The 233091-nt window shown below is 32.6% G+C and overlaps 17 protein-coding genes, 2 long non-coding RNA genes and 1 other non-coding gene across 29 annotated transcripts in view; 14 read left to right on the forward strand and 6 right to left on the reverse strand.

The window, feature by feature from the left end:
- LOC112421380 (uncharacterized) overlaps positions 1-11303 on the forward strand; it is a 12364-nt gene extending 1061 nt beyond the window's left edge. The window contains exons 3-5 of one of the 2 annotated variants that reach the window (XR_005646000.1): positions 9441-9530; positions 10715-10933; positions 11163-11303. This is a non-coding gene — a long non-coding RNA (uncharacterized lncRNA). The remainder of the gene's footprint in view (positions 1-9440; positions 9531-10714; positions 10934-11162) is intronic. The other variant, XR_005645999.1, reaches the window with a different exon arrangement.
- Positions 10205-11841, reverse strand: LOC25493935 (transcription factor DICHOTOMA). Its single transcript, XM_013602599.3, has 2 exons — positions 10706-11841; positions 10205-10609 (listed from the first exon to the last, which is right to left on the reverse strand). The coding sequence occupies exons 1-2, from the start codon at positions 11804-11806 to the stop codon at positions 10544-10546; spliced, it is 1167 nt and encodes a 388-aa protein (XP_013458053.1). The 5' UTR covers positions 11807-11841; the 3' UTR covers positions 10205-10543.
- An 8742-nt stretch (positions 11842-20583) lies between these two features.
- On the forward strand, positions 20584-31444 carry LOC25493936 (DNA mismatch repair protein MSH2). Its single transcript, XM_013602600.3, has 13 exons — positions 20584-20752; positions 20907-20956; positions 21532-21564; positions 22434-23507; positions 24522-25076; positions 25209-25319; positions 25462-25551; positions 25639-25710; positions 25930-26040; positions 28139-28265; positions 28995-29194; positions 30160-30312; positions 30850-31444. Exons 1-13 carry the CDS (start codon positions 20701-20703, stop codon positions 31045-31047), a joined length of 2826 nt encoding a protein of 941 aa, XP_013458054.1. The 5' UTR covers positions 20584-20700; the 3' UTR covers positions 31048-31444.
- A 12808-nt stretch (positions 31445-44252) lies between these two features.
- Positions 44253-51617, forward strand: LOC25493937 (uncharacterized). 3 transcript variants are annotated; one of them, XM_024781999.2, is made up of 16 exons: positions 44253-44409; positions 44506-44617; positions 44753-44904; positions 46217-46307; positions 46572-46656; positions 46960-47044; positions 47200-47269; positions 47510-47579; positions 48338-48383; positions 48500-48743; positions 48825-49030; positions 49914-49988; positions 50264-50333; positions 50488-50568; positions 50993-51072; positions 51174-51617. In XM_024781999.2, exons 3-16 carry the CDS (start codon positions 44789-44791, stop codon positions 51250-51252), a joined length of 1398 nt encoding a protein of 465 aa, XP_024637767.1. In that variant the 5' UTR covers positions 44253-44409; positions 44506-44617; positions 44753-44788; the 3' UTR covers positions 51253-51617. The 3 variants fall into 3 exon arrangements, with proteins under 3 accessions (XP_024637767.1, XP_039689240.1, XP_013458056.1); XM_039833306.1 differs by having other exon boundaries at positions 44765-44904; XM_013602602.3 differs by lacking the exon at positions 44253-44409 and adding an exon at positions 44412-44432.
- A 4709-nt stretch (positions 51618-56326) lies between these two features.
- Positions 56327-58153, forward strand: LOC25493938 (transcription factor MYBS1). Its single transcript, XM_013602603.3, has 2 exons — positions 56327-56937; positions 57159-58153. The coding sequence occupies exons 1-2, from the start codon at positions 56501-56503 to the stop codon at positions 57631-57633; spliced, it is 912 nt and encodes a 303-aa protein (XP_013458057.1). The 5' UTR covers positions 56327-56500; the 3' UTR covers positions 57634-58153.
- A 1771-nt stretch (positions 58154-59924) lies between these two features.
- Positions 59925-70147, reverse strand: LOC25493939 (histone deacetylase 15). 3 transcript variants are annotated; one of them, XM_013602604.3, is made up of 19 exons: positions 69930-70147; positions 69619-69703; positions 69330-69518; positions 68886-69071; positions 68599-68710; positions 67631-67707; positions 66660-66735; positions 66438-66502; positions 65999-66054; positions 65650-65773; positions 65431-65556; positions 65264-65314; positions 64349-64417; positions 63491-63599; positions 62670-62749; positions 61280-61362; positions 61148-61193; positions 60748-60919; positions 59925-60300 (listed from the first exon to the last, which is right to left on the reverse strand). In XM_013602604.3, exons 2-19 carry the CDS (start codon positions 69682-69684, stop codon positions 60188-60190), a joined length of 1800 nt encoding a protein of 599 aa, XP_013458058.1. In that variant the 5' UTR covers positions 69685-69703; positions 69930-70147; the 3' UTR covers positions 59925-60187. The 3 variants fall into 3 exon arrangements, with proteins under 3 accessions (XP_013458058.1, XP_039689239.1, XP_039689238.1); XM_039833305.1 differs by lacking the exon at positions 69930-70147 and adding an exon at positions 60470-60569 and having other exon boundaries at positions 69619-69872; XM_039833304.1 differs by lacking the exon at positions 69930-70147 and having other exon boundaries at positions 69619-69870.
- A 5356-nt stretch (positions 70148-75503) lies between these two features.
- LOC25493940 (tRNA (guanine(37)-N1)-methyltransferase 2) lies at positions 75504-81145 on the forward strand. Its single transcript, XM_024781997.2, has 12 exons — positions 75504-75684; positions 76619-76721; positions 76829-76926; positions 77030-77134; positions 77534-77596; positions 77822-77895; positions 78831-79356; positions 79441-79560; positions 79738-79896; positions 80272-80378; positions 80592-80666; positions 80789-81145. The coding sequence occupies exons 2-12, from the start codon at positions 76624-76626 to the stop codon at positions 80849-80851; spliced, it is 1488 nt and encodes a 495-aa protein (XP_024637765.1). The 5' UTR covers positions 75504-75684; positions 76619-76623; the 3' UTR covers positions 80852-81145.
- Positions 81146-83265: 2120 nt separating this feature from the next.
- Positions 83266-85473, forward strand: LOC25493941 (glucan endo-1,3-beta-glucosidase 8). Its single transcript, XM_024781559.2, has 2 exons — positions 83266-83772; positions 84264-85473. The coding sequence occupies exons 1-2, from the start codon at positions 83417-83419 to the stop codon at positions 85381-85383; spliced, it is 1476 nt and encodes a 491-aa protein (XP_024637327.1). The 5' UTR covers positions 83266-83416; the 3' UTR covers positions 85384-85473.
- Positions 85474-87837: 2364 nt separating this feature from the next.
- LOC25493942 (uncharacterized) lies at positions 87838-90892 on the forward strand. Its single transcript, XM_013602609.3, has 4 exons — positions 87838-89001; positions 89173-89397; positions 89681-89772; positions 89998-90892. Exons 1-4 carry the CDS (start codon positions 87955-87957, stop codon positions 90632-90634), a joined length of 2001 nt encoding a protein of 666 aa, XP_013458063.1. The 5' UTR covers positions 87838-87954; the 3' UTR covers positions 90635-90892.
- Positions 90893-93770: 2878 nt separating this feature from the next.
- Positions 93771-93887, reverse strand: LOC112421458 (U5 spliceosomal RNA). Its single transcript, XR_003011788.1, has one exon. It is a non-coding gene; the product is annotated as a U5 spliceosomal RNA (small nuclear RNA).
- Positions 93888-95636: 1749 nt separating this feature from the next.
- On the forward strand, positions 95637-111898 carry LOC25493943 (dnaJ homolog subfamily C GRV2). Of its 3 annotated transcripts, XM_024782770.2 has the most exons (22): positions 95637-96523; positions 96817-97053; positions 97219-97306; positions 97408-97616; positions 97913-98014; positions 98091-98153; positions 98336-100561; positions 100901-101263; positions 101681-101821; positions 102081-102473; positions 102604-103098; positions 103881-104104; positions 104208-104552; positions 105547-105841; positions 107198-107650; positions 107725-108070; positions 108172-108515; positions 108617-109081; positions 109248-109372; positions 110230-110353; positions 111216-111284; positions 111468-111898. In XM_024782770.2, the coding sequence occupies exons 1-22, from the start codon at positions 96086-96088 to the stop codon at positions 111675-111677; spliced, it is 7755 nt and encodes a 2584-aa protein (XP_024638538.1). In that variant the 5' UTR covers positions 95637-96085; the 3' UTR covers positions 111678-111898. The 3 variants fall into 3 exon arrangements, with proteins under 3 accessions (XP_024638538.1, XP_024638539.1, XP_039689739.1); XM_024782771.2 differs by lacking the exons at positions 95637-96523; positions 96817-97053; positions 97219-97306 and having other exon boundaries at positions 97474-97616; positions 97902-98014; XM_039833805.1 differs by lacking the exons at positions 95637-96523; positions 96817-97053; positions 97219-97306; positions 97408-97616; positions 97913-98014 and having other exon boundaries at positions 98091-98157.
- Positions 111899-131334: 19436 nt separating this feature from the next.
- LOC11445423 (palmitoyl-acyl carrier protein thioesterase, chloroplastic) lies at positions 131335-136276 on the forward strand. The gene is made up of 7 exons (XM_003609144.4): positions 131335-131616; positions 132745-133251; positions 133400-133533; positions 133815-133928; positions 134302-134473; positions 134576-134644; positions 135571-136276. The coding sequence occupies exons 2-7, from the start codon at positions 132766-132768 to the stop codon at positions 135838-135840; spliced, it is 1245 nt and encodes a 414-aa protein (XP_003609192.1). The 5' UTR covers positions 131335-131616; positions 132745-132765; the 3' UTR covers positions 135841-136276.
- An 8199-nt stretch (positions 136277-144475) lies between these two features.
- Positions 144476-148432, forward strand: LOC11441590 (serine/threonine protein phosphatase 2A 57 kDa regulatory subunit B' kappa isoform). Of its 2 annotated transcripts, none has more exons than XM_024782025.2 (3): positions 144476-144908; positions 145692-146884; positions 147505-148432. In XM_024782025.2, exons 2-3 carry the CDS (start codon positions 145724-145726, stop codon positions 147874-147876), a joined length of 1533 nt encoding a protein of 510 aa, XP_024637793.1. In that variant the 5' UTR covers positions 144476-144908; positions 145692-145723; the 3' UTR covers positions 147877-148432. The 2 variants fall into 2 exon arrangements, with proteins under 2 accessions (XP_024637793.1, XP_003609196.1); XM_003609148.4 differs by having other exon boundaries at positions 144477-144633.
- A 923-nt stretch (positions 148433-149355) lies between these two features.
- On the forward strand, positions 149356-150138 carry LOC112421255 (uncharacterized). Its single transcript, XR_003011450.2, has 2 exons — positions 149356-149599; positions 149835-150138. It is a non-coding gene; the product is annotated as an uncharacterized lncRNA (long non-coding RNA).
- A 4037-nt stretch (positions 150139-154175) lies between these two features.
- Positions 154176-156899, reverse strand: LOC11441589 (protein PGR). The gene is made up of 5 exons (XM_003609146.4): positions 156673-156899; positions 156470-156583; positions 155606-155828; positions 154567-154815; positions 154176-154465 (listed from the first exon to the last, which is right to left on the reverse strand). The coding sequence occupies exons 1-5, from the start codon at positions 156825-156827 to the stop codon at positions 154334-154336; spliced, it is 873 nt and encodes a 290-aa protein (XP_003609194.1). The 5' UTR covers positions 156828-156899; the 3' UTR covers positions 154176-154333.
- Positions 156900-158758: 1859 nt separating this feature from the next.
- LOC112421022 (uncharacterized) lies at positions 158759-160405 on the forward strand. Its single transcript, XM_039833976.1, has 3 exons — positions 158759-159470; positions 159847-160007; positions 160144-160405. The coding sequence occupies exons 1-3, from the start codon at positions 159407-159409 to the stop codon at positions 160249-160251; spliced, it is 333 nt and encodes a 110-aa protein (XP_039689910.1). The 5' UTR covers positions 158759-159406; the 3' UTR covers positions 160252-160405.
- Positions 160406-176020: 15615 nt separating this feature from the next.
- On the forward strand, positions 176021-186020 carry LOC11440635 (ABC transporter G family member 32). The gene is made up of 24 exons (XM_003609152.3): positions 176021-176295; positions 177042-177162; positions 177241-177329; positions 178533-178617; positions 179302-179461; positions 179543-179619; positions 179745-179798; positions 180140-180230; positions 180324-180625; positions 180709-180990; positions 181336-181652; positions 181740-181900; positions 181977-182080; positions 182232-182391; positions 182526-182645; positions 182745-182836; positions 182915-183247; positions 183354-183644; positions 183988-184071; positions 184167-184300; positions 184375-184602; positions 185074-185245; positions 185360-185614; positions 185751-186020. The coding sequence occupies exons 1-24, from the start codon at positions 176021-176023 to the stop codon at positions 186018-186020; spliced, it is 4257 nt and encodes a 1418-aa protein (XP_003609200.2).
- A 1017-nt stretch (positions 186021-187037) lies between these two features.
- LOC11440246 (transcriptional corepressor LEUNIG) lies at positions 187038-195206 on the reverse strand. Of its 2 annotated transcripts, XM_024781816.2 has the most exons (17): positions 195106-195206; positions 194295-194389; positions 194076-194185; positions 193164-193412; positions 192968-193062; positions 192765-192852; positions 192591-192669; positions 191630-191679; positions 190490-190789; positions 190163-190354; positions 189692-189791; positions 189430-189539; positions 189151-189300; positions 188252-188401; positions 188043-188159; positions 187542-187745; positions 187038-187441 (listed from the first exon to the last, which is right to left on the reverse strand). In XM_024781816.2, the coding sequence occupies exons 1-17, from the start codon at positions 195138-195140 to the stop codon at positions 187298-187300; spliced, it is 2268 nt and encodes a 755-aa protein (XP_024637584.1). In that variant the 5' UTR covers positions 195141-195206; the 3' UTR covers positions 187038-187297. The 2 variants fall into 2 exon arrangements, with proteins under 2 accessions (XP_024637584.1, XP_039688686.1); XM_039832752.1 differs by lacking the exon at positions 195106-195206 and having other exon boundaries at positions 194295-194499.
- A 2209-nt stretch (positions 195207-197415) lies between these two features.
- On the reverse strand, positions 197416-202492 carry LOC11438128 (sodium/pyruvate cotransporter BASS2, chloroplastic). The gene is made up of 13 exons (XM_003609154.3): positions 202227-202492; positions 202008-202116; positions 201495-201615; positions 201358-201399; positions 201153-201266; positions 201006-201068; positions 200415-200542; positions 199720-199801; positions 199409-199460; positions 199167-199264; positions 198887-199045; positions 198039-198128; positions 197416-197931 (listed from the first exon to the last, which is right to left on the reverse strand). Exons 1-13 carry the CDS (start codon positions 202321-202323, stop codon positions 197854-197856), a joined length of 1233 nt encoding a protein of 410 aa, XP_003609202.1. The 5' UTR covers positions 202324-202492; the 3' UTR covers positions 197416-197853.
- Positions 202493-207198: 4706 nt separating this feature from the next.
- Positions 207199-211124, forward strand: LOC11445437 (probable inactive receptor kinase At2g26730). The gene is made up of 2 exons (XM_003609156.4): positions 207199-208734; positions 210047-211124. Exons 1-2 carry the CDS (start codon positions 207435-207437, stop codon positions 210712-210714), a joined length of 1968 nt encoding a protein of 655 aa, XP_003609204.1. The 5' UTR covers positions 207199-207434; the 3' UTR covers positions 210715-211124.
- Positions 211125-233091: the final 21967 nt, after the last annotated feature.

Genomic DNA, 233091 nt, shown 5'->3' on the forward strand with positions numbered 1-233091 from the left:
AATTCTGAAATTATAAAATTTCACCTTCTCATTTTTCTCAGTTTTCTATTTATTCCATCAAAATCACGTAGTTTTTTCATACTTTTGTTGTTGAACATGATGAAGACTCGATATTATTAGATCATTCTCCTGTGAAGGGATAAAACGTATTTTTCATATTTTATGAAGGATTAATCTGAATTTTCCGTACATTATGAGGGACTCAATTGATATTTTTTATATCAGTATAACACGCAATATTTACCTTTTGCTTTCAATTGAACCAAATACACGTCATCATACCCATTTTTTAATAACATTATGATTTAAAATACATAACATTACAAAACACAGTTGTACAAACAAATTTAAAATGCAATAGCCAAACAAATACAACCAACGACATAAGTAGGAAATTATTAAACACAATACAACCAACAAAAACAATTGGGAAGAAAGAGGAAGACGATGATTCTTTTCATTTACGGATTTTTAAATAAATTGGGGGCAAGAATTGAATAATATGAACAAATTATGCGTTATAAACCCTTCAACGGATAAAGAAGGTAGGGGAAAAAATATTAAATTTTCTGATTTACTAGATATTTTAAAAAAAATTGAGGACCAAATACTATTCCTAAATATTTTTGTTAGGGACCTAAAAGTTCCTTATGTTTATGTTGGTTTTAAATACACGATGTCGGTCCTCGTAAGCTTAACTCAGTTGGTAAGGACAATACATAATATATGTAAGGTTCGGGGTTTGACACCACAAAAAAAAAAAAAATACATGAGGTCAACCACATGACAAATGAAGCGGCACATCAACCTTGTTACGATTCAACAACGCCTAAAACTGGTTTTGTAAAAAAATGAGAAATGATATTTATTCAACAATTTTTTGACAACTCTATCTCATAATCACATTATGTTCTTACTATCCCTCTATCTTTTTCTCTCTATATTAGTTTTTACCAATAAAAATGAGAAGATGAAAGTTGTCATAAAAATTATCATTTTATTGTCAAAAATTTATACTAGCGTGAGTTAACTCACGCAGGTGCATTATAGTAATTTCAATCGAAAATGAGTATTTTTGGTTGGGTAAAGAGCAGAATTCTCACAACAAATGCTATGCTAAACCATTTTATTCATATGCTCATTTGATTATTTGAGTTTTCACCTTTTTCGTCGAGATTGAACCATTTCTTTTCAACACGATCTTTCTAAGGCTAACAAATGTGTGGAATGATTTGCATGATAATGACCATTTTCTTACGCAAAATTTACTTCTGATGTTTAATGAAATTGAACTAGTGCTGTTTTGAAACCCAAAAAATTAAGGATATTACTTTTTTCACCCTATTGCATTCTCACGAGCTTATTTTTTTTTTCTTCAAAAATATTATTTGTCTGGATTTTAGAATCTAAAATCAGTTTGGATTTAAAATCTGGAAAGTTCTTAAATTGTTGGAACCTAGAGCATCTTGGAGATGTTTGTGTAATTTCTATAAAACTATATTTCAGAATGTATAATCTGAAACCCTTTTAGTCATTTTAGATTATAAAATCTGAAAAGTGTCAAACATCCCATAAAAGCCTAACTTTGGAGTAAAAAATGGTACATTTTGAATTATATAATCCGAACTGTCTTAGCACAAAGACATAAACATTGTTTTTTGGCTGAGACATGTATATGGTAAGAAATTGCTTCCAAATAATATAAACATACATTCATGATCGTATAAAACAAATTCTTCAATAAAAACGATAAAAAACAATATTATTTTCAATCATGAAATTTAAAACTGAAATTATTCAAAGAATACAAACCAAATCTTCGAACACAAAATGTAAAACATCAAACATGAGTCAAAATATTGCAACACCATAAAACTAAGCTCTGTCACCCCCACCTCTACTACCACGCCTACAACGATAAACCCGCCCTCCAAATGGCTCCATTCATCAGTCGCTTGCGCCACCACACCACTGGCCATGATGGAATAGACATGGTTTCTGATACGACAACCTTCCAGTCATGTCAAGGTACCCATGCTCTCCCTCCTTCTTAGCAGCAATCTCATGAAGGGCCTCCTGCTCGAGTGGCCTCGGGACATAAACAGCCTCATCCTGAAGTATGATGCGTGGATGTGAGATGGAATAAAACCATATGATGTATCCTTGTCAAGTCTCAATACCAGTTATAACAACAATCCCCAAGTCATGATCTGTCAGCATATGATTAAGATGGTGTGCATAACAGTAGTTGATCACCAATAAGGTCGTCTGGGAGATGCACTATCACATGAATATTTGGGGACGGTCTGGACAAACCCAATCTGGTGAAGCACCCACTCCGAAAAATATCTCACTCTACGAGTACCGTATCTGAGCCATCCATAGTAAAGGTTGACCTGCTCGAACAGACATGTCTGACAGTGTTCAACATACGGGGACATGATAACACCCGTCAGATCCAACTGATCCATATGCTCTTTGTATTTGTCTGGTAAAGCCAGACCCCTCGACAGTAAATACATCAAGGCACGTGGATGTTGCATAGGGATGTCTACATTATAAACTACATACATCATATTAAATGAATCTAAAATATAATTTTTTTTGCTTATATTCGGATCAGAGTGTAGGTTTGAATCTAAATTTCATTGAGCAATTTCGCATCCCAAGTGCAATTTTGACCAGAATATATACGAAGCTCCAAACAACATGTGTACTTGCAGTGAGTACAGTATCTAGAATTAAAGTTTAGAACTGTTTAGGTCATGCCTTCAGAAGGTTCTCAAAGGAGGTATTTATAGGCTATTATGGGCTAATATTCGCGTGACTTAAACCTTAAGCAATGAGAGCTTTTCAATCTTTTAGCCGAACTCTAGAGACTTCTAGAAGTTGGCTGAGGCGACGCCCTCTGAAGGGTGCGCCTTCAATCACGAGGCCCTTTTGGAGGGCTCTTAAACCTATAGAAAGGCTTCTGGCAGGGCCGTCCTTGAGAATTCGGAGGCTCGGCTCTAGGAATGAAAAGAGGTCAGTGATAAAATCAAAACGTTTTATTTTTATTTTTAAAAGAGCGATGTTCTATTTATATTTTTTAAAAGATAAATACAAAGTGCCGTATATATGCGGTACACCAAGAGATGAAAATGACTACCGTATACATGAGGAACCTCCACCTAACACCAAAATCAATTATGAGGAACCCCCACTCTTGAGACCCATCTTTGAGGGAGGCCCAACTCGTTTGAGCTGTTTGCACCCCCTCAGGGACGCCCCTAGCTTCTGGATCCTTCTGGAGAGTTTCTAAACCTTAGGAGTGCTGTAACGGTTAAGCATGCTTTCCTAAAGATCCAAGCACATGTTATAATGGTTGGGGTTCAAAACAATAATAGTCTATCCTTTAATTAACCTTTTAGGAATTGTCATCAAAAGTCAAAAAAATTAAAGTATATCTAATCATTATATAACCTTTTAAAAAAATTAATCATTAGATAATTGTGTCACAAGCGTGATCAAAGTAATAACTTTTTTTTTTTTTTTTTAGGGAAAATACTAACCATTTTTTTTGCCCAATTTCCATTTTCTTTTAATTCTGTAACTTTATGTTTATTTTTTCTTTCCATATACACAGTGCCGCATTATCACTTCCTAGTTACTATCCTTTAATTCCACAAATGCATAATTGGTGTTTTTTCTCACTATGTAATGATTGGAGATAAGCCAACTATATCAATCTTAAAATTCAAAACTTGTAAGTAATGACCACCCCTTTAAAATTGGCGTATTTCCACCTTAAGTTAAAATCTTAATATGTTTAGAATGTTAACTCATCAGTTTTGGCAAAACCGAATCAAACTGTAATCTTAACCTAACTGAAGTGATTGAGTTGGTTAATTTATTGATCGGAAACAAAATCGAACCAAATATTTGGTTTGAGCAACATGTTTTAAGATTTTTTCCCGGTCACTCACATATCCAATCCGTCACATGTTTTATTTTATTTTTGTTAATATTTTACGTATTATACATCTACATGTATAAAGTCAAACCAAATTAAAAACATGTTAAGCTAAGTTTTTCCTCTCAACAAATAAAAATGTTAAGCTAGGTTTTTTTGTCATTCTCAAAGTTACAAATAGAGATAGAGAAATGACAACATACTTATAAGTATTTTATTTTGGAAGTTCTAATATTTTGATTTTGTGTCATACTACAATAGGCGTGTGAGACTTGGTTCCACGCTTATTTTTCTTAAGTTAGTTTTAGATATTATATTATATTTTACAAAGTTCTCAATGTTATAATATTTTGGTTTGATTTGGGTTTTATACCAAAAACATGTAAATTCAACTAAAGTCAATATGTAAACTTTGAATCGGTTTGGGCGTCGAATTCACTCGAAATTAAACCAAACCGACCCGTGAACACCCTTCCGAAAACATATTATCATAATTAATATAGTTATTATTTTGCCTCTTCAAAATAATAAGACCGTATCTTACGTACTCTAACCCTCTATACATTCTTCCATGTAAGCATAACACCATGTTACAGAAAATATTGGCTACTACCATCACACAACATCACTCCATATATTACAATTTACAAACCAAACTTTACTAGAGAATTGAGATGTAAAAGATAAATAACTAGATAGATTTTTGTTGATGGAATGACTATATAGAAAAGAATATGCAGAGGCATCACTAATACTATAGAGGATGTGATGTTTGGCCAGCTAAAAGGAACTTAAGATGAATTAAATGAATCATTCCTAAGATAAAATTGGCGATGATGAAAATTTAGATTAATTCCTACAAGTGCACTCCAAAGGGAGAGATACAAATATTTTTATCTCTCCTTTTAGAGTGTACTTGTAGGAATTAATTCAGATTTTACACACATCATTCGAGTCTCGGACCATATATGATAGTAAGTTAAATTTAGAGATGATATTGATAGTAAATGATCAAAGTATAAGGATGTAATTGATATTTCAATAGAGTTGATGATCTTTTTGAAACATTCATAATCTCAAAGACTTATCTGAGAGTGTCTTACAAAGTTTGAGACTAACTTTTTTTTTGGACAAAAGTCAGAGACTAACTTAATGATTTACTTATTAGAGAATACTCAATGACTAAAATCCACTAGCATAGCCAACTACACTCCCAACCACGTATGTATGGAGTATATATTGTTTGTTCCTATCCGTGTCATGATATATTATTATATGGGAAAAACTAACGAGTTTCTTAAGGATACTCTTTAAGAGTCTTAAATAGTAAGTTAATAATCTTGTAACTTTAGAACTTGTATATTGAATGCATTAGAAATCAAGTGTTTAAATTTTTGGTAAATTCTTTTTTAATTGAGAATGCTTGAAGAGTGCCATAAAGACACTCGTTAGCAAGACCTTTATTGTAATTATGTTTTAGGTTTTTTTCCATGTTTCCTTGAGCTGAGTCAACAGTATTGGGATCTAGTGAACAAGAACAAGAAACAAAAGTGAGAGACAGAGCGAGTACTGAGGTGAAATTAAGCTGCAGAAAGAGTTAGGGGGAAAGAAAAACACATTGTCCTGGTTTGCAATTATTTACTTTACTTGCCCTAATAATAACAACCATCTTTTTACCCAAAAAGAGAGAGACGACATTTGATGTTCTATTTCAGACCAATCATCTTTTATTTCATTGGTGTTTTCCATTTGTGCTAGCTATATACGCGTCAATCACTACTGTCCAGTTTAGGGTTTCTTAGCCCTACCTAGGGCTATTCATAATCATAAAACAACCTTCTCTTCTGCTTAACCCTATCTGCATATTTTTGGATTTGCTATATTCTCTATCTGATTTCTGGATCCGGGTATATTTTATCCTGTTTTTTTGTTTTGTCATGTTTTCAATTCTTTCCTTTTCATGATTTTTTCCACCAATAACAATGATTGTGGTATCCTATGAGAAAAGCCAAAAAGGGTTTTTGGTCAAAGGGGTTGTAAGCTCGAAATGGTGATTTTGTTTGGTTGATATTAAGAGATATTCTTCTTCTCCTTTCTCATAACTCTTGATGAAAGGATTTGAGTTTGGTTACTAATTTTCCAGAAATGGAAGCATTTTCAGCTTTTGTTGTGTCTTTTAGGGCATCCTACAAGATTTTATGTTTTTTTGACAATATAAATATAAAGAAGTTGGTTTCATTAGTTTGTGTCATTTATGGATTTGTTTCCAAATTAAGGATGTTTCCAACTGTTTAGATCTGAGATCTGGTTTTCATTTTCTTCATATGGGTGATTTTCTAGGTTTTGTTTTAATGACAGATGTTGACAGTTGTTAGGAATATATGTGGAGGAGTAGAACCCACAAATATTTATCTCTCCAAAAACAACAAACCACACTTTCACTCTAATGGCTTTTGATATACGGGGATGGTTGGTTTCTGGTTGTTCATGGTTTTAGGGTATCTGTGTGTTGCTGTTTCCATTTTAGGGATTTGTTTCTAGGATCCATGGATTGGATGAAATGAGAAGACAGGCATGAAATTACAATTCTGATTGCAAAGGCAGAGGTCCAATATTTTTGTTGTATGCAAAAACAGCAGCAGATAATCTTTTCAATTTTGTGACAGTATGAAACAAACTTGTTGATATTGGAGGGATTTAAAGAATTAATTTTTCTTCATTCTTCCTATAATAACACTCAACAAACCCATCAGGTTGCCTAACCTATCGGAATGTAATTTCCGATAGACAATTTTTAATTTAAATTTAAAAGCGTATCGGAAACTAGATTGCGATTTTTGTTTTCGTGAAATTTTGAGCAATTAGGTGGTGCTTTTTAGCAACGTTCTTTTGTCTTTAAGGTATTGGACATATGTTGCACTTGGATATATGTCTTTGTGTTTGGTGACTTTGGTGTCCGTCCCAAGAGCCAAACAACTCAAACTAAGGTTTCAATTCTCAAAATTTTGAGCCAACTAATTAATATTTGTTCATTTGAAAACAAAAAACTAAGTAGGATGCGTAAAAATGAAGAGTGAGTCTCTAATATAAAACCTTTCGAAATAATCACTACATTTTTTAACACTGTAATAAAGGTGTTTATTTATATTGGGTCTGCATTGCAAAACTTAAAACCTTAGCTTGGTCGTTGTGGATGTTCTTAGGCATACCACTCCAACATATTATGGGCTTCTGGCTGGTGTTGTAGTCTATTATCTTGATTTATAGGATGTCTAAAGTTCTATTGTGTAAAAGGTTGGAATATTTGTTGTATTGCAGTACCCCTTACAAGTCACAAATTACACAATGCTTAGATACGCGTTTAACCCTAGTTTCTTGCGTCCCAATGCATTTTGGTCGGGACATTGCCAAAGCTACAAATGTTAGCTTCTGAGTATTCGTGCGTTCGAATAACATCTCACCGTATAATCTAAAGTATCACAGTTAATAAACAAAAGTCATGAAAATAAATTATTATTATTTAACAGGAAATTTAGAAGAAAAAAATGAAAATTCCTGTTGTGAAATTGAAACTTTATAGATTCTTTCTTTGGTAGAAATAAGAAGACACAAATCAGCCACACCACACGAGAGGGAGTGGCAGTGCAGTTGATACTCTGAACAAATACAGTATAAAATTTGGTATCTTTCTTTGCTGCTAAATACAAACCAGCCATATAAAGGACTCCTAGCTATTCTATTCTATATGCTATGCTATGCAATCTTATCTTTTCCTTTGTTGACTCCTGACTTTTGACCGCGTGCAGTGCAGTGCATGAAATTAAATGAAATGAAATATCCTATATATTTCATAAGGAATTTGTTCATATAATTATATAAAACCATGCTAAATGGAGAATGTCAACATTTTGTTATTACCAAAACCTATAAATGGACAATTCATTCATTTAGTCGTTATATATATATATATATATATATTGAGAGGAACTAATTATGGAAAATGAAAGCAATTATACTTGTTAAGTGCGGCTGTATATATTCATGAATTGACTCATTCACGGTACATTCATTGTATGTAACTAGCTATGATTACATCTGACATATGGACTCCAAGTCTCCACCCAACCACGTATACAACCCTGCATAAAGAATTAAGGGCATTTTTGTTTTGTTTTTACATTTGTTGTATGATAAAGTTATTATAATTGCATCTCTTGTTGAATTTAGGCTATGGTTTTATATGATGCACAAGTGAAGTATGTGTTATATCTTGTACAAGTTTGTTTTCACACTTAGATCAATAAGTCCTACCAATAAATCAACTGAAATACAATGAGATTTATTGATTGAATAATGAGGGGAAAAAAAAATTATACATAGTGCAATACTATTTTATTTGTACACCATAGATTCAACATTGAATTTGATATATATTATTTTGTTTTATATTTAAAATTTATTCTTACTATAAAGACTTTCAAAATATATACTAGGGAGGACACATTTTTGATAAAGTATTTTGTTGGAGTGCAGGCTGAATAGTCTCCTTATCCCTCTACTGCTTAATTAACAACTCAATATTATAGCTCCATAAAAGATATTGATAGAGTTTAATATTTCATTACAATCCTACAATAGAGTCAAATTATGTAGTCCATAATTTATTTTTTTTGTCAAGCATAATTTGTTTATGTTAAAGGGTCCAGATCCTTTGCAGCAGTTACAAAACTTCTGGATGTAACTGTAAGTGCAAGTTGATCCATTATTCTTACGTTCATCATTGAAAAGAACTTTATAAGAAGAAATTCTAGCTAGAACCACGCATGTACGATTTAAGAAATTAAACATCAGACAACTGGAAAATAAATAGATAAAAAAGGCTATTTGTAAAATGACATATGTTGAACGAAAAAAGACACAATATACGTACCAAATAGTTTGTCTTTGTTGAGTATTTCATTGCTGTCTTGGAAAAAAAAAATCTCATTAGACCCTATCGTGTTGCTGGCTTGGAAGACACGTTTACAGCATTCCAACATATATTGGACATAATTGTCCCTTACAAGCACTGGATATAAATTTCTTATGTTGTTGATGGGTACATATGATAAAGATATCATCATATTCGACTTACAAGTGATTTGTTTTTTTTTTTAAGGAATCATACAAGTGAAATTGAACACCACATTTTAATCCAAAATAATAAAGTATTGGATATATTTATCATCTTACTTGCATGTTGTGTAACTTTCAACTAATCATAAACTCCTATGTGTACAAATATTTAATATTGATGCGGTGATTGAAGCTCGTATGAAGATCTAGTTTTTTTAAACGACAAATATTAATAGCTAATTGTTAGAAATGTTTGTAAGGGAATTTCTTTATTCAACTCATATATGTTACTTCCCTAAACCATTACCTCCCCTCTAATATATACCTATATTTTTTTTTGAGCAAGAATGACAATAATTTGTATATATTGTAGTTGTCTAGTTTGTATAGACAAGTTCTGCTAGGTGATATATGCACCACTCTTCCACTTCATCACCCTAACCTTCAAGGAATTAATATGCAGGTAATTAATCTATTCTAATTTTAAACTTATGTGTAAACAACTTATAACAAAAACTACAACTAGCTACTACTATATTTTGCCAATAAAAAAACCAAATTTCATCATGCATCCAATTATAAAATTAGTTTCTATATTCATCTAAGCCTAACAAACATATTGAGACCGCTAAGCGGATTACATGTGTCCAAATTAAGTAGATATATATCGGATGACCAAGTGTTAAATCGGTGACCTATAAATAGTTCACGTGTCGATTAGGTCGTAGGAACTTGATTTGAACAAAGTTTAAATCTCGTCTAGAATAGTTGTAAAATGATCATTAGTTACTGTCATCATGATTAATAGAAACTTCTCCTTTCTCAATTAAAACAAAAAACAAAAAAAGTGACCTCTATAAACATTGGCTAAATGCATAATATATATTATAGTTTTGGAAACAATTTTAAATACATCCTCATCTGACAAGTAACCCTAACCTTCTTCAAGGGACGGTTGGACTTTGAGAGAAGAAAAAACAACTACAGCATGTGGAAATATGTCAGGTAGGATCAGGAACACTGTTATGTAAATGGATATGACATCAATAGCAGCAGCATTAAATTGAACACACCTCAACTCCATTTCAAAACTAAAATGTAATGATATATAACTAATTACTGCATATATTCACCAGATAGGGAGAAAAATCAATCAGTTATTTTTCTTTATCATCAATTAAAAATACCCCTTACAAGAGACACATATATAAATTGTAAACTTGTACCAATTTCAAGGTCAGAACTCAGAACAGAAACAAACAAGAAAGTGGCAACACTTTAAATAGAGATGACATACACACACAACAATATTTATGAAATATTGTTTCCAAAATTCTGAAGATACCTCACCACATAACATTCCAAAAAGGAAAGCAAAGAAATAACACAGCAATGCATAATGCATTTTATTCTGAGCCTGACTGACACAAAAAGGAGGAGGTGATGATAAGGGGTGCAAGTACGGTAGCATGTTAATTAAATGCGGTTGTTGTATGCTTCCCAAGGTTTTTCCATGGATTGGTGAAATTGTTCAAATTGATGCTGCAAACAATTTCATGATTTATATATATCAGATTACAGATATATATTATACATGCTTCATATATATATATATATGCATGGCTAATTTGAACTTACTTGTTGAAGGTTATTGAGAGAATTGAACATCATAGGTGGACTCCATTTGCTCATAATGAACAAAGAATTATCTTCATCTGAATGTTGTTCCTTTGCTTTTTGAGAGCTTGTTTCTACTTCAGCCTCATCAATCAGCTTCACATGATCAAAGGAAGGATGAGTCACACCTTGAGTACTCTGATGTGTACCTGCAGATTCTTCCACACTTTCAAAGGGGTTCCAAATGAGGTTAGTTTTTATTCCTTCTTCATTGTATTGCTTTGAATTTGATTCATCAACTAGTGATGTTCTAGCCTTCCTTTTTTCTTTTGTCCTTTCTCTTGCCCTTTCTCTTGCTTTTTCTCTACCTATAGAATTGAATGCACTCTTTCTACAAACCTTGTTAGTACTATTTCTTCTCTTCATAACAAGTTTTTGTTGTTGTGGTTCTTCTTGATTTCCAACTTCATTATCCAAGCTTGAAACTCCTTCAGTACATTCAGAAGTTGAAGATGCACTCTTAGTAGGAAAATTAACATTTTTCTCTCTTGCAAGGAGTTTGATCTCAAGTTTGGATTGGTTGAGCAACCAGTCCACTGTTTTGCTTGCTTTTTCAAAGCCTAACATATCTTGAAGACCAAAAAACCTCTTTGCAACTTCAAGTGACAATCTCATTCTCCGATCTCTTAGTCCTTTCGCGGTTTTGATCTTGCTGTGTCGGTCTCTCTTGCTAGATCTTTTTCTTTGGATCTGCTGATCCACTACAGTTTTGCCTTTACCAGCAGCTGCAGGAAGAAGATTGTTGTTAGCTTTGATTGTTGAATTGGAAGGCCGCTGATGATGATCAGTACTGTTGTTATTCATGACAACAGGTGGATGATGAAGTTGGAAATCAACATCATGTTGTTGGAGGAAGATTTGATGGCTGTCTTGAAAGGGATCAATATCATCATCAGGATAATTAGGGAATTGAAAGAAAGAGAAAGGACTGGGAAGAGGAAAGGGGGAATGACTGTTTTCAATATCTTTTGATGAAGTTGAGTTGCTTTCAAATGAACAAAAAGGTGATTTAGAGGAAAATGCTAGGTTATTTCCATTGAGGGAACTATTTGAAGAATACATATCTGGAATATGTTGAGAATTGAGATTGAGATAGACAGTACTGCACCAACACCAAACAATATTATAAATATATCTTTATTTATATATAATAACAATAACTATAGCCCTAGCTAGCTAGTACATGTCTTGATGATGAAATATATATATATATATATATATAGACATAGCTATAGATTTTGGTTTGGCTTGTTAATTATCGAGACTTTCCAAAGCCTGAGAATGACATGTTAATTCCTCTTTAAGTAAGAGCAGCAGCTATTAATTCCATCCTTTTCAGTTCATTTTTGTGTATATTTTCTGCTCCCTGCAAATAAAGGAAGGCATAATTTGATGAGTAAGACAAGTACTATTAATTTTTTACTTCTATGACATTGCCAGTACCGTGTATATATATATATACACGGTATGTGTGAGAGAGTGATGCTATATATAAATTGTACAGTTGGCTTCTTCAAAAATGCAAAGTACTACACAGTATGAGAATGACAGCACATAGACAATAATAATAAAAATGAAAATAAAAATACCTTACGAGGAGAGTAGTATAATTAGCAAGGAAGGAGAGAAGAAAGAGGAGATAAATATAAATAATAAATATGAAATAAGGTAAAGAATCAAACAAGAGTGATTTAATGTTTATAGACAAGGATCATATGGTTTGCTTTTGAGCAAAAAGTTTATAACCTCTTTAGGGAAGATAAAATGAAAGAAAGTGAGTGGATAGAAAAAGTTATAGTTTGTGTGTGCCACTTCACGTGGTGGGCACAGCTTGAGAATTGACAGAAAACTAAAACCCTCTTCAATCACTTCCCTTACACACCCACACCTTTAGTTTCCTACTACTATATATGTATGTATACCAAGCTTATAACCATTGACCTTGTATAGAATAGAAGTATGGGGTGTGATGCTCCTTAACTGAGACACTTCATGAATATATGTATCTTAAATATTAGGGTTAATTAAGTTTTTAGTCCCTATAAATATTCACAATTTTGTTTTTAGTCCCTATAAAATTTTTCATCAACATTTTTAGTTCCTATAAAATTTTTCCATCAGCATGTTTAGTCCCTATAAAAAATTTTCATCAACATTTTTAGTCCCTAAAATGCTTAAAGAAAAATATCACAGGGACTAAAAAGTGTGATTTTATTTTGTAGGGACTAAAAATAAAACTGTGAATATTTATAGGGACTAAAAACTTAATGAACCCTAAATATTATAATTTTTGTTTTTAAGAAAAGTATATGGATATATATGGAGATGCTTTACGGATATGTGCAAACATGTACTTAAAAAAAATTGAAAAATATAAACAAAATGAGACAAGGTTGTAGAACGTTAGTGGAGATTTACATTATCTAATTTATAATATATTCTAACAAATTTATAAGAAAATAAGATAAAACAAACACACAGTTAAGCGCAATAAAAAAGTGAAAAGATGAACACGTTAGTATACGTCTTGACACGGGTACAAATAAAAAATACATATAGACGTATATATAAGTATATACTATAAAATTGAGTCAACGATCTTGAATCAAACATTATATATTTGAGGAAGTTTATGCCTCCCTATTTGTTCATGTTGAATTTGTTTCCCATCTATTTGTTGTCTTTGACATTACTATTTGGCATGCTATATATGTTTGGCTTGAAAAAGAGATGGTGATGTGGAATGAGCATTCTCCCCTTTAAAAAAATGTCCTCAAGTATATTTGATATGAGAAATGATATTTGATATTTGTGACAACTTTTGAACAATTTTCTCTCTATTACTTACATGATATTCTTATCCTATCTCTTTATTTTATTTTTTTCTCTCTTTCTCTCTCTCTCTATATATATTGTTTTTGATTAATAAAAAGAGAGAAAAATAAAGTTGTCACAAAAATTATCATCAAATGAGTGTACAAATATCATTACTCATTTGATATATAATAGAAAATATTGAAACATGTTGGAAACCAATTAGACTAAAGAAAAAGATGGGCGGACATCTATACAACCCTTATACATCTTTTATACACTATGAGTGATATAAATAGGGACATTTTGTGTGATTTGTCTATGATGTGGTAGAAAGAGAGATGTAAATAAATTGAGAAATGATATTTGAAAAACCATTTTTTTAAAACTTTTGTTACAATTTTCTCTATCATATATTATATTTTTACTTTCTCTCTCTCTCTCTATTGTGTTGTTTTTTGTGTCAATTCCTTATTTTCTTTATAAAATTTTAAGGCTTAATTGCACTTTTGAACCCCTATCTTTTCAAAAGTTGCGGTTATGGCCCCCTAACTAATTTAAATACAAAACAGCCCCCTATGTTTTGATTCATTGGCAGTTTTGGACCCCCGCTCCATTAGTGAGGTGCCATGTGTATTATTTAGGGGGCCACGTGACACCTCACTAATGGACTGGGGGTCCAAAACTGTCAAAAAATCAAAACATAGGGGGCTGTTTTGTATTTAAATTAGTTAGGGGGCCATAACCGCAACTTTTAGAAAGATAGGGGTCCAAAGATAGTGCAATTAAGCCAAATTTTAATTGTCTCAAAAGTTGTCATATAAATGGATGTTAAATAACACAATTCAAGTCCCCATGAGCTTACCTCATTTGGTAAGGGATAATGCACAATATGTGCAGCGGCCGGGGTTCGAACCCCGGACACCCCACTTATTCATCTTTAAGGTGAATTTCTCTAGTCACTAGACTACTTGACCAAAAAAAAAAAACACAATTAAAAAAATCGTTATTGAATAAGTATGAAAGAATAAGGGTTTACGGCTAATAGTATGGTACTATGGCAAAATTAGTACATATAGGGTGATATAACACTAATTTCTCATTGATGTAATCTTTAGGCACCTGACAATTATTCAGAGACACCTAAAAAAATACCTCGAATGATATTTAACTATGTTCTGCTAAATGGTAGTTAACTATCATTCAATATATTTTAAATCGGTTTAACCGAATTAAAAAGCGTTCAAACGATAATTAACTATATATCAGTGAGATGTTTAGATGTCTATGAGTAATTGTTAGATGTCTAAAGAGCAATCTGAATTTATCATATGAGCAAATTAAGGTATTTGTCCAAGATAATGACCTCCAATTCAAATAGTTTATTTTCTTATTATTCTCTGTCTTCTTTAATATTTATCATGCATTTTTCATTCATTCATTAATTGTTTGAAATTTAGAAAGAAAGAAAAAACCCACGTGTATGAGTGTATCTAGCTTGAAACCCTAAAAGGAGATAAGTGGTGGAGAGAGTAGAGAGTACAATTATTATTTCTATCCAACCAACCATCCATATATATGTATGCAGTATACTTGTAGCTAGCTAGCCAATATGCTCCCTTTGACTGGGGTTGCTCAGAACATCACTTTCACCAAAAAGAGATGCACCATCACTCTTTCTTTGTGGTGTATAGTATTGTAGATATATAGTAGATGTCCATGTATGATGTATCTATATCTATCCATCACATCTATTTGAGAATGTTGTAGTAGTTATTGGTTCCCTCTTCCCATGCGTGCTTATCTTCTTTAACTTGATAGATATTTATAGCTAGGTAACCACTTTTATATCTCTTTTTGTCTTAATTAATTTTTACGAGGTTTTAATAATTTTATATTCGACTCAGAGATTATTTTAGCTAAAATTTTAAACAAAATTCATTAACCAATTTTGTCTTATAACTTGATTTAACTCTTTCTTTATCAATGCCAAGATTGTTATTTTGTAAAGATAGAGATATATATGTATATATTATTGCTATTGTGCAATATATAGTGCACATGTGTGCTTGTACTTGCCACCGGCATCTATGTTCTAAACTCTAAAGCCCTATTGACCAATTGTAATCCAAAACACAGCATGATTTCCTCAACTTATTTTTCAAAATGGTAATAGTCCACATCCACACTTGAAAGCACTATACCTACATAGTACACTAACAAAAATTTGATGGTTTTTCTCTCTGTCTGTCTTTTCCATTTATGCATGCCGTTCTCCCCACTTATCTTCAACTTTCTTTTCTTTCAATAGCTTAGCAGCATACTTGTCTCAATCGCCACTACTTTAGAGTTTAGACTGTCATATAAGTTTAGGACCACATATATTGCAAAGAAATTAAGGGGTGGGGTTGCTTTCAACCAGAAGATAACTATGACACCATATTAAAGTGGCTAGTTTCCTTGTGATACAAATTCAACTCGGTGTCTCAAGGTTTACCAATCACATTAGGATGGTCACATTGAATATCTATATAAAACTCCCCAAAAAAGGATAATCTACAGCCAACTACAGGCCGTTAGATTAAAAGACTATATCTTAATGACTTAATCTAACGGTCTATGATTGGTTGTACTATAAAGTCAAAGGTAGAGTATTCTTGTCCAAAATTCTCTCTACAATATATATTCTCAAGTTCTATAATTTCATACCTTGATAATTTTTATTTCTTGTCTGCAACTTACAGAAAAGGAAAACAAGTTGTTGAAATTTCAATGTTCGTTAACTTATTTATAGTAAAACTTTGCTATTGAGAGATACATTGTGAGTTTTAGGGGGATGAACAGACATAAATCTGATCTTACATAACAATTTTAGTAAGTGTCACTAAGAGGGACTTTTCTAACATGGACCTTTACTTTAATTAAAAGATGAATTTTATACAAAAGACATGAGAACCGGTACCGGTACGGTACATATTCGTGTATGAAAATACGATAATTTTTTAAAAAATTAAGGTGTTGGTGCATCAATATAAACATGGTTTTGTTGTTATAATATTTTTTTTGGTGAGTTTTGTTATATAAATAATATAACGGAAAAGAGCAAAATTCTTCGATTCACAACAAAAATATCATAATAAAATATATAAAATAAAAAATAAATTAGGGTTAGTTTTTTTTTGACAGAAAATTAGGGTTAGATACAACAACAAAGAAGCTCATATGCACAAATAATATTACATTGTAATAATAATATATTATAGTAATATATATAAGAGAAAACCACAACTTTCATTCACAAAAGAATAATAAACAAAAATACAGTCCTATGTACGTGTACCGGTGATACAAACGCATCATTGTAGGAGTGTTTCACTGTTTTTTTTACTAGTATTCATGCTTTAGAGATGTCCACCTTTAGACAATTTTTTAGAAGTTTATATTAAATGTGTTCGAGTAAGAGTCGCATATTAGATGAAAAAGTTGACGTTGAATATATAAATAAGATGAGTCGAATGCATAATGCCTTAGAGCATTGATATTTTATAATATTTCAAAAGTTAAAAGTAATCTTTAGTTTTTTTTTTACATAATTTTTAGCTTAATACTTGTTAAAATGTGAATTTATATTATTTTAACCTTAAAGGTCAATTGATTGATTGTATTTCAATTTTATATCTTACGACAGATACTATTTAAAATAATATTTTTTTATTTTTTTTTTACAAAAATGATATTGGTTTATATGATTTCCATCAGTTACATTACAAGTTACAATCATATGCCGTATGTATTTTATTCTTTGGAACAAGTTTTAAGAGGAGCATTACAAACTCAATTTGCTAGAACATTACAAACTCAAAAAAAAATCTTTGAGAGGGAACATTACAAACTATTTTTTTTTTTGTTTTGCCAAGAGCATTATAAACTTAATTGTTCTCCTTCTTTTTGAAAATCAATATACACTACTAGAAAAAGCAAAATTAGTGACGGAAATTAGTGACGGAAAAAATAAAATTCCTCACAAATTTCATGGTCGCAAAATTTAGTGACGGAATTAGAGAGGGATTTCACGTTTTCCCTCACAAAATTTCCCTCACTAATTTTTGTTTTTTTAGTAGTGTATATTATACGTCTGCCTTGTGCGATGCACAAGTCAATTATATGATATTTTCATTATCAATTGCCATTGTTAGACAAATAGTTTGATAGATTTTCCCATTCTATATTGATATTTATTTTAATTTTAAGGGATTAATCTAGTGATATATGGAGATAAGGTAATATGAGTGCAGACGTTCTCGTCAAATTTGGTGATAGAGCTTCTAGTAATTTGGTGATTCTCAACATAATCCTTCGATTGAGCTTTTAGTTATTCCTTCTTGCATATGTCATGAGTTTCATACTCCCGTGCAATGTTCCGCAAATCGAGTGTTAACTCTCCGAGTTTACGTTTTTAGGTACCAAAATCGTGTTAACACTAAGGTAAACTCGATTTCTAGTAAACTCGGAAGGTTTGACGAGTTTGACCGAGTTAACACTCGATAAACTCTTGTAAACTCGATCAAGTTTACCGAGTTTTATGAGTTTACATCTAAAAAAATATTAGGCCCATTTTTTTCAAAACTCAGTGTCTTTTCTACAAGCCCAAAGACTGAAACGTTCGCTGAATAGTTACATTTACAATAACACATTCCTGAAATGAAACGTTTCTTTTTCTTTCTTCTCCGAGTTCTCAAACCATGAATAAGGGAGCACATACCAGTTAGGGTTGCGATTCCAACGATGGAAATTCAAATTTCGACTCCCGTGATTGCGACGTCGGTTAGGGTTGCGGTGGTGATGTTTGTTGACCTTTTGAAGAAATTAACTAGTTTATTTTTTTAGATAGTTTTATGGATGGCTTAGACTTATGAGACTTAAGATAAACATATAAATTATAGTTCCCGTGGAGTATGATATGGGACATACTCATGCTGATATTCCATATGCTTAAAATAAACATCAAGAAAATTTAATTAGACTATTATATATTGAAGAATTATTTCATCTTCCACCTTCCATCCAATGCGAGCAAAAAAATTGCATCCATCCTTTGAGTATATTGGAGATGAATAGAGAAATTTTCAATTAACTATCACAAACAAGAAGGCAAGCCCTATACATATCTAGGAAGAATGCTAGTAACACTCACTTTTCAATATTTTTTCTAGCACTTACTATTTTATTGGATGAAATTAATATATGTCTTACTACTTTGTGTGTATTCAATTTTCAAAGTGTTGACTCACAATGATTTAAACCAATACGAAAGTGGGTATTGAGATATTGTTAGAAAAAAAAGTGTTGCTAGCATTACTCATATATCGAATATATCGAGTTGAAGTGGATCAATTTGTTGTTGGAGTATTCTCTTTGGATTTTCTTCCTCGTGATGACCAGAAGAACTTTACTAGGTTTATGTTTTGTGAACAAATTAGCTAGATACCAAGGAAGAATCTTGTTTGATTCTTATTTTGGATTTTTTTGCCTGATGTGGATAATTGAATGAATGGTAGCTTTGGACAAAAAAGCTACTATTTTTGTCCATTAGAGAGTAACTTGCATGATATGAAGTTTAATTAATTAATTATTCAAGAGCATTGTCTTCTTGTATTATATCTTGTTTTTTTTGTGCTATGATTTGATTAGATGGCCCTAAAGTTTCTTGCACCGGTAACACAGAGAAAACTTTACCAAATCAATGCACTCTTAAAAAAAAAAAAACAAATCCTTAATTTTTTTTTTTGATTACAATCAATGTTAAATACGGTAGGGCCATAATTTTTTAACTTCGTTATAAGTACAAAGTATTTTTTATTTTTTTAGAGAATTATAAGTAGAAAGTTATTGCCACGGTTTATCACACTAACTAATACTCTTCAATTCCTAAAAAAAAACTAATATTTTTTGTAAAATTTGTTGGACACATCAAGCGAGTTGTCCTCTCTTAACCAAATTTTTTCATATACAAAAGTTGTAAATTGAACCCCTTACCACTTGTTTGAGAGGTTCAAATCTCTTACCACTTGAACTAATTTGTTGGCGGTCTCGTATTGTTTCATTAAGGTATTGTTGACCTTGATGTTTTATAATGGTGGAGAGCATAAAGAATTACTCTAAATCTTAACCATTGATTTTAATATATTATTTTATTAAAATTATTGTCTCACAAAGTGAATATATAGATTAGATGCATCATCTATTCAATAAACCTACTGAGTTTTTTATTTATTTATTTATAATAGTGACACATGAAGTAGGTTTAATTTTTTTTTCCTCGTCTAAAAGTGTATTGTTATAGCCATATACAAATTTAGTAAATGTGAGATGTGTATTGGATCCAAAATACAATATTGTTTTTCACAATAAGAAAGTATACTTTTCTCATCTATCGTCAAACATAATTCGAGTAAAACTACTTTCTCAACCTTTAGGAAACAAGAAAAAATCACTAATAAAATAAAGTGTCGATATGATATGTAGAAGAAAAAAATACAAATTGGGTATTCTCCATCAAACATTTCTCGTTAGTTATATTTTTCACTAGTTTGTCTCTATTGCTCTTACATTTTGTCTTTCCTATTCTTTTATTTTATTGTTATTAATTTTCTATCTTCTTACACTTGTTTTTGCTCAAAGAAGATGAAAGCTCTTATATGACATATGAAAAATTCAATTTTATTCAAACAAGGAAGATCAAAAGGTATCGTATTCAACTTCTTATGGATGCTAATACTCTTTCTAATAAGGAATATAAAACCGATTCGATGGTTAAAGTTAATGACTGAAGTGATAAAAAGATTGACGATTCTATCCTACCTACAACGTAACACTAACATGTTAACACTCTTTTATCGGTCGTAGCATGATGTTTTTTGTGAGTATCTTATTTTTAGTTGAAATATGAAAACTATATTGGTCGGGCTTTACCAAGGCCCGTGGGCTTTTTGTCAAGAAAAGCACTGAAAAGCCCGCGAATATTTCCCGCCACCGATTCACCACCCACCTACAAAGACACTTTCGTTTCATTTCCCAATCACTTCACATAAACCTTCTTCTTCTTCTTCTCTGTTAAACCCTAAACTAATCTAATAGCTCCAATGGATGAAAACTTCGACGGATTCAATGATAAACTCCCCGAGCTCAAACTAGGTTTCGCATTTCCCCCCCCCCCCCCCCCTTTTTTTTTTATTATTTTATAAAAAAAAAACTCAATTTTTAATGGGTTTTAAGTTTTTTCATTGTTATTGGTGATTGATTGATTCAGCTTTGTTAATGGGTTTTTTGTTTGCTTAACTGTTTGTAGATTCCAAGCAAGCACAAGGGTTTCTTTCGTTTTTCAAAACCCTACCTCATGTAAGTCTTCTCCTTTCTCTTGTGAGGGGGTGTTATTAGCATTATATGAATACTCTTATTTTATCTTTGATTGCTATAAATGTATGAATATTTCATAATCAGTACCAATATACCATCATACAAGTTCACATTACTCTAACATTAATGCTTATTTTACGAGATATGTTCAAATATTCTCTAAAAATGTCTTCTTTCCTTGTTTGAATTTTTAAATTTTTGGCATGCAATGGTTATATTCATGATAATTAGTTATAGTTTTTTTGATCCATCGAAAGCATGAATTTCTCATGAAATTGTTATTTTTGTAAGTATATGAAATTTGTTGCTATTGTCAATCATCCCCAATGTATGTACTGTTGTGTCGGAAATTTGATATTACATGTCCATGTTTCCAACACTTATTATTTTGCATCTGATGCATTGTTTATTCATTATCTCTTTGTTGCTTAAAAGCAAATGCCATCTATTCTATATTGTTTTACTTACAGCAGTGTAGTGCTTTTGTCATAGATTGTGACTTGGCATTTTATTTTTGTTTTCGATTTAATATTTTTATTCACGTTTTTGTGTTACAGGATCCGAGGGCCATTAGGTTCTTTGACCGTCGGGTAAGTTCATCACTGTTAATGTCGATATTTTTTTTATGTTTTCTTAATGATTCAGTTTAGTAAATTTTTCATGTAGGCACATTTTTCTTATGTCTGAAATGTCATCCTTTCTTCATCTTCACTTATTTTCTTCTAAGGATTTTTTTGAAGAATAGATGTATATAGACTTACTCTTGTGTGAGAAATATTAATCAAAATATTTTTCAAGTTTGTAATTCCGAAGTAATTTGGCCTGAACTATGTTAGGATCCTGGTAGTTTGTGATAAAACATAAAGGCCGAAAAAAAGGACAAGAGTGAAAGAAAATCTGTATTATTGCTAGAATTCAGAAAGCTAAAGTGAACGAGCACTTTATGAAGAGAACACCCTCACCATCCATCCCCTTTCCTATTGAATACCTATTGTCCTACTGCCTCTTGACTGATCAATACACGCCTCTCTGCTGATTATTACCTGCCTAGAGGACCCTTCTCTCTTTCTTCCTAGCTTGCCTCCGCCTCTTTTGCTGTGCATGTCCTCCCAGTAGACCACAGCTTAGATTATTTAAACAATGCTCTTCTAGTCGGGATAATTACAATATAGTACATGCCACAGTGAAACGATATACTGTTTAGACACTAATTTCTCATCGTTTAAATATAATAACCAAATATTGTAACCCTGAAAGTACTAATGTAAAAAAGCTACTACTTATGGTTTACAAACCATAAATTTTATGTTGCTACTTTTCATAATTTGAAGAGTTTCCAAATTTTTATAGTATAATTTTCTATATGTTGTGTCTATGGATTCCTCTATCTTCATACCCTTCTTCATTTTATGCACTATGACGAGTAGTTGGATTAAGTATCCCCTTTTCAATTATTCAGGATTACTATACCGCCCATGGTGAGAATGCAACATTCATTGCCAAAACCTACTATCACACTACTACTGCTCTGCGACAGTTGGGTAGTGGATCAAACGCTCTTTCCAGTGTGAGTGTCAGTAGGAACATGTTCGAAACAATAGCCCGTGATCTACTCTTGGAGAGAACAGACCATACACTTGAGGTCTACGAGGGCAGCAGCTCTAACTGGCAACTGGCCAAAAGCGGTACACCTGGTAATATTGGCAGTTTTGAAGATGTTCTGTTTGCTAACAGTGAAATGCAAGATTCTCCAGCTGTTGTTGCGCTGTCACTTAACTTCCGTGAAAATGGGTGCACCATTGGATTAGGCTTTGTTGATCTAACTAAGAGACTACTTGGGATGGCTGAATTCCTCGATGACAGTCACTTCACGAATGTGGAGTCAGCATTGGTTGGTCTTGGATGCAAAGAATGCCTTGTACCAATTGAGCGTGGAAAATCTATTGAATACAAAATGTTGTGTGATGTGTTGACTAAATGTGGTGTGATGCTGACTGAGAGAAAGAAATCTGAGTTTAAGACTAGAGATCTGGTACAGGATCTTGGAAGGCTTGTCAAAGGTTCTATAGAAGCAGTTCAAGATTTAGTGTCTGGATTTGAATTTGCACCGGGTGCTTTAGGGGCACTGCTCTCTTATGCAGAGTTACTTGCAGACGAAAGCAATTATGAAAATTATACTCTGCGTAGGTACAATCTTGACAGTTACATGAGGTTAGATTCTGCAGCCATGAGGGCACTTAATATCTTAGAAAGCAAAACTGATGCAAACAAAAATTTCAGTTTATTTGGTCTCATGAATAGGACCTGTACAGCTGGAATGGGAAAACGACTATTGCATATGTGGCTAAAACAGCCATTATTAGATGTAAACGATATTAACTCCAGGTTGGATGTAGTACAAGCATTTGTAGAGGACACCGTGCTTCGCCAAGATCTGAGACAGCATCTGAAAAGAATATCAGACATTGAGCGACTGGTGCACAATCTTCAGAAGGGAAAAGCTGGTCTACAACATGTTGTTAAACTTTATCAGGTAGAATTTTATCTGTATTCACTTTAGGTTTTTAATAGAAAATGTAGAATTTTACCTTTGCTACAACTGTCTTACATTATAGTTGTAATTTGCTTTATGGTCCAGCTCTGGAATCTGTGATATTGTTCCCAGCCCCTTTTTCGTCTGTTCAGATTTTGTAATCAATGGCTTTTATTTATGGCTAAAATATGGTTTTGGTCCCTGCAAATATGCCTCGTTTTGGTTTTGGTCCCTGCCCCCACTTTTGTGATGATTTGCACACGTGACACATGATGACTAAATCCATTTTGTAGAAAAATAGTCCCTGCAAAATATTTTGTTTTTGGAAATAGTTCCAAAAACAAAATATTTTGCAGGGACCAAAAACTACAAATTTTTTTTTACAGAGACTAAAACCAAAATGAGGCATATTTGCAGGGACTAAAACCATATTTTAGCCTTTATTTATTGACGTAGAAATGATGTATGGGATAAAGAATCATTCAGGACATTTAAATATTGATTCTTTTCCTTTTTGGTAAGTATATTATTACTATTCTTATTCAACATCAGACATATTTTTCATTTCTTTGTTGAATATTTGACCTTCTTTTCAGCCCTTTTTTTCCTGATTTTATATATACAGGAGCTTATAGAAAATGTAGAATTTGACCTTTGCTATGATTGTCTTACATTGTATTTGTATTTGCTTTGTGATTCAGCTCTAAAATCTGTAATATTATTCGCAATTCCTCTTTCGGGTATTAAGATTTTGTAATTAATAGCTTTCTTTATTGACTTGAAATTATATGTTGGGATAAAGAATCATTCAAGACATTTGAATATTGATTCTTTTCCTTTTTGGGAAGTTTATTATTATTGTTATTCCATTTAAGACATATTTTTCACTTCTTTGTTGAATATTTCAGCAAAAATGTCATGAAGGGTCCTGCACATTATTGATTATATAGTACTGCACATATATGGCTAATGACATGGCTTCTTCTAAACTCTGTTTTTGTCTTTTGTGTGCAGTCAAGTATAAGACTGCCTTACATTAAAAGTGCTCTGGACAGGTATGATGGACAGTTTTCTTCAATGATGAAGAGCAGGTATTTGAAAGATTTGGAGTTATTGACTGGTGCTGATCGCCTAAACAAATTTATTGAGCTTGTAGAAATTTGTGTTGACCTTGATCATCTAGAGAACGGGGAATACATGATTTCTTCAAGTTATGACACTACGCTAACTGGACTGAAGGAGCAGCAAGAATTACTGGAGAGCCAAATACATGACTTGCATAAACAAACTGCCATTGATCTTGATCTGCCTGTAGATAAGGCATTAAAGTTAGACAAGGGGACACAATTTGGACATGTTTTTAGAATCACAAAGAAGGAAGAGCCGAAAATAAGGACAAAGCTCAACACCCAGTTTATCGTGCTGGAAACCCGTAAAGATGGAGTGAAGTTTACCAACACTAAGCTAAAAAAATTAGGGGACAAATATCAACAAATTCTTGAAGAGTACAAAAGTTATCAAAAACAGTTGGTTGTAAAAGTAGTAGGAATTTCAGCATCTTTCTCTGAGGTGGGTAGATTTAATGCATGTTTATTAGGTTAACCCCCCTTGCCCGCTCCCTCAGAACACAGTAGTTATGACCTTAGTTTTGGTTATTTATTTGTTTCATCTGCTTTAACTGGAAGAACTTTTGTTCTGCAGGTGTTTGAATCTTTAGCTGAATTGATTTCCGAATTGGACGTGTTACTAAGCTTTGCTGATTTGGCTTCTAGTTGTCCTACTCCCTATACAAGACCTGACATCACCTCATCGGTACCTCCTTAATAGTTACTTTCTATTCTCTCAATAACTGCACTGTTTTATTGATTTTAACCTCCGTTTATATTTTTTTCCTAATATGGTCGGGTAAATCTTTGATAATCAGCATTGAACATTATTGTCTTGGCTTTAATAGGACGAAGGAGATATTATTTTAGAAGGTAGTAGACACCCTTGTGTGGAGGCTCAAGACTGGGTGAATTTCATACCAAATGATTGTAAGCTTGTAAGTATTCATATGGTCATCGGAATGTATTCATTTAAATTTTACGGGCACTTGTGAATTTGTATTTTCCTTTTTGTAACATATCAGATCAGAGGAAAAAGTTGGTTTCAAATAATAACAGGGCCTAACATGGGTGGGAAATCAACATTTATCCGGCAGGTACTTATCTTTTGTATTACTTTACGGTTATCTGTCCTGTAATTAATTTTTGGACACTGTCTTTCTACTTTTATGCTGATGTTAAGCATGACATGGCCATCAAATTGGAGTGTCTCACCTTTCTTTGTATAGATATTTTAGTTCACACATACAATTCAGATACTTGCATCCTTGCTATTTGGGCTTAGAGATTTGATTTGCATAATGGTTTTTGTGTAGGTGGGAGTGAATATTTTGATGGCTCAAGTTGGTTGCTTTGTTCCATGTGACAAAGCGAGCATATCTGTTCGTGATTGCATTTTTGCTCGTGTTGGTGCAGGTGATTGCCAAGTGAGTGCTATTCCATATTTTTGGCCCCCATTAGTAGCATTTTTGCTTGTGACTTTTACTTGGCATAAAGCAACTTGTTGAATGATTTATTGATTTTTATATCAAATTTAGATTAGCTATTTTTATTCTAAATGCATAACAAAGAGCTTTGTTCTTATATCACAAAATTTTAATGCTTCATAAATATAAATAATAATGTTAATGGGATTGGAATGGTGGGAATTGCTTGAAAGTTGAAACTGGTCTAAATTGCTATGGTGACTAATATTACCAACCATCGAATCATCAGTTTTAGATTTATAAATATATGTGCATTTGATCATTAACATGATATAACGGTAATCAATGGTTAACCCACTTAGGTTGGTCTGGTAGTGTTGGCTTGGGACATTGGAGTGTGCTCCTCCTCAAGGTCTCAGGTTCGATTCTCCCCGGTGCCAATTTGGGTGGGCTAGTTTAGCTTCTTAAAGATAACAACAGTAATCAATGGTTGGATTAGTGAAATTTAATGTTTATAATGTGCTGTTAAACAGAGCAAACCTAAGAAACACATTTCCCAGAGTTTCAAGCTTCAACCTATTCTGAGCCCAAACTTGGCAACATGTCTGTATTCTTTCTCATGTGTAACCAGATAAAGTTACCATCAATCGTTGTGCATGGTGGCATGTTTTGACGAGTCTTTGTTTGATCTCAGTTGCACTAGTCTCGCCCTTTCATCCCCCTCCTAGACCTGTTATTGGTTCCTTGCTTTGAGAGTTCGTACTTCACATTTTCATGTGTTTGCTACTGTTCAGTGCTATTTCTCTCTTTTGTGTCAAATCTTCCCATTTTCATCAGCTAAGTTTGTCCTCCACTCTCAACTAACAAGTTGGACGGGAACAACAATGATACATTAGCTTTCAACTTGAAATTTTGGCTTAGAGATCAAGAACATGAAATCCAATTGACCAAGAAAGTTGATCTTGTGTCTGCAGCAACTTGAAATTTTGGCTTAGAGATCAAGAACATGAAAACCAATTGACCAAGAAAGTTGATTTTGTGTCTGCATCTGACATTTGTTGATGGAAAAAGATTGATGGACAACTTTGTATCATCATGAAATCAACAATTCATCTTTTCTTAAAATCTTTTGAACTTGCAACACTTGTGAGGCAGTTTGAGAGGAAACAAAGGTCCTTTATACCAATGGTACTCAACACCTATATGCGTTTGCCAAAATATCTAGATAGACTTCATGGTATCCTACATCACCCTGGTAAACTCGTCTCTTTCTGCCAACCCTGCAAAGAAACATGAGCGATGCTAGATCTTTTTACCTGCAGAGTATTCATTTGTTTGTGATTACATAATGTTTCTCCTGGTTGTACCCACTTTAAACTCTGCATGGTCTGCCTTTTTGCTTGTATTGGATAAATCATCTCTTGACGTAGACTTGTTGCCAACCGTTATTGATTCCTCAATACTAGCCTAATATAAAAATAAAAATTCTTTGACGGTAATAACATGAAAGAAGTTTATATGGAGAGCAACCTGCTTTGTTTGTTGCTTAAGGGGAATCTTCAAGACCTGTTTTCCATTTTTGCAAATCCTTGTATCGTCTTAAACAATTTCCTTTAGCATGGTTTGGAAAATTCAGCTGTGTGCTTCAATAGTTTAGTATGACTCAGGGAGGTTGACTTATCAGTTTACTATTGTCATTCAATTTTACATTGCATTTACTTGGTAGCGTATGTCAATATTAGAGTATTGTTTATATTATTGTAACAAGACTGGTTCATATGATTTACATGCTCTTGTTAGAAGGGGGATGCTAGATATAATTTAAGTAGGTAGATTATGACTTAATTCTGTGTTGTATTATTATGCAATTACAGTAACCAGGGTAACCGTGAATCCTTGCATATATGACCCTTGGTATATATACTATTCTTCTGTGTATAATACAAACAAACACATTTACTCATACACTCTCTTGTTTTCCCTGTTTGCAACAATATTATGGTCTTCAAGGATCACCGGTAAAAACTGCAATTATAAGTAAGTAATTGCTGAAGCTGCTTATTGAATATATAATTGTATCTTTTTTTATTCCCCCCAGCTTCGTGGAGTTTCTACCTTTATGCAAGAAATGCTTGAAACTTCATCAATATTAAAAGGAGCTACCGACAAGTCCTTGATAATCATTGATGAGTTGGGACGTGGGACATCAACTTACGACGGATTTGGTTTGTTTCACTATTAAGTGTTCCCTTTAATGTGTTGTTGCAATCTCTTAAATTTGCATCATAATTGTCAGAATCTATATATACTTGAGTGACTAATAGAATGGCTTTAAGCTAAACTAAGGTCTCATGCATTGTTTAAGTTGCTGTCTTTAAGATGAAAAAGGAAACTCAAAAAGTATTTGATCCAGATACTGAAATTTCCATGTCATAGAATTTATTGACTTTGCATATATTGGTTAGCATCTGCACTGAATCACAGATATAAAACAGAAGCATTCTTCCATCATTGCATGACTCTTACTTTGGTACAAACAGGGAAAATTACATAACTTTTTATTCAAGATCTCTTTTTCACAAAATCCACTGTTGGATCAACATTTCCCATATCACATGAAATATCCTCAAATGTTCATATTAATGCATACTAAACCAATTTATACATTGATATATGCTTCTCAATGTGAGTAGTAAAAAAACGATATGGTTAGAAGTTTATTTTAAATTGGACACGCAATGATAATATGCTGGCTGCTTGGAATTTGATAGTCGGATTGATGAGAATTGCATTCTGCAAAATTATTATCAAACGAGTTATAGTATGGTGTTTTACATTGGTGTCAGGATATACGTATCAATTCATGTTTTCATATAGTTGGCTTAGCATAAAAATCCCTTAATAAACATTTCAGCTCATTAAAATAAGCTTGTATGTTATATTGTGATATGAAGGTCTTGCTTGGGCCATTTGTGAGCACATTGTTGATGTGATCAAAGCACCTACTTTATTTGCAACCCACTTTCATGAGCTGACTGCATTAGCCGATGAAAATGGCAGCAATGATACACATAAGCAAATTGTTGGTGTGGCAAATTATCATGTTAGTGCACATATTGATGCATCAACTCGCAAGCTAACTATGCTATACAAGGTAAATGCTTTCCAAACTTTTCTTTTTTTTATCTAATATGCTGCTTCTACTCCATTGCCTTTGTGAAGTTTGTAGTGTACTTGTGTGTACCTCATGAATTGGATTCTCTGCTGCCACTGTCACCTGGTTTTGAATCTTGTCTTTTGGAAGAAGATTGGGCCCTCATATTTTGAGTTGTATTTTAAAGTTGATTGGATGAAATTCAAAATATAAGCCGTCCGATCTTTCATCCATTGACCGAGATTCCATGATTGCATGCTTCATGTGACAGTAGGGAGTCCAGTTATATGTTTTTAAACATGTTTTTTATACTGAAAAGTTTAAACTAATCTAAAAAAAGCACCAAAAGGGTTCCTAGAGGATCTTCGACTCTTTTCTAATTTCCCTGAAAAGAAATAATTGAAGTGTTTGAAGTGGTGGAGCTACTATTATGGTTATAAGTCAGCAGAAGGTTAGAAGAAGAACGTGACCTTTGAGGCCTTAAACAAACTTCATAGGGTTTACCTTGCATTTTATGTTTGCATTGAAATGAGTTATTTTACCTTAAGACTAACACTACTTTAAAGCTTCATTAGTCCTCACCATAGTACATTTTGTATGGATTTATCCTGGTTTGTTGGGCTGCAGAGGCAGCTGGATTTTAATGAGGAACTAATTTCTATAATACTTAAAAGATAAGAACCGTCTATATAATGGTTAATTTTTACCAGATTTCCTACCTGAAATTTAGTTAAAGGAGTTGTTCATGCTTCAAATTTCACTTCCTAACCACCTTTGACATACCTGCAATTTTTCCCCCCAGATTTTTCACCCTAAAATAATCGTTTCTAGCTATTGCCGTCCTTTCGGGGTTTGAAAACTTACCTTCTCAAGAAGTCTGGACATAAAGTTCAGAAACTTTAATGCTGTGGTCAAATAAGATCTGTATTTACATCAAGTGTTTTTCATGTGTTTCTACTTTCTAGGTGGAACCAGGAGCTTGTGATCAGAGTTTCGGTATTCATGTCGCTGAGTTTGCAAACTTCCCTGAAAGTGTTGTCGCCTTAGCTAGAGAAAAGGCAGCAGAATTGGAAGATTTTTCTCCTTCTGCCCTATCCTTAATGGAATCTACAGAAGAGGTACGGCATTTTTTTTTGCAGCATGTTCATATGACATGAGTGTTTTATTTCTAAAAATAAACATAGGCAGGGACATAATTCAATTTTGGTAGTAGCCTGTTATTTTTAGAGGGGAATTATTTTCTTTCTATTTGTTTGTTTTCATTCAGCCATTAGATATTTGTTTCAGCAATTTTTTGGCATATATGGAACCCGCAGCCTGATTTTTCTTCTAACTCTTGTGGTTGAAGCAACCGTATCTAATTTAGAAAACTTCAATTAGTGAAATAGTGTAACCTTATTATGGAGGTAATATATCACTTGCACAGTTGCACCTGTAATCCCCTTATTGTTTCAATATTTCAATGTTCGCACGTTAAAAACAAAGAGTAACAATTGTCTCACTTGTCTGAATTTGAATAATAAAAGAATACTGGAAATAGTAGCTTTTATCTATGATAAATTTATGCTTGTATCTGCAAAATTTTAATAAATATGTTTTGATGAAAATTTTACCATTGGAAGGAATCATTAAAGTTTTGCGCTTATAATTTTCAGGTGGGTTCTAAACGTAAGAGAGTGTTTGAAGCTGATGAGATGTCTAAAGGGGCCGTAAAGGCTCGCCAGATTCTTGAAGCATTTGTTGCTTTGCCACTAGAAACCATGGACAAAACGCAAGCTTGGCAAGAAGTAAGGAAATTGAAAGATAATTTAGAGAAGGATGCACAACACTGTCATTGGTTGCAAAAGTTCTAGTTGAAAAAAGGAGTTTGTTGGTAGGGTACCCATGCAGGACATGTGAATTTTGAAGAACTTCTTGATGTCTAATACCATGTCAAATGGGTTGTGGTAAAAGTAGTTTTATTTTCAGTGGTAAATTGTTAATTACTAGTTTATTAAAAAAAGAAAAAAAATATATTTTTTAGTAGTAGGTTGGTGTCCAACCTATACCACTGGACTACTCCTTTGGTAATGTTAGAGTAGAATCGTGCAATGGTTCTGGTTTTTGTGCACTTTTGAGGAGATTAAGGTTTTTGGCATCTAATCCACCTTTTTAAATTAGGTTGCATTTTGTGACCCCTTTGGGATGGACAATCTGTTTAACAGCTACTGCCTACTGATAAGTTTATAACATGTATATTTTTTTTATCAATCATGTATATTTTTTTTATCAATCAAGTTTATAATATATAGTACTATTTTGTTCCACATATAGAAGCAACATTACCATTAATCTGTTAAATTCGATGGTAAAAAAGAAAGGCTATGTCAATGTCATGGCATTTTGGAAACTATAAGTTGAGTGTCATTGCATAATCATGATCAATATATCTCAACAACATTAGTGGAACACCAATCTTGAGTTTTAACTCATGACTTATCAATCCTGAAGAATTATGAATGTTTTGAACTTTGTAGGGAGTTCTCAAATAGGTACCTATCTGTCATTGTGAATATTTCAAAAAGATACTGATACTTCTTCTCTTTCTCTCTCCAACTGTTAAATTAAATTTTTAAAAAAATTAAAATGTTTAGAAACATGTTGATCAGGTTACAGGTTAATTGAAATAAAAAAGTGAGACACATGTCCAATTCTTATTAAGTGGATGTAACCCTAGCTATAGCATTTCTGAAACAGTAAATCATTATAACATAGAATTTGCTGCTGAAGGGTGGTTATATCAAGTAATCATCAACTCCACGGCGGCACACAGCGCCTATCTATGGGTATCTGTACGTCTCAAATGTGTGAGCAAGTCATGGTACTCGCTCATCTCTGATCCTTTATTCAAAATTTCCAAAACAACGTCCTCAATTCACTGCCTTCAGCTTTGTTTTAGTCATTGAACAAGGTCTTGCTGCGAAGTAAGAAAACCACAAGAGATGCTGCTCGATCCAAGTCATTCACATCGGTAGCTTAACAAATTATGTTATAATGGCATAGAGGATGAATCAAGGATTTTTCCTTGTTAACTTAATAATAAGTTTGATCACTTTAATTCTTTTTTATCAAGAAATGACAAGTTGCTAAACTCTTCATGTCATTTATTGTGTTTTATTTTTATTTTTTATGATGACATTTGCTACACTGATTTGCATTGGAGATTATCTTAATTTATTTAATGAGTTTGTCATTGTTATGAATATTGAACATGTCATACAAGGTTGTTGTTGTCTATTCTAGCATTTGATTTATGTTAAAGAATAAGAATGTTATTTTGAAGCTTACAGGTATATAACATGATTTATCTCATTAACTTTTACAAGGTTTAGAAACTTGTACAAATATATGCAGCTGTTTAAACTATGATAATTACATAGTAAATCTGGAATTCTGATAGACTAGGGTCCAATACATGGACTGACCCAATACTTGAATAAGAGTTGGTTAGTATTCTGTTTATTTTTAGGGAGGTTGTTCAGTTATAAATACTTGAATAAGAGTTAGTTAGTATAGCTAGTAGTACAAATCATCATAGTGTAGTACATTTTAGTGAAGTTTAATACATATTAGTAGTACAATAGCCTTGTATATGAATACTAAATGTACTCTTCATTCATAATCAATGCAAATTAAACTCATTTCTCTCATTTCATATTATGGTATCATTTCCCTTTTCAAAAGAGGTTGTTACAATCCTATCTAACCTTTTCCGCTGCGTTCATCACATTTTTCTCGCATCCATTTTCTTACACCTAAGTGATTTGATCGTGTTTTCATCACAATCTTGTGTAATTCTTCTTCAGTTTGAAGAATTTCTTCATTTTTCGTCATCAATTGAAGTTTCTTGTTTCACAAGGTTCTTCAACTTTTCATCCTATTTTCTCTTCGTTTGTGGTAATTGTGTTTGTCATCTTCATCTTTCTCTTTGATTCGAATTCACCATCATGCCTCCTCGTCGAGAGATCGAGAATTCACCTTATATGAATTTGCTTATCGTACCTTAACGCAAGTGAGAATATAAATCCGCTTCTAACGCTACTTAGCAATATTTCACAAAGTGGCATTAAAACATAACTGGGATAGACCTTACTTTGTTAGGCTTCGTGAGCATAAATCTGAAAGAGCAATTGGACAAGGAAGATGTTCTAACCTATAAGGAGATAGAGGCTAGCTTCATTCTTGAAGTTCAACATGGTTGTGATTGAGGGGCAAGCTGCGGAAGAGACATTCAAAATAGTCACCATCTCTTTTTCACTTTTTACGGTGTTTCTTTTGTATATGAGTGTCCATGGTTTGGTTCTTTGAGCCTTTTTAAGTCATCATAAATATATTTTATCCTTTCCTAACCACTTTTTGAGCCTCGATGCAATTCCTTTCTTTTTGGTGAAAAATCATATTACAAGTTTTTGAACCTAAAATGTTAAAGTCTGTTTGATTTCTTTGGAGTTAAATATAAGAATATTTGGTATTAATTTGAAACTAAGTTTAGAGTTGTTCTTTGAAATTAGTACCGGTTGAATATGGTTACTATAAATAAAATGAAATGAAAAAATATAGACTGAATCATCAAAAATTAGTCTACACAATAAAAATAGAAAAAAAAAAGCCAAGCAATAAAAAAGCCGCCGAGTATGTTACATCTAAAACTATGGGGACTCACTGTAAAATGATTGTCGTGAAAATCGACAGTGATATGGTTCAAGAAGATTAGAATAACTGGGATGGAAATCATAATATAGTTTATATTACAGAAGATTATTAACAGTGATATGATATGGTTAAAGAAGATTAAAATAATTAGGATGCAAATCATAATCTAGTTTATTATATTACAGAAGATTATTAAATAACCAACATGCAGAAAGAAGTTGAGTCTTTATACGCTCTAGCCAACAACATAAATTACGCATAACATAACCCACTAACACACATGATTCCAACTTATAATTTAAAGGTACTCAAGTAATTGCTGCCTTATTAAAAACTACTATTACAGCTCTTCCAAGTTCCAACTTATTTCATCAACTCATTTAGCCACATCACTATCAATATCAGCCTCCAACTCTTCCTTCTCCTGTAAAGCATTATCGCGAAACTGTTCATCATCCGAATCTGAATCGGCAGTGATATGGTGCAAGAAGATTGATTAGAATAATTGGGATGCAAATCATAATCTAGTTTATATTATAGAAGATTAATGAAAACAAACATGCAGAAAGTACAGTTTTATACAGGAAGGAGCATTCTCTGGCCAACAACATAAGTCAGGAATAACATAACCCACTAACACACATGATTCCAACCTATAAATGAAAGTACTCAATTAACTGCTGCTATATTAATAACTACTCTTATTGATATTCTTTCTCTTCTTCTCAGCCATCCCAATCTTCTTCTCACTTATTTCATCAGCTCATCGGTTCATATAAGGAGCCACATCATTATCAACCAGTAAAACCTTCTTGCGCGAGATCTTGCTATGTGGACTCAACCCATGAAAATCGGCAATGCTTTACTGTGGGGTTGGAAATTGATATTAAAGAATTGAAATATGCACAAAAGATAAATTTGTGAAACTTGTATCAAAAGCAATGATAAAGGCCACATTAACTTAGTTGAGATTTCCAGAAGAACTTCCCTTACGAACACAACAAGGGTTGATCTTCCACCACACATATTGCTTCCTTAATTCTGTTTAAAGTTTTAAATAAATAAGAAATGAAAGGGTGAGTTGATGAGGCACAACAGCCAAAAACAAAATAGAAAATAATAGAATATGAAATGGGATAAATTTCCCAAGTATGGCAACAATACCACCGTAAGGATAACCAACTTATGTGCATATTAACACAAAATCAAGAGCTTGCATTGTAATAAAATAGGAAAGCATAAAGAATTGTGTCTTCACATAGTTTTAAAGTCAAAATCTAAATCATAACAGATGGATGAAATGCATGTTAACCCCAAGCTAATTTCACAGCAAAGAACATGTTAATACGACATCACAACATTGAAGTAAAACTTACTTTTTTCTTTTTGCTTCTCAGTAAGAGGCTTTCCCTTTGTGCGCCCTACTTTTTGCTTCTCAGCAACTTCATTTTTGTTGTTTTTTGAGTGACGCTCCTTAGCAAATTCTGATTTATGTTTTGATCAATTAAGAAACAAGGGTGAGATTATTTTAATACGGCTAAAAAAAGAAAAAGATGAGGCACGACGGCCAAAAACAAAATAGAAGACAACATATTTCACAAGCATGGCATTATGTGCATATTAACACTCAAACAAGAGCTTGCATTTTAATCGAATAGGAAAGCAGAAAGAATTGTATCTGAGTTACCCATTTGCATTTGTGAGATTCGACTGCAGCGGGCAAAGCTCCTTCAAATTCCAACAGATACCGCAAAACTGATACAAAAGACCCAATTCAAAGGTTTTAAACACTAATCCCCAAAAATTTGATAACAATATAATCGTAAAAGCAACAAATTAAAATAAGTGTGATCATGAAAAGACACTCATTCAGTAAAAAAGAAAGCCCTAATCCAGAAAGAAAGAGACTAACCAGAAACGTGATCGGGAGAGATAGGTGAGTGAATATCAGCAACCCTTCCTCAAAAAACAAAAAAATAAAAATAAAAACTAAATCGATGAAATGGGTTACTCACTCAGCCCAATTCGGGCTTCATTGGCCCATGCTTTTATTTCAATTCATTCTCTTTTAATTAGAAGAAATACGTATTACTAAAAATTTAAACTTATGAACATACCAATATTCATCACTTTTTGTCTATAGATCCAATTACTAAATTTATCTCTATTCTCTACAACCCTAATTTCAACATATCTATTTCTCAGTTTGAGAGATTGTTGAAAAGTAGTTCATAGCACTTCACTTTAACAAATTATTTTTTACTTGTGACAATGTTTAAAAATAAAAAAAAATCATTTTTATTTGTAGTTATTGACTATGAGAACTGGTGGCCTAGGAATGGTAAATCGGAAGGTCGTAGAGACAACACTAAACATGATCCTTACAAAAGATGAAACAAACTCTATAGTCAATAGTCAAGGTACAACTCGAAAGAAATTTCATCTGTCAAGGTATTGGAAGCTCTCGACATGGCATTTACTTATACGAGATCCAACCGTTGAAGAAGACAAGTCCTCTATAAGCCATACACCACCTGTTGAGGATATTTAGATGATCATGAGATAGAACCTGCAGGCGAGGATGCCCTTCATTTACAGACCTATCCAGAGATAGACAGGTACAAAAATATAGTTGCATCGTTTGACTTTTATAGAGTGGGATGATAAAGAATATGATGATTATCCAAAATAGAAGAACTAGAAGTTGACGTTTTTGTTGAAGACACTGAATAGGCCACCTTAGCTGAAAGGAAAATAAACTATAAGTATACTATCTGAAAAGCCCACTCAAGACATGGTAAAACATCTTAAGCCTTAGTTCATCAAAGTTGAGTCTTCATCGATGGTGGTGCAGTTGTAAATGTTATGTCGTTTCTAATTTCAAAGAACATGGAATAGACTTGATCCCAACCAACATGAAAATGGCTATCTTCATGGGTGAAACATCCAATGCCTATGGAGTTCTTATAGCCGATAATGTGGTGGGACAAAAGTAAATGAAATATGCTTTCTTTGTTATAGACGGCCAACCTTCATACTCTATCTTCCTTGGGAGAGATTGGATACATAGCAATGAATGTGTACTTCTACACTCCACCAAAGACTCATATTTTATAGTCAAGGGAGTCGAGACTATTGTGGCAAACAAGAACCATTTCTCATGAGAGATTAAAATATTTGAAGCCTTCTTCCATCCGTCTCACCTAAGTCCTATTAGTGTTCATAAGGAATACAAGGAGTGTTGGAAGCCTCTTATAATAATTTGAAATTTAGAATAATCTAAAAATAATTAAAAATTATAGAAAATTGAGGAATTTATCTAGAAGTGTGTATCAAGGAAGCTTCTACAAGTGTGTCTAGAGTTATCTATTAGCACCTGAAAATTACTCCTTGTACTTGAGATTTGAAATCAAGAAAATTGTACGTTTTCTAGAAATACTTCCATTGCTTTTAACAATAAACGGAGCAAGAAAATTGTATTAAGGAAGCTCCTACAAGTGTGATAGATTAATCGATTCCTATTTTATTTTGTTTTTACTCCCATCCATCTCTGATTTTGATTCTTTTTGGATTATCAGTTTTTGCCACAAAACTTTAGTCTTTTCCTCCTTGTACTCGACATTTGAAATCAATAAAATTGTAAGTTTTCTAGAAATACTTCCATTCCTTTTAACAATAAACGGAGCAAGATTAGGACAACATTCTAATGTGATAGATGAATCAGTTTCTATTTTATATATTTTGTTTTTACTCCCTCCATCTCTGATCTATGATTCTTTTCGGATTATCGGTTTTTGCCACAAAACTTTAGTCTTTTCCTTGAACTTTTCCCTCAAATTTAATCAAGTACCCAATCATAATTTTTATCAATATACAAGACAACATGAATACAATTTTTTCTTAACAGTTACGTCTTCCAAGTTCTAGTATAGTACTATATTGCCACCAACCGCAAGTTCTACTGCACATGATTCACGTCCTTGGCCTTTTGTAAACATTTATTTTAATTCTGCATCTCTTTCTTTGAGTCTTTATACACTCTGGCCAAAAACATATAAGTTACGCATAACATAACCCACTAACACACATGATTCCAACCTATAAATGAAAGCACTTATTTCATCAGCTCATGGAAATTGATGATATTAAAGAATTGAAACATGCACAAAAGATAAATTTGTGAAACTTGTATAAAAAACAATGTCTCGTTAACTGTTGAGATTTCAAGAAGAACTTGCCTTACGAACAACACTAGGCATAACAGCAGTCCTCGACACACAGTATTTCTTCCAAAATTCTGTTTAAAGTTTTAAACAAATAAGAAGCAAAAGGGTGAGTTTATTTTCATACGGCTGAAAGAAGTACATATTACCCCATATTAATTTAACCACAAAGAAACATATTATTAATACAACATTAATATTACAGCACTCCTTTTTTCATATAGGAAAACTTACTTCCTCCTTTTTTCTGCTTAGCAAGCAACAATTTGACAATCTTCAAACGAGGCTTCTTAGCAACTTCATTTTTGTTGTTTTTTGAGGGATGCATCGTAGCAAATTCTGTTGAATGTTCTGATCAAATTAGAAACGAACCGGCTGAAATTAAAGTTTACAAAAAATAAATGGGCTGAATTTGGCAAGTATGCAATAATAGCCAGATAAACATAACCAACGTATGTGTACCAATACTCAATCAAGAGGTTGCATTTTCATAAAATAAAAAGCTGAATGAATTGTGTCTTCACATGGTTCTAAGCTGAATGAATTAGTTGTTTGGTATAAGAGAAAGTTGAATAGAAAGTTGAAGGAAAGAAAGACCTAAATTTAGTAATTGATATTAATATCCTTAAATAAAAATAATATGTTAGTATATATAAACTAATTGTCTATTTAGTGGAAAAATAAAATGTGGCATAAAACAAGCATATGTGGTAACAAAAAGTTAGGCACTAAATTATTAAAGGCTTAAATGCTCTTTTGGTCCCTTAACTATTTAATTGGTATCGCTTTGATCCCTTAACTAAAAAAAAATTGTTTGAGGATTTTAAGTTTTTTTTTAGTCTCGTTTTGGTCCTTTCTGTTAGGTTTCCGTTAGTTTTAATAAAAAACGTTAAGTGTGGACACGTGTCACCTTGTCATTGGCTCTGAGATTTTTTTTTATAAAAAAATATATTTAATTTTTTTATAAAAAATTCCCAGAACCAATGACAAGGTGACACATGTTAACTCTGGGACACGTGTCACTTTTTCATTGGCTTTGGTATTTTTTTTTTAAAAAATAATATTTTTTTTTGTAAAAAAAAAAAAAAAAAAACTCAGAGCCAATGACAAGGTGACACGTGTTCAGGAGTTAACTTTTTTTTAAAACCCTAACGGAAACCTAACAGAAGGGACCAAAACGAGACTAAAAAAAACTTAAAATCCTCAAACAATCTTTTTTTTAGTTAAGGGACCAAAACGATACCAATTAAATAGTTAAGGGACCAAAAGAACATTTAAGTCATTGTTAAAAAAAAACTAGCGTTGAATTGAAAAAAAAATAAATGAAAAAAGACACCAACTGGATTAGTAAAATGAATAAAGAATAAAAATAGGGGCAATTTAGACATTTTGAACAAAACACATGTATTCCACAACCATTCCGTTCATACATGGTAGAAAAGTTTCTAACGTGGGTCCCACAAAAATTCTTTCTTTCCTTCACCTTTTTAGGGAGATCCAAACAACAGAAAGACTTTCTCTCCATCACCTTTCTCTCCTCACCACTTTCTTTCCCTTGAAACAAACATACCCTTAAATAATGATAGTAACTTAAATAACTTAAATTGAGAGAGAGATTTAGAGTTCTAAACTAACTAAGGAGATAACTTATGTAATTTATGATCAAATATGTACTAATATCCCGATTCTATGTCTATTGTCATGAACAACAATTTTTTGCAGTCGTAATGTGTTTCATCATGGTTGTAACGTTCGCTACCTATACTTTTTGTCGCGGCTTTTATCTTTGTAATGGACGGTATTTTAAAACCATTTAAAACCATCTAAATCATAACAAATGGATGAAAGAAAAAGAAAAAAAAAAAGTGATTTGAGTTCCCACGCTTGTTTAAATTCCAACAGAGACCACAACTAATATGAAAGAACAAATTATCAATATCAATAGTAATAATACCCTCAATTCAAAGGTTTTAAACCCTAACCCAAAAAATTCAAAACAGAATTTACTATCAACTTGAATTGAAAAAGCAATAAAGAAATAAGTGTCATGATGAGTTTAAAATTACATAACAACACACTCACTTTCACAAAATCTCTGGAAAAAAAAAAGAAATGAACGAGAATTAGAATTTAGAAATGTGATCGGGAGTGATGTGGGTGAATATCGGCAACTCTAGAGTCAAGAAGTATATATAAGAGTAGTGATATTTTGACAACCATTTTGGTACAACCTTTGAGACAACTTTGTAGTTCTCTCTTTTCATTGGTCAAAAACAATAGAGAGAGAAAAAGAAAGAGAGAGAATAAAAACATAATGCGAGTATGAAATCCTATTTTTGTAAAAAGCCTTTCTTCAAAGGTGTACAAATAAGCCTTTCTTCAGCCTTCCTCATTCTTTTCTTAGGTTTATCGTGAAAATCCAAAAAAGCAGTTAGCTTTTTCTTATTCATATGTTCATCATCATTTTTTTTTTGGAAGTTGCTTCTTCCCACAAAAAATAAAGAAAATATATTTATTTGTGCATGTTTTTTAGGATTAAGGACTCCGATGAAAAATAAAAGACTTAATTGTTACAAATAAATAAAACAAAGAACATCTCGAATAATTTTGTCGATATTATTTTATGGATCTCACTAATAACTTTACAAGTCCATCACTGGTTGCTCGACCCACACTTTATCCACTGCCTCTTGATCTAACTTTATGACTACAACTTCAATCAAAGAAAGAAATTTGAAGCGCCCTCCTAAAACTCCACCATGGAAACTTCGCATTTTGGTCACTCCATTACCTCCCATTTTAAGATCTAATAATTGTGTTGAAGTTTTTACGAGTTTTTTTGGTTTGCTTTTTTGTTTCTATTGTTATTTTTAATTTACTACAAGTTTGTACTACAAGTGTTTGATGAAAAGACCTATCAACATGTGGTTGAATTGGTCGTTTCAAAGACCACCAATAGTCAAAATTGGGGAACATCAACAATAACTTTTTTAAGGAGAGATGCAATTAAAAATTGTGGATCTTTCATTATTCTTGATCGTTAGTCATGTGTCAAAGAATTTAATTTGGTTGTTAGGATTAGAGTTTGGTTTGTTAATTTAATTTTAGCTTATATATAATTTATGTGTATTGATAGCATGTATTTGAAAATATGGATGGGAGATGCCCAACTGATAGCCAATTTTGACTGTACTCTCATTATTTTAATATTTGAATTAAACTTGTTTTATTTAAAAAGAAAAACCAATAATAACATAAGTCATTGTGTATGATGAATGTGCTGAAAAACACACAAGAAATTAAATAAGGATTTGAATTGTGATGATCATTTTAAAACTTTTTGAATCGACATAGGTTTGATTGAACCATAGTCTCCTTTTTCAAAATCATTTTAACATACATTTTCTTTATCAAATCATTTAATTTGAATTTGAAGAGTTTAAATAGAAGGTAAAGTTAAATCATAAAGAACATACACAAGATAAGTAAAAAGAGTAAGTAAAGAGAGGATTCACAAAATATATTTAGACTTCTTTACTATCCAACTTACAACAAGTCTAGTTCATCATCATCCACTGATTGAGTATTCTTTGTTATGACTGTCCAGACATTGTGAATGGTGAATACCAATATCTAGTTTCTCCGGACTGAGTACCCCTTCGCTAGCCTCTCTTGACCAAATAAATATTCATATTTTACCTCTCCAAATCAAGTAGTAAAACACATATTTATTCTTTATTTTTTAACCAACCAACACCGATTAGTTTATCATCCCAAACTGTTAGAAAGAATTTTTTTTTTTTTCTGATTTCATTATAGAGCAGCTATAACAAGTGGATTTTTTCTTAAAAAAAAAGAAAAAACAAGTGGATTTCACCAAACCAAAACAAAAAAATATATAACAAGTGGTCCACTTTGCCTACTAATATATGGATTGTGTTGCGTGTGCGTGCAGATTAAGAGCACTCACTCATTTGTGCATGCCTGTCATTTTCACCATGACAAAATGAAAACAATAAAAAACTGGTTGGAGGGTCCTTTCCTTCGGTTGGTTCTATTCTATTATATCCTCAAATTTTACGAAAATAATATTATTAATAAGCAAAACCAAGGTCAGCTTTTTGAATGCACATTCTGTTCTGCAAAAGAGCAAAACAAGTATAAAAAGAGCAACCATCGTTGTTTATTTTAGAGGCATTTTGCCAAATTTTATCATTTTCTTTTGTGAGTAGTTGGAATGACAAACGTTTAATTTTACACACAACTCTGATGTTTTAGATTCAAATCCAAGTGAAGACAGTTGAGTTACATCTCATAAATTCAAATTTTATCATTTTATTAACTACTAATTTTAGAATAGACAAATTCAACAGAATTCCTCTAAAACGAACAATTTATTTTAGAGAGTATTGTTGTGGATTCGAACTTAAATCACACTAATAAATTTATATGTGTTGAGTAGGTATAAATGACAACTACCAACCAAACAATCAAATCAACAAGCAATAAAATGTAAAATAAAACCACAATCGAACCAAATTAAAGAACGAAATAAAAGAACAGAGGAACAAACACACAAAGAGTTTGTTTACTTAGTTCGGCCAAAATTGACCTACGTCTAAGAGAGAAAGAGCAACTCTATAATCCACTATCAACGGGTTTTTACAAGAGATGTAAAGAAATTACAAGAAATTAACATCAACAAGCTCTACAAGTGCAACTTTAATTTCTACCCTTTTTTCACTCTCTTTCCATGAGTATTCTTACATTTGCCTCTCGAGACTGGTCTTGAGTATTCTTACCTCCGCCTTTTCAGGTTGACATTGAGTATTCTAACCTCCGTCTCTCTCAGTCGATCTTCGATATTCTTCACAGCTTCTTTAGGTTAACAAATGTTTAACGTTTCTCCAATATTTCCAAACCTTTACGAATACATGTCACCAGTACGTTCCCGTTCTTCATGACTTCCTATCTCAACACTTTATCTCTAAAGCATCATATGCTATAACTCTTTGCCTTACCCCTAATCTCTGTCTTATCTAATTGTTCTGGGTTGACCGACATCATTGACACACCCTTCAAAGCTTCCATATACTTCCTTTGATACCAACTTGATTCCATATCTATGATATCAAATTTTGTACCCACGACGCTCACTTGAAAAACTTTAATTGATGTCCACAGTAAACGTCAATTGTTGTGAATTCAAACTCAAATCACACAAATAAACTTAGATGTGTGTATCCAATATCTATGGAAACCTACAACCAAATAGTCCAAGCAACAAATAGCAACAAAGTGTAAAACAAAATCACAGTCGAACCACATAACAAAGATAAAAGATACAAACATGCCAAAAACTTGACTACCCAAATTGACATACGTTGGGGAGAGAGAGCAGATCTACAATCCACTTTAAAGAGTCTTTATAAGAGATATAAAAAAGTTATAAGAAATGAATTGCAACAATCTCTCTGAGAACAACCCTAAATCCAACATCTTCTCCCACTCTCTCCGTATGGCCAATAAAGTTAGAAAAGTGATCAAGAAATTTAGCTACCAGTGTTCTCTAAGAACATTCCATAAACTTATTCTCTAAGATTACACAACAAATGATGAAGCAATGCATAAATAGTGTTTCAAAACTGCGAGAGGTCCCTAACACATGCTCCTTACTGCTCCAAGCTCACATTCATGTTGGAGGGGCTGTCTCGCACCTACTTAAGTGCCTTGCGACCCCCGCTTTATTGATGAGGTGTCTAGTAGCCGGGACAATGTTTCCATTCTACCAAACATCATCAAGTGAAATTCCAAGGCATGTCAAACATGTATTAACAACTTTTTCAATGAAAAAAGTTGTTGGTAAAACGAGTTATAGAATCAACGCGTAAGTTAAACCAAACTTTTTATAAGATACGAGTCAACTTTTTATCAATCAATTAGGTTTGCAACAAAAACAACTATTTTTATCCCTAATCGAAGCGGTAAATATCATCTAAAATGAAATGTCATGTTTAAATTTGAGTGTAACCTAACGATCTCAACATTATCAATTTAATTAGGGAAGAAAAAAAAAATAGAACTAAAAACAACTACACATAAGAGTGTTTGTTTTCTATCCATTTATATGATAAATAAATGAAGTAATGAAGAAACGACAATGGTTTCTTTCATTCGGTGGCACAAGAATTTTAGGTCTGTTTGTGTAATTAACGTTGACATAGATTGATTCTATTTGACTCTCTCTCTCAATTCAATCCATTAGATTAGCTTCGAAAATAGTACAAACAACAAACAAAGGTATCGTATCGGCTAAACTAAATGTCAGTACTTTATTATTAAATTCAACAACTCTTAACTCTCACTCTGACATACATACATACATGTCTGTTTCAGGAAACAAAGAACAAGGTTCACACCCCTTTTTCTGTTTAATGTAACCGAAGAGAAGAAGAACACTAGTCGTAGATTTTCTGATAATTAACGTGTGTGTCACATAATTCCTCAGGTTTCTCCTTTTGTATTTTTCTGTCTAAATATTAAAATATTAATATATCAAATATCTTTTTTGTTTTGTTTTGGGGTATTTTAGAATTGGGTTTTTGTTTCTTTTCTATTCTGTGTGTGGCTTCACTTTTATCAGAAGAAAAAGAAGAAGAAGAAGAAGAAGAAGAAGAAGATGAGCTGGAGCAGGGTGTTGAAATCAGCGCAAGCTTTCGCTGCCCACACCTTTCTCCTCTGTTTCACTCTTTTGCTCCTTCTCAAGCTTGATCATCGCATCTCTTCCTCTTGGTGGTTAGTTTCTTTTTTCTTCTTTTTATGTTAATTTCTTTTTGGGTTTTTGTTTCTTTCAATTGGGTTACCAAATTTGTATTCAAGTCTTGTTTTTTTTTTTTTTTTTAATTCTAATCGTTGCTTCTGTTTATTTATTTTGTTATTTATTATTACTATTTTTGGAGACAAGGGTTTATGATGTTACCTAATTGAGTGTGTTCCTTTTTGTGTCTGGTCGAAAAAGAGGATTTTATCCCATAAAAAGGTTGGCAGTGGTAGACATCACATGCAATGTCTGATATATCTATGTTTTGGTGTGAGAACATAATTTAATGATCATGCATATGTTAACTACCCTTTCAATGAATTGTAGTTTTGTTAACTTTGCTACTGTGATCCCCCAATTTTGTAAAGTTCAATTTTCCCGGGACCGATGTTTTTGCTGTTGTATAAATCGGGTATGGAAACCCTCGAGTTGAGTAGGAGTTAGGACCACTTGGATGAGCTTTCTCTCAAGAGTTTTAAGGTAGGTTGCTGTATTTTTAGGGTTCAAACTTGAGACTTCTTGTAATGCTAGAAGAGACCTCAGACATGTGACATCTCATGTCATCCGAGTGCTAGCCAATGTTGATCCTACTGTGAATTGATTTAGATAGTGTTTTTGTTGTGGGAAACACTTGTTAGTCTATGTTGAAGGCGTAGTGGTACATTGCGTTATCTGTAACGGGTAGGAATATGTTACAAAGTACTATATTTTCAAAAAATCCAATTATTGTGTAGAGTTTTTTTTTTCAAATTTGCTACATTAGAATTCCATACAGAATCAAGAAATATATACAGGGAAATCAGGAAAGGGGATATGTACTCAACCAGAGATAGGGAAAGAATATTTACATAGTCGGAAAGGGAAAGAATCTACAAGGTAATAAGGATAGTATCAACATCAATAGTAGGAATGATCAAAACATAATGTCTTTAATTTTTTCACTACACAGAAATACTCTTTAAGTTATCAGACTACGGTTACAGATTAGTGTGTTCCCAAACAGTACTTACGTGAATCCCAAGTTGAGTACCCGAGTGTACCGAGTACGTGTATGGTTCAAGTTTTGAAGTATTGTGCATCATGGTGCAAAGTACTGGCAAGTGTTTCACTCATAGGTTCCTCAAATATAATGTAAACGTATTCCTGAAAACATTATGCAGTTGTTTGTTCTGTCTAAACATTGTTAATATGGAAATTTGATGATAGTCAATATGTGTGGTTTGCAGTGTGTACTAGATTCTTAGAATACGGTGAGTATAAATCACTGACTTCAACTTTAATATACAGGATAATTTTTGCACCTCTTTGGATGTTCCACGGCGTTGTGGCTCGAGGAAGGTTTTCATTACCTGCGCCATCAGCTCCACGTAATAGACATGTACGCCAATGTCATTTTTAACTAAAATTTGAGACAGTTTCTATAGAGTTTTTGTTTTGTTATTGTGGATATCAGACCGTTGACTTTAGAACCATGAATTTTTATTTTTCATATTGTTCTTTAGCTATCACGAATAAAACCTCAAACTTAGTGTTCTGAATCCTTATTTCATATTTCTTTTATAAATTACTAATATCAAGTACTTTTTGTCCATGTTAATGATTATGACAAGTGAATACAAACTGGTTTTCTATGTTATGACAGTGGGCGCCATGTCACGCAGTTGTTGCAATGCCATTACTTATTGCGTTTGAATTGCTCCTTTGTATATACCTTGAGAGCTTATATGGTACTCTTCTACTCTATGCTTTTGTGCTTTAATAATTAAGAATTTTCAATTATTTTAATCGTTTCACATGTACTTCAGTTGTTTTTGCATGGTTATTTCTTAAGAAATATTAAGTTGGTATGATTTGTTTATTCAGTTAGATTGATGCGTTCAAATTTCGACTATAGAACTTATGAGCATTTTGCCATATTCTTGTCTGTTAAAATGAAAGGCTTTTCTCACAATAGAAAACTTGACTTTCTATAATGACAATTCTGCAAGATTTCCAATTAGACAAATGTTTTTTTCTTTTTTCTTGCACAGTTCGTGGCTTTGCAGCAGTAGATCTGAAGATTGTGTTCCTTCCTTTACTAACATTTGAAATCATTATTCTCATTGACAATTTCAGGTAACTTCTTTAAGATGGCTCCCATAAACCTAAATTTCTTTTGGATTGTTCTTTTGTCTTTCTCTACTTGAAAATGTTTGGATTTCAATCATTGGTGCAGACAAATGAGTTTGTAATGTGGAGTCCTTCAATCTCACTGTTTGTTATCTGTGCAGAATGTGTAAAGCTCTAATGCCAGGGGATGAAGAAAGCATGAGTGACGAAGCAATATGGGAAACTCTTCCTGTAAGGCTTTTATATATGTAACTCTTTCGATTTTCATGTTCTCATTATCTTCTATATTATTTAATGGAAGACATTCTACCCGATTGCAATTGCTGCTTGAGTCGATTCAAAATTTTGTGATGCTTGGTATGTTATTGTTGTTAAGGTCTTGGCTTGCAATTTTTTCTTAGTGGAATGTTCAATGTTGAAATTGTTGAAGCTTGATTATGCTGAGAGTGCTTTTCATTCTGTTTGTTGTAGCACTTTTGGGTTGCCATCTCTATGGTGTTCTTCGTTGCTGCTACAGTTTTCACACTCCTAAAACTGAGTGGTAAATTCCTTTTCTTCTACTGTTAATCGATGGATTTTCTTTTCACATGTTAATAGATATCATTTGAGTGGCATGGACAATGTGTTGTAAAATGATTTTTTTTAAGCAAAAAGGCATGTAAAAACATCAGTATAGAACCAGTAATCCAACTAGCTTTTGACACCACTGCCTATATCAATCATCTGTAATATGTTGTAATATGTTCTAAAATGATTGATTCCTCATGTTTTATCCATATTCACAGCGAAACATGAAAGTTTTTGTAAAAACTAATATTCATTATAAATATATTCTACTCCCTCTGTTCCTTTTAGTTGTCGTTTTAAGCTCATTTACGCATAACAAGAGGGAGAATAAATTGTTACTTTTGAGAGAAATATTTATCTTTTTCCTATAATACCCCTGGCTAATCATTATCTCATTTCAGTTATTTCTCCCTGCAGTAAATGGTAAGGGCACTATTGACATGCCAATAGTCAATGTTGCACTGAACTTTGAAAATAATAAGTGAATAGGAACCAGCACATTTGATATAAAAGTAGCGACGGATGATCCGACGATGTCCGGATGACTTATTTTACTCATGAACATAAATATGAAGTCCATGCCATTGAATTTGACCATTTAAAAATTTGTGATAACATCTAACTATCTGAGTGACGATGGACTCATTTCTTTTATATAATTGATGTATTTTATACTCATAGTCACAAGTTCATCTTTCTTTAAGTATGACTTTTTTTTCTTGTCTGAAACAGGTAGTGTAGCTTCTCTCGGTTGGTGGGACTTATTTATTAACTTCGCGTAGGTTTCTATCTTAGCTCTTAAACACTGAAACATACTTCGATAATTAGCTTTGTGTTATTAGATTTCTGACTTGAATTTTTTGTATATGGTTTTTATATCTTACTTTTTTGCAGCATTGCCGAGTGCTTTGCATTTCTTGTATGTACGAAGTGGTCCAATCCTGTCATTCATAGAAGTTCCAGAGAACCGAGTTCTTCTACTACTACAATTAGATATCTTGACTGGAACAGTGGTTTACTGGTTTCTTCAGAAGAAGATCAACGTCAGGCGGGAATGTGTAGCCTCCAAGACATAGGGGGTCATTTCATGAAAGTACCGGTCATTGTTTTCCAGGTTCTTCTTTGCATGCATTTAGAGGTACGCAATGCTGAATTGTGTGCTTAGCCGACCTCGGAAATTCATATTGCATTTGGAAAACTGAGCTGCTTCGCATTTCAGGGAACACCTGCTTTTGCTGCACATTTACCGCTTGCAGTTCTTTTCTCTCCCCTTTTCGTACTGCAAGGTGTTGGTGTGCTATTATCTGCATCTAAGTTTGCGGAGAAACTTGTGCTTCTTCTACGAAGCGGAGCTGGTAGAGGACTTTATTTTAGATTCTCTTCCAGAGCTCATGATTGCTTGGGATTCTTGCACCACGGTTCTAGGTAATAAATCTTCTTTTATTGTTATCATTACAAGGGAAAAATTTAGGTTTTAAATATGTTGGATGGTCTGATTTAAATTTTCCATTCTGTTCCTGTAACTTTTACTCTGTTATGACTCAATTCTGAGATCCTCTGTCCACTTTATGACTAAATTTAACATGAGTCGCATATGTTGCGAGCTGTTTCTCAAATGAAATAAATCCTTGATTACTATATTCTATTCACCAGCTATTTTAAACTAGAATGAAAACTGCTAAGTTATACCTTAAGAATAGGAATCTCAAAGGTTTTGTGATTCTTTGGGATCAAATTATAACGCAGGTTATCTATGGTAACTATGAAAGTCTTATCAAGAAAGAAGAGTAAAGAATAATAACAGAGAGAAACAATTAATATCAATTGCGATTACAAACTATGAAACCCTGCAAAAATTCTTAGGTAGATACAATGCACTGTGTGTACTGAATCAATAAAATATGACAATTTGTTTGAGTCCTTTCATGTTGAATGTGTAAAGCATGGTTCGGTTCAGAAACTGAATATATGTCTTCAGTTCAGTTCAGGAGTAATCTAATTTTTTTCTTGTACTGCAATATTTTTTCACTGTTATGGTTTTAGATGACAAATCCAATGTATTTTGGGGTCATATTTTTCAAGAAGATGCTCTAGTCGGTTCGGTGCACAAACATAAAAATAATATCTCCAAACCTTAAGCTAGTAATCTGATTTTTGTTTTCATTATTATTTTTGCCACTGCTATGGTTAGAGATGAAAAATCCAGTGTTTAAAGGTCAAAATTTTAAAAAAGTGAAGCAGTGATCTTGTTGAATTACCATATGCATATAATTTTCTGCACTAAATCTGAGACAATTCATGAAATCAGATTACTAGGCTGGTGGTCAATTGATGAAGGTAGTCGGGAAGAACAGGCACGATTGTACCATGAGGGAGCATCTGGGTAAGCATCATTTCATTTTATTATTACAACCGAAGTGTGTACAGTCAGAATAATGTGGTTTATATGTTGTCACATATATGGTTTCTCTTTATTGTTTTGTTTAACACCGGAGCTTGTATATGACTACATATACACGTGTCCAGACATCATTCTTTCCTCCCTTTTTTGTGATACAAGCAAGATTGATAAGTTATTTTAATTTTTTTTCCTTCTAAATATGTTCACATAGCAGTTAATTCTAATGTTCTTTGAACATTTGACTTGTCACTGCACAGGTATAATACATTCAGTGGTTACCCTCCTGAGATTGTTAAGAAAATGCCTAAAAGGGATCTTGCTGAGGAGGTAATGACAGTTCCTACAATCAATAGATCAGTTTATGGTGGATTCTATTCATGTATATGGACGTTTATAGTATTATGATTTGAATATCTTGCATATGTTTAGTTCATCACAAATATTTCCATCATTGGCGTACTTAAATTTTGTGCAATGTCAGGTATGGAGACTCCAGGCAGCTCTTGGCGAGCAGACAGAAATTACAAAATACAGCCAACAGGAATATGAAAGACTTAAAAATGTAAAAATTAATAACTTCTACAAGTTCTTTTAATCGTTTTGTTTGTAGTTTGTACTACATAATTTTCAAAGTCTCATATATGATGTGTGAAGAATCATCCACATCAGCAAGGGTCAATACTATTTAAGATCCTAACAAGATGAATGGAATCATTCGCATATGGTATATCATCAATCACTAACAGCCATTTTACAACTGTCTCCAAGGGGATTTGAACTTTGTCCCTTGAGATCACAAGATCAAGCTCTTACTATTAAGTCAACACCTCATGGACAAAGTCTCTGAGACTAAATCTTAGTGATCAGTGTCCTAAACAAAATCTTAGTGACGTGCTCTTGTTTTATGTTATAGTAATTTCTCTATTTAGATTCATTATCAAGTTTCATTTGGCCAACCTATATGTTTCATTTCTTGTTCTTACCAGGAGAAAGTGCTGTGCCGAATTTGTTTCGAGGGAGAGATTAGCGTTGTATTACTCCCATGTAGACATCGTGTCCTTTGCAAGTAAGAATAACATAAAAATATTTGGTATTCAATGATACAACTGGTTACGTTTCATTCATAGCTTGTCCTTATGCTAATTTCTTTGCATGGATGAACTGCAGCTTCTGCTCGGAGAAGTGTAAAGCGTGCCCAATTTGCCGCAACTACATTGCAGAGCGCTTGCCTGTATATGATGTCTAAGCGTTAACTTGACCAACTTTTTTTATATACAACAAGACCATAGAAGACAGTGTGACCAAAGGAAACTGAGAAAATGTTACATATAACAAGGTGAAATGGTGAATACTTGCTACAGTTTTTGTTGTCACGTTAATTATTCGCCAACTTATACATTGTCTAATACACAACAAAGGGGTAGGAAGAATAGAGAAACCAGTTGGTTACTTTGGATTTTGAATTTGATTTTGCTTTGCTTTAACTAATTTGTATATATAATAGATATTTAGAGTGTTTATAAATGATTGCAATCAATGTAATGAATAGTGATCTGCCCAACCTTTTTTTTCCGGGTCAATCATGTGTAAAAGCTTGGCTTCAATTCTTAACGCACGCTCGCTCAAATGAAACTATTTTTAGAAGAATTGGATGGCTATCTGAGAATGTTTTTAACTTTTATTCTGAGATGTAAGCCTGGTTAAATTTTTTGCCAACCATGTTATTAATGCGAAGTATCCACTAATTTTGCTGATGATTAATCTCCATTTAAAAATTTGGTTGGCGATATTTAGCGGGGTCTCATCTATCAACCACGTTTTTTTTCTTTGAACACGAGCAAGTCACATTAATTGCACGTTTCCCCCTGAAGGTGTGCATTTTAACGAAGCCGAGAGTAGAACCGGTTATAATCTGGAAACTAAGAAGACATGTATACGAAGAACTACAAAGACATGTATTTTACCTCTTCCCAGAAAGTCCAGTGGATACTTGAACCTTGTATTTAAGATGGCAAGATCCTACGTTGTTTTAGGTTTTTTACAGTTCTTGGATTCCCATTGCTGGGAGATGTATCCATATCTATTGTCTGAAAGAAATTTGAACATGATTATTTCTAATAGCCAATTAAGGTAAATCATCACGTGAAGAAGGCTTGTATAAGCTTTTTTTTTTTTTGTTGATAAAAATTAGTATAAGCCTTCTTCCACTAATGTTTAAAGTAAAATTAGTATAAGACAAAGAACATATACAATATCATGTATTGTGTCGTGATTTTAATGAGGGGAGTACATATTAGTTCGGTCAATCTTATGTGAAGTAAAACTTGAGGGCATATCTTTAAAATTAAAATTTCCCACATTCAATTATTGAGGTACCTTTTTGAAACACTTGAGTCGAGTCTATGAAGAAAGAGGACAAAAATGATTTTTATTTTTTTTATTATGTTTATGACATGCGTCAACCATGGCACCACTTGTCACTCCATCACTTGAATAGCTACATTTTGGTGCTATTATATGGCGTGACCATTGCATATTAGGACTCAGATTTTTTATTCAAGAAAAATGTTGCTAAATTCAGTTACCGGTAATTTTTAGGGTTTTAATTGACCACTTACTACCTAATTTTTTAACTCACAAAACGAGGACATTGTGGTTGGTGACATTGATCGACCACAATGTCACAAATGGTTTTCTCCTCTCTTTCATAAAGTTTTTTTGTACAGTTGTGACATTGTGGTTGGTCAATGTCACCAATATCACCAACCACAATGTCACTCAAGTGCTACCTCAAATCGAACTATTTATATGGGACTGATTTACGAATTTGTTCATAAAAAAGGTGAAATATTTAAATCTAGAGTGATGTAAGTATTATTTTTTCCAACTTCTATCAAAAAAATTCACTTTTTAGTTTCGCTAACAAACTATAATGAAATTGGATATACTATATTTTTTTGACATCTCCATATACATAATTAATTATGAGTATGAGTTCTCCCTCTCAAAACAATGTGTGGTACTAGGACTAACTTCTACGAGTGTAGTGGATTAATAATCCAAAATTTGTGCTCTATCTTGTCCCCAAAACGAGTTTGTATTGAAGTAGTAGTTATATGGTAGGCATCAATAGGGTCTTAATCTCACTAGGAAATGTTTGTTATTACTTGATGATAAAATTGTGCCGGTTTTGGACGTATATGTAAATGTCACTTCTAACTTCTATACATACAGTATATATACATTACATATGTTGTAATGAGAATGTAGAAACTATCTCGTGATACAAATATGTAGTTTTTCGTTCGAGCATTAAAAAACATATCACATCTCTTAAAATATCTATATATCATTTAGTCCATCAAAAAAATACATGCAAATATCACATGCATACATTTCTCTATTTTGTAAACATACTAATGAGTGTTTTATTTTTATAAAAAAAAAACTGTGTTATTTAAAATAACCTTGAGGTGAATACAATTTCGGTTAAAAGTAATTGTATGAAAACAAAATAGAAAGTGGATAGAGAAGAAAGAGTGAGTATATATAGTATTATAGAAGTTTCCATTGTTATGGACATATGGTACAACTTGACCTTATTATATTAATATGTATATCGATATCTATACTGTTTTTGATGTGAACAATGTATTCACTTGACATAATAAGAGTGTAGATTTGGATAGTATTATTTTATTTTCATAGTGTGAATGAGAAGGTTCCTCCTTGGGAAAAAAGGGAAATTCAGAAATGTGGTTGATATCATCTTAGAGAAGACGTGGAAAATTGGCCACGTCCACTTTCCTGTTTGGCTTTCTTAACAAGACAAATACTGTATATATTTTTATTGAAAGTGGGGGCATATGTGCTTTGTATTTTGTGAATTATTTGTTCAGGCCATCATGTTATCATATATATCTTCTTCAATTTAACTTATGATAGACAAATAATTTAATCAAAAATTCTTGTTTTCTTTTTTACTCCACAACTTAATTAGGAGTTACCAGTGATAAAAAATAAAAATAAAAAAGTTTGAGTAGTGTTGGCAAATCACAGGTAGCACTTAAAATCAATTAATATCAAGTGATTGAAAAAGAAGGCATACCTTAATGAAGTTGTCTTTGTCAACAGTGGTCTATTCATTAGCATGGTCGAGATTCCATTCGATATGGAAAAGAAATTCTACTGGCCCTACTATTTATGAACTTATTCAGAAATTATGTATCCAAAGTTTTTAACCATTCTTATACAATTTTTTTTGAGATAATTGAGTAAAAAACTTTATTAATTTCTTGGTATAATAAAAAAAGGCATATGCTCTAACATTATTTTCTAAAAGAGTATTTTTAATCGGACCCTTCACTCCCTAAACAAACTGTATACATACATGATACATGATACGATTTGGTAAACATGTTTGAATAATTTTTATTCCAACAAATGTAAAATGAGCATATTAATAGGATTAACTATTTCTCGTCATTTTCACTCTCAAAAAATAACTATTTATCGTCTTTTTTTGTTTGATAAATTTAGCACATAAGATATTTAATAACAGAACATAATACACGCGGTAAAAAGTGATTAAATTTTGATTTATTATAGAAATTATCAATGTTCATGTGTGGACCAACATTGTATGGCACCTAAATGATATTAATAACTATTTAACATAGGGTTTGATTTTTAATTGGTTTGTACGAAAAACATATGTTTGATTAAATCAATTGTTTAGATGAATCTCGATTATTTCAAATATTAATATTTGTAGTTGGGCACGTGGATACATTGGTTGATTAAAAATATTCATGTGGAAAATGTTGGATACAAATTGTACATAGTCAAGAGTACTTTCAATTCCATAGATGTTGGTTGTTGGATCATGGACTGCCATAGATGTTAGATGTTGGATCATGGTCTAATCATGATTCTAAAAGTTTTTTTTTTCCTTAGACAAATATAGTGGCATTGGCTTTTTCTAAAAGATATGATCGAATCATCGATCTCTTTATCACTATACTTCTTAACCCCCCCTCATCTGATATGAAATCATGTCGTTTTTATATCACCTCTTGATTGAATAGAAAAAACATGTACTCCGTTTAAAAAACTTGTTTTTAACATTTTTATTTTATTTCAGAACAACGAGTGTTCTAGAATTTCAATGTACAACTTACCTTTGTTTTATAATCATACCTTTGATATAATTGAGATTGTTTATTTTTGTTAAATTTATTTGTTGTGGAGTATATTTATAGATTATAGTCTTTGCATTTAAAAAATGAGAATTTGTATTATATTCATGATAAATGATAAATATAAGGATATATTTTGGCATAAATGTATGATATTGAAATGACTTTTTTCTTCATGTATGTGCAAAACTCTTAAACTATCAAAGATATATATTTTTTATTGAAGATATGAAGTATCCGCCATCTTGTTTGGCATTAACTACTAATATTTATCGAAAAATTATTGGACAAACAAAGTAGATTCTTCCATTTCAATTATGTTTTTCTCCAAACGCAATAGTTAGAGATTGAACATCTAACTATTTATGAGAGTGATTTTCAAAATATAAATTTGGAAAATTGCATTGGTTAAAAAAGACCTTTTAACAAAAGGGTATAATGCTTCACCATTGAAATGGTAAAACCACTCATGAACAAACTCTTCTAAAGAGTTGTTTCTCTTCACAAGAGGACATAAGTTTTTCTATATATAGACACAAAATCACATTCTTGTGAGTCGAAATTCTTTCGAAAATAACATTAACTCATTATTTCTTTTCTCTGGTGTCAATTTGCAAGTCACATCAAAGATTTCAAAGTATCCTAAAGAGGATTCGCCAATATGCCATTTTGCATTCGGTTGACACAGCTGATAAGAGCAAATCGAACTTCAAGGTTAATGTGTCCCACATACACTTTAAAACTTATGTGCACTCTTGATCATATTTATCTTCATCATGTGTTTATCAAGTTATTACAGCAAACTCCAACAAATATTTTAACACTAGTCACTTGTCCGAGTCATTTACTAACCGGATCAGCCACATATTTGTAAACTATAAAAATATACGAATAAATGGATTATATTTTGAAATTCAATTACATCTAATCCAAATATCCCTCAAAAAGATACCTATGATTTCTCATTAATCTCGACGGTTTTTCTTTACGACAATAATCATGGTTAAGAAAGCAAAATACCGACAATTTGGTCGGTGTAACTGAGGGTGAAACAAAAATGTTACATGAACCAACATGACAAATAACACTTCCCTTAAATTTCATTGTGTGGTCCTCTCAAAATTGATTCTTCCCCTTATCCTGCGCACCCTCTATACTACCATGTCATGTAGAGACAAATTCCACTCACAAAAAGACTTACATTACACACACACTCACCCATCTTCAATTAATTTCACCATTTTCATTCTCTAAACTTTGAACCATAATTCCAAAGAAATCCAACCAAGAGCCAACATGTCATCAAGTGGAGCCATTTGGAGCTATGAAGAAGAAAAAGCATTTGAGAATGCTATAGCCATGCATTGGATTGAAAAAGAAGATTCAAAAGAACAATGGGAAAAGATTGCTTCATCTGTCCCCAACAAAAGTATGGAACAAGTGAAACAACATTACCAAGTATTGGTAGATGATGTTAGTGCAATTGAGGAAGGTCATGTATCATTGCCAAATTATGCTAATGAATTAGAAACTATTAATTCTTCAAACAAAGATTCTTCCAAGGCCACCACAAGTTCAGATAAAAGATCAAGTTGTAATTTTGGAAGTGGGTTTTCTGGTTTAGGACATGACTCCACCCACCATAGTAGTGGTAAAGGTGGATTGTCAAGGTCATCATCATCATCAGAACAAGAAAGGAGAAAAGGAATTCCATGGACAGAAGAAGAGCATAGGTACTTTCTAATTACATTTACAATTCTTGAATTCAATCCTTCATATAATTGTTCATCGATCTCTCGTCTATCTATCTATCTGTTTGTCTTTGCACAAATATATTTCATTAGCTATATGAGCTAGATGTACTAAATTTCAACAAGCATACATTTCAATTCAAGGTAATTAATTAACATGGTTAATTAAGTAACAAGTTTTTTAATTTGTTTCTTTTTTTCAGGTTATTTTTACTTGGTTTAGACAAATTTGGAAAAGGAGATTGGAGGAGCATATCAAGGAATTTTGTGATATCTAGGACACCAACACAAGTAGCAAGTCATGCACAAAAGTATTTCATTAGGTTGAATTCAATGAATAGAGATAGAAGAAGGTCTAGTATCCATGATATTACTAGTGTTAACAATGGAGATGTTGCTAGTAATCATCAAGCACCAATAACAGGTCAACATGGTAACACACTCCCTTCAAATACAATGGGTTTAGGACAATCAATGAAGCATAGAGTTCAGCCTCATCATCCTCCTGGTGGTTTAGGAATGTATGGAGCACCAGTTGGACATCCTTTTGTTGCTCCTCCTGCTCATATGGCATCTGCAGTTGGGACACCTGTTATGCTTCCACATCATCCTCATCATCATCCACCTTATGTTGTACCTCTTGCTTACCCTATGGCACCTCCAACAATGCACCAATGATAACTCCTCTTTCTTTTTTTTCTTTTTTTTTTGTCGAAAATAAAGTTTAGGAGAGTTGGATTTTGGAGGCTCATCAGGGTTGGGGAAAGTCTCAAGACTCAGAGTGTAGTGACAGAGGTACTTACATATTTAACACCAATGAGATTCTCACATCGACAGCGGAATTCAAAGTTAGATTCTTGTGAGATTTAGGTTGAATTCTTACCAACTGAACCAACCAATGTTGGCTCAACTCCTCTTTCTTTTATTTGTTGTTAGTTTTAATGAGGATTTAAAGAAAAATCCTCTTTTATGTGGAAAGTTAAGTCACAACTTTGCTATGCTAAATTTGCTCTAGTTAATTTACTCAAAAAGAATTTGAGGAATTCAATAATGGTACTAAAACTAAGTATACACTATGTTTTAGTTGATTTAGTAGATTTCCTTATTAGGTGGTGGGTCTTGGTGTATATGTACATAGATATGATTATATTAAATTCCAAGGAAAGTAATGAACTTCTCTTTGTTGCCAAGATTATGATCATGTCATGTCCCTTTTATTTGAGAATTTTCACCATTTCAGGGTCCTAGTCTCCTAGAGATGCTAATAAATAGTTCTTTTTGTAGCATTGAAATACATATATGCTTGGTGTTTTGGACACTCCCCAACCCATTCAAGTTTTTGGGATGAGTTAGACTAATTTTGGATATATGTTCAAGTCCTATGATACTAATTTGCAAAATCATTCAAAATTCTCATGACAAGTATTGATGAGCAAACATAGCAAACTAAGTTATAGCAGATCCAAACGGTACTTATATATAACTACCATAATTGAACTAACCAACAATATAAATACTGCCATTGTAAGGTTAACTTTTTATTATTCCATTCATTTTCTCTCGAGAAGCACTACTATACTAAAAAAGTTAGACAAACAGAAATTTAATTAATCATTTTCTAAGGAGATTATACAATTTAAAAAGGAAAAATATTTTGAACATAAATAAATTATACGACCAACCCAAATACATGCAAATTAGAGACAAGTTAATAATGAATTGAGCGGCGGATTTTACATAATCAAAAGTTATTTGCATTTTGCAAGAGGGGTCTAGTGGTTGTTGTTGAGTGCCTTTATGAAAGTTGTGTAAAAATAACTTGTTATTTTCCATAAACATCACTAAATTTAAAGCCTGTATCTAAAGCTATGATACGTGTCCTGTTATTTATAGGAAATCAAGACTTAAAACTATTATTGAAAAGGGCATCATTAGATACGTCAGTAACATGAAAAATCTTAACATGATTAATTGAATCTATCACTATGGATTTATAAAGGCTGTTTTTTCCAAAATCGGCATTTATCATAATGAATTTAAATGCCACTTGTCTAAAAATTCGAACAAAAGTCCATAAATTCATGCAGACAACACAAATACATTGAATTTAGTAGGCATACAAAACTTGCTTACTCAAATTCAAGTTGAGTTAAACAAAACATACGTAGATTTTTTAATTATGCAAGAGAAAAAGTGAGAGATGGACTGACTGGGGACAACAGCTATGTCCATGTATTCTTCCTACACTCACTTTCATCTCCATCTTCTGACAATTGCATCTCATGCAAGGAATGTGGCTAGCTCTAAATTATTTCAGGCAAGATCCATATATAGCTCAGTAAAGCTCTTTTTTTTTTGTCTAATGGATGGCAGGTATCTACTTGTTTGCTTCCATTCTATCTTCTAAGCTGCTTCATAATAGTAGACATAGCAGATTGGATGTTGGATTACTCCCACCAGGATCCAAGACAAATCCACTTAATTTTACACAATTATTAGAAGCATTAGTGAATGGCATTCAGTGAATGCACTTTGCAAAAAGTCTAAACTTAGCTATTTTTGTTGTCAAATGTCAAAACTTAACTGGAACCTTCAGGTCCAGCTTCCTTGTTTCTGGGTCATCACGACTCAGGAAAGTTGTAAGCCAATTCATGGCCTATGTATAATTAGGCCATGTATGGATAAATAACTTAATTTACGACTTATAGCATTAGCATTTATCATGACAAACACTTATATTTAAACTTAATTGTTTTAATACATGCTATAGACTGCTTTCATAAGCTATCTTAGAGAGCTTAAGGAAATCAGCTTATAACCATGTCATCGGCTGTTTCACAAGTTATACCAAAAAATCTCGCAAGCGTTTATCTTAATAGATAAACTCAAATATACAAACAGAGCCCTATTAAAACAACTTTTTGTTGCCAACAAGAGGTTACGCTTGACATGTTAACATTTAAACCCAATTCAAGAATGGAAAATTTTGCATGCATTAAATTGAAAGGCGGTGTTTCTAATGTCAATTTGCTTTTCAATTAACAAGTACAAAGATGATTAATTTATCATATTCCTATCTTAGCAGCTTCTAAAATACTCCCAATTCCTGTGCCAACCTCCGCACTTACAAGGTCAACCAAAAAATATATTTGTCTGGAATCAAGATGGATGGAATATACAAAATGCTGATAACTAATAGGTATTCCTGTACTTCAAATTCAGCTCAGCAAAGTCATTTTGATTTTACACGACGATGGCCGTTCAGCATATGGAATAAGAAACTTCTGCGACTCCACCTCCACCACATTGGTGCCAAAATTCGGCGTCTCTTTTTTGTCTGTTTGCCTAAAAAAAAAATCATAATTGTAATTAGGTAGTACTTCAGAGCTTCACCAAAAGTCCTAATTCTAATCTCTACTGCAAGGGTGCACAGAATTTTTTAAAAGCGGGGGATGAGAACAAAATTTCCCCCACCGACAATCATCAAAAACAAAAAACAAAAATTATGACCCACTTGGGTTGGCCAATACGGCTTGGGACCTGGGAGTGTGCTCCTCCTCAAGGTATCAGGTTCGATTCTTCCCGGTGCCAATTTGGGTAAGCTAATTTAGTTTCTTCAAAACAAAAAAAAATCTGTAAAAAAAAAAAAAAAAAAAATACACAAAAAAGCAATCCCCTACCCACAGGTAATCCCACCATTCCAACCCAAGGTCAAATATATCAAAATAAAACAATTACAGAAAGAAATAAGATGGCAAAATTTAACAAATACAAATCAAGACAGTTCCTCACCTTTTTTCCCAAGACATTGCATTTCCCAAAGTGACATCACATTTTTAAAGATAGGTTTCAAGGAAGGCCAAAAATTATTTTGAATGTCGAGGACTTCGAAAACAGTTTGGAGGCCAGATTTGGTAGGGAAACTATTTTCCAGTTCACATACAGGACTCTCACCCAGTAATACCTGTTCCAATAGAACCCCAGTCAGAAACCAAAAATTATCGACAAGAAAAATAGCTCTGATTTATTATTCTCACAAGTCACAGTCATGCAAAAAATTGAATATATACATGAAAAATCTAAATGACTGGTCAATTACACCAGTATTATAGAAGGGGTAAAACAAAATAAATGAAAGAGGCACACCCAAGCAGGGATATCACCATAGATAATGAACGGCAGAAGAATTCACCTTGATTACTGAAGTTGCAGAAGATGATATGGAACGAAGATTATAGCTGCAATAAAATGTATTTAGATCAACTTGAAGCAAAATCTAGAGGTTAATAGAATACTAAACAGTTGAAAGGTATGAGCCACAAACCCCCCCTCAAGAATAACAAGCATTTTTCCACCAGAAAGGGCATTCAACATGTGCGTCATCTGTGCATAGCCAGAGGGAGTAATCTGCATAATAGATGAAAAACTCGATTTAAGCCCAATAGAATGCTAACAAATTAAGTTATTTCAATTTTTAAGTATGGTGAATTTTTTAATCCTCGATAAAACTAAGCAGAAGATTTGTCATTAAAAAAAAAAATCAAACAGGAGATTAGGTTCTTTATATGGTGGATCTTCTTATTATAAAAGCTTATTAGGTTAAGCTTTTGCTTAACCCTAATCATAAGCTTCATTTCCCTCCTAAACACTTTACCTAGCTTCCTTAACAAGTCTCATGAGTGCATTTAATGCGGTATTAAAGGTCATTTTCCCCTATTCTTTGGTGACCTTTTATCTACCAATTTTGAATTTGAATTTTCCTCTTCCCAACAGTTTAATTGTCATCAAATTGAGAACATAACTATCATTTCTTCGCATCTACATTGGTACTTAGCTAATTAAAAATTAATCATGTAAAAAGAAGGTCTAATATATGTTTGGTACATGCTCCATACTAACCCCATTATTGATTTGCTAACACTTCTCTTTTTGAAGGGATTGCTAACACTTTTTTAAATATAACAAATATCCAATTTACTTGGTCCTCAAAAGAATACTTTATTTGGATTTCAATGCAAATATATATTACAGTAGACAATTTGACTCATTTTTGTTTTTTCTTTAAAAAAATTATATTTTAGTTTTTGTAGATATTCGGTGACAATTGAGCTGAGTAAGTTATAATAATAAAGTCGAAATTCAAAAAAATTATAAAAAGGTCGACTTTTGTTTTTGACAATATTAAAGTTTACTATTCCATTGGGTCATATTTATGAAAGACATTTTGAGTCAACAAAAGTTTGTGTGACTGATTCAAAATTTAGACTAAATATATCAATTTTTGTTGATTTAAATGTCTTTTATAAATAATACCGGATAAGTATTTGATTCTTCAAAGTAATTTATTTGGATAAAAGTAAGATAATTTTTAAGTTAAAGTTCTACCACTTCGTCAAAAAAAAATTTAAGTCTACATTTTTTTTTACTTTGTTGTCAAATATGAAAATAATTTTAATGAATTTTGTTTCAAATTTGTTAAAAATAAAATAAAAGTTTTGATAAGATCCAAATACCTTTATAGGCATTTAAGGACAATCCTAATTTCAATATTATTTCTCTATTAAATTTTTGTGTTTTCGAATAGACCCGGGCATCGCACGGGTCAAAAAGTCTAGTAGATGTAACTTATTGCATAGTCCTGTCGATGATTTTATTTTAGTAAAATGATTACAAGAAGGCCAACAAAAAGATGAAGATCGAGTTAAAATTCTTACATCACAACCTCCAAGGGGATCACCTCTAGCAGCATCAAATCCTGCTGATATTATGGTAAAATCTGGAGCGAATTCAGAAGCTGAAAAGGAATACCATTCAATGTCAATGTTTCAAGCAGAGAATATTGCCTATTTTTAAAAATACAACCAAAAGGGAGAATAGACAATTATATGAAACAAAGGCACTCTTTAAGATAAAAAAAACACGGTGTAATCCAATATTCCGAGATTTTTCATTCATGTAATTTTGGAATTGATGCCAGCTGCCAATCAATCAATCTTCCTGGGAAGTACATCAGGCATATTATATTAGACTATGATTTTCTTTTGACAAACAGTTTGCATGTTGTTAAATTCCTTAGCAAATAGGTTCTGGTACATTGACTGTGATATTACTTTTATTGAGATCATAAGAGGAAGTCTGGATCAAAAAGCTACAACAATGCTATATCCCTATGCAAGTCTCAACTGATCTTGGAAAAAAATCAATTTTACCTTTCTATGATCACTTTTACCTCACAAAAGTCAAACATATTTGGCTGTGACTTGTGATTATTTCAGTCCCCCCAAAGTTAAGATTATTTTATTATTTACTCCTCTTCTTAGATATTCACATTTTGATTTCAACAACTGATGTTATAATCGTGAGAAGATCTGTTTTATGTGTTCCCAGGTAATTGAGGAAAAACAAAATGTCTGATCTTGAAGTTGTTTTGATTAATCATTTACTCTTCCTAAAAGGCATGGTTCTGAAATTATTGATCAACATATTTTAGGACTAGGAATAAAATAAACTTCAATAGGCCCCAATAAATACTAACCTATAGGAAGTACAACATTCTGAAATGCAAAAATGTAATCATTATCACCAACACCACCTCGACTCCATGGAATATTCACACAGTAACCTTCTGCACCCATATAACCAACCTGAAAAGACAAAAATGAACTTAGGAGTACTCTCAATTCTCAGAATTTAAAAATGATGGACAGCATCCCTTCTACACCCAAGATAGAAGTACAGCAACCAAATTGCATAATAGCAAGATAGAAAAAACAAATTAATACCCATTTGACCAAAAGCACATGGAAATAAGTCAATAACTAAACCATCATCGGGACATAAGTTTGAATCTTGAATAGTAAGTCTCAGATTTTATATTGAGCCTAACTCGTCCTTACAAAACCGGCTTGTAAAGTGATGTTGTCTAAGCTTTATAAACACTACACAAGACATGTCTCTAAGTGGGACTAAATCCACCCTTAAAACCCAATCCAATGAACGTGTTGAAGGCTGCAATGAAGGCAACCCAAATGCCGCAATTAGGCGGCTTAGGGGCGGACCGCAATGAAGGCGAAATTTCCAAAAGTAAGCAACTCAGAAAAAAGTATATACATATCTTCAAGTAGTTTACACATAATACTGAACTCTATTTGCAAATTCCTGTCCATGAAACTCTTAAATTGTATATACAGGACAAAACTAAAGCATAACCCTGCCCTTTTTGTCAGCATAACCCGAGCTAAATTCCTCGATGAAATTTTTATCTCTACCTGTTTTTAGTTTCTTTAAGAAAAACACCCATAAAAATATTTCCACTAATACCAGACCAAAATGTGCTTGGCTGAGTTGGCCAGCACCAGCAGTTTAATTTGAAAATTTGTCTGCAATCAAATACCTCATGAGCACCTCCAGTACCGGGATAAAATGTTCCATCCTCATGTCTATGCAATGATATATACAAGACCTACAAAATAGATAATACTCATAAGCATCATTAAAATGGTGACGAAATGCCATAGCTCATAAAATGCTACAGCGAAACGAATTCAAAAAAATTAAAAAAACACCAATGTGGAAAACATTGAATAAAGGGGCTGCTAATTTACACCCATCCTAAACACACTCAGGAGTAAGTTAATGAGTTACACCCACTTGTTTTTTTACCAAAAAACTCATTTGCCATTATTCAAACCAATTTTAAACAGAAGGGTAGTATTGTAAGTTTAATTAATTAATTAAAAAAATAATAATAGTTCAAAATATCATGTAACCATTTTTAGCTATAACAATGTTGTTTGTTCTATCTACCATTACCATTATCCCAGGTATAACACATTCTATCTACCGTTGTTGAATTAAGGTTACTAAGTTTTCCTTGCTTATTTTTCTTTTCTTGATAAAGCCACTAAAAGCCTCTTCTTTGTTTTCATAGCTAGTAAATATATTACTATTGAACCAATAAAAAATACAATAGACTGGAAAAGCACTTAAGCCTCTTGTTTTGTTATGCAAAACAAAAAAAACATTCACATAGAAGATTCAAAGTTAAAAAAAAATATTACAAAGTCAATTCTCAATCCTGGGTGTACCGAATTATAGTTCTGTTTCAGGGAGTTAAGGTTTTTAAAAAACTAAAGTGAAATTGACAGCTATCCTTTAATTTCAAGTGATTACTACAGTGAAAGTTGGTTTTTTAGTAAAAACCAAGTGGGTGTAGGTTGCTAACTTACTCCTTCCTTACTGACTTTAGGTGCGTGTAAATTGGTAAAAGTAAGGAGAGCAGAATAATAAATAATTAAATCCAGCTCACTGATTTGTTTTGCTCAAATATTTCCTGTGTGCCATTTCCGTGATGAACATCCTGCAATGATCAGGGAGTACAATCAACTAATACTTGAATAACATATTGAATGTCTTAGTCAACACTACCTTCAGGAAAATCGCCTAGTTTTAGAGATAGATGAGTGAAGACATTACCCAATCTAAAATTAGCACCTTCCTAGCCCCTGCAGCCTGAGCTGCCAATGCTGCCACTGCGGCATTATTGTGAAGGCAAAACCCCATCACATCTTTTACACCGGCATGATGACCAGGAGGTCTAACCTGATTTTAGTGAGGAACAAGCATTAACTACAGCAAACCTTAAATCGTTCAAATTCTAATCAAAGTTATCAACGGCAACTCGATGATTCGTACCAAAGCAAATCCATTTTTGGCACGCCCAGAAACAACTGCCGATGCTAGATCGGCACATAACCCAGCTGCCAACCTAGCAGCACATGCTGAATGCTCATTGGCGTATGTGTCGGAAGTAAAATAACTGAAATCATAAAGGTCATTACTCATGATAAAGATTTACTGCCAATGTAAAGCAAGAGGTATTAATATTTTTAAACTGAAGCATTTAATGAAATCCAGTAAAGAGGACCGGCCAGAATACAAGTTGTATTAAAATCAATATTGTCTATGCAAAAGGAAAAAAAAAGGAAGAAGAAACAAAATATAACAGAGTGACAGACCACAAGAAAGAAACAGATTAACGCACCTAGACATTAACTTGCTTGTAACTTCCACAGATTCAATATGCTCCGAAGAATGAACCTTCAATTCCAATATCTTAAATGGTTAGAATTGTGTGATGGTCCAACGGTTACCTTTCAGATCTATGATTAGAAAAAGGATGACAAAAATTTATTCCATAGATATTTTTGAACTGGATGAATAACCAATACTAAAACCGTGATTGTTGGTGTTTAATAAAAAAGAGCATGATCCATTCATGTTTTATAACATATAACATTTAAATTAAGGAAACAGATCAGTTTTGCCTCCAAAAACAGCATCCCGTAAATATCATTGGCAAGTATGTCCAGCAATTGACCTACATTTATTTGTTTGGGGATCTCTCGGTAAAAAAGCTATTAAATAGGTGGAAATGTGTGTGCACGGCACATATTTATACAAAGTATAGTGAAGGCAATTACCATCATCAGTTCTTCTTGAGTGATTTCTCTAGCAGGAATTGAATGGCATCTTCCTGGAAATATACCTATGTGACTCAAATTTGACAATTAATGCACTTGGTCAGTATGACTATTTATCGAAGACAAATGAAAATTGAAAGGAAATCAGTAGTAAGGCTAAGTGGTAAATATCGATAGCCCAAAAAAATGAAGGATAATAGAAAATATTGGATAGATAAATACCAGCTCTGGCAAGACTAGCAGCAATTGCTCGAAGTCGATCTGGCCTTTCGGGGTGTGGACGTGATTTCATTTCAACCTACTCAAACCAACAACCACCAGAAAATATATTATCAGATAGACAGGCATGAAATTCCTAGCAAAGAAAAATACAGATCATCATAGTGCATGCATGGGATAGTGATACATCAAAATTCAATGCTACAGTAATGAAACTGTTGTGGTGTGCAACATAGGTCATGGACCATGCTAACGAGCTTTTTTTATTTAGAAAAGATGGGGGAAAACGGAACATGGTGGCATAGCAGATGGTATCCATACACAGGTTATGACAAGACCCGGGTCGATAGTCAGTCAAAAGTTATAATAAAAGTAATTTTGAAACACGTACAGAAACATGTCAGAATGATTAAGCTCATAAAAAAATGTCAGAATGATTAAAATTTACAGCAAAAGTGGTATAATCTTGAAACACTTAAAATTTACTACAAAACAATTAATATACAAATTTAAAAGATAGTACATACAAAACATGCTCCTTTGAGTATGTTTAAAATGGAAATTAGTTGATAGTATTAAAAAAAAAGTAGGGTTGATATTTACAACTGGCTATAAATACGAACGGAGTAGAACTACATTTTTCATATATGGAATCAGATATTCGTAAAAGAAAAGCCCTACTTTGATATATTACCAACTAAAACTCCTCGAGCTGCCCATAAATACACTAGTGTAGAACTTTACTATTATAGGGTGGGTGAGTTCTGAATGTTCCTCTTTTCCAGTTCAACATTTTCAAAGCATACGAAACAAAGACATGAAAACACTGGTGTTTCATTGAAAATAAAGAAATTATTGACTGGATATTGACCAAAATGGCAATGCTTATATGTGCTAGTAGGCTAGTAATAAGGCATAGCATCAAATTTTGAAGAGGGGTAAAAAGGGAATCAACAAAACAAGTAGAACCATACTTCTGCATGTAACAACATTCTTTCATCAAAGCCAATTGCCGTAGAACTGTTTGCTGCAGATTCCAGTGAGTCAACATCTACAAAAATAAGAGTAAAACTGAAATAAATTTGGAGTTTGATACCTGGAGCAAAATTCACATACAACCATATGAGAATGATAATATCTTTAGTAAGAATAAACATAAGGATATACAAAAGTGATACCGATACCAGCCCGTAAAAATTCTTTTAGATAACTCCATACAAGCTAAAGGGATAAAAAAAAAAACATAGATCTCTCTTGATTTATGTGTCGTATGATGCACAACTCTACATTCAGAACCTACAAATAAAAACCTGAATAGCATACTTCTGTGCATGTTGATACATTGTAATTTTCTTGAATTAATGTTTTCTATAATACTAAAAAAAAAAAGGTCATATGAATCTATATGCAGTTTCAGTTTTGCTTTATCGTCATTCTATCTTTCAACTTTTTATTAATGTTGCCCTAAACATCTAGGATCAACCACGGGCTACAATATGCTTTTAAATAGGGTTTCTTCAAATACAAAGGGTTTTTTAAAATTTACGGAATTTGATCAGCGTTTTCATATAAAAGAAGGGTTTGTGTCTACAAGGAAACCGGTCCTCTGATAGTTGAGTACCAAATCTCATTGTCCTTTCTTTTCTCTCCTAATTTAACTTGAGTGCTATGGGAAAAAGAAAATGAGGCCGAGCAACCAGAGTGATTATAAATTTTAATGAAACAACATATAAAATTTAATGACAAATATCTATCCCCGATTCTGACAGCTTAAAATTAAAAGCCATGATGAAGGCAACCAATTGTCAAACTTGGAAGGCAATTTGATAAGATTCTTTGTTGAAAGTAATATTACTTGTACAGTATTACCGAAACATGGTTCCAAACATTTGGACTCGACTATAAGTGTATGACAGAATCATTAGCAAGCATGCATATTCACCTTTCAGTCTTTTTATACTTGGCTGGATCTCATTTGGATCTTCATCTTGTGCAAAGCGAGATGCAAAATGCCCACGGCTCAGGATTTTAGAATCTTTATGCTCCCCACATATCTGTACATAGAAGATATCATTGAATTATTTTCGCAAAAGTAAAGAATGATTCGTAATAATGAAAAGAGATGAATAACACCACCGAATCCAGTTCATATATCACGATTGATAACTATCCATAAAATAATAAGATTTCCTATATATACACAATGGTAAAGGAAAATTACAAACATACTTGACAACAGACATCATTGTTTAGGTTATCCATAGTACAATTTTTACAGAACCACTTGATGACTTCGAGACACTTCTGCAACTGAGTTGGGTCCCAATCATCGTCCTCCTCATCATCCTCGTCAAACAACTCTTGGCTTTGATACAGGTCCTGAAAAGTTAGTTCCTTTTGCACCTTAACCCTTTTCTGCAGTCAAACAAACAATACTGTTAGTCTCAATCAAGGTTTTACAAAATGGCCCGCAACTATGATTGTGGCTGCAAACCCAAGGGTTTTCGATATTTAAATAAACAAACAAAATTGTAACCACATCAACTGCAGTAAGACCACAATATTCCACAATATTAAACATCGCGAAGCAATTACAATGCAGTTTAAACCTTGGTCTCAATCACACATTGAAATGAAATAGACAAATGAACAATAATTTGAGAAGAAGCTTACAGCATTAGGCTGTGGATTGGCTTCTGAAACTTCATGGATGGAATCGGAAACAGCAGTCTGAGCAACTCCATCATCAGCTTGCTTCTGAGAAGGGTCCCAATCATCGTCCTCATCATCATCCTGATCAAACAAGTCTTGGTTTTGATACATATCTTGAAAAGTTAGTTCTTTTTTGACCCTGACCCTTTTCTGCAACGAAAGAAACAACATAGCAGCATGAGGTGTAATGCAATTGAGGTCGAAGAATGAAATTGAATTGATGAAAGTAAGGGTTTGAGAAGATACATACGGAATTAGGCGGTGGCATAGCCTCAGCAGCATCGAGTTCATCAGCTTGATTAATAGTAGCTTTCATTTGTGGTGCTCCGGTAACCCTAGAAATTGGTCAAGGTGAGTTCAAATTGAGTAGACGCAATTTTGGGGGGAAATACAAAGAAAAAAAAAATATCGAACTGAAGCGAAGCTATAAGAAGAAGAGAAATTAAAGTGAATGGAAAATGAATGAGAGAGAAAGTGGTTATGATAATGAGATCTACAAGTAAGTATATCGAGAGAGAGAGAGAGAGAGAGAGAGAGAGAGAGAGAGAGAGAGAGAGTTACCGGTTAAGAACGGAGTGTCGAAAAGTCACCAAACGGAAAACACCGTTATTTCAAAGAGGATTGTAAAGCTCACTCTTTGCTGAATTGTAGATTTATACAAGTACGGGTAGTTTAGCGGAGAAAGTACAAGTAGTACTGATTACTGAACTCAAAGCCCAAACCCACATTTACAAGTGTAAAATCTCCTAATTACCCATACAGCTAAGATGGATTAATAAAGAGGCAATAAACTCCCATCTTTCTAGTCAAAAAACATTGTTAAAAAATATGTTTAATGTCTTCTAAGGATGTACATGTCATATTCGTATTCATAATAATGTATTGGCATCAACAAGTATATCAAGATCGAGAGAGAGATGTGGCACATCTTATTCCAAAAATAAGTTGATAATGTTATTTTCGTAACACACATAATCTTTTAATTTTAATTTTGTAAACGTTTTCAATTTAGTTTTTAAACATTACAAAATCGATGATATGGCAGAAGGATTAAATCGAAAATGTTATCTGTGACCAAAATAACTTAAAGGATCGATTTATTACAAAATTCAAACTTTTACGAGTGACCAAAATAACTTAAACCAATTTATTACAAAACTCAAACTTCCCTAGTGCAATTTAGTCCTATTTTTAATTTCAACCTCATTGACCTTTGAAACTTACACGTCCTCTAAATAGATCGTGATGTTTTGTGCTAGGCTGGATCCATGTGGCCAAAGTCACATTTGACGGAAAAAATGACTTACCGTCTATGAAGCTCGGATAATTTAATCATGGTGACGTATTTGTAACGAATATGTATCGGATATTGATACTTCGTGGATATTTGTGGATGGGCATCCATAAAATATCAAAATTAACTTTTTCCAATTTTAAAAAGAAAAACTACCATATATTTATAGGATACTTCACACATATATGCGAATACTTATAACATTTCACCGATATGTATCTTAGAAAGATGAAGGGTAAAAAACACATGAGCAAAGTTGTGAGGATTCAATCGAGATATATTTTTTTCAATTTAAAGCGCGAATCAATTGAATTGTCTCTCATTAAATCATACTTAAAACTTATGATTTTTTGTGGATAGATGTAATTATAGACTAGACTCAATCGAACATTAGGCAAAATTTTGTTTTAAGTTTTTCAGTGATACTTTTGTTTAAAATGTTTGTCCTTAAAAAAAACTTAAAATAAGTTTTTTTTTTATTACTTTTTGAATAAAAAGAGAACAACTAAAATATATACCCTAACTATAACTATTGCATACCTATTGGTTTGGCGTTAATTTTGTCTAAATGACTAAAAAGTGTAGTTAGGGCATACAATTTGCACGGGATAATTGTTTGTCAATAATTATTGAATGGTGGGCGTATCTAATCGTTTGAAGCAACGTATCATCTCGGTTGATTTTTTTATCTTTGTTGGTGGTGTTGGAAAATTGATTGTTGTTGATTTTTCATTGGGTGTATTTTTAATTTCTTTTTGGTGTAATACTTGGGATTTAATCCTTTTTATATATAATATATTTTGCCATTCAAAAAAAAATCAAGTAGTGATATTAAATTTTTTTAATATCGTTTTCATAAAAATGATAATATTTATAATATATTAATTATTAATTTCTATAAAAAAAAAAATCTTCCCAAGGACAAATAACTTTGACTGCAAAATTAGTTAAATTTTTTTTTTTATTAATATGAAAATTAGAACAAATTAATCATAGACGAGAATTACTATAATACATTAACTATGGTTTCCATACTTCAACCTTTATTGTTATTTTCACGTATACGAGTCACTAAGAAAGTCGCTGACACATAGAGGATTTATTAAAGGAAGAGGCATAAAGGATTGCACCTGTCTTACATCTGAAGCTATTAATTCTTTACACAACTTATGGAGGGAATCTAGCAATGAAGATTGATATTGCCAAGGCACTTGATACTCTCAATTAGAGTTTCCTCGTTAAATTGTTGAAAGCATTTGGTTTTAACTCAAAATTCTGCAACTGGTTAAAAGTCATCCTTAATTCAGCAAGCTATCTATCTCTTTCAATGGAAGACAACATGGTTACTTTTCTTGTAGCAGAGGGGTCAGACAAGGGGATCTCTTTTATTTTGCCTTGCATAGGAAGTCATTAGTAGACACATCACTAAGCTGGTAAGGGAAGGAAAGCTAACTCTTATTCCTGGTACCAGAGGTCAAGCTATTCCATCTCACATCCTTTATTCAAAGGCAAGCCAAAATCTGTCTATCTTCAACCAATTCTTGACAAAATAAAATCAAAGCTCTCAGCCTGGTAAGCTTCTCTCTTATCTTTTGCTCGAAGAGTGCAATTAATTAGAAGTGTAATCCAAAGTCTGCTTCTTCACTGTATTTCAATATACTCTTGGCCAACAACTCTAATTAAAGATTTGGAAAAGTGGATGAGGAACTTTATCTGGAGTGGTGATGTTAACACAAGGAAACTAGTTACGGTAGCATGGCACAAAACTTGTTATCCATTGAAAGAAGGTGGTTTAGGCATTAGATATCTCTCTAAAATCAATGAAGCAGCTGATCTTAAACTTTGCTGGGAGCTTTCTCACTCTCAACTTCCTTGGGCTCAAGGTTTCATAAGCAGGGTCATTAGAGGTAACAAAGTTATCTCATATCATGTTTATTCCTCTATATGGAGCAGTATTAAGCACAAGTATGGTGAAATTCTAGATAATTGTCAATGGAAGATTGGTAATGGAGCAAACATCAAATTCTGGACAGACCCCTGGGTGGAGACCCTCTGGTTCATACTCTTCATATCCATCAACATCTTCATAGCCTGCTTCAATCTACTCTAAACAGTTACATTTACAACTCTTGCTGAAATATCTCAACTTGCATCCTACAAGCCTATCTTGCACTTAGCCAATTAATTGCTAACACAGTCATTCCCATTATTCAGACTGATGACAGCATCTCTTGGAAACATTCTCATGATGGCACCCTCTCTTTTAAAGAAGCTTACACATTTCACTGCCCTGGGGGTCAGAATGTTAGTTGGGCTAAATTAATTTGGCACAACTCCATTCCCCCTTCCAAAACCCTCACCCTTTGGAGAACCTTGCATAACAAGCTACCAACTGATGACAATATCTTCAATAGAGGATGTTATCTTCCTTCATGTTGCAGTCTTTGTGGCAAGAATTTGGAATCATCATCTCACCTTTTTTTCAACTGTGATTTTGCTAAGTATATTTGGCATTGGATAAGCTCAATATTGAATCTAAACCTAAGCTTTCAATCTTTTAATGAAGCATTAGAAGTTTGCATCAGAAGCTGGTCTCCCCAATGCAAGTTGGTTATCCTAGCAGCTATCACAAATATTTGTTCAGCAATTTGGTTTTGCAGAAACCAAAGAAGATTTTCAGATAAAGTCATTCACCCTAAATCAGCCATCAACCTTATTACATCGTCTACTCTTTATCGGGTAACTTAACCAAAAGTCAATGTAATCCTTCAATCACTGATTTCATGATTCTGAAAAGCTTCAAAGTTTTAATGAGAGGACCTAATGCTCATGTTATTAAGTAAATCATCTGGCAGCCCCCGGTTTTTAATTGGATCAAATGTAATATTGATGGAGCTTGCTCAGGAAATCCAGTGAACAATTGAGCCTGAACCAAAGATTTCATCAGAACGTTAAGGCCCTCAGCAGCCAACAAAACGAGAAACGGGGACAGAGGGTCACCTTGTCGCAATCCCCTTCGTAACGGGAACTCGTCTGTCGGACTCCCATTCACAAGCACCGAAGTTGTTGCTGTACTAACACACTCTTTAATCCACTTTCTCCACAAAACCGGAAAAGACATACGACCCAGAACAGAATCCAAATAACCCCAATCGCACAAGAAAGAGACTTATATTGCTCAATCACACAAGAAAGAAATTTCTAAAATCTAACTTAATCAAATAAAGGATTGTTGATTTTTTACACTTGATATACAATCAGATGTGTAATACAATAAAGTTCAGATGGACTCTGAAACTTAAGAAACTCTAAGATATGAAAGTTAGTAATAATTTTTCTAAATGTTTTTGTGCCTATTTGATTTTGACAGAGCAAGGACACTTGTAAAATTTAGAGTATTGTTGTATTTTCTTCAACTGCCCAGGTCCTTATGTAGGAGAAGTTCTGAGAGCCGTTGTTGAAGAGTGTCAGTGCATCAAATGAGTCCTTGATAAGCTTGATCAGAGACATTAGAATGTTGCCTCAAATTATTAATGTTGTTTAGTCTTTGAATTTATTTTGTTTCAGTTATAACTTAAAATAACAAACATTTATATTTTTACTTTTAATCAAAATCAAAATTTCATAAAAAAAATATCGCTCATAATTTTCAAAAGTGTTTGTTACATTTTTTTAATATTTAAATTTATTCTTATCTATTTGTTACATTTGTTATTTGGATTGAAAATTGGGGGTATTTTTGGAAAGAAAAATTCAACCCAAAAGAGTTGAAATGGTGTTTCTTTATATATAATATAGATATAGATATTGTCATTCAATTTGAATATATTGAGAATTTTAATATCTATTACGATCCTAATATCTGCCTCCAAATATTAATCATTGCGACCATTCTATTGAGAGTTTTGTCAAGCAGTCTCACTAGAAGAAATTCACCTTTTTTTTTTTTTTTGTCTCATAAGTCCTAGCTCAACTGACAAAAGTGCCGAAATTGTTAGGCCGGACGTCATGACCGGGGTTCGAACCCTAGTACCTCCATTTTACGTGTGTGAGTTTATGATGACTTTGTCATCTCTTCTATCTAAAATAAAAAATAAAAAAAATTCACCTTTTTAAAATGAATGAGTAAATCGAGAATTTGAAATTCTAACTTTGATCCATGTATATGTAGAACAATGCCCTTTCAATTGGGTTAAACTCACATAACCATAATTTTTAATGGCAATAGTAATATTTTCTTTTTTAGGAAAATGACAATATTAATATGTTGGTTGTTAATATTAGAATTTTATTGCGATGGAGTTGAACCTACGACCTTTTTTATCGTTCTACTTCTTAACTCCCTCCACCCTAACCACCAAACCACTTTGTATCTCTCACAATACACATATCAATTCAGTTCATATTTTATATTTATAAAATTATTAAAATAAGAGGCTAACCATCAAACCACTTTGAAGACTATTTATTTTATTTATATTAAAAGAAGTGGTATTAAAAAAAGTACAAGTTAAGGTACTCAAATTAACCCAATATAAATAGAGTACAACATACAAAAACCAACAACTTAAAGAAAAATGATTATGTTAACTCATGCCTTAAAGATATAAGTTAAGAATTAAAAAAGAAATAAATAATAAATATTACATTGAGAAAATAAATTTTCAAACTTTTTAAATATTAAATGCACTATTTTCAATGCTATTTTTCTATATTTAAATTTTTTAACATGTGCCCACCCAACATACAAGAGTTTGGAGCATCGCTCAGATAGGGAGAGAGCTATACAAACGCGAACATTTTATCTATGTGTTAAAAAGGGAGATTAAATCTATCACTTAAAAATTATAGGTCAGGCCAGTGTTATTTGGCAAAAAAAAAAAAAAAAAATAGACAAGTAAACCGAACCACGTACGCACGAAGACAGAGTCTCTCTGAAATCAACTGTCTTGGCTACTCCACCTTGATCGCTCGCCCGCCGCATCTCCACCACTTCGTTTCAGAGCCCGTCGCAATTTGAAGGTAAGACCCTCTGAACTCTTATATCACGGGGAAGAGGTTGGGGGTGCAGGAAAACGAACCCTTGTATATTTGTATTTTTGCACTCACAAGGTGTTTGTCAAAATGACTCAACGAGGTTAATTCCTAAATATAATTCTTTCGATTTTGTTTGAGTCCAGAATGATGGTACTTTTACTGATTGAATCCAAGAGTTAGTTAATTTCTTATATCCTTTATCCGTGTTATGCATGGACATGGGGCCTTTTTATGTTCGTTGCAAATCTAGTTAAATATCAATGATTAAGATAGTGTTCTCTACGAAGAAACCCAGGTGCAATACATTTGTGCTAATTAGTTATGCTTTTAACTTATCTCGATCCATTCCGTATGTTTGGTTGACACGAATTGATTTGACTAAATGTGAGTTTAAGTAAAGTGATTTTTGTTTGGATACATTATGTAAAAGTGAGTCGAACTTTAAATTTGTGTTAAAAATCACTTCCAGAATCAAAAGCTGGAAATTCTAACTTCAAGTAGAATAATTATGGAGGCAAAATCAATTATACTTGAAAGCAACCAAACATGTCAGAATTAATTATACACCTCCATAATCAATTTTGGGCCCTCTAGAAGTGGAACATACACTTAAGAGTTTTTTTTTTTTTCCCCTTTCTAATCATGTACACACATTAGTCGGTCTTTTTTTCAACTGGCGCTAAACTTGTAAGTTGTGCAGTTAAGGGTGCATTGTGCTAACACCATTTAGTTTTAGTTCATGATAATGCAATAGGTTTTTTTTTTTTTTTTTTTTTTTTTTTTGTCATTTAAAAACCTCCACTAATTCTCTATTCTCTATTTTGTTACTTTCTTTTCTCTGTTTCTCAACTTTTATTCTATTGTACCTTTTTCTCACTTCTTTTTTCTTCTCTATTTTTTTCTCACCAACCAAACATAGCGGCGATGTTGTTGGACAAGAGCAAGTTCGATGTGCACTTGAAACTCTGGGCCCTTCGAATACCCTGCCAACTTTGCAAGGTTGCTACTCGAATCCTCAATGGGTATGTCTCTATCTCTCCCCGTTCTTTCCATGCGACTGTTTTAGCTGCACCTTTTTTTTTTTTTTTTTTTTTTGTTTTTTTTAATTCCTCTCTGATTGATTGTGTAGTTACTTGCTTGACAAGCCCCGAATTAAACCCATCACCGAGGACCCAACTTGTGACAAAAACCGTTACCTTATACTCTCCGAGAAAGTTCAGAATCAAGGTATTAATTTTTTTGCTTCTTTGGAGTTTCTTTTCGTTTCATTATAATGAATTGTAGTTTCAGCGGGCATTCTTATTTGTGAATTGATTTGGGTATGTTTCAGATTTATCCGATATTCCAAATCAAAAGCTTGGTGAGCTTAAGGACTTGTGTGAGATTGATGTTTTGCCCCATTCATTGATTCTAGATTATTCATACTGGAGTGCAGGTGGGTCCGTTGTTCTCTTCAAACATACCGAAGAAACTGTCTTTTAACATGATTTCTGGATGATGACCTGACATCTATTTATTTGTTGGAATCATGTTTCAAAATTTATGAATTGTGTCATGTACATCTTTTTCTACATGCTAAATTGCTGTATAATATACATACACCTATGTGGTGGCACTTAGCATTGGTATACCAATACAAATAAAAGTGCATTGCTTCTTTCTGGTCTTATTTGTTATTGAACCCTGATTTCTCCATTTTGTTGAGTTAGTGTTTGATTGCTATATTGACATGTCAGTTTAGGTAGAAACACTCTCTTTCTAATTATTTGTTCTCACATTATGCTTTCCTCCGTCTTACAAATATTTACAACTGTCTGGAAAATTGTGTCTGTAGATCACGTGTTGAAACAGATACTGCCTAACGGAGTGGAAGTGCCTTCATCTTTCGAAACAATAGTTAAGTATTTAGAAGTTATTTAATATTTTTTAGTGGTATTGGTATTTGACTTGTATAGTTTTATTTTACTCATTCTGGATTCACTTTTGATTACTGTTATAATCTGTTTTACACGGTTTCATTGATTCAACATATATGCTCTATTATTCGTTAATAATTTTGTTAACCATTGAATCTGTTTAGCCAGCCACTGACTGTGAACTAACATCTGTCCTACCTATACAGGTCACATTGCCCACTTAAACCTGCATGATGAATTACTTCCCTTCAAGGATGTTATTGCAAAGGTTATCTATGATGTAAGGATGACTACTTTAAGTGTTTGAATATTAGTTTTGTATCCTTTTTTTCAAAAAGTTATGTTTCTGTACAATTACTTGGTGGTGCTTGGTGCACCAGTCTTGTTTAATTGCTAATGCTAGATATAAAGATGCGATGAATGATGATAGTCTTCACTAAACTCAGTCTTTTTAATTGCTTTTAGTTTGGAATTGTCAGCATTTTATCATCTTCTGTTAAGCATATAAGTGTAACTATTGGCAGAATATGCAAAAAAAGTCCTCTTTGGATTCGAGTTTAGGACCTTTATTTATTGACCTGGCTTTGTTAATGCTGTATAAATTTTGGAAATCAGTCATTAGAATCGTTGATGCTGTTAGACCTAATGCAACTACTACTTTGAGGGGAGGAGATGAATTTTGACTGGAAAGTGTTGTAGGAAACTTGCCCATTGGACGAGGAGTGCGGGAAATCTCCCTTCAATCCTTATTCCTTGGATTGAAGGGAGAGGCAATGATCTGGGAGAGTTAGGCAAAAATTGAGTAAGGTGGATAAGTTTCCGATGGGCTCGGATATTTGGGATCCACAGAATTTCTTCAATCTTCTTTCTTTTTGCTGTATTCTCAGAGGGGCTACCTTTACCTATGAGTACCTTAGTCACCCTATTTTCTACTCTTAATTTTGAGTTTTTTTTTTTGAACAGCCTTAATTCTGAGCTTCTGTCAGCTCCATTTGATGCTGCTGCCTTATTTTAGTACTTTTTTTATGACATTCATAATGTGTTTGAAACATCATGAATGATATGTGTGTGTTTATTTATGTTTGAATGCTCTTTGCTACAAAAATGTCCATTGCAAGATTAATTCACAAATTCTATCATTTTACTGTTGAACATACTCTTTTATGCATGTTTTGCCTGGTAACTGTAACTTTAATGTTTTTCCCTATTATGCAGAAAAATCACCCAAGAATCAAAACTATTGTTAATAAAGTTGGAAGCATTTCAAATGAATTCCGAGTTCCAGAATTTGAAGTTTTAGCAGGAGAACATGATATGATTACAGAAGTGAAGCAATATGGTGCCACTTTTAGGCTTGATTACAGTCTGGTTTATTGGAATTCCAGATTGGAACATGAACACAAAAGGTTGGTTTCAATGTTCAAAGCTGGAGAAATCATTTGTGACATGTTTGCTGGTATAGGCCCTTTTGCAATTCCTGCCGCACAGAAAGGATGCTTAGTCTATGCAAATGATTTAAATCCAGATAGCATACACTATCTGAGGATTAATGCCAAAATTAATAAGGTTGATGATCAAATTTGTTCGTACAACTTGGATGCTAGAAAGTTCATATCCCAGCTAATGGAAGTGCCAGATTCTGAGAATAAAAAAGAAAATGATGTTCCCATTTCTGATACTTGTTACACATGCAAGATACAAGACAATACTGAGCCAAATTCAGAAAAGAAGTTGCTAACTGGTAACATATTTATGATAAATAACTGCAAGTATCAATAATTGTGATATGAGAACCTGTTGCTTGACACTAATATTCCTCTTGCAGTTGATACAAAAGACCTAGGAGACTGCACTAACACTAGTTTAGAGGATATACAAGGTTCAGCAGAGAATGCTGCCAAGTCTGCAATTGCTGTCAAAAGATCTTGTGGCAGTCCTCATGAAGGTATTCTACAAACTACAATAACATCTCGGGCTGCTACCTGTTCTTTTAGCTTCTAATACTATGTTTTGGATTTAAAAGACAAAAAACTTTCTGTCTAGCATGCAAAAATGAATATATCATTGATAATAATACTCTCGAAGGTTGAAAGTAAAACTTACTACTATTTTTGTTTGACAGGAAACGGAAAGGCTCATGGTACTGAGGTCCTTGAAGGTGGTGGCAAAAAAGGAAGCACAAACAAGAGAAGGAGAGGGTCTGAAATATCTGCCACAAAAACTTGGGAACATATTGACCACGTAGTAATGAACCTTCCAGCATCTGCTATTCAATTTCTAGGTACAGTGCCATTAGACTTGGTTGTTACTAATTTCTCTGACAAGTTATTTGGTCGTTTATTACATTAGATGAGATTGTTGTTTTCTTAGGATTTAAACATGTTCCTTGCTTGCTTTTTGGATTAGCCGGCGACTCCGAGGGTTTAGTAAAATTTGTGAGAGGGATGTACCCATTTTCCTTTTTCTGAGGTCTAACATTTTTTAAAGAACTGGCCATTATAATATAAACCAAGATTCGTTCAGGACATAATTTTTTCACTGTTAGTTTTTGTAGTGCAATGTGGTATAAATGTATGAATAGTGTTTTATTTTTCTCTTTTTTGTGGCTATTTTTAAGATATATACGTAGATATCTGACACGTATATGCCCTGTCAGATGCATTCAAGGGACTGATCCAGAGGAAATATTGGAAAGGAAATCTACCATTGATCCACTGCTATTGCTTCATTAGGGCAACTGAAACTCCTGAATCTATAATAGCTGTGAGTTCATTCTGAGACGGTGTTTCATATTATTTTATCTTTTCTGTTATGGTTAGAATAAATATACTTTACAAACTTCTGGCATTCGTTTACTATAAAACTTCTGTGCAAGCACCTGGGTTTTGCCAGCTACTTGGATATGGATTGGATACCGATAAATTGTGTAGTTTGTTTGTTCAGACATCAGACAGTTAATTGTTCTTTATCTTGCAGGTAGCAGAATCTGCTTTAAAAGCTACTATACTAGACTCAAAATTTCACAGGGTTAGGGATGTAGCTCCAAACAAGGTATCATCAGTAATTCAATATACTTATTTAGATACTTTAGCAACTCTTATGATTCTTTTAGTTGATTTGTAGAACATGTAAAATTATTTATTTATGGCTCTTGCTGTTTATTTACTGTGCAGGCAATGTTTTGTTTAAGCTTTAGGTTGCCAGAAGCATGCATTCATGAAGAAGATAGTCAATGATATTGTCCTTAGTGACACTGCTGACGAGAAATGACCTTTTTTCTTCATTCTTCAACCTTTATTTTCAGGTGTCTTAACAGGTTTTCATTGTTCTTCAGATCTAATTGGATACTTAGATCAACTAAAATTAGTCATGCATGTTCCTTTGGATATGAACTTTTTCTTTGTTAAATCTATTTTCCCTATGTTATAGATAAATTTATCATATACAATTTGTAATATTATACAATAGATATTTGACTACTACTAGCTTGTAGTAATATTTTTAAACAATGAGTGGAGTAATCTTGAATATGTCACATTCTTTCTTTCGGTAAAAAGCAACATACTCCTATATATCATCAATACTAAAAAAAAATCAGTCATAAATATGGATTTGATGTTGCACCGTGTGTCCTCAATATGTTGTAATTTTAATTGGTTTAGAAGTAAAGTGTTATTAAAAGAGAGGATAAAAAGTGACAGGACATGGTGGATTATCTATGATTTACAACTAGATTAGTAGTTTATGTGCAGTTTATCTGTTTACTTGTTTAATTAATTGTAGTACTAGGTAGTAAGCACCAATCAAAGGTCAGTCTTTGCCTTTGGTTTTTTTGACATTGGATGATTTGTTAATCCTTGCTTTAACTTACGTCGGAAAGAAGTTTCCTAATGAAACAAAATGATGCTAGCCTTGCTAGATGTGAATCCCACATAAATGCATTGAAGCACAATTTCCACTTTTAGCAAAAAACTTTTTGTTGTTTGATTTTATTATATCGTAATAAAATAAATAGACTATATATGGGTGATCAAATTTGTCATATCATGAAAATATTTTGAAAATAGCTATAATATTAACATGACTATAAAACAGAAGGTTTGCGTTTATTTTCGAATCATATAATATGATATTGTCTGTTTTAATGTTGGCCCTGGGATTTATATTTTTATGTCTTCATCATATCAGTTACCACTTGAAAACTTTTTCAATAAGTTTTTTATAATGGTAACTTCAGTTTTTTTTTTTTTCCTTCCAATTCTGTCGTGAAAAAGTAAACCTTTACAGCAAAATTTCCAATTACAAGAAAAGTTTAGAAAAATTAATTTACTGTTTTTTAATTTGTGTACACAAATTTTAAACTGACAGTCAATATGAAACAGAGAGAATTCAGGAAACTAGAAATACCTTATGCAGTGATTTTCTCTTTGTGATCCCCTCATGTGAGAAAAAAGCTTTGCAATTCAATTTTCTATATTTGGGAAATGCTCTTTTGTAATACAAAAATCAATCTTTAAACGTACGTGCTTTAATAAAAGCAAAAAGCTATGCTTGCAACTTGCAAAAAGAAGACAATCACAATGGAAATGGAAATGAGATATGATAAGATGATAAAAAGATACACGTAAATTGAAGGTGGAAAGTTACAGATTTGACGATCCATGACCCTCTTCAATTCTGGTCAATTGGAGTCAATGCATTATCTACGACCAAAGTTTTTCGTGTTCCCATTTTGCATGCATTTGGTTACAAGCTTCCACTTTGAAAGCAATGGCACTACAGTTGTGTACGTTAGCAGAGAAAAGACAAAGAATGTGAATGCTAAGTTGGACGGTTCAACCAAATTTACTCATGTCTTAATCGCTTTAACTTGCCATGCCACAATATAGAATGAAAATTATTATGTAGCTTTGAAATCGACATTTCATTTTTATTTTGATATGAAATAAATATTTGAAACTTATCTTAAGCATCTTAGTCCCTAACTTTGAGAGATACCTTTCAACCGATGTTGAGGTTTAGCTTTATATTTTGAGTTTTTTTTCTACACAATTTCAGTTTTTGTTTTTGACAAAACAATTTCAGTTAAAAGGCACAAAATGAAAATCTATGATATGTCATATGCATCTAAGTTTTCTCATTTTTTTTGTTTAAAATCCCCTGCACCATTATAATCAACTCAACTTCGTAGTTGTTTATAGAATACTTAATAATATTCTAATAAATTCAAAATTTGTTATCCTGTAATATTAATTTAAATTTAATAATTGAAATAATGGAATAGCATATTACTTTAACTTTGTTTAGATCATTCATTCATTCACTTTCAATCAGTCAACTTGTTGTAAAATACGATTGTAATGTGTGGCCTAGCATAAACTTCTTTTACTCTAATTAAGATTAAAATTGTGATGATGATAATACGAGAGCTTAACACTAATGCAAACACATGCTGGCATTTCCTGGCATTATAATTTATAACTGAACTAAGGAACGAATCTTTGTTCAATCTTGCTTTATATTTATTTTTTCATTTAAGAAATACTTTTTTTGTTATTATTGTTAAAAGAAAGAAAAGAAAGAAAAAAAAAGTCCAATTTTAAGTCCTTGTTTTACGTACCTTATTTGTGAAGACATGCACTGAAACACAAGCACTAAGAAAAAATAACTAACTCTCAACATCTATAAATTCTTGTTCCACAAATCACACATTCCCTTTTCTTTTCTTTTCCTTCCATTTTCTTTTTTCACTCCCATTTCTTTGGATTCTATTCTTTCATTTTTCTTGAAACTTAGAAAAAATGGCACAAGAAAATGCAACTCATCATTATCTAATGACATTACTCTTCATCATTATTTTCTTCTTAAGTATGTCTTCATGTGGTTATGGAGTTGGAGTCAACTGGGGAACCATGGCAACTCACCAACTTCCTCCGAAGAACGTCGTTAAAATGCTTCAAGAAAATGGTTTCGATAAACTCAAACTGTTTGATGCTGATGAATGGGTTATGGCAGCTTTGTTAGGGACTGATATTGAGGTTATGTTAGCAATTCCTAATAATATGTTGGAAGAAATAAGCAAGGATCCTAAAGTTGCTGATTCTTGGGTTTATGAAAATGTCACCAGTTATTTGTACCCTGGTGGATTAAACATCAAGTTAAGCATTTTATTTTATTTTAAATTTCATTTATCATATTACATGCACATTATAACTTCTTGCAGTTTCTTTTTGGTTTTGCATTTACTTTTTCTGTTATTCACTATGCTGTTACCATGTCTTTCATTTTTTCTTGGTCTAATTCTTGATCATATGCCATAGTTTTCATGCAAGACATTGTTGATTACTAGTTTGTAGCAATGGTTTTTTTGTACCTTTTCTGCTCATATTTCTGAAGGCTGGAGGAGTTGATACTGTACTTTTTCCAATGCCATATTCTGTTTATAATGTTCTGCATCTATTTAGCTTCTTGGCCTAATATGATAAAATTAGTGTTTCAATTAGGAATCTGAACAACACTATTAATTTCTTTTGTTTTTTCTAAGAGTTTGATTTTGATACACTATTGGTTTTGTTTTTAATGATCATTACACTGACAAGGTTTTGTTGATTATATCTTAACTCTACATTTATGATACAAATTTTGCAGATACATTGCAGTTGGCAATGAACCTTTCCTTAAGGAATATAATGGAACATATCTAATGTACACTCTACCAGCTCTTAAGAACATACAGACATCTCTCAACAATGCAGGACTTGGTTCAAGCATCAAAGCCACAGTACCATTCAATGCTGATGCATATTATTCACCAGACTCAAATCTAGTTCCATCAGCCGGCGATTTCAGACCAGAAGTCCGTGACTTAACCATCGAAATAATTAATTACCTATACACGAACAACGCGCCTTTCACTGTCAACATCTATCCCTTCTTAAGTCTATATGGAAATGATCATTTCCCTTTCGATTTCGCGTTTTTCGACGGAAATAACAAGCCTCTTGTGGATGGTAATTTACTTTACACTAATGTTTTTGATGCAAATCTTGATACACTTTTATATGCTTTAGAGAAAGCAGGGTATCCAGATATGCATGTTATAATTGGAGAAGTTGGTTGGCCAACAGATGGTGATAAAAATGCAAATATTCAAAATGCAAAAAGGTTCAACAATGGTTTACTCAAACATTGTTTAAGTGGAAATGGTACACCAAAAAGGAAGGGTATAATTGACATCTATTTATTCAGTTTAATTGATGAAAATGCTAAAAGTATTGCTCCTGGCAACTTTGAGAGACATTGGGGAATTTTTGAGTTTGATGGAAAACCAAAATATGAATTGGATTTAAAAGGATTTCAAGGTGATGAAGGTCTTGTAGCTGTTGAAGGTGTTAAGTATATGGAAAAACAGTGGTGTATTTTGGATCCTGATATTAGTGATTTGCATTATTTGGCTGGTAGTATTGATTATGCATGTAGCTTATCAGATTGTACTGCATTAGGATATGGATCTTCTTGTAATGGTTTGAGTCTTGAAGGGAATGCTTCTTATGCATTTAATATGTATTATCAAGTGCATAATCAGAAGGATTGGGATTGTGATTTTTCAGGTTTGGCTATCTTATCAGATCAGGATCCATCAGAAAAGGGGTGTCAGTTTCCTGTCATGATCTCTCATGCTTCATGTTTGGGGCTGCATAAAGGGTTTTTGGCCTTTGGGGGTGTATATATTTTTCTTGTATTTTTTTTTACTATAGTTGACAGGTAATACTAAAAACTGTGTCATGGATTCATGGTAGATTTGTACTATATATTTTTTGAAAAGGAAAAATATTAGATCCATGTTAAAAAGCTTTGGCTACTTTCTTTTTGCTTTTAATTAATTCTTTAGCTTAAGTTAGCTAGGTGAGTTAAGTTCAAGTGGCTTCTGTTAGCTAAATATATGCTTGCAGCTCAAAGCCACTACCAAGTTATGATCCAAATTCTCCATTGCTAGCTAGTGCCAGCGCCAATGCAAAAGCCAGATATCAGTTTAAACAAAAATAATATCATCAAAAGTCATTGCATTGTTTTCTATGTTAGTTTTTGTGAGAGAAATTTCCAAAATATATTTTAAACGAATTCACTGATATTTGGTTGACACAATGTATGAACTGGCTTAGTTGTTGTGATGGTTGGTAGTGGTTGCATGGTCCCGAGTTTAAACCATGTGTTTTTGGTTTTTTTTTTTTTTATTTTACTGTTAAAAATTTAAGCAAATAACAAAATAAAAGGTACAACGCTTTGTTGATGTTGGGAATAAACCCATATCATTGAAACATATATGTGCGAGTTCGTGCCACCAAATCATTGCAATCATAGTGATGATTTGTGAATGTTAATAGTAATACTTAGCTATTTGGAATACACATTGCAAAATGTGGTTCAAGACTTGTTTTCCATCCCTAAGTGACATCAATTTCTCTATAAATAAATTATGATACTTTGAAGTAAAAATTAATGCAAAAAATATTTCTAAACCATTTCATATTTTCTCTAGTGTTGTTAGAGAGTAATTAAGAGAGTTTTATTTTTAAAACTATCATTGATTGATACGATTAATGTCAAATATTATAAAGTATTATGAAGATGATTCTTAAAATTATCCTTTACATCCGTGTTATACGTAAATTTTGGATTAGTCATTTTCAAACAAGTTAAATCTTATTTTTCTCGAAGATTAAAAGAAACAATTCCACTTCAAGTGTCAGAGCTCAAAGCCTACTATTTCAAAAACCAATATTGGAGATATTATGAATGCAATGTCCTTTAGGCTTAATGAGAAGTTAAAGGTTCTCAACATTAGATATAAGAGTAGTGTTGTTTGAACAACTCTTTTTGTACAACTTTTGGGACAACTTTGGTATTCTCTTTTCTCATTGGTCAATAACAATAGAGAGAGAAAAAGAAAGAGAGAGAGAATAAGTAGATAATGTGAGTATGAGAGAGAATGTTGTATAAAAGTTGTACAAAAGTGGTTGTACAAATATCATTTCTCTAGATATAATGTTGGAAAATTGTTTTTTTGACATATAATACTTCCTATTAACACAAGTAATTTACTAAAAAGCCCACGGCGGTAGTTAACTACTGTTGGATTGATCCGGCGGTAGGTAGTTACTACCGCTATACACTAACCCAGCTAAAAAAAAAAAGACATTAAAAAAAAAAAACTCCAACGGTAGTTAACTACCGCTGGAGAATAAGATTTAGACACATCCCATACGCATGTGACAAGAGATTGGCACTGAGCTAGTGCTAGTTTTTTTATGGGCTTCCTTCCAAACAGGAAGGAGTACAACCCCATAGTCATACACATCATTTTTATCAGTCAATTTACCTGTGAATTAATTAAATTAGAGCCTATCATCAATTAATGTTTCATAATTCCATTTTTTTTAATTGGTTATTTCTTATTGTTGTTTATGAAACTACCCAGTATGATTTAAGAAAAAAAAATTGATTTTTTGTTGTTGCTTCTCGGAAAAAAAATCAAACCCAAATCTTTCTCTTTTATGGCGTTTCTTCATTAAAAATCAGATAAAAATAATCATGTTAATCTCGTAAAACAAGAATAAGATTAAAGTTGTTGATGGTGAAGAAGATGGTTAAACAATTGATTTTATGGGTAGGCCTTTTTGTTTCACGAGGAGATTAGAGGAAGAAACATAGAAATTTGATTAACAAGTATTTAATGGCAGTTAGCTGCCGGTGGTTTTCCCAACGGTAGTTAACTACTGTTGGATGCCTTTTAGTAAATTACTTATGTCAATAAGAAGTATTATATGTCAAAAAAGCAATTTTGATAATGTTGGATAATTGGATTGAGTCCAGGGTGGAGGCCCTGAAGACTGAATTAGACTCCTTATCAAAGTGAAGTTGGAAACTAGATTTAAAGGGTGTATTGACTTGTGATACCTTACAAGGGTTAGAGGTTCATATATGGTCCAAAGACTTAGGATATGATGGCCGAAGGAAGTAGATGGTAACTCAGTTTATTTCCACTTAAGCCACTGTTTTTTTTCCTTTCTTGTTCTTTATTTTTCCCTTGATAAAAAAAAAAAAAAAAAAAAAAGAGGTAAATATAAACGTTACAGTCTTCAACGGTAACGTATTAGAGTGGGCATCTAGATAGTTAATTCAAAAAATAAATGGCATCACTCACTATGATGTGATAATAGGCATAACGGACAAATCAACATTTTGAATTCAAAAAACACAACACAAGAGAACAGAAACTCCTCTGTATAACATCTCTCTCACACACACAACCCAACTCAATTCACAACACAACACAACAATGGCTTCACTAACACCAGGCCTAATCCTCAAACTCCTCCAAGCAATGAACACCGATACACGTGTCACCGGCGACCACCGTTCTCCTCTTCTCCAACTCATTGGAATTGTCCCCGCTTTATCCAGCTCCGATCTCTTTTCAAACGAAGGCTTCTACCTCAACCTCTCTGATTCTCTCAACTCCACCTACGTTCTTCTCTCTCACCCTGACACCGATCTCATCCTCAATAATCGTCTTCAATTAGGCCAATTCCTCTACGTTGATCGCTTCCATTTCCATTCCCCTCTTCCTTCTGTCACCAACATTCGTCCTCTACCCACTCGTCATTCCTTCGTCGGAACACCAGAACCACTTGTAGCTCGTATTTCACCTACCACTCGTCATTTCACCATTCAACCATTATCAGATTCAGATGATCCTCTTTCTTTGTATCTCTCCACCAACACACCACAATCTCCGGTTCAGATCAATCAACAACAACAACAGAAGATCAACAATGTTCATTCACGGCAACCACTTGCTCCACGAGATAATTTACCAACGCCTAAGAGATTTTCATCTCCGGCAACTGCTAAACGATCACAATCTGCAGGGAAGTTTGGTAAAGTTTCTGCTGAGAGAGATCCATCTCCGGCGGGGAAGATGAAGAGATCTTCTTCACCGGTTCCGTCCAAATGTGTGGTTCCGAGTTTGGTTTCTGCTCGTGAGGAGAATCGGAAGGTTTCACGTGAGGCGGCCATTATTGTTCCCTCCAGGTATAGACAGCCCTCTCCGACGGCAAGGAAGCAGCCTTCGCCGAATCCTAGAAGAGCTTCAATTTCTCCGGGGAGAAGGTTGTCCGGGGGAATCAAGTTTTCGCCAGCGGTTGGAGATTCCACTGCAAAGAAGAAGATGGTAGCTGGGATTTCTAAGATTTCTGATATGTTGGCTGGGTCGGCCAAGACAACAAGAAAGAATTGGGATGAACACAATGTTGAAGGTGAAGCTAAAGAAAAGAGTGTTGGTTCTAAAACTAGGGTTGATTCTCAATTAATCTTGCGTACTCAGGTAAATAAACATCAAATTTAAATGCTAATTTTGTTTATATATGGCATGAATTAATTAATGGATGCTGAATTGAAATTCAAATCAGATGTTATGAATTTAGATTGAGCTAAGAATGGAAATATTTAATGTGATTTGTATTGAAGTGATTCTAATATTTATTTTTTTTGGCAGGTTGCAATGTCAAGGAGATTGAGTGATGTGAAAAGCCGAAAATCAGATGACAATGATTCTTCTTCTGTGGATGAGAATACTATAGACTCTTCTCCTCAAAGTTGTTTGGATTTAGAGAAACCCAAGTTTGCAGGTTTAGGTGGCATTACAATTCATGAAAAGAAATGGACTGATGGAAGTGTTCCTCTTGATGCTGTGTCTGGCAAACTTTCAAGGCTTGGAAAGGTATTAATTTTGGAAATTTAACATTCATTTCTAGTGGCCTTCTACTAATATGGAAATCATGCACAGGTATGATATAAACAGATTGTGCCACCACTACAAATTGCAGTGTGATTGAGTGTTTAAGCATTAGAAATGATAGGTTTATAGATGATATATAGCCTGGTTGGGTTCTTATAACCTTGAATTGACCATTATTTTGCTGTTTTTTTGCTCTATTTGATTTGAAGGCAAATTTGATTAAAGTTTTTTTTTAATTTCTTTTTTTATTGTGAACTGAATCCAGGATGCAATGGAAAGGAAAGCTCTTGCTTCTGCAGCTGCTGCTGCAGCATTAGAAGAGGCCAATGCCACTGAATGTATAATAAGAAATTTAAGGTAACGATTTCCTTTGACCTGGTTTTAAATATTGGAACCGAGTCTTTTATATATCAAAGTTGAAGTCCATTGGCATTGTTTTTATTTTATTTAAACTTCAACTTAATGGTCCATTTTCCATTCAAGGGTTTAAAATTCATAACTTTGTTCTTTCTGCCTTAATGGTCCTCTTTAATGGCTGACATGAATTTTACTTTCTTTTAATGTTCTTTCTGCCTTCTTCAGCATGTTTTCAGACCTTTGCTCTGTGTGTAAAGCCAAAAATCCTTTGCCAACCATAGACAAGTTTTTTAGCATCTATGATGATGTCCTAAGATCAATCGCAATGACAGAATCTGTTGCTAATAGTCATGATGACAGTATTCCAACATGTCAATCTAAGTCCATCTCTCTTTGGGTTGAAGCTGCTTTGGCCACTGATCTTCAGATAGTATCCCTTCTAACTGAAAATGACATAAACACTCCATCAGAACTTCCGAAAAGGCTGTCAAGACCACACTCTCTTAGCACGTCTAAGAGTCAAGGAAATGGAATGAAAGAAACACTGGAGCTTGGAACAAGTTTACTGTCAGAGATGCAAATGTGGTTTTTACGCTTTGTTGAAGAATCCCTTGAAGCAGGATTTAAAGTGTTTGGAGAGAGTGCTAATGGTGGGAAGAAAGCATTGCCTCTGGATGGTGGCTCCATTGCTATTGTTTTGTCGCATTTGAAGCGAGTAAATGCATGGTTGGACCGCGTAGTTTCTAAAGGGAACCACTCATTGACAGATAAGATCGAGAAATTAAAGAGAAAAATCTATGGTTTTGTTATCCAGCATGTAGGATCAACTTTTGATAACAAAGCTTCCCTTGCTTCATCCTGAATTCTTTTTGTTTTCTTATTTTACCCATGGATGTTGATATTGTGATGAAAGGAAGAACTTCTTCTATCTTCAAAAAGTCTGTTTTGCTAGCTTATTGTATCAAGGAACCACCGTAATTTCTAGTTTGATTAATTACTATTGTATTGAACAAACCATGATGTCTCAATGGTTAAATTTAGAGCTTGTTTGTCAATGTGGTACTTTCTATTGGGAAAATTACAATTTTTCGGTTTCTTTTCTTTAAGAAACTATCATGTATCTGTGTATTTCCATTAATTGATTTAATTTTTATAGATGAATGAAATACACATGTTTATTGAAGTAAGTTTTTCTGATCAAACATAAGAGTATGTAAGTTTCTTCAATCAAATCCCCAATTGCATGCTGTATGTTTCTTAAAGGTTTAGAGCAGCATTCGGTCGGATCCTTGAAGAGATACATTCCATTATAATCACAAAAGAAAGAGACGATTTTTTTGTTAAATAGGATTTTGAAATAAAGTGTTTAGATTAATTCATTGAAGAATTACACAATCCAATTAAAATAGTTGCAAACTATGACTAAGTAAAAGCTAGAGAATGAGGAAAATGTAAATTAACTCAAGAACGCCTTTTTTTTTTTTTTTTTAAATGTCTCTTAGCTCACAAATTGAGTTACCCATGTGAGATTTAAAGACACAAATTACAAGTTTACAATGTCAAATCTTTCAAGCCATGGTCTAAGATTCACCACTTTGATAAATTGTCATATTTGAAAATCACTTGAAATATGAATGACTCGTAACGTTGTTTAAAAATAGAAGATCGTACTCATGTTTGCTCTCACGCAGATTATGATCTAATTAGTGTGAGTTTGACAAAAAGAAAAGGGAACAAATATGATTTATTTTGCGAGACACTATTGGTTTTATCTTGTTTTCCTGAATTAATATGTGTTAGATCACCATTTCACACGTTGTAGTGCCTAATGAGGATGTCTGCAAACTTCTACTTTTCACATGTATTGAAATCGTTATTGAAATTTTAGGTAATTTTGAAGTATCGATCCACATCTATCTACCATAGATTGTCTATAGATAAGTGATCTATGTTACAATATCTCATGTTTCACACACAAAAATTATAGGTTTAGGAAAAAACCTAGTATTTCATTGTGTTTTGTTTATATTGTTTTTAACTAAATTTATCATAATTTTTATAAATCTATAATGTTCTCAAATTTTATTACGGTAACAAAATATGTACTTTTAGTTTAGAACCATACAAATATCGCGTAAAGAAATGCACATAAGTCTTGTCATATGTTTAATTGCACATTCGATCTCTCTAGTTTATTAAATTTCGGGTTAATGGTGTTTTAGCCCCTGTAATATAGGTCATTTTTTGTTTTCCCCCTGTAAAATAAATTTTTTTATTTACCTCTGTAAATTTTTTTTTTTTGGAATATCCCCCTAATAGGTCATAGAAAAAAAGATAAAGTCGTTTTTTTATGACCTATTAGGGGGTATTCCAAAAAAAAAATTATAGGAGGTAAATCAAAAAAAATATTTTACAGGGGGAAAACAAAAAATGACCTATATTACAGGGGGTAAAGCACCATTAACCCTTAAATTTCTAGTTTATTAAATTTACGAAAATAACCCTCCTTGTTTAGAATATAACTCATATGTTTAATTGTACATTCGATCTCTCAATTCATGTTTTTTACCCTAAAAATGGTGACTTTTTGGCTCGAATGATAGGTAAATTTTGGTCTCAGTACTAATATTTTGTCTTTAGATTCAACAATGGAGCAATAAATCATCTTGTTTTGACATAATAATCACAATTTTTATAGTAAAAATTATGCGTTGGACCAAAATTACGACAAACGTGAAAATAAACAGACAAAAAAGTTATTTTAAAATAAAGAGACTATATTGTAACAAAAAAATAGAGAGACTATTTATGTGAGCTTAATAAAATATAGGATTAAAAAGGTCCAATTACGCCGTTTAAAAAAAAGTGCAAGTCAATTATTTATTTTTTTTTTAAACAAGTCAAAAATATATCTATATTCATTGGTAATTTGAAAATGCGAGATGTGTGCACCCGTCGGATTTTTGATTCAAATGTTTGTATAAAAAAAAAACTTCATACAATGATTTTTTCCGGTTCGAAAACTTATCTAATGCGTAGGTTCTAGGTTGGTACTCTCCCTAAAAAAGGTTAGAAATCTCTAAAAAGAAAGTATTTTGTCTTTTTTTTTGGAAAAAGAAAGTTTTTTGTCGATAATTGATCCAAAATACATTTTTTATGTAAAGGGAAACAAAATACCTTATCAGTAGTAAAAGATAAATAATCAAAGGAAACAGATAAAAACAAGTTTTTAATTGCTTAGTTATTAATTTTTCGATTCTTTTCTATTTATCTTTATTACTATTATTTTAGATATCTTTCTACTTTTTCCGTCAAAAAAAAGTTTTTCTATTTTTTATAATTCTAATTAAGGAATTTTTTTTTTACAAAATTCTAATTAAGGAGTTAACAAAAACTAACCAATAAAATCTTTTGTGAAAACAATAATATAACATTATTCTCTTCTCTATAAAAAAACATTATTATAAAACTACGATTTAATAAATCAAGCTCATAAATTCAAAACACTATAAAGACTATAACAATTCTAATTAAATATTGATAAACGTCATCTGAAACTCACACTTACAACTACCATTATAAATTCAAATTTATATAAATATATTCACCGTAACAATATCAAAATTGTCGGTGTAAACCTTGCCTACCAAACTCTGAATTCCAGTTGGGAAACTTTTCAAAGCCAAGCAACATCTTTGATTTTTAGATGAGTTTTATCTTCTTTTTTTTGAAAGATCGATGAATTTTATCTTGATACTTATTATACAAGATTGAAAAATCTCAACCAACAGCGGCTCACTGAAAAAAAAAAAATTAAAACGTGACTTTGGAGATACTTTTAATTAAAGTAAAATACGAGCAAAAATATAAAAGTTTAATAATTTTAATAAAACAATGATTATAATTGATTGGAAATATGAACTCTTTACAACCTATATAAAAAAGTAAAATCTCTACAGATACAATGCATATTAGTTAAATCATTTTTTAAATGTTTAAAATATGATACCATCCATCCAAAAAAAAAACTAACGTATACCGCTAAATGTGATGCTGACATGGTATTCTTTAGTAAAAAGCGAAATAATAGTTCGCTATGTCATCATTACACGACTCTGTTACCATCCATCCACAAGATAAGTCGTTCTAAGTTTAAATAAAAACAAATTAGTAATTTTTAAAATGTTTAAAACATTATACTATCATTTTTCACAAGATAAATTGTTCTAAATTTACTTAGACAAATATGTAATTTGGGTCATGTTAACTTGTGGCCTTAAGGCATAAGTTTTGTATTGAAAAAATAACTTTTAAAACTTTCAAGACATTGAATGCACAATTTCCAAAATTAAGTTTCTACAGTTGTTTTATAAACTTGTGCTTTAAGGGCACAAGTTAACATTTCCCATGTAATTTTACAAAAAGGAACAACAAATTAATTTTCCTCTAGTATACTGTAATTATTTATTACCTTTTTATGTCATTGTCGTGATTTTTCTTTTTTGCACAACAAAATATAATTTATATGATTTATCTCGATGGAAGAGTCATAAACTGGCTTTGGAAGGTCGTGTTATTCTCTTACATGTTGTTTTATCTACATCGATGATTTAGTTTGCTTTTGCATGTATTCTTTATAAAATTGAATCATTTGAATCTTTTCATGGGCCGGAAGTGAAGAGACTCATAAAACTTATTGTGTTGAGTGGGATAAGGTTTGCTTGCCTAGAGAAAATAATGGGTTGGAGTTCCTTAATTTAAAGACGTCTAATACTGCTTTGTCGTGGAAGTGGTGTTGGACAACGATTGACGAATAAGAGAGTTTATGGTTTTAAGTTTTATCGAATATGTATGAGGTGAAAACGAGTGTTCGGTAAGGGGGAGTAACTTAGATTTATGTTGGTAGAAAATTGCGTTTGGAATAAAAGCAGGCGTTGGTGTACGTGGTAGTTGTTTTTGAGATCGGTTGTCAAAGACGATTGAAAATGTTAGAGATTTCTTTATTTTGTTTTGATGAGTGGGTGGACAAAGAAGTTTTTAGGGATAGATTTATCACGACGTTCAATTTATTAATCAAGAAATAGGTATTAGTGGTAGATATGTTGGATAGAGACGAATGTCTGGGTGACGTGGGCTAGAGTTAGCATAAAAGTCTTGTCTGGAGAATTTAGTTGGAATTTTTTGGCTAACATTCCTTTGCAGGAAAATCGAAAGATCGTTTGATTTAGAATTGACTCACGTGAAGGATAATATGTCAAAGAAGTGTACCTTATATAAGAGATAACACAAGGTTTGCAGAAAACTTGAAAAATGGTTTTAGTTTTTTTTGGTTACTCACTTGTTATCAAAGTCTACGTGAATGATATTTTATCAAAGAAATCTACCATATAATCATAAGAGTAGTGATCTATGTACAACTCTTTGGTACAACTTTGGTTTTCTCTCTTTTGATTGGTCAAAAATACTAGAGAGAGAAAAGGAAGAGAGAAAATAAGAAGATAATATGAGTATGTGAGAGAAAGTTGTCAAAAAATTGTTAGAAAATGGTTGTACAGATATCATTTATCTAATCATAAATATCGAGCATTAAGGATTCTCCAATAAATGATTTTTCGTGAAACAAATCGACACCTCATAAGATGCCACTGATACATGAAAGCTTCACCACGATCGTTTACCAAAAAGAGATAATTTAATCAAGTGTGATTTTACTGAATTAGAGAGTCTCTTTCTGTATCAGTAAATGTCGTTTTAAGACATTACACAACATTTATATTTTGATTCCCCTCAAAAACACATTTATACATTTTGATTGTATGTGAATGAATATTTTGTAGTATGGTCACACTTAAAAAGCAAACAACAGATAGAGCGAATAAGAAGATGCCACATGATCCTCAATAAGTCAATACGGTGCGTTTAACTGTTAACATCTCTTCTCCATTTCTCAGCTGTACTCTATACCCAACTCGATCTCTCTGCTTCGATTCAATTCAATTCTCCACAATCACCTTCAATATCCGTTCTCTGAATTCACATCAAGAATCGATCAATACAAAATAACATTGCATGAACAAAATCACCATAGCTAGGGTTCGTTCGAGTTAATCGAACAAAATTCACAGAACTGGGGGCGAATCAGTCCCGGCTTCACGGAAGCCCCGCGGCTTCATCACCGCAGGGACTCTGGTTCCTTTTCCGTTTCTACAATGCGCCACGTGTCCGCACTCTCGCTAATCTTTCCGATTCTGTAACCGTAAGCCGTTACGCTTCCGATCTCAACCCTTCCGTTTCTCTTCCTCCTCCGCCGGTCATGGAATCCGCCGTTAACAGAGCAATCACCTCCGCCGCTACTAATCCAACTCCTCCGCCTCTCGAAGAGCCTGAGTACCTTGCTCGTTACCTCGTTGTTAAACACTCGTGGCGCGGACGCTATAAACGGATTCTATGCATTTCTAGCGTCTCTGTTATTACTCTTGATCCTTCTACGCTTGCCGTTACCAATTTCTATGATGTTGCTACTGATTTTGAAGGTGCTGCTCCTGTTCTCAGTCGCGATGAGAATTCTATTGAGTTTAGCATTAGTGTGAGGACTGATGGACGTGGAAAATTCAAAGCGATGAAGTTTTCATCCATGTATAGGGCGAGTATTTTGACTGAGTTGCATCGGATAAGATGGAATCGGTTGGCGCCGGTTGCTGAGTTTCCTGTGCTTCATCTTCGTCGTCGAGCTTCGCAGTGGGTTCCTTTTGTAAGTTAAAGACAGCATAATCGATACATATGCTAATTGATTGTGTGATTTATGTTAATATTGCTATGGTTAAGAGTGTATGATACTGTTTATTAGTTGTTATATATATGTTTTTACTTATGAGGTGTGAAAATAATAGAATTATGTAATTATTAGTAATAGTATGATAGGTATACAAGGTTCTTATAATCGGGAAATTAGTCGTGTTTTATTATGTAATAAAATTCTTTCTTTATAAATAAAGTAAAGAGCGGTGAGCTGGTAAACTAATGTCTGAGTGGTTGCTTTGACAGAAATTGAAAGTAACTTATGCTGGTGTAGAACTTATTGATTCTAAATCCGGTGAGCTTCGCTGGTGCTTGGATTTTAGAGACATGGATTCCCCTGCGATTGTTCTTCTCTCTGATGCTTTTGGAAAGAAAAATGTTGATCATGGTAGTGGATTTGTTCTTTGTCCCTTGTATGGAAGGAAATCCAAAGCTTTCCAAGCTACTTCTGGGTGCACAACATCAGCTATTATCTCTAATTTGGTATGTATGACTTCATTCAAGCTTGAAAAGTTATTCTGCTAGACATTATTCTCTCAAATTCAGTCTCATTTTGCCACGTATATAAGGAGCATCCGTTAGATGGTTTAGGAAAATGTTACCTGTTTTGATATCAGGAATAATAACAGTGCATAAATTTTGTCGCAGACAAAAACTGCTAAATCCACTGTGGGGCTGTCCTTGTCTGTGGAAACATCTCAAACTCTTACCGTTTCTGAGTATATAAAACAAAGGGGTAACTGGTTATAACCTGGTTTTTGTACATTACACTTTTGAAGTTTTTACTTTTCTGCTATGAATTTATATCTTAACCTGTAATGACTAAATGTGATGCAGCAAATGAAGGAGTTGGAGCAGAAGATACCCCTTTGGGTGGTTGGTCTGTAACACGTCTGCGTTCTGCTGCCCATGGAACTCTTAATGTGCCTGGGCTGAGCTTAGGAGTTGGCCAAAAAGGTGGACTCGGTGATCATGGTGATGCTGTATCTCGTCAGCTCATTCTTACAAAGGTTTCACTTGTGGAAAGGCGTCCTGAGAACTATGAAGTAAGTGATGAATTTAATAAGTCAATTTGTTGACAGCCTGCGTTAAATGAATTGAATAAAATCTATAATTGCTTAACAACTGAAAACATGTTAGGAATATTCATTCATCTCGAACACTTTACCTATCTATAGGAGAATGTACAGATGAGTTGTGTTCATCAATAGTTTCATTCAGACTTGAGGTGTAGTAGTTGACACAATCAATTTCAGATTAATGGATTCATTTTGCAATGCAAGTTCGTTTTTTTCAGAAGGGTCAAATTCAATGTTGAGAATTTTTACTAGAATGTATGCAGGCTGTTACTGTTCGTCCTTTATCTTCAGTGTGTGCTCTTGTTCGGTTTGCTGAAGAGCCCCAGATGTTTGCAATTGAGTTCAGTGATGGATGCCCCATCCATGTAAGTTTTTCGCATGCTACTCTAGTTTTACATTCTCACGGTATAAAATTTCTCATGCATATACCATGAATTGTAGGTCTACGCAAGCACATCTCGTGATAGCTTACTTGCAGCAGTTCATGATGCGTTGCAAACTGATGTAGGTATTCTTGGTTATGAATTGTTCTATGATTGTATGTGTCCATTGAATAACGGTGATGTGTGTCTTACGATAGTTGTTTTATCTGGTTATTTCCGAACTGAAGGAAATTATGTTTAATAGTACTGATATTAATAGAAAGCGTCAAGTGCGTGTTTGATTTATGGTGATGTTTTTCTCAGGGTCAATGTGCTATACCTGTCTTGCCAAGACTTACAATGCCCGGTCACCGTCTTGATCCTCCCTGTGGGAGAGTTTATTTGCAATATGGTCAACAAAAACCTGTTGCTGATGCAGAAAGTGCATCCATGCATTTAAAACATTTAGCAGCTGCTGCCAAAGATGCTGTTGCTGAAGGTGGTTCCATTCCTGGATCTAGGGCTAAACTGTGGCGTAGAATAAGGGAGTTCAATGCCTGTATACCATATAGCGGAGTGCCTTCAAACATTGAAGTACCAGAGGTTACTTTGATGGCCTTGATTACTATGCTTCCTGCTGCTCCAAATCTTCCTCCAGAGTCTCCTCCGCTGCCACCCCCTTCTCCTAAAGCTGCAGCTACTGTGATGGGTTTTATTGCATGTTTACGTAGACTACTTTCTTCAAGAAGTGCAGCTTCACATGTGATGTCTTTTCCAGCAGCAGTTGGAAGGATGATGGGTTTACTCAGAAATGGTTCAGAAGGTGTAGCTTCTGAGGCTGCAGGGCTTGTTGCTGTACTCATTGGTGGTGGACCTGGGGATGCAAGTGTAACAGATTCTAAAGGAGAGTGGCATGCTACAATTATGCATAACAAGTCAGTATTGTTTTCTAATCATAGTTATATCATTATCCTTGTCAACAGATTAAAGCCCATATCAGTATCGCCATTACTGTCAATGGCTCTTGTTGAAGTGCTTGAGGCTATGATTTGTGATCCGCATGGAGAGACCACCCAATATACTGTTTTTGTTGAGTTGTTACGCCAAGTTGCTGGGTTGAAGCGTCGCTTGTTTGCACTGTTTGGTCACCCTGCGGAAAGTGTTAGAGAAACGGTAGCTGTGATAATGCGATCAATTGCAGAAGAAGATGCTATTGCTGCAGAGTCAATGCGGGATGCTTCTCTACGTGATGGTGCTTTGTTGAGGCACTTACTGCATGCATTTTTTCTTCCTGCTGGTGAGCGTCGTGAAGTTAGTAGACAACTTGTTGCTCTTTGGGCAGATTCTTATCAACCAGCTTTAGAGCTATTATCTCGAATTCTGCCTCCGGGCCTTGTTGCTTATTTGCACACACGTTCTGATGGAGGTCTTGCTGAAGACACTAATCAAGAAGAGTCATCATCTAGGAGAAGGAAAAGACGTTTACTTCAGCAGAGGAAAGGTCGCACTGGGAGAGGAATTACCTCCCAAGAACAATCTTTCCCTTCAGCCAATAGCTTCGATGTTTCAGATTCAAGTAGGCAGACAGGGGTTGCTGTTGGTAGAGGGTCAGATAACTACCCTAACACTTCTGTTGACCCAAGTTCTGGACAGACTTCAAGTTTTCAATCTTCTATAGTTCATACTAGTGAAAATATGGCCAAAGAATCTACTGGAGATGCCCAAAATGGGTTTTCAGCCGTTGCGGCTTCGGCTACTGTGGCATCAGAAAACTCAAACGAAGCTCCTGATTTTTCAAATTCAGTTGATCCCGACTGCAGTGCAGTTGGTTCACAGAATGCAGGCATTCCAGCTCCTGCTCAAGTTGTTGTGGAGAACACCCCTGTAGGATCTGGTCGGCTTTTATGTAATTGGCCTGAATTTTGGCGAGCTTTTGATCTTGATCACAATCGGGCAGACTTGATTTGGAATGAGCGCACCAGACAAGAGTTGAGGGAATCGTTGCAAGCTGAAGTTCATAAACTAGATGTTGAGAAAGAGCGTACTGAAGATATTGGTCCAGGGGGTGCTACCCTTGAAATGATGACAGGGGCTGAGAGTGTACCACAAATATCTTGGAACTACTCTGAATATTCTGTTTGTTACCCAAGCTTGTCGAAAGAAGTTTGTGTTGGTCAGTATTATCTGCGTTTACTGCTTGAGAGTGGCAGTGGTGGCAGGGCACAAGACTTCCCATTGCGTGATCCAGTTGCTTTCTTTAGAGCCCTTTACCATCGTTTTTTGTGCGATGCAGATATAGGGCTTACCGTAGATGGTGCTGTTCCTGATGAATTAGGTGCATCTGATGATTGGTGTGACATGGGAAGGTTAGATGGTTTTGGTGGAGGTGGTGGGTCATCAGTGAGAGAGCTTTGTGCAAGGGCAATGGCAATTGTATATGAGCAGCATAACAAGACCATAGGCCCTTTTGCAGGCACAGCTCACATTACTGTTCTCTTGGATAGGACCGATGACAGAGCTCTAAGGCACCGACTTCTCTTACTTCTGAAGGTTTGTGTTAATTGAATTTACTTATTCCTTGCTCTTTCCTGCTGTTTTGCCCCTCTAGTTTTTCTTTCTCCGAGTAAGGTGATGAAGAGTTACTCTGCTTTTGAAATTCATGTTAATATTTGTGCCTTCTTTTTAGGTACTAATATTTTGGCAGGTTTTTGAACCAAAAGAAAAATGCATTTTAAAATTTTGATCTTCAATGTTGCTAGTTGCAATATGGTCAGTTGCCATATTGTTTTAACTATTATCTTAAATGGAGTAGCATTTTAAAAATTCTCTAGTAAATTACAAATTCTTCTGTTTGATAATTTTAAATAACTATTGCTTACTCAATTTCAGGCATTGATGAAGGTTTTATCAAATGTAGAGGCTTGTGTTCTGGTTGGAGGTTGTGTTTTAGCAGTTGATCTGATTACAGTGGTACATGAAACCTCAGAGAGGACATCTATTCCCTTGCAATCAAATTTGATAGCAGCTAGTGCTTTTATGGAACCACTTAAGGAATGGATGTATATTGACAAAGATGGTTCTCAAGTTGGGCCTATGGAAAAAGATGCTATCAGAAGGTTATGGTCCAAGAAGGCTATCGACTGGACAACAAGGTTTTGGGCTTCTGGGATGCTAGATTGGAAGAAGTTGCGTGATATTCGTGAGCTTCGTTGGGCTCTTGCAAGTAGAGTTCCCGTCCTTACGCCACCTCAGGTAGATCGTGTTGTAGCTGGAAGATATATTGTTGTTATTCGTATAAATATAATTTCTTCTGTTGTTTTATATTGACTGATATTTTTTTTCCTTCCCCTATGTCTGATGACTGCTCTTAATTTTTTTCTGTCTTCTTTGTTTACCCAAAGGCTGTGTTTCTTTCTTTGTTGTACCTAACTTATGTTGAGATGGGTTGCCTATGTTAATGTGCCCTTAGATTGATAACTCAAAGCCTAGGCACAGTTGGGAATGTGCCAACAATGAAAGAACACAATTATGTTCTTAAAATCAATGTCTTGCTGGAAAGTGTTCTTATGCTAAGAATTTGTCGCGTAGAAAACATTTTTTAACATTTTCTTCTTTATTTACATTTTCCTGGCTTCCTTCTGAAAGATAGAATGTGAATATTTTATTCAGGTGGGGGACACAGCTTTGTCTATATTGCATAACATGGTGTCTGCGCATTCAGATTTAGATGATGCTGGAGAGATTGTAACTCCAACTCCTAGAGTAAAAAGAATATTGTCAAGTCCGCGCTGCTTTCCCCATATTGCACAGGTAATAGATAGGAACTGTTTCTTATTGATCAGCCATGTAGTAAAATAATATTTGATATGTAGTAAAATAATTGATCAGCCATGTTTCTTATTGATCAACTCAAAATTATTTCTGTTAGATTTTATGTTTATTGTTCGTCTTATTCTTGTGACCTTTATCATTATTAATCAAGTTGTTTGAAATAATATTATTTGGTGTTTGTCGTTTTTTCTACTTATCCAAATAACCTTTTTTTTTTGGGCGGGGGCGGTGAATGCAGGCCATTCTTTCTGGGGAACCAAGTATTGTTGAGGCAGCTGCTGCTTTGCTAAAGGCTATTGTTACCCGCAATCCCAAAGCCATGATTCGTCTATACAGCACCGGTGCATTTTATTTTGCACTAGCTTATCCTGGATCTAATCTACTTTCAATTGGGAAGCTCTTTGCTGTCACCCATGTCCATCAAGCATTTCATGGTGGTGAAGAGGCTGCACTTTCTTCTTCATTGCCTTTGGCAAAACGTAGTGTTCTTGGTGGACTTCTCCCTGAATCTTTGCTGTATGTACTGGAGCGTAGTGGTCCAGCGGCGTTTGCGGCAGCAATGGTTTCCGATTCTGACACTCCAGAGATAATATGGACTCACAAAATGAGGGCAGAAAATCTAATTCGTCAGGTATTGACTTTTTTAAAGACACTCTGAAGCGTTTTTTTCCCTTTCAATTTTCGTAAGAATATATTCACTCACTTTCTAATATGATATTCACATCATGGAATTGATTCCATGATTGTTTGCTCTTTATCAGGTTTTGCAGCATCTTGGTGATTTTCCACAGAAACTGTCTCAGCATTGCCATGTTTTATATGACTATGCCCCCATGCCGCCAGTGACATACCCTGAGCTTAGAGATGAAATGTGGTGTCACCGTTATTACCTCAGGAACCTATGTGATGAGATTCGTTTTCCAAATTGGCCAATCGTTGAACATGTAGAATTTCTGCAGTCATTACTTGTAATGTGGCGCGAAGAGTTGACCAGAAAGCCCATGGACCTTTCTGAAGAAGAAGCTTGCAAGATCCTCGAGATATCCTTGGAGGATGTATCTAGTGATGATGTAAATAAGAAGAAATCTTTCGAGACTGCGGACGAAACATCTAGCTTATCGAAGCAGATTGAGAACATTGACGAAGAAAAGTTAAAGCGACAATACCGGAAACTTGCGATGAAATATCATCCTGACAAAAATCCTGAAGGAAGGGAGAAATTTCTTGCGATACAGAAAGCCTATGAGCGCCTTCAGGTAGACTGAAGTTTCCATGTTATACACTGTCTTCTTTGGAATCTTGTTTCAATAAATGTTATAAAGATAGCATAATTATAACGGTTTTCATACTTACGTTATATTCCTAGTATCTCAGTTTTAAAAAAATAATAGTTTATTTATTCAAATCTATATTCTTGTTTTTATTCCTAGATGGGATAGAATTAGAAATGATGACATTAGAGATAGAGTTGGGGTAGCACCTATAGTCGAAAATATTGTAGAAACTAGACTTAGGTGGTTTGTGCATGTAGAGAGAAGACATGTGGATTCTGTACTAAGAAGAGCAGATCAGATAGAGGGGAGCCAGATCACTAGAGGTAGGGGTAGACCTAGAAAAACTATAAGAGAAACTATTAGGAAGGATCTAGAGATAAATGAGTTGGAGAAAGACATGGTTTTTGATAGAACACCGTAGCGTCCTTTGATTCATGTAGCTGACCCCACTTAGTTGGGTAAGGCTTGGTTGTTGTTGTATACACTTGTTTTTATTGACTTGGAAAGTCAGATAGGGAGAAGAATACATCCACTTATGCTCCTGTTTATTTATTACGTATTAGCATCTAATGTTAAATCTTTTACTGATGAATGTTTGCATACAAGCTTACTAATGAGGTGTAAAAGTCATAATGCTCATTCCATTTCATTTTGATTCTTGGTGCATGTTTATAGCCCAAAGGATTTTATTGTATTGTTCATTTGCAAGAAGCAATACTTTTCTGCCTTTTTTAATTTGTTTGCTTAATGTGACCAAAACTTAGGCTACCATGCAAGGTTTGCAAGGTCCTCAGCCTTGGAGGTTACTGCTTTTATTAAAGGGACAATGTATTTTATACAGAAGATATGGAGGCATATTAGAGCCATTCAAGTATGCTGGGTATCCCATGTTGCTAAGTGCCGTTACCGTTGATAAGGATGATAACAATTTTCTTTCTTCAGATAGAGCACCACTCCTCGTTGTTGCTTCAGAGCTTGTCTGGCTAACGTAATATTTCCATGTCCTTTCTTGTTTGGTTCACCACTATGCCAATAGTTTTTAAACATCATGTGGTAACTTCTGCTGTTTTATTGAATTTTCATGTTATCAGGTGTGCTTCTTCTTCATTAAATGGGGAGGAGCTAGTAAGAGATGGAGGCGTACATCTTCTTGGATCTCTTCTTTCCCGTTGCATGTGTGTTGTTCAGCCAACTACTCTTGGAAATGAACCGTCAGCCATTATTGTTACAAACATCATGCGAACATTTTCAGTTATTAGTCAATTTGAGGCTGCCAGAGCTGAGATACTTGAGTTTTCTGGATTAGTTGAGGACATTGTGCATTGCACAGAATTTGAGCTTGTACCTGCAGCAGTTGATGCTGCTTTACAGACGATTGCCAGTGTTTCTGTTTCCTCCGAATTGCAGGATGCTTTATTGAAGGCTGGTGTTTTATGGTATGTCTTCTTCAATTACTGTTTAGTTATATAATGTCTGTGTATATAAGTTTTCTTTATATGTTTGTTGTAGGGGGTGAATCTGTAGCTTATATAAGATAAGTAGGTTCAATAAGTAGTTACTTGTTTAGAGCTTGTTAACTGTTAGAATAGAAGAAAATATCTCATCATATCTTTGATATTATATTAGTATGTCAAGTTATTTCCTAAATCGGTTTATAATCGTAGAGTATCTTATATTATCTCTTAGGATTAGATTTATATTATTATTATTTGTTCTCGATTTAGGACTGAGTTTATGTATCACTATAAATAGAGACTAGTATTTACTATTTAGTCTTTTGTATAAAGTCAACATCAAGCATATTTCACTATAATAATATTTCTTATTATTTCTCTCTTATATTTATCTAAAATCCCACAACTTCTAGTATGGTGTCATAGTCTATCCTTGATCCATTGGGCTACCTGTCAGGACACTCGGGTCATGCATGAAAATGTGTTCATATAGATGAGATGAATACCTAGCCACTGTCCCACTATTGGTTTTTGGTGTGGGCCGTTTCGGTCTGCAATCCAAGATAGCTAACTATGTTAATAAATGGACTTTTCAAAGACGCTCAGGCACCGAGCGTTAGGCCCTAGTTTACTCAGTCTAGTAAAGGCTCTACACCTCAGTCTAATATGCGTAGGAAGATTAATCTACCTAATAATTGCACTTGACCCTCTTCCACCTTGAAACCAAGATATGACCCTTTTCCTGTTAGCATTGTTTCATTTACTCCTCTCAGCATTGTTACATTTACTCCTCTATGCATCTTGGTTAATCCTTTCCATTATGAAGTAGTGACGTTTGAAGTTGTTGGTTAGCTAATAAGCTTTGGCTTCTGTATGTTTACAGTAATTATTCGTGGTGCATAAAGAAAATTTTCTATCCTATGTGGTTATGCCAAAATATTTTTTGTACTTATATATTTAATATGGTCTTCAATAGGTACCTTTTGCCATTGCTGCTTCAGTATGACTCAACTGCAGAAGAGTCTGATGCAACAGAATCACATGGTGTTGGTGCTAGTGTTCAAATTGCAAAAAACATGCATGCCATAAGAGCATCCGAGGCTTTGTCAAGACTCAGTGGTTTGTATGGCGATGGGAGTTTAATTCCTTACAATCAGGCAGCTGCTGTTGCTCTTAAAGTTTTGCTAACACCCAAGCTTTCCAGCATGTTAAAAGATCAAATGCCCAAAGATTTGCTTTCAAAATTAAATGCAAACCTGGAGTCACCAGAGGTGAATTTCCCCCCTTTACTCAACTGTGTGGAAGTTTTGGTTGTTGTTGTTATGGGCGCTTAATTTCTTACTTGTTAGACTATTGATACAAAATGACATGAATATTTAGCTTTCTCCGGCACGCTTTTAATTAACATTACACATGTTATCTGAACTTGCTATATTGTGTGAAATCTGTTGGTAAAGAAAATGTATGTTTAGTAAGTAGTAGGTTCTTAGTTTATTTCCATTTTAATTATTCAGCAGAGGTAACTTTTAGGATGTTAAAATAATCAGGTGATATGAAGAAGCAACATGTTTTTTTTAAAAAAAATAAAAATAAAATAAAAAAAATCTTGACCATAAAAAATTAAGTGATATGAAGAAACAGCATGCTAAATTAAATGACTTTTGCTGGTTTTATGCTGACATTAAAAAAACTAGACATTTTCATAGTAAGAACTTCAGATAAAATCTGGAGAACTGTTTTTTTTTATTTAGTGAAAAGATGATAGATTCAACAGATACAGTAGAAAGATTAAAAGATAATAGGAACTGAATGGAAGAATACAAGGAAAATACCTGGGATGTTATTCTGTGAATCGCGTCAATGTGACCAGAAGCTACAACTGAGGACATTCAAGAGTACCTTTGCCTCCTTACAGTTTCTGGGTTACTTCTTAACCACCTTACTATCAACCTCCTTTCTTCTATTTATAAGCTATTCAGTTACATTGCTGTATCCCTCCCTTTTTACCGTCACACAGACTCTCCTGACCTTGGGTCCTTTATTTAGATGCAAAAATATATACGTTCAACTTTGGAGAAAATATGTAGAGCCGAAGAAATTTTGAAAAGAAATGAATGAATTAATATACAATGCAGGCAATGGGGGAGCAGCCTTTTAGGTCAAGCAACCTAGGAAATTAAAATTGAAGTTTTTATGTTAAAATTGATTGAACAAGGGTGTTTTTTACTTAAATATAATTTTTGAAATTAAAAAATATATATAAATTAAAGTTGCCGAAATATTCCTATGACATAGTTAAAGTAGTGTTAACGGTTCCCCCACCTAATTTTCCTGCATCTATTCTTCCCCACCCCACCCCTTCAAATGAAGAAAAATTACAAGGAAAATGTAACTGACATTCTATTGTTGATATACTTGGAACAAATGATTTTTTATGGTTATTTATTACTACTTCTTTAATCTAGACATTAGTCTTCCTCTTGTTCATTGAATAGGTTTGTTTACTAGCTAATTGTGGTGTTCAATGCCATGAAGTCCTATAGATGATTAGATAATATTACTAAGCATTCTCTCTTCCCATTTTAATTGTATTCTCATGTTCATACTATCTTTTGAAATCTGTGCAGATTATCTGGAACTCTTCAACACGGGCAGAGCTGCTGAAATTTGTGGATCAGCAACGCGCAACTCAAGGTCCTGATGGTTCATATGATATTAAAGACTCGCACGACTTTGTCTATGAAGCACTATCAAAAGAATTGTTCATCGGCAATGTTTACTTGAGAGTCTACAACGATCAGCCAGACTTTGAAATCAGTGAACCAGAAGCTTTTTGTGTTGCTCTAATTGATTTTATATCCTATCTTCTGCACAATCGATGTCCTGAAGAGCCTAATAATATTGTTGAAGAGACCACTAGTTTCACTGCGACTTCCGAGCATCTAAACGAGGCTGTTGAGGGATCTGGCAATGAACATCAGATCCTGAATAATTCCGGCACAATGTTGGATGAACAATCTGTAGGGAAGGAAGAACCTGAGCTCATTAAAAATCTCCGTTCTGCACTGATCTCTCTCCAGGTTGATCCCAACCACCTTAATTTATATTGAAATACTTATCTAGCATGTCTCTGACTATTATTTATTTTTTGCAGAACCTTCTGACTAGCAATCCAAACTTAGCATCCATATTTTCACATAAAGACAAGTTGCTGCCTCTTTTTGAATGCTTTTCTATCCCCGAAGCTTCAGACAGTAATATTCCTCAACTTTGCCTAGGAGTGCTGTCACTCTTGACAGCACATGCTCCCTGCTTGCAAGCCATGGTTGCAGATGGGTCTAGTCTTCTGCTTTTATTGCAAATGCTTCACTCGGCTCCCAGTTGTCGTGAAGGGTCCCTCCATGTTCTCTATGCATTGGCAACCACACCAGAACTGGCCTGGGCAGCTGCTAAGCATGGTGGTGTTGTCTACATTCTTGAATTGCTATTGCCTTTGAGAGGTAGAAAACGTGTATCTCTTAGTTGGTCTTATTTATTTGTCTCGTTTCAAGAATCTATTTGCAGATTTATAGATATTGTTAATTGACATGATTCTATGCAGAAGAGATTCCACTCCAGCAAAGAGCTATGGCAGCCTCCTTGTTGGGGAAACTCGTTAGTCAACCAATGCATGGGCCAAGAGTCGCGATAACACTTGCAAGGTTCCTTCCAGATGGCCTTGTATCCATAATTAGGGATGGACCTGGTGAAGCTGTTGTAGTTGCCCTTGAGCAGACTACTGAGACACCAGAACTTGTATGGACGCCGGCAATGGCAGCTTCCCTATCTGCACAGATTTCTACTATGTCATCAGAGCTATATCGTGAGCAGATGAAAGGTCGTGTTGTTGATTGGGATGTGCTTGAGCAGGCATCTGGACAGCAGGAGATGAGAGATGAGCCACAGGTATCACCTAATATTTGTGATGTATAGAATCATTTTTTTGATGAAATGTTGTACAGAATTCCATATTATTTTGTGAATGGACTAATTTTGTGTGTATGCAGGTTGGGGGCATCTATGTTCGTCTGTTTCTGAAAGATCCCAAATTCCCTCTGAGAAACCCTAAAAGGTTCTTGGAAGGTTTGCTAGATCAGTACTTATCATCTATTGCCGCCACTCATTATGAGGAACAGACTGTTGACCCAGAGCTTCCTTTGCTTCTTTCGGCTGCCCTGGTTTCGTTACTGCGTGTGCACCCTGCACTAGCTGATCATGTTGGGTATCTTGGATATGTACCTAAACTAGTTGGTGCAGTTGCATTTGAAGGAAGACGAGAAACAATGTCAACGGGTGGGATAAATAATGGGAAGCATGCAGACAAAACAAATGGCCAAGATAATGAATCAACAGAGAACTCACAAACTCCTCAAGAACGTGTGCGACTGAGTTGTTTGCGTGTCTTGCATCAACTGGCGGCTAGTACCACATGTGCTGAAGCCATGGCAGCAACCAGTGTAGGATCACCTCAGGTATCCAACAAGACATTCTATTTCAAGTGGTTAATTTACAAACCGTTTATCCTACATTGTTTTTTTATTAACTATAGTAGTGGCCCCTATATATCACTCACATTGATCCTAAACCGTCTTTGAACAAGCAGAAGTTTTGAGTCCTACTTTAAATTTCTTTTTCCAGGTTGTTCCACTACTAATGAAAGCTATAGGGTGGCAAGGTGGAAGCATTCTAGCTCTTGAAACCCTAAAGCGTGTTGTGGTTGCTGGCAACAGAGCCAGGGATGCTCTTGTTGCACAAGGACTTAAGTAAGGACTTTATATATTTAAATGTTAATCTACTTCTAATTAATTCAATATTTTATGCCTTTGAAACCCTAATTCATAAAAAGAATTTCACATTAGCTCCAGACAACTGCCAAAAGATGCGAGTGAAATAGATAACACATGTCTGTTTTTTAATTGTTGGCTGCCCCCACTTTTGTAGATTTGAAGTTTAGTCCTTATGTTATTGTATGATAAAGAGTTTCAAATTCGAGTTAGCAATTAATTAAGTACAATAAATATACTACTTTGTTTGATGTTCTCACACAAGGATAAAAAATGTCATAAATACACCTTAATTTTACACAAATAACTGCATCTAACTAAATCATCCTCTAATTCTAATAACGCTCTCTCACTCTGCTTTGTGGAAATACCCAAGAGACCCATATTGGTAGTTAGTTGATTGTTCCTACGCCAACTCTTCCTGCTGCATCTGGCTATAGTCTCTGGCAAGTGGAAACTATAAGATATCCACTTGGGTTGTTGACATTTGACTGCTTAAATAATTGATAAATGGCATCAAATATTTTTGTTGTTGTTTAATATATCTTGGAAACTTTATCCTCTAATATCATAATCTATTAGACTGTTGTGATTGATGTTGAAACATTGACAATTGTCACTGCAATGAGTGATGTTCTTCTGTTGTATGAATTTGCGTTGAGCATGAGATATGAATATTCTTTTTATTTCTTATAGGAATGCAATGATAAAGAGTGTCTTATGTGTTTACTAATTATGGAAGTAGAATTACTCACTCCCTCCCTCTCTCTCTCTCTCTCTCTCTCTCTCTCTCTCTCTCTCTCTCTCTCAGTACTAATATTTTGCAAACAATGCAGAGTTGGTCTTGTTGACGTACTTCTTGGTCTACTTGATTGGAGGGCCGGGGGAAGGAATGGGTTTTGTTCTCAGATGAAGTGGAATGAATCTGAAGCATCTATTGGCAGGGTGCTTGCAATTGAGGTTGGAATCTCAGTTGATTTTATTCATCTACTTGAGTTTGAGTTTCTCTCTTACATCTTTTCTTCTTTATCAACATTTGCCATGTCTTTTTTCTTTTTATAAAGTTGTAGTTGAGCAGTTCAGGCAGCTCCTGTTTTCTTTTATTGCATTTTTAGCTTTATAAAAAATAAAAAATAAAAGTAGTAGTTTTTCTGGAAGTCCTTTGGTCTGCTGGTCAATTAAAAATGTATCTGCTGTTTTATTAGTGTTTTTTAACCTGTTCACATTTTGTCTGTCTGTCTGTCTGAGTTTCCAAGGAACCAACTTTTTTATTCAAATTTCCCATTTTACAATTTTCTAACATCTTGCAATTTCACTCTTGCAAAAATAAATAATCTTTCAATTTCATGTGTTTTGTATTTCTTTCTGCAAGCATCTTGTTTGTTCATTAATTTGGATGCAGGATTGAAAAAGCATGTGGTTAATTATAAAGAAAATGATCTAGCCTGACTAATTTGTACTAATTTTCTGTCGGATTCTGATAGGTCACTTAGGCATATTCTAGAAGAAAGTGGGGCCATGTGGGAGAGAATGAGTTAGTGACACAGAGCTAGATTTTAGGAGAGTGTCACAGGGGGTAAACCAGAATATTTTGTAGGCAAAATTTTTCTCTAGGCTAGGAGCAATTGCTCTGGATTAGCAAACTCTGATTTTTCTTACTGTTTATGTTTTTCACCGTTGTAAAGCTTTGTTTTTTTTAATGGCACCATTGTAGAGCTCGAAGCTCACATTCTCCCAATTCATTAACAAACTGCTTACATAAATTGTTGTGTTCTATTAGATTCAACTTTTGCTGACAAGTTACATTTACACACTGAATCAGGTTCTGCATGCGTTTGCTACTGAAGGAGCCCATTGTACTAAAGTGCGGGAAATATTGAATAATTCAGAGGTGAGTCTCTGCATCTTGATTTGTAATTAGCAATATATTTTTATGGCTGTTCAAGTTTTGGCTTTCTTCTCTTTTTATTAGTACTTCAAGTGTTGCTTATGCATTTTGCTGCATGTATTTTGCATTTATACCATCCATATTTTTAAGACGTGTCTTATAGTCATTTTCCATCCTGTGTTCAAGGTTTGGAGTGCATACAAAGACCAGAAACATGATCTCTTTCTTCCTTCAAATGCTCAATCTGCAGCAGCTGGCATTGCTGGTCTCATCGAGAATTCATCGTCATCGAGACTCACATATGCCCTTACAGCTCCTCCACCACAATCTACTACTTCCAGACCTCCCCCGTCATCCACGTCTGACTTCAGCGGAAAGCAGGATCAACCTTTGTAGCAAACAAGTTATGATGTTTTTACATAAAATGGAACATACACCCAAGCTTATACCTGTAATTCACCTGTATAGCACACTGTACAGTTTTGTTGTCATTTTGCTCCAAGGAGCAACTAGGAAGCATGTGCAATTTTCTCGAGTTATTGGTTTGTGTAAAAGAGGGATTGGATTATGTATTGATTTGCTACAAAATAGTGAGGCCCTTTTGTGCATTCCGTGAACTTGTCTTTTATTTGTTGTTTTCCCACGCAGTCTATTTGATGAGGTATTCTTCTATGACTAAAAATTTTCAAAAATTCCCATGGGTTTCGGGATTATAAAATCCGAAAACATCCAATCTGTGTTCAGATTTTATAATCTGTAATATGCTTATGGCTAGTCAACAATCAAAATCTTTTCCATTTCAGTATTTTTGAATTTTCCTTTTAAAAACAATCAAAAAATAAGGTAACAAAATGATAGAAATCTGTCAAATAAAATCATAAAATTATGAAAATACCACAAATTCTAAAAATCAAATGAAACTAATTCAAATATTTTTGGATTTTTCTAAGAATATAAAAGAGTAATTAATTGATGGAATTTTAGATTTTGAGGGGCGTCACATAAGAAGTCCCCCTTTTATAGGAGTCTTGATCCTTGATTTTTTTCCTTCTGATTTTCTGAGGAAGTTTCAGACAATCTGATCTAGTCCGAAAACCAGATTTTTGACTAAGAATAACTAACAATGATCTAAAACTGAAGAATGAGAGTTATGAAGATTAATATGGTCCTTAAACTGGTTATCCATGTTAGAAAAAAAAAAAAAAAAACTCAGAATTTGTGCTGATACAGTCGGATTATATAATCCGAACTATTTTTTTCCTGAAAAGGGGTGCTTAAGGGTGTTCGGATTCTATAATTCGAAAAAAAAAAAAAGCAAGGGACACAGCCAATTTATTGAGGTTTTTGGATTATAAAATTCGAATTGGTGAAAAACTCATTCTTTTACCCCATGTCAAATTTTAAAATCCGAAAATCTCAAGGGTATTTACAGAAAAAGTAGGGCGCGCGAGAATTGAGTATGATGAAAAAAGTAATAGTCTTCTTCTTTAGTCACAAGACCAAATAAATAGTGTTTGAGCACACATACATAAAGAGATTATCCTAAAAACATTCAATCATTTTTTTTATCAATTTCCTTTTTTACTATTAAAAAATACTTTTTTTATGTGTGTCTAAATATTATTTATTTGGTCTTGTGACCATTTTAGAATTCCTTTCTATTTGGCCAACCGTATTCATTTAGCTGATGAAGCAAAGTTGACCATCAGTTCTTAGCTCCATAAACATATTAGAGCACAAATATCGGTCGTAGTTTGTAATGCTTTTGCTAGCGTGTAGCACCTTGTGTCAGTTTGGGAACCGATAATTGATATAGTGATGGTGGTAAATATTTACTACGTAGCCAAGTTTGGATACCGTAGCCATTCTTTCACCTTTTCATTTATTAGTAATATTTTATTCATTAAAGGGATGAAAACCATAATTTGAAAAGCTGGACCCATTTTATTAACAATATTTTATTAATGTAAAATATAAATTTGGAGTATATTTTGAAATAAGTGGGACCCATTTTAAAGTTTTAGATAAGTGGTATGAATATTTGAAAAATATAGTGGAGTGGTTTAAATAATTGAGAAGTGTGAACTAATATAATATATTAAGTAGGGTCCATTTATACCACCAAATTGGGTGGCATGGATGTGGATGCTCTTACAGCTCTATGATGTGTTTGTTTCAAGTTATTTTTGTAGATTCTCTTTTGAGAATGAAATGATAGGAATATGTACTCATACATTTGTTACAAGTTTAATAAATTTTATTTTTAAGTATAAAAATATTCTAGAGAATAGAAAAAATTTCTTAAAAAAAATGGAGGAAATAAAGTTCTCATGAAGATAAAAATAAATTTATCTATATTTATCTTTTGACCTTACTAATATAAAGGTTTCTAGAAATATTATTATATTAACCAAACATCTTTAACTTTTCTATTATAAAGGTTCATAGAAAAATTATTATATTAACCAAACATCCTTTTCAAATACATTGTAATAAAATTCTCATCCTTTTTTTGACAAAAAAATTCTCATCCTTGTATTTTCTATATTCGCAAGTTATTTCTAGGAATAATCGACTAAACTTCAAACATTCACATCCTATCGTTATATTTTTTAAAGCTTGCTTACTTAAGATTTTCATCACGGTGATAATCTATTAATTTTGAAAGACCTGATGTATGTTTAGTTTCAATTTTGGAGGGTCAAAATTGATTCAAGAGGTTGTAGAATTGAGTATATCATTTTAGAGGATTTAAAGGATAATTGATTTTGTTTGTAAAATTGATTCTACATGGATTTAGAATTTGTTGTTTTTGGCTTCTACGATTAATTTTAGTTTTAAATTTATTGTAAAATTCACTTTTAACATTTATACATCTAAACATAAATCATTTTACATTCAACTTACTTTTATCTAAAATTATGTTACAAAATTCAATCACTCAAAATCAATTCTTATAAACATTGATTCTAACATATACCTAGCTATTTATAGAAGATACCTATTTGTTTTAATTTGTATTTTAAGTAACAATTCGTGAACATGAAAAGATAGAGGAACTCAACATTTTTCTTTATTAAATGCTAATTTCTTGTCGTAATATCTAAATGTTACGTGTTTATACCTTCTTATTTGAAGATAATATCTTTATTAAACTACAAAATATTAGATGTTATGCATACTTTTTTGTCAATGATATTAAATACAAAAGAGAAAATTTGAGGGCCAATCTAACACAACGGTTGGTTCATACTAAAATTCATAGGGTTAGATCGGATTATAGTAGTGGGTTTTCTTACAAAAGCTTCACAACCACTAATCAAAACCGAAAAGTTGAACAAACAAAGCTTGAATAAAATGTATTGGGGTTGCATACTTTGCTTATCTAGAGTATCAGCTATTGCTCTATTGTTGTCAAGATGATCTTGGAAGGATTTCGAAGAAATTACTGTAAAACCACTCTTGAATAATCTTGTAGAATTAAATCAGGGCAAATGCTTTCCTTATAGAATTAAATAATGGCAAATACTTTCAGTTGATCTCTTCAAATAACTCCCTGGAAAGACTTGTTCATAATATTATTATTTTTTGATAAACAAGGTGGAGAAATTCATCAAAGTTTAATAAACACATATCTCTGATCTTCGTGAGCTTAGCTCTGTTAGAATCGACAATGCATAATATATGCAATGTCTGGATTCAGGTTTCGAACCCCGGACACCATAAAAAAAACACATATCCCTGAATCGCTTTGTGATTGTCAAAAAATAATAATATTTGGTAGGATCAAGGATAACTGTCTACATGAATCATGCAACCATCAAGTACCTTTTGAACAAGAAAGACGCTAAACCAAGGTTGACTTAATGGATACTACTTCTATACGAGTTTTACTATGTGCTACCAATATTTCAAAACCCATGGGGTACTTCGCCATGGGAAGCAATGTAGATTGGTCTAAAAAAATAATACCTTTTTCTAATCCAATTTAATTTGAATCTTTAACACCAAATAGACGGTTCAAATATCTACATAACCTATCAACTATGACAATAATCTAAATCAACCTTAGAACATATGATTTTCTTTTCTTTCTATTAGAGTTGAATTAACTACATTTTTAATGGACGACTTTTGAGATCAAACTTCAATTTTTTTTCTTTTCTTGAGTTAGTGAGTGTTATATATAGCTTTCATCAACCTAATCTTTTTTGAGGGGATCATCAACATAATCTAGTTGATTGTACCATTAAACAAGGTTTTACTTACCCTTTTATTTTATTTTTGTGCGTGTGACAACTAACACACACAATATTAAGATAACCATCCAAGCAAACGAAAACAAACGTCAAAAATAGGAGTTAGGTTAAGTTGATTGCACCACGTTATTTATCAAGTGATACCGTGATAAGCCAGCATATGAAGTGCAACAGTGTCTAATTTCTTCGTGAAAAATAATATAGGTCAGTTTGGTTTATTTTTTAAAAAGAAAATTACCGTTTGTTTATTTTATGAAAATCAACCGTATATATCCTAGAAAAATCCTACAATTTTTTTTTCTTCAGAAAAATAAATTTCTATACAGTAATAATATGTATAAAAACATTTATTTAATCAGATTATATCATGAATTATGACGCTGTTTTCTTGAGTTACTTCCTTAAATTATCTCAACAAATTTTTAGCTGATAAAATGTGATTTAACGTATATCAGTATATGTGTAAAAAACAAAACCTTACAAGTGCATACAAATCAATTTTTTTTACCAAAAAATAAAAAACCATAAAAGAAATCATAAGTGTGAAGTATATATTGGATTTGTCGAAAACTAATCTCACATGTAAATTGGAAAATGTTGTTTCTCGCGAAAAAATGTTTCAAGAAAGTATCAAGAGTGCTATCACTTCTATTAACCCAATCATCCATAATTTCCGCAGATCACTCGTGATTTCCGTATTCTGCATTTATTCCGGCCATTCCCAAGTTTTAATTGGTTGAAAATATTTCGTGAATCTTGAAAAGATTTCTCTTGCTGTAAATAGCACTGCTCAAATAAAATTATGTAAATTTAGATTGCACTGCCATACGGATTACGGAGGGGTATTTTCAATAAATAAATACGAAGGGGTATTTGTTGTATTTGGAACATATACATGTGTACCCTACTTATAAAACTTCCCCCCCCCCCCCCCCCCCCCCACTCACACTTAATTTTATTAGCGAAAACAGTAATGCTTGATTTGCAAATATAATCCTCTATTTCTATGCATTTATGTATATGAATTTGGTTGCTAAGATTATTTGTACCCAAAAATTAGCACTTTTTGGGTAATGTGGTAGGCAAGAGGAGTTACCACTACAAAAGTTGTAGTTATTAATCCTTAATCCAATATACACCATACTTTTACAATTTTTTCCAATTTTAAAATAATTGACACTAATGCAACATTTATTTTATTTTTTCATTAATATACCCTTATTTATTGAATTTTACTCAACTTAACTACCAATAATAAGAATATTAAGGCAAATGATATTAATTTACTATTGAAATCAAATCAATTAATCATTTTCTTAAGAACCACACACAATTCAAAAACTACAATTAAACTGAAAGTGGTTTGATACTTAAGAATTTCACATGAGTTTCACTCGATAATTGATTTGGCCTGAAAGTGGTAAAAACGGCGTTTTTAACACTCCTCTATTTTCATAGTTAATCAAGGATTCATTTCAACCTACAAGAGAGACTCACTAGACTCTGCCAAAATTGACCACTCTAGACAAAAAGTAACTACTACTAGATTATTCCTTTCTCCAATTTAGAATGTGCCACCTAACAAATTACGAGGAGTCCACGTTATCTATGCACTGTGGCGTCCAAAAGATCGTGTCAGGATCTATTACAGTGTTTCATGGCCTACACAAGAAGTTGTAAGGCAATGTCTTGATTTATCACTACTCATAGGTCTAAATTCTCACATTTGATTTGATAAAACAAGACAACAACAATAACAACTGATTAAAGGCCACCTTATCTATCTTTAACCATAGTGTTTATTATCCATAGACTAAAAAAATCGTCACATCAACAACTAAAGCAAGTGTTATTTATGCAACTATTGAAAATGATCCTGGTTATGACTTAGGTAGCTAGCTAGCTAGCAGGTAGCATGGACTGGACATAGCGTGGTTAATAATTTGTTGAATGAAACAGTTAGGTACAGTTATAAACGTAGAAAGCATATGCCAAACAAGTTCTTTTTTGACTCAATATGAACAATAAGTTGGAAATAGCTTAATTTGTGGGGGCAACTGATATATGGAAAAGCCTGATATTTGGGGAAAGTACGATTAAAGATGAAGCTGATGAACTTTCTATAATGAAATGCAACTAACTTTTAAATGTGATAAAAACTATATATTATATATGCATTTTTAAAATAAAAAAAAATATTATATTCAAATTGGTAGAGTATATCGATACAATGCAAAATCGCTAAAAAAATTATGAATCCAAGAACAAACTCGTAACATCCATGTTAATTGCATAAAACGGCAAAATACAAAAGTCTACACTTATAATATACAAGTCTCTAGAATACTTATGTATCTGGATCTGCAACGTTGACAACGCCAAAGTCATTGATTGGATCAGCACTAGATCGAAGTTGATATGACAATTTGAACAGAACAAATACCTAAACGAAACAAGAAAAACAAACAATGACGCACAAACACGGCGAACAAAACAAAGTTGCACTAAGACGATGAAATTTCGAAAGAAAAAATGAAATAGATCTTAAATCATTTATTTCAATAAAAGGGAAAGAGAAAAACAAGTTAGAGATATAATTTTGGATAAAAAATTATCCGTAAATCACTATTCTTTGATAGATGAAGGAAAAAAATTAGGGTTATGATGACGGCTCACAAGTGAGAAGGGGAAAAGAAAGTTATCATATATATATATACATTCTGTTTTTGAATTTTTATATAAAATAACTTTAATTTTCAATATAATATCGATATAAATTTTAGAAGTGATTACAAAAAACAAGTCAAAATTAATTTCACTTGATTTAACACCAAAAAGATATGGATAACACGAAAAAAAACGTTATGATTGATTGATGTATGAAGTCAATTTACACTTACGATTTATATATGAATAAAATCCTTTTTCAAATGTCACGTTATATGGTTGGTTTGGTTCGAATTCAAGATACGATCATGAATTTGTTTTTAATTTATATCTTTTTTTTACAAAATGAATTTATTTTTTAATTAAAATAGTTTAGTTAAAAAAAAGGTTAAATATATTTTTGGTCCTTACAAATATATCAACTTTTCGTTTTCGTCCCTCTAAAAGTTTCCTTCAATTTTTAGTCTCTATAAAATTTTTCATCTTCACTTTTGACCCCTATTTTAAAGTAAATTCATATGTAGAATTCATATTTTTGAATAAGAATTTGTAGAAAAATTCATAATATTATAAGAATCTCTCCCCAAAAAAATTTGAATTTTTTAACAAACATAAATTTAATATGAATTTTTTTATTTTTATGGTTAAAAATTCATATTTAATTTATGTTTGGTTAAAAAATTCTAATTTTTCTTGGGAAAGGTTTTTGCAATATTCTACACATTTCTGTACAATTTCATCATTAAAATATACTAAAATTAAATTTAAAATATAGACCAAAAGTAGTGATTGAAAATTGTATAGGGACTAAAAGTTGAAGGAAAATTTTAGAGGGATTAAAATTAATTATTTATTTTTCAATTTTACGTTATAATTAAAGTTGTGAGGGGAAGAAAACTATTGCATTTCATTAAATAGAATGTGTTCAATACAACGCGGTATTTCTACCAAAATAAGGCCGCTTTAGCTAAACTATGAGCAACCTCATTTGCTTGCCTCCATACAAACTCAACACGAGAGTTTTCATAGAATTGTTTAGAGAGAGTTTTACAATTATCAATTATGTTCCCGTACCTCTGTGGCTTCACTATGACGAGAATTAAAGCTATCAACCAATCTCTTTGTATCCATCTCGAAGTCCACTGTTCCCAGTTGCAGCAAATACACCCAATCCATAGCAGATAACATACCAAGCGCTTCTCATATATGGACTTCACAAGTAGGACTGAAGCAATCTGTTTTAGCAAGTACAAAATGGATGTCCTTATCTCTAATGCACATCCCTATGCCAACCAAATTAGCCATCTCAAAAAAAGCCGCATCAATATTGCACTTGAACCGTCCGGAACTTGGCTTCATCCACTTAGTAATGCAAGCTTGTTGTTCGCTATTGACAGAAACTTTCTGAATCGATTTTGCTGATTTTCAATCCTCAAGCAAAGATTTGGCTCGGTCAAAAACATAACCCTGTGCATCAGTCACTTCCTTCCAGATTTTATTATTCCTTTGCTTTCATATACTCCATATAATACAACCAAACATAGATGCATCATCACTTGGCAGTACCTGAAGTATTCTAAATATGATGTCCTTGACATCTTGGTGCTTATCGAATAAGTGACTAACAAAATAGTACGGGCTCTGCATACTCCATATATTCCTGCTACCTGGGCATCTGAATAGGAGATACATGTTGTCCTCTTCATCCACATTACATAAGGCACACACATCTGCACAATTGACTCCCTTATCACGCAACCTAGTACGTGTCGGAAGACAATTCCGACAAATGCGCCAGAGAAGACTTTTGATTCTTGGTGGTACCTTTAGCTTCCAAATCAAATCTCATGCTCCTTCTACTTTGAAATGAGAGGTATCCAGTAGTTCGTTCATACACATACGATAGGCACTACGAACTGAATATTCATTGTTACTCTCTTTTTTCCAAATGAGTCTATCTTCGCGTACTAAAGGATATAAGGGTGTTGTAACAATATGTTCCACAATTTATTCATTAAAAATAGAATTTAGCAGAGGAACATTCCAACTCTTTTGATTCGGCATAATACAATCTGAGACCCGCAAATTTGTCAAAGTAGTTGCAACATCATCTAAAGGGAAAATAGTAACATCATTTCTTATCCAATAATTATTCCAAACTGATATGGATGTGCCATCACCTATTTTCCATCTGCTACCTGCTTTGAGAATGAATTTTGACTTACAAATACTTCTCCAGACAAAAGTTGGGTTGTGACCTAGTTCAAACTCATAAATTGCATCGCGGAAAGTATATGGCTTTATAAATTCTAGCAATTAGAGTATCCGGTTGTGTCAAAATTCTCCAACCTTGTTTTCCCAGCATTGCTAAATTAAACGTTCCAAGATTTTTAAAGCTCATACCTCCATCTTTTTTACGAATAGATAATTTGTCCCAAGACATCCAATGTATTCCTTTCTTGTTTGATCCTAAGTGACCCCACCAAAAAGAGTTCATCATCTTCTCAATCTCATCACACAACGACGAAGGTAGAGTAAATAAGCTCATAAAATACGTTGGAATTGATTGTAGAACAGATTTTATCAATACTTCTCTTCCAGCCTTAGAGAGGCATTTACTACTCCACAAATTGATTTTCTTCCAAACTCTATCCTTGATGAAGTTAAATGTAGCTTTCTTACTTCGGCCAATCATCAAGGGTAATCCTAGGTATTTACCTGTACCCAAGACAGCTTTAACTCCAAGGATGTTAGCTATATTATTATGATCAACCGATGAAACATTCCTGCTACAAAAAATTTATGACTTTTGGAGATTAACAGCTTGACCTGACGCTTTCTCATAAACTGACAAAATATTTCTCATTTTTTGTGCTTGGTTCGAATTAGCACAAAAAAACAAGAAGCGGTCATCTGCAAAAAGGAGGTGTGATATTATGGGAGCATTATTACAGACCTTCACACCATTAATATCCCCTCTTGCTTCTGCTTTCTGAATTAGTGTTGATAGCCCTTCTGCACATATAATAAACAAGTGCGGTGATAATGGATCACCTTGCCTCAAGCCTCTACCAGGAATGATAGGTCCCGTGACGTTACCATTGACAAGAATAGAATAGTCGACAGTTTCGACACACACCATTATCCATTGTTGAGAAAAGCCCATTTTATCCATAACCTCTCGAAGATAATTCCATTCGATCCTGTCATAAGCTTTACTAATATCAAGCTTAAGAGCCACTTCTCCCACATTACCTTTGACTTTTATCTTCATATGATGAATGATCTCTATGGCAACCATAGCATTATTCAAAATAGAGCGTCCCGGGACAAAAGCCGATTGAAATTCTGAGATGCATTTATCTAACACAACTTTCAGCCGGTTTGCTAGAACTTTAGCTACTACTTTGTACATCACATTACACAAAGCTATCGACCTCCAATCTTTCATGGATATCTGAGTATCTCCCTTTGGAATAAGTGCAATGTTTGTCGAATTTAAAGAAGAAGGGAAAATACCTGTTTCTAACCAATTACGACATTGAGTAAAAAGTTTCTCACCACAAAGTGGCCAAAACTTTTGGAAGAATCCCGGATTAAAACCATCTGGTCCTGCACACTTGTCTGGCTTCATAGAGAAAATTGCAGATTATTATTATTATTATTATCCGCTTAATATTTATGATGCTTTTTTATGATAATGAATAGTACCTATGAATAACTTGGTAAAATCTTCGTGCTCTCTTTGCAAAAAATATTGTGTTATAGACCAACTATAAATCATACTCCCTCCGTCCCACTTTAGAAAAAATATTTGTCCCAAATTATATGTCGCTTTACAATACCAATGAAAAATTATGTTACTTTTTCTATTATATCCTTAACCATTTATTACTCTCTCTTCTTTCAATTCCTTCATTTATCTTTCCCATATCATTTATTGAGGACAATTTTGTAAAACAACTCATAATATCTTTTTCCCACACAATATTAATTACATTTCTTAATATGTGTGAAATGTCCAAAACGTCATACAATTTAGGACGGAGGGAGTAATTTTTCTTTACTAGACTTTGTTTATCGGTTTGGAGAAAAAAGGAATGATTAATTTTGACAAAAAAGAAATGAACAAATGGAAGAACTTCAGGAGTTTGAGAGGGTAGGTTTTTGGAGAGTTTAGTTTATATGAATTTTCAAAATTAATTTACGTTATTATGATATTTTAAAATAAAGAATATATTAATTATAAAAATTAATTTATTATTCTAAAAATATAAATACTATTGCATGTGTGAATTTGATTGGGGTTTCACCACTTGTAGGATTAGAGGTCGGATCTTTTACGGTAGGATATGTTGACCTAAAAGCTACGTCGAACAAAGCGGTTAAACACGAGAAAACATGTTCTCACAGCCAACATGTTTTTATACCATTGCTTGTAACATTTTCGATTTCCTATCAGTAGAGGTTGTTGACCTTCTACATAAAGTTCAAAAGATCATGCAACAATGTCATGTCTCCTAAATCCATGAATGTTGTATTTACGAAGATTGATATTGTCTGTTTGCCTCATATTCACGTGTAAGTATCATTGATATATAAGATTAATAAAACTGAATAAATACTAATTCAAAAATTATGAAAAAAATTATCTATTTTTCATCCTCCAAAACCTCTCATCTTTCTCCCTAGAAAACCAAAAAAATATAACTATTTGTGTGGGTGGACAATTGCCTCTATTAGCTTACTACCGGTAGATCCACCATTGATGCCTAATTAATGTACGGGACAAGGAAGACCAAAAGAGATTATGAGAAAGCAGCACGAGTGAGGTGGATACCGACAACGTGTGATAGTTTTTTGTCCATAACATAACATGACTTTCCAACTGACAACTGTTATCCACTTTACAGAGACATCCTTCTTAAATTCAAATTGCTATCTAGACAGATAGCCGCTTATTTAAGAAAAGATTCATTCAATATAACTATAAATAACTCGTATTTTATCTTTGGATAGGGTGGCAAAATAGAAATTTTAAATATACTTCATCCGTTTTAAGATGAGTGTCGTTTTAGTCAATCGTACATAAATTAAGAAATGCATTAATAAAAGAAAAAGAAATGTAATTTTACCAAATTATCCTAATCAACTATTGGTTTGTTTTCTATTAAATAAAAAATAATACTTTGGAAGTAGTGTAAATATATTAATTGAAAGGTATAATTGAAAAGAAAAAATTATTATTGCTTTGAAAAGTGAAAGTGACAGCCATTTTAAAATAATTTTTTTAGCTAAAACGACACTCATTTTAAAACGGAAGGAATAGTCATTTTGGTTCCTACTACAAATCAATTAATTTAGTGTTTAGCTCTCTAAAGTACTAAAATCATTTTTTATGCAACACATATGGTCCGGTTGTTAATGAATAGAATCATGCTGTAGGAAGAGTACATTTAACTTCTGAACCTTTGTATGTACGGGTAATATATAAATATGCTCCCTTAGCTCTTTTTTATAAGAAAAATTTTAAACAAAAATTAGTCATATTTCAGCTCTTTATTATTATAAGAAAAAATTTAGTCATATTTAAAAGTGTATTGTTTAAAAACTTTTCTACCTTCTATCCAATGTTTGTATTTTTAATATAGTGAATATATTTAATGTAAAAAATATTTGTAAAAAATATTCAAAAAGTTACAAAATTAATGATTGAACTGGTTTTGTTGATTATTTTTTTATTTTCTTCTTATAATAAAGACCGGAAGGGGTAATATTTTATTTTTCAAAAAGATGAAAGGAATAGTAATGTTAGGTTCAATTTCAAATTTGAAGATAAAATACTTATAAATTATCACATTAGGATAAAAAAAAAAAATCATTTTTGGAACTAAAACTCACAATCTTTTGAGCTAAAAGTTTGGGCTAAGACAAAAATTACAATAATATGTAAAACTTATGAATCAAGAACCCAAATTTTGAAATCGAAAGAATTAGGTCAAATGGAAGATTAAAAGTGTATTTAAGTCTATCGGTGATAATCAAATTATTGAAAAAATCGAATCGCATTTGTTCTCTTGAAAGAGTCATAATTTATCTATGGGAGGCTAATTAGTTTTCTTGGAATTTAATTTGCTTTGTTTATACTTTTTTTTCTTCTTCAAAGCTCCTCCATTTTTAAAATTAGGGAAATGTTAACTTGTGTCCTTAAGGCATAAGTTAATGTATTAAAAGTAGAAATAGTTTATTAGAATGTGTGCATTTCATTTCATTTTTACCTTTTTAATGAATTGAATGCACACAATTTTAGAGAATATTTATTCTTTTGGTTTTCTTAACATGTGCTCTAAGGACACAAATTAACACTACCCTTAAAATTAAGTACATCTTTTTAAATCTTCTTTTATGAGGTGGTAGTGAGGTGGCTCGAAAGATTCATATGGTTAAGTGGAAAACTATTTATTTGTCAAAATAAAATGGGAATTTAAAGGTTAAAACTCTTAAAACATATAAGAGGGAAGGAATATCATTCAAAATTTTAGAAAATAAATATGGGATGACAAATAGATGTGTGTGCGTGTGGGGAAAGTGAAAATCTTCATGTTTGGTTTTAGATCATCTCCCTCAAATGTGGTTAAAAATAGTCATGATACATCCTTTTGGTGTGATTCTTGGTTAGAGAGCGAGAGAGTGATAAATGATAGACTCAATAGGCTTGCTAGCTTGGCAACTAATCAATACGAAATAGTGGAACAAATCTTGAATATGAGTATATGGTTGATGGAAGGGAACAAACATGTTTCAATGAGAAAAGAAGATAACATGGAATGTGTGAAGTTGTTGTCTAGTGTTTCTTTGCTGGAAAATGTGAAAGATACTTGGTCTTGGAATCATAAAACATGATAATTCTATTTGGTCAAAGAAGCTTATCATATGACAATTTCGATGATTCTTCGTTAGGTAACGTGTCTTGACACAAAATTGATACCTATGAAGGTATTGTTATTTGTATAGAGAAGTGTTTCATATTTATATTCCCCTTGATACTTGTCTTATAGTGGTTTTTAATGAAACTATACACCATTTTATTTTTTTAATTATCTGGTGGTTCGATAAAGCTTTGATTTGATGGATGTTAATTGTGTGTTTAGGGTTTAATTATGCTATGCACAGTAATAGCTTGACTCATACGATACTATTCAGTTTATTGAGTAAGCTCCTTGTGGTAAACATGTGAAGAAAGGTACATTATATGGTTGACATATATCTGGTCTACTTGAAAATTCATAAATAACCTTGTTTGTTGTTAATTCATAGGAGAACTACTCACGATCTATTATTAACATGGTAATTTTTTTTATCGTGGCAAGTGGTGACATTTCAGAGCTAAGACTTGTAAATTTTATGTTGATGTTCATCATGTTTGAGTGTTATTAATGGTTGAGGTTTGGGTCCTATTTTTTCATCGTTGGGTTACAATTTTGATATCATTAACTTTAATATTTTTCTGTTTATTCATAACACTACTTGTGTAGTAAATAGTGTTGTTAACATGTACTTCATCAATCAGGTCTTGTACAGTGACAAGACCAGATCCATAGTGCTTAAACATTCACACAATGAAAACGTTTATTATTTCATTTTTAATAATCATCTCTTTGTGTACATAAAAACGAAGTATTTAATATTGTGACCACAAGATACTTACTTGTACGAGGAATGCTAGGGATTAGGGGTGGCAAAAATACCTATGTCCACGGGCGTGGGTAAAATCCGTCACGGGGACGGGACGGATAGCTAAGCGGGTATCCACGTGTATAATAAATGAGTATTTGACTATCTATTATTATATGAATATGGACACGGATTTGATTGTATCTATACCTACGGATATCCATACCCGATGATAAATTAAGTAAATGACTAAAATATCTTTATATATCTTATTTTATTTATTTTATTACTTAAAGTTGTTACCTTATTGAATGAAATTTTACCGCTCACCTAAGATTCCTCATTAATAACCCATTTTTATTTTTAATTTTTTTAATTCATCTTATTAAGTTCACCGTTTCCATTTCATTCACATCATAAAACATATCCTGAATTATGTAAAAATCATGAATTTTCTATGGATTATGTATGATTTACGAAATTTGGAATGGATTATGTATGGATGTTTAATAGTTGAAGATTTTTGGTAATTAAAAAAAGTTATTATTTGTAAAAAAAAAAAAAATTAAAAAATTCATGGGTACCCATGAATACCCATGGATACCTCATTACCCACGGGTACACGCATAGTGGGTACCCACGAGGGTGCGGGGTGGGCACGGGTATCATCTTTATCCAACGGGGCGGGGACGGGTATCATATTATCCGTATTCATGGGTACCCATTGACATCACTACTATGGACACTCTATTTTAAATATTCACTCTCTTATTGCATGAAATTAATGTATGTCCCACCACTTTAATTGGAATCCATTTTCTTGATTTAAACATCAATGAGAAAGTGAGTGTTTGAGAGAGTGTTGCTAGCACTACTCTGCTTGTATTCATCTTAGCTTTTTCAAACAAAAAAAAATATCCAAATCAAATACAAACTTTTTTTAACATGAACGAATATATTCTATCTAGTCACTAATATAAACAAAGTCATTTTCTTACGGTTTATTGAATAACTGATGTATCTAGTTTGTATTATAAATCAAATACATTAGTTATGCAACGAACCTAAAAAATAACTTTTTGCTTAGAGTGCTAATAGTGTCTCGAGAGTCGAGACATTCTTTAAAAAGTTAATTAGTTCGACTTCAATTTATTAAATACACAAATTTTTATAAACTTTTTATTTTAACAAGGCAAATTGAAAAATATTATATGAACAAAACGTTCAACCCATCACAAGGAGTGTCACGATAAAACACTTACAATTTATAAAGAGAAATGTTAGGGTCACACTTCCTAACACACTTCAATAAAAAAATAGACACATCACCCATTTTTTTTGTTCCTTTAACCTGCAACCGGTACAAACAAAAGTACTTTAACTTTGAATTTTTTTTTTTTTTTTTTGTTCACCATCTTCCTGCACTGTTTTTTATTTTTTTTTGCCGATGGTGGTTGTGGTCCTATAGACATCAGCAATATCCTCCTCCTTCAAAAGTAACGATGCTATACTAAGAATACCCATTTCTAATTTGCTTCAATTTGTGTCCCTTGTACACCCTTTTTCAAGAAGAGCCATGGAAACATGTCATCATCCTCACATCCTTTCTTTTAGGTTGCAATTCCAAAAATTGATAAGAGAGGTTGTTGTTAGAAATTGAAAACGAAATTGAATTGAAACCGGAGAAGGAGGGTATTGAAATTGAGAACGAGGATGGGGGAGAAATGGAAATGGATACTTCAAAATTCTATGTTATTAGATGAATTAAACTCATATGTAATAATAACCCATATCTATTTTATGAGAGGAATGAAACCCATATATAAAAATCGATTTAACTCCCCCATCAACAGGAAAACTCACAACAAAGAAATATGTTGGCCAGAAAAATGGGTTGTGGTTGCAGCTCATGACCCCTTGAAGATGACGAACCATCACTTAATTCATAAAAAAGAAAGAAAAAAATAATGTTATTTTGCTTCCACCTGTAGAACAGGTTACCAGGTAAAGGAGTTAAGAAAATAGATGACGTGGCTTTATGTTATTGGAGTGTGTTACAGGAGTGTAACAGAGAGTGTGATGGTAGCATTTCTCATTTACAAATAGATACAATGTCGAAATTGAAAAAAAAAAAAAAAAGCTACAAGCTAAAAACAGTATGTGATTAAGCTACAAACTATGATAATAAAAACAAGAGCAACATTTCTTGTTTTCAAGCACTAAAAAGAGATTACTCCCTTCGTCTCACAATATTTGCCGTTTAAGGTTTGTGCACGATCATTAAGTAAATGATTAATTGTGTTGATTTCAATGGTAAAATTAATAGCATTTACTAAAACACTCTTATTAATTGTAGTTAAGTTGGATAAAATTCATTAAATAAGGGTATAATAATGGAAAAAACTAATAAATGTTGTATTCGTATCGTAAAGTGACAATTATTTTAAGAAATAGAAAAAATGTTAAAGAGACAATAACTCTTAGACGAATGGAGTAACTTAATGTGTCAACATAATTATGTCATGATTTTCTAATGCAAAAATTTTAAGCTTCTCGACATTCATACGTTTGCGGTTGTTTTAACGGAAAACAAACAAGCACTTAATTTTGTCTACAGCTTGTTGCAATGATTTCACTTTATTTATAAAAGTTTACCGTTTAAATTTTTTTAAAGAGTATTATATTTAAAAAAAGACTTAATTGCATGTTTGATCCTATATATTTATTTTAGGTTTCGAGTTGATCCCTCATGTTTTAAAAGTTTCAAGTTGGTCCCTTACGTTTTAAAAGTTTTAAGTTGGTCCAAAACGTTACTCACGTTCAAATAAATTAGTTCATTCAACGACATGATATTGAGTTTAATAAAACAAAAAATATTGAAAATTGTTTTAAAATTGATTTTCTAAATAAGTTAAATTTCATCACTCATATTCTTAACTCAAAACTCTAAACGATCAAGTGACAAAAGGGACTAACTTATTCAAAGGTGAGTAATGTTCTGATCCAACTTAAAACTTTTAAAACATGGATCAACTTGAAATTTAAAATAAATAAACCTTAAAAAAAACTTTTGTTAACGTTTTCTTTTTTACTTATAATAATGCCAAAAAAAAGAAATACATCTTATAAAATATCAATAAATGAACATAAACATATTGTAAACGCCAACATGGGATGAATCCCCTTGAAAGCACACACCATACCATATAATATATCCCGGAATGGATAAATGATTGATTGAATGAAAAAAGAAAGTCATATAAAAAACTGGTCAACAAGAAGATAGATTAATTGGCACTTTGCATGTGCTTCTCCACCTTGTGTCCATTTTCATGCTGATTTCATTGGAAACGTATAAAGTGCAGTATAGTAATAGTAATATGTTTCTCTTTGAAGTTTTAGATTTAGAAGACTCCGAAAAGGTCAAACACTCAACCAACACAAGACAAAAATGTTGGTTTACCTGCCCAAACCTTTCAATGCAACTAAAACTTGAATGAAAATAAACACCTTTATTTCTTTGCACAATAAACACTATTTTTTATTAAGGAGGTTGAAAACACAAATTCAAATATATTTTCCAATAAACGACTGTTTTGAAAAGGATTTGATTTAGAGTAATAATGCTAATAAATGTATACCTTTAACATATGTCTTTAGGATACACTAATAATGTGGTGTTTTTTCTTATCTTAGACAGGTCTTAAATTGCACAATGCCGTTTTTTGTGTCGAAGTCTCTGATTTTTATAAGAAAAGACATTAGTAAATTGGTGTTCGGCCACTAGATAAAGTTTGATAAAAAGAATTATTGCACAAGGAAAACAAACTCGATTTTTGTCATTTGTTAAAATTTAAAACTCACTAACAACTTGAGTTTATTACTTAAAAAAATTTGCACAATGCCGATTTGAATATTGCTGGTCCCCTTGAAATGAGATAAATGCACACTTCCATTAGAATCTTAGAAAGAAATAAGTATAAATTTCTTTTGTTATTTTTTTTTTTTGTTGATTGTAAATATTCTTTTTGTTTTTACTAATCTTTTTTTAGGAGTTTTTTAGCTTTAAAATATTTTAATTTTTTTTCGCTAATGAGCTTTAAAGTATTCTCTAATTTGGATTGAAGTACCATCTGCACACTAAAAAAATTCTCGTTAAAAAAGAAAAATACACAATCTAAATGACGGCTAGGGAAATATAGTTCACCGAATGCTAATTGAGTATGTTACGTAGTCCCTGCAGAAAACTAAATAATTCGAAGGAAAATTTGATTTTGTTTTCTCTGCTTTCTAGAAAATGAAAGAAAATAAAGTAAGGATTTGACCACGTAGAAAATCTTCCATAATATTGTGGACACCTACTTCTTTGCTTTTGATTATAGATAGAACTGCAATTACCTTCCACGCCTTCAACTTCTTTTGCCTTCACCTTCCAAAGCTTACGAATGCTTGTGTGTTAGTCTTGATATTGAATGATTGGTTCCACAAGTTAAAATTGATTTTATAGGAGAATAAATTTTAAGAAAGGATCTTAGTTGAACTAAAAAAATTAAAGGAGTTTATGCCAATTTCTCTTTTATAACTCAGTTAAAATTAATTAGTGTCGTTGTAGAATCAAACACATACTTAATAACTGATAGATAATTAAAAGGATTTGTGAATCAAACACGAAGTATATTGATAATTTTAAGTAGTACCTTCTACTTTCTTTCTATCCCATGGTATAAGGTGTAACCCCTCACAACATCTTTAAAAATTTCAAACATTTTCATCTTAAACTCCGAATGAAACTGATTTGACATTGCATTTGAATTAAATTGAGGACTCTTTACTTGATTTCATTAATGTCAATTTTGTTTTTGAACATTGCATTTGAATATCAACATAACTATCATGCAAAAAAAAAATGACGCGCCCACTTTTTTGAAGAGTTAACGCCATAATCTAACGTTAAAGATCAATATGACTAACAAATGAATTAGTTAGAGATCATTGTGAGTACATATTCTAAGACCAAATTGATGAATTATCATATTAAACTATGAATAACTACATATCATCTTTAATTTTCTCACTTTAACGACAACTCACTTTAAAGTAGCCAATCGTATGTACTCCTTCCGTTCCTGTATATAAGCACCATTTTATTAGAGGTAAATGATGCTTATATATAGGGACTGGAGGGAGTATATAACAAAGAAAATGACAACTAGTACTCTAAGGACATTGATTAAGCATACAAAACAAATAAGTTTTTATGAAAAAATTGTGTGATCATTACTTTATCAAAAAAAAAATAAAAAAAAATTCTATATACCTCGAAGGCATCGGTTAACAAGAGCCTTGTAACAAATAAATAGATAAGAAAATAGTTGAAGAGGGGTAACATGGTAATTTTTCGAAGAGAAGTAGGAAAACATTTTGAAAGAGAAATAAGTAGGGCAAGATAGGGTAGACATAGACACAAACTATAGCAACACTATATATTGAAGTTGATGTAATGTCAATTTCCCTATAATCCATCCAACACCATAGTCCAATTTTTTTCCAAAACAAAACTATACACACCCTATTTATTTAAATAATCTCATTTCCACAAATTAAGAAAAGAAGAGAGAACCTATGATCTAAAATTACATATTAGCCCTTTCCTTCTTCTTCCTCTGATTTCACCTTCCCTTCCTTCTTCTCATTCTCGTTTATTCAGCGTCCTTCTCTTCCTATTCTTCACTCTGGTACGCAATTACGTAAATCTCCTCTGATCTACACTTCACCTTAACGTGTTTTTCAAATTAATCACTTTTTTTAAGGAATTTTACAGCTTTCATAAACCTTCAAGGATCGAAACTCGCAATTAATAAACAAACAAAAAAAAACCGTTTTTCCTGCATTTTTCATCGTTGAACTCGTTATTTTAAGTTTTTTTATTTTTTTAATTTAATTTTGAAATTATCATCGAGAGTTGGATGTAAATTATGCAATGATGCATCGTGTTCGTTGTGAATTTCGAAGCATTGAAGTTGCGATTTTCGTTTTCGATTGCAATGTGTGTTAAATTTTTATTTTTTGTGGTTGCGTTTTACTTTTCATGTTTTGCGGTGTTTTCTAGATTCGGACTCAGATCTACACAGTTGTTATTTGTTTACTTTTGGTTCGATGATTGTGAAATTTTCATAATCACTTTTTTCCGTTCTAGAATTTTCCTTTGGAAACGTGAGAAAATAAACTAACCATTTTAGATGATGTAGAATTTCTATACTCTTGAGCTTTGTTTTTTTCACTATCACTGAGATTTTTCTCACTTTGAGTAAAAACTTATCATGATTGTATCAATGAAAAAAAAAAAAAAATGCCTGTGACGTTTTTGATTTATCCCCCTTGTAAATTGAGGTTCACTACACTAGTTGAAGTTCTTAATCAGAAGTTGCAAAATATTATACGGATCTGTTCTGAAAATTGAGTTTTTTTTTTTTTTATTAGTATTGGAATTAAGTTTGCCTTTATTCTACCTTTTCTCTCATTTAGGCTCTGTTTGGATAAGTAGCTAAATTTGCAGCTTATAGTATAAGCACTTATCATGATAAACGCATACTAGTTATTAGCTGTTTTTATAACAAGAGATAAAATTAAGTTAAATTGTTTTTTTTTATAAGCATAAGCTGTTTTTACGAGCTAATCTTGGAGAGCTTATTAAATAAGCTGAATACAACTTATGAACATGTCATAAGTTGTGTACATAAATTCTCCTAAACAGTATCGTAACCGCTCATGCAAGTAGATAAGTTCAAATGTCAATACAAATGGACCCTAATTTCCCTTTTTATAGGATTCTCATTTTTAACCTGCTTCAATTTAACATGCAGCTGCTGTAATAGAATCTCATTATGGTGGCCGCTGCCGCTGCTTTTTTCCCTGTTACTTCATCCTTGCCGGACTCTGGTGGCAACAAAATTGGGGCTGGGAATGCGAACCTTGGAGGGCTTAAATCTAAACATGTGTCTGCGGGCTTGCAAGTAAAGGCAAATGCCCATGCCCCTCCCAAGATTAATGGAACCAAAGTTTCTACATCTGTAGAAAACTATAAGCATGAGGATGTTTTGCCGTCGTCGCAATCCTCTAGGACTTTTATCAACCAGTTACCTGACTGGAGCATGCTTCTTGCTGCTATAACAACGATTTTCTTGGCAGCTGAAAAACAGTGGATGATGCTCGATTGGAAGCCAAGACGGTCTGACATGCTGATTGACCCTTTTGGTATAGGCAAAATTGTTCAGGATGGTCTTGTGTTCAGTGAAAACTTTTCTATCAGATCGTATGAAATTGGTGCGGATCGAACGGCGTCTATAGATACAATAATGAATCATTTGCAGGTATAAAAATGAATCTTTATTTATAGTTTTAGGAGATAAAAAGTTGGTTAGGCTTGTATATTAACTCGCTGTGCAGAATAGAACTTTATATTTTGATAGTGGCAGCCTCATACAAGATTATATATTACAATTATTTGTTTGATAACAGGAAACTGCACTTAATCATGTTAAAACTGCGGGGCTTCTTGGCGATGGCTTTGGTTCTACGCCTGAAATGTGCAAAAAAAACTTAATATGGGTAGTTGCGCGGATGCAAGTTGTCGTTGATCGTTATCCTACGTGGTAAGTCATCCATACTCATCACTTGTTGTATGTGTAATTTGCATGTGTATCTATGTTAGAATGCCATTTCTCTGTTAGTTGTTTTGATCTTTATAAAGAATGGTAATTCTAAATGTCTCATGTTAATTATTGAACCTTCTGCTTTTATTTAGCAGTTTATGTACCTTGTTTACCAGAGTTGGCTTCTTGGTGTGAATGGAAGTTAGATAATCTGTTATGTGGATTATTATGGATATTCTGAATCTGCTCTCATTTGACATCAAGTGTCTATATTTTTTCAGGGGAGATGTTGTTCATGTAGAAACTTGGGTTTCTGCATCGGGCAAGAATGGTATGCGTCGTGATTGGCTTTTACGTGATTATAATACTGGTGAAATCTTGACGAGAGCCTCCAGGTAGAAATCATTTTCTGGAGTTCTTCATCCTCTTCCTTTTGCAGCCAGCAATAAACTTGTTTTGAAAGGTTTTCTGAATGGGCATGAAGGATTGTTAGACAAATTTGAATCCTATACACTTTTATGAAGTCATGAGAACAAATTAATCAAAACTGAATTTTGAGAAATTCATTTTGCATTTAGTAAAGTTAAAGACAATGAATTACATTTCTAAGCATGTCGTTTTATTCCATATAAAAATCTGTAGAACAACTTATTGTTTTAGTTCAGTACTAAGTATAAGCCCGGTGCATATAAATCACAGAGTCACTGATATTGAAATTAGTGACATCTGTCATGTTTTGATCTTGGTGGTGGTTTTCGTGATCGACAGTGTTTGGGTCATGATGAATAAACATACCAGAAAGCTGTCCAAAATTCCGGAAGAAGTCAGAGGAGAGATAGGTTCTTATTTTGTGGAATCTGCACCAATTCTGGAAGAAGATGACAGAAAACTGGCTAAACTTGATGACAGCACAGCGGATTATATCCGCTCGGGTTTAAGTGTATGTCTATTCTTTGTTGTTATTGCTATCATTAATTTATTTTGTCAACCTATCCTAGATGCTGTTTCCTAATTAGATTACATATTCTCTCGGTGCTTTCAGCCTAGATGGAGTGATCTAGATGTCAATCAGCATGTTAACAATGTGAAGTACATTGGCTGGATTCTGGAGGTAGTTTTCTGTTCTTTTCATCTTTAACAACTCCAATTATTTGTCTTTTCTCTCTCCTTTCACGGATAAATATCTTGAAATGTGATAAAATTAAATAAAATTCTGGATGATAGGTGAGAATCATAATTTGACTAACTTAAGGTCTTTTGCGGGCTAAGTAATTATACTCAAACAAACCTAACCAAAAAAAAGCTAGTCTTAAGTCTGTTGGGTCTGTAGAAGTCGACCCAATCAACTTTCTGCAAAGCAAGGGTGAACTCATGCGAGGCTGATGAAAATGATTGATCCGGTAGTTGAAGATAAAGTTCTTTTTCGAAAAACAAATGTTAGTATAGCTAGTACTACCATTATGTTGTTTAGGGTGGGGATCAAACCCTCTCTCTAGTATCATTACCAGGCTGATGAAAATTATTGACATGGCAGTTGAAAGTTGAAACCTACGATAAAGTTCTTTTCTAAATAACAAATGTTAGTTTCATTAGTGTTGTGTTCGTAGTGGAGATCAAATCCTCTCTCCTTGTCATTTCGCTCCTTCACTACCCCACCTCAACAATGAGGCCCACCTTATATCTCAAATTCTAAGATGAAGTATTTTATTTGCCATAGTGGTTATTGACATTTGATGCCTCACAGGTATTGACTTGTGAGCAAGCGAGGGACGTGTAGTGACTTGAAAAATGAAACATGATATAACTTGGTGGTAATAAATTAATAATACAAATAGTACGCACTACTTAAGAGAACACAAAAAGTTAAACAACACGGTGTGATGTTTCAACTTTTGTAAATCACTTTTACTCCCCCCTAGTTAATTAGTTACATGTTGATTTCTTGGAGATAATACACCTTTCATTGTTTCATTTGTTATGTGATGGGTTGATCACATCTGGATTCTTAACCAAAGGGTTGTGCTTTGATTTTTGCAGAGTGCTCCACAGTCAATCCTCGAGAGTCACGAGCTTTGTGCTATGACTTTGGAGTATAGGAGGGAGTGTGGCAAGGACAGTGTGCTCCAGTCCCTAACTTCTGTATATGATGCTGGTGTTGGTAATCTAGCTCAAAGCGGCCGGATTGAGTGCCAGCATTTGCTTCGACTTGAAGATGGGGCTGAAATTGTGAGGGGTAGAACTAAGTGGAGGCCCAAACCTGTGAACCACTTTGATATTGCGAATCAGGTTCCAGCAGGAAGCACCTAAGGTTTTGAATGGTTCATGGTTGGAATCATATCAGTCTCTTCCCTAGGGTTAAACTGGTTTTAACCTCTGAAGAGTTTTGCTTGTGTTTGTCCAATCTACATGTCTTATAATATACCTTCTAATTTGTGTTGCTTTGGTGCGTAAAAGGGGGGAAAGTACCATAAATCTCATTGTAATTAGCTCCTGCTCTACTCTATCTCTCTCTGCTCATCCAAATTTCATTTATTTTCTGGTTGCTATAGTGCTAGGCTGGCTGTCTTCAATATTTAATTGTTTGATTAAAATGGCTAGGCATGTATATTATTATTCTTTTCTCTTGGCCCTTCTAAAGATGCAAATTTCTTTGTGAACACAGCACAATAATTATTAGCATGTAATCAGAAATGATTTGTTCGTCCAATACAACTGTGATTGTATGCTCCAGCTTGTAAGTATACAAACGTCCCACATGGGAATTATTGGGTGCACAAATTCCCTTCTCCTTTAAGCATGTTATAATAATACACATTTATCTTTTAATGCAATGTCTAGGATATATGTGGGGGCATTTACATGTGCTATCGTGTCTAGTCCACATTTTGCTTGGTACCTATGATTGGGCTCGTCATTCGTGTCTTTTGTTGGACTTAAAAAAAGGGTTTAAGGTTGATGTTCTTTGCCGCTTGGTACATGCATAATAACGTGTTCAGGTGAAGGTCTATTTTCATTTGTCTCATCTAAAGTGAAGGGGTGTATTTTGGATGAGAAAAAAGTGTAACTTATAGTACAATAATCACCTTCAATGTGAAAATTCGGATTATATAGATAGATTCTTACCGTTTTATTATACCATTTGCTTAATTCAATCAAAATAATTTTGTATTTTCCTTTTTGGATAATTTTAGGGTTATGCTAACCGGTGCCTTTAGGGCAACTCTTAAAAAAAGAAAATTTTAGGTTGAAAATATCACTTTTTATACTTTTGAAAAGCTGAATGCACAAGTTTTGATGCAAGATTACTGCTATATTTGCTTCCTTAACCATTGCCCTGAGGGCACTGGTTAGCATTTCCCTTAGTTTTAAGGTATCAAATTCCTTTCATTTTTTTTTTAATCGGCCAAATATTATTAACCAACAAGCTCGATGTAAAACGCACTAATATATAAAAGTCTCTTTTATGCTGTCTCGCAGTATGGTCACAAATGATGATTTTGTATTTTGGTATATGAAACTATTATCCCTGGGATTGCATTGAGAATTTTTGTGCTCTAAGATAAGGATATTTTTTAGATACGAACATACTTCTCTAGAAAGATGAGTGTTATTTGAACAATCATTTGGTTGATAATTTTTTGGACAACCATAATTTACAAAGAAAAAGTTGGTATTTGCACGAAAATCAAAGCAATAGAGAGATAAAGTAAAAATTAATGTGAGTATGAGAGAAAAAGTTGTTGCAAAAGTTGTCACCAAATGAATATTCAAATATCATTTCTCTAATAGAAAATAGGAAAAGTTCACAAGTTATAGCTCAAGTGGCAAAAATGTTGAACCCCAACTCATTCACTTATGTGTGAGTTTTCAATAATTATGTGTCATTTTGTCTATTAAAAAAAATAAAAACATTAATAAGTGTCTGAGAACTTGCTAAACATAGTAAAACTATTTTGAAATTTGTATAGTCAACTTCTTACAAGTATAAAAAAAAAAAAAAAAAAAGGTTTTTCCATATAATCCCAACTTCTTACTACTCGCGGGAACATTAGTTAAATATAACAATACAATCTTAACCGTTTTAGCTTTACAGTTTTAGTATGGTTATGATTTCAGTAAAAAGATATAGAGATTCCCTGATCTGTGATAGATACAATTAATATATAAATCATGTAACAATTGTTTAAAATTGAATGTTTTAATTTGTAGCTGGCTTCTTCTAGCAGAGAAAAGTTTGACTGTTGTTATTCAGAGGATTCTTATAATGATTTTTAAATAAACAATGTAGTACAAGAAACGATATATTTTTGAATTACCACACATGTTGCTTCAAATAAAAGGGGATATGTAGTTCTGTTTATTCTAGTATTGGGAGCATGTGTGTGTCACTCAATCCTATTAATCATAGTAAAATCACCATGATTAAAATCAAACCTTAGAAGAAAACAAAATTCAGAATGAAGTGTTTATAATATAAATCACTGTAAAATCACTATGTATTACAGGCTCTGTCTCGGGACCCCACCACTTATCTGAATGATTGTTTTTTATTGAATTATCTGAAATGAATGATTTATGATTGTCCTTAAAATAAATAAATACATTTTAAGAGGGAAATACGGTACAATTTTTTTTGATGGAATTATCTGAATGATTGTCCTTTAAAATATGGCAATAATTTAAGGTTCCAAGACAAAAAAATAGTCGAAAAGGAAAATTCTTGTAGCTGATGAACAAAAATAATAAAAACAGCCATTTGAGTCAATTTTTTTGTTTGAGAGTAAGTAGAACACTGAATTTTAGAAGCTTACGTCCACTCCTGAGTTTCAGAGAGGAAATAAAGAAAAAGAAAAAGGAAAAGTGATTTTGGGGGGTGCGAGAAAGAGCGTTGGGAGGCAGTAAATTTCACTTTCAAACGTTACTACTAACTAAGGTCAGAAGGATGAGATCGTGATATCTGATTTCAGATATATGAAAAAGTAAAGCAATCAATCACTGGCAGGTAGCAGACACGAGTTGTAGGTTTAAAATTGCACGTGGCTTTTCATTCACCGCATAATTTGGGACATAGAAAGTACATTTTTTTGACATCATAGTAATATAAACTTTTTTCATAATATCAACACTTGCATTCTGAGTTAGTGGATTTGGAGGAAGATTAGTATAAACTTTTTGTGAGTATTCTTTTAGGGTTTTGTTTAACATGCTAAATAAATTTGATGTTGCACTATAAAGAGAGAAATATATATAATGTTTTAACTTAACATAATCATGTTTAATGTCAAAACAGAAAGATTTATTTACGTATCTTGCATGCTTACTGTGAAGTCAAGCAATTTCTTTTTGTGGCCCTTTCGTGTTATATTTGCTCTAGTTCGATAATTGTTTATCAGAGACTGAAATGGTTGAATAGTGAGAAGAAATTTCAAGTTTTTCCTTTTTTGACTTAGAATAAATTTCATGTAAACGCATAAAATTGTTTAATGTATATTAAGGAAATATTTTCCCCGCCATAACTCTCGAGAGACTTGAATCATTTGCCACAATTTTCTCTCTTTTGTAATGAAATAATAATGCGTCAAGTGGAGAAGGAAAAAAAAATTAACTTAAAGGGGTAATATTAATTTAAAAAGATTTTTGTTTGAATGAAATATATTCTTATTTACTGGAATTTATAATTTTCTATCAAGAAGAAAGCTGACAGAAAACAGAACAAGAAAAATAAAACTACATTCTCCTATCAAAAGTGTTAGGTGTGTGAGATGAAGATAGAAGAGAAGTTAAAAAAGTGAGAAGATCTACATAACCAATATCTTAGATTTTATATGAAATTGTGGTGCCAAATTCTGTGTGGTTGCTTTGAGTCTAATGTGATGATCAACTCGTCAATAATAAAATATTTTGATCAAAGATTGATTACAATACGAACAAAAACCGGCAAGACAAAATAAAACCAGCAAAAGGTGTCACATATAGGCAGAACGTCTAAAAGAAAATTCCGACACTTCGGACATCAAAAACACCAATAAGTTTTTGAGTTGTATTTTGCTTATTTATTGGATTTTATTTCGCTTGTGTAGAAGTTTCCTCTTATTGCTGACTCAACAATTGTATAAGAGCTGATGATTCAACCAACTCTTATGCCAAAAGTCTTTAGGACAATGATGGTCAGACGCCATGTTCGATTAATGATGAGTGCTAACGGTCGTGCACACGTGAGTGAATGAAAAGAATCCGCTTGAGGGGAGCATTTCCAAATGAATGGATGGTCTTACATTTGATGGAGAATGTGTTTGTGTGTCAAGTGTGAGTTAGAAGTCTCACACTAATAAAAAAATGAGCGTCGAACAATATGTAATAAAAGAATCCATATATCTAATGTCATAATACTTTTAGTAAATATACACTCTAAGCCTAAGGTGATGTTTCCCCATGCTCCCTCATGACCCAACGTTGGCATTTGAGTCATGTGCAACCAAGGGATGAAGATAAAATGTTGTTCCCGACACCATTTAATTGAAAGAGAGAATAATTATCATTTTATTTGTGGTTTTTCTTAAATAATGGCATGGCTACATTGATGCTGGATGTATTTTTGTATGATAAGAAGTTTGACTTTTATACTGAGGATTTTCGAAGCCTAAAAGAGAAGATAAAAAGGTTGAAAAGTACTCCATCTTGAGAATATTTTTTTACTCTTTGAAGATGAAGTCGATGACAATGTAAAAAAATGTGAGACTTTGGTTGAAGAGATGATATGTTGTGTGAAGTGGGTAATCATCTCGTTCCACGTCAGATAGTGAGAATGAAAAATAAATAGATGATCAAAGTTGTTGGTATTGCATGAAGAAATTTCAAAATGTATATCATACTAACATTTAGGTTTGATTTACCCTGTCAATTTATGTATATTGGATGCAAACGAGTATACGGCAAATTTCATTCAGAATACTTTAAAAACCCTTTAAGAGAATTACACAATCTCTTAAAGCATACCATTCAATGGTATTTACATAAACCCCTTGAAGGAAACATTTTTCAATAAATTATTATTGAAAAATATTACCAATATTAAAAATAAATCCTTAAAAACATATTAAAAATTATCATAATTGATGATTAATAAGTTTTGATTATTATAAATAGTTCATCAGTATTTTTCCCCTTTTATTTAATTGTAGTACAATTTAGTTTATATGTTTTGTTTTGTGGTGTTCAGGGATCGAACCCTGAACTTTGCATATATTATGCATTGTCTTTACCAACTGAGTTAAGTTCAGGGACTTATATGTTTAGTTATACATGTAGTTTTTTTAAAATAAGTATAAAAAAGAAAATAAAAAATATAACTTATTCAATTCTGTTTAATTTCCAAAAAAAATAAAAAAAATATTTGCGTTGTTTCATCATAAAATATTCAAACAATAAAATTGATTCTTTATTTCTTCCTTTTCCTTTCCATTTTGCTCCATTCTATTCTGTTTAAATATATTCTATCCTGTTTAAAAATTCAAACATAACTTTAATGTGGTTTATCAAAGGAGCATGGTGACTAAGAGATTCTTAAAAAAAAAAAAAAAAAAAAATCTATCATGACGACTATATAAAATATATTGCCGTAAAGATATACCCTCAATTATTTTCTCAAATACTATAAATGTAAAATTTCTCCCTAAAATTATAATACCCATAATTTTTGTTTTGTTGAAAAAAATAAAAATTCCAATTATATTGATTTATTTCCCCATAATGAAATCTTCTCAAACTCAAAAATGAAAAAATGTTCGATCTACAGCACTGCATGTCAATCTGCGCTCATATCGAAGTTTTTCAAGGTCAAAATTGCAACAACACACACCACATACATCCACAAGCTCAAAGTTGCTAGCATGCAGTTAAATCAGATTCAAGATAGAATAAAGTGTCTGTAGCTAGCTAAGCTATGTTAAAACTAAGTAAGTCATTTAAAATATATAGCATGTAAATTAATTTTTTAGCCAAATTAACAAGAGGTAATACAACATACATAAGACGGAGAAACCAAGTAACATTTACCTTCCAAAATTAAAAAGAGAGTTGCCATCAAACATTTACCTTAACAATATCACCCACTGACATCTAGAAAGATAATATGAATGTATATATAGGTTGACAAATTAAGTGCAACCCAAAAGGAAATAATAAAGATATATAAATGGATGAATAATATACAATTTTCAGTATGACATGACTTTGCTTGGTATCATAACATTACTACGTACGTACCCCATTTCAAATGAAACAAACACAAGAATTATGATTTATAGTTATAGGAATCATGCATGGTAATCCCAATTGATGTGTTGCTTAGATCAACCCTTTTACCACATACGAATTGAAATTTATCACATGATCTCTGTTTGATTTCAGCAGTTGGGTCATATTTTCCAACAATGTTTGCCACATGAAACTGAAGTGAAATTCTTCCACCAAGCAGCAATAAATAAATAACACATGCAGCTTCATAATAGTGAGTGATACTCAATACTCCATCTTGGTGTATCCCATGTTTGTTAAGGACTTCCTTATAAAATTCCAAACATCAAAATGTTAAGAAATTGCAATAATCAATATAAAGGCACACTCCAGGCATCGATTCTTCAATCTGCTCAAGAGAAAACATTCTTTTAAGAATCATTACAAGAAAAATTGTCTCTTCAAGATTACTTATGGGCACATCTGACCATCAATCTGAAATGCCAAGCTTGTTTGATTTGCCTTTACACCTATGTGCAGCCAATAGACAACAGACAATATCTCAAATTGGCCCTAAAAAATTTCAAAAGTTGTAATTTGGTCCCTACAATTTTTCATAATTTGAAAATTGCTCCCTATTTTCATATTTTGAAATTGGTTCATTGTCTTTTTGAAGTTTCACAAAAATAACGTTTAAATGAGCTTTTTTATTCTATCCAAACAAAAACAAGTTAAAAATGAAGAAAATTTAATCAAAGCATTTGAATTGCTCAATATTTGAATTTTCCTAGAATTTCAAATTATTTCATGCAAAAACACTCTTAAACTTTGATTAAGTATTTGGTGTCGGAAAATGTTTTATGATAGATATTAGATGGATGACTTCTCCTTTGGACTCGGATATGATAACAAATATTATGTCAAGGGCGACTTCTCCCTAAAGAAATTATTATTGTATGTAATTCGAATGCTTTAATTATATTTATCAAAATGAAAAGTTACATGCTTGTTAACATAAACATTCTTTTTTTTTTTTTTTGTTAACTTCATCTCCAAAACACTAGACATAGTTGTTTCTGTGGTGAAAATCTGCTCAAGTCACAATTAGCTTGAAGCCACAATTTGTGATCTACATATTTTCATGGTAGAGTGTCATCAAAATGTGAGAATTTATATGACAACGCAAGACCTTAATCCAAACCCATATTTAGGGTATTTTTGAAAATTGGATTTTGAGCGAGATTTTTGTAAATAGTTAAGTTTATATTTTGATCAGAACCTAAACGATCAAAACAATCTATAATTTTTTTGTGGTAGTCGGGTTTGAATCTCAAACCTTATATATGTTATACATTGTTCATACCAATTAAGTTAAGCTCACGAGAACAAACGATTTATAATTTAAAATAGAGGGCGTATTTTTTTATTAAAATAAAAGTAGTATTTGATGCAAACAAAAAATTATTTGCGTGTTTATTCAAATAAATATATTATTTGTGTGTAACTGCATATAGATTAGTCACACTCTAGTAATGTTAGCATTGTTTTAGTCCGACAAGTGAATTCAAATCAAGGGCCTGTATCTAAGCAAGAAGTTGAAAAAAATCACTTGTCTTCTGATTCGAATATTTTTGTATATTGGGCATATGAACTCAAGTCAATCCTACATTCATCATTAAAAAAAAAAAGTCAATCTTACCCGAGTAAAAAAAATCTTTAGTCAACATTTTTCTCACTTACCATATCATTTTTTAAACTATACTTACTAGTATATTTTACGATTTTTTTTTGTCAATTTTTATTTATTATATTTCCATCTTGGCGTAAAAGTATGAGAAGAAAATTTTGCTTCATGATATATTTAGGAGTGATGATACATGTACCACCCTATATGTACCACCCTATATGACAATATACTTTTTACATCTACACAAAATTCTGACACGTGGCAATTTAAACCCCACATAAATAGAAGATAAAGTGTGGTTGTGAGAAGAACTTACCAAAATATCTCTAATAATAATGAAGTGTAGGAATAAAAGGTGTTCACGTAACATTTTTCTATATTTATTACCGCAAATACTTTTAGCACTCACCATCCTCCCTCGTTTCTTTTGTTTGATTTTTCTTCCATTTTATGTTTGCGGTGATTCTGTCTCTCACTTTTTATGATTCTCTAAATTCTGTTCTCTTCCTACATTCACATTCACCACCTATTTCCTTCTTTTTCATTCTCTCTCTGTCACTCACTCCTAACTCAAATTCCAAAATTCTAGCCTCGAAATTTGGCATTAAAATTCTACCATTTCACTTTACGTAACCCACCCCATACCCACTATCCACCTTTTTGTCCGGAACAAAACAAGTAAGAAATAAATATAAAAAAAGAAAAAAAAAACTCTACACCTCATATAGTAAAAATGTTGCATATACTAGTATATATGTTTTTTTTTTTTTTTTGACAAATATACAAGTAAAATCAATAAAGAAATGTCTTTTTCACGGTAAAATCAATAAATCATATAATATCTTTTGACATTAACCTATGTTTATATGTTGACGTGTTTGAATCCATAATTTTTCACTTATATTTCCTTAATGGATTTCTTAGCTAAACTCTTTGAAGTATAATAATAATAGTAATAAAGTTTATAAAATAGAAATATTTGAGTAAAGTGTAAATAGAGAGAGAGAGAGAGAGAGAGGAGAGGAGGGTTAATTAAGATGAAGATGGGTTCGGTGGTGATTGGACTGTTGTTGTAGCTACGATTGTGTTTTGTTTTTGTGAACAAATTAAAAAGAAACATAATAACATGTCCCATCATCGTTTATTCATTCTCTTGAATCGAGAAACCAAAGTTTGAGGTTAGTGCCATTCAATTCATTGTCATAGATGGATCCAATCCAATCCATTGTGATCATCAAATGAAATGAATCATAAAAATGTTCAAATCTAACTAATCTTCTTTTCTCTTTTTCTTTCTTTCTCTCTTTACTACTTCACCACCAAACCCCAACTCTTCTTCTTCTTCTTCTTCTTCTTCTTCTTCTATCTTCCTTCTAACACCTAAAGTTTCACACTTTCTTTCACTCTCTTAACTTGGTTTCCTTTTACTTTTCTTTCAAACAAATCAAATCAGGTTGGTTAATTTTGCTCTTAACTCACTTTCTCTCTCTTTAGTATCTTCTCTTATTGTGTCTGTGTTTATGTTTTTAACTAAATTGTTATCAACCTAAAGTTATTAATTGAGGTGAGGATCTTGTGAGTTACATCATCTTTAATGCCTCTTCAAGTGGTTGAGGTTGCTTTTTATCTTTTTTCCCATCTAACTATAGACCCAGATCTCAGTTTTTCCCACCCATTATTGCTGTTTATGTTAAGTTTCAAAATTTCTGTTCATTTTTGCCATGTTATTTTTCTAGATTTTACTTTTTTTCTTCTTCATATGATTTTCAAAATTTGTTGAGATGACTTGTTCTGGCTTTGTATTAGAAACAGTGTATCTTCCCTTGTTGTTTGTTGTTGAAAAATTACTATGATTCATACAAATGTACTCAATTTTGCCATGTTACTTAGAACAAATAGATACACAGTTGTTAGATCTGGCTAGAATTTTGTACTCAAAACATATCTTCATATATCATATTTCAATTATACTATGTTTTGAACTATCCTCAATTTCTTTAGCATGTCCTTGTGCAAAGAGTAGTGTTTTCTGTCTTGATCTTGTCTCACACAGCTTGTATCCATACAATTATTCTGTCTTGCACAAGATTTTGTTTGATTTCATTCTTTAGTTCTCTTATGTTTGCCCCTTTTGTTGTTTTAGCTATTACATTAATGAATTTATAGGATTTGATTTTGAGCTTCTAAATATCGGTAGATTTATTCTATTAACCGATGTTTGATGAATTGGATGCAGGTGTTGTAGGTTAGGCTTGTAGCATTGCCACAATGATAAAGCAAATTCTTAGCAAATTGCCTAAGAAGTTGCCAAAATCTGACTCATCAGATTCTGCAAAGAGTGATTCTGGCAATAGTACTACTAGTTTTGGAAATGTATTTCAGTGTACAAATGTTGGAAGTACCATTTCAAGCAAATTAAATGTTGTGAAAAGGGTATCTTCTGTTGTTTTTCCTGCAAGCATGAATGCTGGTGTAGAAGCAGTTGACCCTTCTCTATCGTTCAAAGATGTTTCAAATACACAGAAACAAAGCCTTTTTATCAGTAAGTTAAACCTTTGCTGCAAAGTTTATGATATGAGTGATCCTGATAAGAACTGTACAGAACAAGACGTTAAACGCCAAACATTGTTAGACCTTGTTGATTTTGTTTCATCTGGTTCTGTAAAGTTTACAGAACCAGCAATTGCTGCGTTGTGTAAAATGTGTGCAACCAATTTGTTTAGGGTTTTCCCACCTAAGTTTCGTTCGAGTAGTGGCGGAGAAACAGAAGATGAAGAGCCTATGTTTGATCCTGCTTGGTCTCACCTGCAAGTTGTTTATGATCTCCTGCTTCAATTCATCAATTACAACTCTCTTGATGTGAAGCTTGCAAAATCCCACGTAGATCATGCTTTTGTTTTAAGATTACTTGACCTTTTTGATTCTGAAGACCCTAGAGAAAGAGATTGTTTGAAAACAGTTCTGCACAGAATCTACGGGAAATTCATGGTTCATAGGCCTTTTATAAGGAAATCTGTTAGCAATATCATCTACCGGTTTGTTTTTGAGACCGAGCGGCATAATGGAATTGCTGAGCTATTGGAGATTTTTGGGAGTGTTATTAGTGGATTTGCCTTGCCATTGAAGGAAGAGCACAAAATATTTTTGTGGAAGGCTTTAATTCCTTTGCACAAACCCAAATCTATTGGTATTTATCATCAGCAGTTAACATATTGCATTGTACAGTTCATAGATAAGGATCAAAGATTGGTTAGCTCAGTGATAAAGGGACTATTGAAGTATTGGCCAGTTACTAATAGCCAAAAGGAGCTAATGTTCATGAGTGAGTTGGAAGAGGTTTTGGAAATGACCAGCATGGCTGAATTCCAGAAGGTTATGGTGCCTCTGTTTCGACGATTGGCTTGCTGCCTTACCAGCTCGCATTACCAGGTTGTTTTCTCTTAGCCGATCCTCGTTCTAGTTGCTCTTTTAATTAACTGATCTTCTTGTGTCTGATTCTAAATTTCATCCTTGTACATTAGTATCTGTTTGGATTGACTTATTTGAGTTCATCCACTGACATAGGAACTTATGAGACTGTTTTGGGAGAGTTTATGCAAACAACCTATGACATGTCCATAAGTTGTTTTCAGCTAATTTTACTAAGCTCTCGAGGATAGCTTATGAAAAGAACTTATAACTTGTATGAAAACAGTTTGATCCTATTTTATCTTTTGTTATTGAAATAGCTTATACGTAAGCACTTAGATGATAAGTACTGATGCTATAAACGATTAATTAAACAAACTGTTGATCCAAACTGGACATTCATGAGGATATTGGTTTATAAATGGTTTTCTAATGTAATTAAGTTATAGCATCTCTGTCCCTCAAACTTGAGCTTGTAGACTTAGATGAATCTTGCAGAGTTCTTTCTTCCAATGTCTAAGCATTTCATATATGCATACATTGATACCTAGCAATTTATAATCACTTATATGACTAGGATGCTAATGTCTCTTTTTATGAAGAACACCAGTTATAGCTTATATTTTCCTGTGATTGTTCAGGTGGCGGAACGAGCTCATTTGTTATGGAACAATGAGCACATCCTGAATCTTATAACGCAAAACCGACAAGTGATTCTGCCTCTCGTGTTCTCAGCACTTGTACATAACTCACAGAATCACTGGAATCAAGCAGTCCTGAACCTGACTCAGAACATAAGGAAGATGCTATCTCAAATGGACGAGGAACTCGTACTTGCATGCCAACGCAAGATCGAAGAGGAAGATTCAAAATCAAGTGATGTAGCCGAGAGGCGAAGAATAACATGGGAACGCCTTGAAGAAGCCGCTACCAGCGTCCAATCCGTAGGCGGTAGCAGTGATATTTTAGTCCAAGTAAAATCAGCTACTGCTACATGCTCTGTAGCATGCTAATTGAAATTGCTTTAAGTAATGTTGTTGAATGATTTGTAAGAGGTTGGTTCTAATTTATAGTGGTGTTTTGTGTTTTCTTAAAATTTGAAGATAGCACTGGCAATAGGGTATGCAATGCATAACATATCATATCAATATCATCATTTGTCTAGTACAAACAACAAACACCTTCAAAATTGTGTTGTTTTTGCTTAGGTGGTGCTGAGTAGGTGATGTTTTGTTTTGTTTGGAGGATCCATTAGGAAACAGGTTACAGTGGTGGTGGGGAGGTGTTTTATGTGTCGGTGGCTCACATTTGTGCATGCATTGCAATTATATATGCAAGTGTCAGCAACACAACCTGTTTCACCTTTTGTTCAGTTTTTGTTACCTCATGGCCCACACTTTTCCCTGCTAATATGCAAGAAGAGTGTCATTGTTAATATGCTATTACATTCACTGGTTACTATATGCTATGTGGATGTTTATGCATATGTATCTTCTCTTCTCCCTAAATGCCAAGTGAAATTTACATGTATGTTCATTCCTTGTCTTTTTTACTACCTACTCTACTCTATTCAACTCTACTAGACTCATGTAACTATGTAAGGCTTTAGATTTTTCCTCCGGATTTTCAGGTTGGTAAAAGAAATAGTAAAAGAATGAGTGAAGAAACAATTATTTGATTAAAGGGAATTGGTCTCATTTCACTTTATGCATGTTTGAATTTGCGGTGAATTTGACAAAATTATGGTAAACCATAGTGATTTTACAAAGTTTTTATAAAATTACAATGTCATTGTGATTTCGGTGAATCCACCGTGATATTTTATTTTTTTTAATAAAAATAAATTTGCGTTCGAAGTTTATGGACTTATCCATTAAATCTTTGGAGGAGCATCATCTTATCCATTAAATCATTTTATATTTTAGTATTCGAGTTTGAGGTGTTGAAAATTGATTTTGAATCAATTAACTTTTTATGAAATTGAGTTTAATTAATGTATTAATGTGAATTGAATAATAAATTTGAGATTGAAAAGTAGATATGAATGTAAAAGCTTTAAATAAGTTAGAAACAAATTTTTTTTTTTTTTAAGGAAAGTTAGAAACAATTTTGTCTCTTCAAAATAAAATCCAAACATGCACCTGTTGAATCCAAATGACATGGTGGTGGTGAAATCAAGTGAAGGAGGGAAACATTCAAAAAAGGAGATAAAAGAATTGTTAGAGGTGCATTGCATCAACTTGACCGTCATTATCTCTATTATTATACACCACATAATTAATCAAACCATGATTAAGCTATATTTTTGTTTTTATTATATTTCCATCAACATTCCAAAGTCCAAGCAACTATCCATTCAGATATGGAAAGGCAACAAAAAGAAAAAGAGTTGAATGGTAGTAGTAGTAGAGAAGAAAATTGGTTGGTAAGAAAAATTTAATGAACGTTGAAAAAATATTAACCTAACCACAGATATAACCTGCCTAGCAAATCACATAAATTGCAAGAAAAATAAAAAACTAGCTTTAAGATTTCCACCCTCTTTATATATTGTGCAAGTTTTTGTACCAACTTATTATTCCTCACCAATATTATAGTTATTAAATTTTTTGTAGCTTCTTCATATTTTAATTTTAGTCACAAGGACAAAATGGATGCACCTCCTATGTACCAAGAGATAAATTACATGGAACATGTTCGCAAACGCCATGAAGAAAAAGGGTGCCTTTATGCTTGGTTTGTATAGTTAGCAATTAACATTGTTGCTTTTGTTGTTTATTAACAATTTTTTGTTATTATTGTTGTCGCCACTTACCAAATAGTAATACATCATTTTGGCTTCTTTCTTCTCGACATTAATAATTTCATATTTCTTTCATCAATTTTATAATTTCTTGTGAATAATCAATTTCACTCTGCCTTATTTAATGGTTGGTGGGGGATTAACTAATTTATTGGTACATATTTGCAGCTTCTTTGCCTTATGTTGCTGCTTTTGTTGCTATGAGACATGTGAATGTTGCTTGGATGTGGCATGTTGCTGCTGCTCCTAGAAGGATAAAAATATAATGGTAAAAAAATATAATCAGTCATATGATACAAATTTAATAGTGGTATTTTGTATGCAAATTTCTATGTAATAATCACAAACAAAGATGTAACATTTTCAGTATGTTACTTTTTGACTTATGGTCCTGATTTCCTTTCTTTGTAAACATACTTTATTTATGCTGAAGGAGGCATAGGCCTAACTGGCCCCCTTTTTCACCTTGAAATTTTTACTTGGTTTGAATTTAGTTTGACGATAATAATTAAGAACGGTGTGAAATGAACGATAAAAATGGACATTTGTTGAACCTTTTTTGTGTTGTGTCGGCAAAAGACAAGCTGATTCTTTTGCAGGCTGATGAACTGGAGCCCTCTCTGGGTCCAACTGCTGCAGCATTTTCTACAAGTTGAATTTGTACTACTCTTACTCTATCGTGAAATATATAGCCTTATTTTGTAAAAATAAATAAATAATTGTTTTGAAAGTTTTGATGTGTTTGTTACATATTCTTATATAAATAAGATCTTGATAATAATTTAGAAATTGTTTCAAACGATATTACAATTCCGGATAGAATTCATAGATGAGATAAAAATGTAGTCTATATTTGGTATTTTAGAAAATCATAGTATGATCGCATGTTGAGATGAAACTATCAATAGTAACTTTAAGAAAACTGTAGTGAGAGGGTCTTTAAACACACAAAGGTTGCAGTGAAAATAAACAAATATATTTACCGAGGATTTCTTTACAAAAAATATTATTACTGGGGATTTGATAATAAATTGAATTACAATGAACCTTATCTATAACAAACAAATCTATAATCTCTTTAAATTTTCTCTCTAAATTTTGAATTAGTAAATACATTTATTTATTTCAAAATCCTTTCAAAAAAATATTTTAAAATGTATCTCTTATTCCTTAAAGTTAACCCGAACGCAAAAGTTTTCCCTAGATTTAACCTAACTTCTTTGCTTAAATTTACTATATTAATCCTATTCAATTAACCTATTTAATTTAATCAAAATGTTAATGTTAATTGTTAGGGAAATCAAAATCAACAAATCGCTCCTAATCTTTCTCCTTAATTTTACTAAACAACTAAACAAATCCTCCTACTATTTCCTTTTATTAAAAAACAAAACAAACCTATTTTTTATTAAAAATAAAATAAAATCATCCCTTTTTTATGAAAAACAAAACAAACCTATTTTTTATTAAAAACAAAAGAAAATCGATCCCCTTTTTTTATGAAAAACAAAATAAACCTATTTTTTTATTAAAAACAAAAGAAAATCGACCCCTATTTTTTATGAAATCTAAACTAAACTAATTACCCTATTTTTTATGAAAAATAAAACAAACCTATTTTTTTGTTAAAAACAAAAGAAAATCAACCCCTATTTTTTTATGAAACCTAAACTAAACTAATTGCCCTATTTTTTATGAAAAACAAAATAAACCTATTTTTTAATTAAAAACAAAAGGAAGTCGTCCCCTATCTCTTCTTATCTCTTATTTCTAAAATTTAACCGTGACGCAATATTAACACTAGATTTAACCTAAGTTTTTCGCGTGACTTTACTATATTAACCCTAGATTTAACTTAGTTCTAAAAGTTAACCCGTGACACAATATTAACCCTAGATTTAACCTAATTTTTTCGCGTGACTTTACTATATTACCGTAGATTTAATTTATGCAAAATGTCATCTCTAATTTTAACCTAATTTTTCTCTCTACACTTTTGCATTTAATGTTTATCTAAAGAAAAATAAAATTATGTTCCTAATTATGAGCTGTTTTTTCTGGAAAGGAATAACTGTTAACCCGTCTCGATATACTTAACCTATTATGTTACATTACTTATAGATGTTGATCCGTCTAGCTATATTTAACCTAATTTTCCCTCACTTTTGCATTTAATGTTTTATCTAAAGTAAAATAAAATTTTGTTCCTAATTATATGCTATTTTTTGGGAAATCTCTTACTTATAATTGTTAACCCGTCTTGATATACTTAACATAATTTTAACCTAATTATGTTATGGTACAATAACAACGTTTATGCTTCTTAATATTATGAAATACTATATGACAATTATATGACATTCATCTAAACTATTTTGTTACCTATTACCGTCAAATATTACCTTCCATATGACTTGTGCATTAGCACGGATCGATGGTCTAGTTTTCTATTAACGTTAGCAATTTATTTGAGGAGGTGAGAAATCAGAGTCAGACACGTGTATTTATATATATATATATATATATATATATATATATATATATATATATAATGTACTTTAAGGAACATCTATATGCAAAATAAATACATCAAATACAATACATGATTTTCTTAATATATGTGAAAATACCAAAAGAGCATGTAAAATGAGACAAATGTGATATTTCTATCTTTATTGTGGAGGATCTATGAAGCTTATTTATTTTTGACAAAAAAAAAACACTAAGGCCTGCATTGCCAAATAGGTTACAATAAAAAAGTTCCGATCTTTTTGTTTGGTGCTTCCAAACAGAAATTTACTTTCAAACTAAAAGTGGAAAATAAACTTTCTAACTAAGAATTTTACTAAATTGATTATAAATTCATTCATAAAACATATTCGAAGGTAAATTATTTCATTTGTAGACCATCTGTTATGTTGAAATTAAACTTGTTCAAAATAAAGTTTACAATATCAAGCATAATGGTTTAGTGACCTACGAGCATCCCTTCAAAGAAAAAATATATATTAACAAAACACATACCCATATGTTTGGCATGAGATTAATGCATATTATAACATTCGGTACAAGTGTACAGCCTTTGGTCAACCTTCAAATTTTAGGTCAGGAGAGTGGCATGAAGAAATAACATTTTAAATGGGGCAAGTACAGGCCACGGTCAAGTTTGAAACTTCATTTTTGGAACTTAGGACAATAAAATAAAGAAGGAAAGAGACTGAACTATACATTTCCCATCAATTTATCCACTACTGTACATTAATACAACTTTTTTTTTGGTTCAACATTAATTAATATAACTCTTTATTATAGATTAGAACACGTTCGCCAACTTAAACGTGTTTTTTATTTTATTTCTCTAACAAATAAAAAAATAAAGGTACGTATTATGTATTATACTGTAATCAATTAGACAGATTGGCCTTTTTGTAATTTAATTTACTTCAATCGTCAACAATGTTGAGCTAGCAGTACAAGCTTGAAATGCATATAGGTATAGAAGCCGCCAACTTTCCCACCTCACAAGAATTTTGGAAGTATACAACCAAAAAAATAGAGTTTCTTCCAATCCAAATGCACTTTTTATGTCATAAATACTCGACTAAGTTTTACATTGACCGACAATTTATACAGACATGTGACCGGATATACATAGAAAAACATATAGATTATGTAATAAAAAGAATAGATCAGACCGAGAGTCGTTGAATCACTAGAGATAAAGAAAGACATATAAAAACTACAAGATAAATTACTAAGAAAGTTAATTCAAACATAAAGATTAATCAGTTAGATATATATGATAGAATATTATAATGTTGTTTGTTGTAGCGAGACCTTATTTAGAGGGATAAAACTTGATTATTGTTGCTGTCGTCGTCGCGGCTGAAAATGTGATTTTTTAAGAAACGTGGAGTTCCAAGCCTTCTATTCTTATGGTTCTTTTTTCAGTAGTCTTTGTGGCATAGTTATTTCTGGTGGAGCATCACGGAATCAGATTTATGTTTGAAGGAACTAATTCAATGCTTTTATAGACATACCTTTTCATATAATTGTTTGAGAGTACTATGTTACAAACTGAGTGGTTTTATTAGACGTTTATTTCCTGACCAAAAATTGTCTTGATTCAATAGGAAAATAATACACCTCCGAAAGTAACATCCGGAAGATCAAATATATTGGAAAAAACCATTATGCAGATGGTACCTACAAACTGAGCCAATGCACAACATATAGGGATAATCGAATCTTCCACTACTCACAAAGCCTTGAAGTGCAAGATTTTTACTCAATGCCTTTTCCTACTTTATATTCAGATAGAGTTGATAACTTGCAGACAACAAAATAAATTTGGGCTGCGCAATTCTTTTTGGCAATGACTGACTATTGTGATATATAGGATAACAATGCCGTGCATCATCATCCTCTTCAAGTTTTTTATTATTATCATCGCAAAAATGTCACTCTAATGTTGGCGTAATCTACTTTCGAAATCTACACAGGACGATAGAACTAGAACCAGATATGGATACAAGAATTAAATCACAAGGGCCCTATTCTGCCCTTTTATTTGGCTTCCTCCTTTCAAAGACTTCCTTGATAGGAGTTTGCCCTGTTCTATCATCCGATTACAAATTTTGAATTCTTCAACTGCTCTTGCGAAGAAATTAAAATATGTACAAACAAGCGATTGAAGTTAAAATTGTGGTCAGTAGTATTGACACAAAGTTCACTGCATTGTTGTCAAGAATACTGAGACCTGAAATCCTTTTAACGGTTGTTCCTGGATTTCCAACAACCTACAACATAGAGTGATGAATTTCAGAAATCAAATATCTAATGTCATTGGATTTTGTTCAAATGTAATGCCAATATGAGAGAAAGGTGTATCAAAATTTACCTTCTGGCGAATAGAGCAGAATCCACTAAATTGCAATGTTGCGCCCAATAGAGAGTCAATGATACTTCCACATAGTCCTGCCACGGTAGTGAGGGGTATGACCAATAGTTGCTTGAGAACTCTATCAGACCCACACCTGATTGTCAAAAGTTCTAGAAGAACATACGACACTCCAATGACACTTCCACCAGCTGCAGCTGCTAAAAGTCCTGTTTTTGTTACACCGCCATTTGTACCCTTCCTCACAGGCTGATAAAATATCAACAAAAAGAAAATAAAAATGAATAATTTATTGCCATTTTTCATATTCTCTGAAGTTTAGCATAAATTTTTAATTGAACTTCTCTATTTCAAGATCCACATTGTTGTAGCATGACGTTTTAAGGCGGTGTTTTGTTAACACCAGTCTCTAGCCAATAGGAATGTGATTTACGCGAATGCTCATAGTATCAACCACTTTGTTTAAAAAACTAATACTTGTCAACTGCTAATAAACAAAATTGAGGTTTGGAATCTAAAGTTCCCCTGAGCAGTTCAAGCTTGTAAACAAAATTAGAGAATTTGTGGATCCTTTATTAAGGGTTTGGATCGGGGTTGTTACATCGTCATGGAATGGAATGGGAATGTTTTTGACAATGTAAAAAGACACCACTGCTCACTCATAATGACCCAGCCCTTTCAATGTCCCACCCCACAGTCACAAATTCGTAAACAACTACGAAAAAAGAATTATATTTCGAAGACCAAAAACATATTCAAGACTTGAATATTTATCAAAATTGAACAAGGGTGATTTTGTAAAAATGACCAAGATTACTCGGAATTTAAAATCTAAATCGAACACATTAGTTGAATGTTCCAGGGATGTTTTGATTAATATTCATGAGAACATTCCTAGCAAATTACTGAACATCAATCGCTCTATCTGCTACAACTGAACATAAAGTTGTGTTCAAGTTGACATAATTAGTAAACGCCAAATATGAATAGAAGGATCCAGATTCAATAATGTTGTTGCTTAGACAAAGAGATTATTCACCTTGAAGGTTGTGATTAGACGAGGCCGATCATTGCTGAGAACTCCAAGCTCTGAAGACCATGTGTCTCCATTGCAGCAGCAATAATGGCCAATAACACCACCAATGAGAGCGGTAATCAGAGCCGAGTCTTTAGAGTTCATGCACTGATCCTTCCCTTCTGTTAGTACCCATAAAGCTACAATCAGAACAGAGGCAATGCCACTATTGGCCAGAACTTGTATCCTGAAAAAAACAGCAGGGAAATTGATACCAAATTCAGGTCAACCACCTCATCATAATGTGACAAAAAAACCATCTCTCAATCAATTCAGTGATGCCAAACTGGACACCAAAAGAAAACTGTTGCAATATCATATAAATATCCAAGTCAAAGAATACATCCAAATTTTAGCTTTTTTATGTATATATCCACAAGTACTACACAATGTGGCTTGTACTGATTCACCCTGTAGAGAGTACCCTAAATAAGAATTTTTAGTGTTCCTACGCAAAAGTGGAGATGTATAAGTGTGTTTAGTACTACACAATGTATAATCATGTAAAATTGATTATAATAAATTTAGGTTAAATGTAAAGTGATTAGACTAGGATACGTTTGGACCGATAATTCAGGATCAATACAGTCGTCCACCAGCCGGGGGGGGGGGGGGGGGGGGGGGGGGGTCCAAATCTTGGATACATTTATGTAAGTGGGTTGAATCCATCTTATCTTATAGTAACAACTAACTTCAAGTTAGAATCCATTCTGGAGACAAAGTCAACCCTACCTAGAGCATATCCATCCGCACAAGTTTAATCAAATTCTACACTTATGAATGCAATAAATACATTGAAAAGTGAAAGAAACAATGGCATATACATACCAGTTTCTTTGTCCACCTTGTTTAAACTCAGGATCAATCAACCGCTTCGTATCTTGTCCCTTCTTTGTGAGTGCAGACGAAGTGAAAAAGAAAGCAAATATCATAGCCGCAAACCTTGTTGAAAATGAATCAATAACCATTAAACAACAAAAAAGGTTTGTTAATTATGATAGTAATTAATGAAATGATTAATTAGTTACTACCTAAATCCAACAAAAACATGAAGAGACATAACGAAGAAACCAGCAATTGCACCAGAAGTGCTGAGGGAATTTTTCCTATGAGCTCTGAATGCGATTAAGGAACCAACAGTGACAGCAACCAATGGTCGGATCCACTGAGAAAAAGATGGGTCCATTTGAGTTTCCGAAATTGGGTTTCTTCGGTGATGATGAGATTGAAGTTGTTGTTGTCTGTTGCAATTTTAAGGTTTAATTATACTCACGGTTTTAACTTAATTCTTTTTTTTAAATTCGTTCTATAACTTTTAAAAGTTTTAATTTGGTCCAGTACATGTGTTTAAGTCGGTCAATTTAATCCTGTTTCATTAATTTTAACTCCATAAAAAAAAAGATCGTTGGATAAAGGAGGTCAATCAGATTTAACGTGTATCACCAACACCTAATTTATTCTATTTTTCTTCATCTTCATCTTCATGAAGATGATGAAGATTGATGAATGTTGTGTGATGAAGATGAGGTAAGAAGATGAAGAAAAATAGAATAAATTAGATGTTGGTTATACACCGTTAAATCTGATGGACCTCCTTTATCCAACAGTCTCCTTTTTTAGGGAGTTAAAATTAACGAAATATGACAAATTGACAGACTTAAACCACATATAAAGAACCAAATTGAAACTTTCAAACGTTATAAGACCAATTTAAAAACCACATATAAAGACCAATTTAGATGTTGGTTATACACTGTAATATAGGACACTTTTGGTTTTCCCCTCTGTAAATTTTTTTTTTTAGATTCCGTCCTTGTAAAATAAAGATTCTTCAAAATTGCCCACTGACTCAGCAGAATCTATGATGTGGCATTTTTTTTTATTTTTCAATTTTTTTTGGATGCCAAGTGTAAAAAAGAATTTACATGTCATTTATAATTTAAAAAAAAAATCTATTTTTTTAAAAATGAAAAATATTTTTTAAAAAGCTAAAATCATTTTAAAAATCAGAAAAAAAATACAATTTTTTTTTTTAAAATACTTCCTAATTTCAGAAAAAAAAATGATTTTTTTTATTTTTTAAATAAAAAAGAAATTCGTAAAAATTCAGGAATAAATTTTTTGAATTCTTTTCTAAATGCTAACTTAATATATTTCCCATCAATGACAGGAAAACCCATATGGTATACCATTTCCATTCTCGAACTTAATATATTTCCAAGTTTTCCAAAAAAATTATACTAAATTTAAAAAAAAATCCGAATTAAATTAAAATTATAAAATTCGAAAAAAAAAAAGTATTATCTAATTTTTTTGAATTTGTAAAAAATATTTGAATTTTTTTCTAATTATTTAATTTCAAAAAAGAATTTATAAAATTTCTGGAATAAAGATTTTGAAATATAAAATATATATTTTTATTTTGAAAATTAAATTTAAAAAATCTGAATGTTTTTTCTGATTTAAAAAAAATCTGGAACTTAATTAATTTAAAAAATCTGAATTTTTTTTCGATTTAAAAAAAAAATAGATTTTTAAAAAGAATCTGAAATTAGGAAGTATTTTAAAAAAAATCTGGAACTTCATTTTAAAAATAAAAATTTCAATTTTTTTAATTTTTGAAAAAAATTTGTATTTTTTTTTTCTTCTGAAATAATTTTAGCTTTTTAAAAAATATTTTTCGTTTTTAAAAAAAAAATAGATTTTTTTATTTTTTTTAATTATAAATGACATGTAAATTATTTTTTACACTTGGCATCCAATAAAAAATTGAAAAATAAAAAAAATGTCACATCATAGATTCTGCTGAGTCACAGGGCTCAGGGGGCAATCTTGATGAATCTTTATTTTATAAGGACGGAAAAAAAAAAATTTACAAGCGGAAAAACCAAAAGTGTCCTATAGATAAAACCCTATTAACCCAAAAAAGAAAATTAAGTTAAAGGATCGAGAGTTTAATTAACCGTAGTGGTAAGCTCGCTAGGACGCTATAGTGAACTTTTAATAAGTAATAACTGTACATTGATTGTTATTCTAGTTATAATAATATATTGGTTGCATTCCACACCGAATAGGCAACGAGGAACACGAACGAAAGTTATCACTCTTGTGTTTGGTCTTGTCTGTTCCACGATACTTTATTCTTCTGCTCTATTATTTGCCCTTCTTAAAACAAAATTTTATTTCCGAAAATGTTAAGAACACGTCCCAACACACACTATCCAAAAGAGTGTATTGATGTGTGTTAAAGAGAGCGTGATTTTAAACTAACTTATTATATTTTTGCCGCTTTTAGTAATTTTGTTATTTCGTAATATTTTTGCAGCAGCTGAATCTCACAGAGCGCAAATGGATAACTCAAATCATCTCATTTTTTATAGTGGTTAATATGCACTTCATCCATATGCACATAAGTTGGTTATACTTTTTATATTGATTTAGCCTATTATTTCTTTCCCTATTATTATATCCTATACCGGTCTTCTATTCTGTTTGTTGCTACTGTTGTGCTGTGCCTTGTCTTTTAAGCCTTTCCTTTTTTAACTTTCAACCATGTTAAAATTACATCAATCTTTCATTTTTATTTGATCAAAACATTAAACAGAATTTGCTAAAGAGCATTGTTTAAATACAAGCAAAAGTGAAGTTGCTAAGAGGCAGAAAGTAAGAAGCACAAAGAGAAAGTTTCGTGATGTTCGTCGTGCAAGAAACAAGAACGAAGTTGCCAAGAAACAAGAATTAGGGGCCACGGAGCGAGAGCCTTATATGACAAGCAAGAATGATGTTGTTAATAAACAAAAAATAGGGGGCACAGAGCGAAAAGGAGAAAGTAAGTTTTACTCAATGCTGTAATGGTATATTGATATGTTCTTTGCAGTTAAATTAATTTGGGTTAACATGTACTTCGTCCAACTGTTATGATTTACATTTTGACTTTAAAACTATGCGAAGATACAATTATTTTTGCTTTCCTGTTTTTATGAAAATGCAAGTTCTAATTGATTGAGTGGACATGTGTTTATCTTGCCATTGTTGCCAGGCTTGGGAAATTCAGCCCATTTCATTCTATTTTTTCCTATGCATGTCTTCTATTTTTCTGTGGCTGTTGTGCGTTGTCTTTTTTCTTCTCCTTTTCTCTTTAACAGTTTCAGCCATATTAAAATAACCTCACCCTTCATTTCTTAATTGATCAAAACATTAAACAGAATTTGGTAAGAAGCTTCGTGGAAATTACCAGCAGACTCCTCTTTTGATGTACAGGAACCGAAAGGGACTAGTTCAGAGCTATAATACTATATATAATGAGAATGGCGATTGTGTTACTACTCCCTATGTGTTTGATTGTGACACCATGCGTATTGTTAAGGCAAGTTCTTCTGGAAATCTTAACTAAGTTTGTGGCCTTAAGCATTGCTTTTTAAATAAATTTCAATTTGAATTCCTTCAATTTGGTTTCTTTGTGCACATTTGAATTCCTTAAATATCAATTTCTAAACCAACAGGAGGGCTATCTCAATGAAGAACCCTCGTGCGAGAATGCTTTACTGGAGAAGAAAGAGTTGGAGGCTGATGGTGATGTGGCTACACGAGTTGATGAAATAAGTGGGTAGATAGGTTAAGTATTGTCAATCTGTTACCTAACTCAAATTTGCTGGCCCAGCTTCATTCTAGTAGAGGTTTCCAAAAATATTAATATGAATCAAATTTAATTTACTCTTTTTTTTGTTTTGTGAATTAATCAAATTTTAACTTGAAATTAAAATATTATCTAAAAATAAAAAAAATTAGTTTTACTCAAAAATACTAAAATGCATATGATCAAATTAAATTTTTTATTCCAAGTTTTATTTTTAATCAGTCCAAGCATACCCCTAGAATTAATGAATTTTAACATAAATCAGCGCACCTCAATTTGAAGAGCTTTTTGGCGGATAGTTGTATTTATTTATTTTTGACTAAATTTAGTACAATGTCTGTTTTAAAATTAAAAAAAAAATTGCATTTTAAAAATGCTACACAAGGTGTGTGAAGAACAGACCAATAATACAAAAATTACCATAAAAAATATGATAAGATGATTCTACGTACAAAAGAATAAAAGTCCGAGCAACTAAACAAAAATCAAAACAAACAACACAAAAAAGAGCCAAAACCTAAATGCCCTAGGAGTTGAATGAGTATTCATGAAAATCAGAAGAAAGGTCTTTCACACGAGATTTATGCAACCCCATGAGAGAAGGTTGATGGTCTCAATAACCTGAATCACATCCACTTCATTGTATTTGTTCCTTGATTTTCAAATAGACCGATTAGCAGTCAGCCAAATTATGATATTAACTTTAGGCCAAATACCTCCTTGAACCTTTTAAATTTCACTTTTGTTTCAGATAGGTCATTTAAGTTTCTAAGGTTTTAGATATGGCATTTAAGTTTCGAGTTTGTTTCGAATATATCCTTTAAGTTTCTAAGGTTTCAGATATGTCCTTTAGGTTTCAAGTTTGTTTCAGATAGATAGGTCTTTTCTATCAAATCAACTTTGGCTTAACGGAGGTTGATAGAAAGGATCTGAAACAAACTCGAAACTTAAAAGACTTTTCTGAAACCTTAGAAACTTATCCGAAACAAACTCCAAACTTAAAGGATTTATCTGAAACCTTATAAACTTAAAGGATCTATCTAAAACAAATATGAAATTTAAAGGATCTGGAGAGATATTTGGCCTTAACTTTATTAAAAAAAGTCACGATTTTTTTTTGTTGAGAAAGTCACGAAATTGTTGAAGTATGATCCAAATCCGGATATTTCAATGCACACCATAACACATCACACATGCATGATTGTTAATCCGTTTATAAAATGTAACGAGTAAACAAATTAATCATCTTGTTCAACAAACTCCTTACAAGTAGACAATTTTTTTAGAAGATTCATTGTTTACACCTTTTCAAAATTTTTGATAATGTCTAGAGCACTTTATTTAAGTTGTATTCATTATTTTTACAGAAGATTTTAGTTTGTTACTCCCTCCGTTTTCTTTTAAGTGTCTTTTTAAAAAATTAACACCAAAATAACGATGTGTATTTTTGAATATTTTCTTCCTATTACACTCTCATTTTAATCTACCAATAAATTTCTATTTTTTAGCACACACTTTATCTTTCCAATAAATTTAATCCAGGAACAACCACCAATTTCCGCAACCACCACAGCCAATCGGTAAAACAACCCACCGAACGTGAACAGTGCCACGATCTGAACAGCCCACCGAAAGTGAACAGTGCCGCGATCTGAAAGCAGCATACCACCACCAAATCTAGCACGGAAAATGAACGGAGAGGCAGAGACGCTCAAGGAGAGCTTCACGGCGGCGCTCGGAACAAACAACGATGACTGCTAGCCAAAACACCTACAAAAAGAGAACCCGTCGTGACAACCATAGATTACCCTGAAAACCAACCAAAACAACACCCTTCACCGAAAAACGAAGCATGGCGGCGCCGGAAAACGGATCATGACGGCAGATCTGGAAAGCAAAATGAGTAGCAAACCGGCGCCGACAGGAAAGGGGTGGTGCGGCTGTAAAAACGATGAGCACCACCTGACGTACCATCTACATCTTGCAAACCACAATTTGGATTTTGGAGAAGAGAAGAAAAAAGGTTGAAGGTGACTGAATTTGTAGAGAGAGGTGAGAGGATCTGTTCTAGAGAGAGAAAGTAATGTATATGAAAGTGGGGATTTTAATGACAAGTAAGATTTGATTCTTGAAAGAAGAAGATGAAGATTACGTGTTGAACTAAGAAGATGAAGAAGTTTGATGTTATTGAGATAAAAATAATTGATTGTATAAGACGTGTAATTCTAAGTTGCGTATTATATAAGAGTACAATAAATTCTTCTTACTTATTTAGCTTCTTATAAATCTTTCACTCATATACTAAAAAAAAGGATCCGCGATTCTCATTTGCCATCTCCAGGTGCAGACGAGGATTATGATGTGATCAACATCTGCCTTTCTTGCCGTCTCGACACCGAACTTGTTTGGTTTCTGGGGCACTTCCACTTCTTCGACCTTGATTTCATGTTGTAAAGGACCTGTGAAGCTCGAATACGAGATACGATACTGCACCGATATGTCGATACGAAAAAATTTCAAAAATCAAGATACGATACGGCTAGAATACGTTAATACAAAAATTATATAATTATATGTACAATATAATTATAACCATTTTTTTAATATGCAAATATATTAACAAACAAAATAAATGAGTCATGGGCTTGTAGCACATCAACATAAATATAAATAATATTGATGATTAGTCAATTACACACACGATATATTTCAAAAAGAGAACCATTAGTGCTATACTGTATCCGTTAGTGCTATACTTTATCGATCCAAAAAGAAGTAGTATATCCAAAAAAGAACACATCAGTACTCAAGAGTTAAGTTATTTTAGTTAACATTAATTGTGAAATATCAGGGCAGGTATCGGTGCATGATAATTATCGGATACTCTCCTGATACATATCGAAAAGTATCGGATAATTATTTTTTTTTAAAATAAAATTTAATCTTTGGATACTCTCTTGATACGTATCGGGAAGTATCAGTCAGGTATCGTTGCAGGATATGCAGAGGATACGATACGTCATCCGTTTTGAAGTATCGGGCTTCACAGTAAAGGACTAAAGGATCTTTTTTTGTAATATGTCGTAAACATTTAGATTACATAATCCGGAAATCATGGGAGGCATCTGGAGTATGTAATCCGGACTGTGTCCGGATGTTTTGGACGGTGGTCTACACCAAAAGAACCACATTTTTCAAAGATTATGTAATTTGTACCTTTTTTGTTCGTATATTTGTGTTTTATTTGCATTTATTTTATGAATTTAACATCTAAATAATATAAAATAAATGAAAGTTTAAAAGAGGTTTCCGGATTATATAATCCGGAAATTTTTGAAAAATTATTTATCCGGATTATATAATTTTAAGGGTTTTTTTTTGTACATTTGTAGGGCGTGCGAAAAACCGACAGGGTGGAAAAAGTGTTAAAATGTAGTTAGTTATACTCATTTTAGAGTTAGTTAGTGCACTAATTTAGTCACCGTAAAAGTCACTAGTTGACTCTTTTATATCCCTCTTTCACTTTTGTATCATTTTTACTATTATCAATACAATAATTTTGTAAGCTTTTCCTCTCTATTTTCATGGATGCATGTTTCTCAGTAAAAAGTAATAGTCTAAAAAAGGGCGTGTCCCGCACAAGGCTAGTAACTAGTAACTCACTAAGATCAAGGTCTACTAGCCCAATTACTTCGAATTTCTATTTCCATCTCCACAAATTTAAAAAAAAAATGCTTATACTTCTACGTTAAAATAGACCTATGCTTGGATGTGTCCATTATGAACCCATGAATAACAACCATTGATTTAGTATTACTTTACACACTTGAATAACTATAACCGTAGTTGATTTTGTTTTTGGAAAGGAACATTTTTTTCAAAGAGACATATGGTTACGTTTTTTAATATAAATATAAGCTTCATTTCAACGTTAATTTTTTTTAATACTCATTTTAATATCTTAATGTGTAATGAGACCATCCACAACAGAACACTCCGAATTGGGTGTTTAAATGGGTCCCCATGTTTACATTATTAAATTTACAGTAATACTTAATAAGTATCAATTTTCTCCAATCCAACACCTCAAAATAAATTATTAAATAGGTCCCACAAATAATTCTATATCATTACATTTCAACAAAATTTATTTAATTCATTAAGATTTATTAATTAAATCAACAAAAAATGAAGAGAGAGAGGGTGCTTCCATAGCTACCCTTCTCCATAGGCACCCATATATATTGCTCCACAATGGGGTACCTATTTAAAGTGGTGCTAAATAGGTTAAGCACCCATCATTGTGGATGGTTTGAGTACTCACAATAATTTATCAATGTATTAAAATTTGAAAATAGTCTCTAATTGTGCATTTTATTTGTCAAAATTAAATAGTTTCTAACGCTAAAATAATCTCTCAATACTCTAAATAACTCATTCTGCATAGTGATTGAAATGACAATAAATAAGTATTTATAAAGACTTATATAAAAATAAGTAATTATTCTCTAAAAAAAAAGTAATTATATTGAAGGATTGATATGCCAATATTAATGAAACATTTTAATATCAGGAACTATTTTGACTAATTAAGTATACAATCAAAGCCTATTCGAAAATTTTGATACATTGAAGGACAATTGTGACCACTCGTTAAACAATTATGGACCAAAATGACTATTACAATTTTTTTAATGTACTCTTTATTAATAAAAAAAAAAATTTAATGCACTTTAGTAGTATACTCTATTTTATTTTTTCCGTGAATTTAACTAATTCATAGGGACAATCTATAATTTTCTTTCAATTTTTTTTTTTAAACTAAATTTAAGCCGCCGTATAAAAAATAAAACACTAAATTTTAGCCACATGCTTGTTGCAAGAAAATAAAATCTGCTACGATTCTAATATTAAAGTGTGTAAAGTAGCTTTAAATCAAAGGTCGTTATGCATAAGACCATGATGGACACATTCATGCATAGGTCCATTCTAAACGTCACCCACAAACAATTCTTACAAAAGAAAAAGATCATAATTAGTTAAAACGTACTAAAGTCAAATTAGGTTTTATTATACTATTAAAGAATAGACAATACTTTCTCCGGTCTTATTTATAAAAAATATTTGACTTTTTAGATTCTTTAAGTAATTAATATATATTGTTTAGAATATAGATCAAATATACCATTTAAGCAATGAATCAAAAAGTCAAATATTTCTTATAAATATGACTATTACACTATCTATCCTCTCTGACGTGTGAGCCTCCTCTAAAAAAAAATATATATGTATTTTTTTAATTTGCATTTATGATAATGAAAATACACAAATATTTTTTTTTACATGAAAAAATCACCAACAATACAAAAATTATATAATAGTTATTGTGGATGAATGTAGTATAATGCAATAAGATGAGTGTTACAAATACACACATCTCAACACACTATTATCTATTTGATAAAATTTCATGTGTCCCACCAAATTATGTGCGTTCATATGAATTTTAACCAATAAAAAAAAGTGCGTGGAAGTTTTGATTATCTAATTCCATTTTAGTTCATAAAAAAGTACATGGATTCAATTCTTATTCATTCTATTCTACATCTCTCTCTTAAAATTTTAATTTCTCAGTTACATAATTAAAAAATAATCAGCGAGCTTGAGAGTAAGAAGAGAGATATTGAGGAGAGTGAATAATTCAATTTTAAGATTGCGTTGAGATATTATTCATGTGGTTTTTTTGTGGTGATCGGAGTTTGAACCTCAAACCTTACATATATTATGCATTGTCCTTATCAACTGAGCTAGCTCACGAAGACATATTATTCATGTGTTTTTTATTTTAAGAGAGTGTGTTGATGATATTATTCAAGTAATAAAAATGTTGTTATCTCACGGCAGTGCTCGTGTAATCCAGTTAATTATTATTATATTTATTTTTTATAAATTATTCTGATTAATTTTCAAAACCACAATTTTCTCATAGCACGCACATGTTAAAAAGAGATGGATTTCTGTATTTTCAGGCAAGGGACCCCTATCATTTAATCAAACAATTAATAGACATTACAATAATGCACTTCACATACTGGCTTTCCGGGGTTTGATTTCTTTCAATGAACTGTACTATACTATCTACTAGTACTACCTTTGATGACACCATGTGAAGAACCATAGAGTGTGTGTAATGGTCGTTTATTTTTATTTTCATTTTCATTTTTTTTTTGTTACAAGCAATTTATTTTATTTCATACTGCTATAATGCTAGCAATTTATGAGTTGCTATTATAGACAGTATACTTAAAACCACCTGCAAAATTATGTTTAGTCTTCTTTGTTAGTTTTTGAGGAAACAATACTAGATTGAGGTACTATGGGATGGATGTCGTTGTAAAAATAACTGCAGGAGGATATATAGTTTCACATCTCATCATCAAAATTTCTTCATAATTATTATTTATATTTTTTGGTACAAAAAAGAGGGCAGAGCCCTAATTATTTTATTTTTATTATGCTGAAAAGTGAATTTTAATGCAATTGTGGTAAAGTATTTATATTAACTTAAATGAATATTGTGAGTTTATATGTAACTTATAGATATCGTAAGTTTGTTTGCAAATTTATCATTTTATTTTAAACGACTTTAAATTTATGTTATATCGACATATTATATTAACTTAAATGAATATCTTTTATTATTGTAAAAAAATATAAATTAAATTATATAAAATATACAATTTGTTTGTGAACTAAAAAAAAAATGTTAAACCACACACATTTGGAACGAAAATATGAGACGCATTAAAATCTTAGACATGGCTAGACCCAACTCTACCATTATACTAGCATACTAAATTGTTACCAACCCGACAACTAGATAGATAGGCATTGAATAAAGTTCATGTTTTTCTCTTCTTGGCATGTGTTGGTATTAAGATTAAATTGCAAGTTTGAATGATTCCTTTTAAGTTTCCTTTTTTTATTTATATATATTGCAATAATTTGAATAATATACTCTTATGATACCTTCTTTCCCCAGGACATTTGTTTATTTGCATAAATTTAATAAAAAAATTCTGCTAAATTGTTTTGACATCATGCATCCCTAAAGTTAATCTGCTTAAAGTGAAATGATTATTTTTTTTCTTGCATGGACTAGCTGACCTAATACACCTCTGAAGAGTCCGCAGAAGATGCCCAACTTAAGGAACAATAGCAATCTTTGTACCATAATTTACCATAAAGTTTTTGGGGATTGCTACACATTTGGTTTGGTTGATAAACATATATAAAAGATATGCCTGCTGTTAACAGCCGAAGCCTGCTAAACATACACAGAAGCAGAAACTCAGTTTTGCAGTTTCCTTCTTTTGTTCAAAAACATCCCAAATTCTCTCCAAATTCCATTTTCACGAATTGCAAGCCAATCATCCCCACATTATCACAAGTAAGTACCATTAATCATTGCAATGTTAATGTTAGTTTGTTTAGGTTAAGTTTTTAATTTTTTTTTGAGTAGTTTGCACGTGTTAGGGTTAATTTTAAAATTGACAATTTGATGATTGCATGTGTAGTTTATGAATTAATAAACGAATGTAGTTGTTGCTTATGCTGTTTAAATGATATTGTGGTTCTGAATGGTGGCAAATGAACACAATTTGAATATGTTTTATACTTTGCACACAAAGTGTTTGATCAAATGCCTCAATGGCAATTTTATTGATTATTTAGTTAGTTTAGGTTATGAGAATTATATTGAATGATGTTTATGTTATGATGGAAATTATACACAGAAATTATATTGAAATGATGATTATATTGAATGGTTTTAGGTTTAGTTATGTTTATGTTTATTGAAATGTTAATGTTTATGTTTATGTTGAAATGATGATTATAATGAATGTTTATGTTTATATTGAAATGTGAAGGTTATATTGAGATGTGAATGATTATATTGAAATGATGCACACAAAGTGTTTGATTCGGTTATGGAAATGATGTAAATTTTTTAATTGTTTGTGTAGATATGTTTGAGCAGGCGATTGATCTATCTAAGATGATTGGTGGTAGGCGTGCGATGACTCAGAGCTACCGGAAGGAGAGGCAAAGCGGGCACATCCCAAAGAGGGGTAGAGGTCGGAGGGGGGATGATTCAGGGACTTCTTAGGCTACATAGCCTGAAGAGTCGCAAGTGGTTAACCCGAGACCCAGAAGGTGGAGTACCTGAATTATCAGGATCAGGTACACCACGAAGTGACTGATGGTGGGTATGACCAGGATCATATACCAGAGCAGCATCAACATGAACCAGATGATGATGACATTGTAGCAGTGGCTGCCCCAGCAGTGTTACCTGTGGAGCCTCCCTTTCCTGGAGGACCGGAAAATATATCTCTGCTGCACTCTTATGCCAACCATGTGGCATTTCCGCTTTGGTATAATTTAGATAACGCAAGTTTTTTTTTTATGTGTTTTTGTTTAATTATTTTCTTTATATATTTTTTTCAACTTGTATTGTTTTCTTTATGTTTAATTATGATTTAAATTGTTTTTGTAATGTGTTTTTTTAAGTTTTAATTTTTACATGTGTTATGTCTAAAATTAAAAATATGTGCGGCAATTTAAATTTGTGATTTTTATTTTTGCATTTGTTAAGTTTGATTTTGTTTAGTTAAATGTTTACATTGTTTAAACTATGTTTATTTTTCTAGTATTTCAGGTTCGTAAGGCGCATGTTGTAAAACCAATTAATCATGGGGCTAAGATTTTGAGTCTCGGATGTCCAAACGGGAATCAGGATTGGTTTTGGGATCCGCTTAGGGCGAGCGGGTTACATGATTTGATTTACCTAGGCTACGCCACTATGCCTCATGCTTTGCTGATGACTCTATGCGAGAGGTGGCATCCCGAGACCAACACTTTTCACATGCCCTTGGGGGAGATGACCGTGACTTTGGATGACGTCGCATCTCTTATGCATCTTCAGATTGAAGGGCGGATGTTGAGCCATGAGAAGAAGATGTTGAAACATGAGGGAGCGGCACTACCGACGAGGCACTTGGGTGTGTCGCAGCAGGAGGCAGAGAAAATTTGCGGTACAAAGAATGGTCGGTACATTAGTTATCTGAAGCTGAGGGAATTACATACGAGGTACCTTGGTAGGGCTAACATATTGGCGGATACAGAGGATCCAGAGGAGATGGAGGAGATGCAGAGGGTTATGACATTTTGTGTGAAGTGTTATCTCTTATATCTTGTTGGATGCTTGTTGTTTGGTGATAGAAGCAACAAACACATCGAGTTGGTCTATCTGACGACCATGGAGGAGGGTTACGCAGGGATGCGTAATTATTCCTTAGGAGAGATGACACTAGCATACCTATACGGCGAGTTAGCTGATGCCTATAAGCCTGGAGACAGAGCTCTTGGGGGAAGTGTGACACTGCTCACTGTAAGAAACTTATAAATGTGAACCTTAACTTTTAATTTTTTTTGTTATATTTTTCGTGCGTAAAATTTAATAAATGTGATTTGTTTGGTTTGTGCATGCATGTTTTTTGGCGCATTTTCCTGGCTTTTTCAGTGTTTGATCCCAACACCGACTATATTGAAAACTACCCGGTTGCGGCGAGGTGGAAGCTACATAAGGGTCATGGAGAGGGGTTGACGTATCGCTCATTGCTTGATCATATTCAGTTTGATGACGTATGTTGGAGGCCGTACGAAGAGCACAAGGAGATCCAGGGATTTGAGGAGATATTCTAGTATTCAGGCTGGATTATTTGCGGTGTTCGTAGGGTGTACCGTTACTTGCCCGAGAGGGTTTTGAGGCAGTACAGATACGTCCAGAGGGTCCCTAGACATCCGACGGATGTTGTAGAGCTGACACCGCCTCAGATTGTGCAGACATTCGTCGACTTCCGCACTCACACGCTTAACGATGGCTATGTGTTATGGTACACTAAGGTGTCTCACCCTCAAATTTTGCCACCTCTTCCATGAGATCTTCCGAGGCCAGCAAACGAATAGCAGATCATTGTAGAGCAGTGGAAGCGGTACGAGGCGAGAAGCTCGCCTGACACCTATGACATGGTTAGTGTCGTTGTTGCCTGCGTTGATGCGCATATAGATCAGGAGGAGGTCATGAGCCCTGAACAGTGGTTTCAGGCCATGACCCATGTTAGGGAGCAGATCGCGTCGATCTTGACCAGGAGGCGAGACCGAGGAGGAGGCACCAGCAGTATCAGCAGGACCAGGAGTAGCAGTAGTTCGTTTTTTAGGACTTGTTTTTTAGTTTTGGTATTTTGATGACATTGATTTGTATATTCGTATTTTGATGACATTAATTTTCATTTCATTGGGATATTTTACTTTATTTAATGGTAAAAATATTGGTTTAATTAAGTTTTGCATTTGCACCAATATTTGTTGTGATTTGAACCATTATGCGTAAAAAAAACAGGTACATATGTTGTGTTTTGTGTTTGAAACACATTATAGGTTTAGGAAATGAAGCTACTGCCTCTGCTTTGGCTTCAGGACGCTTCGGCTGTTTACTGCCGAGAAAAACCTCGGTAGTTAACTGCAGTTGGTTTTGTGTTTCCTCTGCAGTTAACTACCGATGGATATTTTGGTATTTTACTCGTGTTTCTCAGCCTAACAAGATGTGTCAACAACAATTCTCACAGTTTTTACAATCATATAAATTAGACTATTACTTTTCTCACCCTATGGCCTTCTCCCGCACCCTGTAAAATTTTAAAAAATGCCCATGTGCATTTCAGATTTTAAAATTCGGATTCATGTTTACTATTTCAAATTTTATAATCCGGAAAATTCTTATGTATAATCAGCCATCAGACTCTCTCACATTTCAGCAGTTTTGAGTTTTGCTTTTAAAAACAACAAAAAAACTAAGTAAAAAATGCTAAAAACAAAATCATAAAAATATAAAAATAGCATCAAAAAATTCTAAAAATCAAATAAAACTAATGCAAATTTTTTCTGAGAATATGAAAAATTAAAAAAATTGAAAAATGTGTCTAAACGATGAAATTTTGGATTTTGAGGGGCGGAGTCCCGTAAGAAGTCCCTTCTTTGGGAGTCATGGTCCTTGAATTTTTTCTGATTTTCTGGGGAAGTTTCGGAGCAATCCGATCAAGTAGTCCGAAAATCCGATTTTTGATTAAGAACACAGGTAACAATGATCTAAAAGAGAAGGATGAGAGTTATGAAGATTAGTATTGTCCCTAAAATGAATATCCATGTTACAACCATGTTTAGAATTTGTGCTGATATAGTTCGGATTATATAATCCGAACTGTTTTACCTTGAAAAAGGGTGTTTAGGGGGTTTCCGGATTATGTAATCCGGAAACATCATGTAACGCGTCCTATTTTTTTAAGTTTCCGGATTATAAAATTCGGAAAAACCCGTTATTCATTTTTTTCATCCTTTAACAAAAGAATACATCATTCCGAATTATATAATCTGAAATGCTCCAAAGATAATTTTTTAAAAAATAGGACACGCGAGGAAAGATATAGGGCAGTAAAAATAATGCTCTATAAATTATGCAAAAATATAAAGACGCAAATGTCAAGTGGGTGACCATACTCCTTAGAAATTGGAATAAAATTAAATGATATTGACCAAACTCTTGGACTTGGACGACAAAGGCCAAATATTTTCATTCGATAGCATGTGATGTCATATGAGGCTGAGGCAATGTCATGAAATCTCATACCGTAGTTTGGCTTTTGTGTTCAATTATAGATACATGTGTGGATTTGATTGAGATTTTACCACTTGTAGGTTTAGGGGTCGGGGCTTTTTACAGTAGGATAAATAGTCCTAAAAGTAACGTCAAACAAAGTGGTCAAACATAAAAAAGTGTGTTCTAACAATTAACACGTTTTTATATCATTTGCTTTTGACACTTTCGGCTTCCTAGCATCAGAAGCTGCTGACCTTCTACATAGAGTCCAAAGGGTTGTGCATAGCAATGCTATGTCTCATAGGTTCATGAAAATTATATTTACGATGATTGATTTTGTCATCTAAAAAGATTTAGCATCGTAACTTGTCGCCCGCTTGTCTCTTATTCATTTGTAAGTAATACTGATAGTAAATATATTTCATGTTTTTGCATAAAAATAAATAAATTATAGATACATGGTTATAGATAGTTCCTCTTTTAAGCTCACAAATGCGCAAACCGTTTAGGAGATTGCTCCAAACGATACTTTTTACGTTTTTAAAGGTTTTGAGAGATAACTCATGAATATTGTTTTTTTAGGATAAGGTGCAAATAAAAGGCTAAAAGAGCACTCGTCGTCGTTGAATTTAAAACTTACATCTGTTTAAGTATTGGTGTTAGTGGGTTGCTTACGCTTCACGTATTGAACTGAGTGGCTGTGTTTTTTTTTTTGTTAGAATGCATGGGATGGATGCATTAGGAAATACCGTTGTGGAAGTGACCAAAAATGAACTAACTAATACAAGTTTTTACGGAAAATGATTGTTGAGTCATTGCATATTAGATAGGTTAAGTATTGTCAATCAGTCAACCTAACTCAATTTTGCGGTAAGAAAATTTGCTTTAAAATTGGTAATCTAATTGGAGGTTGAGAATCATTTTCCAGTTGATTGCTAGCCCCAGCTTCATTCCATTAGAGGTTTCCAAGAATCTTAATATGAATCAAATTTAATTTACTCTTTTTTTTTTGTGAATTAATCAAATTTTAACGTGAAAATAAAATATTTTCTAAAAAAAAAAAATAGTTTTACTCAAAAATACTAAAATGTGTATGATCAAATTAAATTATGAGCAATGCTATATATCAAGAAAGATTTTTTTAAGAAAATTTCAAGAATGACATGGCAAAATAATCACCCTTAGATTTTATCAAGAAATAGTCCTGAAATTAATGTTAACCAATAAAATCTCAACCTGGCCGGAAATCATGGGGTGGTGGGTGTTATGTATCTTTTTTTTATGAAAGATTAATAAATGAGACTGAAATCTAAAGGTGATTATTGTGCCATGTCATTCTTGAATTTTTCTTATAAAATCATTCTTGATATCTAGCATTTTCCTTAAATTATTTATTCCAAGTTTTTTTTTTTTTTGAATCATGGAGTCCAAGCATACCCCTAGAATTAATGAATTTTAACACAATCAGCGCACTTGAATAGCTTTTTTGGCGGATAGTTGTTATATTTATTTATTTTTTACTAAATTTAGCACAATGTCTATGGCATTATTCTTGTTTTTTTTTTTTTAAATTAAAAATATTGCATTATAAAAATGCTATACAGGGTGTGTGAAGAACAGACCAATAATATAAAAATCGCCATAAAAATATGATAAGATGATTCTACATACTAAAGATTAAAAGTCCGAGCAACTAAACAAAAATCAAAACAAACAACATCAGAAAAGAGCCAAAGACTCAAGCACCAACAAAACCTAAATGCCCTGGGAGTTGAATGAGTATACAACTCATGAAAATCAAAAGAAAAGTCTATCACATGAGATTTAAGCAACCCCATGGGAGAAGGTTGATGGTCTTCTCAAATAATATGAATCACATTTACTTCATTTTTTTTTTTTTGACAAGGAATCACATTTACTTCATGATTATCAAAGATAATATTCTTCCATGATTTTTAAATAGACCGAATAGTAGTCAACCAAATTTTGATATTAACCTTGTTCAAAAAAGCCACGAAATTGTTAAGTATTATCCACATTCGGATATTTCAATGCACAAGTAATTCCTAACCATAACTAAACACCATATCAAACTTGACCAAATTGAAATTCAAAACATAAAGGGTAGACTAATTCCTCCACACCATAACACATCACACATGACTGTGAATCCATTGATAAAATGTAACGACTAAACAAATTAACCATTTTGTACATTATTCATGAAACCCCTTACAAACAGACATTTTTTTTTAGAAGATTCATTGTTTATACCTTTTCAAAACTATTGATAATGTCTACAGCACTGTATTTAAGTTGTATTCTTTATTTTTACAGAAGATTTTAGTTTGTTATTGTTTTAGAAATAATTTATATATATATATATATTACTTTTTCTTGTAAAAGCAAAAATATTTTTTACGAACTTATCTCAAACAACTTCTCACAGGCTTCATACACGCACACTTTCTAAATCAAATATGTAAACTATATTTAATAACACAATAGGTCAAAAGGCAAGTATAAGAGAGAGAGGAAAAAAAGAGAGTTTAAAGGTGTTTCTTCTAACTTATGCATGTATTTGCAACGAAACGAAGAGCATTTAACCCAATATAATTAATATCGATATTCATGTTTCTTCACCATCCAAAATAATGTAAGAATTTGAACACATTTTATTTCAACCATCTTCCACGTTTTGTACATGTTTAGTCCCTTCCATTTCCAAAAAAAAAAAAAAAACTTCAAGTAGCATTTTTTACTAAAAGGGTTGTAACAACCCACCACATGTTGGAATTCAATGCCTGTCACTAAAAGCGTAAAACAGTGTCATTCGTGTACTGTATCACCGGTGCATTACAACGCTGGCCTGAGTGTCGCATTATTGCTAACGGGGTTGCATTGCATGATATGGATGACTGAACATGTTTTAGTTTGTTAAGATTAAGGATTAAGAAAGGATGTACAAACTTGGTGCTAACCTAGGTTTTGAGATTTTGTGTTCTAAATCAATCAATAAAGTTGTATCTTTTTAATCATTTAAATATATTTTTTCTTGTAAAATATACTATATTCATTCATAATCAAAATTATCTAAAAATATATTTATAATAAAATTAATCAAAACGAGTTAAAATTATATGACATGTATATTGAACTAACTACTAAATAAAATAATAATTTTGGTACATGGACCTAAACTTGTCTATTATTCATATCATAAGTTTAGTAAGTTACTAGTTGATTAATTAATTATTTATTGGGGTAATAATCATTTTAATTTTTAAATGTGTAACGAGTAGTCACAATAATATCTTAATAACTAATATCTTAATAACTATCAAATGATCATAATAATAAAGTGGAGAATGCCAATTAATACCCATGCGTCTTGGTTAAGGAACCAAAACTGGTAAAATTTTATAAAATGAAATGTTAACTTGTGTCTTTAAGACACATGTTAAAGAATCTAAGTGAAAATTTTATCTAAAAAATTATGTCAATTTATTCTTTTAAGAGATTGAAAATTAATGTTTTGTAATAAATATTTATCATTTATGAAATATTTAGGGTACAAATTAGTATAATCCTTTTATAAAAAGTTACATCTTCAAGAGTACATAATTTATATTTAAGGATTTCTTAGGACCGTGAACATTGGTTAACATGAACTTAATAACAGAATTAAAAATAGATAAAGAGGAGGAAGCGAGTGGAAAAAGAAAAAGGGAGCGCGCGCGTGAAATATGAATGGAATCCACAGTATTTCCCGCGGCTATTAAATGAGTCGGGTCGTTTTTAACAGCAAACAACACAACTACTATACTGCTCTTTAAGGAAATCACCCACTCACTCTGTGAACTGTGAACGACTACGTACTCTCTCTCTCATTAATATTTCAACTACCTATCCATCCTTCACTCATAACAAGGAACAACTCCTACTCTTTCTTCTTCTTCTTCTTCTTTTTCTTATTCATTTCCTTCATTCATCTCAATCACATTCTCTCTTTACTCTTTTCACAATGTGGAACTCGGCGGAAAACGCCTTCGCCAGATCGGAGTCATTTAGGGAATCCGGAGAAGACGAAGAAGCTTTACGCTGGGCTGCGTTGGAGAGACTTCCCACTTACAAACGAGCGAGAAGAGGAATCTTCCAGAATCTCGTCGGTGATAAAAAAGAGATCGACGTAACTCAACTTCAATCGCAGGAGCAGAAACTTATTCTAGAAAGGCTTGTTGATGTCGTTGATAATGATCCTGAGAGATTCTTCCACCGTATGAGAAGCCGATTCGACGCGTAATTATACCTTTTCCTTCATCATTCCTTTTTATTTTCGCAATATGTAGAGTACTACAACACACGATTTTCAAGCAATCGCGTTAATTATGTGTTTATCAAATTGGAAATGGCGCTACTTGTGCTTCATTTTGTTTGTTTACGTATAAGTTGATTTGCTTCTTTAAAGTGAAAAGTTTTACTCATGGAAGAGGTAAAAAGTGATTTCAAGATTTAAATTTGATTTTGGTATCTCTAAAATTAGAATTGATTTTTATAATTTGTAACTTTTGCCAATGAAAGTGATCTTTACACTCAACTCAATTAATATTTTAATTAAAATTAATTTTACAAAAATAAATTTAATCATAATCATTTTTAACTCAGAATAAAAGAGAGTATGATAAAATAAACCGTAATTTTGACAAATTCATTAGAATCTAATTTAACGTCTTACTCATGCTATTTCGTATCCAAACATGTGATTAGATGTTTCTTTTTCCGATTCTCATTTTCATTTTTCACACCAGCTTTGGCTGTATAAGATATGTAGGTATCTCACATCAGAAACAAAATTTAGATAGTTAATTATTTTTTTTAAAAGTTAAATTAGTCTATCTAAATTAGCACCGTTGAAAATTGAACCTGAAACTTCAAAGGAATACACTCTCAGATTTTAAATCAATACCATTAAACTAATTTAAAGTGGGATTAGATAGTTAATTAATGTCACTGAATGTGTTTTACTTGATGCATGATCTCCACAGAGTACATTTGGCATTTCCAAAGATTGAAGTTCGATTTCAAAACTTAACAATTGAGACATTTGTACACGTGGGAAGCAGAGCTTTACCTACCATTCCAAATTTCATCTGTAATATGGCTGAGGTGAACTTTATTATTGGTTTACCACTTCAATTAGTTTGAGCATAGCTTCATAATTTGATTTTCATATTGTGTGATTAGGCTCTGTTAAGACAATTGTGGTTATACAGAAGAAAGAGAAGCAAATTGACAATTCTTGCTGATATCAATGGGATTATCAGACCTTCAAGGTTAGTGTTGAAAGTTACTACTATTTTACTAAAGTCACAACGAAGTATGTATTGTTAACCACACTTTGACATTTCATTGCTTACATCTTTAAGACGTGGTGGGAACTTTTATTCCTTGTTGGTTGTTAGTTTGGTAACATAGTTCTCATATAATATAATATAATCATATGTCTTTTCCGTTAATCAATCCAAATGGATTTTTTTATTTAATTAGTAAGTCCTTTTTTTTTTTGTATGCCATGGCAATGTAAAGATTAAAAATTAAATTAAACTGTGAACCAATCGATAGTAAAAGTAGAATTTAATCAATACCTAATACCTAAATATTGCTTAAAAAAAATCAATACCTAAATATGTTTTAGTTCATAAGAAATTACAACTATTTGAATTTATTCCCTACAAATTTTTTATTCAATTTTAGTACTTATTTTGCTTTTATAGGGTGGGGACTAAAAGTATCAAACTTTTTGTAGAAATTAATAAAATGTGTGTAGGGATTAAATTTGAAATCTTACAGGGATTAAGATTAAGGTTATACTAACCGGTGTTTTTGAGGTATTTGTTAAGGAAACAAATAAGGTAAATTTGTATTGAAAATAATACTTTTCACACTTTTTTTCATTTTTATTTTACACTTTAAGATATTGACCATATAAGTTTCGAGATAGTCTTACTATATTTGGTTCCTGAACAAGTGCCGACCACTTGTTAGAATTTTCCTTAAAAATATACTTTAACTAGTTAAACAAACTAACTTAAAACTTAGTTACATAATATCATATTTAAACTTTTTTTAAAGGAAAAATAAAAATTAAATATATAAATATATACAAATCATAAATAAAAAATTATTACTTAACTAAAAAAATTAATTTTTTTAAACGCATAATTTTAAATGTTTTTTTTCCAAAGTAGTATATTTATTACGAATAAAATATTATTTATATCATTAAAACAAATATTTCTTATTGTTTTTAATTTATGATTCTTATATTTTTCTGTATTGGTACTACACATATACTTCTCTCCGGAAAATAAGGATAACTATTTTCCATTAAATAATTTTTTTTAAAACTTCCTTTCCTAATAATTATAATCCTTTCATTACATGAATGTTGTGTATGTGACAATGTGTTATTCTTGTTTCTGTATGTTGTACATGTTTCATGTTTGATAGATATTGTTGTTTTGTTATTCTTGCAGGCTAACGTTGTTATTGGGTCCGCCAAGCTCTGGAAAAACAACATTGCTTTTAGCTCTTGCTGGCAGACTAGGACCTGGTTTGCAGGTTTACTAAGATTTTTAATTGCATTGAACAAATCCTAATACCGTTCCTGTATGTATGGTCACTCAACTAATATGCCAACAGCATAGAAATTCTTGCCAGTCACACTGTTTAATTATGCAGCAAACTATGCAGTACAGAATGATTGTTAAAAACTTGACTGTAAAAAGAAACAATGTAAAACAATACGTGAGTCAGTTGTACATAAAGTTTATTTTGAAAATAACTATCAATCCCTCGTTTTCTATTCGACCAGTAGCGTTATTTTGTATATCTTTTGTACTAGAGAAAGAATGCTTAGACCGAGGCCACAATAGGCTGTTTGGAAATTGGAATTAATGAGAACAACTCTCTCGATTCTTTATAGCTTGAGACACTATTTTTGGTGTTTTGCTACACTCTGCTTGGATTTATCTCTCGTAGTATTAGATGCGGAATAGCATCATTTAGTATAAAAACATCGGTCATAAGTAGAATGGAAGGCTGAAGTGACCAACTAGACTGCACTCCACTCCTTTATGGAAATATAATTTTTTTGTGCATGGGTGCCTTCTCCATTTGATTCAGATGATGATTTCTAAATAGATTAAATAGTGACCTATACTTACTGTACTAGTATACTACGATCCTGGATTTAAGACTTGGTTTTCTTCGCATCTAATTTTTGTTCTTTCACTCCCTTTGAAGATGTCAGGGGACATTACCTACAATGGACATGGTTTGAATGAGTTTGTTCCTCAGAGAACATCAGCTTATGTCAGCCAACAAGATTGGCATGTAGCAGAGATGACTGTGAGGGAAACTCTCCAGTTTGCTGGTTGCTGTCAAGGCGCTGGATTTAAATTCGGTGTGTTTTTTTGTAATCATGTTAACTTATTCTCAATTTGTTCTTTTAGAGGCTGATTACTAAATTCTGGTGTCTTACCAGATATGTTGATGGAACTTGCTAGAAGAGAAAAGAATGCTGGAATAAAACCTGATGAAGACCTTGATTTATTCATGAAGGCACATACTCATTCTTTTTTTCTTCCCTTTAATGGGAAAATATCTCGTTTTTTTTCCTTTTCAAAATAAACATTGTAAACTGCATTCATGGACACAAATTAATCTACTCAAGATGCATTTTGCAGTCATTAGCTCTCGGTGGACAGGAAACAAATCTTGTGGTTGAGTACATCATGAAGGTATCCCTAAATACTGTTACTCTTGGATGCACAGTGAGTTGTCATGTGATTGTGACCTGAAATATTTGTTGCCTTGTTTTTTATTTTGGAATACTTTTTTTACTAATGGAATTCGTGATATAAAATAAAATTGTGGAGATACCAATGACTTGCAAAGAATCCTAAAAACACAATTGTGGACATCTAATAAAGAAGTAAAAAAATCCCCAGAGCCTAATTCCAACATGTGATTAACTTCTTTGGCAAGTTATCTAAAAAAAATATTCATAAGCTCAATTATGTGTGTATGTATATGATTATTTCATTGTTTAGTTCTAAGTACGAAAATATTTCTCACAAAGATATTAGGTTTGGACATGTGTGGTGACACATTGGTGGGGGATGAAATGCTCAAGGGAATCTCGGGAGGACAAAAGAAGCGGCTTACAACAGGTTAGTGAAGCGTACTAGTGTGTAACCCTGTCTTTTGTACTAGCGCCTTAGATACATTTGCAATATGCTAATCAGTTGATGTCTGATTTACAGGCGAATTACTAATTGGACCAGCAAGAGTGCTGTTCATGGATGAGATATCAACTGGTTTAGATAGTTCAACTACATATCAGATTATTAGATATCTCAAGCATTCAACACATGCACTTGATGCAACCACAATCATATCTCTTCTTCAACCAGCTCCAGAGACCTATGAATTGTTTGATGATGTCATTCTGTTGTCCGAGGGTCAGATTGTATATCAGGGGCCGCGTGAGGCTGCTATTGAATTTTTCAAACTTATGGGATTCAGTTGTCCTGAGAGAAAAAATGTAGCAGACTTCTTACAAGAAGTGAGTAGCAGTGATATTTGAATAAGTATTTCTAATACATTTTAACTTAAGTGGCTGTTCAGACTTAAAAATCTTATCAACAGGTCACGTCTAAGAAGGATCAAGAGCAGTACTGGTCCGTTCTCGACCGCCCTTACCGGTACATTCCTGTCGGGAAATTTGCCCAAGCATTTTCCTTGTATCGTGAGGGAAAGCTTTTGTCTGAGGAACTAAATGTTCCTTTCAATAGGCGCAATAATCATCCAGCTGCCTTGGCAACTTGTTCCTATGGAGCAAAAAGGGGTGAACTTCTCAAGATTAATTATCAGTGGCAGAAGCTTCTCATTAAACGGAATGCATTTATTTACATTTTTAAATTTGTTCAGGTAATGCTACCATTATAAAATCTACGGTACAAGTAATTCTAGTGAAATTACCTCAAGAAAAAGCAAATATTCTTGTAATCTCAGAATCTTCTTTGTTACGTGTTTGAACTTGTGACCCTTTCTTTTCATTATTTTAATTTTGTCACAAATAATGGCTTGATGCCTTTCTCATTGTTATTCCTTGTGTATATATAGAGGTTACAAGGCTATCCATATAATTACACTAAATAATTACATATAATGGAAACAAATCAATTTCTGGTTTATGTCCTTATTTCTTCGATATGCGTTTGTAACTATGTAAGGTTTATGTAGCTGATATTGACCTTTACTTACTATTTTCAGCTGATTTTGGTTGCTTTAATTACAATGACTGTCTTTTTCCGAACAACGATGCACCATGATACAATTGATGATGGAGGCTTATACCTTGGAGCACTGTATTTTTCTATGATTACTATTCTTTTCAATGGTTTTACGGAAGTGTCCATGTTAGTTGCAAAGCTTCCAGTTCTTTACAAACACAGAGACTTTCATTTCTATCCTAGCTGGGCATATACACTCCCTTCTTGGTTCCTCAGTATCCCAACTTCTCTCATGGAGGCTGGATGCTGGGTACTGGTATCGTACTATGCCAGTGGATACGATCCTGCATTTACTAGGTAATTAATCTTATGTTCACGTAGTGTTTTCATGTATTCTAAGAGTTTCTCTTGAGTAACTATTTTTGTGTCTATCTTGATCTGCAGATTTCTTCGGCAATTCTTGCTTTTTTTCTTTCTGCATCAGATGTCCATAGGTTTGTTTCGCTTGATAGGATCCTTGGGTCGGAATATGATAGTAGCCAATACCTTTGGATCATTTGCCATGTTGGTTGTAATGGCTCTTGGCGGATATATAATTTCAAAAGGTTAACTGCAATCTCTGAATGTTTCAAAATTCGTTTTGGTAAACTAATTTTCTGACTGTAACTTATTTTGAGGCAGACCGTATACCAAGTTGGTGGATATGGGGCTTTTGGGTTTCTCCTTTGATGTATGCACAAAATTCTGCTTCTGTAAATGAGTTCCTTGGACATTCCTGGGACAAGGTATAATCCTTGTTGTGATTGTGATCATTTGTTTTTTTCAGATGATAATGTTGTTAAGTGATGATATGATTTTTACTCAACATGAATTCTCTTCAGCAATTTCCTTACTGCATCTATAACGACTTATGTCACTATTTAATCTCGTTTACAGAATGTTGGAAACCAGACCATTTATCCATTGGGCAAGGCAGTGTTAAAAGCAAAGAGTTTGTATTCTGAAAGCTATTGGTATTGGATTGGTCTTGGAGCATTGGTTGGATACACAGTTTTATTCAACATTCTGTTTACAATCTTCTTAGCTTACCTTAATCGTAAGACTCGTCATTCTATATATAATCCCTCTAATTGTCTAATGTTGTGGTGCCTTCTGAAACTTCATAGACCAAAATAACTTTGTTAGAGAGACAGATTTCATAATATCTTGCTCTCTTAATATTTGCTTCAGCTCTGGGAAAACAACAACCCGTTGTCTCAAAGGGTGAGCTGCAAGAAAGAGAAAAGAGAAGAAATGGTGAAAATGTTGTTATTGAGCTGAGAGAGTACTTGCAGCATTCCGCATCAAGTGGTTTGTCAATATAAATTTCAGATTATACATTTATTTTTTACATGACTGTATGTGTATAGACCAGACATAACATTTTATCCAACTGTCTTATCTTCTCAGGAAAGCATTTTAAGCAAAAAGGAATGGTTCTCCCATTTCAACCCCTTTCTATGGCTTTCAGCAATATCAATTACTACGTGGAAGTTCCTTTGGTACGTAAACAAATGATTTTTATTTTTTTAAAATAAATTTGGTAGATTAAATGCTTTTTGGTTCAATTATTGCTTCAGGAGTTGAAACAACAAGGGATATCAGAAGACAAACTGCAGCTGCTTGTTAATGTTACTGGAGCTTTTAGGCCTGGTGTGTTGACAGCATTGGTTGGAGTAAGTGGTGCTGGGAAAACCACTCTGATGGATGTATTAGCTGGAAGAAAAACTGGGGGTTTCATAGAAGGGAGTATATATATATCTGGTTATCCCAAAAAACAAGATTCTTTTGCAAGAGTATCTGGTTACTGTGAGCAATCTGATGTGCATTCCCCTGGCTTGACTGTCTGGGAATCCTTACTATTTTCTGCTTGGCTTCGATTATCTTCAGATGTTGACTTGGATACACAAAAGGTGAGGCATGGAGACAAACGACAGTATGGCCATTCTGCATTTTATAGAGACATGTATTTTAACATTTTTTATCAAAAAATAACTTCTCGAGGGTTTTGATTGCCAGGCATTTGTCGAGGAGATAATGGAGCTGGTAGAGCTCACACCACTAAGTGGAGCACTAGTTGGTCTCCCTGGAGTTGATGGTCTGTCAACAGAACAACGAAAAAGGTTGACTATAGCAGTGGAACTAGTTGCCAACCCTTCTATGGTCTTCATGGATGAGCCCACGTCCGGATTGGATGCTAGGGCTGCAGCCATTGTGATGAGAACTGTGAGGAATATTGTAAATACTGGGCGAACGATTGTCTGCACCATCCATCAGCCTAGCATAGACATATTTGAATCCTTTGATGAGGTATTTTCCTTAAGAGAGGGCATTACAAGCATTTCATTTAAAATTGAGAATTTGAAGTTGTCTAATAGTAGGAAACATCGCCGCTCCATCCCTTCCCCTTGCTTGCTTTTATGTTGATACTGTTATGTTATGTATGTTGTTATACCACAATTTCTCTCTATTTTATTCTTTTGGATATGTAACAATACATGTATCTTTCGTATATACAAGTTTCTGTTATCCCGTCTCTTATTCGAATTGATTGATGGTTTCTGAGAGAGCAGCATGTTATGTTTCTATCTGAACTTCTCTATAACACTTGTATAATCTAATAAATTTGATGAAATCTCAATTTCTTTTACAGCTTCTGTTTATGAAGCGGGGAGGAGAGCTTATATACGCTGGCCCACTTGGCCCTAAATCAAGTGAACTAATCAGTTATTTTGAGGTCAGCTGAAGCTTGCTTAGGTCTCTTGAGTGTTCTATATGGTTTATGGTTCAAAGGTGAATCCTCAATTATTTATAATGTTTATACCTGTGTAGGCAATCGAAGGAGTTCCAAAGATCAAATCTGGATATAACCCTGCGACATGGATGCTGGAGGTTACTTCTTCAGTAGAAGAAAACCGTCTGGGAGTTGACTTTGCAGAAATCTACCGCAAATCGAGTTTATATCAGTATGTGTAGTTCTTAGCTGCAACTTTTGTACATGAATTTTTTATATATGTTAATATACCATCTTTTTCTTCAGATATAACCAAGAGTTGGTCGAAAGATTGAGCATCCCATCTGGTAACTCCAAAGATTTGCATTTTCCAACGAAGTATTGTCGGTCACCTTTTGAGCAGTTCCTAACTTGTCTTTGGAAGCAAAATCTATCTTACTGGCGTAACCCACAGTACACTGCTGTTCGCTTCTTCTACACTTTCTTCATCTCAATGATGCTTGGGACGATATGTTGGAGATTTGGTGCCACAAGGTCCTTTTTTTTTTTCTTCTTTTTTTGTTTAATTTCTTTTTATAATATCAATTTCAAACAACAACCTGTTTCAAATGCTTCATAAGTTGTCCATTTTTTATTATTTTGTACATCTCTGCTACGTTTTCCTGCTACAAGTCGGTAGTTATGATATGATGATGGATCCTATTTTTTAGTAAACATAAAAAAGCCCTGCAAGACACTAGTAATGAGTTGACGGAATCGGTTGGTTAGTCAGAATGCAGCTGAGACAAATTTACTAATTCAAGTTTTAGAGTAACGTGAGATTAAGAAATTATCTAAACAACCAAATGGTAGGAAAAATGCTAGACAAAAAGATCGACAAAATGCTGTTCAAGATGTCTGGAGGTTCATGGAATGTTTAGAACGATATGCTAATATAGTTTATTTATGCATATTTTGTTCTTTTACCATCAACCTTATGCAACACTCATATTTGTATTTATACAGGGATACACAGCAAGATCTATTTAATGCCATGGGATCTATGTATTCAGCGATCCTTTTCATTGGCATCACAAATGGCACAGCTGTTCAACCTGTTGTTTCAGTGGAAAGATTTGTTTCATATAGAGAAAGAGCTGCAGGGATGTACTCAGCTTTATGTTTTGCATTTGCTCAGGTATTTTTTCAGTTTGTTTCATATAGAGCAAGAGCTCAGGTATTTTTACTTACAAAGTGCCTGGAACCTACAGTTTTCCATAAGTTCACTAATGCGTTATCCTCCATTGTGCAGGTTGTGATTGAGTTCCCTTACGTGTTCGCACAGGCTATCATATACTCTTCAATATTCTATTCCATGGGTTCATTTGTCTGGACTGTTGATAGGTTCATTTGGTACTTATTCTTCATGTATTTGACTATGTTATATTTTACCTTTTATGGGATGATGACTACTGCTGTCACACCAAATCATCATGTTGCTGCCATCATCGGTGCTCCATGTTATATGTTGTGGAACCTTTTCAGTGGTTTTATGATTCCTCATAAGGTATGGAAACTGATGCTTTATTGCTTCCATTTACAGTTTCAGTCGCTCTCAACAATAATTTTGTGGACTACCTTGATGTAATGTTTTTGAGAATTATCTGTCATCGAATAACTTACTTCTCCTTGGAAATTTACAGAGAATCCCTATTTGGTGGAGATGGTATTACTGGGCAAACCCTGTAGCCTGGACTTTGTATGGTCTCCTAACTTCACAGTATGGTGACGATGATAAGTTGGTGAAGCTAACCAATGGAAAATCGGTACCCATAAGACTAGTACTCAAAGAAGTTTTTGGGTACAGGCATGATTTCTTGTGCGTTGCTGCTACTATGGTAGCTGGTTTCTGCATACTTTTTGCATTTGTATTTGCCTATGCAATTAAATCCTTCAATTTCCAAAGGAGGTGATGGGATGGACTTTGCTATTAGTTTTCCAATACATCGTAAAATAAGTGTCAAAAGTGTATAGGGATATAATTATTTTATAGCAGAGATCTTGTGTGCTTTGTAAACCAATAACAACACAATATCCAAATTATTTTGTTTTACATAAATCAGAGGCATATTTGTTGTAAAGTGAAGTGATGTATTATTGGTTTGTAGGCTTTCCTGTTAGATATATATAAGTACTTCAGATTATTTACTCTTTGGTTTAGTGTATACAAGTTTTTCTGCAGTTATATTGAATAATCAATCATACTCAGAAGTCTTTAAACCTTGGTGGTCACGAAATTCGTGAATATGTCATCTAGTTCTTTACTAATTTAATTAATTTTGTACTTTGTCTCTTATATATGATATGTGAGAGGTAATGTGTGGCAAACATTTTTCTAGTCTCTTTGATGGAGAAAGAAAGGCCAAGAAAAAAGTGCTAGGGACTCAACAGGAAAGGAAAAAATTACTTGGAGTTCATTCATTGATGTGAATTAACACAAATTGATAGAGACCCGAGTATTAGGGATAAGGAAAAGAAGGGTGAATAGATGTGGGTGAATTTACATATTTGACTCTACCTTTTTTTTTTTTCTTTTAATAGTTTGTGTGTTATTGTTAACATTTTTCAAACATGAACTTGTTTGGACGTAGATGTTAAAGGATGCTATTTGAGACAAAAAATAAGAAATCTTAAGCTAGTTTTATCGCTATTAACGTGGCTTAACTACACTAGGTAAAAACCACCACCCCAAATGGTTATTTGTTTGAGGGCATATGATTGTATTTTCAAGATTGTCATGTGAGTGCTAACACTATAGTGGTGACTACCTAACTTTGAATTCAAAAGGAATAGCCCTAATGTAAAAAAAAATAAAAAAATAAAAAAATAGGAACTGTTTAAGAAAAACAAAACACATCAAAATTACTAAAAAAATGATGTGGTGAAAAGTTATGGTTAGTATTTTAACAAAATATGTAGAGGATATTATATTTCCCAAGCATAATAACAAAACATAGTATTCCTTTCTATTTTCCTGAGGTTTACCACTTTTATTTTATACACTTTCTAAATCCAAATGTAAGAAAACCGCATTACTTACATTGGCAAAAATCCAAAACATGCCATTTACTGCTTGTAGCATAAGACCTATATATGAGCAAGTCTGAACAAAAATTCATATACGGAAAACCACTCCCTATGTTTGTTGCCTGAAGGAATGTAAACCTATATTCTCAACAGCAAGTGCAAGTCACTTCCAGATCTTGAAAGTCCTATCATGACTAACTGAAGCCACCAATCCAGTAACATCTGACACTGCCAATGCAGATACAAGCTTGTCGTGTGCAGGCACAATAAGTTTTTTGCTCTCCACATAGTCCCAGAGCATAAGCGACTGAATTAGAAAGAAAGATAATGAATGTCCTATCGGTCCAGAGTCAAAATAGTATGTATTATTCTTTGATATAGTAATAATATGATAATAGATAACTTACCTCACTGCAGGAAATGATCAAAATATTGTGGCTCGGATGGAAAACGCAGGTCTTGAATTTGCTCTCAGTTGCATTCAATTGCGTAATACATGCCCCTCTACAATCAGATCCAATGGCCCAGAGTTTGACCAGATCATTACAAACAGATGCCATATAATTTCCAGAAGAGTGCCAGCACACTGAACGAACAAGGCTCATGTGGCCCTAAAATTGATAAATCATGGATGGTCAGGAGCTACATTACGAGGAGGGAGAGAAAAAAAATGAGAGATAGAGAAAGATGACATTGATGGATAACACTTTGATGTTGGAAATGTATTAACTGTTTGTGCAAATTAAAGCTAAGTAAAAGAAATTAACTGATCTTAACCTATTATTTTAGGGATTCGTAGTCAGACTATCATTACCAAGATGAAAAATATAGCATCATTTGAGGTCAAATGAAACTTGAATAAAATCACAAACAGACAAATGCAAATGCAAACACAATTCACAGCTGACCTGCAATTTAAATCTGCAACTCAGAGTTTCTGTGTCAAACATGAGTATTAGATTATTTACTGCTGCTGCAAGAACCTTTCCCAAACCAGGTTGAAATCTCACCTGAGTTACACCACCCTGATAAAGTATTGGAGAATTTAAATTAATTTCAATCAATCTATAATTGTACGTTGGGATCTGCTTCATAATATCTGTTTGAGATTACTTACCTTGAAAATCCCAATACAACTACCATTTGCAATATTCCAAAATCTTATCTCCTTATTATCACAAGAACAAATAAGGCCATGTTTACTTGGATGAAAGTCTAGTGACAGCACAGCTGTATTCCCTGTAAATGTCCGAAGAGAATGACCAAGCTGCAATGTGTAATAAAAATTTCATTAATATGATAAGAGTAAAAAAAAAAAATCATTTAATAAAAAGAACATCTTAACTGATATAAGAAAAGTCAATGTGATGCACCATAAGACTAAAAAATGATAAATCATAGGAATTAAATCTACAGCAGATCCAGGAGGTCTTTTAAAGCTAGTTAATTTTCAACAGTAATACCAACATAATCAACTTTGCCACTTAGTTGCATGACTGATGCTAAGATTAAGTTACAACCTTGTAACATTCGAATATGTAAGGAAAAACGAAAAAAATTACTGGCTAGCAAACAGCATGAATGTAAGGGAAATGCAAGAACCAACTACAGGTTGATTATTAGCAGAGGACACTCAAGCCCCTCTATCTTTGACATATATCCTCTACTTCTAATCATTTATTATCAAACACTAGTACTCAGATTAATCCAATAAGTTTTACTTATCAATTTATTAATGACAATATTAGACTATAGTCCCATGCTTAAATTTTAATATAAGACAGAGGAAAAGAGGGTTGTAGAAGAAACAAATGGTAAATGACAAAGAAGGCGTAAATGTGATGATTAATACAATAAGATGTTTAAGGAGTGAGATTAGAAATGGGTTATAGTTTTCACGGCAAAGATTTATATCATAAAAGTAAAATCCTGATTATTTTCTCAATCTCTATTTAAATCCAAATTGGTCGATAATTACTATAAAATTGAAGTTGAATCATGAAAATCTAAACTTACATTATTAACATCCCAAACCTTTACAGTTTTATCGGCTGAGGACGTAGCAACATAGAACATGCTTGGGCTAAATCTAACATCAGTTATCCGTTGAGTGTGCTCTTCAAGCGTAGATTTCAGGTTAAACAATTTTGTGCACCATAGAGAAGCCTGCATCTCATAGCAGGTTAACAAATTCAAATTGATAAACAAAAATTTCTTTAAACAAACACTAAATATAACAACATTGCTGAATAGAGATCATTTCATAATTAAAAGTTGGATCGACCCAGAATATACCTTTTTATCACGACCACCAGTAACAAATAGTTTTCCATCCGAGGAGAAGTGACAACAGTCAACTTTATCTGAACTAGCCAATATATGCTTCATCTCATTAAATGAGACTCCTAATGAAAAGCAGACCATTCAAATTTGAAACCGTAAGCTTTTCCATATAGCCATATAGAAATTCCAGTCCATCAAGTGTCTATTGAATTGGGATGTTTTTTGGAAGGGGGAAGGGAGGGTGGACAATTCAAAACTATCAGATTTATCATACCTCTGTCAACTCGTCCATTATGGTCTGCATCAGCAAGAGATGAGAGTGACTCAAAATTGTCCGCCAAAGATCCGTTGCTCTTGAGATGGTCCATATGAGCCTGCCAAATAACAATTACCTTGAGGTCAAGTAGTGTTTTCAGGATGCCTAGATTATTGTATGCTCAAGAAATCTAACATGTCCACTGTATTAATGGAGTGACGATTACAAAGATAAGCATAACTCAAATGTGCTGATATATTTACTCTTAAAAGTCAAGATTTCCTTGTTTTTCTAAGGGGGACATGATCATTATGCATGCTAATATTAACAAATAAAAAGTAGCTTTTCAGAGCCTATAAAAAACATTTCATTCTACGGACAATAGAAACATAAGTTTTCAAAAAGGAAATGGTGCAATGTTAGGATGGCACAATCAGGCAATGTATACAGGTAGTATTTTGAGAAATTGCATGAATAATAGTCTCGGACCAATTGATTCTGTGTTGATGCAAGTGAGCCCAAACCATTCTGTTGCCAAGATGGCAGTCGTGACTGCATAGTTGGTGTAGAGGATGAACCAGAAGATGATCCCATTGTGTTTGCAGTTCCAGAGCTATTGGCAAGACCTGAACATGATCCTACTTTTTGTTTTTGCTTCCGTTCGACTTGACTTTTGGAAGCCTAAAATTCACACACACTCATTAAAAAACCTAGACATGCATTACAGCTCCTAAATATTGCTCACAGGAAACTTAATGGAATACAATTATAGTGGTGGAAAACTTAATTCAACTCAGATATAGGGTTGGTTGATACCTTATGGGTCATATCTAAGTTCAGATGAGGCAATTCAGGGAAACCAATTTGTGCAGGTGTTACAATATTGGGAATGGAACCACCTACAGAATTTGATTGGCCATCGTTCCAAGGAACCATATTTTGATTATTGGCAAGCACACTTGGTCTTTTGCCATCAAAACCACTGACAAATGGATTAACTAAATCCTGCTGTGCCTGAAACATAAGTTGCTGCCGTGGTGAAAATTGATTGGAAGATTGTGAAGGCAGAATCAAATTATGCTTATGAAGAAGTTCCGCATGATGCTCATCCAGTCCCTAAAATAATTGAGATCTAATCAGAAATAGGATTGCTCACCCAGTGGAAAGAACATTGATGCACCTAAATAACATAGATGGATATAAGAAACGGTGAAGATGAGAAAGATAGTCTATATTTTTGTTGTTTTGTCACTTCCTCACAGCTGAATTTAAAGCCCAATTAATTAATAAACTAAAAAATCCATGATTTCATATCACAACCGATTTTTGGTAATTTTCACTTCACATTGACTTCTTGTATAATAAGTTAAATCTCTATAACAGAAGGTGTAGTTGTTCTGCACAAGCCAAGTAGAGAGACTTCCTTATTATTAAACTAGGACGATGATCAATCAAACAGGTAATGTCCCTTCACTGTTATGATAAAGTTTACTTCATTAGTATATAAAAATATATGTTGTTGTAAGAAAAGTACCGAATAACATTAAATGCATGCATACCATTATTACAAATGATCTAAATGACACTTAGTGTACCTTTATCAATATGAGAAAGTATATTTCAACCTTAAAATGCTAAATATTCAAAACTAATAAGAAAATTACTAAATATTCAACCTTAAAATGCATCCAAGGACAAAGCTAATAAATATTACTGTGTAGAAAGTTAGACAAGACAATGTTATCTATCGAGTGAAGAATGAAATTTATATAATCCAATGAAGTAACCTCACTGCACCACTGAATGCCATTTTCCCTAATATATCCAGCTTTCTACTTTGAATTTAGAAAATCAATGAACCATGAGAGATAGACTGGGGGAATGTCACACCAGCCAACAGGAAGAAAGAAAAAAAAAATCACAATGTTGTTATGGAGAATTAAGCCAAAGTCTTACTGCTAAAGGCCACCCTTTCAGAGTCAAGTCGCTACCACCTTGATTTGAACCTAAAATGAGTTGTAAAGAAAAAATCAAATGTATATCCTAAAATTATGCCATTACAATATAATGCAGATAAAAGAAACATCATTTGAGAGGTGTCATATAAAGCAAGTATGCACAAAGCAGGGAATGTTGAATATTTCAAGAATGGAAGCAAACAATAAAATATGAAAGCTGACATAATCCAGTTAAGGTAATAGAACAAGGCAACTCCCTATCAATCAAGTCTATGTTAGGAGAAGCCAAATAAAGAGGAAAATACGAAAAATATGTATCTGTCATAGTTGTCAGGTGTTATAAGTAACAGACTGACAGTAGTTAGTTAGGAGGTAGTTAGGAGGAGGGAAAGGTTGTTGCAAGGGAGTCTCAGTTTATTAATTGGAGAGTTTGATAGAGAGAAGGCATCTTTTGTCAAGTAATAGTTGAATGGGAGGTTGCGTTTTCCTCAAACTATTTGTGAGTTCATTGAATTTCAACAATAAAGATTATATACCTTCAGAGGGAATTTTTCTTATATGATATACGTTAAGAGTTCAAATCTGGTTCCAGTTCTATCATAAGATGTTCACTCCAATAGCTTAAAATAGCTTAGAAGTATTTTGCAAGTAACCATGTCCAATTTATAATTTTGCAGAACAACTACTACAACATAACTATTTACAACCTAAGATAGTATGAATGATGACTTTCAGCCTTTCAGGCAACAACAACAAATAAATCCAGTAGCATACACTTTCCAAAAAAGGGGCTGAAAATTAGTTGGGAATTAAAAATATTGAAGCCAGTTTACAGTAATACAGAGAGTGAATATCTTTAAAGGTCCCTTATTGAACATACCGAGTCCTCTATTGAAAGACTAACAAGAAAACGTAAACTAGGTAATGTTAAATTCAACATGAAACAACAAAACCAGTACCATGATGAACACTGTAACTGGATCCTTCTGAAACAACAGCTCGAGACCTCATCATTGCACTCATGCCACTGTGCATGGCCTGATTCAAAACAAAAGATGGTAAATACAGCAGATCGTTGTGAATTTATATGCGGGTAACACGCAAATCAAGAAAAAAGTTATGTTCATGATTACTTGTGTAAACCCTGGAAGTTGCTGGTTCTGATTTTGATCCTGTCGAAGTTTCTCTTGTAAAATGCTAAGTGCACTGGCCAATGTTTGTCTGCAAACAGAATTTTACAACTTGCAAATTCAGCCCAAAATGAGATAAGTATCATCAAGAACAAAATGACATGAATAACTAATAATTTCATCAAAGACAAATGATTAGTAGGCACCCTGAAGGTTGTCCACCAGTTATTGGTGTTATTTCGTTGAACAACATGGCACAATCCTCCATTGGAAGCTGACCGCGGGTATAAGCATTCATTATCTGTATATTAAATGGTATAAAGTAGAAACAATATCATGTTGTGATAGAAATCATATAAAAAAAATCAGGTCTATATTATAATCTTCGAACAAACGTAATACCTTAAAGGTCCTGTCATCTAAAGCATTTCCCTGAAGGGGAGATGCCAACCTGTCCTCATTTAGTTTTGTTGCCATTGTATTAGGAGTAACCCGGTTCTGCCTCACCATAGGAGCATTGTTTATGGGACAGAGAACAATGCCATTAACACTTTCTTGAGTTTCAGCCCCATATTGCTGAAGCTGAGCAGGGCTCTGCAATATGAACTGGATTCTCTCTATTTCTTCTTCTTGCTTCCGCATTTCTTGAGCCTAAATTTGTTGGAACTATCATTTTTAAATTTATACTGAGCAAATAATTTATGACCTATGGTACATACTAAACAATAGAAACAAAGCTTATGCATAGATACATAACATCAACTTCTGATTTTGACAGTGACAGTATCTTAGGATAATAGATGCAAAGTTTAAAATATTAATCATCATAGAACCACAGATAATGGTAAATAATGTAATAAAAACAATGGCTAGTAAGTACTCCATCCGATCTTAATTATAAGCAACTTTTCACTTTTTAGATTCATTAAATAAATGATGTATATGGTTTATAATAAAGACTACATACATCATTTATTCAATGAACCTAAAAAGTGAAAAATTGCTTATAATTGAGGCCGGAGGGAGTAAGAATAGTAAACCACAGAAGTTTTATACCAAAAATGGTCAAATAAATAGATAGAACCCCTTGTATACAAAAATTCCAAAGAGGTGCAATGTACAAAAATAAAGAAAACAAACGGTATATATGCTTAACCTTGATCTCCAATTTCCAATACAGATAGATTGAAGATAACAATGAGCACAATGCATACAAAGAAATACGCATAAAATCGAAAAGGTAAGGACAGAAAGGAATCAATCCACGAAACAAAAATAAAATCGATTACATCTATTAAAATGGGACAAACTCACCTTAAGGTAAGATAATGCTGGTTCTGAGTGTGAAAAACCTTGTTTGGCCATAAACAATTCCCAGAAAACAGACCACCACTCGAAGAGTGAACCACCAGGTGCATCCATAACTACACCATATACCAAAATTAAAACTCAAATTCAACAAAACTAGAAGAACATTTACTTTTGCATATAATAAATTTAGTTCCCCTAAAAATGATCTTATTGTCATCTTACCAATGTTCTGTTCAACATTGCCTTCATCATGAAATATTCTTGCAGTTTCATACAATTGATTCTTCACGAGGTAATCGTAGATAAAAGCATCTAACCTGTTTCCAATCCCCAAAAAATTATAAAGATAGCTAGTTAGAAATGGAGAGAATAAGTACATGTTTGTAATGAATCATTATGTTTGCTATGAATCATTGACACTGACACGTCGATACCAATAATAATTTTAAAAAAATGAATGCAATCACGTGTATCGGTGTTATGTCGGTGTCAAACACCAACACATGTTGGACACTAGAAGTGTCGGTGCTACAAATTATGTTTGGTATCACGGTGGATTGTCAAAATCACGGTGAGCCGTAATCATGTGTGTCAAGTGTGTTGTGTCGGTGTCTGACACCGACACCTGCTACAAAATGTTTGGTATCACGGTGAGCCGCTTTGTAGCTTTTACAGCTCACCGTTATTCTCGAAAACCTACCGTGATATCAAACATGCATTAAGTATAATAAATAATCAAAGTGATAGCAAACAACATCTAACCTAGAATTGAAAAAGAACTTCAAAAACAAAATAACCAAACGAAAAAAACATTAAATCAATTTAGATTTTGGTTCTAACTAACTTAACCACAAAATCACTTGCATTAACTTCATAAATCTTAGTTACATTTATTTTCCAACAAGAACATTAAATTCAAAAGGTCATGAAAAAAGAAAAAAGAAAAAAACATCAATGCGAGAGAAACCGTGTACAAAGAAAAAAGGAACAAAACAAGGTAACAAAAATGGCGATGAGTTCAGCGATTTCATACGCTTTATCAGGTTCATCGTATTTGGATTGAGACATGGTTGAAGAGCGAACAAGAGTAGCAATGGCTCAGTGGTGGTTTCCCGCTACAAAGTGTAATGTAAGCAAAACAATGATATTGCTCAAACTGAAAATAAACTAGTAAAGACCCCAATTTATTTATAGACCACTCAAAACTCGAGCTCGCAATTTTTTCACGGTTCAATTCAATGTATGTAAAAAAGTAAATTAGTTTATGACATTTTTATGACTTAAGGGCTAAGTTGTCTTTCTGAAGGATCGATATGGTTAAAAAAAACCGTATACGACTGAATTAAATTTTTAGTGAAGGACCGATATGGTTAAAAAAACCGTGTACGACCGAATTAAATTTTTAGTCAAAATTATTTTAAATTTGTTAAGAATTTAGATTTTTTGTAAAATAAATATATTTGTTGATTAAAAAGGATAAAATTTATAATTAAATTTCCTTTTAGGTCCTTTCAAACACAGTTCTTAAAAGAATTATCATGATTTATGACACATTACAGTTGAGAGTATTTTATTTTGGTATATCTTTGTTATTTGACGGCACATACATTCTTGCTGGTCACGCGACACAATATTAGTTGACATGCTTCGCAAATGTTTTGTATGTAAGGATTTTTCGTCACGTTTTGTGTGAGTATCCTCTTGGTGCATCATTCAAATTAAATCTTTAATTGGGAACTCATGATTCAGCTGTTAAAAGATCAAATTTTTAATATACTCGTTTTTTTACGATAGTAAAACTAATTTATCTTGATAAGTATGTAAAACTTATCCTAATAAGGTCTCTAAAGGCTTAATTTACACAAACTTTAATCACGTCCAAATCTCAATCATAAATTCACTCAACACACCAAAACATAAGTTTGGTGGCATTTTTTAAAATAAGAAATGAGATTTCCGATGCAATGTATGTCTTAATGTACCTTTATCAAACTATTAATTACAATGCAGATTTTCGATGCAACGATAAGATCACTTGATATTTTTAAAAATAGCATTTGAGATTTCCGATACAATGTATGTCTTCATGCACCTCTGTCAGACTAGTAATTACGATGCAACGACAAGATCACTGACATTTTTTAAAATAACAATTGAGGTTTCCGATGTAATGTATGTCTTAATTCACTCTTGTAAGACTAGTAATTACAATGCATATTTTTCGATGCAATGCATACATCAGTGCCTCTCAGTCACATATAGTAATTACATTGCAGGTTTCCAATGCAACGCATGTCTCGACAACTCTTAGTTACACAAATTAATTTGCAATGTAGGTTTCCGATGAAATGCATGTCACAGTGTCTCTCAGTCACACATACTAATTACAGCGCAAGAATCTCAATTGTAACTAATATGTGTGACTGAGGTGCATTGAGACATACATTGCATCGAGAGCCTCCACTGTAATTAATGTGTCACAGAGGTGCATCAAGACATGAGTTGCATCGGAAATCTACATTGTATTGATATGTGTGACTCAGAGACAATGAGATATAAGTTGCATCGAGAATATGTATTGTATTAATACGTGAGACTTAGAGACACTAAGACATGAGTTGCATCGGAAACATGCATTATATTAATACATATGACTTATTTACAATGTAGATTTCCAATGCAATTCAACCACTCAAGTATGTTTGAGTATTATTTACTTAAGTACAACTTGTGTTTTGAACAAGATATCTATGACTAATTGGCTTACACCAAAAAAACTATGCCTAATTGATTAGTGTCATTTTGTTAATAATAGGTTGAGCTTAGTAAGAATTGTCTTCGGTTGAGGGAGAACAAAATGTGCAAGAGTTGTTCGTTGGCGATGCAACAAAGGCATTAATAAGTACAACACTGTTTTAAACGAACGGTGTATACTCGTTAAATAGTTCTGTAGAACCTTTTCCACTTTTAAACATACGGTGTATATGAATTCAATTCAATTTTTTGTTGTTGCACAAATCAAGTATCTGCGTAATTAGAGATGAAACAATCATGCTCGCGTAGGATTGAAATAGTTGGAAAGCTCTCAACAAAATTTAGCAGTTCTAGAATTTGATTTTTGAATTTGAGATCACTGGTTAAATTAAAAGAGACTAGTACTTTATCTTTGAAGTATTCTTGCATAAAGCGCTGAAATGTGTGGAACAAAGAAAATAATGGAGTGTAGTTTTAACAAATCTTAAGCTTATATTACCCGAGGTTATATATATTAGAGTAATCTAACAAATCTTAACCTCGTTCTCTAAGCTTATGGCATATGGATAAATTGTGGGGCTTCAAGAACTTCAGATAATAATATAATATAACTTCATAGTTACTAAGAAGGAATTAGTTGATACATTGATAGAGTCTTCTTGACACAATTGTTGTAACTGAATATCACTAGTTGAAGTGGTTGAACCACAATGCAAGACAAGACTAATAATTATAATAGAACCACAATGGATTCGACCGTTCATTGGACCCTACCATGGCAAGAGCTCAGTAGCTATAGGTTGTCCCTTTTTGTTGCTACATGGGCATATTATTTGTTGCCACTCTTCACACTGGTTTAAATTGTTGCAAGCTTATCCTAAATTCTACAAAACTCTGACATTGCAAGGCTACATGAATTCATAAAACAAAACTTTCTTATCAACTAATGCATAAATTAATGTCTTCTAAACAATGAGCGGAAAATAATTCATAGGGCATGCAGTGGATAGAAGATATGTCATGGTTTTCATTCCTTGAAGTCGTCTTTGTCATCAGCGGGAATCGGACTATTCCTCCAATACACAGCTAGAGCACTCCCGCCAAGCTGCATGACGGCAGTAATAAGTAATAATCATTGATAAAATCTAACATTCTCTTGCAAGAAATGAAAGAAACCAGGGACTGAGAAAAGGAAAAAATGTCCTATCTTACCGCCATGCAGACAACACTGACAGCAGAAGGAACAGCTACAAGGGGGTTGGTAAAGTGCTTCTGAGCAAGCAAGAATCCAAGTGCAGAGCTCTGCAAACAAAACAAAAAATGTCAGATTAAACAATCAAGCCTAAAGCACTTACAATTAATATGAACTGAGCATTATTTGATTGTATAAACGTGTATATATTACTGTTGCTGATCACCCCTTCCCCAGAAATTTAGTTCAATGTCATCTTAAATTATTAATCTATTGATCTGGAAATCAGCTGTATACATGCTTTGATGTCAATCTTCTGCAATTTGGCGGTAGGCAAACAACAAGAAAAGCTAGAGGTGGGTTTTCTTGGTATGTCCAAACACTTCCACACAGTGACGGATCGAGAAATGTTGACTTGCGGGGGCAAAATTTTATACAATAAATATTTATAGAAAATTTGTAGCAATGTAAAAATGATATAATAATATCATTATCATTGAGCAAAATACTCGAGATTATAATCACTATCTTGTTGTATATTAGAAAAATTGAAGACTCGTCAACATCTACAAGTTAAAATTGTTCTTTACGTGTCTTTATATTTAAAAAGTATGGTGGCTGCTTCCACATGATTAAATTTGCAAAACAAACAGAATTTTTCACGAGTCGTTCATTTCACATTAGTTATAGTTATGAATGAATGTATATTTTTATGCTAAGATGCCAACTCCATATGTATATATAATCAACATACATCCTAAAAGCCTAAAAAAACATACATCCTAAAATAGGTGATTGCTAGATTTTTAAGATGTGAAAAATGTACCCAACAACAACCAAATATTTGTAGAATGGAGAGGGGGTTTACCTGCATCCCACACTCGATAGATATTGTGCGTGATGTGGATTCACCAAATGATATTCTTGACATCCAATAACCAATAGCAAATGCAGCAGCATGTAAAGCAAGGACTGGCAATATCAATTGTGCTCCTTGAGTTTTTAACACTTCCGCGACTTGCCCGATCTGAAAAGTCAATACATGTCAATTTCCATGCAAAGCAAGAATGACAAGTGGTAATTATACCGAAGTAAACTGTTGGCTACAAGGGTGGTGAACTTCATATACTATAACTTGTTCAACTTACTGGGCTTGCACAAAGGAGAGTGGTCAGAATAACTCCAATCAAAGGTGTGACCGTGATTATCTTTGAAGTGAACTTGGGAAAGAACTCATTCGCCAAAACTGCCAGATAATAAAGCAAAAACATTTTTAAAATCATCCTAATCATTAAGAACCAAACCTTCCACCAAGTGGAGACATTAGTATAAATTCAAGTGCCTGTCCAACCAACTCTAACACATATAACTTGAAAGATACATATCTTACCTCCCACAATTGTAGGGACTAAAACAACCTGAAATGTGCTAATTGCCAGGCCCTGAAAAAGAGAAAGAGTAACAGTTTCATTCTGAGTCAAAAACTCAAAATATAAGATATAATGGGACTTCTGTGACAGAAAGTATCCTATCCAGATATTAACTTTTTCACATAATTAGGAGATAGATGAATTGTATTGTCAAGTGTCAACTATGCATTTTATTAACAGCTTGCTAATAGGAGGTCGGTGTCATATAATTTAAATGAAACAATTTTTTAACACGTCCCTTTCATGCATAAAAAGGCAAGCCAGAACTTACAGCAGCATCAACAGGAACAAGTTGACCAGCTAGAAGCTTCGTTAGGAGTGGAGTCATAATAATAGCTCCAATAGTTGAACACCTGTAAAATGGTAAATAACATGTTGAGAACCTAATTTCTGAAAACAACTTCTCTTAATATACATGAGATAAATTCATCGCTGCTACAAAATACAAAAATAATAAAGCTAAAATAACTTCATCCAGGGATAACACGGCACAGCTGCAACCATGACACACGCGAGTAATTGCATATAGTTCTCATATTATCAGCTTTGCGTGTTTGAAGAGGATATTTAAGTAATTAAGTTGCAGTCAGAGAAGTACTTTTGCAGGCACTTCATGTTTTTGTAAGATATATATACAAGAAAGCCTTTTTAGGTGTTTGCAAATTGAATAGGGTCAGTTTTGAAGAAAAAGACAACTGAATCCCATCCTATAAGTTTTACTATTTTACCATATAATTGGTTTCTAATTTATATCCGATCTGATCCAATTCAATCAAAGTCAACTTGTATGAGATCAGGTTTCGGTTTTTGTTCTGTTTCCTCTTTTAAAGACAGCAAGCATGAAAAATGCAAATAGCAAAATTGAGTACAGAAATCACCAAATAGCAACCAAAATAAGCGAGAGAAAAAATAAATAAAATACAAAATACATAGGAAACCAAACAGGGAAATGCAAGTTAAACATACGTTGTCATTAGAACAGAGAGAGCAACGTTTCCCTTGGATATGTATGTTGCAACATTTGATGCCTGACCTCCGGGACAACACGAGACCAAAATAAGACCAGTTGCAAGAGGAGCCGAAAGTTTTAGTGTCTGAGAAACAGAAGTTAATGTTAGCAGATTTGGCATGATATAGGTTCTTATGATCCACAGCACAGTACATCAACTAGTAGTATGAGATAAATTACCAGTCTTACACATATTTGTCTCTAATTACAATAAATACACTTTCTTTTTAGAAAGCAACATGAACAGGACAAATAAATAGAAGGGGCAGACATCAATATAGATTAAGCAACAGTCTCTTTAACCAAGTAACCCACACAAAAAAGCACTGCATATCCCAAAAATGGCCTCAATAAATAACTAGCTACAGTGAGTCCTACAACCAGGTACAAAGCACTATATAATTCAATGGCATTGATATAATTTCTTTGATAACAATCTTATGTGGTAATTTAAAATATAACAGGGCATAACACATTGCAAGAACTAATTTAATTGAAGCAGCGCAATAGCAAAGCATGAAAGTGCCAAAAAAAAATTAAAGAAATACCATTGCAATGAAAAAGCCTAGCACGGGCTTGATCAAATATTGTGCAAGAAACCCCACACCCACCTGCAAAAACACAATAAATCATGATTAGTAGTAGGAGGAACAAACAGAAAGCATTTGTTCTAAACACAAGTAATTGTCCCTTACAGTCCACGGATTTCGCAGACATCGTCTGAAATCGTCAAATGTCAATGTCAAACCCATAGACAGCATGAGGAAACCCAAGCCAAGAGTAAATAGGTCTGTCTCCAACCAAGTTACCTGGAATAAAGTCATAGTAATACAGCAGATTAGCAGTTGGTAAAAACATTTCACTCAACCATGTAACTAGCAGCATAAAGACAATTCTTACAGCAGCTGGCTTGTAAATACCGAGGAGAGCCCCCAAGATGACCTGCGCATACAAGTTAAAGTCAGCCAGCTTTCAACTACTGAACAATTAAGAAATTGGAAAGATGTTAGGTTGAAGAAGAAAAGCCTTAGACTTACCCAAACGGGAAAAAGAGTGGTTAAAGTTTCAATAATTTTCTCATACTGGCTCAGGCCCCCAGCACTTTCAGGAACATCTCCAGATATATTTGTTGAAGCTGAGCACAATATTTGAGAATTCCTAGACATGGCAATAAACAAGTCATTAGCACTTCAAATAAATAATGTGAATAAAGATATTCAAGCACCAGTAAAAAATAAAGATATAAAAAATTGACCAGAGTACCTAACTTATACAGAACAATAAGTTACAGAGACAATGTCATATAGTAGTTGGAATTTTACATTCCATTTTCCTTTGTTTTTCTGATTTTCATTTTAAATCAATAATGTGAAAATGAACACAATGCTATCAAACATTTAAGTTCTTTATTCCAGGAAGAAAAGAATGGATGGAAGACAAGTTAACCTTGAATTCTTAGAAGTTACATTACTTATGGATGAAAAGTAATCCGAGCCTGAGGTTATCTCTAATTACTTAGATTAAAATTAGCATTAACAATCGTAGATTACCTTTTTGACTTTAGATGAACTAAGGGTAGTTTAGCAGCAGCAGCAACAACTGGATTAGGACCCTGCAACTCGCTTCTAATTGCAAAGTTTCTTCCATTTTCTTTCACGTCTGAAAAATACAAACAATAATACAAAACATGTCAACAAACAAAACAAAAGACACAGCAAGAGAATGAACAAATAACATAACACGTATTCCAGATCAACATTACAACATACCAAAATGGTTATTGAGGAGGTTCCTCCGAGGTAGATAGGTATAGTTTGGCTTAAGAATGGCATGGTCTCTGAAAATAACTCTAGGCATGGAAGCCATTGATTATTAGACGAGAAAAGGGGTTTGAGTTTGAAAAGGGTTTATGAATATTCAAGAATGAGTGAGTAGGGAAATTAGAGTGTGGGAATCTGAAATTGAAAATGAGAGTGACAAGTTTGGGTGTTAGTGAAGAATTATTATTGAAGATGAATGTCGTGAAAAACAATATGAACCACAAACGACTCTGCAAATATCTTAAACCATATCTTTTCCTTACACTTTCAAGCCAGCCTGGACTCGACGAGTATACGAATCAATTTCACCTCAACCATTTTTCTAATATTTGACTTTCATCTTGACCTTACTAACTCCCTCTCAATTTCACTTTCATCTTACCCGGCCGGGTGTTCGTGGTTCGGTTTTGAGGTCATCTGAACCATAAGATAAAAAAATATACGGTTTAGTTTGATTCGGTTGACTTTTAAAATAAAATTCAAACTAAATCAGTGCGGTTTGAGTTAGATCGGTTAATGCGGTTTTTTCTAGACAATATAATTTTTTGTTTTAAACATTAAAATCAAGTTAAAAAAGTAAAACACAGCATGTTTTCGGCAATGTTTTTAATTTCATTTCACATTACAATTTCATTTTCACCAAACAACATAAACCAAATTAAAAACGTGGACACAAAGTAATTCTATTATGTAAGAAACATAAAAGATTAAGATTTTATCATTCTCTAAAAGTTGAAGTATCACATAAATACATTTTTGAAATAAAAAGTAAAGAAAAAACTTAACAAGAGAAAAAATATGTCATTTTATAAAAATTTCCATTGAGTTTTTATAAGTATTGGTCTAGGTGACATAATTTAATTAAAGTTTTTCTTATGTTGTGGTTTGGTTTGGTTCATAAAATGAAAACCGCAAACCAAACCAAATCATGCGGTTGAGTAAAAAAGTGATCCGAATACATCCGAACCAAATGGGGTTTTTTGCGGTTTCGATTTGGATTGGTTCAATTTGCGGTTTTTCTATTGGATTTGTTCGGTTTTGAACACTCCTACCACTCCCTAAAAAAAACAATGTTTACCAATTATATCTAAGTTAATTATGTTTTTAGTCCTTATAAATATATTAAATTTGTTTTAATTCCTCTAAAAATTTCTTTTAATTTATAGTTTTTATAAAAAAAAAATTAATCACTATTTTGAAGTCAACTCATGTACTTTTTTAATAAAATTATGCAAAATGGTAGAATATTGTAAAAATCTCCACAAAAAAAAAAAAATAGAATTTTTTAACAAAACATGAATTAAATATGAGATGAATTCTACAAAAGGTTTACTTTAAAAAGAGTTCAAAAGTGAAAATAAAAAACTTTTGGGGACTAAAAGTCAAAGGAAAACGTTAGAGGGACTAAAACGAAAAGTTTGTATATTTTTAGGGACTAAAAACATATTTAACCATTATTTTTAACCAGAGAAGATAGCACAGGTTTGTTATAAATATCGGCAAGGTCGTTTGTATGAAATAGAAGGCTCGGCTCTCATAGTAAAATAGGCTCCTGTAAAATAAAAACGCATTTTTTTTATGTATTTGAACTTCATTTTTTTAAGTCGGGCCTGAATATCGATGGTGTTATGTTAAGTGTTAGCAAAATATAGAATTTAGCGATATATATTTTAACGAATTTTAATGCCCCTTTAGTTGAAAATAGGTTTAAATATGTTTTTGGTCCCTATAAATATGTCAACTTTTCGTTTTAGTCCCTCTAAAAAATTTCTTCAACTTTTAGTCCCTCAAAAAATTTTCATTTTTCACTTTAGGTAGAGAAACAATTTGAATAAAAATTACAGTTAGTGTATTATAACTGTTCCCATTTTATGTCAAAGCTGTGAATTATATTATATGATTTGTAATGTGTTCACAAAATAATAAAATGTTACATAATTTTTTGTGATTTTGTTTACAAAAAAGAGTTTTTCTTTTTTTTGAAGCACAAAAAAAAAAAATTATATGCAAATATTACAAAAAAGAGTTATTTGATAAAGAATAGATACATGTGTACTCTTAAATAATATTCAAAGTTACAGGAAACAAATTATATGCAAATATTACACATACAAGCAAGTTAAAGTATATAATATTAAGTGAAAGTAATAATTTCGAATCTTAAATGCAACTCCATGCAATAGCAAATTGATCTACCATTGTTTGAAATTTGAAAGAACCCTTCCTTGGATGATAATAATATCTCACACACTACTGCCATTTTGACTTTAGAATGAGGAACTAGCATTTTCGAATATTCGGCAGAACCATAAACTCTCAAAGTTATTAATGCTGATTGCTGGACAACTTGGCAAAAGGGCTTGCACAACATTGACATCTTTAAAGTGGTGGACAACGATTTCTAGGAAACACAACATAATTGGTGAATATTGTTGCAAATCCACACAGATATCACTTCGAAGACTAAAATACACAAGAGTTGGGTTGCATTGTGATCATGTATTGAGCATATAAGTGATCAGAAAAATTAAATAGAAGAAAATAAGATATGTTGTCACAAGGTTTAAGTATCTCTTAAAACGGTTGATAAAGATCGCTTGTATGTATTTATCATTTTTCATCCAAGTGAGTGAGATGTACGGTGAGATGCAGCTCCTCGAAGCAGGGTCTAATGGCTTGGCAGATCCATATATCAACATTTATAGAGAAAAAATCATCGTTGAAGGAGTAGCCAGCCACACTTGATATACAATCTCTTAATAGGTACAAAACAATGTCTTTCAAACAGAAAACTTTTCATAAACATGGAGAACAATCAAAATTATCTTTCGTTAATAAAATGAGAAATATAAATTTAAAGAATTGAAAAAAAAGAGAAATAAATCGTAAAGGTATGATAGAAAAATAAACTTTAATATTCATTGATACCCAGTGGTGGCGGAGCCAGGATTATTGTAAAGTCTGGGTAAAAAATTTTGCAACACATTTATAAGGATTTACATAAGAAATTACAAGCAAATAATACAAAAATCTAAAGAAATTGTACAATTTATATGGGTTTATATAAAAAATTCACAGGAATTTACATAAGAAATTGCAAAAAATTTGGGCCGGAGCTCGGGCACGCCGGACCATAGAACCGCCCATGTTGATACCGTAAAAAATATATATAATTTGGAAGAATTGTTTTTAAAGGGCCACTTATAATTTAGGATCGAGAGAGTACCAAAAAGATTAGACAAATGTAGCATTACAATAATATTTTTTTGAGATAGAGCACAATATTACAATACCATTTTAATAATTATTATTTTAGCGAGCAAAATTTTACTTTATATGGATTTATATTCATCTCTCTTATTACGAGTTTATTTTATAAATGACTTGTTAATAAGTGTCTTAAGAGCAATGTTTAAGAAACAAAAAAAAAAATTATGTTGAAACATGTAAGTCAAGTATGTTAAAAACATAACTAGAGCTGTCAAAATGAGCCGAGCACATTGAGCTGGCCCCTCAACCCACTATTTTTGTACGGGTCGTGTCGTAAAAAAGCATGAAAAAAGCGACCTATCTTTTTGGGCCAGCCCAACGAACCTATATTTTTCAAGGGCTGGGTCGGGCCGGGCTTGCGGGCTGGCCCATTGAAAATACTAAAAAAATTATAAAATTTTTTAGTTGACTTTGAAAAGAGATATACTAGAAGTAAAAGATATATTATTGTATGCAGTACCAAGCGTTCAAGAGACTTAGCTTCAAAAATTTTCAATTTTATAATTTATTTTGTCTTCTATTTTGAGTTGTTGGATCGGTAATTATTTTGTTATGTAAGACATAACTTGTTGTTTCTAATTCCAACATTGCACTTTGTGAGTTATGATAAATACTATCTTCTTTTGCATGGATGTATTTTGTGGTATTTATCTATTATGGATATTGATTCAATAGATGTTTTATATGTCACTTAACTAAGTTTATGAAAACATGTGATTATTTGATGGATAATAATTTGTGATGTTTCTAAAAGAAATCATGTGATTCTCAAAAAAAAAAAAAAATGTGATATGTAGCTTTGTTGTTCTTAGCATCACTTTTTTATAAAAAAAAAATGAAATAATACATTTTGAAATAAGGGTCGGGTCGGCCCATCGGACTGTGTAGTCCACTACTAACTGGTCTGAGCTCAATTTTGACAGCCTATAAATAAAGTGGACCGACCCTCTTCAATCTATTTATATGTGCTTACCCACCGGGTCAAGACAGGTTGGGCGGGCCAGTCCATTTAATAGCTCTAGACATAACTACATGATTTTTAATGTAAAAATTAGAGTTTTTTCTAAACATGCCCTGCTATTTATTTTTTATGTGTTTTTCTTTTGAGCAATTATTTTTTATGTTAATCTTTCTTTAGATTGCTTACTTCTTTTATTTTGACAAATAAAGAAGATCACTTCATATTTACAACCTTAGCCTTTGGTTAAAGTCTCATCTTAAATTTCTCAAAAAAAAAGTCTCATCTTTTACATGTGCCTCTCTAAGTCTAACCTACTTACTAGTACTGGTACAACACAGCAACGACAAACACCTTTGTTTTACTTTGTCCCTATATTTTTATATTTTGCCGTCTCTTCACAATACCATAACCGAGTAGCATCTAAATGTAACTAGTTATTTCAAAAAAATGTAAATGTAACTTAAAACAAACAAAAAAGACTATAAAATGACTTGAATATGGAACTTGCTTGCAAGCTGTTCATGGTAGTAGCAACAACAATAATCTTTCTTTTCCTCTCACTCCTTATAAAAAACAAAAAACCCCATTATTTTTTGTAAGGCCTGCTACACGCAGCGGAAAAGCGCGTGTAAAGTTTGAAAAGGCGTTGTGAATGAAATTAAAATAGAAATGGAAAAAACGTAAGCACTTAGGACCAGTTATCAAGAGTAGTAGCATCACCTTTATTTAGTTTTTCTCTTTTATGAACCTCGTGATACTATACTACACTATACCACTGTTTTGTGGTACCTTTCTTCTCTTCTCTTTACATCACATTCCATTACATAACCTCTCTTTCACACAATTCCTATCACTCTTTTTCCATTTTTCTCATGGAAGAAGAACCATTTCACCATTAATTCCTAAATTCAACACACACAACTAAAATGCCTTCTAGTTCAAGTCTTGTTATTTTCATTTTCCTTCATTTTATTCTTTTCTTTAGTTTCCGAGTCAACTCGGAACCGGTTCAAGATAAGCAAGCACTCCTTGCTTTCATTTCACAAACACCACACTCGAACCGGGTTCAATGGAACGCTTCGGACTCGGTTTGTAACTGGGTCGGTGTTCAATGTGACGCTACAAATTCATCTGTTTATTCTCTCCGTTTACCCGCCGTTGATCTCGTCGGCCCCCTCCCACCCAACACAATCGGACGGCTCACAAATCTCCGTGTCCTCAGTCTCCGTTCAAACGGCCTCACCGGTGAGATCCCCACCGATTTCTCCAATTTAACTTTTCTTCGTAGCATATATCTTCAGAAGAATAAATTCTCCGGTGAGTTCCCGGCGAGTTTAACTCGCTTAACTCGTTTGACTCGGTTGGATCTCTCTTCAAACAACTTCACCGGTTCAATTCCATTCTCCATCAACAATTTAACTCATCTCAGTGGTTTGTTCTTGGAGAATAACACATTCTCCGGTAGTCTTCCAAGTATCACTGCAAATTTGAACGGTTTCGATGTTTCCAATAACAATCTCAATGGTTCAATCCCAAAGACACTCTCGAAGTTCCCCGAAGCATCATTCGCTGGAAACTTAGATCTCTGTGGTCCACCGTTGAAAACATCATGTAGTCCGTTTTTCCCGGCGCCGGCGCCGTCACCGGACAACATTCCACCGGCGGACAAACCAAAGAAAAAATCCAAAAAACTTTCCACCGGAGCCATTGTCGCAATTGTAGTTGGTTCAATTCTCTTCCTAGCAATACTGCTATTACTATTATTACTCTGTCTCCGAAAACGCCGTCGCCGGACACCAGCAAAACCACCAAAACCAGTAGTAGCAGCACGTTCAGCTCCAGCTGAAGCCGGTACATCGTCTTCAAAAGACGATATAACAGGCGGTTCAGCCGAAGCAGAGAGGGAGAGGAACAAACTGGTGTTTTTCGACGGTGGAATATACAGTTTTGATTTGGAGGATTTGCTTAGAGCTTCTGCGGAGGTATTAGGAAAGGGAAGTGTTGGAACTTCGTATAAAGCGGTGTTGGAAGAAGGAACAACGGTGGTTGTTAAAAGGTTGAAAGATGTTGTTGTTACTAAAAAAGAGTTTGAGATGCAAATGGAGATTTTGGGAAAGATTAAGCATGATAATGTGGTTCCATTAAGAGCTTTTTACTACTCTAAAGATGAAAAATTGCTTGTTTATGATTACATGGCCGCCGGAAGCTTATCTGCACTTCTTCACGGTACCACTTTTTAAATTCATTGAATAACTAATATATATCTATATCTGGTTTGTAGTATAGACTAAATATGTACATTCTGATTAATTGTCTGATAATTATGTAATTAATTGATTAATTATTCATGCTATTTGATTGTTGTAGACTTTGTAGAACATAGCAAAGTGGAATATGATATGATTTTGATAGTTTCGAGGGGTTGTGTTTCCGACATTTCCTTGTGTTCATATGTGGAGAAATACCTTTGTGATGGAATTAGTATTGTTTGTTTCTGGGATTTTGACCAAATTCTTGTTACAGCTGTGATAGTAGTGGAATTTAGATTATTTTAATTTAATTGATGGAAATATTACTGTATAATGTGGTTATTGTTTTATATATTTGTCAAATAATGTGCGTGCTAAGCGTGTAGTGATGAAGGGGTATTAGTAATGGCATGGCATCATGTTACTTACTTGTATTGTATATTAATATTAATATTAATTTATGAATCAATGAGTAAGATAGTTTAATAGGAAGAGTGAGTGTATCGTAAATGGGAAGTTTGTGAAGTAGCGTAGAATGCGCTGTTGTGTTTTCCCCTCCATAATAATGCTGTAGGACATGCTTCTGAACCAAACATTCTTAACTTTACATGATTGAGTTGAGCTGTGAGGTTGTCTTTTTTATTATATATTTTTTTGTTTGCCATTGCTGCATTTTCTTCTCCATCCCATTCCCTAATGATATGTCTATCTGACATTATTTCTACCTGTTTTTGTTCTTTTTATCCTTTTCCTTTTTTCTTTAACAAAGAAAAGTAAAGGTAGAGTCTGATTGACTAATTTTCTTCCTGATTGATAAAATAAAGTGGAGCGGAAGTTCTGCTTTTGTAACGTTATGTTCACTCAAAGTGAAAGGAAAAAAAACATACAAACTACTAAAATACAACCTCATGATTGATTCATGTCTTTTACACTATGTTTTGCGACGTGAACAAATTATTACATTGTGATATGATATACTATTGAGCCACCTTAATTTTGCAAAACACCTTGCTTGGACAAAGTCACGGTGCCACCTTTAATTTATCTTTGTCAAACCCCACTTTGATGCCAAATAAGCATTAGTTCCAGTTGCCATATGGAACAACTATGAGAGGATAATGTTAACAAAAATAGATTGTTTGTGTGACTTTAGCAGTTGACATGATGTTAATTTGTTAAGATTTCATTATCATTGTAAGCATATCTGCACTAGACCATGATATTGATTTGTTAAGATTTCATTATATAAATACCACATCTGTTAAATTACTATTACTGTGGTTATATAGGTAGCAGAGGATCTGGACGAACGCCGCTAGATTGGGACAACCGGATGAGAATAGCACTAGGTGCATCAAGAGGAGTAGCATGCCTCCACGCATCAGGCAAAGTAGTCCACGGCAACATCAAATCCTCCAACATCCTCCTCAAAGGACCCGACAATGACGCCAGTGTTTCAGATTTCGGCCTCAACCCATTATTCGGAAATGGATCCCCATCAAACCGTGTTGCAGGCTACCGGGCACCTGAAGTTCTAGAAACCCGAAAAGTCACATTCAAATCTGATGTATACAGCTTTGGAGTCTTACTCTTGGAGCTATTAACAGGCAAAGCACCCAATCAAGCTTCACTTGGTGAAGAAGGCATTGATCTACCAAGATGGGTCCAATCCGTTGTTCGTGAAGAATGGACCGCAGAAGTTTTTGATGCTGAATTGATGAGGTTTCATAACATTGAAGAGGAAATGGTTCAGTTGCTACAAATTGCAATGGCTTGTGTTTCTATTGTGCCTGATCAAAGACCAAGTATGCAAGATGTGGTACGTATGATTGAAGATATGAATCGTGGGGAAACTGATGAGGGACTTCGACAGTCGTCGGATGATCCTTCTAAAGGATCTGAGGGTCATACTCCTCCTCCTGAATCAAGGACTCCACCTAGATCACGCACACCTTAGCAAAACTGGTTAAATTCAAGAAGAAAAAAAGAAAGGAAAGTATTTGTTGAATTGAAATTAAAGATCATAAAAAAGAGAAAAGGACAAGGCATGGTGGTGGGTCGCTCTTAAAATTGTGCCTAATCTGCTCTACTATGTTTGGCGCGTTATTTCTCGATTGGTCTTTCCGGTGGTGGTCCAATTAATGTGTATTTTATTCCTTTCATGTATTTTATTTGATTTTTTTTTGTTTTATTGTTATTAGTTTTGATTTTTTTACAGGGTGGAGAGTTTGAAAATTGTTAATTAAAGTGGGGTTGGGGAGAGGAGAGGAGAGGAGAGGGACTGTTAGTAGTTCCAAACCAATTAAGATTGACCATTTAATGATTTTTAATTGCCATTTTTCGTAGATTTTTATAGTTAATTGTTCATTATCAGTTATATTTTCGGTACATAATCAAGCTTATATCTTTCCATTTGTCTTGATTGCTTGTCGTATGTTAATGTGTTTAGCGTGTTGAACATTTTAAACCTAACACAAGCAAGCCGGTTGTTACATAATCATTACATAAAGTGTGCTTATACGTCATCTATTTTTGGTAATTATGCTCAGTGTACCAAACTAACTAAATCAATGAGTATGAGCAAAACTAATCAGTAGTAGTAATTGGCATCAAATCTAATAATGTTAGTAGTTGTAAAATGAAAGCACGCGCGCTTCTGGTGTGAGTATGGTCCGCAATATTCACATTCACATTCACATGTAAAGTAAAAGATGTACTACTAACTCACATGGAGTAGTGGTGGGAAATTCAAGGTGGATGAATGACTGAGTTGCCCTTGGGTGTGGTCTGTGCTGTGGTGTGTCCATTTGTGTGGAGAACAGGCTGTCCAGAGTTTTGTGTGTTGTTGTAAGTAACGAAAAGCTTTTGACCTAATGATACTAGGTGTATGTTAAGAGAACAATAATATTTATTTCTACATCTATTCTATGACAACTTTAATGACAATTTTATTTTTCTCTTTTTTTATTGGTCAAAAACAATGGAGAGGGAAAAATGAAGAGAGAGGATAAGACCATCATATAAGTAAGAGAGAAAATTGTACAAAAATTACCACAAATTAATTGTACAAATATCATTTCTCATGTTTATAATTGATTTTGAGTGTCACCTAAAAGAGTCATGTTAACTTGTGTTTAAGTGGACATGTTAAAAATTTAAAAAAGGAAATAAGAAATAAATATTGTATTGAAAATATAAATGATTAAACTTTACAATATTGAATACACAAGTTCCAACTTGTGTATTGAGGTTGATATAAAAGAACTACTACATTTGTCCCTAATTATAAAACCATTTTAAAAAAATAACATGAATTAAGATAATGAATATTTGTATTAAATATGTTTGTAATTACTATTGTTTTTACAATTTTATCCTTTAAGAGAGATGGTTGGTTTATGTTTTCAACATGTTATTTATTGTTGATTGGAGAAAAAAATATATAATAAAGGCTTAAATATGAAAATGGTCCTTGCAAATATCTGGCGTTTTGGTTTTAGTCCCTACAAATATAGAATATTTGGTTTTGGTCCTTGGTATTTTGTTTTAATCATTGTAAAATCATTTCATATTGAAATTGGTCCCTATAATATTCATTTTAGTCCTCATTTTGAGGGACTAAAATCAAATATTCTACATATTACAAGGACCAAATCCAATATGAATCAATTTTACAAGGACTAAAACAAAATACCAAGGACCATAACCAAATTTTTTATATTTGCATGGCTAAAACAAAAAAAATAAAAAATTACAGGACTAAATCCAAAATGTTAGATATTTGCAGGGACTATTTTCATATTTAAGCCTATAATAAATAGGGGCTTTCATGTAAAGAAATAATTAATGTAGTTGGAAATAACAAAAGGGGTCTTATAAAAAGGGACAAGAAAAATTCTCAAAAAGGTCTTATAATTAGGGATGGAGGTAGTATAAATTATACTCCCTCCGTCTCAAACTGTATGACGTTTTGAGCATTTGACACATATTAAGAAATGCAATTAATATTGTGTGGAAAAGAGATATTATGAGTTGTTTTACAAAATTGTCCTTAATAAATGAAATAATTGAAAAAAGAGAGAGTAATAAATCGTTAAGGTTACAATAAGAAAAATAACATTAACGTTGCATTGGTATTGTAAAACGACATATAATTTGGAACTTTTTTTTTCTTAAAGCAACATACAATTTGGGAAGGAGGAAGTAGTTTCAATTAGAATATGAAGCACAATTTTATTTATTTTTTAAAAAAGTTAAACCAAGTCACTTAAATTGGCACTCGAGAGAGACATTGAGAAGAGAAACACGTTCTAAGAACCTAAGACAACATGAGAACCACCCAAGTGGGGATGACTGGAAATGATTCTCTCTCAATTGAGTCTCCTTTCACAATAATCTTATACGCCTAAATATCACCGGACTCTCCTTTCTCGCGGGAGAGATCAAAGTCTCGTAAATGACAAAACCCTCGAGTCTGTTACCGTTTCGTGTGTGTGTTTTTTTGTTGAATTATTTATTTCGTCTTCTAATTTGCATGTTTCCTTAAAAATCACGTACATACATGATAGTCATACGTTAACAACATGCTCACTAGTCACTACCGTGTCACACAATTTTTTTGCCACAAGTTATTTTTCTCCTCTTTCGTTTCTCGTACAACATGTCCCTGTATTAGATTTAGGATTAGGATTGGATGTCAAAGTAAACAATGGACAGGGGATATGGCGTTTCACAAAGTGGAAACTGCATATTATATTTACGTATTAATTTTTTTTTACCAATTAATTACCATTATTTATGTTAATAAAGCAGATTTATTTATTTATTAAGCTGTGTCGGTAATGAAAATTGAAAAGTAACAGATGATTAAAGGATGATACTGTTTTCAATATATTGTTGAGTGGAGAACGTAGGTGAACGCGCCAACGCCTCAAAACTTGTTGTTCTGTCGCATTCATTCCCTCCATAATTCGGAGCTATCAGTAGCTGACATGTGGTAAACGCTGCCGGTGGTCTTAAACCGTCCTTTGCAAAGTCATGTATAAAATCTTGTCTCCACATATATTTTTAAAAAATTTCAAATTGTGCATAAAGTCGCCATTTAAGAAACAAAATCTATTTTCTTTCAAAAAAGAATCTATTTATTTTTAAAAAAACATATACTAGTATTTCTTTTTTTGAGGGAATATACTAGTATTTCTTGTCTTTTGAATGTGTGACAATTGTTGAGAAATGCAACCAAAAAAAAGGGAATGTGTGACAATTGTCTACCATTTCTTGTCAAACTCATTTAAATATTTTGTATTAAAAGCATTTAAATATTGAAAATAACCGGAGTGAATAAGTGGGACGTCCGAGGTTCGAACACCGGCTCCTGCATATAATAATGTATTGTCCTACCAACTGAATTATGCTCACGGGACACTGGAATATGTTTTTTAATAAATACTTATATTTTTTCTGCAATAATCTTTCCTCCCAAATTATATGCAATAAATAAATAATCATTTCACACTTATTGAAAAAACTAAGACATAATAATAATTTGGAGTAAGAATTTTTGTTTCTTCTTGAAATAAGTTTCATTCCATATTGATTATAGAGAAAATGAGAGGGAGAACAAATTAAATGCAATTTATATTTAGTTTTATGAAAATAAGTAGTAAAAAAATGAACTTTTGAAAGAAATAAAAAACATGATTAAATAGGGTTCATGCACCATTGGAAATTTGGAATATGTTGTGATCGAGATTATATGATGTTTAACCAATTTCAAGATATTTCTTTCACCTTCTTGACCATCTTCTCAACAATAATTCCCAAATTTTGATAGAGTTTATCGCTTGTTGTCTTAATAATAATCAAAATGCAAGCGAACCACACCACCTTAATGTAGTAGATATGCTAAAACAATTGTATATTTTGTATCACACAGTTGTGAATGTCGGACACAATAAATGAGACACTAATCCTTTTTTTCTACAATCTCAAACACAACGCAAGAACCCTGTCCTATGCAAGTTATCTTTTGTAGTTGCCCTATTTTGAAATATTTTTACACCAATATTGATATCTATGAGAGAATCATTTTATTCAAAGCTCTTGACCAAGTCAGATTGGATATGTTACTTACTCCGGACATTATGACCTTGTATACTTCTTTTGTTGAGTATATACATGTTGTTCTTCTTGTCGAAACTCATTTATCTTCCTCTAAATACTTGAATTTCATTCTTTGTAATTCTTTTTTCGTATCCGCTAACTAAAATCTAATAAAGTAATATATTTATATTTGTAGATATTTTGTCGTTTCTTTCAATTTAACGCGTGTTTGTTTTGTGAAGGTAACCACTATCTCTAGTTTAGACTTTTCATAACATGACTTTTAAAAGTTCTAATGTGTAGCTTCTGATTCATCATAATTTTTTTTTGAGAACATCCATCATGATTTTCTATCTTTATTTTGGTATTTTTTAAACACACACTCAATTCTTATATTTTTTCATTTATTCTTTAGTTCTCACTCTTTCCCTCTTTAATTTTATTTTTCAAATTTGTTTTGATAGAAAATAAAATAAAATAACACAATGCCCCTTTTATTTGTCTCGATTTTGGAATGCAGGTGGTGACTCGATATAAGGCGGAGGGTTGTGGCTAAAGAAATTGATCCAAATGTATGAGAGGAGAGAGAAAGGGCAGGGCAAAGTATTGTGTGATAAAAAATACATGTGCTCCTAATTTTGTGATATACTCTGCGCAAATTTTACTTGTAATGATGTATGTGGTTCAGAGGGAGTATCTTAAAAATTAAAAATATTATTAATATTTATTTTTATAGAAAAAAGTCAATTATTGTGAAATGAAGAGTACCAATTCATTAATCATTATTATGTCCCAAATAATTACTTGCTGGGAAGATGAGGCCCTAGACAATATGCACACTCACCGCCAAGTACCGTCAAGAAATGCTTGCTGGGAGTAATAAATTTTTCACAAAAACAAGTAAGTGAAGCATCTTAAATTCTCAATCGTGGGAGAATTTTCTATCATAAGGTTATGTGTATGTCATGCAAGGGATGTGATGTAGTACTATAAAAGACAGGTTATGTCGGACGGAAGTCTCTCACTCATCTCTAAAATTAGATCCATCCCTTAACCCGATAGCAATAATGTGGTACAAGTTCAAACGGAAATATTTAAAGATAAAGATTAGATTGATCTCAAAATAAGTCACCAAATAGTAATGCATACACTTTTTTTTTTTTTTTTTAAAATATTGTTTATAATAGTAACAAGATGATGTATGTCTTATATAAGTTTTTAGAGTTCCGATCATACTCGACTCAAAATTTAAGAGACGGATTAACAGTCCGGGCTAGAATTTTTACACCAAGTGATGTGTTAAGAAATAGACAGATGGAGGATCATCCAATGGACAGAGGTTGGAGTTAGTTAATAAATTATGCACGACAATATTTACATCATTATATTTTAGGTTAGGACAATTTTGGATGCGACAATATTGCAACTTTTGATGGAGATGTGCTTTCAAGATTTTGTTCATGTCGCTGTGAACAAAAAAAGGTTTCGTTGTTCATGAGTGCTTAATCAATCGTTTCTATTTAAGGTGTGAGAATGTGAGATATAACTAATAATACTGAGAAAGTACTGCTCATGTTTCCTTTAAATTAAAATTCAATGTATGCTGTATGCCTAACTTTCATTGTCACATTATTTGTTTCTAAATTGTTTTAGTCGAAAATGTAACATTTTATTTATTTTATTTTTATTTTCTCTCATGGGCTACTTTTTTTTTTTTTTTTTTTTTTTTAGGAATGTACACTAATCTTCATAAAAGAAGCTATGTACAGTAATCACAGAGCCCAGGACTAAATAATTACTTGAGTGAGTTCCCCACCTAAAGCAATATAATATAATAATTTTTTTTAGAGAAAGATTAATTAATTGAGTTGCAATCGCTCACGAAAGTAAAGTTGCATGTGCAGATTAATACTGAGATCTTACATGGAAACTTGGAAGGAAGGAAGGAGAATGTTTTGGGAGGTGGAGAGTATAAAGAAAAATGGAGAATTTTTTCACATGTAACCATATTTTTTAGAGAATGATAAGTTAATATATGCGATTTAATTTTATGAATATTATAGCAACATATATTGAATTTGTAGAATCATATAAACCCTCCAAAATCTTTTAACATAACTTTTGAGTTCCTTCAAATGGGGGATTTTGTACTATGAAGTAAAAAGAACTCCCAAAACCCTCTCTTCTCAAAGTCTTTTATTCTCCAACTTGCTCCAAAACATTCTTTACTTCTTGTTAAAACTCGCAAACAAAGCCTCAAATAAGTTTTTTGGTGAATCCTTGCTCGATAACATTGAGGGATGATAAAAAAAAATATACTCAAGAGATGCATTATTTATCCAATAAAAGTGCTAACGACACTATTTTTCAACACTACTTTTTATAGCCCTACTCTTTATCTAATTTACTCCCAATTATTGGAAGAAATGTGTCGATTATATCTTAAAACTCTAAAATACTCAAAATTTTAGAATTGCGGTTGTGGGGATAGTTATGGACCTAAAACAGATTAGGGAGATTAGCGCAAATTATATCTTAAGAACTATGGGGTGTAGAAAAGAAGTTTCCAAATTATATTTGGATTTTGTTTAATTGATTCACGGTAAGTCCAAATAGAAATATAGCATACGGGCCTAAAACAAATTACTCATCAGACATGAGGGTTGCTTTATACACCCTGTGAGTTGCTCAACTTCTAGAACAAGTTAATCGGGAGTTACGATCCACTCCAAAAATGTCCATTTCCGATAAGTTTTCAACGATCAGGAGTTGTGATATGATAAATCTAAGAAACTTTTAAGCAATCCACACGGCGAAAGTTACATTCTCAATCTCAACTAGCAGATCAGTGCAAGCCCAAGTAACTTTTCTACATTTTTTGAATTGCTATAGACTATATAGGCTGTGGCACACAGCTAAGGATATAAAATTAAATTTAATTTCATCCTAATCTTATTCATATATATACAAATTTAAAAACACACAAGATTGATGTTGTTGCAATGCTCGAAACTCATGAAAGAAAAAGATATATGAACTTTGTCACAAAAACTCAACCTAAGTGTCATGACTTTAGTAGTGCAGAATTATAGGGACAATGATGTTTGATGTAGGTAGTTTATTTCATGGTGACAAAAACTATACAATAATGGTAAGTCAAGAATTATTTGAACGTATAATGTTCAAAATTCGAGTCTTGAGCAACACACTTGAATTAGTGTGGCTTTTTTCTTTACAAGTTCATCTTTTTAATTGAGGCCGACCAACGTAAATTCTATTCCATCCTCCACTAATTTCTCTATATCACCCATGCAATGCACATGTATTCTAGTTCTTCTCTTTCAAATTCAATGTGCTCATCACATTCACATGATAACTACTATAGAAAGATACGCTGGTCACGTGTCCATATTTGGCTTGTGATTACTGAGATACATACAATGCTCATCCACCTTAATTACGTGATAAAAGCATTTGTAAGCTCTTTTTTATTACACTAGTAATCTATCTATATTATACGGTATCTTTTTTTGTTGAAGAGTGTATATATATTATTTTATAAATTTCATTCGTAATTATTGTAAATAAAAAATGAATTTCATTTGTATGAGAATATTGAAAGAAAAAAAAAAATCAAAATCTCACGTTAAATATATAAAGACTTTTGATACAAATTTATAAAGAAAATCAAGATGTGTGAAGTGTTCATACAAAATTATAGAATCTATTAGTATTATTATATTGTATATTGTATATTGTATAACTAAAATTAGTTTAAAAGATGTCGAGAGTCGGTGGAAAGCTGATTGATCTTTATAATAGTGGCTTAGTTTAGGTGTTGAGGACGGAGCGTTTCGTTTAGAGGGATTTTATTTTAGGATGAGTAGTGGCGATATGTGGTTATGAATATCGTTTTTCAGTGGTCGCTTCATGAAGGAGTCTGTTTTTAGGAGGTGATGTTTATTTTGGTGGGTATTGTTAAGTAGGGTTTGTCTAGGTGTTGTGTGTAGGGGTGCCATTTATTGTGTTTATTTTCGGATGTTCCGCCTATATACGATGCCTTTAGTTTGTATTCTCTAAATCACCGGTCTCTGTTCGCTTAAGTAGGGATGGGTGGCAAATACCTCATAAGTTACACATGGATACTATAGAATTATACATTATTGTTGTACTCCAAAAAGAAGAAAAAGAATTATACATTGTTGGGGTGACGACTGCTCCTCTTTTTTTTTTTGCGTTTGGGGTTTGAAACTCATATTTTACTTGTTTTTACCAATTGAACTAAACTTACGGAACCGGCTGCTCTATTTTACACATACTTGGCTCCCCGATTATCGTATTTCCAGAAGACAGAATTTAATTGGATGCTATGAATTTTTTTTAGGGAAAGATGCTATGTAAATATAAGCTATATTTCTAGTACATATAAATTAAACTATATTTATTGTATTCGTTTCTAAAAGCAAATTCTACGGCGGTTGTTTTAAGAGATAAATAAATGTTTTTTTTTTTTTTTTTGGTAGATAGACGAAATGGCAAAGCCATTATAAACTCACACACACAAGTGGAGGTACCGGGGTTTGAACCCCGGTCATGACATCCGGCCTAACAATTTCGGCATTTTGCCAGTTGAGCTAGGACTTCTGGATAAATGTTTTTTTTTTTTTTTTGACAAAAGAGATAAATAAATGTTAGATTGTAGTAGTATTTTAATATATTCAGTTATGAGTTTCATTTTCTATTAATTAACCGGTTTTATATCTCATCTTACTACGATTGTTAACCGATCAACAAATTATAGTCTTTTACTAACATACGTTTTCTTTTTTGTTTTTTAATTCAAGTCTCATTTTTGAGATAAATGTTTCATCAATAGGATTATAAATTTAGTAAACGAACAATTTTATTTCAAATCAAATATGAATAATACATATATGAACTCTAGTTTTTTGATTGATGAAATTGAACATATCAACTTAACATTAAACACATAATACTTTATAATCGAGTTTAATAAAAATAAGATAATGAAGTATATTTTAAAACTTAAATAATCAATTTGTAACAAAAAATTTAAAGGACTAATTTGCCGTAATCATATAACTTAAAAAACCGCATACGATATTTGACATTGTTTTTATTAAATCAGCTTAGATGTAAATATTTTTTTTATATAAACTAAATGACAAATAATCATTGAAACTCACACACATGATTGGAAGGTCTAGAGTTTGAATGTCAGTTACATCGTCTCACCTAATAATTTTGGCATTTTTACCGGTTATAAAAATATTGACTTGAAAATGATTCATGTATAATAACATTAATTAGATATACAATTAAACAAAACTACTATTTTTAAAATTAAAAGTGAGATTTATTTTGAGATGATTTTTTTTGGTACAAAAGAGGGCAAAGCCCAATTTTAAGATGATTTCTATTGTTGTGCATGTCATATTTATAATTCCAAAATTCCAAAATTGAGGGTTGATCCAAGTTCAACCTTGCATAGAGCTATTTATGGATTTCGCCCACATGCAAGTATAGTTAGTTTGCAAACAGCTAGATAGCAATGATTATTATTACAAAATAAAAAGTGAATAATCACATAATTGCTTTTTTTTTTTGGTTTCCCCTTCATTTTTTGATGCCAAAAAGAACTGAGAATCAATCCACAAGTGAATCACAGAATATTTAGAGGAATAATCCTGTAATTGGTAATATACTTTTTATTTTTATTTAGTCAACAGGTCCAGTGGAGATTCTTTATCTCATATATTATTGTATAATGTTATAATATTAAAATATATTATGATGCAAAATTCTTCGACCCGTAGACGAACTGTCCCTGGCTTTCCACAAAGCCCACAAGAATATTTTCCCTCATATAACTGAAATACTTCATTCATTAGCTAATACAATTCTCTTTTTTATCCAAGTTGAATAGAATTTTAAATTCGAATCCGGTGACCATTTGACGATTATATTACATGAATTAGAGCTTTTGATAAATTATTGGATTCAAAGGAATAGAATTTCTAATACTTATGTTCATGCCCTTTTTTGGCAGATAATTTTCTTATGCTCATGCTGGTAAGGAATCAACTTTATTTCTTATATATTCTAAATATACTAGACTGCACTAGTTTTGCATTTTAGTTTAGTTAATTACTTTATAATTATGCCCATTCTTTAGTTCGTAATTTACCAATCAAAAGGTTTAACTATCATGTCATTGGACATCAAAATAAAGAAGATAAAAATCGGATAAATATTGAAATTAATTTTTTTTTACCATATTATTGAAATGAATGTTTAAACCTTATTGATATATGTATTAGGGGTTGCTAACATACTCCCAAAAAAACATGATGTAGGAAGTTACCAAACCTACCCCCACCCGTGTTTTACCAAAATATCATCTTCCACTATTTTTATTCGAGTAAATTGCACCCCTCTCCCTTAAAAAAATATTTGAATTACACTCCTCTAACCTCCTATGTTAAAATATACACTTCACTCTCCTCTTATGCAAAATATATTAGAAAATATTTCACTTCTCATCCCTCTTACGTTAAAATCTACAACTTTCTCCCTTAATAAGTTTTTTATTTTTTATTTTTAGTAATTTATCAACAAAAAGAAAACGAACACACTTCGAAGAAAAATATTATTGTGGGTCCATTTTAATATAATCAAAACTCGAATTTATATTTTTCTCTATTTTTTATTCACAATTTCATTAACATCTAGTTTTAAACCATATTATAAATTATAAAGTATAAAACAACACAAAATAAAATTAAAATGAGTGAAAAATTACTAAAGTCAATAAAATATGATTATTCAAAAAAGAATTTTATATTCTAAGTTATAAAATTAAAAATAAATAAAATTTAATCATCATTGACATTTAAATTACAAATAAATAATTTCTTTTTCTTAAATGGAGATTTAGAACTAGTAGATATCGTAAAAATATTTATTTATGTTAAAATATATTAAATTATAGTGCATATTTAATTATCAAGGGAGAGAGTTGTAATTCAAGCATCTCATGGGGAGGGGAGTATAAGTTTTATTTTTCAAGGGAGGAGGGTGTATAACTTATGAGGGGAGGGAAGTGCGATTCAAACATTTTTCAAGGGATATGAGTGTAACTTACTCTTTTAATTTATTTATTCATTTAAAACTTTATTAAACACAAAGGCACGAGGAGAGCCTCATGAAATAAACAACACATTACAACATCACAGAAAAGAAAAGAAAAAGGAAAAAACTCCAAAGGTACGATGGATAACAATCAAAAAGATGCCTATGACAAAGCCATGCATCTCTTGCTTAGAGACAACATCAAAGTAATTATTAATCAATATTTTTCATTCATTATTAATTAACTATTCTATTAGAAAAATACAAGAGTTTCTACAGCTAATAATTTATACAAATCTATCTTGTTATATGTCACAGAGGATGTTAAAAAGTTTTGGAGCGAAGTGTAAGGATAAGGTCAAGGAAAATGAAGAAGATACCCCTGTAGAGATACATATTCTCATATCTTTAATTTACTTAAAATTAATTTCATAGCACATCAGTTTTTTGTTGTAAGGAAGAAGTTGAAGCATATAGACAAAAGTTGGAGGCGAAAAAAATGTTATTTTTCTTATGCTTTCATTGTTAATTATTTTAAACGCATAAAAGAAAATCATTTCATTTTGTTGTCACTAAAATCAATTGTTAGTTGAAATTTCGAATATATCCAAAATATAAATTATGCATGTATTGGGTGTTAGGGTTTACAAGCATGCTCGGTGCAGTCCTTAAGCATCTAGGTGGTGAGTATTGAAAATGCCGTCACACAAAACCTTGAGAATCAAGAAGAAGTTGGTGCATAAGATGAGGAAGAACAAGGACATCCCTTACCCGATCCGTATGAAGACCAACCACACCATCATGTACATTGTTAATGCAATATTTTGGATCTATTTTCAATAAATCCTTACAACAGCTAGTGAGATACTTATTGTCGTCAATTAATTGTGTTTAACACCTTTTTTTTAATCAAATGAGATTCTTTGCAAAAAGAAAAAAATGAATACATTGAGTAATTAAGCGACCTACTATTCATGTTATAACATTTTAATTATTGCAAAAAATGAAAAAAAAATATGTTATAACAAATAAATGAATAATATGTTTCTTAATTACTCAATGTATTCATATTTTTTTTCTTTTTGAAAAGAATCCCATTTGATTAAAAAAAACTGTTAAACACCATTAATAGACGACGACAGGTTTCTCACTAGTTGCTAAAAGGATTTATTGAAAATAGATCCAAAATATTGCATTAACAATGTACCTAATGGTGTGGTTGGTCTTCATACGGATCAGGTAAGGGATGTCCGTGTTCTTACTCATCTTTTGCACCAACTTCTTCTTGATTCTCAAGATCTTGTGTGACGGCATTTTCAATACTCACCTCCTAGATGTTTAAGGACTGCATCGAGCATGCTTGTAAACCCTAACAGCCAATACATGCATAATTTATATTTTGGATATAGTCGAAATTTCAACTAACAATTTATTTTAGTGACAAAAAAATGAAATGGTTTCCTTTTATGCATTTAAAATAATTTACAATGAAAACATAAGAAAAATAACATTTTTAGCTTCCATCTTTTGTCTATATGTTTCAACTTCTTCCTTACAAAATAAAACTGTTGTGCTATGAAATTAATTTTAAGTAAATTAAGGATATGATAATATGTACCTCTATAGGGGTATCATCTCCATTTTCCTTGACCTTATCCTTGCACTTCGATTTAAAACTTTTTAACATCCTCTATGACATGTAACAAGATAGATATGTATAAATTAGCTATAGAAACTCTTGTATTTTTCTAATAGAATAATTAATTAATAATGAATGAAAAAATATTGATTAATACTTACTTTGACGTTGTCTCTAAGCAAGAGACTCAATGTTTTGCCATAAACATCTTTTTGATTGTTAGCCATCGTACCTTTGGAGTTTTTTCCGATTTTTTTCTTCTCTTCTGTGTTGTTGCAATGTGTTGTTACTTTAATGAGGCTCTCCTCGTGCCTTTGTCTTTAATAAAGTTTTAAACAGTGTAACTTGTATGAGTGGATATCTTGTTGAGTTGATTAATCAAAATCAAATACAACATAAATCCTTATTCATAATAGAGAAGTTACACTGTTTAAAACTTTATTAAAACACAAAGGCACAAAGAGAGCCTCATGAAAGGAACAAACACACTACAAAAACACAGAAGAGAGAGAAAAAAAAGGAAAAACACCTAAGGTACGATGAATAACAATCAAAAAGTTGTATATGGCAAAGCCACAAGTCTCTTGCTTAGAGACAACATCAAAGTAAGTATTAATCAATATTTTTTCATTCATTATTAATTAACTATTCTATTAGAAAAATACAAGAGTTTCTATAACCAATATTATACAAATCTATCTTGTTACATGTCACAATGGAACATAAAAAGTTTTAGAGCGCAGGGCAAGGAAAATGGAGATGATACCCTTATAGAGCTACATATTCTCATATCCTTAATTTACTTAAAATTAATTTCATAGCACATTAGTTTTTTGTTGTAAGGAAGAAGTTGAAGCATATAGACAAACGTTGGAGGCTAAAGAATGTTATTTTTCTTATGTTTTCATTGTAAATTATTTGAAACACATAAAAGAAATCCATTTCATTTTTTTGTCACTAAAATCAATTGTTAGTTGAAATTTCGAATATTTTCAAAATATAAATTATGCATGTATTGGGTGTTAGGGTTTACAAGCATGCTCGGTGCAGTCCTCAAGCATCTCGGAGGTGAGAATTGAAAACGTCGTCACACAAGACCTTGAGAATCAAGAAGAAGTTGGTGCAGAAGATGAGGAAGAACAAGGACATTCCTTACTTGATCCGTGTGAAGACCAACCACACCATCAAATACATTGTTAATGCACTATTTTACGTCTATTTTCAGTAAGTCCTTTGAGCAGCTAGTGAGAAGCTTATTGTCATCTGAATAGTAGGTTGTTTAATTACTCAATGTACTAACTTTTTTTCTTTTTGCAAAGAATCCCATTTGATTAAAAAAAAAGTGTTAAACACCATTAATAGATGACAATAAGGTTCTCACTAGCTGCTGAAAGGACTTACTGAAAATAGACGTAAAATATTGCATTAACAATGTATCTGATGGTGTGGTTGGTCTTCATATGGATCGAGTAAGGAATGTCCTTGTTCTTCCTCATCTTCTGCACCAACTTCTTCTTGATTCTCAAGGTCTTGTGTGACAACATTTTCAATTCTCACCTCCGAGATGTCTGAGGATTGCATCGAGCATGCTTGTAAATCATAGCACCCAATACATGCATAATTTATATTTTGGATATATTCGAAATTTCAACTAACAATTGATTTTAGTGACAAAAAAATGAAATGGTTTTCTTTTATGCGTTTAAAATAATTTACAATGAAAACATAAGAAAAATAACTTTTTTTAGCCTCCAACTTTTGTCTATATGCTTCAACTTCTTCCTTACAACAAAAAACTGATGTGCTATGAAATTAATTTTATGTAAATTAAGGATATGAGAATATGTACCTCTGCAGGGGTATCATCTCCATTTTCCTTGACCTTATCCTTGCACTTCGCTCTAATACTTTTTAACATCCTCGGTGACATGAAACAAGATAGATGTATAACATCAGCTATAGAAACTCTTGTATTTTTCTAATAGAATAGTTAATTTTTTGGTTACAAAATTTTTAGGGTGAGGGGATGGTGCCCCAGTCCAAGGTAGGGAAGACCTTCGGGCTCAAAGAGCACTTACAAAGGTATTTACATTTACCTCCCTCCAAAGGCACTAGTGGGGCTCGAACCCGGGTTCTCTCGGATTCAAGACCTGTCATTTTACCACTAGACCAAACCTTTGGAGTTATAGAATAGTTAATTAATAATGAATAAAAAATATTGATTAATACTTACTTTGATGTTGTCTCTGAACAAGAGACCCAGTGCTTTGTCATAGACATATTTTTTTATTGTTATCCATTGTACCTTTAGAGTTTTTTCCTATTTTTTTTTTCCATTCTGTGCTGTTGTAGTGTGTTTGTTCCTTTCATGAGGCTCTTCTTGTGCCTTTGTGTTGTAATAAAGTTTTAAATAGTGTAATTTGTATGATTGGATATCTTGTTGAGTTGATTAATCAAAATCAAACACAACCTAAATCCTTATTCATAATAATCACACATGTTAAATTAAAAAATTCACAACAACAAATTGAATTGATTAATCATAAAAGAGAAGTTAAGTCAGTATACCTTAGATTGATAGTAGATTGGAGAAAATACGACCTCAGTTGCGAAACTGAGAACATCGATTAGCGATTCAGAACATCCTGGAACAAGCACAATTATGCGATAGCAGATCGAGAAAAGGTGAGAACTGTTATGATGTGAAATCGAGAACCAATGATAACTATAACTTCTCATAATGAGCATGATTATGCGAACAATAACATCAGTTATTGATTTGGCGTTGAATCAGGGATTCGACGATGAAACAAAATTGGTGATGGTGAATCAGAGATTCGGTAATGAAGAACGAGATCTAAGACATTTATGAAGATCCATTGAATGAATCGTTGATGGTGCGAAGAATTGATTTGAGCGTATTTGTTTGTGAAGATGAAATCGATGAAAGATAGAATTTTTTTTAAAGAAAAAATGGTTGATACTGAACGAATTGTTTTTTAATTTAAGTATTTATTTTTTTATTTTCATCTATGTCAAAAAAATGATTTTTTTAGTACAACAAATTGTTTTTTTTGTTTTTTTAGAACTGAAAGAAAAAAAATGGTCGAAACTGTCTTGTTTTAAAAAAATTAAGTATTACTCTTTCCGTTTTAAAATATAAGCAAAATTGATTTTTTAGGTTCATTCATTTAATGATGTATGGTCCATATCATGAACTACATACATCATTAAATGAATGAACCTATAAAGTCAATTTTGCTTATATTTAAAAATGGAGGGAGTATTAACTAAGATAGTTTTGTTTGTAGTATAGGCATAGCTAATGAACCGAAAATAGAAAAGATATCTCTAGCAAGATTTCGGTAGCAAATCTAGTATTTTCTTGTCGTGACTAGAGTTTGGCTAAGAAACCTGCACACTTGTTGCCCTCTATAAGCATATGTCGGAAAGAAATTTCATGGATATACTTTATAAAACTAAAAAATCTTCACTAATAAAGAAACTTATACATGCATATATGCAAGTGATTTGGATGTTGGAGAAGGTGAAAGACTTATAGAGGATTCATCTTACAAATACCTCCTTAAATAGAGTTGTTGATAACCAACAAAAATTCAACAATGGTCACTTTGTCTCCATGAATTTAATTGTTTTAATTGTATTAAAGAAAAACTTACAATAGTTCAATTTGATTCGAGAGAGAGAAAAAGTTTTAAGAAAAATGTTGTTGAAATAGCATTCTCTTTTATTAGTAATTATTATATATATAGAGACCTCTCATTCCAATTATGAATCAATGATCTGCCTACACTATCCCAATGTATAAAAAACCTTTATCACTTGTATCGACGCTAACTTGCCTTTTGCTTGTTTATTTTGTTTTCCCTTCAGGCTTTTGATTCTAAGACAAAAAGCATCATTCCCTTATTTACTTCCTCGTACGAATTATTATTCTTCCAATCAAAATTTGCTTGGGAAAATGAGAGAAAATTTGCAAGGGCATTTAAGAAATATCTCGAATGAAATGGATTTTTTGTTTGGTAGTCTACTCATGGCCTAATTTTGCTGGGCTTATGGATTTGAATATATGATTCTGTATGTGTTATGGTGATTGCTTTTTTAGACATTTAGCAATTGTTCACATACATCCATCGAATCCTAGTCAATTGTCGTTTGACATTTTTAAAATTGGTAGTCAATTGCATTCAATGTTTTTTAAATCGGAAATCTTTAAATTGGATATTGATTTAAAAAACGTTAAACGATAATTGACTACGGTTCAATATTTCTAGGTGCATGTCTAGAGAGCAACTTGAATAAAAACATCATTATTATGTTTGCCTCGTAGGCTGAACATGAGTATTATTACCTCTGTCTCTCTACTATGAACTTCACCTTTGAGAACACACATCACCGCCGAACTTGACCATCAAGGCTTCCTCTCTTAACACTTTGCAACCTTTGATTGTGCTAGGTTGACCGACATAACCGTCTCACCTTTCAAACCTTTCAATACTTTCAAACACTTCCATTGAACCGTACTCACTACCATTTTAAATATGTAACCTTTGGTACTAATGGTCCTCACTGACAAACTTCAACCGCTACCCCACGGTGGGCGTCAATTGTTTTGAATTTGGTACTCAAAATCACACCAATAAACTTAAGAGAGAAAAAAGAGAAAAGACGAGACATGTGGTCAAATCATGTTTCAAATGTTCACTCTTAGGCGTGAGATCTTGTATTAAGAAGTCTCATTTGAACGAGGTATGATATAAATATGTCTTTATAAGGAGTAGCCGATCATTCCTGCATCGTAAGCCAATTTTGTAAGAGTTGAGGCAATCCAAATTTTAAGAAGATATCAAAGTTTATCCAAAAACTATTGGACCACCTGCTATTATAATACCACCATAGAGCCATTCAAATCACATATTGAATGAACATATGTCTATATCTGAGTCCAATCTTTATCTTAAAAGTCAATTTTATAGATTTGAGTTAGATCTAACTCAAATTCTAAGATAAGGTAAGAGCATATTCACAATATGTTGGAGTCCTTGCTATTAGTAAAAGTGTAAGAATCGAACCAATGTCTCAATGAAACTTAATATCCAATACAAACCAATTGAATTAGTTTGATATTTTTTTTATGTTCGAATATCAACCAAACCAAATAAATCAAATTCGACCTCTATTAATTCCAATATTAATTTCACATAATTCAAAACTGATCATTGATACATGAACCAAATCATTATATTTATAATTTACGATCAGCAAACTGAATATATTTTTAAGCAAATAATAATCTAGTCTAGTAATACATATGAAAAGAATATCATGAGTTAAAAAATGGGAAATGCATGCCATGAGCACTAAGCAGGAGCGATTAGGACAATGTCAGAAGGTAAGAATATTCTGACAGGCTATGTAAAATGGGCCATATAAAAGGGATATTCAGAGGGGCAACGATGTGTGAGAATATTATGACACTTGTCTGTCTCGATGATAATCTCTTCTCTTTAGAGTCTTTTTTCTTTTCTTTTCTAGAGAGAAAAGAAGAAAAAAAAAAAAGAAGAATATGAAGAAAAGGTGTGGGTTGGAGTGTAGCTTGTACTAGAAGACTGAAGTTGGAAAGCAACCAACCATTTTTATTGCAACCTCAGAGAATTCGATGCTCTCTCTCTTTCCTTTTTTATTTTCTATTTCAAAATCATATACTCTTTTGTTTTTAGCATCCTATGAAATATACGATTTCAGACATTTTATTTTAATTTAAACAAGAGTGCTATTTGCAATTGAAGGTGAGTTTTACATATTATTTGTGTTCAAAGTTTCGTACAATATTGTTAGGAGCAGTCTAACTCATTCGTTCCACTATGTTCAGCCCATGTGCCAGAATGATGTTCGTATATACGGATAACATAACTACCCATAGGATTGAAAGGAACGAAGCTAGGGATATTAACACTTGAACCAATATTAATTTTAATTTGTATTTCATAGTTTATAATCATGAGGTGTAGTTCAATTATAAAATATATTTTGCAGTCTTATATAATGACTTAAAAGGGGATAATACATAGTATACGTATGGAATTGGCTTAATATCCAATGAAAATATAATATCTTGCAACATCAACCACTTTTGTAAGGATATTTTAAAATTGATGATATACCATGAAAAAGATAGTGATATCTCTCATCAAATAATAATTAGGAGTAGGGATGACAAAAGTGACTAACCCTCCCTAATTAGGAGTGGAAATACGCTGAGCCGATATCGACTTTGTAAGACTAGAGTCTAGCTTGATGAGAAAATTCAAGGCCTAGGCCGATATCGACTTTGTAAGACTAGAGTCTAGCTTGATGAGAAAATTCAAGGCCTAGGCCACATTTGTAGCCTGTTATATAGATTTATTTTTATACTAGTGTATGACCTTTTTGAAGTATAATCTATAAGCCTACTAAAATATCTATTTCATATGAGCATACTTAAATAAGGACTCTGCCATATAATATCATATTTCAATTTATGGAATAAGAAAGTTCCATAAAACACAATATACTTGTGTATGACCTTGGACTATTGAAGAACAAATTACCAACAAAAGATGATTTGTTAAGGTGAGGTGTCATGGATAATAATTCTCAAGATTGTGTAGGAGGATGTGGAGGTGTAAAAACTTTGCAACATTTTTTTTTTTTTTTTAACCGTAGATTTTTGGAGAATTTAGAATATTATTTTAAATTGGTTCGTATTTTCTTATGTTTTATCAAATGAACTCCATGATCATGCTTTTCAATTTTGAGGTCGTCATTTTTGAATTCAAAGAAATTGAAGGAAATACTTCAAAATTATTTGATTTGTTTGTGTTTGGCTTTTGTGGAAAGAGAGGAATTCCAAACATTTTTAGCAGAAAAAAATCATCTGTAATGCACATTGTTGGAAAGATGAAGATTCACTCTTGTGGTGGCCGAGATCAAAGTTACTTGATTTCAATTATCATTTTAATCAATGGTGGTCGTATGAGTTAAATTGTGTGTCTTGGTTTTGGAAAGGCTGGAGAGTTTTTCCTATGGTTCTTTTTACGACTCTTAGCGATTGTAACTATATTTTTCTCCATTTGCACACCTTATGATTTGATTGAGGGTTAAGATTTTTTTGCTTATTAAAAAAAATTCAAGTTTATAATAATACATTTAAATAAGCTAAATATTAATGTAGTCTAATAAGTTTAAATTACCAGAAAAAGTTAGCAACCTTTTTATTTAATTTAAAGTATAAAATATAACATAATAATAAATGTAATAACAAAAGTATTATTCATATTTATTTAAGTAGACCAATTTTATAGGCTGAAATAAATTTTTTATGGTATGTAGTTCGATCTTTTTAGGCGTGTAGTTTGATCTTATTATTATGACATATATTTTGATTTTTTTTTATCTAATAGACTCTTAAAAAGTTTGCAGCCTACCCTATTTTAAAGGTCTGACCTTACATGAAGTTGGCCTATACATACTATTTTCAATTCAAGATTTTAATATGTATGTTTCATCAGTTTTAAGTTATTTTTTTCACAATTAAATTTAGGGGTTCATCTATGAGCCTCTAAAAAATGATCCAAATGTGAATTTTTACCATTTCCAATAACAAAGATATATTTTATAATAATAAAAAATGGATAACACATATAAGAGTTCATTAAAATTTATCATCTTTAGACTGATCTAGTGTGGTTTCATGACCGGCCAGTCCTCATAGCGACCAAACTAGGGTTGAAGATGACGGTCCAAAATTCAAACTTATCCAATCCAAAGAGAAAGTCATGGTGGTTTATGTTTTCAGAAAAATGAAATGCTACTATGTACTAAACTTACACATAACTAATTCTGATTTCTGATTCATCCACCTTATTTGGTACAAAATCAACATATTTATTAGATATGACATAGTGGTTGTACTTAAATCAGTTATAATTAACAGAATTGGTTATTCCTTTTTTTGTAGTTTGTTAGTTCTTCCCTCTTGCTTTAGTTTCTGTTATCTCCTTCCCATATAAACTGATTAATGTATCATTATTTGTAACTTTTGTATCAATTTTATACTTGGATAATAAATGAGGTTATTAAGTATTTTTTGCCTTCTCTTTTTTTTTTGGTCAAATTTTTGCCTTCTCTATTATCAGGTAATAATAGTACCAAAGAATGTAACAAAAAAAATTAAATTTGTGCCAAAGAATCCACCATATTTATATGCAATTCTCCTCACTTATGAAGTTTTTTTGAAGGATCCTCACTTGTGAAGTTGTTTCCACTAAGCCAACATTATTAGACAAATTATAACACAATTTAACAAAACGAGTGATATAAATTCAAACAAAATAAAAAAATAGTTTAGAGGTTAAAAAAAAGAAAAATTAAAGCACAGACAATTCTCCACAATATTTAAACGATTAAAATATAAAAACTAAACTAAGTGTTTGATTAATTAAAAGATATAGATTATTTTTTTATTAAATTGACAACCGTATAAAAATACAGTCTCATAAATTTTCTCTTTAAAAAATAGTCTCCAAACCTTGAAAAACAAAAAACTGACTCTAATATTTTACAAATCATTTTACCAAAAAAATGATCGTTTTATCTTGCTTGTGTAGGTAAAACCAGCAAAGAATCAAGCTAAATTATACGTGATCCAATCAATAAACTACATCTTTTAAATAAATAAATAAAAATTGAAAAACCCAAGTAAAAATTACTAAAATTCGTTCAACATGTAAAAGAGAATCTTGTTAGCTTCTTACCCACTTCAAAAAAGAGAGTAGCAGAAGAAGATTCCCCTTTGCTAGGCTCCACTACCATTCTTTTTTACTTACAATGTGATTTATTTTTTCCTCCCCTTTAAGCTTCGTGTGTTCCCTTAATTTAGAGTCGCAGAATTGGAACTAAGATATTCCTTCCTTGGAGGCAAATATTTTATTCTATATGGTGAATGTCTCATTTTTTAGATTAGATATTCCTCCTCTTCTCTTCATGAATGCACTCAAATTCATGACAATTATGCAACTTTTGGACTCAAAAGAAAAGAAAAAAGTTGCAAGTTGGATTGATACTATAAACCTATTTGAATATGTGCTTTCCTTCTCCTCTTTATTCACCTTGTTGGTAAAAATTATGTTGATGATGGTATATGCTCCCCCACTATTCATAAAGTCTTTGCAATTAATTAATTAATCATGATAGGTTCATTAATTCCTGCTGCCACTGCAAGAGCATACTTGGGTTTGGGTTTCGACAATCACAACAATTATTGCATAACACGTAGCCAGCATCTGCATATCCGTCTGCTTTCATATTGCTCATTTCTTGAGCATGATGAGCCATAGTAACTTCATGCATGCATATATGCAACCATAACATATCAATTAG

The sequence above is a fragment of the Medicago truncatula genome, chromosome 4 (genome assembly GCF_003473485.1).
Source record: "Medicago truncatula cultivar Jemalong A17 chromosome 4, MtrunA17r5.0-ANR, whole genome shotgun sequence".
Lineage (NCBI taxonomy): Eukaryota > Viridiplantae > Streptophyta > Magnoliopsida > Fabales > Fabaceae > Medicago > Medicago truncatula.

Coding starts and splice junctions, on each gene's coding strand:
- LOC11445423 (XM_003609144.4), top strand. CDS start 132,766: ATGGTGGCCGCTGCCGCTGCTTTTTTCCCTGTTACTTCATCCTTGCCG. Junction 134,474..134,575: donor ATATCCGCTCGGGTTTAAGT/GTATGTCTATTC, acceptor CGGTGCTTTCAG/CCTAGATGGAGTGATCTAGA. Junction 134,645..135,570: donor ACATTGGCTGGATTCTGGAG/GTAGTTTTCTGT, acceptor TGATTTTTGCAG/AGTGCTCCACAGTCAATCCT.
- LOC112421022 (XM_039833976.1), top strand. CDS start 159,407: ATGACAAGCAAGAATGATGTTGTTAATAAACAAAAAATAGGGGGCACA. Junction 159,471..159,846: donor CACAGAGCGAAAAGGAGAAA/GTAAGTTTTACT, acceptor AACATTAAACAG/AATTTGGTAAGAAGCTTCGT. Junction 160,008..160,143: donor ACACCATGCGTATTGTTAAG/GCAAGTTCTTCT, acceptor CTAAACCAACAG/GAGGGCTATCTCAATGAAGA.
- LOC25493938 (XM_013602603.3), top strand. CDS start 56,501: ATGTCATCAAGTGGAGCCATTTGGAGCTATGAAGAAGAAAAAGCATTT. Junction 56,938..57,158: donor TGGACAGAAGAAGAGCATAG/GTACTTTCTAAT, acceptor TCTTTTTTTCAG/GTTATTTTTACTTGGTTTAG.
- LOC25493939 (XM_013602604.3), bottom strand. CDS start 69,684: ATGAAAGCTACTATTAATCAAGCTGATGAACTCGATGCTGCTGAGGCT. Junction 69,072..69,329: donor CCAATCCACAGCCTAATGCT/GTAAGCTTCTTC, acceptor GTTTGACTGCAG/AAAAGGGTTAAGGTGCAAAA. Junction 60,301..60,747: donor GCAATGTCTTGGGAAAAAAG/GTGAGGAACTGT, acceptor TTTTTTTTTTAG/GCAAACAGACAAAAAAGAGA.
- LOC25493936 (XM_013602600.3), top strand. CDS start 20,701: ATGGATGAAAACTTCGACGGATTCAATGATAAACTCCCCGAGCTCAAA. Junction 23,508..24,521: donor ATGTTGTTAAACTTTATCAG/GTAGAATTTTAT, acceptor TTTTGTGTGCAG/TCAAGTATAAGACTGCCTTA. Junction 25,320..25,461: donor GACCTGACATCACCTCATCG/GTACCTCCTTAA, acceptor TGGCTTTAATAG/GACGAAGGAGATATTATTTT.
- LOC11445437 (XM_003609156.4), top strand. CDS start 207,435: ATGCCTTCTAGTTCAAGTCTTGTTATTTTCATTTTCCTTCATTTTATT. Junction 208,735..210,046: donor CTTATCTGCACTTCTTCACG/GTACCACTTTTT, acceptor GTGGTTATATAG/GTAGCAGAGGATCTGGACGA.
- LOC11441590 (XM_024782025.2), top strand. CDS start 145,724: ATGATAAAGCAAATTCTTAGCAAATTGCCTAAGAAGTTGCCAAAATCT. Junction 146,885..147,504: donor TTACCAGCTCGCATTACCAG/GTTGTTTTCTCT, acceptor GTGATTGTTCAG/GTGGCGGAACGAGCTCATTT.
- LOC11438128 (XM_003609154.3), bottom strand. CDS start 202,323: ATGGCTTCCATGCCTAGAGTTATTTTCAGAGACCATGCCATTCTTAAG. Junction 200,543..201,005: donor TAGGCTTTTTCATTGCAATG/GTATTTCTTTAA, acceptor TCTGTTTCTCAG/ACACTAAAACTTTCGGCTCC. Junction 199,046..199,166: donor CTCTCCTTTGTGCAAGCCCA/GTAAGTTGAACA, acceptor TTGACTTTTCAG/ATCGGGCAAGTCGCGGAAGT.
- LOC25493940 (XM_024781997.2), top strand. CDS start 76,624: ATGTTGTTGGACAAGAGCAAGTTCGATGTGCACTTGAAACTCTGGGCC. Junction 77,597..77,821: donor TTCATCTTTCGAAACAATAG/TTAAGTATTTAG, acceptor CTACCTATACAG/GTCACATTGCCCACTTAAAC. Junction 79,357..79,440: donor AGAAAAGAAGTTGCTAACTG/GTAACATATTTA, acceptor TTCCTCTTGCAG/TTGATACAAAAGACCTAGGA.
- LOC11440635 (XM_003609152.3), top strand. CDS start 176,021: ATGTGGAACTCGGCGGAAAACGCCTTCGCCAGATCGGAGTCATTTAGG. Junction 177,163..177,240: donor TCATCTGTAATATGGCTGAG/GTGAACTTTATT, acceptor TTGTGTGATTAG/GCTCTGTTAAGACAATTGTG. Junction 182,646..182,744: donor GCAGCATTCCGCATCAAGTG/GTTTGTCAATAT, acceptor TTATCTTCTCAG/GAAAGCATTTTAAGCAAAAA.
- LOC25493935 (XM_013602599.3), bottom strand. CDS start 11,806: ATGTATTCTTCAAATAGTTCCCTCAATGGAAATAACCTAGCATTTTCC. Junction 10,610..10,705: donor CTCTCAATAACCTTCAACAA/GTAAGTTCAAAT, acceptor AATTGTTTGCAG/CATCAATTTGAACAATTTCA.
- LOC25493942 (XM_013602609.3), top strand. CDS start 87,955: ATGGCTTCACTAACACCAGGCCTAATCCTCAAACTCCTCCAAGCAATG. Junction 89,398..89,680: donor AACTTTCAAGGCTTGGAAAG/GTATTAATTTTG, acceptor AACTGAATCCAG/GATGCAATGGAAAGGAAAGC. Junction 89,773..89,997: donor TGTATAATAAGAAATTTAAG/GTAACGATTTCC, acceptor TGCCTTCTTCAG/CATGTTTTCAGACCTTTGCT.
- LOC25493941 (XM_024781559.2), top strand. CDS start 83,417: ATGGCACAAGAAAATGCAACTCATCATTATCTAATGACATTACTCTTC. Junction 83,773..84,263: donor CCTGGTGGATTAAACATCAA/GTTAAGCATTTT, acceptor CAAATTTTGCAG/ATACATTGCAGTTGGCAATG.
- LOC11440246 (XM_039832752.1), bottom strand. CDS start 194,451: ATGTACTTATTCTCTCCATTTCTAACTAGCTATCTTTATAATTTTTTG. Junction 190,790..191,629: donor TGAAAGGGTGGCCTTTAGCA/GTAAGACTTTGG, acceptor CAATTATTTTAG/GGACTGGATGAGCATCATGC. Junction 187,442..187,541: donor TGATCATTTCCTGCAGTGAG/GTAAGTTATCTA, acceptor TTTCTAATTCAG/TCGCTTATGCTCTGGGACTA.
- LOC11441589 (XM_003609146.4), bottom strand. CDS start 156,827: ATGGACCCATCTTTTTCTCAGTGGATCCGACCATTGGTTGCTGTCACT. Junction 154,816..155,605: donor GTCTAATCACAACCTTCAAG/GTGAATAATCTC, acceptor ATATTTTATCAG/CCTGTGAGGAAGGGTACAAA. Junction 154,466..154,566: donor TCTGCTCTATTCGCCAGAAG/GTAAATTTTGAT, acceptor TCTATGTTGTAG/GTTGTTGGAAATCCAGGAAC.
- LOC25493943 (XM_024782770.2), top strand. CDS start 96,086: ATGGAATCCGCCGTTAACAGAGCAATCACCTCCGCCGCTACTAATCCA. Junction 97,054..97,218: donor CAGCTATTATCTCTAATTTG/GTATGTATGACT, acceptor ATTTTGTCGCAG/ACAAAAACTGCTAAATCCAC. Junction 108,516..108,616: donor AGATGAGAGATGAGCCACAG/GTATCACCTAAT, acceptor GTGTGTATGCAG/GTTGGGGGCATCTATGTTCG.
- LOC25493937 (XM_024781999.2), top strand. CDS start 44,789: ATGAGCTGGAGCAGGGTGTTGAAATCAGCGCAAGCTTTCGCTGCCCAC. Junction 47,045..47,199: donor ATTCTCATTGACAATTTCAG/GTAACTTCTTTA, acceptor TTATCTGTGCAG/AATGTGTAAAGCTCTAATGC. Junction 47,270..47,509: donor CAATATGGGAAACTCTTCCT/GTAAGGCTTTTA, acceptor TGTTTGTTGTAG/CACTTTTGGGTTGCCATCTC.